Source organism: Girardinichthys multiradiatus, chromosome 14 (genome assembly GCF_021462225.1).
Source record: "Girardinichthys multiradiatus isolate DD_20200921_A chromosome 14, DD_fGirMul_XY1, whole genome shotgun sequence".
Taxonomy (NCBI): Eukaryota; Metazoa; Chordata; class Actinopteri; order Cyprinodontiformes; family Goodeidae; genus Girardinichthys; species Girardinichthys multiradiatus.
This window is the reverse complement of record NC_061807.1, coordinates 14,804,281-15,081,440: the sequence shown is the minus strand read 5'-3', so window position 1 is coordinate 15,081,440 and position 277,160 is coordinate 14,804,281. Positions and strand designations below refer to the sequence as shown.

At 40.3% G+C, this 277,160-nt stretch overlaps 7 protein-coding genes and 1 long non-coding RNA gene across 33 annotated transcripts in view; 4 read left to right on the top strand and 4 right to left on the bottom strand.

Annotated features, from left to right (window-relative positions):
- dysf (dysferlin, limb girdle muscular dystrophy 2B (autosomal recessive)) overlaps positions 1 to 36,953 on the bottom strand; it is a 117,340-nt gene extending 80,387 nt beyond the window's left edge. For 13 of the 14 annotated variants that reach the window (XM_047386048.1, XM_047386050.1, XM_047386056.1 and 10 more), the window contains exons 1-16: positions 36,637 to 36,950; positions 10,449 to 10,504; positions 10,056 to 10,147; positions 9,144 to 9,249; positions 8,266 to 8,389; positions 7,889 to 8,145; positions 4,084 to 4,212; positions 3,936 to 3,998; positions 3,721 to 3,771; positions 3,577 to 3,607; positions 3,368 to 3,483; positions 2,069 to 2,195; positions 1,886 to 1,989; positions 1,698 to 1,766; positions 1,567 to 1,610; positions 1,003 to 1,085 (exon numbers count right to left, since the gene is read on the bottom strand). In XM_047386048.1, the coding sequence (XP_047242004.1) occupies positions 1,003 to 1,085; positions 1,567 to 1,610; positions 1,698 to 1,766; positions 1,886 to 1,989; positions 2,069 to 2,195; positions 3,368 to 3,483; positions 3,577 to 3,607; positions 3,721 to 3,771; positions 3,936 to 3,998; positions 4,084 to 4,212; positions 7,889 to 8,145; positions 8,266 to 8,389; positions 9,144 to 9,249; positions 10,056 to 10,147; positions 10,449 to 10,504; positions 36,637 to 36,724 (1,540 nt within the window). In that variant the 5' untranslated portion in view covers positions 36,725 to 36,950. Of the gene's footprint in view, positions 1 to 1,002; positions 1,086 to 1,566; positions 1,611 to 1,697; positions 1,767 to 1,885; positions 1,990 to 2,068; positions 2,196 to 3,367; positions 3,484 to 3,576; positions 3,608 to 3,720; positions 3,772 to 3,935; positions 3,999 to 4,083; positions 4,213 to 7,888; positions 8,146 to 8,265; positions 8,390 to 9,143; positions 9,250 to 10,055; positions 10,148 to 10,448; positions 10,505 to 36,636 lie in introns of all 14 variants that reach the window. The other variant, XR_007041440.1, reaches the window with a different exon arrangement.
- On the top strand, positions 35,348 to 36,016 carry LOC124880735. The gene is made up of 2 exons (XR_007041441.1): positions 35,348 to 35,869; positions 35,949 to 36,016. It is a non-coding gene; the product is annotated as an uncharacterized LOC124880735 (long non-coding RNA).
- Positions 36,954 to 39,169: 2,216 nt separating the features above from the next.
- Positions 39,170 to 50,912, top strand: LOC124880838 (zinc finger protein 638-like). 6 transcript variants are annotated; one of them, XM_047386209.1, is made up of 11 exons: positions 39,170 to 39,272; positions 42,669 to 43,947; positions 44,065 to 44,228; positions 45,746 to 45,807; positions 45,993 to 46,031; positions 46,156 to 47,506; positions 48,110 to 48,171; positions 49,692 to 49,730; positions 49,832 to 50,104; positions 50,287 to 50,512; positions 50,664 to 50,912. In XM_047386209.1, exons 2-11 carry the CDS (start codon positions 42,813 to 42,815, stop codon positions 50,688 to 50,690), a joined length of 3,378 nt encoding a protein of 1,125 aa, XP_047242165.1. In that variant the 5' UTR covers positions 39,170 to 39,272; positions 42,669 to 42,812; the 3' UTR covers positions 50,691 to 50,912. The 6 variants fall into 6 exon arrangements, with proteins under 6 accessions (XP_047242165.1, XP_047242163.1, XP_047242159.1 ...); XM_047386207.1 differs by having other exon boundaries at positions 42,669 to 44,228; positions 46,186 to 47,506; XM_047386203.1 differs by having other exon boundaries at positions 42,669 to 44,228.
- A 5,066-nt stretch (positions 50,913 to 55,978) lies between these two features.
- LOC124881129 lies at positions 55,979 to 77,797 on the top strand. 4 transcript variants are annotated; one of them, XM_047386643.1, is made up of 32 exons: positions 55,985 to 57,645; positions 58,146 to 58,207; positions 60,243 to 60,281; positions 60,376 to 60,738; positions 60,852 to 61,126; positions 61,317 to 61,489; positions 62,604 to 62,662; positions 62,875 to 62,966; positions 64,745 to 64,876; positions 64,948 to 65,033; positions 66,578 to 66,712; positions 66,832 to 66,957; positions 67,439 to 67,477; positions 67,650 to 67,775; positions 68,359 to 68,485; positions 69,783 to 69,953; positions 70,041 to 70,075; positions 71,017 to 71,181; positions 71,574 to 71,708; positions 72,557 to 72,595; positions 72,676 to 72,816; positions 73,246 to 73,331; positions 73,420 to 73,443; positions 73,775 to 74,618; positions 74,723 to 74,804; positions 75,360 to 75,476; positions 75,559 to 75,816; positions 76,182 to 76,289; positions 76,372 to 76,527; positions 77,009 to 77,122; positions 77,204 to 77,325; positions 77,426 to 77,797. In XM_047386643.1, exons 1-32 carry the CDS (start codon positions 56,470 to 56,472, stop codon positions 77,492 to 77,494), a joined length of 5,676 nt encoding a protein of 1,891 aa, XP_047242599.1. In that variant the 5' UTR covers positions 55,985 to 56,469; the 3' UTR covers positions 77,495 to 77,797. The 4 variants fall into 4 exon arrangements, with proteins under 4 accessions (XP_047242601.1, XP_047242599.1, XP_047242598.1 ...); XM_047386642.1 differs by having other exon boundaries at positions 77,006 to 77,122; XM_047386644.1 differs by having other exon boundaries at positions 55,986 to 57,645; positions 64,948 to 64,985; positions 77,006 to 77,122.
- A 3,965-nt stretch (positions 77,798 to 81,762) lies between these two features.
- Positions 81,763 to 114,456, top strand: LOC124880448 (zinc finger protein 638-like). Of its 2 annotated transcripts, XM_047385549.1 has the most exons (35): positions 81,763 to 81,779; positions 84,899 to 84,977; positions 85,299 to 87,668; positions 88,455 to 88,516; positions 89,898 to 89,933; positions 90,036 to 90,269; positions 90,436 to 90,623; positions 91,283 to 91,416; positions 91,799 to 91,930; positions 93,273 to 93,368; positions 93,531 to 93,592; positions 93,770 to 94,191; positions 95,327 to 95,518; positions 95,603 to 95,643; positions 95,734 to 95,877; positions 96,055 to 96,180; positions 96,730 to 96,768; positions 98,484 to 98,606; positions 98,680 to 98,803; positions 100,114 to 100,215; positions 100,299 to 100,333; positions 101,497 to 101,661; positions 102,835 to 102,969; positions 103,276 to 103,314; positions 103,395 to 103,535; positions 103,942 to 104,030; positions 104,124 to 104,147; positions 106,186 to 106,292; positions 106,367 to 108,255; positions 108,334 to 108,442; positions 110,031 to 110,144; positions 110,216 to 110,485; positions 112,618 to 112,731; positions 113,935 to 114,056; positions 114,134 to 114,456. In XM_047385549.1, the coding sequence occupies exons 3-35, from the start codon at positions 85,659 to 85,661 to the stop codon at positions 114,197 to 114,199; spliced, it is 7,686 nt and encodes a 2,561-aa protein (XP_047241505.1). In that variant the 5' UTR covers positions 81,763 to 81,779; positions 84,899 to 84,977; positions 85,299 to 85,658; the 3' UTR covers positions 114,200 to 114,456. The 2 variants fall into 2 exon arrangements, with proteins under 2 accessions (XP_047241505.1, XP_047241506.1); XM_047385550.1 differs by lacking the exon at positions 81,763 to 81,779 and having other exon boundaries at positions 84,881 to 84,977; positions 93,773 to 94,191.
- A 1,156-nt stretch (positions 114,457 to 115,612) lies between these two features.
- Positions 115,613 to 138,584, bottom strand: LOC124880122. Of its 2 annotated transcripts, none has more exons than XM_047385053.1 (33): positions 138,466 to 138,584; positions 134,851 to 135,569; positions 134,572 to 134,757; positions 133,055 to 133,116; positions 132,769 to 132,807; positions 132,404 to 132,646; positions 132,031 to 132,257; positions 131,642 to 131,853; positions 131,377 to 131,511; positions 130,454 to 130,552; positions 130,331 to 130,374; positions 128,452 to 129,434; positions 127,584 to 127,703; positions 127,479 to 127,513; positions 126,985 to 127,137; positions 124,698 to 124,826; positions 124,371 to 124,409; positions 124,039 to 124,164; positions 123,839 to 123,965; positions 122,926 to 123,084; positions 122,814 to 122,848; positions 122,480 to 122,644; positions 122,259 to 122,393; positions 121,394 to 121,432; positions 121,185 to 121,325; positions 119,969 to 120,054; positions 119,855 to 119,878; positions 117,835 to 119,275; positions 117,712 to 117,760; positions 116,643 to 116,759; positions 116,452 to 116,573; positions 116,290 to 116,378; positions 115,613 to 116,177 (listed from the first exon to the last, which is right to left on the bottom strand). In XM_047385053.1, the coding sequence occupies exons 2-32, from the start codon at positions 135,529 to 135,531 to the stop codon at positions 116,322 to 116,324; spliced, it is 6,210 nt and encodes a 2,069-aa protein (XP_047241009.1). In that variant the 5' UTR covers positions 135,532 to 135,569; positions 138,466 to 138,584; the 3' UTR covers positions 115,613 to 116,177; positions 116,290 to 116,321. The 2 variants fall into 2 exon arrangements, with proteins under 2 accessions (XP_047241009.1, XP_047241010.1); XM_047385054.1 differs by having other exon boundaries at positions 134,572 to 134,727.
- A 376-nt stretch (positions 138,585 to 138,960) lies between these two features.
- LOC124880459 lies at positions 138,961 to 208,841 on the bottom strand. Of its 3 annotated transcripts, none has more exons than XM_047385579.1 (65): positions 208,764 to 208,841; positions 198,563 to 200,531; positions 192,656 to 192,717; positions 190,717 to 190,755; positions 189,965 to 190,621; positions 189,186 to 189,781; positions 187,664 to 187,917; positions 186,143 to 186,292; positions 185,001 to 185,099; positions 184,843 to 184,904; positions 183,262 to 184,400; positions 182,929 to 183,156; positions 182,813 to 182,847; positions 182,478 to 182,630; positions 181,193 to 181,321; positions 180,660 to 180,698; positions 179,823 to 179,942; positions 179,620 to 179,746; positions 179,038 to 179,208; positions 178,927 to 178,961; positions 178,335 to 178,499; positions 174,645 to 174,779; positions 174,395 to 174,433; positions 174,172 to 174,312; positions 172,845 to 172,933; positions 167,979 to 168,002; positions 166,925 to 167,652; positions 165,832 to 165,987; positions 165,710 to 165,744; positions 164,219 to 164,371; positions 163,996 to 164,124; positions 162,874 to 162,912; positions 161,277 to 161,402; positions 161,053 to 161,179; positions 160,495 to 160,665; positions 160,376 to 160,410; positions 160,000 to 160,164; positions 159,774 to 159,908; positions 158,442 to 158,480; positions 158,225 to 158,365; positions 158,006 to 158,085; positions 157,876 to 157,899; positions 156,953 to 157,734; positions 155,386 to 155,541; positions 155,276 to 155,307; positions 154,178 to 154,327; positions 153,932 to 154,054; positions 153,774 to 153,812; positions 152,339 to 152,461; positions 152,136 to 152,262; positions 150,896 to 151,066; positions 149,978 to 150,012; positions 149,619 to 149,774; positions 149,370 to 149,504; positions 148,896 to 148,934; positions 148,670 to 148,810; positions 147,697 to 147,785; positions 147,577 to 147,600; positions 146,034 to 146,487; positions 145,662 to 145,727; positions 141,651 to 143,013; positions 141,474 to 141,563; positions 140,182 to 140,283; positions 139,637 to 139,758; positions 138,961 to 139,552 (listed from the first exon to the last, which is right to left on the bottom strand). In XM_047385579.1, the coding sequence occupies exons 2-65, from the start codon at positions 200,246 to 200,248 to the stop codon at positions 139,490 to 139,492; spliced, it is 13,239 nt and encodes a 4,412-aa protein (XP_047241535.1). In that variant the 5' UTR covers positions 200,249 to 200,531; positions 208,764 to 208,841; the 3' UTR covers positions 138,961 to 139,489. The 3 variants fall into 3 exon arrangements, with proteins under 3 accessions (XP_047241535.1, XP_047241537.1, XP_047241536.1); XM_047385581.1 differs by having other exon boundaries at positions 189,977 to 190,621; XM_047385580.1 differs by lacking the exon at positions 208,764 to 208,841 and having other exon boundaries at positions 198,563 to 200,579.
- Positions 208,842 to 212,171: 3,330 nt separating this feature from the next.
- Positions 212,172 to 272,490, bottom strand: LOC124880732. The gene is made up of 61 exons (XM_047386047.1): positions 270,398 to 272,490; positions 269,940 to 270,001; positions 268,000 to 268,038; positions 266,088 to 267,877; positions 265,733 to 265,971; positions 264,026 to 264,087; positions 261,119 to 262,836; positions 259,879 to 260,055; positions 259,761 to 259,795; positions 257,838 to 257,990; positions 256,317 to 256,445; positions 256,093 to 256,131; positions 254,847 to 254,972; positions 254,640 to 254,766; positions 251,442 to 251,612; positions 251,317 to 251,351; positions 250,970 to 251,134; positions 249,388 to 249,522; positions 249,208 to 249,246; positions 248,982 to 249,122; positions 248,487 to 248,572; positions 247,116 to 247,139; positions 246,670 to 246,986; positions 244,035 to 244,199; positions 243,916 to 243,950; positions 242,885 to 243,037; positions 242,665 to 242,790; positions 240,313 to 240,351; positions 240,026 to 240,151; positions 239,822 to 239,948; positions 238,822 to 238,992; positions 238,706 to 238,740; positions 238,445 to 238,609; positions 238,220 to 238,354; positions 237,545 to 237,583; positions 237,322 to 237,462; positions 237,109 to 237,182; positions 236,980 to 237,003; positions 236,209 to 236,705; positions 235,911 to 236,096; positions 235,788 to 235,822; positions 234,169 to 234,318; positions 233,959 to 234,087; positions 233,742 to 233,780; positions 233,427 to 233,561; positions 233,220 to 233,346; positions 231,302 to 231,487; positions 229,897 to 229,931; positions 229,557 to 229,718; positions 229,324 to 229,458; positions 227,473 to 227,511; positions 227,244 to 227,384; positions 223,707 to 223,780; positions 223,578 to 223,601; positions 223,147 to 223,447; positions 221,122 to 222,640; positions 220,971 to 221,033; positions 214,769 to 215,713; positions 214,635 to 214,694; positions 213,537 to 213,645; positions 212,172 to 212,633 (listed from the first exon to the last, which is right to left on the bottom strand). The coding sequence occupies exons 1-61, from the start codon at positions 272,267 to 272,269 to the stop codon at positions 212,600 to 212,602; spliced, it is 14,361 nt and encodes a 4,786-aa protein (XP_047242003.1). The 5' UTR covers positions 272,270 to 272,490; the 3' UTR covers positions 212,172 to 212,599.
- Between the last annotated feature and the right edge of the window lie 4,670 nt (positions 272,491 to 277,160).

Genomic DNA, 277,160 nt, shown 5'->3' with positions numbered 1-277,160 from the left:
AGAGCAAAGACTATAATAGGATAACATTGTCTTGTAATGAGGACAAAACAGCTTAAAAACAAACAATAATGTTGAGCACTAGTTAGTCTGGAAAATGTTCAGTTCTTTTTTTGTCTCAGGTATTCCATTTACATAGCTAGCATAAAATAGTCAGGTGGTTCCTCATAGGATTAGGTGTAGACACATTATTTCCCAGATAGTCAAACCTAAAACCATATTAATTACTGAATGAAAGTTATAAAATAATCTATAACAAACTGCGTCAAGTTAACAAGTTGCCCGTTTGCTCTCAGAACGATGCTAGCCATCACTGGCTGCTAAACCTGGTTCATCTAAACATTAACAGCTGAGATGTATGCTAGTCTTACACTGGACATCAACAGTTTTTTTATATCCTTGCCCTTATTTGGCCCCACAATTATATCATAAATTGTACTTTTTTAGTCCAAATATTTAGTAAACAATTAGCCTAAAGCCTAGAAGTTGAAAGTCAGGCCTTTTTAGCTGTTTAATCAGCCACAGTCACCTTTGAGCCACATTTAGATATCAACAGACGTGTTAGCATCTTTTCACCTTTCAATTTCAAACCACATTGTCGCTTTTTTTAGAAAGCAGGTAATGCCATTATTAATGTTTTTTCAACAGATTTTTGCTTAGAGGAGTAGTTTATACGGTTGCACCCAAAACTTTCCTTCAGATAAGGAGGAGAAAAAACATTCGATTGAGTTAAGCTTGTGTAATAATTAACAGAAGGTCACCAGTTAATTTGTAAGCTTTATTTGTGTGTCTATACTGTATTTTTGACAAAGAGCAGCATGTGCAGCAGGTCAGGTCGTTCTGTTTATGGTTTAGTAGTTTCAAATTAAAAGACACTTTGTTGGATTACATGTCACAGTCCAGGTTGTACATAAACACTGGTGTTGTCAAGTGCAGTCAAGGTTAGGCTTGTGAGTTCCAGTCCAGTTTAGACTAACTTTAGACTACTTTAGACAAGCGGCTTACCATTGATCTCTCCCCCAGGGGCTGAGATCTTAGACATACAGAGGTGGGTGGTGCCGATAACGTCATTATGACTAGCCCTGTCCCTGAAATGAGAAAGAAGAAGAACCCAGAGCTGTTAAACATCCTTTTAAAGCCAAATCTACCACTGTGTGATCTTGGAAACTAAAAGTTTGTGTTAGGTGAACTCCCCAGCCTAGTGGGTCAAAAACCAAGAATCAAAAACTTGTAAATCCCCATCATATGCAGCAGACTTTATCTAGATGGCATTAAAGTGGTACGAAGTATTTTGTCATAGTACAAAAAGTATATTTGCTACCAATTACCATGTCAAAGAGAAATTGCTAAAAAAAACAACTTAATTTATTAAATTACAACTCTTGACCTTATTTTCTTCTTATGAAGTCTTTTTAAAACAGAAAAACATCCATGAAAATGATGAAGGTTTCCTCAATAACAAGGTTTGTTTGATAAAGGTGGGACACAACGTTTTGGCAAAGTGACCACACGGAAATCCTGAAACTGGCAATATTTGGTCAAATAATGTGTGAATAATGTGTGGATTACCAGTCTACGATTCGGATCCTCATCTTCTCACACATGGAGGGAAACTGTGAAAGAAACAGAAACATAAACCCTGTATAAAAATTGTTCTGTGCTCAACCGCTTTTTGGTATAATAGTCTTTGTGTGTCTTACTCTAACAGGCATTGCCAAGTTTTGGTTCCACTGAGGATTGGCGTTTTTCTCCAGGATCTTGGTGCAGACCTGAAAGGTAAAGACAATGCTCTCTGGATTCTAGATGGTTTGTTTTCATTAGTGCACTGAGCATGCTCTGGAATAATGAAAGGTTTCGATAAATTATGGTGATAGAAAAGAAAAGTCACCGTCTTTCCAGCAAAGTGGATCTCCACCATTGGATCCACTAAGTTCTTTCTGTTGGAATCAAACCCGAGAATATGCCTCATCCCATCCATGAAGGCATCGTCCACTAGGCAAACATGTTAGAACTTCCTCAATTTAAGTTTTTAAGAAGATGAAAACAGCACAGAAACTGTATGGAGACTCACTTTGTGGCAAATCTTCAGCTCTGAAAATCCTCAGCATGAAGATGGCTCCTCTCAGAGAGAGGCCCGCTGGTCTCAGCAGGTTTCCTTCTATGTCCTCTTTTTCCTCAACACACTCCCGTTTATCAGCCTGGAAACATACGAGGTCAACACAACAGCATTTAGACAAATGAAGTCAAATTCAAGTCAACTACAGCAGGGGTGCAGCTAGATGGAATATATTTATACAGTTACGTTAATACCTGCTCTCATGCAAGTGAGCAATAAGAGAAAAGTCAGTGTTCAGTTTGGGACAGTGATCAGCAACCTTTATCATAAAAAGAGCCATTTTGCCTTCACTCCTATTAAATAAAATGTATCTACAGCACCAAAACCTACAGTACAGACCAAACGTTTGGACACACCTCATTCAAAGAGTTTTCTTTATTTTCATGACTATGAATATTGTAGCTTCACACTGAAGGCATCAAAACTATGAATTAACACTGAATTATATACTGAACAAAAAAGTGTGAAACAACTGAAAATATGTCTTATATTCTAGGTTCTTCAAAGTAGCCACCTTTTGCTTTGATTACTTCTCTGAACACTGTTGGCATTCTGTTGATGAGCTTCAAGAGGTAGTCACCTGAAATGGTGAATCCAGGCCTCCATTGGTTAATAAATTTGATTTCCATTGATGATTTTTGTGATTTTGTTCTCAGCACATTCAACTTTGTACAGAAGTATTCAATGAGAATAGTTCATTCTTTAAGATCTAGGATGTGTTACTTGAGTGTTCCCTTTATTTTTTTGAGCAGTGTATAAATGCCTAATATGTAGAGTCACATTTTGACTTTTATTTTTAGGTTTTACTACCAGGAAAAATCATGAAGACTTCACAACGAGAGAATGAAGGCATTTTCTAAAATATAACATTCCATGTTTACTAGCCATGCACCAATTTGAAAATTTGGGCCGATATCAATATCTGATATTATTATTGCTGTTATGGTGGATACCCGATATTGACTGATATTATATTCCCTGCCCTTTTTACACCTTGAAAAAACGACCACACAGCTAACATAGCTTCTGTCTTCTTATTTTTGAAAACATATTAAAGTTTGTGTTAGCATAGCAGAAGCTGCGTTTAGAGACCATTAATCTCTTGGAAAGGTGAAAGGAGTCTAATAAAAGACAGCAAGAGAGTTGCCAACATTTTGTCTTTTGGGATTTAACACCCTGCAGAGAAAAATGTATGTGAAATGTTTTTTTGCGAATCTCCAGCAATGCCCCTGCCACCGCTCTCATCAGTCTCACCGGTGGTTCATCTCCAGCTGCCAGAACAAACACGCTGACCTTCAGGTAACCTCTGACCCCGGCAGAGAGGTCGTCGGGGTCACACAGCAGCAGCCATTTCCTCAAGAAGCAGTGTCCTGAAGGGTAGGGACAAGCCTGTGAGTTATAGCTGCACAATTACCCATCAATAAGAAAATGAAGACCATAAAGCCTATTAAAAACATACTTACTGTGCTCATTGTACACAGTGCCGACATCCAACTGTGGAAAATACCAATAGATTTAAGGTTTAAATACGTATTGCATTTTTTTCTATTGAAGAACTAGAAGTAAAAACTTTACTGACAATTAAAGGTCCGAGGTGAACATTTTACCTTGAATTCACCAATTACAGCATCAGTTCTTAGTGAGCGAGAGTCACACACCTGTGGAGGGAAATATCTGACCAAATTCAGCTTTTTTTTTTTGTCCACAGTAACAAAAAACCGCAGTATGTATGGAATAAAATGAATGATGATACTCTGATTCTCAACATATTTGCTTCCAAACATGATCCTGAATGCTTCCAAAAACCAAAATCCACACTTACAGTGATAAAGATGGGTTCGTCAAACAGGTCTGAGGGCGTCTCATAAAAGTTTAGGAAGAATGTCTGCAGATGGAAATTGACATATATTTGAGTTTAACAGGATAAATGATGCCAGAACAGAAAGATCCTGGCAGAAACAGGTGTATACCTCATCAAAGACCGGTTTGTTGCCCTTTCTGATGCGGGTCCTCTTGGACTGTCCGGCTACAGCTACCTTCACAACAGGTTTGATGTTGACTCCTGGTAACTGTCGAGCTTCAATGACCCGCACACGAACCTGAGCAGAAAGGGTTTGTTGGGTGAGATTTAGCAACAAAGACTTCTTTATAACACTGGTTATATATGAACTTGAAGGCTTCTGTAAGTAAAGTACTTAAAGTTGGTCTTTACAAAGTGCTTCTTGTAAAATATGAAAATATTTTAATATGACTTTAGAACATGTAACTCTGATACTGGACTATCTCGGTGCTGCATTTGATACAGTCGATCACAGGATTCTCCTACAAAAGGAGGGTACAGGATGGTTTGCATCATATTTGTCTCACAAACCGCAGCTTGTTTGTATTAAAGATAAATGTTCGTCATGCACTGGAGTTACTTATGGAGTACCACAGGGTTTAGAGCTCAGGCCGAATATTTTATAAAAAGAATCGGCCTGGTAATTATTATCAGAAGCATGGGATACATTTCAGTTCGCATGCTGACGATACTCAGCTAAATTTATCCATAAATCCTAATAAATCCAATACTTTAGATAGACTACAGACATGTCTTAAAGACCCACAGACCATGGATGGCAATAACTTGGCTTCCAGTAATAATGTAAAGGACAATTTTAATAATATTTCTGTGATATTCTTCTTTCATCTTCACAATATTGCTTAAGATGGTAATTTAATTAATTTAAAACTCATCCATGCATTTGAGGCTGTACTACTTAGTTCTTTACTATCAGGAAGCCCCAAAAGCGTATGTAAAAAGTGCCTTGAGATGACATTTGTAATGAATTGGCACTAAATAAATAAATTTAACTCAATTTAATTCAGTTTAACTCAATTCAGTTCTCCACAATGGCACAAACCTGTTTTGCTAGATGTTTTCTGTACAAAGAAATATTTTAAAACTTGTTATAAATTTCATAAAATCTATGTTTACAAATATATTATGTAATGTTAATGTTAATATTAATGTTGGGGGCCATATTCACATCACATGAAGTCTACCACTTATAATTTATCATTTTAGACAATATACACACGCGGGTAAAATTGTTGGTACCCCTCGGTTAATGAAAGAAAAACCCACAATGGTCACAGAAATAACTTGAATCTGACAAAGGTGATAATGAAAAAAAAATCTATGAAAATGAACAAATGAAAGTCAAGACATTGCTTTTCAAACAGGTGTCAACAGAATTATTTAAAAAAAATAAACTCATGAAACAGGCCCGGTACCCCTGAAACTAATGTGACTAAAGAGACATGTTAAATCAATGTGTGTCCATTAATTAGCATCACAGGTGTTTTTATAATCAGTCAGTAGGGCTATATATAGGGCTACAGGTAGTTACTGTGCTGTTTGGTGACATGGTGTGTACCACACTCAACATGGACCAGAGGAAGAGAAGGAAAGAGTTGTCTCAGGAGACAAGAAAGAAAATTATAGACAAGCATGTTAAAGGTTATAAGACCATCTCCAAGCAGCTTCATGTTCCTGTGACTACAGTTGCACATATTATTCAGAAATTTAAGATCCATGGGACTGTAGCCAACCTCCCTGGACGTGGCCGCAGGAGGAAAATTTATGACAAAACAAAGAGACGGATAATACGAACGATAACAAAAGAGCCCAGAAAAACTTTTAAAGAGGTTAAAGTTGAACTTGAAGCTCAAGGAACATCAGTGTCAGATCGCACCATCTGACGTTGTTTGAGGCAAAGTGGACTTAATGGGAGACGACCAAGGAGACCATTGTTGAAAACAAATCATAAAAAAGCCAGACTGGAATTCGCCAAACTACATGTTGACAAGCCACAAAGCTTCTGGGAGAATGTCCTATGGACAGATGAGACCAAAATTGAACTTTTTGGCACATCAGCTCTATGTTCGCAGACAGAAAGATGAAGAACACTGTCCCTACTGTGAAACATGGAGGAGGCTCTGTTATGTTCTGGGGCTGCTTTGCGGCATCTGGCACAGGGTGTCTTGAATCTGTGCAGGTATAATGAAATCTCAAGACTATCAAGGGATTCTAGAGAGAAATGTGCTGCCCAGTGTCAGAAAGATGGTCTCAGTCGCAGGTCATGGGTCTTGCAACAGAATAATGACCCAAAACAAACAGCTAAAAACACCCAAGAATGGCTAAGAGGAAAACATTGAACTATTCTGAAGTGGCCTTCTATGAGCCCTGATCTAAATCCTATTGAGCATCTTTGGAAGGAACTGAAACATGCCGTCTGGAAAAGGCTTCATTCAAACCTGAGACAACTGGAGCAGTTTGCTCATGAGGAGTGGGCCAGAATACCTGCTGAGAGGGGCAGAAGTCTCATTGACCGTTATAGGAATCGTTTGATTGCAGTGATTGCCTCAAAAGGTTGCGCAACAAAATATTAAGTTAAGGGGACCATCATTTTGGTCCAGGCCTGTTTCATGAGTTTATTTTTTTAAATAATTCTGTTGAAGCCTGTTTGAAAAGCAATGTCTGACTTTCAGTTGTTCATTTTCATAGAATTTTTCTTCATTATTACCTTTGTCAGATTCAAGTTATTTCTGTGACCATTGTGGATTTTTCTTTCATTAACCGAGGAGTACCAACAATTTTGTCCACGTGTGTAAATAAGCAACATAAAACTGTGCCATTTCAGTGTTTAGAATATTCATTGCATTATTACTGTATTGTTAAAACAGTGGATGTGCAGTTTTACATTTGACGTTCCTTGTGGTAAATGTTATTTGTTTCATTTAAAGTGTCCTACCCCCCCTTATTTTAGCCCCTGGTAAAAATGTGTAAATAAACTTTGAAAATGTATTCCTCATTTACTGTTTCTTTCTGTCCTACTGTCAGAAAAGTAAACAAGTAGAGTTTGGTTAACTCTACTGGGGCTTTAAATGCAACTGTGTGCTTTGGTCTGATGACACTAAGATTAAGCTGTTCAACAATAAACCCTGCAGTTTGGTCTGGCATGAATCAATAGATGAATAAGTGGAAAGGTGAGCTGTTCCTCAAGAATGGTGGGTGATCTGTGATGCTATGGGCCTGTTACAGATCCTGGAACCATTTTAGTCTTTGAAATACAAGGACATTTAAACAACAATCTGGTGGAATATGCTGGTAAACTGAACATGAATCCTAAGTGGATTTTTCAGCATAATAATGATTTAAAACAAATGGCCAAATCAACACAGTAATGGTTTAGCCTCCTAAAAGGACCATCTTAGTCCCCAGAACTAATTCTTATAGAAAACCTGTAGGGTGAGCTGAAGAGAAGAGAGTATAAGAGAGGACCCAGGACTCTGGATAGTCTAGAGAGATTGTGAAAAGAGGAATGGACAAACATCAATTTCTCTGTATGCTCCAGCCTTGCTAAAGAAGATTAAATGCTCTTATTATATTTCTTGATGTCTTTTTTCACCTTTGAACACATTTACTTAAATCGAAGGTTTAGTTTATCTTTTAAGTAGCTTTTTTCTGATAATCTGTATAGTCAGTTTTAACAGGACTTATTCACCTGACCTTGAAATATAAACTAGTATTACCAAGAAGCTCTGCAGTCATCTTTCAATGCAATGCATTTAACTTTGGTGTCACCAATAAATGACTTTACCCTGGAAAGCAATTGTCACTTTTTAATAAAATTGTTACAATATATGATGTCAGCATTGATTATTTTTTAAGGTTATTTTTTATTCTTGTTTGAATCCTTTACAGTGAAAGCAGATAAAAATACCCCAAACCTGTATGTCCTGAGGTTTGTTGGGCAGCTGTTTGGGCTGACTGCTGGATCCTCTCCTCCTCTTCCTCAGCCCTCCATGAGTATTGTAGGCTGGTGGGGAGCGCTTGGGTGTGTGGGCGGTGGGAGACTCCTGGCCAGGAGGCCCCTGGGGACCGACAATCACCATGGAGCGACTGTCGTCAATTCCCGGTTCCTCTGCAGGCTCTACCATGATCATACTCTCTGTGTCCTCCTCACCCAGAGTATCCAGAGAAATCACTGGTGAAGGCAGAAGTTGCAAGATGGAAAACACGGAGCCAAGTTTTGCTGTCATCTGGACATGGTTTTAAAAAAAAGCTCTGTACAATTATTGATTAACTTGTACACAGATCATATTACTTGTAACTGTGTCCATCTCTATATTGGGGTTGCTGTGAGGAAGGGACTCCGGCTGCTGGGGAGGATGGAAAATTGGAGCCGATCCTGGAGGAGGGATGTAGGAGACCTGCAGGGTCAGCGTGGCCTGGTGGAGGCAAAGCATTCAATGGCTTGATACAGACTGTGAAATCACCATTACTAGAGTTGTGAGCCATTACAGTAATGACAAAATAAGGACCCGCTTCATACACTCCAGCTGTGATGATACAAACCTGGGTAATAGCTAAATTACATCTTTTTATTCAGTGAATAAATACAATGCATATTGCATACAGTAGACTCATGACTAAATGTCACTTTAATAAATATTATTTCATGTTACGTTAGTGGAATTTAGCTTAGTTTAACTTAGTAAACTGAACTTGCTGACAGTTGCCTAGTTTACATTGAACTTGGCTTGGCCAAATATAGCATAGTTACTTTTTCTTAACAGAGTTTATACTGAAGAGTAGCTGTCTTGCAATCTGAAAGTTGTAAGTTTGATTCCAGCTTCCTCCTGTCACATGTTGATGTGTCCTTGGGCAACCCATTTGACATCATGATGAGTGGTTGGAATGACTGGAAAGACGCTATTTACATTCAGTCCATTCACCATTGATACTCTGATGTAAGAAAACTAAACATATGGCTGATGTTTGCCTGGGTTTCTGATATACCTGTGAAACGTACAAAACTACAGACTTGAACTTAGAAACAACCAAAAGAGAAGTGTTAACATGCAATGATTTCTTTGTTTGTTTTTAGTCCCAGACATGGAGTTCAGAAGGATTTATAGTTTCTCGTGTACTTATCGGACAGTGATATCAACATTTTGAAGTTGCATGGTTTAATGAGCTCACCCCTGTGTTGTTTCTCTTTGTGTCCAGCAGGGAGACGGTGAAGGTGGCTGCAAAGTTGGGAGAGTTGAGGACGTCTCTGAGACCCAGCCGACACTCACCCAGAAACCTGATCAGACCAGTGAAGACATACATGGACCTTTCTTGAGGATAATGGGAGGCAGAGCTTTTAGTTATCAGCCTCCTCTCTTGTAGAACCAACTCTGTGTTTTTATCCATAAAGCACACAGCCTGGCGAGGCTAGAGTCAAAAGTGTCCTTTATGATAAAGATTATTTTTAGGGCTTAAAGAAGCCATGACATAAGGCATGCTGTTATAAGTCTAGACTGCTGGATAAATGGAGCACCTCTTCATCACTCTTTCCTCTATTTGCTTCTTGTCCTCTCAGGCCCCAGCTGGTTGATGATAGGTTCTGCTGGAAGTTTCATTCTGTTAAAACAGAGTTGTTCCTCTCTACTGTCACCTTGTACTTGTTTAAGATGGGAAATTGCAATGAGGTTTTTAATTTGATGCAGTCTTCTAGACTTTCTCCCCAATTGGCATTTTATGTTTTTTGAATCTCATTTGGGTAAGTGTGGATTTGAAAAATCGACTTTAAAACAAATTAAATTGGACTCCTGATAATTGGACTGAATGTGGATATGGTGATAGTGACTGAAATTGAATAGATTAGATGTGATTTGAAGTGGACCTGTTTGTTTTCATGTAATGTCAAATCTCCAGAGGTGTGATTCAGTTCATATTATTTTTATTTTATAAAAGACATAAATATAAATAATTTAGGGTAATACTTTTCTACCAGCTTGCTGACAAATTGCACCACTGTATTAATGTAACCGCTTTGACTACATACTGCCAATGCAAAAATATTAAACCTATGTAAAAGCAAACTATAAAACATTTGCCTGTTTATACCTGTTTCTTCCCATTTTCTCATGGTCTTTGACCACACAGTGAATCTCTGCTCCAGAGTCCAGAGGAATCCCCTTCAGATCCCATTCAAATCCCTACCAGAGAGAGAGAACATGGTCAGAAAACACTAAACAGTATGAAAATGTTATATCTGCATGATGAAATAAAAGTGTAGAAACTGAAAATAAAATAACCAAGTTATTGTTCCCTTTGAACATCACATTGATCTTGTTAAAATTAATATAAATCGCATCCAAAGCAAACCAATTTAATTATGTTATATGTTTAAAAAAAACTACCTATTTAGATCCCGGGACAACAAATCTTGCATGAATAAAAGTAATTTGATTTTATTTAATATGTCATCAAGTTTTGTCTTTTTAAAATTGGGTTCACCTCATTCCAGACCGGGTTGGGGTTGTTTTTTATAACCTTGGTCTTCTTCTTTAACCCTGAAGCAGAAAGAAAAATATTAGATAAGTGACCTACTGTAAAACAAACAGATCATAACTGCTGTGTTTTATTTGTCATTTCAAAACATGATTTTCTTGCAGCTGAAGAATATACTATATCCATTTGCAAAATGCTACACTGTTCAACAGCCATCCAGTGATTGTCAATACTCGTTTGTCAATGCAGGGTCACACATGGGAGACGGTGAATACATCTAGCAGTCAGCCTGGGATTTGAATCCAGAACCTTCCTGCTGCGAGGCAAGAGTGCTACCAACTGTGCTACCAATAGTGCCACTGTGCAGCCCAGGTTCAACATTAACTGTTCTTTTTTTATTACGTTGGTGGAAGGCTTAAAGGATTTTCCTGGGTTTCATGTCCACTTATGCACAGAACTTCGCTGTCACATATTTCAGTTTGCAGTCTGCAGGGTTTTACTGGGTACTTTCTACATCCGGGACCTCAACTGATGTGGGCTATAAACATATCTGAATCATTGTGATATTCTGCAAAAACACACAGACAAATCACAAGAAAAACAGAATAGTTGCTATCATCCAGATTTACCAAGATGGCGCTGACGATGGCAGCCTCTGAGCTTCGCTCTCTCTTTCTTTGTGTATTTTGTGTGTTTTTATGTTTTTTGAGCCACAGTACTGTGGTCTCGGGCCACAATTCTGTGGTCTCATTCAGCAGAGAGGAACTTCTCAACATTAGAGAGTCCTCTCTTGGGATTTTTTCACCATCATTCACCGATCCGAGCTTCACTGAGCTCCGGGCGAGCGGAGCCGCGGCACTCTATGGGATACTGCACCAAAAACGTCGGAGGGGAAAGCGTGCTGGCGCGCTGGTAAAGCTCCGCCAAAGAGGACTTTGCACACCACTGCCTTCAATCCATCTGGCAAATGTCCGCTCTGTAAGTAACAAGATGGACGAGCTGCTTCTTCTCACCTATAAAAACACGGACCTCCGCAGATCAGCAGTTCTCTGCTTTACCGAGACATGGCTGAGTGAAAGCATCCCGGACCGCGCACTGCTGATGCCAGGCTTCCAGCTGTTCAGAGAGGATCGTAGCATGGAGCTATTGGGAAAGAGGCGAGGAGGCGGAATCTGCTTTTATATAAATGAAGGTTGGTGCAGAGACATAAAAGTGCTGGGGAAAATACGTAGTCCTGATCTGGAGTCATTTTCCATAAACTGTAAACCGTTCCCTTTCAGTCGATTCACTCAGTACAACACATGAGTATGAGATATCACGCTCTGCAAGTCCTGGCTGAAGCCACCTCTAATCACGCCTCCTAGGCAAATGATGTGATGACGACAGGTGACAGGCCCCGCCTGCACTATATACCTGTCCGTCATCGTCGTCATTACTCGGTTCTTATGCTCTTCACCTCGCTAAGAACACCTCTTTGAATCAGGCTAGCTAGCTGCTGCTGGTTAGCTCTGTGCCTCTTTCGAAAGGCTACTTGGAACTAGTTCAACTGCTTTTGTTGGAGTTAGTCACTGCTGCCTGCTGGTAAGCGTGTCTGCCCGCGAAGCACTAATTTCAAGCAATTCGGTCTGGCTTTTGTGGTTCGGGATGAGCACATAGCTAACACAAGCAAAGCAGAAGTCTTCTATTTGTCCCTGTCCTCAGGGGTGCGGCTTCTCGCTTCATGAGAAGGACCAGCATGAGGTTTGTCCTGTTTGACTCGGGATCGTTCACACTCACAGAGCATTGGCGGAGCCCGAAGCATGTGCGTTCTGTCGCCAGCTTCGTCGCTCGACCCTGGAGAAGCGGGTTAAATTCCTCGAGAAGGTGCTGGGAGAGGCTGCTGTCTCACGGCAAGACCCACTGCTCTCCGAGGCGGGAAACCCAGTTCCGTCCGATTCTGACGAGGACGGCTTTTCGGTCAAAGTCCCCACTTCCAGCTGGGCAGACCATATGGAGTATGTTGATGGGTTAGCCAATTATGGAGGTCTCAGCTTCAGCTAGAACCCCTTCAGGGAGAGGAAGATGTACTAGACATCAGTTTGGATGTTCATGGTCTGTCTGATGATGAGGATGAGTCTCTGCCGAGTCAGGCTGCTACTGCTGCGCCAGCAGACCCGGGCGACATGTCTTCTTTCTCTCTTTGCCGCCGTGCAGCTGATACCCTGGACGTGGAATGGCCATCCCCACCTCCTGCGGAGAAGCCATCGCAATTCGCCGGGTTTTATCTCCCCTCGGTTCCCAGACTTTGTCTCTGAGTTGACGTCTTCATGGAACAAACCACTGTACACCTGCGTCACGGTGCCGGGTTATGGACAGTATCTGGGACCGGAAGGCGCCGAAAAAGCTGGACTGGTGAATATTCTGCCTATGGAACCGTCTTTGGCAGCATATCTGGCCCCGTCACAAAATCATGGTGTGGGTGATCCAATATCGCTTCCGTCTAAGCACTGTAGGTTCTCCACTGCTCAATTGGAGAAAATCTACAGGGCGCAAGCGACCACTGCTTGTGCCCTGAGCTCCATTACGATGCTGCAAACATACCAAGCTATGCGCTTGGCGGAGCTTGGAGCCACAACACCGCCGGAGAGCCCTTTGATGCCGCTCTTGAATGAGGTGAGAATCACTGCTGACTACATCCTCCGTGTATCCCGCTGTGCAGCTCTGTCACTGGGCAGAGGGATGGCATCAACGGTGGTTGCACAACGGCACCTGTGGCTGACGCTCTCTGACATCCCGGATAGAGATAGAGCCGTCTACCTGGATGAACCGGTGGTAGCCGACGGGCTGTTTGGGCAATCTCTCGACGCCATACAGGCGTAATTCGAGCTGAGGAAAAAGCAGACCGAAGCACTGCGCAGTATCATCCCCAGGCGAGATGTTAGACCCAAACCCAGCTCGGGCACCCGCAAACCAATACCGCCACCCCCACCGAAGAGGATGACGCGGCCCGTGAGCTTGAGCACCTCAGACGGCACAGCCACAGAACCACGACCAAGCTCCCCGAAGGACGGCCTGGAACAGGGGTCCTCCTCCGGGGCTCCAGAGGGACTCGACATCCCAGAAGAAGAAGACACAGTCCTCCTAGCTGTGGAACTCGAGAATCAGGAGTTTCAGGAGCAGGGAGACATGTTTGCCAGTTCTCGGCGGGTGCCGTCCAAAAGAGGTTTTGCTGGTGTTGTTCGGGATCCCAGTCCCAAGAGGCGCTGCGTTTCCCCAACACAGTATCCCAAGCACAATTTCTCCACAAATGTATTTACACTAAAAGCCCCCAGTTTAGGTGTGTTGAATGTGTTTCTGAGCACTACAGTTGTTCCAAATGTTTGTATGTATGCTCCAAACGTTTCAATAAAGACAGCTTTTTCTATGGAAAAAAGTCAGAATTAAATGGCTGCAGGCGACAGCCAAATGAGGCTGCACCTCTCGCACGTCGGGAGAGGGCAGCACCGTTCCACCAACAGTGCTGCAGGCCAGTCGCCTGGTTGCACATCTCCATATGTGGCGTGCATGCGCACTCCAACCTTGGGTGGAGAGGACCGTTGCTATGGGTTACCGTTTACAGTTTTGCCGGAGACCACCCCGCTTTGTTGGTGTTGTAAACACGGCGGTAATGGCCCAAGCAGCAGAGGTTCTGAGAGAGGAGATAAATACACTGTTGGCAAAAGGAGCTATTCGTGCAGTTCCTGAGTCGGACATGAACAGAGCTTGGTACAGCCATTATTTTGTTGTTCTGATAAAAGGGGGCGGGCTTCAACCAATCCTGGACTTGAGAGTTCTGAACAAATACCTCCAAACATACTAGTTCAAAATGTTAACACTCAAGCAGCTTCTGAGTGCTATCAGCCTGGGCGATTGGTTCGCCACGATCAACCTGACAGACGCTTACTTTCACATAGCGATACACCCGGACCACAGACAGTTTCTGAGATTCGCCTTCGAGGGCAAGGCTTACGAGTACCTCATACTGCCTTTCAGTCTGTCTCTAGTACCTCCACCTTTACAAAATGTATAGAGGCAGCACTAGCACCTCTCAGAGAAACAGGCGTCCGCATTTTTACTTATCTGGACGACTGGGCTTTAATAGCCAGTTCCAGAGAGCAGGCGACAATGTCTAGGGTTCTGTCACACATTCAGGCCCTAGGATTTTTGGTAAACTCTCAGAAAAGCCAGCTGATCCCAAGTCAGCAATTTTCATTTCTCAGTCTGGAAATATCCTCCCTTATAAGCAGGGCACGTCTTTCCGACCACAGAGTGGCCGTGTTTCACCGCTGCCTCGCTCAGTTTCAGTTGGGACACAAACTACGGTTCCAGACCACCTTACAACTGATGGGTATGATGGCATCTATGATTGCAGTAGTACCACTTGGTCTACTGAAGATGCACCCGTTCCAGCGGTGGACCCGCTCTCACCGGTTGTGTGCATGGCGTCACCGCAGCAGAAACCTAACAATAACCACTGCCTGCATGTCGGCTCTCAGCCCTTGGCGGGAACCAGGACTGTTGTGCTGAGGTTTGCCAATAGGGAGAGTAACCTTTCGCAAGGTGGTATCCACGGATGCCTCCCTGAGAGGGTGGTGGGCTTTGTGCGATGGCACAGCGGTGAGGGGGGTTTGGACACCAGTACAATCCAAACTCCACATAAACTACCTAGAGATCTTAGCGGTTCTGCTGGCTCTGCCAGGTTCTGTTAAACCAACATGTTCTGGTCAGGACAGACAACACCACTGTGATTTCATACATAAACAGACAGGGGGGACACGTTCACTTCCTCTCCTGAAGCTATCACACACCCTCCTGCAGTGGTGCAGCATACACTATCTGTCTATCAGAGCTACTCATGTCCCGGGACGACTGAATCTGGGTGCAGATTTGCTCTCCAGAGGCGGACCTCGGGTGAGAGAGTGGAGGTTTCACCCCTCCGTGGTGGCACAGATATGGTGTCTGTTTGGGACAGCAGCAGTAGATCTTTTTGCCACCAGAGCCAACACCCACTGTCCTCTGTTCTTTTCCATAACAGATCAGGATGCTCCACTGGGAGTGGTTGCTCTGGCCTATCCATGGCCCAATGTACTCCTGTATGCATTGCCCCCAGTGGAAATGATACTACCTATACTAGAGAGGGTGAGCAAACAGGGTCTGTCCCTAATTTTGGTAGCACCCCATTGGCCTGCAAAGTCATGTTATTCCGAGATAATCAGCCTGCTGGCAGCAGAGCCGTGGCAACTCCCCGTTTGCCGGGATCTCCTCACTCAGGCAGGGGGGGAGATATTTCATCCTCACCCAGAGCTGTGGAAGCTGCATGCTTACCTACTGAGAGGTCCAGCTTATTAGCCAAATGCCTCCCCCCTGATGTGGTGACAATCCAGAATGCAAGAGCATCCTCCACTAGAGGCTTATATGCTTATAAATGGCGGGCTTTTGAGCAGTGGTGTGAGGACAAGCACATTGTTCCATTTCAGTGCTCAATGGTGGAAGTTTTAACATTTTTGCAGGATGTGCTGCTGGACAATTAAGGTCTACTTGGCAGCCATTTCTGCCTGCCATATTGGTTTTAATGGAGTAACACCAAGTGCTCATCGTCTGGCTGTACGCTTCTTAAATGGGGTTCGTAGACTCAGACCTGTGATTAAACCCAGTTTTCCTTCCTGGGATCTCACATTGGTACTAGAAGCTCTTTGTGACCCTCCATTTGAACCTTTGGAGTCAGTAGATGTGAAGTTCCTTTCATATAAGCTTGCTCTGCTTCTTGCTCTGACAACTGCAAAGCGGGTTGGAGACCTCCATGCTTTGTCTGTAAATCCTACCTGCATACACTTTTCACTTGATGGTTCCAAGGTCACCTTGCGACCTAATGCAGCTTATCTTCCTAAGGTTATAACTTCGGACTACAGCTCCATCACTATGGAGCTTTCTAGTTTTTGTCCACCTCTTTTTGATTGTTCTGAGGAACAAAGGAGGTTACACTTCCTGTGCCCTTTACATGCACTGTGTGTATTGCTAACCCAAAAAGGGGAAAAGCTCAGTCCAGACAAAGGCTCTCCCACTGGATTGTGGAGGCCATTTCTCTAGCTTACAGCAACAGGGGTCACCCAATGCCATGTGGTGTGAGGGCTCACTCCACCAGGGGCATAGCGACCTCCTGGGCCCTATTTAGAGGGGTGCCCATGAGTGACATTTGTGCTGCAGCCAGCTGGTCTTCGCCGTACACATTTGTAAGGTTTTATCGTTTGGATGTGACAACCCCTTCTGTGGCTCACTCTGTTCTTTCTGCTGGGTCTGAAGTGCTGCACTAGTATGCAGTGCATGATTCAGGTTTGATGGCTGTTCTGCGGGGCGTTTATATATGTCCCATACTCATGTGTTGTACTGAGTGAATCGACTGAAAGGGAACGTAAAGTTATGCATATAACTACTGTTCCCTGAAGGAGAGTAACAAAATACAACACATTGCTGCCCCGCTGCTCAACTGGGCTCGGTGAATAGCGGCTATCGAACTGAGTAATGACGACAATGACGGACAGGTATATAGTGCAGGTGGGGCCTGTCACCTGTCGTCATCACATCATTTGTCTAGGAGGCGTGATTAGAGGTGGCTTCAGCCAGGACAGGCAGAGCGTGATATGCCATACTCATGTGTTGTACTTCGTTACTCTCCTTCAGGGAACAGTAGTTATATACATAACTTTACCTTTTATTCACCGAGAGAGTTTTCCTCTTTTATAATAATTGGCTCATATATTCCACCGAATGGCTGCACTTTTGCCGCTGAAAACCATCTCGCTGAGCTGATTATAGAGGTGGAGAAAAAATACACGAACTCTTTCATCATAATACTGGGAGATTCTAACAGCGCAAACCTCTCAAATGAACTCCCCAAATACAGACAGCATATTAAGTGTCCCACCTGAGACAAAAACACACTGGACCATTGTTACACAGCTTTAAAGGACTCATATCACGCTGTTACCAGGGCTGCTCTGGGTTTTTCAGATCATTCTCTTATCCACCTCATCCCAACCTACAGACAGAAACTAAGAGCTTCCAAACCCAAGGTTCACACTGTTAAGAAGTGGACTGAGGAATCAAAGCAGATGCTACAGGCCTGCTTTGAATGCACAGACTGGACTGTTTTTGAAACTTCAGCCACTGACCTAAACCAACTAACTGATGTGGTGACATCATACATCAGTTTCTGTGAGGGCATGTGTGTGCAGACCAAGACCTTCTGCACCTTTGGGAACAATAAGACATGGTTTACTCCACACCTCAGGAATCTGCACAGGGAAAAGGAAGAAGCTCACAGCAGTGGAGATTGGGCGCGGTACAAGCAGGCCAGGAACAGACTAACAAAAGAGATCAAAGCAGCCAAGAGAAGCTACAGTGAGAAGCTGAAGAACAGCCTTTCTACTGGTGATACTTCGGCTGTATGGACCAGTCTGGGAAACCTGACAGCCTATAGGAGCCCCCCCACCCTTCCTGAACAGAATCCTTGCCTGGCGAACCGTCTGAATGGCTTCTACTGCAGACATGACAGGAAGGGCTGATCTTCCCTCCATCCAGGACTTATACAGGTCTAGGGTCAGGAAAAGAGCTGCTAAAATCTCTGCAGACCCCACACACCCTGCACATAAACTATTTAGAGCTTTACCTTCAGGCCGTCGCTACAGAGCGCTGTTTACTAAAACCAGCCGACACAGAGACAGTTTTTTCCCCCAGGCTGTTTCTCTGATGAACATTTAATAGAGTACCAAACAACAGCGTACAGATGTTGCAAATGCACCTTTGTATATATGTATATTTAAGGACATAAAGAAATATGTATAAATATATCTTATAACACATTAAAACAAAAAACCAAAGAGCAAAGTGTACCAGAGTCAAATTCCTTGTTTGTGTGTACGAACTTGGCAATAAAGCTGATTCTGATTCTGATTTGCTGGACTTGAATAAATTAAAATTTGTGGAAACCACTATATGTATTTAGTCAATGGAATATCAGATTGTATTAATTATTTTGCATGAGGTTGTTTTTAATCAAGCAGAGCAAGAAACTAATCCAAAGTAGAAATTTTGAAAGGTTCCAGTGAAGCTTCTGTCGGGAAATTCAATGTACAAATGTTCTTCTATTAGGCAAATGAATGATATTGAATAATTTAACCTGCAAAATATCTGAACTCTTATTTTGAAGAATTCTTCTGCTGTTTTGAAAATACAAACCTTTGCAGAACCTCTCACTCTGTTATCACTTTATAAGTTCCAGTCAAAGATAGCACAACTGGTTTTATAAATTATACATGGTTTGGGGAGAGGCAATGATGGAGTGATGTAGGCGGATATTTAAAGAAATCCTGTCGCTGGTTGCTATGGTGATTCCTGCCTGCTTTGCAGAGCAGAAGGAGCCCACAGCATCACTCTCCCCTCATGAAGAAACTTAGAAAGATTCAGATCTAAAAAACACTGGCGTTGTCGGAAAACCCTTGGACAAATTTAAAAAACTGGCAGAAATGCCTGAGGGGCACACAAAGTATTTCATGTGTCTACAGTGTTTTATATTGGAGGTCTGACAGGTTAAAAACACCCTTCGCTTGTAGTTTTGAGAAGAAATTTCAGACAAGAAGTAACGCACTTGGAGCTCTCAGGGAATTAAACAGAAAACTGTGTGTTTTATAGAAGTCTGAGACACACTTGGTGAAAGTAGTTGAAAATGTCTACAATTTGATGTTTGATTGTTGATGTATGTTATACTTAATCTCAGAGCTAACCTGAACTTATTTTTCTTTGTCTCCTGGGGACTGGTGACCCCAAGGAAGAAGGTGACCATACTAGGAAAGGTCCAAGTGAGGAGACCAGTACAAACCTAGTCCTGTTCTGTTCTCAAATAACAACCACTAACAAACAATGTCCCTATGTGTATGTTATCTATCTGTCACTTCCTGTAACATGAAGTCCTGAGCTCTGATTTCCTGCTCGTCAGACATGAAGTGGGGTGGAGGAGGGGGTTGGATGGGACAATGAACAGCCAGAATACGATATCAACCACAGAGAAGCTCTAAACACGTATTTATACAGAGATCATCTCAGGACACAGAGACAAGCTATAAACACACACATGGGAACGTGAATTATCACTGGTGGCTGACAAGGACCCTTATCATTATTTAAAGAGGAACGAATCCAGACACAAAGGTAGATATATCGCGGCAGAAGGAAATAAAAACAATGCTCATTGTCTGGTTCATGATGCAGCCGGACACAACCAAGAAACTGTCCCAGAGTACAAGAACTAAACTATTCATCTATCATCCACTGACTTCCGCTTACGAAGGCTCAAGTGATGGAGGTTACCAGTTCAAAAGGAGAAACAGATGTCCCAGTCCCAGTCTGTCTATTTCTCACTCCATCCTACAATCACTTGTGAACAACACACCAAGATATCTGAACTCATCTGCTTGAGGCAGAGACTGACCCCTGACCTAGGAAGTCATCCCTGCAGAAGTCCAACCTGCACTGGGAACAACTTTGACTTTGTGCCAACGATGTACTTGCCTGCCTTAACAGAGGCCAGATAGCTCAACAACGCAAACCCAACCCCCTTTACTCCCTGTCACCAGGTCCACAAAACCCATCTGGACTGTTGAAACCAAAAGTTTACATGCACTGTATAAAAAGACACAAACATTTCTCCCTGTCTGACTTCCCTGTCTGAAATCAGACTCTAAGACAATCCTGCTTTAGGTCAGTTAGATTTAACAAAATTATTTCTTATTATTTTTGCTAAATGTCAAAATACTGAGTGAGAGAATTTTTAAGAAACACTAAGATTACTAAGCCTTTAAATAGTTTGGCAAAGTCGAGATGATGTCATGACTTTGTAAGCTTCTGAAAATTTGAGTTAAATGGGAGCCGACCTCTGGATGTATTTTAAGGCAACACCTCAAACTCACTGCTTTCTTATGCGACATCATGTTTAAAGATAAGAAATAGCTGTGTACCTCCACAGGTCTGGTTCATTCTTTGGTATAGCTTCCACATGCCTGAAGGTGACATCTTCTTCTGCTCAAGTAATTATATGCAAGTCTAAACAGCATTTCTCATGCCTTTGTTTTTGTTTGCTTTTGGCAGTAAAATTTAAATGTCCCCCATCTCAGACCAAAACATAAACATCAAAATAAAGCGAACACCCTCCTGCATCTGCATGAAATGGTTTGTTCTTGCCGTAGCGCATTTGAAGGTGACGGTGTTTAGTAGCAGGTCATTAGATGCGCCTGGGGTTAAGAAAGACCATGCTGCCTAGAAAAATAATTAAATCAGGTTTTCAAAAAAGGAAAGAGGAAAAGAAAGAGAAAGTTAGAGAAAGCTAGACTTCTAGGACTTGATCGATGAATCTGCAAGCAAGAAGGCTCAGCGCTGCTCCTGGTGAGTCAGGCTGAGCAAGGGCAGTGATAGCTGTCAGATGGAATATTTAAAAGTTTGGCTTTGCAGGTGTTTTTTGTTCTTAACTTGTTTTCACTGTTTTGAGGTGATGATGTCAATATATGTACATTTTTCTTGATTGAAAGGTTATACAAAGTTTTGCTTTGAATTTTGCATAAATTTCTGAATTGCATACTGTATGCAGACTGTTAAATGTACAATTCACCAGCAGTAAGTATTGTTTTTGTACTGGTATTGAACTACAGGAAGTGTAGGGGCGTTCCAATTAGATATTTTGTCATGGGGCCCAAAATTCCTGGCTGCGCCCCTGAGTCCTCTACCAACCTGACCCGAAAGGCCACTCAGAGAAGAGGAGCCATTGCTCCAAATGTTGTAAGAATTAAATATGTGCATAAGAGTTTAAACCTGGGCAAAAGGAAATGCATAAAACACAATAAGATCAAATCAAGAATTTGTTCCATACGGTAGTCCTTCTACTGACCAACAATCAAAGGAATTCTGATCAATCTCTAAGTGTTTTTCATTGTTTTTCTACATGTGTTCTTTCAAGCAAAAACAAAAACATGCTATCCTCCACGCCTTGTGATGCACACCCTTAAAATCTTGTTTGCTTTCCTGTTTTTCCCACTTCCATCATCCACTTTCAGGACACCAACACACAACCCTTGTTAGACCCACACATGACCAAGAAAGTGCACACACACACTCAGAGGCACCTACAAATGTGGACCTCTGTTCTAAGAGGATATCTTAAAAAACATCTCCACCCTTCCACAAACAGGTCGATAGGTTGCATTACTTTTCGTGTGTGTTTGTGTGTGTGAAGCCGAAAATGTCCCTCGGGTTGGTATCTGAGAGGAAGTAACGCAGCATTAACTTCCTGGCTGGTTCAGCTTGGCACATTTTCTGTCAGGATCTGAGAATAGAACAAGGCGCTGAGTGAACTCCGTATGGCAAACCTAAATTTAGATCTACATGTGTTTGTCTGTTAGTGTGAATTACTGCATGTGTTATTTTAAGAGCAGAAGCCGGTGAGCAGCTTGTTCTGTTCTTATAACACCATTGTGCACTAACAACAATATTGTTTTAGTAAGGAAATGAGATTCCTTACAAGTGTCACACTGATACAAGAATTTTCCAGATTATAATCTGCACAGGGTAGGGATTAAGTAGCAGGGTTTAAAGTTTTTATTCCTGGTTTGGATGGAGGAAAAAAACTTATTGTTACTGCTGTCAAACTCAATCGCTTTTGCACCTGCAGACATATATGCACACAAGGATCCACACAATATCATCAAAATGGTACTCAGCTGCAGCAGCAGTGGTCAGAATGATCTACTACCTTATAAATAGTAGGTGGGATAATTGTTTTTATGAGCTAAAACCTTCTCCACCTGTAAACAAAGTAATCTTCAACTGGTAGAAAAATCTTTCAGAGTCCAGTACTGACAGCAGCTCTCTTATCTGTTCCTTCCTACGTTTATATTCCAACTGGGATTTATTACCACCCTACGACAGCAATGTCTGCTTTTCCTCCCACTGTTTCCTTGCTGCTCTATTATAACGTCTATAAATGGACATGGTATCTGTTTTCCAGAGTGAAGGAAATGGTCACTGCAGTCCCTGAATGGTTGAAAAGCTACAAACTGCTCAGTGAAAAATTTTGTCACGTTACCACCACATATTTCAAAGTGTTTTAGTGTGACAGAACAACACAAAGTGATGCATAACTGTGAAGTGGAAGAAAAATTACAAATGTTTTTCAGAATTTTCTACTAACAAGAATCAGAAAGTGTGGCATGCATCTGTTTTTTGCCCCATTTAGCTGAATCCAGTGCAACAAACTGCCTCCAGAAGTCACTTTATTGTTAAACAGAGTCCCCGTTGTGAAACAAAATGTAAGTATAAATGCAGCTGTTCTGTGATGCTCTCAGAGGGTAATTAGAGGACATTAGTGAACAAACAGCATCATGAAGAACAAGGAACACAGCAGACAGGTCAGACAGAAAGTTGTTTATGTTTAAAGAAGGTTTTAAAACAATATCAGAAACTTTAAACATCCCACAGAGCTCTGTTCAGTTCATTATCCAAAAACACTAAGAGGATGGTACAACCAAAAACCCAACAAGACATGGTTGTCCACTTTAAACTGGACCAGGAGAACATAATTCAGAGAAGCAGCAAAGGGGTTCATGGTAACTCTGGAGGAGCTGCAGAGATCCACAGCTCAAGTAGGAGAATCAGTTAACACGACAGCTATTAGTTGTCCACAAATCTGTCCTCTGTGAGCAAGTGGAAAGAAGAAAGTTATTGTAAAGAGAAAGCTATAAGAAGTTCATTTGCAGTTTGCCACAAACCATTTAGCAGATTCTTTTTCTTTTTTGTCTTATATTTTTATTGAATTTGTCTCTTTAACACAAACCGCTTAACATTGCAAATAAACATCTAAACCTCCTCAAACCTGCATGGATCATGATCAAGAGCAGAAATACACAAAACTCAAAGCGGAGGATCTATGAAAACAATAGAGACAATAAGCCCTGCTTCCAGCCCCTGTGATATAACTCATATATGGCCTCCAGAGATGCACAGTCCTGCTGTTTGCCCTTAGTATGTTAGTCTTTCCTGGCCTTGAGAATCTGCAATTTCCTTCTTCCAGAGTCCCAGGGAGTGGGCATCCATGTTCCTCCAACATATTGCAACAGCTCTCCTAGCCTGAAGTAGTCCATAGTCTAGTAATTTACTCTGCTTCTCCGATTGTTGAAATTCCAAGTACAGAGTTTAACCTTTAGAGGGATTTTTACATAAACAGTTTAGACAAACACTTGATAACTTGATCTATCCATAATTCCTGAATTTTAGGACATTCCCACAGACAATGTTATAAATGTATTTTTAAAAAAAGGTTATTTGTGTTCTTTTTTAGTGTTTTAATATCTGAGTAATATAGGAAAGTTTTTAAGGGGGAATCTGGAACAGATTGTTGCTCTATGTGTACCCAGGCAGGGGGTGTCCTCGGGCAAAAATAAACTGGGCATCCACGTAATAGCATCTGAGATAGGTAGTGTGAAGTCAACCTCTTTCATAGGGCAAGGTACAGTAATTTAGGCGGAGTGTTCCTGTCCTATTGCACCAAATAAATTAGTTAAAATAGTTTTTTTTCCAGTTGTCATGGAATGAAACTGACAGTGGCAGTGGAAGTGTTTGGAAATGATACAGAAATTTTGGCAAGATTGTCATATTTAGGATATTTATATGGCTTATAATGGATATAGGCAGATAAGACTAGGGGTGTCCTGTATGTCTTAGATGTTTCCCTGCTTTAACACACCTGATTCAGGTGATTGCAGTTCAGCAAAAACCTCTTAATCAGCAACCTATGGAAATCAGGTGTGATGAAGCAGGGAAACATCTACAACATGCAGGACACCTACCCTCCAGAACCGACTTTGGACACCCCTGGATTAGACCATGGATTTAGCACTTCTGTGACCTCTTCCACAAGTGGGTCATAATTTGCTGCCCTCATTTCATTGAGGTTAGGGTAATCTTGATCTCTGCTGATAGATCTTGTGCCAACATGATTTTGGCCCAGTCAAACATAATGTCTTGTTTCATTGCTTCCTGAAATACAAATTTTTTCTCTAGGAATTTCAACAAGTGAAGCAGCACCACTCTGCTTTGTTTTGGTGTCCTGGAAGCTAGCGTGTGATTCACTCGCTCCAGTGTGAAGGACTTGTTGAATGCTAGCTCCAGCCACTTCAGTAGCATGTGGTTAATAAAGCCGAAGAGTTGTTTCCCCTCTGCTCTCTCTTGTATGCAAAAAACGACTAAGTTCTTTCGTATTCCCCAGTTTTCCAAGTCATGTGTCTAAGCTTCAAGAAGCAGGATTTATTTAATAGCTGAGTTCAGCCGTGTTGTTTCTTCAAGTGTGCCCTCTACCTCGGCGATGCGGGCCTCCGCGTCCTCAAAATGGGTCGCCTGGTTCAATATGTCTCACTTTACCTCCAACCCTCCAGTGCAGTCATGGCGTTTGCCAAGCCTTACATCGATGCTGTCCAAAATCTGACTGCAGCGATTTGAGCTTCTAAAATACTTTGGCTATGCTAGTCACATTAGCATCCATGCTGCACGTTGGGCTCGGTGACGCTGTTTTAGTGCCTGTCTTGCATCTTCAGGAAAAGATTTCACGCTGTTTCACAGATGAAGCTTTTGACATATCAATGCTGTATTTTCTGTATCATATTAACAGCCTATGCAAAGGTTTTTTTTTATAGTTTGAACACTGTCATGAGCTATCCCACTATGCTGCCATATTGAAACCTGGTTACTTGACACAGTTAACATACGGAAGCAGGTGCTTTGGTCAGAAGAGAGAAGAGTTTAACTTTTTTCCCCAACATAAAAAGGCTATGTGTATCAGAAAGCCAACACTTCACATTCTACTGAACACACCATGCCTACTGTGAAATATAGTAATGGCAGCATCATGGTTCTACAAAGTATTGACTCAGCTGGGGGTTGAATACTAATGCACGCCACATTTTCTGAGTTGCATTGTTAAAACAACGTATCCTCTTCCTTCCTAGTTTTCGGTCTATTACATATATCCTCATAAAATAAAAAAGCATTGATATTTATAGCTGTAATGTGACAGGGGTGTGAATACTTTTACAAGTAACTTTAGCTTTTTGTTCAAAAGGTTCGAAGGGAATCACGCCGCATTAATATTGTTAAATAGAGTTTTAGATCTACAGAAGTAATCGCTGAAGTAAAAATGAATTTTTTTGACTAAAGCTACAGATATTAAAGTGTTCCTTGTTGTTGTCAATGCCATGTTCATTTTTCAGTGCTTGAGTTGCACTGGTCTGGATTTATTTAGACTTTATTTTAGCAGTCAGATTAGGTATAAGTTCAGGCTGCAGTAGGAAAGTTAAATGTCCGATGGCACCAGGAAATTGTCGTAGGACAAAGGCAGGATGTTAAGAGCAGAGTTCACCTCATTAAGGAGGCAAACACCGACTTATGGAAACTACAAAAAATGTTGAACAAACAAGATGATGGAGGACAGGTAGTATGGTTGCTATAACATTGCTATCATTTCAGCCATATATTATGCCTACCATGGATGTAAATTGGAGGCTCAATCAAGCCAGAACATTTTGTTCTTATATCCAAAATTAGATTTTTGACTTGCATAGCTTGGTATGCTTTCTGTTTTAACAGTGCTTGCAATCACTAGTTTATTGTTGCATTGTGGGGTTGCATGAGGTCAGCCTGTGTAGTTGCCTGACATGTAGAGCATACAAATGTCACAGTACTCTATGTCTGGAACTAATGAATGCACAAGGAACAACGAAACTCATTGCTTCATCCCATACCGTGCTGTAGAAATGTTTTGTTTTGTTACTTTCACCGATGCTTTTCTAAAGGCTTTCACCATGACTTTAGATTGACCTCAAATAATTTTTTTAATTGATGAGATTGTCAGAATATGCCTTGTTCTAACCCTACCATGTGAGGATTAAAAACTGTTTTTTTGACGGTCAATACATGTCAAATAGTTTCTTTAAAAGGAGCAACCGTATACGACTAGTTTAGGAGTCAGGACAGTTTTTGAAATAATTCACTACTCATATCTTTGAATAGAGATTGATGTGTTTTTTTATTTTTAAAGGGATTGCTGTGTGAAACTTTAACAGAAAAAATTTGGCTTCCATCCAAAAATATTTGTTTTATATTAACTTTCTCTCTGGAGTTTAAACCAGGGTGTGGATAAATAAAAGCTCACATCTCTTATTGGCTGTGTTAGGCAATGTTGCGTCCGCCTTCTCAAAGTCTTCTTCTGATTGGGTGATCTGTGCCTGACTCTTTCAAAGAAGTAAGTTCTGTCCGACCGAACCAGGATAGCTTCATCACCCATTAAAATTTGGTTTAAAAATTGTTTTGCTTGCACCAAACGTTTTGCTACATTCAACTAATTCTGTGTATAGATTTTTTTCCTCCCATTCAACTGAGTTAGATAAGCTCCAAGACTCAGTTCAGTTCTGAGGTTTAATTAACATCAAGGTTTGGCACAAGTTCTTGTGCCAAACCTTTATGTTCACATTAATATAAACTCTTTCCTTACCAAAAATAAATGCTATAGCAACCTAAACCTAACCAAGTTTAAACGAACTAGTTAATTGAATTATGTATTTTGTTTAAAAGACAAGTAGAGTTTAAATGTGTCAGGCCCACATTCTAATATAGAGCATCACTAGTACATGAGCAGCAATGTTTGAGTCTCAGTCTGACTACTGAGAGTCAAGTCAAATTTATTTATAAAGCCCATTTCATATGACACTCAATGGGCTAAAAACAGACAAATACGCATAATAAAACAATGATAAAACAATGAAAAACCAATAAAAATAAAAAACAGCACAAGTACCATAAAATCAAGAATAATATAAAAGTAATAAAAACAGAATAGATAAGGATTTCCAAAGCTAGAAACATAAGTCTAACAAAAGGCTTGATAAAATAAATATGTTTTAAGTTTGGTTTTAAAGCTAGATAATATTGAAACTGGTCTGAGATGAGTTCCAGAGAACTGGACCATAATGACTAATGGTGCTTGTCTAGAATTAATTCTATGTATGACCAGAAGATGCTTACTAGAAGAGCTTAATGGCCTGTCTGGGATATAATCAGTAAGCATCTCAGAAATATAAGGAGGTTTTGGGGTCTGGGAGTATCTGTTTGTTTTCTGTTTCTTGCCTGTTATTTACTCTGCTCTGTCCAGAGGGGGCGTGGGAGCTCATGGGTGCACAGGTGACAGGTGTGGCTCATCTTGATGATGGCTGCTGGGAGCATTTAAGCAGGAGGCTGCTAGCACTCTGATGCCTGAGCGTTAGCCAACAGTGGAAACAGACTCTCACCAGACTCTAGCGTTGTGCTTAAGCTTTCATGTCAAGCCCTGGCTCAGTTTCCAGTTCGTTTCCTGACTTCTGGATCAAAGATTCAAGCCTCCAGTTTCCTTCTCTAGACAACCTCCAGGCTGGCAGCTTCCTGGCTCTGCGATCAGCCGGCCACAATCAATACCGAACCTTGTTCACCCTCCAACGAGCTCCCGTGCAAGCCCCACCACCCATCGCACCACGCCACCTTCGTCACACCACGACTTAACTGGACATCCTGGAAACAACCTTCAAGCATCCACAGACTAACGTAGCTTGGATATTACTCTCCTCAGTCTCCTCTGGTCTCGTGCTGCCAGACTCCACATCTCTTTCCCCCTGGCAGTTCAATCATCTCCTCCAGTAAGTGTTTGATATTACTCTTACTGTAATAATCAACCCATTACTCAGTACTTACCTGTTCTCCCCTTCTCTGTGCAGTTGGTGATCTACCGGTCCTGGTTCTCGCCACTACTCATTCCTCTAAAAATAAATCTCTTAAAAATCTATAAAACTCTCCTGAGTGTATTTCTGCATGTGGGTCAGATCCTTTTCTAAAATCAAGATAAGAGGGGCCAGACTGTTTAAAGATTTGAAGACAGTTGTTAGTATTTTAAAATCAACTCTGTTTAACTGGTAGCCAGTGAAGAGATTTCAAAACAGGAGTACTATGCTTGACCCTTTTGTTTCGTTAGAAGACTAGCTGCTACGTTTTGGATCAATTGAAGTTTGTTGAGGTACTGTTTTGATACTCCAGCAAGAAGCGCATTACAGTAGTCCAATCTACTAGTGATAAAGGCATGGATCGTTTTTTCTAAGTCGGATTGTGACAAGAAAGATCTAATTTGAGAGATTATCCTGAGGTGGTAAAAAGCGGTCTGTGACATGTTATGAGTGTTTTTGAAAGTTGAGGTTACAATCTTAAGTCACAGCTAGGCTCTTAACTTGTTCATGTGGTTTAGCTGACAAAACGTTTAAAAGGGGATAAATGAGGTGTTTTAGACTGTCAAGACCTAAAAACAGTATCTCAATTTTATCCTTATTAAGCTTTAGAAAATTGTTGGACAACCAGTTTTTAACATCAGAAAGGCGTTCAAGAGTCTTAACAGGGCTCATGTTATCAGCTGAGATAGATGTGTATAGCTGTGTATCATCAGCATATGAATGGTAAGAGATATCATCTAATTATTGAACCAAGGGGAAGCATATATAAACTGAACAGGAGAGGACCTAGAATGGATCCTTAAGGAACACCATAATCAGTGTTAACCCTGTCTGATTCAATGTTATTAATGGCAAAAGAAAATGTTCTACCTGAAAGATGCGAAGACGACCAATTAAAAACAGGACCATTTCGACTTGTTCAAGATGCTAAAGAATAGTGTGGTCAACTGTGTCAACGGCTGCACTAAGTTGAAGAAAAATCAGGACAGTGATTTTGTTGGTCACTACACATTTTCAGATAGTTATCTATCAACTAACCAATGCTGTTTCTGTGCTATGATTGGTTCTCAGAACAGACTGGAAAGTATCAAATAAACTGTTTTGGATTAAATGCATATGAAGTTGACGATACACTACTTTTTCCAGTAGTTTCCCTAGAAATGGGTCTGTAATTATCTAAGGACAGTGGGTCCAATGTACAATTTTTTTAGCAATGGTACAAGAGCATGTTTAGGAGCGTGGGGAATTCTGGAGGTTAAGGAGGCATTAACAATGTCTGTCACGTCATCCACCAAACAACCAAGGATGTTTTTAAAGAACTTGGTGGGAGTGGTGTCTAAGGCACTGGTTGCAGAGCTTAATTGGTGTATGATTTCTTCCAGCTCATGTCTATTTACTGGAAGAAAATTGGAGAAAGTTATATTGGTTTGCAAAATTTGCATGAGGGTAGAGGTGTACAGGTCAGAGATGGTATTAGCAAAACCATTTCTAATTTTGCCAATCTTTGATGCAAAATGCAAAGCAAAATCATTGCATTTATCAACAGAAATAAACTCTGGAGTAGAATTCACAGGATTAATAAGACTGTCTTAGGTATTAAACAAAACATTGCTATTTTCAGCATTAACAGAGATTATTTGAGAGAAAAAATCTTCTGTATTACTATGAAAACAATCTGTATATCAAAGCCAAGCTGAAGCTGCAAGTCCGAGTTTATTTGAAGAGCTTGAAAAATTGATGGAGGTTTTACATGTTCACCAGGTGAAACCTGATAAATGTAGTTTGTTTCAGCAGATACAGTTGCTAGAAGTTCAGCAACAATTTAAATGTGCTTTACGTTAAAATCCCTGTTTGCCTAAAGGATGTGACAATTATGTAAAACAAAACCAGGCAACTGGTGGATTCGTAAAGAAATCTTTGAAGTCTTAATGCTACGACTGAAACCTGGGATTTACTTGTCTGTGTTTATTTTGTTTTTATATTCCGTTTGATTTGACACATCCTTCACCAGTATGCCCAAACTGTTCCCTTACCTCTAAACGTGACACTGGCCAAAGGGTCTGATCTTCTCAAGTTGTTAGCCCGCTGGAGGACGCAGCGTAACATGGCTAAAGTTGATTCCAACAGGGCTCTGAAGACTGCGGGGCTGAAGGAAATCCCTCAGAAATGATTGTTTTAAAGCTGAATGAATGAGAAGTGACTGAGTTCAGAAGATGGTAAGGATCCAGTGTGGAAGAAGATATGGCTTACATAACCAAAAAATGAGCTATGTAATGATAAGGAGGCATCCACAGTAATTAACCTTGGATCAGTAGGTAGAATAGAGATCTTCTTCCAAAAAGATCTCCACTAAATGAAGTTCTTTGATGCCAAAAACGGAGGCTGATTATCCACAGATTGTTCTCCCGCTTTGTCTCTGTCTGGATCAGAATCTACAGAATAAAAGCTCTTTTTCTCAAGCAATCTTTCTGGTTTTTTTCGTGTTCTGTCTTTGGATCTCCTGTGGGGGAAAAGTGGACTGAGCAAGCCTGTCAGGAACCCACACCTCACATCCAAAGGAAATCTCAACATTTCCTGTGCTCTTTTCCTCTCTTATCTCCTGATTGTTTCCTTCTCAACCAAATACTGGCCAGAATATCTGTTTCTACCCACTGTGCCCTTTTCTCTCTGTTAATCCATTTTATTTAACTTTTATTTAAGAATCACTTATTTTAGGCTCATATTGTGGTAAATACCAGCACACAGTAAAATAGCGCCACCTACTGGTGACAAACTGTGTCCACTGATTTGAAGAGAAGGAAAACTAAACTTTACAACAAAGCATAATTAAATGTTTACTCAAACTTAATCGTTTAGTCTGACAAACTCTGATGTCCTGTAGTATAGTTATATTTTTACCTCAAAACCAAGTTGTCATAATTATTATTTTATAAATTAGCTGACTTATAAAATGAAATCTGGGCTGCATGGTGGCGCAGTTGGTAGCACTGTTGCCTTGCAGCAAGAAGGTCCTGGGTTCAATTCCTGACCAGGGGTCTTTCTGCATGGAGTTTGCATGTTCTCCCCATGCATGCATAGGTTCTCACCAGGTACTCTGGCTTCCTCCAACAGTCCAAAGACATGCCTATTAGGTTAATTGGTCACTCTAAATTGCCCTTAGGTGTATGAATGAGTGTGTGCATGGTTGTTTGTGTGTTGCCCTGCGATGGACTGGCAACCTGTCCAGGGTGTACCCTGCCTCTCGCCCATAGACTGCTGGAGATAGGCACCAGCTCCCCTGTGACCCACTATGGAATAAGTGGTAGAAAATGACTGACTGAAAAAAATAAAATGAAATCCTTGTTTCAGCATTCAGAAACACATGTCACATTCAGGCTTGCCAAGTATTTACATCTTCCTCTGCACACAGTCACTGAGGGCCTTCGGTGCTGTATTTGGAAGAATGTTTAAACGTGTAATTTTTAAATTGCAATGTCGACGTTTGAAAAATCTATTCATTATTTTGTGAGCAATAAGAAGGTGTTTTTCTTGGCTGACAGGGTTAGTATTTTGAGACAAATGTGAAAATAAAGAGTAGAATAACAGCGTTAGCGTTTATTACGATAGCTGAGCAGTAAAACTCAACAAGCATTCACGATGGCTTTTATTCAGGTCTTGACTTGGCCTGGATAGTCACAAGTTGGTCTGTGTGTGTCTGATAACCTGCTGCAGGCTCTGGCCTAAATTGCACAGGGAACCTTTGTGCTCACAGACCCTGTTAAGTCAGATAACTCAGTAAAGGCTAAATGTTGACTTAAACTGGCCTAAACAAACTCTGTAGATAAAACAGTGTTTTTAACCCCCTTGAAATGCTGATGGATCAGATTATGGTAATCTGTAATGTGGTCATTTGTTAGATTTAATTATGTGTTAGTGACTGTGTATGTAAATCAGTATAATTAAACTGTGTATGTTATTCATATAAGTCAGGGTAGAAGAAAGTACACCCTCTGTCAGTTCTACGATTTTAACATTTAACATTTTTTAAAGCCTTTTCTGCGTCAGATTGTCAGACACTGCTGCAATAAAACATTTATTTAAAGGCTGTTTAGACATCTTAATCGGGGTGTCAATAAATGTGGAATATGGTGTGTACACTTGTCAAAGATACCAGAAAGCATCCATATTTTTTTTGCATTAACAAACAAAACGAAGGGACAGAGTAAAGTGGCAGTGTTGGAGAGCGATAGGGTACAAGAGTTTACCAGCACATACTAGCATGGCAAGGATTTTATATGTCAACTACAACTCCAATCAGACTAAAGCCTCTTTACAACTTAAAAACATTCAAAAGAAATCCTGAGAAGATAAAAATTAGATTAGTTTATGTATGCAGAGTATCTAACCAAGGCAAGTACAAAAGGGAGCAGCCATGGCTCAGGGCCCTCTCCACTCACCTGATCAAATTACAGGCATCTGAGAGAGGGAAAACATCAGCAATCTAATAATAGTAATGGAAGACTGAGTTAAGTTACAGGTCCGTCTCAAAAAATGTGTGTATTTTTTATTTTAGCAATAGATTAATTACACACAGAGTGAGATTTTTTTAAGTGTCTGCCTCTGGTAATTTTGCAGATAATGACTTAAAACTAATCAACTCCCCAACTTCAGTTTCTCTGGATTTTTTTTAAATTACATGTATTTTGAGAGCAGAAACGCTGCTGAAAAGTGCATCTATGTGCTGTACAGTGTAAAGCACTCGGTAACTGGACTGGGCTCATGTCATGGAGGCAATCAGGCTGTGGCACTGATGAAGTGTTAAAGAAGCCCAGGTTGCTGCGTTTGCATCGTAGGGTCTGGTGTCTCTCATCTTCCTCTTGACAATACCCTATAGATTATCTACAGGGTTGAGGTCAGGCCAGTTTGCTGGCCAATAACCACAGTCATAGCATGGTGATTAAGGCCAGTATTGGTAGTTTTGCCAGTGTGGGTAGGACCAAGTCTTGTTGTCATAGGAAATTAGCATCTCCATAAAGCTTGTCGGCAGAAGGAAGCATCAAGAGCTCTAAAACGATCTGGCGCAAATGAGCTGATAAAACACAGTGGAGCAGCACCAGCAGATGACACTTCTACCCAAATCATCTCTGACTGTAGGAACGTCACACAGGACCTTAAGCATTTCTTTGCCTCTCCACTTTTCCTCCAGACTCTTGAAAATTGATTTGCAAATGAAATGCAAAAATTACTTTGACAAGAAAACGTTGGATCCCTGAGTGAAAGTCTGGTCCTTTTTCTCCTTAGCCCATTTAAGACAGTTGTAACATTGGTTCGGGAGTGGCATAACACCCGAATCCTTGAATGGGCTTTGCTTCACAATCCAAAACCACCCTGCTAAAATACATTTTCTTTCCACTCAACTTTCTACTAAGCCATCTTTAAGCAATGACTTTTTGTGGTTTTTCCCTCTCTCTGGAGGTAGTCAGAGACAGTGTGCTGGACATCTGTAAATGTCAGGATCTGAGGGTTGTGTGCAGGACCAAAATGCAGAAAGGACCGTGGAGCAGCAGCTATACTTCAAGCTCCCCTGCATGAAGCAGCACCACACCCAGCAACCTACAGAGGAAACCAATTTCAGCTAATTGAATGTAGGATGGGCTGCACGGTGATGCAGTTGGTAGCACTGTTGCCTGGCAGCAAGAAGGTCCTGGGATTGACTCCTGGCTGGGGGTCTTTATGCTTGGAGTTTGCATGTTCTCCCTATGCATGCATGGGTTTTCTTCAAGTACTCCAGTTTCCTCCAAAAACATGACTGTTTAATTGGTCTCTCTAAATTGCCCTGAGGTATGGGTATAAGCATTGTTGTTTGTCCTGTATGTTTCTGTATTGCCCTGCGATGGACTGACAGCCTGTCCAGGGTGTACCCTGCCTCCCGCCCATAGACCACTGGATATAAGCACCAGCTACCCCATGACCCTCCCCCAAGAAGTGGGTATAGAAAATGGATGGATGGATGCAGGATCTTGTTCTTTCTGGCATGATGCATATTTCATGACCATAGGTGAGAGTCAGAACCATCAATTCACCAGGCCCCTGTGGACCAAAAAATAAAGACCTTTGCTTGTTGGGTTTTTTCCTTACCACAACAGATTAGAGCGTTGCCTACATTTCTGCAGATGATGCCCTGATCAGTCCATCCACCTTTTGGCCCATCCCACCATCATTGTGCAGAAGTCACCAAGCTTGTGAACTCCTCAACCTGAGGCTGAGACTGAGCCTAGAGATGAACAATCCTGACTCTCATCCCTGATGCTTTACACTTGGCTGTTAGTCGTTCCAGTGCACTCTGAAGGTCATGGCTGGAAGATGCCAAAATAACCAAATCATCTGCAAAAAACAAGGATGAGACTCTGAGGTTGCTAAACCAAGCACCCTCCACCCAATGGCAACATCTTGACATCTAGTTGATGAAAGCCTACCTGCAACAGGAGTCCTACCTGCAATGGGAACGAGCTCCACTTTATGCAAAGAATGTGGACACAGTTCTTCCTTTGGTAATGCAAGGAGCTGATAGCCTTACAACTCCCACAAAATACCTTGAGTGTCAGGGTCATAGGCTTTCTCCCGATCCATGAAACACACGTGAACCTGACAACCAAACTTTCATGACCCCATAAGCTGTTTCATTTGGGTTAAAGATCTCGTGCATTGCTCCAAAGCCAGGATGAAAGTCACACTGCCCTTCCATGACTCCAAGGTTTGATTTGACAATTTATTGGAGACACATTCGTCAGGCTTCTTTATTAAAAACTGGGACTGCCATCCGGGTCTGCCACTCCACTGTCCATCTGACATCGAAGAGGCATGTAAACCATAACAACCCAACAATGTCCAGAGCTTTCAGCATTTTGTGGCAAATCTCATCCACCACTGATTCCCCTCCGCTGGGAGCTCTTAAACTGCCTCATAGACCTCTGCCATTGTTGGGGTCTGGGAGATCCTGTCTTCTGTTTTTTGCCTGCTTTTAACTGTGCTTCACCACTGGAGGCCGCTTGAGCTCCTGGGATGAGAGGTTGGCAGGTGTAGCTCATTGCCATCATCAGGAAGTGTATATGAGAAGCAGGTTGCCAGAATTTCAGCGCCTGAGTGTTTGCTTATTGTGGTAACTCAACCGGCCAGAGCTTTTGATATCTTCCTTAAGAGATCATTGTTTGTTACCTCGTTGTCTTTGCTCCTTCCCAGGTAAACTTCCTAGTCCTGGTTCCTGTTCCAGTCACTCTGTTAAGAAAAAATTCAAGATCTCCAAGAATCCCCTCACGGATCAAGCTCCAGCTGGCAGCCGCTAAGCTCCTCGTTCTCCCTGGCCTCAGGCATAAGCGAACCCTGCTCACCCTTCAACGTGTTTCACCACCAAACTGCAAGCACAGGTATCTAGAGCTCACCATTTGCTCTTTGGAAATAGCCATGGACCAAACCTCCACCTGTGCGTATTTCACCTACCTTGGATGTAGGAAAAGATCGCCATCAGACAAACTGTCTACCAAACTCCCAGGCTCCGCTTCACTCCCTCCCTGGCGGATCCTCCTCTTCAACCCTGTAAGCAAACCCGCTCTTCTATATTACTATCATCACCCAGATCAATGCCATACTTACCTGATCTTCCTTCTCTGTGCAGCAGTATATCTCAGTCCTGGGCCTCACACCATAACACATTCCTGTGAAAAAATAAACTTGTTAAACTTTCTTTGCCTCTTGAGTGATTTGGGTCAAGTCCGTCAACAAAACGGTGACAGCCATGATATTACAACAGGTAAAATATTTCAAATGTTCAAAACATTGGATAAAAAATTTCTTTAAAGTTAACTGGATGTTAAATATAAAACCTGTGGTCAGTCAAAGAAACTTTTGGACTTGTGGACCAGCTGACCTAATGACGCCGCATATCAGAACCATACTGTCCATGGTTGCATGACTGCCAGAGGGAGGAATGTCAGGGTTCCCAAAGGATGAGCTCTGCTGAAAGAGTGGTGGTGTCTATAAACACAGCCAGCCTTTACAGGAAACACTGGTATTCTTCTTCCCTTTCTGTGACTGCATCCTTAATTTAGCCTCTCACTCTTTCCCATCATCCTAACATCTATTTCTTTCTGTCCACCTCTCTTTCTATCTGCCCCACCCTATGAAACACTAATATCAGAGGGGTTCATTTAATAACCTTGCAGATGTTTTAGAGTTTGATGACAACTTTAACAGTAAAAGCTCCAGTTCCATGCAAGAAAAGATATTTTGCTTTTTGTTCCATGATCTTTCTTTACTTTCACTCTTTTGTGTAACTCGGACAAACACATGCACACCTTCCATACCTTCATAGGTGACGCTGCAGTAGGCATCACTGATGTCCTCGTCCGGCGTTTGTAGACGCTCCGCACACAGAATAAAAACACGCAACATTGCTCAAACACACACAAGCACAGATCTTTCAGATTCCATCAACACAAACGCACACGCTGTAGTCCATACAAAGGCAACATATATTCCAAAGACGTATCTAGGAAATCAGGGAAGACCCCGGTAGAGATAAAGAAGGAAATGGGAAGAAGAGGGAGAGAGATTGAATAAGGACTTGAAGAGCGGCTGGTGGAGCTGCGGCGGTCAGCTGCCTCAGCCCCCCAACCTCTAGCACTTGCATAGCTGAGCCATAGTGCAGAAGCTGACTCATGCATGCATACACTCTGTCCCCTCAATCACAGCTGGCTTAAAGGGCCACAGACACTCCCAATGGTCTTTATTTTCCAGTCAAAAATGCCCCGAATGACATGCAGTCATTTATCTACTGACTTCTCTGCCAGCCCAACTCAAAACAGAGTTAATATAAATAAACAACATGATACAGTAATTCAATCGGAGGCTCAATTTGGACCTAATTTGGTAGACATGCACAGTACCTATGACCATATAAATAATTTAATACACACTGGGCTAATTGTATGAGAAGTGGCATCAAGAGGTGAGTGACGTGTAATCAGACAGTTCCCAAAACACATGACAGTCCAAAAAGTGACTGAAGGTTTCCATGCAGATGATGTCTTTACTAGCACTTGACAGGGTTGATATTGGGGGCTTTGCATGAGGCCAGGGACTCAAAGAGTCAGGCCTTGTGTTTGATTCTATGTATTTAAAAATCTGTAAGACTGCTCAAATATCCCTTATTATTAAATTAATACACAAACTGTGTTTTATTTTCTGAAGGTTGAAAGTTACATCCTAGGAAAAGAACAGGCCAACTTGCAGGCAAGGAGTAAACAGCCAAAATGGTAAGAAATAGAAGTAATGGAACTTGGCAGACAGTAAAACAGGTGGATTTAGCAAAGAGTTGACTAAACTGAGAGGTAAGCTAGGACAGTCTTTACTCAACAAGAAGCAAGTTACAGGGTGTAGCTGACAAGGAAAGCTGGGGAATTACACTAAAGGAATACACAATGAACTACTTCTAAACTAAGCAGTTGAGGAAAAAATACAAACTCCAGGAACTGTGAGTACTTATATCGAAAGACCAAAATAACAATCATTAATATAGTCGTTGAAAAGAAATCTAACGTTACAGTCTAGAAGTCATTGTGCAACTATGTGAATGTTAATTCTACCTAGGGTTAAAGCCCAACATTTTGTGCCACATGACTGAGATAAGCCTAATCTCATGCTTTGGATCCATAATCATTAGAAAAATACAGTTAGGTAATTTCACAGACTGAACTTTTGACCTTACAAGTTGTAAAACCTCTCACGGTGATGTTACACTGCATGTTTTGACAACTAACAAAGAACATTATAGAAAAACAAATTATGCAGACAAATGTTGCCGTTTGTGAGTCGGTGCAGCTGGAAATAGGGCAGGAGGGGATTTCTGTTACCCTTCTATTTATATTCCGACCCAGTTGGCTGCAGGCATTTAGACAGTGTGTGTGCCCTTGAGGTAAGCTTGCTAACATTAGAGTGGTAGATAAAGATCAGGATGGTGACCCCACCTCTTACCACATTTGTGTTGCAGCTCCATAATGCCACTGCTTCAAGGGTAGAATCACACTTTGAGAACTAAGGGGTCATATTTTCATTAGTTTGATGCATGTATATATCAATCTCAAGTATGTGACACAAGTGTAACTCCTTTACATGGTCAAAATTAATTAATCAAAATATATCAAAATGAATATGTTTTCTAACTCCACCTAACAGCCAGCAAACCTCTGAATAATGTTTAAGAAAGTTGGATTAATGAGATATGTAGCCTATTGTTAGTTTGCAGAGCTCTACATAAAACTGCAGCAACTATTCCTCTTAACTGATGACGTCTGCATATTTATCTTGTTGATATTAATTACAATGATGAGGTAGTTCAAACCAGATCCATTCAGATACTTACATCTATTTTTGTTTGTATGATGAATGACAAAAACAACAAGTCAATAACAAAACAAACATGCTTCTGTTCAACATTGAATTTGTTTGTCCTGTGAAATAAAGACGTTGAAGTTGGCCTCCCCACTTTCTTCAAACTGAACAAAAATTGTGTTAAACATTTGTGCTACATTAGTGCTGGTTTTGGCTGCAAAAATATTTGCTTGTGCAGCTGTCCTTTTAAAAAGTACCTGTTTAAAAAAGGTCATCAAAGGTCAGCCAGCATGCCCCCACCCATCAAAACACACACATTATCTATTGATAAATCAAAGAAAATTGAGAGCTAATCAGTTGTTACATTGTTATGACATAAGAATAGTAAGAAGAAAATTAAAGTTATTTTTCTAAAAGAGGACGAGAATAATATTGAAAGCTAAGAACATGTTTATCAACTCTGCTCTCAGCAGCTGCAGCTGTCCTCCTCGTCACCAGGTGGCGGTAGTTTGAAATGGGCAGAGCGGACTTCCAGATGAGAAGAAGAAGAACCGCTGCCAGGCCTCAGCCATGCAGGGAAACAACGCAGAGGGGCAGAGCCTGCGAAAAGGTAACATGGACGATAAAATAACGTTTATTTTGCAAATATTTTCTGCTAATGTATATACATTTTACCGATACGCGATGAACGGCTAAACCACCGAAGACCAGCGGTAGCTTGTTAGCTGACATCAGTGGAGGTAGCTACACTGAAAATAAAACTTATTAGTAAATAATTTTGAAGTATGTGTTTGTTTATTTCGAAAACCGTGCTTTTGATGTACGAAACCTTGCATTTTTTCACAAAACCTAAATACGAGAGAATGTGATAATCAATACCCGAAGCGGGTATAAATTGAGCAGACTATTTAATAGCATTGTTGTGGTATAAAGTAACACATCTAGTTTATTATGAACAGTAAATTGGTTTTGTTGCAAACAGAAAAGAGGCCGATTCACTGTTATCTTCACATGAGCTGTACTTTATTGGCTAAGCTGGTAGTTCGTTTTCATGCGTTAATTTGTGTGTTTCATAAAAATAAAAAAAATAATATAGTGAACCAGCTGTATCGCAATAAATTGCTAAATTAAATTTATTTTAGTAATTTAAAAAAGTGAAACTCATTAATGACACAATCAGCGCTATATTTCCTATGTTTATTTCTGCTAATTTAATTTTTTAGCTTACAGCAAATACAAATTCTTAATTCAATTTTACAGAAAATCTGAATATAACTTAAAACTAATAAAAGGGGATTTTTAAAATACAGAAATGTTAGGGTACATCTATGTTATGGCTTACACATTCATTGCCACTAGAGGCCATTGCTAGTGAAGCTGTCTTTTCGCAGAGTGTTGTATCCAAGTATATTAATGGAAAGTTGAGTGGAAGGAAAAAGTGTGGCAGAAAAATATGTACCAGCGAAGTCCATGCATGAGTTTGTCAGATTCACCAGGCATGGGGAGCAGCTGGAGTCAGTGTTTCAAGAACAGCCTTTCTACTGGTGATGCTTCAGCTGTATGGACCGGTCTGAGAAACCTGACTGCCTATAGGAGCCCCCCCCTCCCATCCTGAACAGAGTCGTCTCCTGGCCAACCGTCTGAATGGCTTCTACTGCAGACATGACAAGAAGCCATTCACACCTCAAATCATCTCCTCCACATCCCATTCAGGAACAAATTTGACCCGTAAAACAACCAACCCCCTACCTTCAGATCCTCTGCCTGCACTAAAGATCTCTGAGGAAGATGTAAACAGGCTCTTTCAGCGCATGAAAACAAAGAAAGCTGGAGGACCTGATAATGTCTCCCCATCATGCCTGAAAGCCTATGCAAATCAACTCGCTCCGATCTTCACAAGGATCTTCAACAAGTCATTGGAGAAATGTGAGGTCCCCTCCTGCCTCAAACAATCCACCATCATCCCGGTTCCCAAGAAACCCACCATCCTAGGATTAAATGACTACAGGCCTGTAGCCCTGACGTCTGTGGTCATGAAATCCTTTGAGTGGCTGGTGTTGAAGCACCTGAAAGACATCACAGGCCCCCTGCTGGACCCCCTGCAATTTGCTTACTGAGCAAACAGGTCAGCAGATGATGCTGTTAACTTAGGTCTACACTTCATCCTGCAACACCTCGACCACCCAGGGACGTACGCCAGGATCCTGTTTGTAGACTTCAGCTCGGCCTTCAACACCATCATACCAGACATCCTCCACCAGAAGCTCACACAGCTCAAGACTGTGGAAATGGTGGTGGACCTTCGGAGAACACCACCCCCATACACCCCCCTCATCATCTTCAACAACACTGTATCAGCCGTGGACCATTTCAGGTTCTTAGGAACCACCATCTCTGAGGACCTGAGATGGTCTTCACACATAGACACTGTTCAAAAGAAGGCCCAGCAGAGACTGTACTTCCTGAGGCCACTCAAGAAGTTCAACCTTCCACAGGAGCTGCTGGTCATCTTCTACACTGCCATCATTCAGTCTGTCCTGTCTTCATCCATCTCAGTGTGGTTTGGTTCATCCACCAAACAGGACAGGTCCAGACTGCAACGAATAATCAGGACTGCAGAGAGAATAATCAGGGCTGACCTTCCCTCCATCCAGGACTTATACAGGTCTAGGGTCAGGAAAAGAGCTGCTAAAATATCTGCAGACCCCACACACCCTGCACATAAACTGTTTAGAGCTTTACCTTCAGGCCGCCGCTACAGAGCACTGTTCACTAAAACCAGCCGACACAGAGACAGTTTCTTCCCCCAGGCTGTTTCTCTGTTGAACATTTAATAGAGTACAAAACAACAGCATACAGATGTTGAAAATGCACCTTTTCTATTAGATATGTGTACATTATAAATTGTAAATATGTATATTCTGTAATGCAAAAACAGAACAAAAGAGCAAAGTGTACCGGAGTCAAATTCCTTGTTTGTATGCATGAACTTGGCAATAAAGCTGATTCTGATTCTGAAATAGATACATCCAGGACATGGGCTACAACTCTCACTTTCCTTGTGTTAGGTCCTGAACAAGAGACAAAGTCAGAAGTTTCTTACCTGAGCTAAGAAGGAAAAGGACTGACTGGTTACTTGTGGTCCAAAGTTGCCTTTTCAGAAGAAAGTTAATTTTGAATTTCATTTGGAAATCGAGGTTTCAGAGTATGAGGGAAGGGTTGGTCCACTGTGTTTTATAAAATCCACAGTGAGTGCAACCGTCTACCAGGACCTTTTTAGAGCACTTCATGCTTCCCTCTGTTGACAAGCTTTGTAGAGATGCTGAGTTCAGTTTGCAGCAGAACGTGCACCTCCCCTCAAGGCCAAAATATTTGTTTGTTTTTATAAATGCTGAGAAGTCTATGCTCAAGTCAGTATCTACAGAAGTCCACAAGGAGCACCAGGTTGTCTTCTCTGCACCAGTGTACCAGTTTCTTTGATTCATCATTCCCATTAGAAAGCTGCACAATATATTACATTTCAGGTGTCCTACAATACCAATATTTGGAATATCACAATCACAAAGCCTGCAAAGACTTTATTTCAACTGCCATACATATAAATTATGTGTGCCATTAATTTAGTTGTCCTGTTGACTTTCACTGCCCTCGATGTTCACACTTGATATTTATTTAAGAGACGTTAAAGCTCATGAAGACTGAAAAAGACATAGTGATTAAGCAATTGTTGTCTTTTATAACAAAATTGAACTCAGATTTAAATAAACTTTTGTTTTGAGGTGGTCTAAAATCACCCTGAATGTCTTTCACAACCTGCTTTTACTATTCTTACTGTAGTTGATTTTTGAAAGTACGGTTTTCATGTGTTTTAAGTCCAATCGCCTCAGCTTTTTTCATGAAATGAAAGAAATCAGTCAGTTTCCTCTCAGATTTTTCCCTGTCACTAGATCAGACTGCGTTTGTCTCTCATTTTAATGCTTGTGCATTTTTTGTTCTCTATTTTTAGTGTAAAACCACACATGTTGTTGACCGGCTGAATGTGTTGCCGTCCAGACTGATCTGATTGGACACGGAGACCTGCCAGATAATCACTTACATTTTCCACGAGATCCGTTGGTACCACGGGGAACCTCAGGAGTGTGCTTGCACCATGTCTCATCCCCTGTTTAACCCTGGCCCTTCAGGAAATCAACAATCCACCCAGATCCATAATGGACCACCGGCGACATACCTTCCCAAGGGATTTTCTAATCTTGGACCTGTATCTTCTGGATCTTCATCTGCAGCTCTTGCCAACTACATGCCAGGTCAAAACAAAGTCAAATCAGATAATAATACAGTGGACTCAGTTGCTTGGACTGTGAAAAGTGTGCATGAACCTATGGTCCAGATGGCTAATTTTAGCATCGGTCAAAGAAGTGAATTTCCTTCCTCCTCTTCCATGTTGGCAACATCTCAAAGACACACACACAGTGCTGGAATCGACCCTACCTCCTTAGACTGGTTGGCCATGTACAAACAAGCTACAAAGAATGATGCATCAGAATTTTCTTCTTTATTTTCTCCATCTGGTTTTAATGTTGGTCAGAGAGTTTTGTCGGGTGAACAGGTAGAGAATTCAGAGTCCATTCTGGGATTAGGTGATAATGAAAATCCTGTTTCTAACAGATCGGTTTTTTCGACTGAGTCTAATCAACTGCAACACCCTACAGAAACAGCAGCTGAGATCCTTCAGAGGTTTGGCCTTGATGAAGGCGACTTGAAGAAACTTGACTCTTACTCTTTGAATCGGATCACTCCTGGAAATCTCTCTCGCATCTTGCAGCACATTTATATTCAGAAGGAGCAAAGAGCTGCAGCTGCAGGAAAGTCTTCTAAACCCCATTCTCAACCACGGAGTATTCTGAAGCCAAGTAAAGTTATTGACTTTGGACATTCTGAAGTTGTAAAGACCAGTAGTGATGACAGTAATCAGATGGTAGATAGGTCACCACTGAATAAGGAAAGCACAAGTGCTTTGGACTCGAAGAGGACATCTGTAATTAAACCTGATAGTGACCCATCTGAACGACTGCAGGTAAAGCCCAGAGAGGAGGACACAAAACTTCTCAGACCTAAAGTCTCCAAATCCTGTCCTTTGAAAGAACCAGAGTCAGGTCACCTGCTGATGTCAGAAACCCAACCATCCTGCTCCCGGGTCTCTGGTGTTCTTTACAGTTGTTCATATCTTAAAAGTTCAAACAGTGAATCTGGTAAAACTCAAAGAAAACGGACTGTAGTTGATAAGCAGAGGTCAAAGCAGCAGATTAAGCAGAATTATGTTAGACAGAAAACTCAAGTGAAGCTTCGCAAGCATCGACAGAATAAGCCAGTGACGAAGACTCGGGAAGCTTTGAAACTTCAAAGTTCTTCTGCTAAAGCATCGTCCAGCAAACCGCCTGAGGTCCTGACGTCGGTTCCCAAACGTCTGCCAACGCTGGCCATGATTGAAGACTTCGAAGGAGCCACACCGAGAACATTTCCCCATATGTGTTCTCTCTGTGACCAGATATTTTCCTGCATTGATGTAAGCTAATAGTATTTTGGACTTTTATTTACTTATTTTATTTTTAACAGGTCAAATTTACCACAACAAATGGTCATTAGAAATATTTGATTATTGTGAAAAGTTAAATAAGCCGATTATATGTAAAAGTTAGTGTCTCCTAGTTAAAAGTAACTGTGACACCCGTGTACTTTGGCCTGATTAAGCCTTAACAGAAAAAGACAACATTTGTAATACTGATTATCAGAAGCTTGTTGACTTCTATAACTTGAATTTTGAGGCCGTTTGTTTTTTTATTGATCTTGATCACTTTTTTTTTACCAGCTTTTGGTATCATTTAAATGTCCTGTTCTAAAATTGTTGCATTTGACAGTTAAATGGGTCAAATGCAGAGTCTACTGTTTGCTTTTATTTATTATTTTATTTAAAAAAATGGTTGAATCCCAGATATAATTTACTTTTGGAAAGTTTACTTTGGCCGTGCATTTCATACCAACATGTTTCCAGTTAATTTTTTTCTACTTACTAGAAACTCTAGTATATTGAACATGCAAGTTCTATTTATGTGATTGTTAAATAGTAAAATGTTTAGGCTTGAGCACAAACGGGGATGAACTAGACCTGTTGAAGCTGTAATGTTTCTAATTTCTCTTTTTGGTGTCTTTAACATAGTAAAAAGATTCTGCAGGAAGATTAGGTGGAGGGAAAAATTCCCAACGCTTCTCGTTTCGGTTTTAAATCGTTTTCTGTAAGAGAGAACAAAACTAAGTAAAATAATCAAAATCTTAAAATCGTCTATTTTGGGTTGTAGTTCCCTGCAGTCCTTTATGAACAGGAAGTGGGTTTAACTCCCAGAAGCAACTTCCAATATCATCCAAATTTATTATTTTTGACCCAAACTGACTGTGACTGTGATTTTCTAGAATCCCAAACGTTGCCTCCTAGTGGCTACATGCAGGTATTGCGAGCAGTGAACACAGGTGTTCCTCACAACCTGCGCCTCATCGGCCGAAGCAGGGCCAATGAGTGTGGGCTTGCAGCTTTAATGTTTATTTTTTCATTTTAACCTAATTAATCATTACAATTAATTGGTGTGATTACTAATAAGAGAATTCAGTTCTGTTTATGTCTAGCTCAAAGGTCATAAAATTTTACTGGATGTGTCATTACTGTGACTTATGATGAATACATGTTTTACAAATATATAAACCCTTGGGTCTTTAGATGTTGCGATAAGACAGTTCTCTAGATAAGCTGAATTTATTCTTCAGATGTCATTTTGACAAATTATTTTTTTATGTTACCTCTATCATTCACTACTAGGTGCTTAAATTCCTCGGTTGTCAAAGCAGGTAAAACTTTCCTGAGGGGCGTACGAATTAATACAAAACCTCCATTAGGAGATGGCTCCTTCTCGTATCTGATAGAATCTGGTCCAAAAGAAGTACAAACTGGCGAAGTGGGGAAATGACCTGAACTAGTTGTCTTTCTGTAGGAAGAAAATCATTTGAAATGTTTTGTTGTTTTCTCTCTACAAGGATTGGCTCTACCACCAGAGTACCAGGAACCACTGTGAGAACTCCAGACTTCTTCAGAGAAAGTTGGTCTTCTTTTAGAGATTTGTTTCTGAATTCCTCATATTTTATGGGTTTCCTTATAGGTAGCCCACTCCTAGTTAGAAATTACTGGACAAAAGGTTTCACAATCCTTCCTCCTTCGTTCTTATTGCATAATATATAATCAATACAGTTTTTATGGTGTTAATAAATATTTTTGGTCCCACAGGTATCCTAAGTGGATTCGGGAAGTAAAACCGTTCCCCGGGTAAAATTCTGCAAGACAAAAGCAAACAGCAGCAGATGAAAGTTATTACTGATCTGATCTCTGAATGTTTTTTCAAATTCTGTTACTTTTCTTGTTCCTTATTTGTTTTCATTGCTGAAAGAAGAAAAGAAAAAACATTGTTTGCAACTTCTAGGAGTTCGCTGCATCGTCTGCGAAGCAGTAAGCCTGAAAGCTGGTCCCGCTCAAACGGTGCCAGTCGCTGCCAGGGCTTGGAGGGTCAAAGTGATGAGTCCGGCAACAGTTCTCGCTCCAGCTACCTGTGGCGTCACCATAGTCGGAGATCACGTTCCCCCTCACACATCCCAGGGTCTAGTAGAGGGTTGAAGAAAAAAACGCTCAGCTCTGGAAGCAGGTCCTGTTCCAGCTCCCGACCCGACTGTGTCTCTAAGGATGAAGGAGAAAAACGATCCAATTCTCCTCACAGCTTTAGACAAACTGACCCGTCTGTTTGTCCTCTGGAGTCCAATCATGGCAAATATACTCCAGAATCAGCTGCTGAGATCCTAAAGATGTTTGGACTTGACAAAGAGGACATAAAAGAACTTGACTCTTATCCTGAGGATCAGATCACTCCTGAAAATCTACATCTGGTTTTGCGTCAGATTTTCCTTCAGAAGAAGAAAAGAGCCACAGCTGCAGAAAACCTCATTGAACCCCAACCCAACCCAAGCATGACCTTTAGTCCTGATGGTACAGAGATGAGTTTTGATAAAATGTCCCAAAGTCTTCTGAAACCAGTTAAGGTGGTTGATTATGGACATTGTGCAAAGTATACTATTGTTGGTGATGAGATAAAGAAGACCAGTACAGATAGCAGTGAGCCATGTGGAGATACATTACCGCTGGATAATTCAAACCCCAGTGGTTGCAAAAAGGCACCGCTGCAAAAATGTAAGAAACACGTCAGAACCTTTGGTTTGGACTCAAAGAATCGCCCCAGTATTAAACTAGGTAGTGGCCCTAATAAAAGACCGCAGGACAAACCAAAATGGAAAGTCACAAAACCTCTCAAGTCTCCAGGATCCAAAAATTTTCCTTTGAAACAATCTCAGTCTGGTCAGATGTCAAAACCAAAAATTAGAAAATCCAGCGCCCACCTCACGGGGGGTTGTCCAAGTGGTCCAAACCTGAACAGTACAAAGCATAAATGTCTAGGAAAAAGAGCAGCAGCTGCTGTGAAAACGTCAAAGCTGCAGATGGACCAAAAACCCAAGAGACAAAGGTTGAAGCAGAGGACTCTGAAGCATGAGACTAAAGTAGAATCCAAGACTGGGAAAGCTCCACCATGTGACATTTCTTCTGGCAAACTAACTCCAACCAAACCACCCGCTGTCAAGGGCTCAGTTTCCAATCATCTGCCAACACTGGAAATGATTAAAGACTATGCAGCAGCCACACCGAGAACCTTTCCACACACCTGCTCCATCTGTAACAAGGAATGTTCTCACATGCAGGTGAGTGAACTGTTTGCTTCATCTTATCTTACACAAGCCTTAAAGTTAAATTTCTTCCAATTTCTCAACAGTTGCCTTTAATTTATCCCACTATTACTATGTAATTCATACCAGCTGAATTTTGAGTGATAGACCAAGTCCAAGTAGAAGATGTGAAGAAAATGCTGCATATTTTTTGGGTATTTTTTACAAAAACAAAATCTGAAAAGTGTGGAGTACGTATTAATTCAGTCTGCATGAGTCAGTACTTCCAGAACCACCCTTTGCTCCAGTACCAATGCGAGTCTTTGCTTCTCTGCCAGTCAAAGTAAAAGGGGTTAAATGCAACATTGTTTCAGTTTTTGATTAGCAAAAAATAAATAAAAAACATTTAAAATGCACAATGTTTCTTCTAATTTAATATCTTGCTTCCCTTTGTGTTTGTCAGTCAATTAAAATCCCATTAAACTTCATAAAAGTTTGTGGCTGGAATGGAATGTAAATGGGTGGGAATACTTTTGCAAGGCACCAGATCTAAAGCATTAAAACGTCAGGTACCTGAATTTGATTGAAAATGATGAAATGTATGAAAACGCTAAATCTGCAGTTATTTTTGGCTCCCAGGATTGGCTGTCTCACCAGAACACCAGCTTTCACCTTGAGAGCTGCAGAATCCTCCGGACACAGTAAGTCTTCTCCTGAACTCTACCTTTTGAATATCTGTGATTTTAGTGGCCTTTTTGTTTCACTGTTTAATATTAAATCAAACAAAAATAAGCTGCTTTGGTCATTTAAGATTACAAGAATTGTTTATATTTGCTAAATACTGAAATGATGAAAGATTCTTCTTTTACTTTATGTAATTCAGAAGTATACCTTCAGATTACTATGCCTTCAAACGATTTGGGAATGATGCTTCTGATGGGTTCATTCACATCTTTTTTTTTTTTTTGATTAAAGATCTGCAATTAAGCATTTATGGCAAAAACTGTAAAAAAAAAAAAAAACACTGCTAGTCTGAACCAACAAGCCCACATACACAGCAATAGAAAGGCACAAAGAAAAGAAAACCAGCAATGATACAAAAAAGCAAGTAATGTCACAAAAAGAGAAGTTTATGTAACAATAACCAAACATGAACAACAAAAGAGAATGAACTGCAAGGAGGATGCTACTCATGTTATGTTAAAGTTATTTTTGAGTTATTGTAAAAGTGTCATAAAGGATAATCATAGTTTATTTAATTTGTACTCCCTAATTCTCCAAATTTGAGCTAAACAAAAACACACATCAAACACACTGCTGCCTTGTGTGACGTCATGGAAAAATCACCAGAAACCAGCCTCGGCCTCAGGAAGAGAGCTGTGGATGTAAACTAGTATTGGTGTGAAGCGTTTAAGTCAAAGGTGGAATAGAACAGAACAGAATAGAAAATTTTGTCCCAGATGGTGACAGAGACATTTCTTTGTCTGGGCTCCAACAGCAGCATTCTTGAACTTAACATGGAATAAACACTTCAAAATTAACCCAAAACACATTAAAACGCACTGATATAAGCAATAGAGGGTCCTTATGCACAATGACACAATTGTGCACAGAGTTGGGCTGAAAGGTCCATCAGCAAGGAAGAAGCCATAACTCTAAAAGCAATGATTGTAGATTTTTAGGGGAACAGAAATAGGTCAAATACGATTTCCATCATGGGAGAAGAGGTGGAGGTGGTGGAGGAGTATAAATACCTCGGTGTTCACCTGGACAACAGACTGGAGTGGAGATGCAACTGTGAAGTTGTCTACAAGAAGGGACAGAGCAGACTGTACTTCTTGAGGAAGCTTAGGTCCTTTGGTGTTTGCAGCAAGATGCTGCATATCTTCTATAAGTCTGTTGTGGAGAGTGTGAGCATCATGTTGTGTGACTGTCACAATCTCGCTCTCCATCTCTTTTTCTGTATCTCTGTCATTTACCAAATATGCAAAGAGAAAATGATAATTTATTTCTTCCATTGTCAGAAAGTAAGAAATAAATGGTTGTCTTTTTTCTACTGTGCGTGTGTCAACTTCTGGTTACATGTTTTTATACTAAGCTCAAGCAGTTTAACTGTCTGAAGTGAGTCGTGGGTTAAACCTACATTATTAGGAGTGAAGATGAATTTCTGTTTCAGTTTGGGATCTACATAATAATGTTTTTTTTTTTCCTTGTTGCACAGATATCCAAAGTGGGATGGGGATGTTCTACCATTACTTAGGTAAGAGTCCCCTACTTAACACAAAAAGTGAAGAATTGTCCTCTTATGCCTTGAAATTCTTTAGATATCTGGTTCTGGTTTTCTTTTGATTCTTATTTTAGTGCTGAGATTAAAACCCCGTCGACATCACCGTTCCACTGGCCATCACACAGCCCCCACCGCTATTATGGCTCAGAGGGTCGAAGGAGCAGATCCAGGACCAGGTCCCACTCTCGATCTCGTTCATACAGCCCGGCCTCGCATTGTTGTCCAAATGGCCAGTGGTCCAGAAGCAGATCACGTTCCAACTCCCACTACCACAGTGGCTCCAAGGACAGAAGAGAGAGAAGCACCAGCCGGTCCAGATCACCTTTCGACTGTAGACGCACTCAGAGGTTTGTAATCAGAAAGAAATTATTGGGATTCCATCAAAGTGCAGATTTTAATGTCTAAGAAGGGGTTAGTGTTAGTGATCAACGTATCACCATATCTTTTAAATAACTGCTGTGAAATATTTATTTTTCTTCTTTTGTAACCACAAATAAATCCACATAGTCATATTTTGTTTCTCTGTTAGGTCTCGATCTGGGTCTCCACAGTACGACAAGCCGTCCTCCACTCTCTGTTGCTCACATTCAAGGAGCCATGAGAGACAGTCCTCCTCCAGGAGGAGAGATGAGAAATGGTTCTCACCGAGGAGGAGCTGTGAAAGAAAGACGTCGCCAAGACCTAAACAAGAGAGGCGATTGTCCACAGAGAGTTCAGTTCCTCGAAGTGAAAAAATAAGCAGCGCAGAGAGACTGGTGAAAAATCTATTATAAACATCAGGTGTGATAAACAGATATTAGCAAAAGCCAAGCAATTAAAATATATTGTTTTTCTCACAGTTGCCTTAACTTCAGTGGACTTTGTGAAGACAAAAATTGTGACTTGCTGTTTCTTTGTTTTTCTCAGTCTTTCCAAACGTTTTTAAAACCCTGACTGCTGCTTTAAAAGCTGAACCTGACAGGATGAACTCAACATCCTCTTTACCAACCTCCAGCGTGACCAAACTGGAGCATGCAAAGGCGCTGGAAACGAAGCCCACTCTTTAGTGGAGGAAGAACAGTGCTGCCAGATCTATGGTTGGTGTTGAGGGAAAATATACAGTTGTTTTTGAGTGTTTCATAACAAAGGGTTGATTAAACTATATTTGTGAAACGATTTTGGCTTTGCCTTGTTATTCACTAAAACTTTCACGAGGAGCTCTGCACAGGGTGGTATAGGCCTCCACCTTGATTCAATCCTGATAAGCTTCTAGGTCCAACAGAAACAATGGAACAGTACCGACCCATGCCTCCTCCGGTGTTTTGTGATACTGAGAGAATAACTGTCAGACAGCTCGGCAAAGCTCATATGCATCCTGTAAGTACGGGTGTGTGCTAGAAAATGTTTGCTCACTTGAGTCTACTTACTATTTGGGCGTAACCGACTGCTAGATGTTGGCAATGTGCTTACAATACAATTCTTTATGTGTTAAATATGCATCAGAAGGCTTTGGTGGAAACGAGACATTTTCTAAAATCTTATGGAAAACCTGTAGTGAATTTCACATAAGCAGTTGATTCGTTGGATGAAATTTTGTTACCGAAATCTATTGCTATTTGTAAATGTAAGGCTCAGACCCTGTTTCTGCAGGAAACGCTAGAGCAGATGCAGCTGCTAAGTCTGCATTCCCGGTGTTGCTAACACTAAGGTGAAAATCACTGAACATGCAAACTGGATGTACTCCTGCCTCTTTACAATGGTTACTTAGCCGGTAAACAACTTCCCTCCACAAGTTGGTCAACATTCCTCAGATCCAGGACAACTAAAGAAGACTCATTTAAGAACTTTTGCCTCTCCACTGGTGAGTGGTTGAAGCAGAGGGAGGTTTTTGGCCAACATTCTTCTTACAGGGGTGTGATAATCCCCTGGGCAGTGATTGACTGTAACCAGTATTCCTGTTTTCCAAAACACACTTTTCCCTTATATAAGTGTGCACCAAATAAACATCACGGCCTTCGTAAGTTTTCTAGCTGACAAAATTCCAGGTTTTGTTGTTACAGCGATCATTATATGATGTATTACTGTGTTTACTCAGAGCCTCTGAGCCAGGCAACAATGCATATCACACCACATACACAGCTAGCAAAAAGATGGATCTTTTTGTTGGATTTCCTTGGAAACCATGGTGGTAGGAAACTGATGACAAAATTCCCGAAAACCCTCTGTCAAATAGCTGGTGGACATTTCTTCACCGATCTGTTCATCAGGCATGTTTATTTAATAATTTTTGCCACCACAGCTAAAGCATAAGTGCAGCAACTTTATTTTTTAGCAGCTACTTGTCAATACATGCAGCCATTTTGTTATGACACATGATCAGATCAACATTTGTCGGTGTCTTACCTTGTGTTTGGTTACATTTAATCCTTTACTATTATTTCTTTACAATCTTATATAAAAATACGTTATTTGGGTTTTTGCTGTCAAGCAGGTTCCTTCAATTGTAAAGCACACAAGGGAATATAAATGTAGGTATTTTGTATGGAAATAAGCTCAATTTGGCATAACTGGGCAACACTCTGGATGATAGAGTTCAGCAAAGCACTTACAATCAATCCTCAGTGTATGTGTTAAATATGCATCAACAGGCATTAGTTGTACACATATGCCATCTGGGCTATGAGGTGGTTTGAGGCACATTTGTGACAATTGTCTAAAGGTAGTAACACTATAAAGTATTTTTCTAAAGGCCTGTTTCTGTCCTTCCAGAAATTCACCTTGATGGCTTTTAGAGTCCTTGAGATGATTAACACCCTTTGAATTGTTAATCAAAAGCTAAGGCTTCACTTCTGAATCATCCTAGACCAGGTGCTTGCAACCTCAGTCAAGCTAAATAAAACTTGTTTAGAGCCGCTGTTTCATGACCTTGTCAAAAAAGATAACTTACATTTTTTGATAAATATCTGCTATTGGAAATTTGTAATTTTTAAAGAATCACTATTTTATTTCTATTTTTAGATTTTAAAATAAAGAAAAACATAACACTTTTGTAATGTGGATGGAAACGTTCTCCTCTGGGATGTCGATATTTGTGGAAAATTATGTAAAAAGCACATAGCTTCCAACCCAATAATAGGAAAATACATCTAAAAATACATTACTGGTACTTTTAGTCTCATTCTGTTGTGGAAAGTTATTGCAATTATTACATGAAAAACTTAAAACCTGCATTTATTGTATTTACATATATTTGAAAACATTAGTTGGTTCTTTATCATTTTTAACCAAAGTTATTGAGAGCCACTGTGGAAGGTCCAAAGGGCCACTTGCGGCTCCATATCCACAGGATGCAGACCCCTGTCTAAAAAGATTTAGTGTAAGCAAACCGGGGTTTTTGTTGAAAAGAAACTGTTAAAAAGATATTAGGGTCCAAACCAAAATATGAGAACGCAACAGTGCTTGATTAAAAGAGTATGATAACAATTGTTTTCATAATTTGTCTTAGTGTTTAGGTTATGTTGTGATTTGTATGATTCCAGCAGCTACAGGCATTATTTATTGAAATGTTTTTGAATTTGCAAAAATTATCTTTACCATCTGTATCTTGTCTGTATTTAGATGTAGCACTTTTTAAGGTGTAAAAAGGTTTTTTTCTAGTTTAATTCGAGGTATTTATTTATCTGGACATAATAAAAAGCAGTTGTTTTAAAGCAAAAACTCTGGCCTGATGCAGATTGGTAAAACATGTTATGGAAAATGATGATTTAAATTTGCACTGGATCCATAAGAAGGACAACTTAAGAAATAATGTAAGGAATTATTCAAGTGTATAACTCTAACGCTGCTCATAATCTATTATTATCTATTATTACCAGTTGTACCAAATATAATTAGTTAGGAGTCTTTTACAGGGAGTAAAGTAGTATGGCCATCTGCTAGACTGAAGGTGTTTTGCAGTTTTCTTTACTGGTTTCTTCAGTGGTCCGTGGCCTTCCTGAGCAATGGAAAGAGAAGGCACCCAAATGCCCAGGTAAAACAAATCCTGGGGCTATGGTCTGTCTCCATCAGTTTGTGAAATTATTCCACTCTAACCTCAAGTTACGAACACACACAAACGAGGTGCTGTAACAAGCTCCAGATTTTATATTGGTGGTCACACTGATGTGACCACCAATATAAAATCTGGAGCTTGATGGTCCAGAGCACACAAGGGTTTAGTTACACAGTCCCTTAAAGGAAAGACATCAGGAAGGAAATTAGCTAATCTTGACAAGAATTTATAAGCAAAAATCTTCACTGCAAGATTAGACATTATAGGCCTCACTTAGCATGTTAAATATTTAAGTTCATGACTGGAAAATCAGAAAAAACTGAATAAGTATCAGGTTTGCAAAGTTTCATCTGAATGAACTTTAAGATTTGGAAAATAGTTTGTCAGGTGCTTTTCTTCCTAGCTCCCTGCTTTCTTTCATTCTTTTACTCGTAATTTTTTATCTCTTAGCCAAAATTACAGAAGAGTTGGACTAAAACTACTTCATACCAGTGACTCTGAAGGTTTATTATTATTTTTATTTTTTCTAAAGGATTTCAAATCGAACCCAAAAGAAGGACAAGTGGACGCCAGCTAATCAGCACAAAATGCCTCCCTTCACCACAGAAGACTTTGACAAACGTTTACAGAAATTGGCTGTTTTGGAGATGAAAATCCACCAACTAGAAGTGAATGTGGAGGTGAATATGGGGTACAGCGATAATTCAGTTCTGCTTGTGATCCCAAACAGTGACAGTCAGCCCAACGACTCAGCCACGAGGCCTAAAAATCAAGCAGGACGACTCACTAGAAGATCTCTGCAATTAAATAAATCAGAATGGCCAGATTTACAGAGAAATGAACCCGCTTCCCCTGAAAAAAGGAGACTTCAACAGCGGGCTGTTGTCACAACAGCTGATAGGAGTGAGACACCTGGAAATAATGGAATTCCCCTCCAAAACAGATTTGCTCCACTACTGAATGAAAACCAGGAAAATTATCCATCTTGTAAGAACAATAAAAGATATGATGGCAGCCTTATCATTGATTGTATCATTGATAAGATGTGAAACCTCTGGTTCCCAGCTTGTTCAAGCAGAAACCATCTTGCTTGAAAAGTTGTCTTTTTTTGTTGATGTAGTAGCACAGGCTTTTTTCAACCATTTAGTTATCATCAGAAGTCTTGTAAAAATTTCATCTCCACAGAAAATCGGCGCAAAGGGTCCGCAGAGAAACACCTTGCTATTGAGACCTCCAACTTCATTCAGCAAATGAATAAAGTTGGAGGTCGTATTCAAGGAGGATTTCATTCGTCTGCTGAGGGGTAATGATTTCGGGTTCTTTTATACTGAGTCAGCCATGATTTCTTTTATTAACCAAAGTATTCTAGTGCCAATTTTGAGACCAACTGCTGAAGCTCTGACCCAAATAATATTTTGTTTAATTTAATAATTTAATACATTATTGTACAGCACTTTCAATGAAATGTCTTTACAGACAGAATAAAAACATTGGCAGGAGTACACACAATTAAAATAATAATTAAAAAAAAAACATTGAAAAGATATCTGGAGGTAGCTTTTTCCACTGTTGTGGTCCCCGATAGGAAAAAACTATCTGAAGGCCTTGCAGACTCTCCTTCATTGGTAAACCTGATAAAGGGACATTACAATAATCTAATCTTGAAGAGATAAAAGCATGAATAAGGATCTCAGCATCCTTAAGTGAGACGATTAATCACATGTGTGTCATATTCTTTAGATAGAAATAGCTGATCTAGTGACCCTTATGTGCAGATCAAGATATCTGACACTATTACTGCAGTGAATCACACAATCATCTAGAGAGAGGCTCCCATTCAGTTGTCCTCCTTCATCCCCGAATCAATGCCCCAGCTCTACCTGAAAGCTGCTCGACTGTTCTGCATGTTTGGTAGGACTTGTGCGAGGAAGTAAGACGGGACATAGAACCAAGGTATTCCACAGCTCAGTACCTAACATCAAACATGATGAATTTGATGCCAAACATCCTCATCAGACAAAATGGCAATCTGCTTTTAGCTGAATCTATTTTATAGGAAAAACATTTTTTTCTTACTTCTTAAAAAATACATTGTTCCAGCTGTTTAAAATCTGATTTCTGTTTAAAACACTGATTTTTTTATGTTTATGCATAAACAAGATTGTTTGTTATATGACTTCATACCAGCAGGTGGCAGTATCTGTTTAGAGCGAGTCAAGGAAGTAGACGAAGAAGGAACCACAGAGATTTCTGCTGTTTGTGGTAAAGAAATAAAAACGTATTTCTGCGCGAGCTTTTCTCACTTAACGCACATTGTTTGACGCGTTACGTCATGACGTATCTCCTGGGACCAGCGGTCACGCTTGTTAGCAAGAACCTGCTAACCTAAAGGAAGCAGAAACCGGAAAACAACTTGTTGGTCATTCTTAAAGTTGTTGTTAAAGTGGCTTTGAATGACACCAGCGACCCGATCCGACTGGTTTTTGGTTGTATAAAGTAGGTGAAATGTTCTGTTTTGGTTCAAGAACTAAACGCGATTTAACTTTTATTCGATCCAAACAGACATCAACACAGGTTGGAGGAGCTTGGAAGAGCTTCATCTCCAATGCTAAATATGTTCTACATCCGCTTGTAGACCAGGAAACCATCTTCACCTCAAGCAGAGGTGGGACTTCTTAAACAATGTCATCAGCTCCACAGAAACACCACCACCATGATGCGGATGGTGACAATACCTCCGTGGCCTGGCTGTCAGTAAGCAAAGAACCCAAAATAAATGACAACAACTCATCGTCTGCTGCATCTGGCGTTGTTGACAGCAGGAGGACTATATCTAGTGAAGACCTAGACGACATGGAGCTTGTTCCAGGTTCAGGCTTTGTTGGAAATCCATCACCAGACAGATCTGATCAACCCAAGTATTCTGCAGAATTAGCAGCTGAGATCTTTCGGCGGTTTGGACTTGAGATGGAGGACTTGGAAGAACTCAACGCCTACCCCGAGGATCAGATCACCCCTGAACATCTGAGTCACATCCTGATGCAGATTTCCCTTCAGAGGAAGAAAAGAGCCTCAGAAAACACCTCTGAATCCCATCCCAACATGGCTGTCAATGTGAACGACAGTTTAAAGACCGAATGGTCAGTAATAAGCCAGGACAACATGCAGAGAGGTCCTCTAGAACCAAATAAAGTGGTTGACTATGGTTGTTTTGGCTGGAGCATTGTTAAGGAGGAGACAGGAAAAAACTGCACTGATAACAGTGGAGGTATGTCGCCGCTGGAAAGTCAAAACTCCATCGGATGCAGTGAGGAACTGCTGCAAAAATGTGAGAAAGAGGCAAAAAACAGACAGTGGGAAGCAAGCCTCGGCTCAAAGATCAGTGACCAAAAGAAAACACCTTTGGCCAAACAAAAAGACACAAAACCTTGCGAGCTAAAATTTTCCAAATCTCTTCCCTCAAAGGAACCAGAGTCAGGTCATCCGTCTACATCCAAATCCCCCGAGCCCAGCCCTCAGCGCTCTGGAGTTCATCCCAGCCATCCTGAACGGTACAGTTCAAACATTGAGGAAAGTCGAACTCAAATAGAAGAAAAAACTGTTGCTGGGCAGAGTAATAAAAAGCATCCCATGAAGCAGAACCCTGTGGACCGGACTGAGCTGGAACAACAGAATAAACCGGTGTCAAAGGGCGAGAAAGGTTTGAAGAGGCCAGCTTCCAGCAAACCGTCTGAGTTTAAGGAGTCAGTTTCGAAAAATCTGCCTACAGTGGCTATGATTATGGACTATGAAGGAGTCAGACCGAGAGTGTTTCCACATACCTGTTCACTCTGTAACGCGGAGTGTTTTCACACTATGGTGAGTGCTCTGAAAGGAAATTATTAGTTTTACCTCATTTTGTTTTGTGCTTTTCTTTTTTTTTTGAATGTAAAATGTTTCCATTGCTTTCTGTAGGTTTCCACACAGCGAATCATCTGTCTCTGGCTCACCCCTATGTCTAGCATCTTCATCTGTCACGTCTTCCTCTGTTTCTCCTTCCTGGCGGCTGCATATTCAGCATCCTGAGTCCAGTTTATCCACGATCCCTCCTGATTATTATCTCAGCTTTATCTCTCTAACTTTGTTTCCAAGCCACTTATTTCTTATTCTTTGTATTTTGGGTACCTTTACATTTTCTTTACACGTCCACCTTCTGTTTCTAAAAGGAAAACCTGGTGAAGATCTTGTTTAACTGTATTTAAGGGCTTCACACTGTTCAAATGTCTCACGGAGCTAAATGTAGCAGCACATTCAGTTGTACTTAAATGGCATCGTCTTTAACTTTATGAATAAATGTTTACGTATTGTTCTGATTAAAGGTTTGGCTTTCCCACCAGAAGACCGACTCTCATCGTGAGAATTGCAAACGCCTCCAAAAAGAGTCAGTCTTTTTTTTCATTTTTATTTATAGAAAATTCATTCTTCTAGTAATAATTAGCTCATCTTGAGGAATACTATGCGATTCTGTTTCATGGTATCTACATAATAAACTAAAATAAAATGCATATTATGATCTAATTGCTTTTATATAAACTAGAAAAGTATCAACTGTCTCTTCTGCTGCTAAAGTATTATACCAAGCTGATTATAACAGTTTTAGTAATGTTATCTATAACATGTATCTATTTATTTCAGCATATCACGCTAGTTCTTAAGTCACTGCCCTGGCTCTCTGTTTGACTTAAATATTCTACTATTGGTCCATAAAGCAGGAAATAGTCATTACAGAGTTTCTTGTCATACAGGAACCATCTACAGGGGTTGGACAATGAAACTGAAACACCTGTCATTTTATTCTGAGAGGTTTCATGGCTAAATTGGACCAGCCTGGTAGCCAGTCTTCATTGATTGCACATTGCACCAGTAAGAGCAGAGTGTGAAGGTTCAATTAGCAGGGTAAGAGCACAGTTTTGCTCAAAATATTGAAATGCACACAACATTATGGGTGACATACCAGAGTTCAAAAGAGGACATATTGTTGGTGTACGTCTTGCTGGCGCATCTGTGACCAAGACAGCAAGTCTTTGTGATGTATCAAGAGCCACGGTATCCAGGGTAATGTCAGCATACCACCAAGAAGGACGAACCACATCCAACAGGATTAACTGTGGACGCAAGAGGAAGCTGTCTGAAAGAGATGTTCAGGTGCTAACCTGGATTGTATCCAAAAAACATAAAACCACGGCTGCCCAAATCATGACAGAATTAAATGTGCACCTCAACTCTCCTGTTTCCACCAGAACTGTCCGTCTGGAGCTCCATAGGGTCAATATACACGGCCGGGCTGCTATAGTCAAACCTTTGGTCACTACCGAACCATTCTTGAGGACCATGTGCATCCAATGGTCCAAACATTGTATCCTGAAGGCGGTGCCGTGTATCAGGATGATAATGCACCAATACACACAGCAAGACTGGTGAAAGATTGGTTTAATGAACATGAAAGTGAAGTTGAACATCTCCCATGGCCTGCACAGTCACCAGATCTAAATATTATTGAGCCACTTTGGGGTGTTTTGGAGGAGCGAGTCAGGAAACGTTTTCCTCCATCAGTATCACGTAGTGACCTGGACACTATCCTGCAAGAAGAATGGTTTAAAATCCCTCTGACCACTGTGCAGGACTTGTATATGTCATTCCCAAGATGAATTGATGCTGTATTGGCCGCAAAAGGAGGCCCTACACCACACTAATAAATTATTGTGGTCTAAAACCAGGTGTTTCAGTTTCATTGTCCAACCCTTGTAGATCCCTCGGGTCTCCAGAGACCTGCTCACTCAGTGTTCCCAGCCGTTGACCATTTGAAAGACACATTTTTTACCGGAGTTTTAACTTCAAGATGTTTCCTCAATATTTTCACGTGTTGTTCTGTCTTTGTGAAGTGGACCAGTCCCTCCTCCAGTTAAACACCCACATTGCAACTTTACAGTGGGAATGTGGAGCACTTTACTTTTACTTGCATCAGACTGCAGGAAATGTCTTCATAGAGTTAACCTCTCTGTTCCTGAGTGGTCTTTAGCTTTTTTTTCTGGAGATTATATTACCGTCATAGCAACAAAACAGTCTCATCACTCAGACATGTGGCTCCGTCTTGAACATTATGATGGCTTGGTGTTACTTGCAGTTGTCTGAAACTTTGAATGCGTCACCTTCAGGCACCTAGAAATGGGACCAGACTTGTGGGTTTCCACGGTTCTCTTCCTGACATCTGTTGTCAATTCTTCAGATTTTTCCATGATGTCACACAAGGAAGAAAAGTGGTTGAGGTGTTGCCTTAAAAATACATCCACAGGTGTTCTTCCATTTAGCTCAATTCATGTTCTGGGCTTTCCCAAAGTGTTTGAAGTTATCTTACCTAGACATTAAAAGGAAAAATGTAAATATCTGGTTTGAACTGGTTGTTTTTTCTTTCACAGATATCCAGACTGGTATTGTAAACGCAAACCATTCCCTAGGTAAAAGTCTATCTTCAAATGTTACCCTCTTCTTCAATAGCTTGCTGTTATCTAGCTCTGTTTGGCTTTGCTTTATCTTTATGTGTTAAAATAGAAAAGCTGAGAACTCAGCCTGGACCCCTCACAGTTCTCAGGATCGTCAGCAGAAAAGCAGATATGACTGTGGTTCTGGGACACGCAGCCGTCACCGCTTCCACAGGTCAAAGGGTCAAAGGGACGAGTACAGAAGCAGTTCCCGTTCTCGCTCCAGAAGCCCTGGGAACCATCATGGTGAAACCTCCTGCTCTCGCTCATACAGCCCAGTGTCGTATCGTAGGTTAAAGGGTGAGTGGGTTAAATCCAGGAGTAGATCACCTTCCACCTCAGACAGCTCCTGCCGCCGTCATGGCTCTGAGGACAGAAGAGACGGACGCAGGAGCCGATCCAGATCTCCTTACAGCTACAGATATGCTCATAGGTCTGTTAGAGGGGAAACCAATGGAGATTGCATTCATTGTCTGTTTTTTGTGAGATAATGTTTGAGTTTTTACCTCCAGAAAAAAGGATCTGACCCACTTGTTTCTCTGTCAGATCTTGTTCCCGGTCTTGGTCTCCACAGTATGAAAAGCCCAGCTGCTCTCACTATCGCTCTAGAAGCCCTGGGGGATATTATTCAGCCAGCAGGAGGGAAGAGGAGCCGTACTTTCAAAAGAGGCCTTACCAGAGACACTTTTCGCCGAAAAGGAGCAACGAGAAATGGACGGCACCAAGAAGAAGCCGCCAGAGACAAATGTCCTCAGAGAGATCTGTCCCTCAGGATGAGGACAGTGCAGAGAGACTGGCGAAAAAACTGCTTGAATCATCAGGTTGGACACAAAATAAGAATTGGATTATCTTTAATTAGGCTTACTGAAGATTAAATGGCGTCAATCCTGCATCATCATTTACATGTTTATGAGGCAGAGGAACACAGACTAAAAGAAGGCAACTTTTCGGCCAGTCTTTCTGAATAAACATATATTTTTTCTTTTGCATTGAATTTTTTCATAATTCTAGCTGTCCAGGCTCTGTCGAACCAGATTGACGTAGAGAGCGTTGTTAAAACTCTGGCTCCGGTCTTCCTGGCCGAGCTCGACAAGATGAAGTCATCACCCGGGTCATCATCGCCCTACAATGCTGGAGAGGAACTTAATACAAAACGCACAACTGGTTCCTCTGCAAAGCTCAAGGTTTGATTACTTAACATTAAGTTTATGCTTTATTTCTTTTCAAAATAACTTTGATTGTTATACACTGAAACACTATTGGGACCCATTCTGGTCCCCAGCAGTTAACATAATGCAGTCATAGGAGCCATCAATAATTTATACCTAACCTAACGTGGAAGGAAAATGATACATAGTATTCAATGTGAAAAGTGTGCTGTGCATTTGTTTTCAAGGCCCTGAGTTCACACATTATAGAAGCAGAGGCGTATGTGTGCACATGAATCTGCTTTGATCTCAACCACTGGCTGAATGTTTAGGGTTGTGAACATCTGCCCTGGTTTCCAGGTTTTTTTGCATTCACCAACAGGATTTCTGTCAGGATTACGCTGTATTTAGCTCCATCCACCTTCCCATCAGCCTTGACTTACTTTCTGGTCAATGCAGACGAACAACATTCCCACAGCTTAATGCCGCCGCCACCGTGTTTCACTGAGGGGATGGTGTGTTGAGGGTTATCTGCAGTGTTAGTTTTTCATCCACACATACTATTTTAGATCTTGTTCATTTTAGTTCTCGTCTGACCAGCGCAGCTTCTATATCTTCGCTAAGTCCCGCTGCTTGGCTTGTGGCTAACATCTGCTGGCTTTCTTCCAGCTGTGGCTGTCACTCTTCCTTTAGTGGCAACACATGTAACAAGGACAGGAGACCGTAAACACACAGGGACCAGAACCCTAAGAACAGGACACAACTCATCATGAGAAAGGCACAAAACAACAAAAATAAGTGTGAAAGAATAGAGGAAGTAAGGATAACGCGGAACAGAAAGGCCCAGATGTACCACAACACAGCAGGAAACTACAAATCAGAAACTCAGACTGTATGAAACTAAACAAAATAACAGAATAAACACAACATCCAACATATTGACAGCATCCTTTTTTTCCATTTGTTGGTCAAAGGTTGTGATTACTGGATTTAACAATATAAGAAACATATTTCCTGTATTAGAGATTCAAACGGTGTCTAATGGTTTAAATGATTCCTGCCACTGTTGTTCGACAAAAAGCGATTTATTGTTTTCTGATCAATTTGCTTGTTATCTATACAGTTACATTTGAATGCTTTTCATTTACAGTTTTCTGTTCCCATGAAGCCTCATTTGACTTCAAATGAGCTAAAACAAGCTGCTAAAATGTAAGTTATGCTTCATAACACTGATATATACTTTATGTTTTGGCATTACATTGCTGAGAGTATTTAGTTTAATCTTTATGCTCTCCATGTACTATTTATGATCGTTCCCTCCTTTAATGCTACTTGTAACGAAGCCTGTTTGAGTAACAGCTTCCGCTCCTGCCGTAAATGTTTCTGTCTGACTTGACCACAGTTCACTTTGTTCCTCACAGCAAATCTGGGCCGTTGAACAAGATCGTTGGCAGAAAAAAGACAGAAGCCTTGAAAGTAAAGCACAAACCGAAGGATAAAGCTGAGCTAAAATGTAAGTGGGAGACTCTTCAGTGGGTAGAAACGAAGGAATGATATTTTCTGGTTTTCCTCTCTTATTTATCTGTCCAGAAAGAGCGTTTAGAACCAAATCCTACAGCTCTTTAATCTGTGTGGTTCCAGCGCTACATTCAATGATCTGCATAAAGTAAATAACTTCACAGTACAGTCCAGAGCAAACAAACCAAATCATTTCTAGTCCGTAGCCCTACCATGATCCCATCATGGTAGGGCTGCAATCAAGGATTATTTTTCGAATTAATAATTGGATAGCACAAGGAACTTAATAGAAGATTTTCTACTGAATTTGAACCAGATGAATGTAAAGCTTTACCACTTGAGGAGTTCTGGATAGAGCAGATTATCTTAAATGCAAAATGTAGATATTTTATGTACAGTTTTAGCCTAATTACTGCTCTGAGTGGGTTGTTCCTTCAGCAAATGGCATGTTTTAGAGTCTGTATACTCCAGTTAACCATTATTCGATTACTGAATGAGTTTATGATTATTGTTTCGGCTCTATATCATGGACTTTGGTTTGGGTTCTAGCTATCACTGCCCAGACTGGTTAAAGTTTGTGACCACATCAGGCAGTGCAAGTAAATGAAAGTTTTCACCTCTGATTATGATCCAAAACGTGCATTTTACAGAGTAAACATGACAAATATTGTCCTTCATTATGAAGCTGCTGATGCTTATAGAATCTCTACAAATGGAGGTCCGAAAAACAAATCCACTTTGCATTTCGTCATATCACTGTTTCTGAACTTATGTTGCATCTGCATGGCGGGATATTGAGTTTGGGTGCAATGGGAGCAGAGTTACATGCATATCTGGGGCCTGAGCGTGTTTATAACGAGAATAACAAACTAGCTTTTGGGATGTGGTCAGGTGAAGGAAGCCAGAGCTGGTGTTTGAGGTCAAGATCTTGGTTGACACACCTCTTCAATGTGGGATGGGGAACCTTTATTATACCTGTAGAGTCCAAAGGTTCATTTCCTAAAACAAGGAACCTGAACGTGTTTCCAACTTTTAGAGGTTTGCTTAAAGGTGTTGAAGAGGAGATTCTGACCTGTGGAGTCACTGTGGGGGTCTTGGCAGTGGATCTGGATAAGTCTTACTAAATGATGGGTTGTTGTGGAGTATCTGAATCTTCTTTTAGAAAAGTGAGTTTGTTTTAGTCTATTTTGGACTCTGCCGGGGCTCTTTGTGTCCTTCTTCAAGCAAAGTCATTAAGTGTAGGGTGAGTGGTGTGGAAACCTCTGGGTTGCACCCTTGCTTTTAGGAGATAGTGTGGTTCTTATAGTTTCTTAGTAACGTGGTCTTCAGGAGCCGGTGGTCCACCAGATCTGAAGCAACAGTTCTTGACCTTAAAAAGATGGAATGCCGTCTTAGGATTGGCCAGAAGTGATGCGGATGCTGCACTGTTTGTTCCCTGGTAGGACTGGTTGTAGACTCCCACCAATGTTCCTACCCTCTCCTGTGGTTCTGTCATTTGGATAGTGACAAAAAGAACAATATCCTTGCTACATCCAGCTGAAATTAGATTCCTTACAAGAGTACATGTGCCTTTTAAAGGGGCCAGTTAGAGCAAAAGAAGGCTAAATACCGACTGATCACACCAAAGTTTCTTTTAAACCGCATAAAGGTCAAATTCCAGATGTTTGTGTCAAAATTTGGGGGTTTTTCTCTGGTTCATTTTATTTTATTTTTTCAGGTTTAATATAAACCAGGAGGAAATTTGATAATATTTGTTTGTACCTCTAATTAAAGGTCCTGTGATCACATCTGGCAAAAGTAAACCAACAGCTGCAGCGCCCAACAGAAAGCTGTCTTCAGTGTTTTCTTCAGAGGATCTGACTGCAGGGGAGCAGATAGAGAAATACCTCGATCCCAAATGCCTCCGTATGTAAACAGTTCTTCAAATCATTCTGTTTTTTTGGTCTTTAAGTTATTTTTTTTACTCTGCTTTGCAGGGCCTGTTGAACTGGAAGATTTCCTGTCACTACCAGATGTAAGATTTTACCTGTTTTTAGGACATCAATATTCCCACGAATCAAAGGTGGAGTTTATTAATATGCATTGTTGCTGCTTTCATTTAATGTGAAGTACTGCTGGAAAATAACTAAGTGCAGATTTTTTTCCCTCTTTAACCCATTTTAATGGGGTCGTAACATTAGCAGCACCAGAATCTGTGTGCTATTGCAGTATTAGCAAGGCTCCAATCATCTGTACAGTGCCATTAAGAAGCATCTGGCCCCTTAAGCTGAATAGGTTATAGTAAAGGCGCAAATTAAGTGTGATTAACCAGATTTTTGGGAAAGATTAATTCATTTTCACTAGTCACACCCAGACCTGAGTACTGCCTGACCCGTAGAATCAAGAAATCGCACAAATATACCCTGTCTGACAAAATGAAGCAGGCTAGATAACAAAAGGCAACGCATTGAGCAACAAATCCATGAACAGATGAGTCTGAAAAAAGTCACAAAGCCAAATTAAGGGTTTGGGACTCCAGTGAACCACAGTGGGAACCATTATCCACAAATGGAGAAAACATGGAACAGTAGAGAGCCTTCCTAGGAGTGGCTGACCGAACAAACTTGCTCCAAGAGCAAACTGACGACCCATCTAGGTTTTCACAAAGAACCCAGAGCAACATCTAAAGCATTGCAGACTTTACTCATCTAAGATAGGTTCAGTGTTCATGATTCAATAATAAGAATTAAAATGGGCTGAACTGCATACAAGGGAGAATTTCAGTTCAAAAACTTTGAAAATCATCTCAAAACAACACAAAGGCCCACGTCACATTGCCCACAAAACATCCCGTGAAACTGAGACTATTTAAAGAACATTTTGTGGATTGACAAAATGTTACATCTGTATAAAACTAACACAGGAAAAGAGAAGCTGATGCGTCATTTACCTCTCCTACCCCAGGTAATATGCCCAACCTTGGAAAAGCACGTATAGCATCAGCCACAGAGAATGAGACAACTGTGCACTTAAAAGGATGTGGTTCATGACAAAGACACCTAATGTGATGCACTGTATTAAGTCCAAAGAACATGGCTTCCAAATGTTGCACACAGGCTTTACCGTTTCAGCACAACCTAGTATAAATGGAAACTTCAGCCAATGGCTGCTTTTTATCACCAAAAAGCTTAAAGAGACCAGAACTGTGCCGTGGGAAGAAAATGATCGAGACCTAAGCCAGTAACAGGTGAAGATAGTCACCTTCCTCACTTTTTTATTGCCTTTTACCGTAAACAATCATTAAATCGTGTTTGTGTGTAATGGTTGGAGAGAGCAATTAAAACTGAAGTGACCTATGGATGTCAGCGATTGTTTGCGCTAAAGGTGGAACCCTAGCCAAAATTAGGGTAAAACAACACATTTCCTAACCTGAGAAACTTTATGCTCACAAACAACCCCCATGGCTTCCTCTGTGGTCTGACTGCTGAATCTAAATACATGAGCCATCTGCCATTGCTGTTTCATGAACTGTGTCCTGATCAACATAATGTTGCACAACATTAAACCCTCATGTACTCATTTCTATTCACTAACAAAACTGCTGTTTTAATCTGTCATATTTTAAAGACGAAGAAGCTGTTGATAACCAACCTTCCTAAGTATTTTGACGGCTGTTACACAGAGGACAATATAGTTGATCTCCTCCGACCTTTTGGATTTGAAAACAACAATGACATTTATGTGATTCCTCAGAAACAAATGGTAAGCATCTGCTAGCAAATCAGCATTTTATCTGTTACGTTTCTCTTTTACTAATTGAGCACATCTGATCGATGTGCATGTTACCCAAGATCTGATACGTTTTCCTGTTTTTCCCGTAGGCTGTTGCTTTCATTCCACGTACGAAAGGGCTGAAGGCAGCTCTCAGAACATCTTGTAACGGCATCTTTTTCAAAGGATCTAAACTATGTTTTCAGGCTTGCAGATTAACCATGGGCCTTTCAGCGGTAAGCACATGCATTTAGGCTGTTTCTTTCTATCCAGGTTTCAGAAGGTTGGAAGATGCCATCAGTGTGGCATTAGTATCTAAACTCGCACCATTTGAACCCTTTGACCTAGCATTTTCCATTAAAGAAGATATATATTTGCTTTTGAAAGTTTCATCTGAAAACAATTAAATAAATTGTCCATCTGCATCAGCTCAGTCTGCTGGAGGTCCAAATTTGTGCCATTATTGAACTGCGGCTGAGGGCCACACATAATCATTCCAAGGGCCGCAAATGGCTCCCAGGCCACAGCTTGGACACCCTTGGTGTAAAGACATGTTTGCGTCAGTAATGTGCATTTAAAATGACTTATCAGTTTTAAAAACCAATGAAAAATATATTGCGAACACTATTATTTATCCATCTTTCATACCTTTAACATTTTTAGAGTTTCTGACTGTAGATTCTGATATTTACTTTGGACATTCTGGTTCTGTTTCAGCTTGGCTTTTACAAAACTCTGATGCACTGCATGGATTTTGTGAGTAATACTCAAACACGTTCTCATTAAAGCTTAATAAATGTATTTATACTTTGTTTTAAACTGCTGAGTTCTTAGCATAGGTTGTCCTCTGATGATGAATTCAGAACCATCAGCGGTGAGAGGGTCCAGGACTGTTGGTTTGCTATTAGTCTGAACGTTCTCGTTTTAGGACGTGACTGATTGTGGAGGAAATATAATCTCCATTCACCGCATCTCACCAAGTGAGGCCCTTGACCTCAGGAAGGCTCTGAGAAATATCGGTTATGTAAGGAACTACCTGGCTCTACTCAACAAGGTACAAACACAAGGTCAATGGGAGGCTTCTCCAAGTCCAGACCTGAAACTCCATTGTCCTGAAGCTTTTAGATTCAGCCCTTCCTACCAGGCCTTTGCCAAATGTGATGGCACAGGATGAATCTAAAAGTTGCCAAACACTAGCTCTTGAGGACTGGACTTGGAGGCTGATGCACTGAGGCCTGTAGGGACTAGGGCTGCACAATATATTGCCAATTTATCATCACGATGTCAGTGTGTGGAATGTTAATGCCATGAGGGACTGGTTGGAGTGCAGTAATGCTTGGCTAATTAATTTCAAGTGTTATGAACTTGCATTATTCATGCTATTTTAGGATATAGCCAGTTGGACAGAGTCTCGGGGCAGCAGATGCTCACACCAGACACTGACATCGCCTCAAATGTTAAAGGTCACAGAGAGATGGAAGCATAGATGAGAAAGAGAGCGGAAAGATATTGTAATGTTTACCAATATTATAGCCATAGCAAGACCTTCTAGTATCATGGAGCCCTAGTAGGGACATGTCTTCAAATAAACTATAAATAGATCTATTTATACCCTGTGACCTCTGTGTTTGTTCTAGGTTTATGTTGAGTTTGAGTCGGCTCGAGATGCGGATCGGCTCGGAGTTTGGTACAGCTTCCTGAAACGAGGCCGTCAGCACAGAGTGAAAAGGTTAAAAATCCCTGGGGGCCCCATCACAGCACTCTGTGAGTTTATCTTTAAAACAAATTGAAGTTGCACAGCAAATAATAAAAACAGCAAATGTAAAAAAGATCATTAAATAAGATCAAATACATCCATTAACTTTTTCAGCGGTCTCCTTTCCTTCTTCCCACCAGCTCCATATCCATCCTGCTTTGTTCCGTATACCCTCCATATTTCTTCTCCGCAGCCTAGACCCTCCAACTTTGTCTTCAAGCCTCCCAACCTGAGGCGTCTCTAAATCTGTGTTCATTTCAAATTTAATCTGGTTTGTAAAACCAGGAGGGCGTAGAAGGAAGACAGAGCTTATACTCGTGTTATTTTTAAGCAAAGTAGGTCACATTTGTATTTCATTAGTGCTCCACAGTTTAACACCTGTGAAATACTCTTAGCCTTGGGTTTAGTGAAAACATGATTACCTCTAAATTCATTTTTATTTTTTTAAACAGCTTCTGGATAGCAGGCAGTAATTGATTGTTCAGGATTTAAATTGAATTATATTCTAAGTCTTGACATTTGCCTGTGTATGTTTTGGTTAAATTGTGGATTTGTTGGTTGTAACGTGTAGCTTTCTGTAGTGAGACTGAGTTTGTTTTTGTTTTTAAATGATCTCCTGGATCTCCACACAGTTTATCATATATGGGACTAGCAATAAGTTGTATGAAACATGAAATTACTTTCACCTTGTTGTGTTTGGGGGTTTGGTCGCCTTCAAAGAGCCCATATGAGAATGCTCCAGGGACATGGACTTAGTTGAAGAATGGAGGATTTTATTTGGACCTGGCCCATGTCAGAAATTACACATCTGTGCACAGATCTGGAGGAATCTGAAACCGAACGATGAATGCAGCTCCTTCTTATCAGCATCCAGACACCGCTATTTGAGTTCGTTACGTCTTAGCATTCAGCTCCAACCTGATTCCTTAAGCTCTCATGTGTTATCAGACACTACAGCCTCATACGATATTACAATAGATTTACATATTAAGTCTCCTTAAAACATTTCCTGAATCTCAGTTTCAACATTAATTGGAAAATCTGAAGCCCATCTGCTTCACCTTTTGTCCGCATGTTGTAAACCTTCTCGTTCACACCTGGAGCTCTTTTTCTGCCGTTTCTTCTTCTGCTGTTGCTTAGATGGGTGACCTAAAGCACCTTAATTCCTCCACCTTTACTGTTCCCCCTGGCTCCCTCTCATTCTTCCTTGTTCCTCTAAACTCCTGGTTAAATACAATAAAATCGTGGTAAAAGTATAACCATTTTCTACGTAAGTGTGCTTGTAAAGAACCCTTGTTTGTGCAGCACCTAGACTTCCTGGACGGGCTCTGCCTGACAGCAGTGATGCCGCCGCTGATGCGAGGATCCCAACGGCCAGCTGTGGCATTCCACCTGGTTCCATTCCACCATTTTGGGTCACAATGTCGACTGAGCCGTACATTTTTCCAACAGTGTCTCCGTGGTTCAACATCCCCAGTAACAAAAACTACTTTCTACAAAAACACCTTTAGAACCAGTTCTAGTTGGGCTGACCAAATGATTGTGCTTGTTTTTGACTCCTAGATTTCCTGACAGTGAAGGAAATAGACGACATAGAGGTGATTGCATTTTTTTTATTTTATGTTTTTTTTATTTCAATCTGTCCCTTTTAATGGGCAGTTTTTTCATAATTTTAAGTCTTTCTCATATTAAGCAATAATTTACAGCCTTCTTATCCGTTTCAAAAGGTTTCCTCAGTACTACGTGTGATGTCAGACATTTTAGAGGTTATTTCTTTTTATTTAATTAAATTTTTTTCGCTGCACTAGTGGCTTATATTTTTCGTTTTTTTTTCTGAAAGTCGGCAGACAGGGAATGGGGTGGAGTGAGGGGAAAGACTCGTACTCGTACGGTCTGCTGCTGCGCCGAGCTCTCTTTCTTTTAGCCACCACACACAGTGAGCACAATGCTAAGGAATATAAAAGATCTCCAATGATCACTATTAGAGAATGGCATCTTGGGGTCACCAGATCTCCATACCAACTGTTAGACACCATCTACATGTCAGTCAGCTGTTTGGGTGCAATGTCAGGAAATGATGTGGTAAACTAACTCATCCCCACTTTTAAGTACGGTGGAGGAAGTATGATGCTGTTGGACCTTTCCCAAAGCTGCTGGGGACCCTTGTTGGAGTGTATGACATCATGACATAATCAGCATTTGAAATAAAATCTAGCTGGAGAGAAGAAAGCAAAGGACTCAGGATGATCTAGAGAGATTAAAAGTGAACAGTAAAAGATCCTCCAACCACATGTTAGAGGAGAAGACTAAGTGCTGCCCTGTTGTCAGAATGGGGAATGTCCAAAGTATTAGCAGCCGGTGTGCCAATAAAAATAAACTATTTAAATAAATGTGCTCAAGTTAAAGATTTGATTTTCAGCAAAAATGTAATTTATTTGAAGGGTTTTCACTCAGTGGGTGGCAGAGTATGACCCACAGTATGTAAAGAGGGATGTTTGCTCTTCAATACTTTCTGTCAACATATTCTCTTCTTCTGCAGAAAGCTCACCCTCAGGCCTCCAGGTTCTCCACCATCATGCTGACTGGTTTCTGTGGATCACTGTGGAAACACAATCAAGTCGCTAAGATGGTATCACGTTATTTCTCCAGAACGGACCCCAAGTCTTTGGTTTTCGACACGATCTTCCTGCCGCTGCAGAGGAGGGTGAGGAGCCCCCAGACAAACACTGTTGAGCCATCTAGCTCAGTCTTTACATCCAGCTTTATTTATGACTTGTTTGTTGTTTTCTTGTAGTTAAAAAAGGGAACGTGGAACATCAAACTGTAAATAAATAAAAAAAAAAGGTCCTAAATGGCCTAAAAGCTCTTAGGGAATCAAAAAGTGCAAATATATAGTTTTTAATCTTCAAAGATTAAATTAAAAAGGGAACACAGTCTTTTCCTATAAGATATTTTCTCATTTAATTTAAAAGCTAATCAAAACTGTAACGTTACTGTATTTTGTTTATGCACTGGAGACATATATACTTTGTACATTTATTAATAGCCCTACTCTGAGTGAAATAACGCTCTCCTCTGTTTTCCCATGTCCTCCAGGCCTTTGTGTATTTCCACAGCTGGGATTCCTGCTGCAGCTTTGTCCGGGATCACCTCAGAAATCCCTTTTCGGTGGAGGGCTCCACTCTCAGCGTCCACTTTGTGTTGGAGGACGTCTATCCAGGAGCCTCTGAGGTACTGGGAGCCTCCGAAGCCTCAAAGCTGCTTAGACTGAAGACCCCTGTAATGATTAAGATGAGCAAAATGTATGTTTTCCACAAAGAAACGGTGACGACAGGCCAAAGGGAGTGGTAGCTCCTTAAAAGAAGAGGCATTGGTTAGGTTTAACACATTTATCATGGCTGTATGACCTGGGATCAAAACCATCATCATTTCTCTCATTTAAACTCTTTTATTTACCCAGGGATGGGTTAACAACACAGTCTACTCCCCATGATATCAGAGATTAGGAAGAAATCATAGCTCACAGTACTATTTAGAGACAAGCAAACAATCAAATATAACCAATTATGTTCAATAAATACTGACTCATTTGGAAAAATGTTGACTGAATAGATCAATTATCATTAATCGTAGTTGAAGGTAAGTGGTAATGAGAAGATAATTATACAAGAAAAAGCAGAAACAATGAGTAAAACATCATAACTCACCATATAAATCAGGGAATCTGGATTAAATTAGGCAAATGTGAACAGAAAAACCTAAAATAAATACTTTGATAAAAAGAGAAAAACTGCAGTAAATAAAATCTTAATTATTCAGTTTTTTCCTGTGGATTAGCAGTCTTCCCTGCTGTAGTGTTTGGTCTACTGAACTTCAGTAGATGTTGCCCAGAAGACTGGATTAAATGAAGCCGTATCCTCTCAACGTCTCTTCCGACAGAGGCTGCGTTTAGCTTTAGAGCTGAAAAGAACAGCAACATTTCAAAGATTTTACCGGGATCTGTTCAAATGTTTCTACTTTCTCTGGAAGTAAATGTTCTTCTGAAATAACCCCATCCTCCTATTCTCCTGTTTTTACAGGAGAGGATGTACAAGAATCTGATGAGATGGACCAACGCTGTGAGTTATTGGTGATTTATTCCACTCTTCCTTCAACATTTGCTTTTGTTTTAATTATTAACTATTCTGTTTTTTTCCAGCATGTTTCAGAACCCGAGTCCCTCAGTCAGCGACTTATTTGTTTGAAGCTCTTCAAAGCCAACGTGGGCCTCATCATAAGCGTCCTGAAAGCGGTTGCCTCCATCGCTCCTTTTGTCAACTTCCTGGTCCTCGCTGAACGAGTACGTCAGCCCAAACATCCTGCAGCTCTTCTGTCGGTTGGACACTGTTGTCAGACATTCAGGAGATGCTTTTGACCCTGCTGCAGATGTTTAGGGGAGGCTACACTCCACCTTCGGTCGTAGAAAGATGAAACTTGCTTTAACACTTCGTCATCTCTGCATATGGTTTCACTGTCAGCGACAACTTAAACATGGCGATACAGCTCTGTTTTTTAACTTTTAATTTAGTACAATATTCAACAAACAAACAAGCAAATCTACAGACGAACCCAGGACGGCCGCTTCGAGGACTGTAGCCTCCGTATATGGTCGTGCGCTTAACCCCTACACCATCAGCACCGTGCCCAAAATCTACAGACTTTAATGAAATGATCAAAATAAAGAAAAATACACTCATCCTCACTTTTTGACCTTGTCTTTCTACCCCAGATCTACATAGAAATGTGTGAATCCAGCAGTGTAGCTCAGGTGTTGGACTGTCAGTCGGTGAGCAGTCTGTCTGAGAGCAACGTTTGGTATGTTTGTCTCGACATTAGTGACAAGACCTCAGACTCAGTGTTTACTGCTTGAACCTGAAGAACTGTCTGTATTTCTGCTCCACAGTGGGAGGGTTCAAACCGTCTGCCTGTGAGTCTGAAATTATTGTCTGTTCATCTTTCCTTCCTTCCTTCCTTCCTTCCTTCCTTCCGTCCGTCCATCCTTTTAAAGTTTGACCACTGTTGGAATATCTTGGTAATATTTTGTATTTATAATTTTCTTACAGTTAGATGGATTGACAATAAGAATTATCACTTGAATATTTAAAGGATGTCAAAAAAAAGATCTGAAATTTTGACAAACTACATTAGCTTGGATGCTAAATGTAAATTTGCTAAAATTTTATTTTGAAAATAATATGGAAACATTGCAGGACTCTGTTTTGTAGCTGCCTTTAAAATATTTTCTTGTTTAATTTCAGTTTGAGGAGCCTTCAGGAGAGTTCAGAAGACTCGCATGTCGCCTCGTCAGGCTGTGCACTGAATGCAGCAGCAGGGGGCGCTATTGCAGCAAGAGTTGAAGCTTCAGCTAATGATCGACCTCCAGATGGAATCCAACCTGGTAGCTATGAAACCTCCTGGCTTGGACCTGATAGTCTGGAGTTTAAAGATGAAGCTTGTGAAGAGCAGCAGAGCGAACCAGGCGCTTCTGTCATTGAGCGAGATGACTTTAAGAGAACCGATTCAGTTGATGATCAGACTGAAAGCAAAAGTTATCCTCAGCACCCTGAAATTCCTTGGGACAAGTTATCTAAAGCTGGTAGTGGACTCATACAGGAAGGGGTAACGGAAAATGAGCTGATTGATTCTGTAAAAGATGAGCCAGACTTGGAGGGTAACGACAAGCAAGACAGAATGAAAGAAGAAGAAGTGACGACGCAAAGAGATTACGGATTGACCAGGAGGAGCAGCACCAGAATCAGGAGGTCTGAAAGCAAAGAAGAGGAGAAATCACCAAAGAAACAGGAAACTAGTGGTAAAAAATATGCAACACGAGGACGAGGCGGCTCTGCTGGAAGAGGGGATAAGATGATGAAGGGCAAAGATGTTGGAGATAAAGATGATGCTCCAGCTGAGAAGGACGTCACAGCAACATGTGACTCTGCAGCAGAGGAAGCGCTTAAACAGGAGCAGGGGGCTGAGATATTTGGTCCAGTAAAGAAAGAAAGAAGGTCCAAAATAAATTCAACCAAAGAAAACAAACCAGCTGTAAACTCAACAGGTGATACTGGAGAAGAAGAAGAAGAGGGCTCCACAAAGTCTGAGGTGAGGAGAATATTCATGTATGTGTGTGATTTTCTTCTCCAGTGGGACATTTCTGAGTTTTCTGTGAAGCTTTGCTGCTTTACATCCTGTTGTTTTTTTTTTAGGTTACACTGGTTCTGAACCAGGACCAGGAAGGCAGAGCAGATTCCTTGAGATCTGCTGACAGCACAGATAAAAACAGCCCAGGTTTGTTGTGTTTCTACCTGCAGACCAGAGTTAGGGGCATTTTTGAGGTAAATCAGGACATTTCTGTCTGGGATTTACAGTGATGTAAAGCTGGCTATGTCACCATGGTAACTGCTACACTTAACATACTCCAGAGCAGGATAGGTTATCTGGATCTGAGCCCAATCTAAAGGTTTGTTCCTGTCAAATGTCAAAGATTAGAAAGGCAGCTAAACATATACATTTAATTATTGTTAGATTAATCATGTTTTCTACCAAATTCAGCAAATTTTTTGTAAATCATAAAATGTAACAAGCAGTCCAACCCAGTCCTTTGACTTTAGATCTGTCCCCATGCAGCCCAATAGAGTCCATCCACCTTAGATATAATGAAACTAGCCACATGTAGTCTAGTATAATATAATTTGTTTTATCTGAAAAGTCAATTTCAGTGCAGTTTATTTTTATTTAATAGAGTCCAGTTTAGTCTAATGATCTTTGATTACAACTGATTCATCGGTCAATGATCTGCATCAGATCTGTTTTCACTGAGGTTTTTAATATCCTGCCTTTCAGATCAGAGACTGAACGCTGAAGCAGCAGGTGAGATGGAGAAGATGGAGGAGCAGGAGAACAAAGTGATGCCGACCAGAAAAAGAGGCCGACCCAGAAAGAATACCAGAAGGACTCCAGGTAGCAGACATCACATTCTGCTCCACAGTGATGTCGGAGTGCTGAAAAATATTGATTTGTAAATGTTTTATCTTGTTTGCAGTAAGAAAATCTGCTGGAGAAAAAACTGAGAGGACTGGAGATAACAGAGTAGAAGAAGAAAAATCATTGCTAGATTCGTCTTCAGCTCTGGACAAACCCACGTCTGCTTTGTCGAGTGACGTCCAGTCGAAGATCCAGAGGGAGGAGAAGGAAATGGACGCTGTTACTGAACAGCAGCGGCAGCTTGAAGGTCCTGACCGACAGAACCTGGACGGATTCTTGGAAGAGGATGAAGGATGCTGCAGGGCCGACATAAAAGGTTTGGAAGAGAACACAGTTACACTAAGTTGTTTTTAAATCACTAAAATACATCTTGATACAAAGAAATTCTCCAAATTTGGTAAAACTGTTGCAGCAGATCTCTACACAAAACTCCACATGTTACAGCAACAAACATCAATGTATTTTATTGAGGTTTTATGTGATAAACCAACAAAAAGCAGCGCAGAGTTTTAATCTAGGTTTAAAGCTATACCTTATAATTTATTTTACCATGAAAAATCAGAAAAGTCTAAACATCGTAGAACGACGTTTTGCTGCAATTCAAGTCCCTACTATGTGGGGATTTGTCTGCAGCGACTTTGGACATTTAGAGATGGAGATTTTTTATATCTTGCCTTTCAGATCAGACTCTAAACAGCGAAGCAGCGGGTGAGATGGAGAAGAAGGAAAATGAAGCAACACCGGCCAGAAAAAGAGGCCGACCCAGAAAGAAAACCAGAAGGACTCCAGGTAGCAGACATCACATTCTGCTCCACAGTGATGTCGGAGCGCTGAAAAATATTGATTTGTAAATGTTTTATCTTGTTTGCAGTGAGAAAATCTGCTGGAGAAAAAACTGAGAGCACTGGAGATAACAGAGTAGAAGAAGAAAAATCACTGCTTTCTGAGTCGCTGGATTCCTCCTCAGCTCTGGACAAACCCACGTCTGCTCTGTGTGGCGACCTTCAGTCGGAGATCCAATTATTAGGCAAGTTGTATTTTTGAGGGTTAATTTCATTATTGATCAACTACAGAGCTCTCGGTCGATCCAAAGTGTTAATCAGATGGTTGATTCTGCTGTTCCTGCTGAAGAAAAGCATCCCCACAGCATGATGCTGCCACCACCATGTTCGCTGTTTGTGTGATGCTTAGGCTGATGTGCAGACTTAGTCAACCAAAGTGATTTGCATGAATACAAAACCCCAATAAAATGCATGTGTTTCATAAACATTCATAAATAATGTCTTTAATAAGGTAGTGATTAATGCAAATAAACTTCGTTTATTTAGAAATAAAGCTTCATTGGCTGCTAAAAGGTGTAAACATTTATCTGAGCTTTAGGGCGAAAGAAGGAGCATAAAGAAACATTTAACAATTTTTAACGGATTACCTTTTTAAATTTTTATTTGGGAGAAGCTAATCTTCTTGCTCGCATCAGTTTTTCTTTTTTTTTTTTTTCCTTTTAGCAGTTGGTGAAAAACAAAGAAAAAAGCTTGCCGGATCTGAGGGAAAGCAAACTGGTGAGTCTCCTTGTGCCGCTGATGATTTCAACCTGCCTCCATTCAACCCGGACATCTCCATTGGTGAGAGATAAACACACATCCGCCTGTGTGGTTGAAATGTTTTGCTTCTTTTTCATGTTTTTTGCTTCTTCTCCTCTACAGGTGAGGAGTTTACAGTCCGTAAACTGGGATATTTCTGTTCGCTCTGCTCGGTTTTCTACTTGCTTGAGAACACCGATGAGGAGGAGCACTGCTGCAGTAAAACACATTACGAGAACCTGCTGGTAAACCCAAATACAAGCCTCGATGCACCAAAAACACACACACACACACACACACATGCACAGCGTGGTCTCTAAGTGCTCTCGGTCCTTTGATTTTCAGGAACATTACCAGATGAAAGCTGAAGAACCTTCACCACCTTTAAGAAGGAAGACCAGAAGCTCTCGATGATCTTCTTTTTTTTATTTCTCTCTTTCAAATGTGTTGAAACTGTTTGTTTAGACAGACTAACGTTTGTCCTTAAAACTCCAATGAGGAAGCGGCTGCAGATCCCAGTCTCATTTCAGCCCTCTGAAACTAAACTTTGAACTTTTTAACACGCTGAATTCAGAAACGATGCATAGTAGATTTTAAAGATTTTTAATCAGTTCATAAACACAAAGATTCGAAATATGATCCATGCCAACTAACGACTAATCCTGTAAAGATGGAATCATCATCTATATATTTTAAACAGTTATGGTCAGAAGTTTAGATGGACTCATAATGGGCATGAATGATTTATTCTGATTTCAGCTATTCTTTTTGCAGAAGGTAGTTATTATACTCCCACTAATATCAGGTTACATGTGTCTTAACTTGTCAGGGTTCCGATGCAGTCTGAAAAAGTAAGAAGTTTGTTTTTAACACTTTGCAGCCCTAGATTACAGTGAAGGTTGTTTCTGAGAAGAAAAAGTCTCCATGGAGAAGTGCTCCAGCGGTCAGAAGTGAAAAAAGGGATTGTCGAAAAGCTGGACTCAGGTTCATTATGACTGAAAATATAAGAGAATCTTTCTTTTCTGAGATCATCAGCAAAAACATTAACAATGCTCGTGCATTATTTGCCACGGTCGACAGGTTAACAAACCCTCCTGTAATTGTAGCATCTGAACTCCAATCTACCAGGGCCTGCAATGAATTTGCTAAATTCTTTACTGAAAAAACCCAAAAGATCAGAGAGGCAGTCAGCACATCCACATCAACTCCAGTACCAATGTTGTCTCCAACTAGAACTGATTTTGACAAAATTTCCCAATTTCACCAAATAAACTTCAAAATCTAAAAAGAAATCTTACAGCAACTAAGCTCTTCTTCCTGCCGTCTCGATCTTTTACCCACAGCTTTCCTTAAGAAAGCTTTGCCTGTAGTAACATCTGATTTAACACAAATAATAAACACGTCCCTTTTGTCAGGTGTTTTCCCCCAGGCCCTAAAAACAGCAATTATCAAACCTCTATTGAGAAAGAGCAACTTGGGCAAGCTGCTACTACAGAACTATAGGCCTATATCAAACCTCCCCTTCATCAGTAAGATTATTGAAAAAGCCGAGTTTCAACAGTTAAACAACTTCCTAACAACAACCAACCGCTTCGATGTCTTCCAGTCAGGCTTCCTGCTCACCACAGTGCAGAGACCGCTCTTGTCAAGGTGTTCAATGACATCCGTATAAATGCAGACTGTGGAAGAACCACAGTGCTGGTATTATTGGACCTTAGTGCAGCATTCGACACTGTTGATGACTCCATTTTATTAGAGCACCTGGAAAACTGGGTCGGCCTTTCTGGTACAGCACTCAACTGGTTTAAATCCTACTTGAAGGACAGGGACTTTTTTGTGTCAGTAGGTAACTTTACATCAGAGCACAAAAATCACATGTGGCGTTCCCCAAGGGTCCATCTTAGGGCCCCTCCTATTCAGTATCTACATACTCCCCCTAACTCAGATTTTAATAAACAACAACGTAAGTTATCATAACTATGCAGACGACACACAGCTATACATTACGATGTCACCAGTTAACCATGAACCCATTCAAGCGCTGGGTAAATGCTTAGAAGAAATCAATGCATGGATGGGCCTAAATTTTCTTCAGTTGAATCAAAACAAAACTGAAGTAATAATCTTTGGACCAAAGGAAGAGCATTTAAAAGTTAGCACACAGCTTCAGTTAATACAGCTAGAAACCACCAGTCAGGTTTGAAACCTGGGTGTAGGGATGGACTCAGACCTGAACCTTCAGAGGCACATAAAGGTAGTAACTAGGTCGGCCTTCTATCACCTAAAGGACATCTCCAGGATTAAAGGACTAATGTCTCAGCAGGACCTTGAAAAACTAATTCATGCGTTCATCTTTAGTAGAATTGATTACTGCAACGGTGTTTTCACAGGTCTGCCTAAAAAGTCGATCAGACAGCTGCAGTTGATCCAGAATGCTGCTGCCCGCGTCCTCACTAGAACTAAGAAAGTGGAGCACATCAGCCTGGTTCTAAAGTCCCTACACTGGCTCCCTGTAGCTCAGAGAATAGACTTTAAAATACTTCTGTTAGTCTATAAATCACTGAATGGCTTAGCACCAAAATACATTACAGACTTGTTGTCAGTGTATCAACCAGCCAGACCTCTCAGGTCTTCTGGGTCAGATCTACTCTGCAGAACCAGAACCAGAACTAAACATGGAGAAGCAGCTTTTAGTTCTTATGCTCCACTAATCTAGAATAAACTCCCAGAAAACTGTAAAAGTACCGAAACCCTAAGTTGCTTTAAATCAAGATTAAAAACGTATTTGTTTAAATTGGCCTTTGACTGGGCCATCTAAACATTGTTAGTGAAGTTTTCAGTCCAATTTTCCTTTCATTTTCTTATCAAACATTTTATCATTATTTCATGTTTTAATTATCTTCTCATTATCATTTTTATTCTCTTTAATTATTTGTGTTAATTATTTAATTACCTTTATGCCACTGTAATGTAATTTTCCTACAGTGGCGATTGCTCTAAGACTGCAAGGGAAGCTCAGCTTCCCCTAAAATGTCAAAAAATAAGTGATCAAATATATACTGTTGTGTGTACATGTCATTGACTAAATATGCGCTACAACGCGCTCAACTTTTGTTCAGAATCAGCTTCTTATCGCTGGTAACGACGCAGCTTTCCTCTCACTCATTCCCGCAGCCTCACAGTGCTTTAAACAGGGAGTTCAATAGCGAAGTAAAAATGCTGGGCTTTGTCCCGCCCATCGGACGCTCAGCTTCTGCATGATGATTGGATGATCTGTCTGAGGCTGAATCCCTTCTTGATTGACAGCGAAATGAGCGAATCAGCGATCTTGAAATTGAGCTTCCCCTCCTTGAAAGACCAGCATCCACCACTGTTCTCCTCTTATGTCTCTTTTTCTTTTTTTCATGTACAGCACTTTGAATTGTTTTGCTACTGAAATGTGCTATAAAAATAAACCTGCCTTGCCTAGATACATTTGCATAAAAAAAACAAGTACGGAAAAAAGGAGGATGACATCATTCCGTTTACCATCGTCTAGTGTCCTTAGCCCCTTTTCCACTAAAAGCCCAGGGATTTAAATCCCCAGGATTTGTTTTTCCTGATCAAACCTGGAGATTTGGGTGCTTTGTATTGTTCAGAAAGTCCACGGACCATTTATTTAAATCAGCTTAATGACGTATGTGGAAGTTGTGAAGAAAACTGCAATATATCTTCAGTTCAGCAGATGGGATTATTCCTTTATTCCCTTTAAAGGACTTTTAGCTAATAATTTTTTTTTAACTGCTAAATATTAGGTGATGAGCAGCTTTAGGGTTATACAGTTGATTAATTCCTTCCTTTATTCCTTAAGCAGGAAAACTAAATCATTATTTTGCGTTTCATTTTTTACGACCTGCATTAAGCCAGAGTTGGTTTTTTACAACTGAAAGATTCATTTACAATAACTACTAAACACTGATTAACAAAAAAAGGTTTTTAGTGGAAATTGTATTTATACATACGCAGTCCAGAAGTACAGGGATTTTTTTTTTTTTTTTTTACCTTGACTGTCTAATAATAAGCAAATATTTATATAAAGTAGATGTGTAAACAGTGGAGTGCAGGATGGCAGGACACAAAGGTTAGGGAGATCTCTGGGAGCTTTTGTAAAATTATGTTGCAGCTCCTAAACTGTGTTGCTATTTCTGCTTATTTATGATGGTTTTGACTGCGGCTTTTTGTATTATTTCTTAACCATGCGGAATAAAGGCCCCGAAAGCAGCTTGTATGTCTCTTGTTGCTCTGTATTTAACAAAGACAAAACGTGATAAAGGTTCTTTAAACAATGTGTACAAACTGAGGATGGAAATAAAGAGTTTTTAAGTGTGTAATTAAGACCAAATCAACGAAGAGTATCAAGTCTTTTTTTGGAGAGATTTTTAAATGAGTAGAAATCGAAAGTTTACAAAAGGCAGACTGAACTGACGACATTTTTACAAATGCTTAAAACAATATTAATTCGAACGAACACATAATCGTATCAAAAGAAACGAAAGAGCTTAATTTTGTTCTGGATTTTTTGAATGAACGTCAACAGTGGTTTCTGGTTCAGACTCCGCACCAGGAGGTGGCGGTAAAGACATTCTTCTTGTCTTAGTAACTCCCAATTGTTTGAAGAAGAGCTTCGATCAACGCTTGGAGATAAAGTGAAATACGAACGGTATGTAGATATAAAAGCGATTTAAATACGTGAACGACGCTCTGGCATTTAACTGTAGCTTCTGGTCCATTTCCCTCAACTTGTTGGTTCCGGTTTCTACCGTTCAGTTTCATGCTAGCAGAAGGCTAACGTTAGCCCCTGCTAGCATGAAACTGAAAACAGCTGCTGTTAACGAACCACCGCTTGCTGTTTAGACATATAACATGTTTTACGGTCGTATCCTGTTGGTAACCCGGGTTTATCCGTCCGTGGTCCTTTCATCACCGAGTCCAATCATGAGTTGCATGTTTCCTGATATGCAAACCCTTTAACAGCAACCGAACGTGGTTGTAAATACAGTTCAATCGATTCGGTTCTTGTGCGTTTTAGGTAAAATGCTGGTTGATCAACCCCTCAGTGCTACATTCGTCTCCCCAGGCAGTTTTGCTCTTTTATAATTTATAAACCTGCTACATCCAACCCATGTTTAGGACTCGAGATGCTTTTGGATGAGAGGTCAAACTATTCAAGGAATAAGAGGAGTTCTGTTGACCTGCTGTGTTCCAGGTGACTGTGGACAAGCTGTTTATATGCAGTGCCTTATTATATTTATTATTTATAGCCCTTGAAAATGTCCACATTTGATTATCTTACTCGTGTGCTTTAGTGGAGTTTTATGTATTAGGTATGTATGAAAAAGCACAGCAAGATTGTAAAGTGGAAGAAAAAGGAGGCATATTAAAATATATATATATATATTCAAACCGAAACACAGACTTTTGATCAAGCGTCATTTACTGCTAAATAAAATCCAGTGCATCATGTGCTTTGAGAACTTGTCAGATTTGTAAGTAGAGTCCATCTATACAGCTGTTCTCTGTCGGCCTCAGAAAACAATATTATTGAACAAATGGGATCATGAAGACCAAGGTTGACGCGTCATGGAGCACTGTTCAGTCATCAACCCATAATGAAAGGAGTATTTCACGACTGCAAATCTAACTTTATGTAAGACTTGTGAAGAAGAATAGCATAAGATGTCTTGTTTTCATTTTATTGAACTTATTCGGACTCCTCATCAACCCTGAGAACTCCATCCTCATGGTTAAATGTGATGGTAGCAGCCTCATGGAGATAAACTTCTCCACCAGGTACATGGAGGTTGGTTCCTACTGAGAACATGTGGAGCTGAATGCAGAGGTTTACTTTCCGGTAGCACAAGAATCCCTGAACAAACAAATGGTTTAGATTAAAGCAAAGTCAATACCCTGGCCTAAATATAATGAGGAATCTGTGACTAGGTTTGAAAATTGATGCTTTCCATTCAGTCAATGCTGTTGCCATTTGGCAAAAAAGAATGAGCAACAATTTTACTCTCCAGCTATGCTAAACCGGTACAGACCCCTAATGACCTGCAGCCATAGCTAAGCAAACTGTGTTTTTACAAAACATACAATGGGAATATAAATGCACACCACAATGTTTTAAATGTTTTTGGTAAAACATTTGAAAACCTTGTATCGGTTTCCGTCCGCTTAACAATTGCGCACCACTTTATATTTATCTATTACCTAAAATCCAAACACAATACATTGAGGTTTGTAGTTGCAATGGGACACGTGGTGAAGAAAGTCAGGAGGTATGCATGCATTTGCAGTGTTTTTAAATAATGAGGGCTCAGATTATTTCTACTCACAAAACAAAAACAATGTTTTTTTTGTCAATTTGAGGCCTTTTTTAAAGCTATATCTACATGAAGGAGCTCAGATACACCAGAATATTAAGACAGTTGGACTTCAGCGCCTTCATAAACAGTTTTCTTGAGTTTCAGCAGTGGTACAAGTTGAATTAAGTCTATTCAGACATCGATGAAGTGGCGTCTTCTGATGGTTGTAACGGCAACTTGGAGCAGGCGATTTGATCAGATGTGGACAGTTAGCAGTCAAATGCTTTATTGCTTTGCGCTGCTTTCCAGTTTTCAGAGCTTGGTCAGTGGTGGCACTGATGTAATTCTGTTCTTTTTTCCAGTAAGTTCTGACAAAACGAAACATTGTTTAAGCCTCTTCATTGCCTAATTCCCGTACTTACTTAGTGGTTCATGGTTTCAGATGATCTCCCTCATTTCTGATTTGTAGAGATTTTACTTGATTAATAGTCTATAAACTCTAGATGTCAACATCAGACTAAGTTAAATATATGCAGATCTATTCTTCTGATATACATCCCATCTTTGTAACAAACCTAACTGTGTCTTCACACTTCTGTGATTAAGGATGTGTGCTTGAAATAACGCATGCACGTCATTGTGGTTCTTTCTCAGGTACAGTTTTACAGACTTGTCTCTATCAAGGGGTTTATGAAGGCTAGCTGCGGAGAATTGTGTTCTTGTTTATTAAATTCTTTCTTGGGGACCTGTTCTGTAGTTGTTTCTAAAATATTCACGCTGTCTTTTAAGCTGCCAAGACACATGGATGCCTCAGAGTTGCTAAGAGAATTGTCTGATGTTTTCTTGAAGCACAATTTCTGTACTGGGATCAATGGATCTCTGTCCCATTTATTCAATATTAGTTTCCTTTTTTATATAAAAACACTGAAATTGGATTTTACCATCTGTGACCTGAGGTGTATTACTTTAGCATCAGTGTTTTTGTAATAAAATAAAAGCAGTTTGATTGTGTTTTCATCTTTTTCCATTTTTGTTGTATAAACCAAGGTGTTACAGCAGGAAGTATATAATTCCCGCCTGGGGCTGGTGTCTGTGGAGTTTGCATATTTTTTACAGCTTCCTCCCACAGTACAACAAGTTGCTGTTAGGTGTGAGTACGACTGTATCGACGGTTCTCCTGTGTCCTGACGTCCTGGCATGTGGGCACCCCGCCTCTTATCCATTGACCACTAAAGTTAGGCGCCACCACACTACAACTCTTCTACGGATTAGGTCGTGAACTATTCCACATTTGACATCGCTTGAATTGTTTGCTGCTGTTGTCTCAACGGTGGGGATTTTCTGTCCTTGCAGATCCGGTTCCTCACTGCCAAGCATCGATGACCCCTTTTAAAAATGCATGTCCTAAATGTGTACGGTACTAGTAATGATCTCAAATGTTTCTTGAAGCAGATTGTCCGTCACCTTTTCCCAGACTCAAGTTGAACGTCGTCCGGTGAAGCGCAGGGGTCTGAAATCTTCTGCATCCCTGTTTCATCACAGAAAGACCTGAAGTGAGTTTAAAGAGGATGTGAATCCATGCTGGCTCACTCTTTATCTATTCACTGATTCCTGTTCTCACTTTGCAAAATGGCTTTTTTGTCTTGTTTGCTCAATACACTTTGGTTTAGAGTTGGTTTGAAACTATTCCTTGTCTTCCTATATCAACAACATATATTATTAGGGTTATCAAGTAATTTTGTTCAAGAAAGAAAAGATAGAAGAAAAGAAAAATTTCTCTGTTCTGAACATTTACATCTTTAACTCCTGTGACCTTGGTTTCTCTTCTTTTATAAACCCTGTGATGTTTCATCCTTTCTGTTCTCTCTCGCCAGTAAGGACCTGAACGTCTTACTGCTGGGAAGAACGTGAAGCTGCTGAGAGACCTTAGGACTGTCCGGGTGATGCCGTCTGTGGAAGACCCTGCTCTACTCCTTAACCTGCTTTGTGTTCAGCTTTTTCATAGCGTTTGCTTTTGGACTGTTGTCTGCCCTTCCGCAGAAGTATGGCTACCCTGAGAGTGATCATTTCATTCTAGATGTGGTTAAAACTGAAGCACTGACACAGATTACCAATGCACTGTTGGTGTCACGGTCACAACCTCTACACCAATTGTTAAGAAGCTGAGGTACGCACCATCTATCCCTGTTGTAGGGGGTGTTAATCTCCTTCAATCTCAGAGGACTGTTAAAACCATGTCATATCCACCGTATAATCCATATTCTTCAAGGAATCAAAATCCCACTCAAGGTCAGTCCAATAGAGATTGGACGGACCGTCCAGTCTCTAGTGAACGGCCAGAAATGGACCACAGGAGGGCACGTCACCATATTGAACCCGGTTCCAACTTTAGCTCTTCTCCATCATCTTCTGGAACTTGTAAAATTTCAGGAAGAGCAATCCCTCAAATGCCAGATCTGCCAATGACTTACAGGCTGGAACAGAGAATGGTCGAGTCAGAAAGGGACCTTGAAAGATCAATGGAGTTCTTTGTGGACCGAACCAGAGAGGAAGTGGTACCTCCGTCTTTGAGCCGTGGTCCTAGCTTTCTCAGCAGTGAAAGAGATGAGTTTCCTTCCACCAGTAGAAGTGTAGCTTCCTGTCGCGATATAGACGGAGATAGGGAGCCTGATGATGAAAGTGACAGCAGCTCCTTGAGCTGGTTGCAGATCTGTAAAAAGCCCACAGAGGATAATTCTGTGATATGTAATCTGCCGGGTTCTTCCGACTATCCCAGCAGCAGCGATGGTAGGTTTTTTGCACCCAGCGAGAGACAACACAATAGGCAGTCTGTGTCTGGTTCAAGAAGTTGTGACGAACCATCTCCAGGCAAACCAATGCATCGTGATGACCCTTCTCAACCCCAGTATACTCCAGAGCTTGCTGCTGTCCTCCTACAGGGCTTTGGACTTGAAAAAGAGGATTTGGAATATCTCCTTACGTTCCCTGAAGATCAGATAAACTCTGAAAATCTAGCTCTGATCTTGAAGCAGATTCGCCTCATGAAGGAGAAGAGAACCTCAACGCAGTCCTATTCAGACCCCCAACCCTCCACGAGCTTTCGTGGACCGAACACACCCAGCAGTTCTAGAGGGCCAGAGATGGACCAGGACGATATCGCAACAAGGATTTTGAAACCTGCCAAAGTGATTGACTATGGGCATAGTGGGAGCTACACTGTAGTTGGAAGGGAAATGAGAAACTCCAGTAAAATCACCAATGATTGCACTGGAAGTATGCGTGGTACCTATAGCAGCAGCTGTTACAAAGAATCATTGAAACCAAGTACATTAGGGGTAAAGATCAGTTCAGCGGTTCCTTTATATGGCGTGACAATTTCTCCTACCAACTTCACCTCAATGAGGACCTCCGTGACTCCTCAAAGCAGCGATCAACCTAAATTGCCACCGACTCAGCCAGTTCAGGCTTCTCAAGAAATCGACATCCCTTTCATTTCTCCAATGAAAGACATTGATCCATCGAATGAGCCAGTGAGCCACCAAACCCAGGCTCCCGAGAAAACCATTCCCACCTTTGTTCCTCCAAAGACTCAAGCAGATCCACCCAAACATCTGCAGAGCCGACCAATCCAGGCGCCTGTCTTCACAAACTTCGTTCTTTCAAATACAGTAACAAGGAAAAGACCAAAGTTTTCTACCATGAACCTTCTAAAAGACCCTAATCAACCAGGGGAATCGCAAGATACAAAGATATCTAAACCATCTAGTGCTCCTTTAGGTGAAGGTGGCAAAGTTGGTTGTAAGCAAGGTAGTTTTACTGATTATCCAAGTAGAACTCAAAAACAACACCCAGAGGCTGATAAAGAGCAGGAAAAAGGGAAGCTGGCGAAAGAACAGAAGCCAATGTCTCAACAAAGCAAAGCAGCAACGGCACCAATGAAACAACAACCGAAGGAACAAACTAAATTGCCAGAGGAGGCGCGACAGCATTTTCCTTCTTCTGCACAGCAGACGGCTTCACGTTCTTTTGTTCCCAGATCTCTCGCTGCTCCTCCAGTTCAGACAAACACCGAAGCAAAGAAGCACCAGAGTTCAGTAAAATCAGTTTCCAGCAGCTCTGCTTCAAAGATGAAGGTCTTCAAGGGGCATCCATTGCGGTCCATGATCAACGACTATAAAGCTGCCGAACCACCAGCCTTTCCTCATAGATGCACTCTGTGTGACAAAAAGTGTACAACCATGAAGGTAAGTGGAGTAGGCTGTTCATTTCTGTTTAGATTTATAGATTTGTTTTCTTTTTATTGAGTATTAGATTTCTCTTTATTGGGAAGCACAAAAAATGTTTTAGGATTGTTTTTTAAGGATGCTGTTATCAAAAAGAAATAAATTAGCTGGTGTCCAGTCAGGGACTTGATGTTAGATAAAAATAACGAGAATCCAATTTTGAATCAGGAAGTTTTAGGATTTCTAAAAGCAGTTCAGATATAACCGGCATTTCTGAGGCTTCCTTATTTCATTGTTTTTTTACTCATGAAGTGGACTTTGGTTGATTTTCCTCCAATTTCTACAGTACACCAGCGTCCTGTTCTCCTTTTCTTCTTCTTCCTGCCTTTGACTCACATTGTAGTTGTCTCAGGTTCTGTGTTTTGTGTCCTGATCCAAACCTGGCTGGAATACCATTTCCAAACACTGGGATGACAAAGAATCGAGGACGACATCAGACCCAACCAGAGCACAACCTGATTGTTTTTATCTACTTGTGTGACTTCTGTGTTTGTTGGTTTTAATTTTAAAGATTTCTTAATAATTAAACCAAACTGCTGGGTGTACTTTTTTTTTGCACAATACCTGTTAGTTCTTAACAATGGGAAACACCGGTTATATTGTTGGGATTCAAATTCTTCTTCAGAGTTCAGTATAATGTCTGTTCGATCCAAAGGTAAAAAAAAAAAGACATTTAAGTAATTTTTGAAGCTGGTGACTGTGGTGAAACACCTCCCTAACTTTTTTGTTTCTTCTTCTGACAACCAGGATTGGATTTACCACTACAATACCTCCTTGCACCTTCAGAACTGCAAGCTCCTTCAGAAACAGTTAGTGTTTTTCTCTCAATAAACATTTATTTTTGTCATAACTGATATTGAGTGATGGGGGGTCTTGGTAACCAGCCTCTCTAAAGAAGACGATCTTGGTAAATGTGCTGTTAGACCTCTGATTTACTGGCTTTAATGTTGCATTTGTACCACAGATTTATGGCCAGCTGTTTGAGAAACTAATTTGTTTCCTAATCAGGACGTTCATCAAACTGTTGGTATGTACTGTACTACATTTCAGACTGCAGCCTGCAGTACATGTAGTGGTGTTCAGATAATCAACAGCAGTTTGTATACTTGTGTTGCTACGTTTTTGAGTTCCTAGTTGTTGTCTGGCGTCCTTCACTCTTTACACTGATTCTGCAGTGAGGTGCGACATATGCATTCATTTCTTATTTTTGAACTTGCTGACCAGAACATTTACACACCAACCAACACTTCCAAGCAAATGTTTTTGAATTTAAACTCTCTACTGATGTGTTCTCACGTTGGTAAGAGCTTCCACTAAATAGTGTTGCCGTTAGTGCACGCTGTTAGCCCTTAAGTATTGTGCACTCAGTGATTGGAAAAGGGTAGGTTTTTTTCAGGTTCCAACATGTGGATTATTTGTGAGTCAAGCTGATAATGTGGCTATTTGATTTCTGTGTATAGAAAGATGTGTTGTTTCCTCAACCTGTGCTTCTGAGAGTCTTTCACTAAGTAGGTTTTTATCTTTTTGACTTAGTAAAACTCTAGTTCTAAGTTAATGGGGATGTTGCATTTAAACTACATGATGAACTTACTCTTGAACTAAATGCCCAGTAGGCTATGACATATTGGTATGTAGGCTATGGTATGTATGTCCAGTAGACTTGAACCTTGGTCTTTTGTGTAATACTTGTTTGTATTCTCTGTGCAAGTTGGTAATGATGTAACATTGTGTTGTTTTAAAGAGGGAAAGATTGATCATGAGCTGCTGCTTTTTAATGTTTCTAGAAGTCTGTTGCCTTTCAGCTGTGAGGCACAGACAACCCAGGGGTTTTTGTGTTGGTGGTTTGTATCAACCCACGCTTTTACTTTCAAGCACGATATACTGTTAAATGTTTTCCCCAGGAACCATCTTTCCAGTATAAAAATGTATTTATTTGAATCTTTGATACTTTTTATTGATATTTTAACTTTCATTGAGATGCATCTCTATAGAAGAAGTATAGCAAGGTTACTGTGAATCTCCTTAAAGGAGGTTTTATTGTAGCTGTTATTGCAAAGGTTGGCTTAGTTTCTTAATTAGAGCAAGCCACCAATAAGCTGTGCACGTTGTTTCTGTTCAAGTTCTATGGACACTATTGTCAAAGTGTGACCTGTTTCCTCTTAGGTTATGATTTTAATTTCTATGTTACAGATATCCAGACTGGGAAGGTGAGGTACAAGACTGGAGGTAATTGTCCTTTTTCCCAAATGAAACCAAACCTATTTAAACTTGGAACAAGTAATGTTTATGAGTTATTTTTTTCTTTCTCTTGTGTTTTTGCCTTTGTAGAGTTTCAGATAAACAATCTGTAAGCCAGCAAAGGAGCCGTTCTCGTTCGCACAGCTCCCACCACCGCCAAAGAGATAGGTCCAGTAGCAGCTCCCGTTCTCGTTCCCGTTCTCGCAGCTCACAACGTAATCGCAGAAAAGGAAGATACTCCAACAGCAGCTCCCGTTCCCTCTCCCGCAGCCCTCATCGTCACCATGACTGCAAGAGGAAGAAGGAGAAACACAGTAGTCACAGGTATGTGAGGACAGAAAAAAACAGAATCCAGTTACTAATAAACTTGAGACTTAAGTTAGAAAGTTAGAAAAACCGCTGCATGTTTATGGAAACATTCTAAAGGGTCTCAGTGAAATATTGCTTTTAAAAAAAATGTTTTTAATAATTTAATACAAACTTTCCTTAGGTCCAGGTCTCGTTCCTCCTCTCCACGGCACAAGTGCCGTTCATCCCACTATTACCATTCACGTTCAAGGAGCCGCGAAAGAGAATCGAGAAAGAAACGAGAGAGACAATCGTCGTCGGAAAGATCACCTAAACGAAGGAGGTCGACCAGTGCAGAGAGACTGGCAAAGAGACTGCTGGAAGCATCAGGTCTGACAAAATATTTTACAGTGGTAACTTTCCACAACGTGAAACAGAAAAACCCCAAAACAGACTCACTGAATTTTCTAAGTGAAAATAACCCTAAATATATATTGCATCATCTCCCTTCCCGTCAGTTTGGATTCAGTTTCCTAGACATCACTGAACCATGATGCTGCCTCCACTAGACCTCACTGTGTGTGGCATTTTGAGACAAATATTTCCATAATGTTTTTAGAAGTTTATTACAGCCTAGAAATGTAGGGCCGATATATGGAGTTGTAGTGGAGCAAGCACCTCGTGGGAACTCACAGAACTCCCTTTTGTGTTAAAAACGGACTTACATCATCAGCATAAAGGGTTATCTTGTATTCAGGTTGACCCGGGTGTATTCATGAAATGTCTGTGTTTTTTTTTTGTGCCCCATGGTCATGTTTTTAGTTTTAGATCATTTCACTACGTGTTCTAGACCTCATAAAGAATTGTTTTCAAAGATCATAAATTAGTTTGTGAAGAAATCAGTGAGAGTCACAGAGAATCAGAGAGCACTTGACATCTTATGTTGAAAATGACACGGTTGCCTTTATTCAGTGGTCACCATGTTACATGTGATTGTATTGAACGAAAAGAACCAACCAAACAAGTGATTCAGTTCTATCCTTCTCTAGGTGTCCAGTCTCTGTCAACACAGTCGGACTTGGAGGCTGTGGTCAAATCTATGACCCCGGCCTTATTGGCTGAGCTAACTAAGGTGAAGACCGCATCCTCACAGTCGTCAAGGCCTGTTCTTCACGACACCAAGGCAAGTTATTCTCCAAACTAACAAAAGTAATTGTCTCCATTAAGGCAATCTGGAGAAAAATGCACATAAAGCGGCTAAACCTTCGATTGCTGAATTTACACTGATTTTCAAAATCATTTGGTACTGGTCACATGATCATATTTTGGCGATTATTATATATCATGAGAAGAATATCATTTATGAGTTTATGGCTTCTTTTAAATGTCCTCTTACTCATTCATTAACTTCCTGTCTTTTACATGTAAAACAATGTTTGTCAAACGTTTAAACGTCTAAAAGAATATTTATGATGTATGTTTTATACAAGCACTGACAATTAAATATCTCCCTTAAGATCCTGTAAGTATTTACTGTGTTTTATGTTTTTCTGTCTGCTCTCTAGGATGAGCCATTGTCTCCAAACTTGGTGAAGCTCAGAGGGATTTATAGCATTATCTCGTACACTGATTTGTGGAATACCCTGGAGTCGTTTGGGAAAATCGAGTCTCTTGTCCTGTATAGATCCAGGCAAGAGGTATGTTTAATTAACGCATGAACAGGATGTGCTTGGGTATTCTGTGTGCACGTGTTAAAATGTCCATTTTGCATCCTATTTTTCAGTTTAAAAATCTTGTATAGAGAAGTTTATTTAAGTTATCTTTGGTACGACCCACCCATTTTCATGGCTGAGTCAGTCTTAAAAAAATGGTTCCTATGCATTATTTGTTTTCAGTGATTTCCAACTTCAGATAAGCATTAAAAAAAGTAAGAATATAGAAAATTATTTCCAGACTTTTGTTTCCCAATACCATTGTCTCTCTTCTTTGTTTACTGAATGGTTGGATATTTGATGGGTGTTTGGTTGTTGGTTAAATGCTTGGTGGCTGGGTGGATGACTAGTTGGTTGGATGGATGGATGGATGGATGGATGGATGGATGGATGGGGTGAGGTCTGATGGATAGATTGATGGAGGTTGGATGCTTAGATGGTTGGTTTGCTGGATGAATATTTGTTTGCTGGGATGGATATGGGTTAACTGGTTGCTTTCAGGACAGAATTATTGACATCAAGCGTTTGACTTTGCTTAAGAAAAAGATTCTTGAACTTGAACTGGAGAAAGTAAATAGTTGTTTAAGGGAATTGCTGTTGTATATATTTAAAAAACAAAAACAATAAAAATATTTTTGGCGTAATAATTTTTCAAACCATCTGACATATGCCCCATGACATGTGATGAGCTGGTTTAGGATGTTATTAAATACTGCGCCTCCTACCTGGTTTAATTCAGAAAGCTGTTCGTGTCCTTTTTCTTTTCTTTCAGCCTTCAGACACGGTTTATGATTTGTTAATAGTAAAACCATATTTTGGTATGATCCGCTCTGGCCATTGTGATTCTTAATATTATTGTAGTCCCTCATTAGTTTTATTAACTTTTTTCTGCACTACCTCACTTCTCCTGGTCCCACGGCCAATCAGTGAACAGCAGTCTGGTCACGTCGCACGTCGTCCCAACTCAGCCCCGGTCGGACCTGCTCAGGAGCAGGGACCAAAAAACTAGGTACTGGTACGGAAAAAAACTGTAATGGAAAATGCTCGCAAAGCGGAACCGGGCTGAATCAAGCCAGTGGAAAAGCGGCAAAAGAGCACTATGACTCCCAAATAGCTTCGGTTTTCAGTTGTTTAAGTTTTGTTTTACTTTAAAAGAAAACGATGATGCAGAAATGCTTTTTGAAGAATCAGAGATGCCTTGCTTGAGGTGCTTCAGATTTAACTTTTCTTGCTTACATACTAAACAACCAAAGAGAAAAACATACTGAACTCTGTATTATATTTTAAAAAAAAGGTTTCCATACTTGTCTTTCTTGTGCACATATAGGCAAACATCCTTTTCCAGAAAGTGGAAGGTGCCGAGAAACTTCGGAGCACGAAGAGCTTCCAGGTTAAAGGACACACCATCTCCGTTATCTCCGAGGTGTGTCCCAAGTTCATGTGTTTTTATTTTTTCTTGACGAAATATGGAATAAATGGAACCGATACCTGCTTACAAGTGGAGAACAACTGCATTTCGCTCTGAGAATACATCAAATTTTGAGGTTAAATATAAAATGTTCCATTGAAAGTTATTTATTTACAGAGCTGTGTTTTCATACTGCCTGGTTCCACTTCTACGAAAGAGCAGAAAAAGCCTCCTCAGTCGTAAGTGTTGTTGCACACAAACGTATTCTTATGACGTCGTCCATAACTTGTTTTTGACTGTTAATCATCCCACGTTCTCTGTTAAATGTGTTTTCTGTTGTTAACGTTACACCTTTACCCCTTTTCTCTTGTACAAAGAGAATATGCTAACTCAGATGTCTTCATGCTCCAAACCAGCAGATCCATCCAACCAGCAGATTCATCATCTTCACCTGGAGACAAAGCAACCACAACTGGCACTAGTGGAAGGACAAAGATCTCCAGTCTTAAAGCGGAGACGTCTTCAGCTGCAGAGAAACCTGGAGCTAAGGTGGACGGTTCAGGAATTAAAAGAAAAAAAGCAGCAGCTACAAAAGATTCAGAAAATGAGCCCAATGCTGCCAAAACCGCAAAACTGCAGGAATCTGTTGCTGCTGAAGAGGAAGCGCTAGAGCCTGAAGAAAAAACAGAGGGTGAGAACATGGAAACGCAAAGTTCTGCTGAAGGAAAAGCCGGGAAGCCAGCAGAACCCGGTGAGAGTCCACCTTCCAGTACAGCTGAGACCCCAGCAGAAAAACATTCATCTCAGCTCCAGTCGGATCTGGAGCAGGAGGCAGAGGGTAAATATTTTACTTCCTATACTGATATATTTCATTTAAATATGTGTTTTTTATTTGAAGCAGACTACATTTTATTAGTGGAATGTGTTGCTCCTGTGTCAGCGGGGAGGTCTGGAAATCCTGGTGGGTGGAACACCAATTATTTGTGGCGAAAGTGTTGGAAAAGACTGAATTTAAGTAAATTAACACGGTCTTGTAAGGTTAGACCATAACTAAGCATTTCATGGCCTAACCTTGGTGTTCATTTGCTGGCATGTTCCCTTTTGGGATGAGCGGTGCGTAGAATTTGTTACAATTTAAGAAATACTGAAATCTGGGTCAGGGTTAGGCTATATAACTGAATGAAAAATGAATGGAAGTCAATTAAAGTCCCCACAAGGAAAACCAAAGTGTATTGGGATCCAGTGACGGCGGAGGTTTGCTGTCTTTGTCTTGTTTCAGATTATCTTGGTCTGATATTTGCTACACCTCAACGGTTTTTGTTCCAGTTTCATTGATTGTTTTGTTTATGACAGAAGCCAAAGATAAATGTACGCAATTTTTGGCCTTTAGACCCTCTGCAGCAGTTTTAGGTATATATAGCTATAAAGAATCTGCGTTTGGTGTTTGATACTCCAGTTTAGATCGGACACATAGATTTGAAATACATCGATGTGAGTTCGTCCATATGCCAGAAAGACGATACAATAATCTGCTGAAGTGAAATCCAGCTTCGGCTTTGTGGAAATGTAGGTCATATTTTTTACTCTGATGTCTACTGTTCTGTAAAAACTGTCAGAAAAAGGTGGAAATCTGAGCCTGGAAAAAAATGAAACTTTGAAATGTAAAATCCCAACGTTTGTCCAGCCAGGTCACAGGATGTCTTTATGTTCTGCAAGCCGTTTTAGTTCGACCACCTGGGACTGGTGGAAACACAGTAAACCAAAATTCAGTTATTTTGCTGTTATGACTGCTGGAGAAGGGCAGCAGCCCCCCCCGCGACCCCCCAAGGATAAGCTGGTATAGAAGATAGATGGACGGATTTTCTTTTATTCAGTAAATTCTCTAAAATGTTTTAAATTTCAGCTTTATAAGACTGCAACACTTCCCACATCTATTCCTAAGCAGTAGTCATCTTAAACATCCTCCCTTTCAGACTCTTGGAGTGATGACGAGTCTGACGAGAAGACGGGATCAGAACCCGTTTCACCTGGATCCACCCCGTCTGGCAACGTTACTCCCACAGCGGACAGAAAGACGCCCCTGATGGATGATTATCACCTGAACCCTGAAACCTCCCTGACCGTTGGAGATCAGTTAAAGTCGCTGCTGTTTAAAGAATGTTTCAGTAAGAAACCTAAACTCCGTGTTTTCTTTTATTTTTCTATCAGTATCTTCAGCTTTTACTCAAAATGTTCTTTCTTTATCTTAGGGTGTTACACAAATAAGAAGAAAAAGTGCTTTAAAGGAAGGGTAAGTTGCCTCAGACTTGAGGGTTTTCAGTCAGTTTTATGGTTTTTGTCGTGTTTGTCACTTTTCCTGAACTGGTTACTTTCTCTCCAGCTTCCTGTGAAGTTGTTTTTGATCAGCGATCTTCCAGACTATGAAGTCTGCAGCTACACTGAGGAGGAACTGGCCGACCTGCTGGTACCTTTTGGGTTCAAACATGAAGTCGACACCATCTATTGTATTCCTCAAACTGGCCTGGTGAGCTCCAGCTTTTAAACCAACTTTCTTTTTTTTTTTATGTCTGCCCCCCTTTGCACATTTCTAATATTTTTGCTTTGTTGCAAACTTTTGTTCCAGTATTTTTACACCAAAGATCTTCAGATTTGTAAATTAGTTGGATCAATGATCAATATTGACGTTTAACTTTTCCTTCAGGCTTTGGCCGTCATGCCGAGACGTAAAGATCTACAAAACCTTTTAAGACAGATGTGGGACGGAGTTGCCTTTAAGGGGCAGGAGCTCTGCATAAGACCCGTCTCCAACATCATTCCAATGACTCCTGTAAGCATTATATCACCCTGATATATTTATTCTGTTTATAGACATTAATAGGCTAGCGTGGTACCTTCATGTATTACTTGTGGCCAAAGGTTTGGGCATTGACAGAAATGTTGTTTCTAGTTATAATAAGGAATAATTACATTGTTTCAAAGACTTATGCATAAAACAACATGAAATTGAAGTCAACATTTACTGATGCTGAGCGGTTTTTTGCCTTCCTGGTTCTTGGAGTTAATCAGTCTGACCTCTACCGTAGCAGCCCCAGTAGTTTATGCGAAAGCTGAAGCTGAAAAAGTTGAAGCAAAACACGTTTCTGTTAATGTCAAAACGGTTGGTAATCTATGAAAGTGAGAATAGGACAAGTTAACTTAACTGTAGGGTATTTTGAGCTACTTCTTCTCATTTGAGTCTATAGTGTTGTTTATTGTGTTTTTATGTTCAGTTGCTATGAAACTGTATACCTGTATCTACAGGTTGATGCTTTATTGTCTGCACTGATGTGTGTGAAGTCAGCTGGGTATAGTGGCTCACATCTAGTTTCTGTTTTAGTTTCAGTTTTATACCGCCCTGATGAAACTGATTCACTATGTAAGTAACAAGCACACACAGCCACACACTCTGCTTTAAACTGAGGACGAATTATTGTCTGTTCTGTTCTTAACCTGCTGCAGAACAGTGTGGAAAAAAAGGCTCTCAACAAATGGGTCACAGGTGAAATACACATGACCACCACCTTTAAATGCTTAGTTATAGTCACGCTTCAGATTGTAATGTAGTAAAAAAGAGAAGAAACGGTTAATGTCACACGACTGCGTGCCGTGCAGCACTGAAGACATACCTGAGGAAAACCTGTTGTGTTTATGGCTGTTAAGGAGTCCTTCTCTTATCTTTGTTCCCTCACAGAGGGATCTGCTACAGGTGAATCTGCTCTGTGAGAGCACCTTCACATTTGTCCACTGAATGGAGCGCTGTCCATGCCAACTTACAAGGATTGGTGCCGCTTGCCAGCGCGCCGCGGCAGGGATGGCGCGGTCGCTTCACTGTTGGCGAGAACGCCCTCGTTTAATGCGTCGAGTATAAAGTTAGCTTCGGTCACTCAAATGAAAGGATGAGTTCTTATTGACTCCGATACTTCAAGGCCGATACATCCTCCACAAGAACTGAGAAAAGAGTTGCAAGAATAAAACATGATTCTGTTCCTACTGCCCTGGTTGGGGAGTATCTTGATGCATATTTCTAGACTGAAGGTTTTTGTTGTGTCTGATTAAGTGAAGTGGGTTTGCTGCAGTGGGAGAGACTGGCAGACAGAACCGATTTCTTTAATCCTGCCTATCAGTCCATTACAGTGTGAGGTTAAATTGGTCATTCTGTAAATTTAAACATCTGTTTCTTTTGTTATTCTTTGACTTTCTACAACTGGTGCCTTCCTTCATTTATAAAATTCAGTAACCCGTTAATTATCTGGAGCCCACTGGCTTCTGTCCTCAAGGGTTCTTCTCTAGAACATGCAGGTTAGCTCCCTGGAAGCTACAGGCAACTTTCTCAGAACCTGGACCAGTGATCTTCAACAGCAGACCTTGAGACCTACTGTCCTTCAACCTTTAGATGCTTCCCTTCTCCAACACACCTGAATCTAATGGTTGAACCTCTTCAGCGCGCCATGAAGTTTGGTAAAGGCCTGGTCATGAACGATTCATTTGCCTCAGCAGTTGGAAACCATATGATTTACACTCTAAAAACATACAGGTTAATTTATGTGACCTACATGTCGCAGCTCTGTAACTCATTATTTTTGTTTAATTTAAAGGTCAGTTTCCCCAAATCTGGAGTTGACTGTCCCACAACCTAAGGGTCTCTCTTTGGAACGTACAGGTTAGCTTTAGGGGCCGGACAAATTGCTTTTCCAGAACTTAGAGGTTACTTTCCTTATATACAGATTATTTTCTAGTTTACACTTTGACTTTTCAGAATTTGCAGGTAACTTTCCTGAAATACTGACACTGGAGTTCACAGGTTACTGTGTGTTACTATACCGCAACTTATAAGTTCCTTCTTGAAACACTTACAAGTCACTCTCCCGGATTGTTTCGTGGGATTTTAATCGTAATATTTTTCAGGGTCTCTGATCCTGAAATGAAATCTTAAAAAGAAATCTCTTTCGGTAAAACTGTATCCTGCACCTGTAAAGTTCAACGCTGAATTAATTTAACATTTCTATTCATGTGACCAAATAATGCAACATCTAATGATAAACACAAGGTGTCCTGTTAAATTTCTGTCTTTATTTGGTTTGGTCCAACCAGGAGGTCACTGATGATGGTACCAGAACGGTCTTCTTTCAGGACATTTCACCGAGTGAAATCCAGGAGCTCAGGGAAGTTCTCATAAAAAGCTCGGTAAAAAACTTCCTGCCGATGCTCAACAAGGTAATAAAACAGTCACACGAGACTTCCCAGCAGCCATCTGTCTGACTCATCAGAGCCTCGTTTGTGTCTCCAGGTGTTCGTAGAATTTGAGTCGAATCACGACGCCGACGTGTTCGGACTCTCACAAAGCAGCCTCAAAGGTCACACTTACAAACTGCACAGAATGAGGGCACCCGTTACCCCCAGTAAATCACACGGTACGCTTTCCTTTCGTTTCATTAAAAAGAACATAGGAAGCTTTACAGTCCAGGAAAAAGGCAGGTCGATGAGCGAAAGGTTTTATGTTGTTTTTACAGAGAAAAAAGCATTTATTTATTTTATAGAGGCAGCAAAAAGTCTCAATTTAAATAAGGGTGAAAATAAAACATAAATGAGGAAATGCTTCCAATGCAAGTGACATTTATTAGATTATTACCCATATTTGTAAATGAATAAAAAGTTCAGTGAACATCTTAATGTATGTTTTATTTGTGAAAGGTGTCATATAAACAGAATTTACTAAAAGCCCAGACAGGTTTATTTGAAGTACTGGTTGTTTTTTTTACAAAAGAAACATTTTTGTTTTTTCTCAAACTAAAATGAATGAACTTCTAATTAAAAGGTTGTTTAGTTAAAATAATAACTGAGCAATAATTAAATTACAGAATTGCACGAAAACCCTTTTTTTTTCAGTAAAGTATAAATTTCAGCTCATAGTCTTCCCATCATGTCACGTCTATATTTTTTATTCTTTATTATTTTCAGCATTTTTAATTCAAATAGACCCTGACTGACAAACACAGCAAAGCAGCGAGGAGAATGATCCTGTTTGGACAGAATTTGTTACCAGTGGTGGTTTTCAGTGTGGTGGGAGACACTGGGGGTGTTTGGACCATAACCAACAAGCCATGAAGGCGTCAGAATGAAGCGATGTGTTGCAGTCAGAAGTAAAGGTCAGAGGAGGCCTCATAGATGCATTAAACAGTATTACCAGCATTGTTGTAGTTCATTAGGGTGTGTAGAGTATGTAGGGTTTACAGATGGCCTGATGCCGGAGTAACTTTAGCGCACGCATTCATGTTGTCATCCAGCACAACCACGGAGGCTCTACTAATCCTGTGACCGTCTGTCGCAGTCTGACTGTCAGATGCTCAGGGAACAGACTGAGAACAGCGTTGCTGTACTCATGGTGCCAATACTTACAGCCTTTAGATGCAGCTTGCAGCTCAGATCATGAACTCCTCGTCTAGGCTGCATGTGGACCAAATGATGTCAAGATCAGTGGATTTCCTCTGAGCGCTTAACCTGACGAATCAGCTGTTTCTGTCAGTGAGAGTACCTTTGATCTTCAGTTTACTTACCTAGATCTTATTTGTGACCCTTGACAACCTCTTTAGAGATTTCTTCTATCCACTGAACTCTACCCACACATTTTCCTTGCATATCGAGTAGAAAACCTGCTGCGTCCATCTTATTGTGCTGTTGTTAAACAGATCTTCTGAATAATGTTCTCCTCTCCAACAAACAGTGAGAGACAACCTCCCACCAAACACTGAGCGGCCATTTTGGATCACTATGAAAACCGACCCGTACATATTCCCAACAGTCACTCCGTGGTTCAAAATCCCAAGTAAGAGACACATGGAAACTGATAACTCACAAAATAACTCATGAAAGGATCTAAATGTATTGTTTTTCTCTATTTCCTCTCAGATTATATCAAAATTAATAAAGTCCTGGAGTTTACGGTAAGCCTTGTTGTTTTCTTTACCGCTGGTAGTCGAGTTCAGACGTTTACATACACAAACTGACCTAAATGTCATGTTTATTTTGAGCTGTTGAGTTAAATCGCTCTTTTCCTGGAGTGAAGTTGATAAATTAGAAATAATCTACACTAAAAAGAACTTAAATTTATTAAAATAGCTGTTGCGTATGTTGAAGCATTTTGGCTAAAGCTATTAAAACCTTTACACGTTTTAAACAGTTTGGCCAAGAAGAATTAATATGTATTAAATTAGTTGGAATCAGAATGTTTTGCCTATTTTTAAAAAAAAAAAGCAAATATAACCAGTCAAAATAATTTCCTGCAGCATAAAACGTAGGTTATGGTTATAAAGCTGAAGGAAAAGTAGAAGAATGTGCTTTAAAGACAAACTGTGTTTCTGCAGATCTTGTAGCCATCCAGGCTGGTTGGTTGCCCAACTTGAATCATTTTTAAACCAGTATTTGGGTCTTCAGGTTGGAAATTATTGTGAATTTTTCCTAATCAGCTGAAAAAACTCTTATTTGAGAACAGATAAAACTGGTCCTCTCTGTTGAAGATGTAAATTCACTGAACACACCAAGGCAAACACGATGTCCCACAGAGAGAGCGACAATCATTCACAGCACATAATTATTTTTGGATGACATTATAATGATTGGTTGGAAAAAAGAAAACAGTAACACATTATACATGCAGTTTCAGATAAATACATCTATCCAAGTCTTAGATATGAGCTGCTGAAGACTCATGTCAGACATGAAAACTCTGGTCATGCTTGGTGATCATGATTACTTTCCCCTTATTGTCATGAAAATAATTTGACTAAAAGTAATGAGACATGAGGAAGTTTAAGGAACCTAAAGAAACCTATGAAGACTTTTAGATTTGCATGTTTGAAACGTCTTTCAGAGACATTTTTAAACAACGGTGGAATCATCAGTTCAAATAGTTGTATCCAGATTACCCATTGAGCTAAGCACCACCCCCTTCCCAGAATAAGCAGCTAGAAATGAAAATCTACTATAAATACAGACTTGTGCACCAGACATTATTTTACTTCTAATTTCTCCTTTTATAGAGTAGTTGTGAGATATATGTTTTCCAACATTATGTTTCAGTCTTCCTTTAAACTGTGTTGTGATGCAGCAAGCTGACTGTCAAGGCTCCAAGTTCTTCACTATCATGCTGACAAACCTACCTAAAGACAACTACACAAACGAGGACGTCGCCAGCTTGGTGTGGCCGTATTTCCCAGCGAAGACTCTCACAGCGCTCTTCTCCAACGTGCTCGTCCTGCCACTGCAGAGGAGGGTAAGGAGTCGACGCCGCAGGCGGTCCAGGACAGCCCTGTCGGTTTACTCACCTGAAAACAACGTCAAGCTAAATATAAACATCTCTGGCACTGGAGAAAAAAAAATCAGCTGATGGTCCACATCAACCCAAACGTCTCACATTTTATAAATGCAGGTTAATGAAGGGAGATTTTCCCAAGAGCTGCTCATGCTGCATTCAGGTACAGCTGGGACACTAGGCCATCTAATCATTAACATTTCTCCAAAGTGATTTAAACATGTTTTAGTCTCAAATATGGGCATAGTCTAATGTAAATACATCTCAGTATTAATGACCATTTTCAGGTGGTTCTATTGTTGTATAATCTATCCAGGTACTGGCTCTGCCTGCTTTTACTACCGTCTTTTATGTCAAAGAATTCCAGCTTTTTTTAAGTTTGAGAACATGGTAAAATCAGATCAATTTCAGAAAATATAAAGAAATCATGCATTTCGTTTTTTTCTTGATTGAAGCGAACCAAAAATGTACCACACTGCAACTTTAAAACCTGAAAATGTACCAAAGCATGGTTTTTGTGCACCGTTACACTCCCAGCAGATGGATACCAGCACGATGTGGAGAACTTCAGTCCAGGGTTCCTTCTCAGTCTAGGAAAATGTATTTCTATTTTACCCTCGTGTCCTTCCATCTTTCCTTTTCCCTCTGTCCATTCTGTTTCCCCTTCCTATCTTATTCCCTCCTATTCTTTCTTGTCTTTCCTTTTCCTGTATTTTACATTAGTTTCTTTTTTATGTCCTTCCTTCTTTGTGCGTTTCCTTCAGTTGGCTTCCTTTCTTTATTGCCTTTATTGTTCCATCCATCCATCCCTCCCCTCTCATCCCTCTCTTCTCAGCTTCCATATTTAAAGCCTGTCTTATGTATAAATATCACCCATAAATTCATGCTTTAGTATTTCATATTTTAAAACAAACAAAGGTCGACTCTGCAGTAATCTGGACTTTTTACATGAATAAATTGTAGGAAAGCTGTCGGTGATTCTGCAGTCTTGGCCGACATCTTGAATGTGCATCATGGTTCTGTGTCCATACTGGTCTTCTTTAAAGCCTTAAAGGAAATCATAAATGGGTTTTGTTTTTGTAAATAAATGCATTTAGTTATGGGACTAATGTTAACCTCTCTCTTTCCTTCCAGGCCTTTGTTTATTTCAGCCACTGGCTTTCATTCATCAGTTTTGTCAAAGATCTTCCTTATAAAGAATTAATCATCAATTGTTGCCAACTCAAGGCCTCCCTCGTCTTACACATGGAGAACCACGGACTTAGTCAGGTATGGAAACTCAGACCTGGAACGATATAAACTGGACCAACATCTGACTGGTCAGCTGATCTGGTTTTTAATCACCAGTCCTTTTCTGCTTTAATGACAGATTTGACCTGTTTTGGTTGCTAAACTTTCAACCTTTTGTATCAATAACAGAAGGTTATATATGAGATGAATTTTTGCATTGTTTTTAAATAAAAGATTTCTATCAGTTTGATGTAAATTTGATTTTAAATAATTTGTTTTACAAAAATGAAAGAAATCCCAGTATTTATCTGAATGATTTGATCTCAGTTTTGTCATCTTTTGCAGGAGAAACTGTACAAAAATCTGCTGAAATTGAGTAACTATGTAAGTTATGATTTGTTTAAATTCTGCACGCAGAAAAAAATCTTTGGATTCTTTGGTAGCTGGTTATTTTTATTTTCCAGCCTGTTCCTGACTCTGATTCTCTGGTGGAACGGCTCCTGTCTGTTGAGATCTTTGATGCCTCTCCACATATCGTCACTTTGGTCATGAAGGTGGTGGCGTCCATCGCTTCCTTCGCCAACTTCGTACCTCTCGGCAACAGGGTATGATGATATTAACTTTATGGAGGACTGAAGCTGCCAAAATAAATGCAAAATTTTATAGTAATCAAATATTAAAATAATTTTAAACATTAATTTAGACTATTTTATTTTCTGAGCTTCTTATTTTATTAATAAGAATCTACTTAATACCTAAGAAACACATTTTAGGAATCAATGGGGATAAAATAGTATAGAAATAAATACTGAAAAAACTAAGCAGATTAAGAAGATGAATTGCTATAAATTATTTGTATGGGGGTGATTTTGGGGGTATGATGGATGAATGGATGGTTGGATGAATGGATGGATGAATGAATGAATGGATGGATGAATGGATGGATGGATGGTTGGATGAATGAATGGATGGATGGATGGATGCTACCTTCCATCTGTTTCTCTGCCTCAGGTCTATATTGAGATGGCTGATTCCCAGGCTGTGGCTCAGGTGATGGAGAAAGTTTTCTTTCTGGACGACTTAACTGAAGATAAAAACTGGTGTGTTTCTATGCAAATCATGGAGATAAAATAAACATGTCTGCTGCTGGTTTTGTTTTATTTCACAAACATTTGTCATCCTGTCGTTTACAGGACTAAAGTTGGACGCATCGAGCCGTAAGTGCCCCATTTCAGGTGGTTTCTGGTCAACTTAAGAGTTAAAGAATGTGATAAAAATGACCCAAACATAAATCAATGTGATGATGGCTAAATCTCTACAAGCACAGTGTTTCCATCAGACCAGTTAGTTAATCTTTTTGAGTAAAGCGAGGATACTACACTGCTCAAACAAATAAGGGGAACACTAAAACAACACAATATAACTCCAAGTAAATCAAACTTCTGTGAAATCAAACTGTCCACTTAGGAAGCAACACTGATTAACAATCAATTTCACATGTTGTTGTGCAAATGGAAAAGACAACAGGGGGAAATCTTTGGCGATTAGCAAGACACTCAATAAAGGAGTGGTTCTGCAGGTGGGGACCACAGACCACTTCTCAGTACCTATGCTTTCTGGCTGATGTTTTGGTCACTTTTGAATGTTGGTGGTGCTTTCACACTCGTGGTAGCATGAGACGGACTCTACAACCCACACAAGTGGCTCAGGTAGTGCAGCTCATCCAGGATGGCACATCAATGTCCTGCAAAATGACCTCCAGCAGGCCACAAATGTGCATGTGTCTGCACAAACGGTTAGAAACCGACTTCATGAGGATGGTATGAGGTCCCAACGTCCACAAATGGGGGTTGTGCTCACAGCCCAACACCGTGCAGGATGCTTGGCATTTGCCAGAGAACACTAGGATTGGTAAATTCACCACTGGTGCCCTGTGGTCTTCACAGATGAAAGCAGGTTCACACTGAGCACATGCGACAGACGTGACAGAGTCTGGAGACACCATGGAGAGCGATCTGCTGCCTGCAACATCCTTCAGCATGACTGGTTTGGCAGTGGGTCAGTAAAGGTGTGGGGTGTCATTTCTTTGGAGGGCAGCATGACCCTCTATGTGCTCACCAGAGGTAGTCTGACTGCCATTAGGTACCGAGATGAGATCCTCAGACCCCTTGTGAGACCATATGCTGGTGCGGTTGGCCCTGGGTTCCTCCTAATGCAGGACAATGCTAGACCTCATGTGGCTGGAGTGTGTCAGCAGTTCCTGCAAGATGAAGACATTGAAGCTATGGACTGGCCCGCCCGTTCCCCAGACCTGAATCTGATTGACCACATCTGGAACATCATGTCTCGCTCCATCCACCAACGTCACGTTGCACCACAGACTGTCCAGGAGTTGGTGGATGCTTTAGTCCAGGTCTGGAAGGAGATCCGTCAGGAGACCATCCACCGTCTCATCAGGAGCATGTCCAGGTGTTGTAGGGAGGTCATACAGACACATGGAGGCCACACACAATACTGAGACTCATTTTGACTTGTTTTAAGGACATTACATCAAAGTTGGATCAGCTTGTAGTGTGTTTTTCCACTTTAATTTTGTGTGTGACTCCAAATCCAGGCCTCCATTGGTTAATAAATTTGATTTCCATTGATGATTTTTGTGTGATTTTGTTGTCAGCACATTCAACTTTGTACAGAACAAAGTATTTAATGAGAATATTTCATTCATTCATATCTAGGATGTATTATTTGAGTGTTCCCTTTATTTGTTTTGAGCAGTGTATATCTGTAAAGGACATTTCAGTATCGAGATTCAACAACAGAACATGAGGAAAAATGCAGTGGCATAATAAAGGCAGGTGAAGAAAAGTTAGACTACAGACTGAAATTAATTATGTTTCAGTTAATAGAACAGGCAAAAGTCATTATTTTCTGTTTTGCGTTTGACTAAACCTCCAGACTTGGACTTTTGTTTCAAGCGAAGTTGTTTGAGTTACTCTGGAAATTGTTGCTGTCCAGCTTAACTTGCAGCTCTTTTCCTCAGTTACATCTGTGAGTTTTTAACTTTAACACACAAAGTTTGAAACTTCAGGATTTAAAAAAAGATTTCAGCCAAACTGTACAAACTATACCAATGGCTGTAAGAGAGAAGCTACCTCCAACTAGACATGACTTTCCTTCACGTTCTCCATTCATTCATAGTTTAATGAAGGGAAAACGCATCAGTGTTAAGGATCCATGTTTCTTCCTTCATTTCAGGGTGATGACACTACAACAGCGACTGCAGCTAACTGGTCACTTTACGATTGACCTTAAGAAACTCCCAAAATTTGGACAAGTGAAACCAAAACCCAAATCTGAAAAAGGTAAATGCAAAAAAAGCAATGTGTAATAAAAGTTTTTGTTTCTGTAAAAGTTTAATATCTTCCCTCTACAACAGGATCCTCAGAAGGACCCACTCTTTCCACATTCAACAAGACGGTACCAAGCAGTGCAGCTCCACAAACTGGGATCCTGCCTCCTGTGACCCGTTCTGAAGCTGCTGCTCAAAAGTCAGCAGAGACTCAAGAGGGAGATAAACCCACAGAGCCGGCAGTGGCACAGGCAGACCAACAGGTGTCAGCAGAGAGCAGTAATGCTGCAGAAACCGCTGAGACAAAGATGGTAACCTCAGAGGTGGAGCCATCTGCAGAGGAACTGTCAGGAGACGTATCTAATGATGATCAAGCTTCAACTAGAAATCAACATGAAAGTTTAGAAGGAACCGGCAAAGCCCCAGAGGATTTTGGCCCAGTTGAAGATCAACGAGACTCTTCAAAAGATTTTAGTGAAGTAAATTTAATTGATCATCAAACCATAACAGAATCTGAAGGTCCAAAACAAGACACCCCCGGTGAGCTGGTCTCTAAAGCAGACGATGAACCAACAGTGGAAGAGGAAGAAGTTGTCAGTCAAGAGATTGATTCTATGGAGGATCAGCCATCAACAACAGAAGCAAAGTTAGAGGCTGAAAAAGTTGAAGAAAAGTTGGACGATACAGACAAAAGGCCCAGAAGGAGCACGAGGAGCAAAACATCTCCCACTGAGGAGAAGGAAAAGACTCCAAAGCAACCGGAGAAGACAGTTAGGAAATATATGACGCGAGCAAAGAACAGCAAGGCCCAACAAGAGGCAAAGACTGAAGATGCAGAAGAAACAAAGAAAGCTACTAATGTGATATTAGACGCTGTTGAAGAAGAGGTGACTGAGGAAGATCAACCGCCGATACAGCAGAAACCAAAGAGAGGAAGGCCGAAGAAAAACACTAGAAAAGCTAAAAAACTAACGGCAGCTTTGAAGTGTCCCTCCAGTCCAGCAGCTGTTGAAGAAGCAGATTTGCAGGTTCTTGAGTCAGTGGAGGAAGAGACGGTTAACGAAGTTCCAGCAGAAGAGCCTAACGACACGACAAGCTCAGCAGCTTCTAAAGAAGATGGAGGGAAAACAGTGGAGAAAGAAGATTCAACCAGAAACGAGGAAGAGGGGGATCATCCTCAGCTTCACGTTTCCGCTTCCCTGGATGATCGAGTTCAGGAGGTGATGATGATCGAAGAACCTTCCAGCCTGGAGAAACAAAACAGAAGTGAAGCAAGAGATGAAACCAGTAAAATGGATGAAGCTCAAGCGGAAGGAGGCGACTCAGTTGGAGAGCTGATGGTCTCAGAGGAGCAGAGTCTGACTCAGTTAGCTGGTGGTGGAAAAGATGCTGAGGAACCTTTTTCTGGTGCAGAAGGGTCCAAACGGGACGTCTTAGAGGAGCCGTATGTGACTCCGTTAACTAATGATGTAAAGGATGTTGGTGCAGATTTATCTGCTGTAGAACAGTCTGAACAGAAGATCTCAAAGGCAGAAAGTCTGACTCAGGTCACTGAAGATGTAAACAATGTTGAAGAAGTTGTATCTGATGAAGAAAGCTCCAAAATAAAACTTGTAGAGGAGTTTTTGTCGCAATTTGCTGCTGAGGATGTGAAAGACGTTACCGAGGATTTACCTGAAGGGACGAAACAGGAAGGCTCAGAGGAGCAGAGCCTGGATCAGTTAGCTGGTGATGTGAAAGAGGTTGGTGGAGATGGATCTGCTGTAGAAGAATCCAAACAAGATGCCTTGGAGGAACAGAGTCTTCCTCATTTGATCCATCATTTAGAGAAGACCTCTTCTCCAGAAGAATCTATTACAGGACCAAAAGAAGCGACACCAACAGAGATCGAGTGTGAAAAACCTGACGCTGAGACTAACACTGCTTCTGATCCACATGAGAAGAAAGAAGACAAATGTGACTCTTTCACGTCTGAGGTGAATATTTAATCTGTGGGAATAAATCTGTGCATTTATGAAGGATGTGGCTGAATCACCTCTTTGTTGTTTCTTTAGAACATGCTGGATGTAAATGAAGCAGGTGGACCTGAGGAGAACAAACCAGACGACCAAGAAGCAGAAAAAAGCCCAAAATCTGCTAAATGCAAACATGATGACAGCACAGGTCTGAATGTTTCCAGGTTTATTTTCACCAACTGAGCTTTTTTTTTTTAACACTTCCAAAGTTATTTATTCAAATCAAACTTTGTTTTCACTGCACATCTACAGGGTTTGGACAATGAAACTAAAACACCTGTCATTTTAGTGTGGGAGGTTTCATGGCTAAATTGGACCAGCCTGGTAGCCAGTCTTCATTGATTGTACATTGCACCAGTAAGAGCAGAGTGTGAAGGTTCAATTAGCAGGGTAAGAGCACAGTTTTGCTCAAAATATTGAAATGCACACAACATTATGGGTGACATACCAGAGTTCAAAAGAGGACAAATTGTTGGTGCACGTCTTGCTGGCGCATCTGTGACCAAGACAGCAAGTCTTTGTGATGTATCAAGAGCCACGGTATCCAGGGTAATGTCAGCATACCACCAAGAAGGACGAACCACATCCAACAGGATTAACTGTGGACGCAAGAGGAAGCTGTCTGAAAGGGATGTTCGGGTGCTAACCCGGATTGTATCCAAAAAACATAAAACCACGGCTGCCCAAATCACGGCAGAATTAAATGTGCACCTCAACTCTCCTGTTTCCACCAGAACTGTCCGTCGGGAGCTCCACAGGGTCAATATACACGGCCGGGCTGCTATAGTCAAACCTTTGGTCACACATGCCAATGCCAAACGTCGGTTTCAATGGTGCAAGGAGCGCAAATCTTGGGCTGTGGACAATGTGAAACATGTATTGTTCTCTGATGAGTCCACCTTTACTGTTTTCCCCACATCCGGGAGAGTTACGGTGTGGAGAAGCCCCAAAGAAGCGTACCACCCAGACTGTTGCATGCCCAGAGTGAAGCATGGGGGTGGATCAGTGATGGTTTGGGCTGCCATATCATGGCATTCCCTTGGCCCAATACTTGTGCTAGATGGGCGTGTCACTGCCAAGGACTACCGAACCATTCTTGAGGACCACGTGCATCCAATGGTTCAAACATTGTATCCTGAAGGCGGTGCCGTGTATCAGGATGACAATGCACCAATACACACAGCAAGACTGGTGAAAGATTGGTTTGATGAACATGAAAGTGAAGTTGAACATCTCCCATGGCCTGCACAGTCACCAGATCTAAATATTATTGAGCCACTTTGGGGTGTTTTGGAGGAGCGAGTCAGGAAACGTTTTCCTTCACCAGTATCACGTAGTGACCTGGCCACTATCCTGCAAGAAGAATGGCTTAAAATCGCCTCTGACCACTGTGCAGGACTTATATATGTCATTCCCAAGACGAATTGATGCTGTATTGGCCGCAAAAGGAGGCCCTACACCATACTAATAAATTATTGTGGTCTAAAACCAGGTGTTTCAGTTTCATTGTCCAAACCCTGTACATGCAAACAATTCGACAGCCCAACACTCAGCTGTTCATAATGTCAAGTGGAGGGAAAAGGATGCGTCTGTATTCAGAGCCCTTGATAAAACAACCTTCCACAGCGGCCGCTGCTGCAGGTCGTTTTGGGGTATTTCTCCACCTGCGTTGCACATCTAGAGTGGAGGGGCTGGTTTTAATGTTGCTGTGAGTTTAAACTGATTTACTGTTTCAGATGAGAATATTCTAATGGCGGAGGAGGTGGGAAAGGCAGAAGAAGAAGAGAAAAAGGAAGTAAAAGCTCCCAGACCCAGAGGCCGAGCCAGGAAGAAAGCTAGGAAGACTCCTGGTAACACAGACATTCAAACAGAAATTGAGCCAAAACTCCAGGAAGCTCACTGATGTTTTCTTCTTTGACAGTGAGAAAATCTACCAGAGGTCAAACAGTTTGTCCTGAACCAGAGAGAGAAGAAGAAAAGGAGTCGCTTTCTGCTTCACTTGATTCCTCCTCCATCTTGGACAAAGACACGTCCGCTTCTTCAGGTGACGTCCAGCCAGAGATCCAAAAAAAGGAAACGGACAGAGCTTCTGCTTGTGCTGAACAGCAGCCGCAGTGTGGAGGTCCTGATGAACAGAAACAGAAAGCATGTTTGAAGGAGAAGGAAGAAAACCGTAGGGTGGAAATTAAAGGTAAAAGGTGCTGCTTGAGAATACAGTTCAGAACCAGATTTCATATTCCCGTTCAGACCTGAGACTAAAATTTGTTCTGCGTAAACTAATCACGTCTGTACAGCGCTACATTCAGCATGAACACAGACCGAGGGGCCTCCAGCCACCTTCAGCAGTAACACAAAAATGCAACTTGGCTGAATTTGAATCAGATTATTGTCTCAGTGGACTGAAAATACAAATGATGCAGGTTGTGGATTTGCACATAAAGTGGGTAACGTAGACCAGATCACTCAGGTCGGATCTTAACGCCAGGCGTCCACAATCATCCCCAACCCTGGTCCTCAGGGGCCCAATGTCCTGTATGACAGATGTTTCCCTGCTGCCAAACATCAGGGCCCGTATTCATACAGATTCTCAGAGTCTCTCAGAGAGCGCCATCGACAGAACTTCCTACATTAGTGAGGATGGTGTGGTGGACCTGTTGCTAGGTCAGGTGGACCTGTTGCTAGGTGCCGCGCTGTCTTCTAAGAGCTGTGATTGGTTGTTGCAGAAAACCAAAAAAAAAAAAAAAAAATGTGCTCCTAGTAATCAATGGGATGAAATTTAGACTGGATTCAGAAATGTTTAAATCATGATGAAACTTAGCTAAAATAAATAAAATTGCCACACAGGATCAAAATGTTTGAACAAAGCTTACTTGCTCATCATTATTTTAATTTACTTATGTTTACTTCCCATGCTGGTCGTTCTCATACTGCATCTATTTCATATTAATATTAAAATTCAGCATTTTACTGTGATCTACTTATATTATGAGGTCTAGTTTGGTAAAATAAAACAGAGAAAGAAAGGTGGAGAAAACCGAACTGAACAAAGGTGAAGAGCCTATGGTGGAGGAGGAGAGGAGTGTAGAAAGGTAGATTTGTTCCTGGGATCATGTTGCAAACAAACAATTATTCCCAGCAGTGCATCGTTCTCTCTGCTTTCAGCACCAGCCTGGAACGTGAGTGGCTCTGGTACCTGTTGGTACCGGCTGCATTTAGAAGATAGAGAGGAGATAGCAGCACACCAGAGAACTTCTCCAGACTCTGTCACGTCTGTCACATGTGCTCAGTGTGAACCTGCTTTCATCTGTGAAGACCACAGGGCACCAGTGGTGAATTTGCCAATCCTGGTGTTCTCTGGCAAATGCCAAGCGTCCTGCACGGTGTTGGGCTGTGAGCACAACCCCCATTTGTGGACGTCGGGCCCTCATACCATCCTCATGGAGTTGGTTTCTAACCGTTTGTGCAGACACATGCACATTTGTGGCCTGCTGGAGGTCATTTTGCAGGGCTCTCGCAGTGCTCCTCCTCTTCCTCCTTGCACAAAGGCGGAGGTAGCGGTCCTGCTGCTGGGTTGTTGACCTCCTACGGCCTCCTCCACGTCTCCTGGTAGCGCCTCTAGGCTCTGGACGCTACGCTGACAGACACAGCAAACCTTCTTGCCACAGCTCGCATTGATGTGCCATCCTGGATGAGCTGCACTACCTGAGCCACTTGTGTGGGTTGTAGAGTCCGTCTCATGCTACCACGAGTGTGAAAGCACCACCAACATTTAAAAGTGACCAAAACATCAGCCAGAAAGCATAGGTACTGAGAAGTGGTCTGTGGTCCCCACCTGCAGAACTTCTCCTTTATTGAGTGTTTCTTGCTAATCGCCAAATATTTCCCCCTGTTGTCTTTTTCATTTGAACAACATGTGAAACTGTTAATCAGTGCTGCTTCCTTCCAGTTTGATTTCACAGAAGTTTGATTTACTGGGAGTTATATTGTGTTGTTTAAGTGTTCCCTTTATTTTTTTATATATTATATATATAATGGGTTGTTTGTCTGAAGGGGTAAATGTGCTGATAAAATGCACATCTGCTAACATTTTATTAACTTTTATTTTTTTTAAAGCATTCTCTAAAAATGCTACAAAATGAATTAATTTTCAAACCAACACATTTTTCCTTAAATATTCCAGTTTGATAAATACAGACTCTCAGAAAAGCGTAGGTCTTTATTTTAAATATTTAGCTTAAAGAAAGCTGCAAATTGTGACGTTAGAAATCAGAGAATAAGTGACTAAGAGGATCTGAATTGAAAGATTTATTTGTTGTTCTGCAGCCATCAGCAAACAGAGGAAGCTGGTTGAACCTGAAGCAAAAAGATCTCGATCTCAGTCTCCAAGTGTTGTTGCCAACTTCAGTCTGCCTCCATTTGACCCTGAACGCCCTCTTGGTGAGAAACAGTTTCACACTTTATTGTATTTTTTATTCTGTTCAGTTTAGATCCTTTTCATAAACTAGAATAGGGGTGATTGTTTACTCTATTTACCAGTTTTAATATTAAAATTCAGCATTTTACTGTGATCTACTTATATTATGAGGTCTAGTTTGGTTAAATAAAACAGAGAAAGAAAGGTGGAGAAAACCGAACTGAACAAAGGTGAAGAGCCTATGGTGGAGGAGGAGAGGAGTGTAGAAAGGTAGATTTGTTCCTGGGATCTATTTACCAGTTTTTGTTAATATTCTGATTTATTTGAAACCATCTGGTGGACAGAGCTCAGAAATCATATGAACGCTGTAGGCTCTTTAACGACGACTGGGGCTGGATTCAGTTCTGAGTGTTCTGGTTCTGCCAACGTTGTTCATATTTCTGGTGTTGTATCTGGTTACAGGGCCTCTGTGTCTTTGCTATTTACTCCTCTGTGTTTAACGTGGTGAGGAAGCAAATTGAAGTTTTTCTGCCAAGACCTCGAAACCAGAAGGTTATTTGTATTTCCTATCCCATCGTCTAAAAGTCATCATCCCGTTTCTGGTGTTCACAGCTTCCGTTTTTAAAGACTACCCACTTTACCAAAAATCTACAACTAATTCATAGTGAACTTTACAGTTTTATATTTAAGACTCTGGAAAAGTCTGAAATGTGTAGGAACCCTGAGAAAAGCATCGCAACAGTTTAAAGATGCTCTGTGAACATAACTCTGTGTTTTCGCATTCTGTTGAAAATAAAGGCAACCGACTCACAACTCGTGGGTTTTTATTTTTGTAAGACGGAGCAAACTTTTAAGCATCCAAAAAGGTTACAGGAGAGCTGAATGGAGCAGAGATCTGCAAGGCACGCTCTAGAGAAGTCGTATATTCTTAGTTGATTGAACAAGTCATGGAGGATCAGCTTAATGGTACCAAGCTGAGGTCAGTGGTTGGAGGAAGCAGAATCTCCCCATTAACAACGTTACTATTAGTGGATCAGTCTTCTCTCTACAGCTGGCCTGGCAGGTAATAACTGTACTCTGTTCAGTTAAAAATCCACCAAGCTGAACGTTTTTAATAGAGTAGTCTTTATTGTCATTGTACTCGGGGGTACAATGACACTGAGTATAAGTACAGTTCAGTGGGCTTACTACATAGTTTATACATTTTAGTTTATTCTTCTCTTCAGGTCAGGAGTTCACGGTCCAAAAGTTGGCATATTTCTGTAATCTCTGCTCGGTTTTCTACCTCAATGACAACTCCGATAAAGACCTGCACTGCTGCAGTGAAGCCCACTACAACAACCTGCAGGTAAACACAAACACACGTACATCATGTGACACATCAGAGCGCGGGGTGTCCCTCATTTTGTTCTCCTCTGTCTTCAGAAACATTACCAGGAGCTCCAGCAGAAACCTCCAGCAGAAACCTCCCAGGGTTGGGTTTCTGAGTGATCGGCTGTCAACTACCGATGAGATAAAAATGATTAAGCTTGATTTGAACCTCTGTTAGACAAAATGTGTCTGTTTTATTGAGTCAGTGATGAAGGGAACAAATCTGCTTGATTTTAGATTTTCTTGTTAGATTCTGTGTTTCGTTAAAATAATTAAGAAATAAATTAAAAATGCTCAGAGGCTGAAGAGTTTTTAACTGTAAATGTTTCTTTTTTTTGTAGCTCTGCAGAGCTTCTCCATAAACAGACTACAACGTTGATGCGTCTAGATCTTCTGTCTTAAACCTGCTGAAACAGACAAAACTCACTGGCTAGTTTATCAGGAACACCTGTTCCATTTCCTTTTAAATCAGCCAATCGCAGGCCAGTAACTTAATACATTCAGGCATCTAGACATCCTGACGCTCACAGTAGTTCAACCCGAGCATCAGATTAGAATAGTCTTTTAAAAAGCTGTTTGTTTTTACTGTAAAATGATCCTTTATTTGTCCCTCAGTAGTAAAACTGACTTGTATCAAGAAACTAAAAGGCACATGGAAGTGCTGACTAAAGATAAACCATTATATAATAATGGTTTAAAGTTTTAAACATAAAATAATTACACAGCTCCATGAAGGATATTAACACTGATCTAGTGCGGTGGTTTTCAAGCCTGCATGTTTTAGGTGTTTCCCTACAGTCTCATACCAGACTTAAATTGTCACCCTGTGGCTTAAATAAATTTCACAGCATCAAAAATGGTATTGAGTTTTTTTCTTATTGGTATCCAGTTTAAAACCTACAATCTGCACCAGCATACCATGTCGGTTCTGGATAAACTGGTTACAAGTCGTCTCAGTGCAGCCCGCTAACTGAGAAAAAGCAACGAGTTGCTACCAGAGGATTTCACAGCAGTAAAACAGCAAGTCATCATTTCTGGTGATTCATCCGTTGTTGTTTTCATGTTTATCCTTTTTGTTTTATTTTCGGCTGTAATTTGACTGAGCTGTGATGCACTGGAAACTCAGATTCTAAAAATGTTTATATGAGGACCGAGGCTGAAAACCTGCGAGGAGTACATTTATTTTTTGGACAAAATAAGGTCTTCAGGTCCAGATCAGACTGATCTAAACTCATGAAACCAGACAGTAAAGGTCCAGTTGGCTGATCTATACAGTTCATCTGGCAGGTTTCTGGCTCCAGACAAAAGCTTTTAAAACTACTCCTGTAGAGATGTTTGAGTTTAGCTTCGATTGCTCAGGTTTTATTCATGCTATTCTGTTCTAACTAGTGGGAGTGCTCAGACTTTTCAAACTAATCCTGTTTTTCTTTAGCCGAGTGCTCCTTCCACTCCCCAGGTTATGCCACCCTGGGCAGTGAGCCATCTTACTAGATGATTTCCAGGAGGTTAAAGGTTCAGAAGAGATAAACATAGTTTTCTAACAGTTCTTAGTTTTATTGATCTTATATGACAAAATGATTTGCATTATTCGTTTATCATGAAGCAGCCAATGTTTACAGTCATAAATCAACATTTTGAAGTAAATGTTCAAATCTAGAACAACTTAAATATATCTAATAATTATGTAAGTTTCCCAAAGGCTGAAAAACAAATAATATATCTTGGTGACAAATAATCAACCATCTTGTGTTCAATGAGTTCAATCGGAGCTTATGAACACAAAAACCTTTAGTCTTTACTCTGGTTGCCATCTTTGTAACATCCAACTATTAACAAAAAAGCAAAATGAATATATGAACTTCTCACCTCATCCTGCTCAGAGGACATTTTATAAACACAAACTAAAGACTGGAAAATGAACCAAGACCAGAGAGAAAACCACCAACCAACCAAATCCCATCAGCCTGAACAGCATCGATTCTTTAACACGATCTGAACTGGACAGTCCTCCCAGTTCGGCAGGAGATGAAGAGCTTCAACTGGTAGGGTCGTCTTACATCCAGCAGATGGAGGACAGCTCCGTTAAACCACAACAGCTCTAGTGGCACAAAACAAAGTATGCATTCATGTTGAGGTGATAAAATTCATGACAGTGAGAGCAGATGGCACACGAAGTACAACGCTGGGGTTAAACGGTAGTTCAGATTTACCTCCAGAGCTTCGTTCCTCAGAAGTAGATCAGTCAGACCCGTGTTGGAGAAGTCAGAGCTGATGTTCCTGAGAGTTTCTGGTAATAATTCTGAGAAACAGAGGATGTGAAGCTGAGGTCCAGCGTCTCCTCAGCATTAAATCCTCTGCGTGTTTGAGCGTACCTTCAGGTTGTCGTAGTGAGCGCGGCCGCAGCAGTGCGAGTCCTCAGCTGTGGCCTCGTTCAGGAAGAAAACAGAACAAACGGAACAGAAAAGGCCCAATCTAGGCTCCACAAACTCCTCACCTGAAGAGCAGAAACAAGGATGACTTAAAAACAACAACTGGTGGACTGACTCCAGTTGACGTGGCTCACCGAGGGGGGGTCTGCAGCTGAGCGGGAACGGCTTCAAGTCAACAGAGGCCAAAGAAGAATGGAAGCGAAATCTCTTCGCTGTGGGTCCAACTAGTCTTCTGCTTCGTTTACTGATGACTGAGGAAGAAGAGTTTCATTAGTTTGATCCATTTATCAGAGTGAACCTCTTACATTTAGTGAGGTTTTAAGTGATGAACACAGTAGCCTAATGCTAAACGGCTCCATCTCATCCAGATTGAATAGAGACCATCTGAACATCAGGTTCTAAACCACTGATGTTCTGCTGGTGGACCTCAGGCTTTTCCAGCATTCAGGATCGTCATTTCTTTAGCATCAGCCTTCACCTCATCTTTGACCAGCTTCCCTTGTCCCTGCTGAAGAAACGCATCCCCATAACATAACCCTGCCACTACCGTGTGTCAACATGGGGTATGGAGTAAGCAGTGTTCATTTTCCTCTCAAGGTTTTTACTTCTAGGAGACAGTTAGATGTGAGGCTAATCTAACCAGAGGAGCCTCTCCCACATTTTGCTGTCTCCAACATGTCTTGTGGAAACATTTTAACTGGTTTTCTTCTTGCTACTCTTCCTCAAAGACCCATCTGACCGTTGTCTTGTCAACAGATTATTTTCACTTCCAAATTATGGATTCAACGGCTCTGCAAGGTGTTCAACAATAAGTGGTTTAAACTTCTCCACATCCTGACCCGTCTGCTGTGTTCCTTGGCCTTCAGGATGCTGGTTGTTCTCTAATGTTCTCCAACAAACCGGAGGCCTTCACAGAACAGCTGCATTTATACTGAGATTAAATTTGGACTTGAACTAATCCAGTGACTTGTGGGGATAACTGGTTGAGCTGGATCGTCTTTACGGCAATCAAATGCGCGCCACACGTTTCAGATTTCTGTGTGTGGGACATGTTCAACCATTTATCGTTGTCTTCAGATAAATTACACTGATGTTTCGGTGGTTTAATGTGACAAAATGTAAACGTTTATTAATGAGTTTGCATTAATTAAACAATGAATGAATGAATTAAGGCACTGAATATTAAATGGTAGAAATACAGACCTGAGTTGTGTTCTGAGCTCGTCTTACTTCCCTCTGCAGATCCTGAAGTCTAACAGAAGAATCAGGTGATCAGAACCAAAGCTCCGTCTGTGAAGCTGTATGATGTTTAGATCTCAACCACACCTCTGGATTTGTGGAGTCAACTGGTGGGCTTTCCTGGCTGAGGTAGCAGACTTCATGTCCATTCTCCTCTTCTTCAGTCTCATCCAACGCAAGAAGCTCCTGCAGACGTCCCTCTGTGACCTCCCACCCGTCCCACCTTGGACCTTCTATCAGCTGTTCCTCCTCTGTCTCATCTTCTCCCACCTCACAGAGATTCACATCTATCTTTTCATTTTCATTCCAGGTGTTTTCTAGTTTGCAGCTGCTGTCTTCCTCCACTTCAGCAGCAGGCTCTTCTTCCTCCGATGCATCATTAAGATCATCTTCCTCCTCCTCTTTCACTCCATCCAGCCTCCTAAGAACATTTTGAGAAGACATTGATGACTTCCTGGTGCAGTTGTTGCTGGTTGGAGATGGTCTTTCATCTTTACTTGTTGCAACGTCTTCATCAATATTTTTCCTTCCTGGTCTGGATTCTTCTTCTGTGACATGTTGACCACCTTTAGTCATCTCTGTGTGCTCCTCAGCTTTTCTATAAGAAGTCTTTATTTTAACATCTATGACATGGTCGACTTTCCTTTCTTTTAAAGGGGTCTTCTCCCCCCTCTGGTCTCTCCCAGACGAGCTCTTGAATGTGAGCATCTCTGGTTTTCTTGCTTCCTTGGTTCCTCTTCCTCCTGTAGATCTTGCGTTGGTGTTGCTGAGAGCTTCTTGTCTCATACTACAATGCTGAAGGACTCCTGTGAGATTTAATCTTCTTCTGGCACTCTTCGGTCCACTTGAACTTGGTATCTCTGTGGCTTCTTCATGACCTTCAGGGTGATGCTCAACCACCATTTCTTCTGTTGCCTCCATCTTTGGGATCCTGGTGGGTTCATCACCTTTTAAGGTTGTTGAGATGCTTTTATTTGTCCGGTTTTCCTCGTTAGTTTCCAATTCTCGCTCAGTTGGTGGTTGATCTTCTACTGAATCCATCACTTGGTAAACATCTCCTGTGGGTTTAATGTCTGCTTCAGACACCAGGTTAGTGGGAGTTGCCTGATGTAAGATCTGGTCCTTCTCAGCTGGAGGTGTTTGGCTTTTTTCATCTTCATGCATTCGTTCATGGAGAGCATTAGGAATTTCTTCTTCTGAAGAAGGACTTCTTTCATCCCCTGTATGTTCTTCCACATCTCTTAATGTTGCATCCTTTAAATCAGTCTCCAGACTCTGGGCTTGGTTGCTCAACTCCAGCTTCCTTCTCTTTGGAGATGGTTCCTTCTCTGATAATTTTTCTGTCTTTCGTTGCGACTCCAAGCTGCTTGCAGCGACGCTCTCTGTGGGTCGACCACCTTCTCTGTCCAACTGAAGTGTCTCCATGGAGGCCCCGGCTGAGGATGTAGCGTCGACATCCATCTCGTCCACTTCAAGGTTTATTAGAGTCTCGCTGGAGTTTCGCAGACGCTCATTTAAACTCTTCAGACTTAAATTAGGAGCAGAAACATGTTTAATGCATTTGTTTTACACAAGTTGTTCAATACTAGAAAGTTTTGTTGGTAAGAAAATAAAAGCATACCAGAACGGTACTACAGGGGCTCATGGAGGTAGATCCACCCCCACAATTACAATATATTATGAAGGTAAGTCATTAAAATCCTCAAATCTCACTCCAGATTTTATATTAAACACCCCACTTCCAACGACTATGTCCTTAATCCAGTATGGACTGGTTAGCTCTTATAACTAAAACCAGTCTGACCCTGAAGGACTTCCTGTTGGTATTACCTGGAGTCAATCACATCTACTTACTGTGGACTATAAGCAGATTGTAGGAAATGGCTTTAAAATGATTGGTTGTCATAGAAGGTATGAAAGGTCCTATGAACTGATGTGCGTTCGAAACCAAATGGCTCGGGATCGGTGGCTCTTTTTGTCCAAGAAAAAGTTCCGCGTAAAACAAAACTAAACAGCTTCTTCTGCAGTAAAGCTGGCCAGAAGTATGAGGGTTATGGTTTTAATGGTTTTAAACGACCACAGCAGCAAATAAACACCAGATACTCACGACTCAATACGTTTAACTTTCCTCCTGTTTGGGAGGGAAAACAGAAGAGGATCAGGACCAAGAACCTCGACATCCATCTGCTTCATACCAAGTTCTTCTGAAATACACACATACCAAATCTGATGCACTGATGAAGAGTCCAGTGAGATCTTCTGAACAGCTTCTGTCACGCCTTGTGGTTCAGCCATCTCAATCACAATCTGACGGTCAGAGGGTAACACACACACATGCGTGTTTTACTATCTTTATGAGGACTTTTCGGTCACTTCCATTGACTTCCATTCATTTTCCTTGATTTTTATTGCCTATCCCTGACCCTAACCAGTTAATACCTAACCCTAACTCTAACAATAACTCAATTCATAGTCCTAAACCTAACCCCTGTCCCAAGAACGGAATTTGAAAAAGGGAGGACCAGGAAAATGTCCTCACTTTGTCAAAATGTCCTCACTTTGTCAAAATGTCCTCACTTTGTCAAAATGTCCTCACTTTGACAAAATGTCCTCACTTTGTCAAAATGTCCTCACTTTGACAAAATGTCCTCACTTTGACAAAATGTCCTCACTTTGTCAAAATGTCCTCACTTTGACAAAATGTCCTCACTTTGTCAAAATGTCCTCACTTTGTCAAAATGTCCTCACTTTGTCAAAATGTCCTCACTTTGTCAAAATGTCCTCACTTTGTCAAAATGTCCTCACTTTGACAAAATGTCCTCACTTTGTCAAAATGTCCTCACTTTGTCAAAATATCCTCACTTTGTCAAAATGTCCTCACTTTGTCAAAATGTCCTCACTTTGACAAAATGTCCTCACTTTGTCAAAATGTCCTCACTTTGACAAAATGTCCTCACTTTGACAAAATGTCCTCACTTTGACAAAATGCCCTCACTTTGACAAAATGTCCTCACTTTGACAAAATGTCCTCACTTTGACAAAATGTCCTCACTTTGACAACATGTCCTCACTTTGTCAACATGTCCTCACTTTGACAAAATGTCCTCACTTTGACAAAATGTCCTCACTTTGACAAAATGTCCTCACTTTGTCAAAATGTCCTCACTTCGCGATAAAAATACAAAAAATGGTTCTCACTCAGCAACAAGTACAAGAACACACACACACACAGAAAACACATTAAATCAAATCTGTTCATGCTGTCAAGATTAAAATCTAGATTTAAAAGAAATCATCTATTCTGGAGTTCTGTCGTTGCAAACAAATCAAACGTTGTCGGCACTATTTAAGGATTTATATTCTTTATCAAACCCAGAAGTGGTACCAGGAGTGAGGCGGGTCAGAGATGGGAGTCATGCAGGTGTTTGCGCAGTTACCCTGTTAGCGAGCGGCAGGAAGTCTACGAAAGCGGCAACAGACGCTACTTCTTTCATGACCATCATGACGAGGTGCACGGTTGGCTCAGAGATCTCCACACACAGCAGCCGCTCCTCCAGAGACTCCAGCTCTGAAACACGCTGAAGAAACAAAAATCTGAAGGCAACGTTCAGGAGCAGCTGCCCCCAGTCAGAGATGAACGACTTACAGCGTTGCTCCATTTCATCATAGTTCTGTACATCGGCTCCTGCAAACGAAGCATGAACAGAACCAAATGTCATTGATCTCCGTTATGATCCATGGAAAGTCATCGGGGCTGCAGAACCCTCGGAGTCCGATTACCAAACAGATTTTGGTAGATCCTAAGTTCTGCACATTTTATATTTTTGATGTTTTCATTTAAAGTGTCGACACTCTAATATTTTCAGGGTTACCACTTAATTACCCCAGCTCTGCTCTTCAGTCGTATGATAAATGTCCAGAATGTTAAATTACATCAATTATGCTTTAAGAGATGCCCTCATATGCTGCAAAGTAGATGCTTTAGGCCAAACCCTCCCGGACCTCTGCCTTCATGGTTTTTTCCTGCAGCTCGAAGTAAAAACAGGATATTAAAGAGTTTAATATTTATTTTAATATATATTTCAGTGTTAGTGCTTGGTTTGGTATCTGACCCAGATCCAGTTTAAGAGCCCTCAGGACCAGTTAAAATCAACAACAAAGAAAACAGGATCTAAGAGTCTAGAGACCAAACCAGCTGTGAAATCGTTCTTTTCTGATTTCTAATGATTGTGAATTAAAGGCTCTTATCTCAATAGAAATATCAGAAACTCATATCTGTCTTGCATGTATTGGAAAAGGAAACAAAATCTGAAAATAAACACTTATTCTCTCCAAGTTTAAACTGATTTTTATATTTCCATTACTGCTGAGGGAGCCTGCAGCAGATGACACTGAGGCTACATATTGCAGCAAACTTGTGGAGGTCATCAAGCCTAAATGGTATTTAGTGTTTTTGATAATCATTCCCATCGTTTCCCTCAGTTTACCGAGTCTATATTCATGGTTCACACCTCACTGAATCCAGGCTGCATGTCCTCTACGACGAAGTGAACGCTGAGCCGGCAGCCGTTCACAGAAACTGGATTTCTGATGTGATTTAGGACAAAATCACAGCAGGCGTCCCAGTTGCTGAAAAACACAAAGGCCTGGAGCAGAGAGAGCGAGAGAGATAAAAAGCTGCGACAGAAGGGAACTTCATGTCTGACTAACAACCATAATATGGTCGCCTTACCCTCCTCTGCAGCGGTAAGACCGTCACATTGTAGAACAGAGTCTGCAGGTTCTGTTTGGGGAAATAACGCCAAACCAGCTTAGCGACATCCTCGTGGGTGTAGTTCCTCTCAGGTAAACCTGTCAGCATGATGGTGCAGAACTCGGAGGCCGGGCACTCCGTTTTCTACACGACACAAAGGTACAAAATAAGAAACAAACACCTAAAATATTTCTCTATAATCACAGATACCAGTCTACAAACACTAAAATCTTCCACACAAGAATTATTTTGCTTCTTTACTTTCAAAAGTACAATTACATTCTTAATAAGGTGGGCAAAAACAAGACGTTACCTCTATAACCTTTACTGTATCGACGGTCAGATAATCTAGGAGGCAGAAATTGATCGCAGTTACTTCATTTGATTGACACCGAGTCTCCAGAAAGTTTGCGGTTTTTTTGTACCTGGAATATTGAACCAGGGAGAGAAGGTGGGAAACACGGATGGGTTTGCGGTCATTGTGATCCAGAATGGAGGGGTGCTTCCCTGTGGAACGCCACACTTTGCAGTTGGGACGACGGCTCCATCAACAGCTTCACTGCTGTCTGGCAGGGCTCTCAGTGCTGGACAAATATAAATGAAACAGGCAAGAGGTTTGATTGTGTTCATGTAGATTCTCAATTCTCTCCCAGATATGGTGACCTTCTACATAAAAAATAAATAAAACCAGAAAGATCAAGTACAACAGCACCAAGTTGGTCTTATTTTCATATGTGGAAGATGAAATGGTCATTAACAGACGCTGAGAAAGTAAGAACAGCATGATGGAAAATTTAAGCAGTTTAAAAATGTAACACCTTTGTAACCTCTATACTGAACACCGGCCCATGTCGGACTGGACTCCAGGTATGCAGCGACCTTAACCTCTGATGAGGTCAGGCTGTGCTGTGTGTCTTTCCAGAATGAAGCCATGGATGGATCATTGCTGCAATTAACTGTGTGTTTGCCTTTTAATGCCCATAAAACACATTCTCCTGGTCTCCTTTGTAAATGAACTGAATCTACATAGAACTTTTCTATTCATACCGACCACTTAAAGTGCTTTACCCTAGAATCATATTCATCCAGGAGTACCCACCAGTCACTGGTACCTTTAGACCAGTGGTGTTCAGAGTGGGTCCTCCGAGGCCGCTGTCCTGCATGTTTTAGATGTGTCCTTCCTCCAACACAGCTGATTGAAACCTTCTGATAATAACCCACTCATTTAATTCAGCCTAGTTGAGCAAGAGAAACCTCTAAAACACGCAGGACAAGGACCTTTGAGAACCGGATCACGCAGACGTAAACATGCCTTTATGTCCTAAAACAGAGACTCACGTGGGGAAACCCTGCTGCTTTGAGGTATTTTCATCCTAAAGACGTTGTGAGCTGGAGAGCGCTTCAGGAGGCTGTACCAAACTCCCAACAGATCAGCCTCACGCCTGGATTTGAACTCAACAAACACCTGAAACACACAGGAACAGTTCAAGGAAACCTCTCTACACTGAAACGTGTGAATGACTGCTGCAGTTTAACACCTTGTTGAGAAGAGGCAGGTATCGTCTCACAGAGCCGACTGCGTTCAGAGCTTCCCTCAGAGCTCTGGCCTCGCTCGGGGAAACGTTGTGGATGAAGACTGAGCTTTCTCCATCATCCTTCAGTTTCTGTCCATGTAAACAACCGAGGAAATCACACAACCACGTCATTTCAGCGGGTTTCCTTCCACATGATGATTTATTTTACCAAAATGTAGAAAAGATGTAAAGACATCTCAGCTCTGCACTCATTTCTTTCTAATCACAGTATTCTGAAATAAAAAGCTGCATTATAAGTTAGAAACATTGTGAAGATGTAACAATGTGATACTTACCGAGCGGATCCTTTTGATCAGGAATGAATAAAACCCAAACTGAAATAAACCAAAATAGATTTGCACTGACATATTAAGAGAAAAATGTAGATTTTTATAAAGTTTATGAAAGTAATCTTAGTAAATACTGAAATAATTCATTTGCGTCTAACAAAAAAAAAGTTAAACGAACATTTTTTAGTATCATAAACAACCCTTTATGGTCATTTATTCATCAGATTCTCCAGACAAAATGAAATATTCTCTATACTTTTATGCTGGATAAGTTTCTGTGTGAATTCCCATATTTTGTTTTGCAGTAATGATAAATTATGTAAATATTCTTACTGGTGTCACTGAAACCATGTTGTGCACAACTCTGACTGATAGTTCAGATCCTTTGAAAACGATGCGGTTCTGGTCAGAATAAGCGATGATGCTTCTTACAGCCTTCACGTGTGGCATCAGGGCAAACGCCTAAAACAACAAAACCATGTTTAGGAGCCACTTATGTAGGAACCGAACCAACATGACAGAAGTTGGTGCATAATTCATTTTCCAATCTTATTTTTACTCCTGATGAAAGTGCTGCTGGCTGTTTGTCATTAATATGGAAACATTATAAAAATCCCCTTTCTGCACTTCTTAAATCAGTAGAAGCTCCTTGTTTTATAGAATTATTTTGTAATAATCGTTCGTTCGTTCGTCGTCTTCCGCTTATCCAGGACCGGGTCGCGGGGGCAGCAGACTCAGCAGAGACGCCCAGACGTCCCTCTCTCCAGACACCTCCTCCAGCTCCTCCAGGGGGAGCCCAAGGCGTTCCCAGGCCAGCCGAGAGACATAGTCCCTCCAGCGTGTCCTGGGCCGTCCCCTGGGCCTCCTCCCGGTGGGACGTGCCTGGAACACCTCCCGAGGAAGGCATCCAGGAGGCATCCGGTATAGATGCCCGAGCCACCTCAACTGGCTCCTCTCGATGTGGAGGAGCAGCGGCTCTACTCCGAGCCCCTCCCAGATGGCCGAGCTCCTCACCCTATCTCTAAGGGAGTGCCCGGCCACCCTACGGAGGAAGCTCATTTCAGCCGCTTGTACCCGTGATCTCGTTCTTTCGGTCATGACCCAAAGTTCATGGCCATAGGTGAGGGTAGGAACGTAGACCGACCAGTAAATTGAGAGCTTTGCTTTTCGGCTCAGCTCTCTCTTCACCACAACAGACCGGCACAGCGCCCCCATTACTGTGGCAGCTGCACCGATCCGTCTGTCGATCTCCCGCTCCATTCTTCCCTCACTCGTGAACAAGACCCCGAGATACTTAAACTCCTCCACTTGAGGCAGGAACTCCCCTCCAACCTGAAGAGGACAAGCCACCCTATTTTGTAATAATAATATATATAATAATAATGTAATGAATTGTTGACGTGTTCAGTTTTGAGAGCTTCTATACATTTATTTCACTTTCTGCCTTGTTTTGTTAAGAACGCTGGTTTCTATAAAGGTCTATACATACATTTTAGTTAAAAGGGCAAATATATTTTTAGAAAATTTATCATCGTTCATTTTCTGTTCCTCAATAAAAGGTTGTAATTATTTTATGACCGGCACGAATTCAAAATAAAAAGCAAATCAGAACTGGTCCTTCCATCATTCTTTTCTTGACATAAAACCCTTTCATTTATTAACAGGAAGTGAGAAGCTTATTAGACGACATGATCTCTGGATCTGCAGTGTCTGATGTACTGAAGTCATGCAGAGAACATCGATTGTTCTCTTGATTAAACAAAAAAAAAAAAAAAAAAAAAAAACAGAAAAATCTTTTTAATGGGGAACATGTTGACTGGATTAGGGACACAGAAGGATATAACGAGCACAAGACTTTGAAACTTGAATCTGAGGTAAGAATGACGATGAAGAAGAATTAGGACACAACCAATTACTGCATGACTTGATAATATAATACAGACTTCTAGTGACGTTGTAACTCAGAATAACAATGCTGATCAGAACTGGAGCACGGGTTACATCCACCTGTATCATACCAGTACAGGGAATCACAGGCAGACTGGGCTCCCCACAGAGAGCTTTTAAATCCCCCTTTAGAGTGTTGGTTGGTTAGGTCTCCAAGAACCAGCTCTCAGACCACATATTTCCCGACTTCCTGGACCTCAATGGATAAATCACCTTCCAGATCTTCACTTAAATGAGCTCACCTTCAAGCTGGAGACTTTGCTGTTGCTACGTTTGTTTTGGATCCTGATTTTGTTCATATCTCAATTTTCAAGTTGCGAATTTACAGAGACCTCCCCCCCCTTTGCTGATGCGCAGACATGCATCAGCAAGTTACAATGCGTGAAACTATTGAAAACTACATTCCTGAACACAAATGAAAGCTTAAAATGATGATACCTGCCCGTCAGGTTGAATTCAAACGTCTCAACTCTCAGAGACAGTTTCTCAGGTTTGACTGGGAGGGATTTTAGCTAATTGTCTTCAGTGATGTTAGTTCTGTCAAACATGTTCAAGAAACTGTCATACAGCTTTTTTTTTTTTTTTTAGAGGTCCTAATGGTCTGTAAATTTCATAAGGAGCACCTGAAGAGGCTTTTCAGATGAAACCTACATGGAAATTATCTGGTACCCACCATGCATTTTTGAGGAATAACATAGATGTTGTTGCCCTTATAGATGAACCCAAACGGGAGGAGCAGATCAGCAACTTCATCCTCTCTGTAGCAGCCATCAAAATACTTAGGCAGGTTTGTTATTAACAGCACCTTCGCATTGAGTGAAAACAGCTGAAAAACAGATTAGGAGAGACAATCACATAAATCTAAACTTTCCTTCGAACAAATGTACAAGCAACCGTAGAAGATGCTTTATGTGTGGCCAACAGGTCGGTAGATTCATTAGAGTTAAGGTTACATTTACATTACTGATCCTACGACAAATTAAATGCTGCACTGACTGAACTATAAAAGGCCACTTCATCCACTTTCTGTTCTGGTTTGGGTCAGTTTGAGTTCAAGAAGCCCGTGAAAACTGTTCTCTTTGTTTGCAGCAGACCTTCAGTTTCCGACTATGAAAAGGAAAGATGTGTTTTTACAGCAGCGGTTCAGACATGTTAAAGAAAACTCACCTTTGAGGACATGACGGTTTTCTTGCTTAAACAACCTGGAGAAAAGAGTCAAAACCAAAAGGTCAATAAAATAAAATTATCTGCAGATGTTTCCTGGTTTCTTACCAATTCGGTCTTCACACAGAAATTTCTCCAACATCTCTTCGATGGTCAGGGTGGAGGCAGCAGCTGAAGCCTTGGTTTTGGTAGCTGGAGCTGTCCGAGATCGATTCTTTTTAGTTCCCACTGCAGACAACAGGACATTTTCTTTTACATATCTATAACTTGTCACCCATCACAGGAAAATATTATTTTATAACCAACAAACCAAAGTCCAAGCTTTATTTCAAGAGAGGAACAGGTAAGCCCAAAATTATTCATACCCCAGGCAGATTTAGATTTCATAAAGTCTTCGTTGAACCAAAACGTTTGTTTCTGATAGGAAATGAGATGCCGCTCTCAAAAGATAAATAAATGTGAAAGGAATATCCATTTAGAAAAATTAACTATTCGGCTTCACATTCTATTAAAATTATTAGTCCTTATAACTGCTGAACAGGTATTTAACCCATTTATCTTTGAGGTTAGAAGGCATCTTTACCATCACCCTAATCTTTAGCCTTCTCCATTAGATTCGTCTCATGACTGACTGGGCCACTCAAAAACAATCATATTTCTCCAGGTCTGAAAAAAACATGTTGGTAAAACTAAAAGGCCACTTTAAAGTCCAGATGATGGCGTATGAATATGAATCAAAAACCTAAATGTTACTTTATAAACTTGGCAGATCAACCATGAGGCTTCTTTATTTATTGGTGGACCCCATGTTGAACCCTGAACCAAAGGATTCACTGTCCAACAGTGTATTTAAAGAGGTTCATATCTATGTTGACAGGAAAACACCATGACACCCATGTTCTACCTACCTGCATGGAAAGAGTAAAAACTGGAGAAAATCAGGTATTATTCGTTCACTGCATGCTGTTAAATGTACCTTTTTTCTTTGTTTTTGTCTTCACACGTCCCAATGAACGTGGCATCTTTAAAGCAGGTGAACGTCCTGCTTTCTGCGGTCCCAAAGCATCGGTCTCAGTCCTAACGGTGGACGTCGGACCTTTTTCCTGGCCCAGTGATGAAGATCCAGTTGAGGGTGTTGGAGTCTTAAGGAGATTCAGTTGTGTCTGAGATGGATAAGCGGGTTTGGATGTAAAAATTATACTGTTTGATGCGTAACTCTTTACTGGTTTAGTCCTCTGGAGTTTGACTTCAGTTATAGTTTTAACCTTCACATCATCTGCTGCTCTTGTTTCCAGATATTTCAGAGATTCATATTCTTTGGTCTGATGGTTCACTTCATTAAGTCCAGCTTGTTGCTTTGTTTCGGCAGTTGTTTCAAAAGAATCAGCTGCGACATCATCAGCCACCAGTACAGATTCTTGAAGCTGCATGTCCAATTTTTCTGTCATGGCAGCATCCTGATTATATTCTGAAACTGCATGCAGTGATTTCATGGCATCTTCTATATTTTCTACCATTTCTTCTTTGTTCACATCCCCATCTTCCTGTAGATGAGCTTTAAGTTTCTGTCTAGTTTCTTCCATGGTCGCCTCTTTGAGTGCCTTTGGAGATTCTTTAGTCTCTATTTGGGTTGTTTCAGGCTGTGTTTTTTGTTCAGAATCACCAGCATCTGCCGTCTTTGTTGCAAACGTAAACTTTGTAGATCCTGGAAGCTTTGAAGCTCGTTTTTTCACCTTAACGAATTTACCAGCTCCTGTTTTTAAAGGTCTGACAACCTGCTGGTTTAGTACATTTTTTGCTTTGGAAAGCAAAACTCTTGTTTTTGAGACGAGTTTCCTTGTTGCCATCCTTTTCACTCTCAGTGAAGATGCGTGCTTTCTAGTTGGAGGTAGAACCATCTTTGCCCTGGATGAGGGTTCGGTGGGTTGTCGTTTAAAGACACTGGGTTCCACAGATATTCTGAGAAGGCAAAAAACAAATGAGGCGATGGTAGGGAACACACACAGAGCCTGAAGGTCCTAGCTTTAATATCTTAATGTGTTCTTCTTTTTAAATAAATGTAGGAGCAACTTTTTTTATTCATTAGATGAATGCCTGCAAAGCCTATATATAAATATAGATTTTTTATGAGAATTTGGTTTTCTTAAACTCAAACATTAGATATATATTCAGATAAACAGGAAGTAAAGAAGAGTTACACTGAAGGCCAGCTCTGTCCTAGGATGTCCCCCTGGATCAAGTGCAGGTGATGGGAATTTAATAACATCACTGTTGGACAATGTCTCCCACCCCATGCATGAAGCTGCTGCAGAGCCAGACAGCTCCTAGTGACAGACTGCTACATCATAGGTGCACAGAGGAGCTTTATCACAGGTCCTTCCTCCCAGCAGACTTTAGAACCATCTCTGCTCCTAACCAAACTCAATAAGCTGTTTATGTCCCTGCTGTTCTTCGCACATCTTTTCCAAACTCTTATTGTATTTGTTGTTTATTTCTTGCAGAAATAATACATCACATTTTGTACATTTTTTTTTTTTATTATCTAGAATTGAAACCTAGAAAACTCTTCCACTACTGTTGCATATTTCTTTGTATCTGTGTCTGCTATTTCTAATAACTGTACAGTATTTTTCCTTTTTTCTTATGTTGTAAATTTGCCTTTACTGTAGAGTTTCTCTGTTATATTTTACCTTGTGTAAAAATGCGTTCTTTTTGCTTTTACCTTTGCTGCTGGTACACCTACATTTCTCCACTGAGGGACAATAAGAGATTTTTCTATTGTATTTTAATGAAAAACAACCTTTTCTTCTGAAATAATATGCACTGCAGAAAATGACAGACAACATAAAACTTACGGTCGTGGAGCCATTTTCTGCTTCCGTTTCATAAGAAGCATATTCTATAAAAACAAACATTTAGTTTTAACATGCTGACGTAAAGATGTTGGCATAAATGTTGTCAAATACAAACTGCTTTACTTTTCCTTTAACAACAGTGACTGATGTTCCTTGAATATCGAGGATCTTCATCCTTTTTACTTTCTCTGCATCTTTCTTGTTTTCAAAACATACAATCGCCTTCGAGAAAACAAAACCAACAAGTTAGAGACATGTCAAGAGTAAAAACAGTACAACTATTGATCTACAGCTTAAACATCGTTGATCCGGTTATAAAAACACGTCTGTTTCAAATACACCAGATTAAAAACCAGAATTACAGTTATCAGAGTCCACATTATAATCCCAAGTATTTGACATAATCTGGAGATACTGCATTTATAGCACAGATTACACCTGCAAAGCAGAATGTTACTATTAAGTTTTGATAATAATCCTCCTTTGACAATTACATGTTTTCTGTGATCATTTAGAACAAAAACAACCTAGAGAACAAAATTAAATAAACTGCACGGGCCTTTTTTAAAATTACTCCTGCCTAGCAGCTGTGGCGCTTCGGCACCAGTCATTTTGAGCAGAACGGACCTTTTGTGAAACCCGTGAAAAATAAAAATGTTTCACCTCATGTGACAAATGTGCAAAGATTTAGTCTCTAGTAAATACATTTTTAAAATCAACAACTGAAGGGAGAATGTCTTCCCACTTGGTTCTTTGGGTGTCAACAGTATTGTAGAATCAGAGTCATCTTTAATTAAATTGTCATCCAATCAGTGCATTAAAAAAGCAAAAGTAAAAAAAGCAGATAATAAATAACATAAGCATACATACGAGCATTTTTTAACCGGTTTTAAAATGTCGTGTACTGCCCGCTTTAAGTGTAGCGAATGCAGTAGGATAAAAACTCATCTTTGGTCGATTTATCTTTGTTTTTATAATTCTGCCCCAACGGAAGCTGTTTAAAGGATGCAGTCATAGTAGGTTTCATTCAGCAGAACCAAAGATACCTTTCGTTTGGACTTCAGCAGCAGAACTGATTTGATGTTTCCAAAAATCTCCACAGCAGCAAGAACGTCACTGTCAGACAGAGAGTCAAAGGTCCCTCTGAGCTTCACCGTGGTTACAGGAGAGGATTTACCAGCCTGATAAAAACATTAAATTCATTTGTGCATAATTTTCATTTCACTGACAAACTTTAGAAAACCCGAGTTAAGACTGTAAGGAAGAAACCATTTATTAAATAAACTGTTAAATAAGCAGCTAAATACCAACCTGAGGCTTTCTACAAGAACCTGATTCATTGACCTGAAGGTCAGGCTTCACTTTGGATAACTTTGCATCTAAGCTCCGCTTTGCTGCATGAGAGGAGGATGATGAAGAGGCAGCAGAAGATGATTTCAGGTTCCTGAGTTCAGCCAAGATGACTGGAACCAGAGTTTCAATCACAGCTTTGAGTTTTGGTTTCGTCACAAGTGACTGGACTGCTGCAGGACAGAAAACGTTTGTTTCAGACGCTCAGTATTGTGATTGATCTGTATTGTATCGCAAGTATCCAATAACGACGAGCAAATCCACATATGGACCGAACTGCAACAGTTTCTGGCAATAGGTTTCCTGAGTTCGACCGATGGGTGTAAAAAAAACCAAAAAGCTATTCCAACCTGATGTTTTCAGCAGCCTTTCAGTCAGCTTTTCCACTTTGCTTGACCTCAGTCGTTGATCGGAGGACCTGGTCGTCGTGGACGAACGCCTCTTGTGGCTCCTGTGTGATGAGGACCTTTTCTTCTTACTCCTCCTGGAGGACTGCCTCTTGTGGCTCCTTAAACGCAAATGTTGACGTGCCGTCGAAGGGGAGTCATACCATGGTGAGAGAGAACGACGCTGAGACCTGCAGGAAACCAAAACCAGTTTTTAAAAACTGAACATTTTCAGCAGTTTATCTGAAATTCAGGAAGGTTTAAATTTAGTTTTGGGTTCTGCTTAAAGATTTACCGATGAGTTTTTATTTTACAGTATTTCTCTTATCTTACCAACCTATAAGTGTTTGAATTCTCCGACTCTCCAGACTTGCTTCTGCGCTTCCGAGCCTCGTAAGAACACGGACTTGGAGAACGGGAACTGCTCCTGGATCTCTCCCATCTAGCCTCCAGTCTGCTGCAACTGTATGGGCTGTTGGACCTGGACCTGGACCGGCTCTCAGGCCTGATTCCGTGATCATAATGCTGGAATGTCTGAGCAGAGGATGAGGCAGACTGCCAGGCATCTTTATCAGGAAAACTACAAAGAGCAGAAAAAAAATTTAAACGTTACTCAAATGGCAGAAAAAGGCTTCAAAACAAATCTATCTTTTAAATTAAGAGGGGGCGAGTTTAAGAGTTTAACCTTTTTATTGGGCTCACCTTTCAAACAGTGGTACTGTACAATCCCAGTTTGGATATCTGTAGAAAGACACAACAATTAAAAGGGGTCCTAGTTTAAAAAACAAGCTCTTGTCAATAAAATATCAGTCATTATTTGCTGTTGATAGACTAAATTTACAAACAAGCATCCTGAACGGGAAACAAGGATCTTAAACTAATCTGGATGTTCTTACTGTAGCATCAAGCAAACAAGTTATTCCTGCGTCAAGAACAAAGTGTTGATGATGCTACACAAACATTTATAGATCGTTGAGAAAAGACTGACTGTTTGCGGAGGAGTTTGCAGTTCTCAAGATGAAAGCTGGTATTCTGGTGGAAGATCCAGTCCTGGCAAGAAGAGCAACAAACATCACTGAAAACTGAATAAAACATTTTTTTTTTGTGAGCACAACCATCATTACATAAACAGCATCTTTTTGTTACTTTCCAATATGATTCTAATAATCTTTACCAAACAGACATTTTGGTATTTGCAGAGTCAAACGTTCTGTTGAGCTTTGCTTGGAGAGAACCAACATAAACCTTCAGTTGCGTTTATAATCTGTGTTTTAAGAGTATGGCAACGTGACAGTATTAGATTGTGATGGGTCAGAACGTGGTAAAGATCTGCTGAAGCAGAGAGATTTTATCTAGATGCACATTCAGTCAGCTGCTGTTCTATGTTTCACCCAACCAATGACACCTTTTCCTTTAGCTTCATAAACTAGTTTTAAATGCATCTAGAGGGCACTTATACACAATTGTTGTTACCTTTCGATAAAAATACAGGTTTTATGTTGGCTGAACCATCTAAGACCGACAGAACTTCATGTCTAAAGTATTATATGTTAATCACAGTAAGTAGAAAAACTCAGCAAATGCATTAAAAATCTGTTCGTAAATGGATTTCGTGGCCCTAATTTTTTTTCTTATAACATTGTGATTTTAATATTATACTCTGGTTATAACTCATAATGTCATTTCTGTTTATTTTACACCATCAAAGAAAGACTATTGCTTATAAACATCACAGATTTCTTTTGTTTTTGCTTATTTTCCCCAAATTTATGTTTTAGGTCAACAAACAACAAATAGAAGGTAGTTCAAAGAGCCGTGTTCAAATGGGTCAAGGTCAGGGCTACTTGAACCTACAATTTTATCACAATATTTAGTGGTAAAATAGTATTTAAAGATTCTTCCGATCCTTTTTTTTTTTTTAGGTAACTGTATAGCTGGTACTGCAGGTTGCTGCTGTCAAAGCCCCACAAACACAAATGCTGCTCTTCAAAAGCACACCCAATTTTAATTAGGATTCTTCAGGACTCCAAAGAAAAAGTGTGATCCTTATCAATAAACTGCACAGTAACTGTTTCTAATCATATTTACTGATATATGTTGATGTTCTCATGAAACCAACAGTGCAGAAAATAGTGGAAATAGCAGTTTGGAGGGGTTTTAGACATCATTAATTGGAATTTCTATTTTTCATGAGAAACAATACTTTAAATGCACATCCCTAGGTAAGCTTTCCTTTAAAATGTGAAAAAACACACTTTTCTATTTCTTTCTTTTTGTAAAATTATTTTATCACAACTTCCTACAATTTTACATAGCAAGCACAAAGAGATGCGAAACTGTTTTTAATTAACTCTATTCTATTTCTCCACCTCAGTTTCTAGTCCAAAACTGCAAGTTTCCCAAGAGCGAAGGTTTTTACAGATCTTTAAATATTTCTACATACGTGACATTTATCTGGTAACAGAGCTTACATGCAGAGTGATCAGAAGGAAGTCCCTAACTTACCTTGATACTGGCACATTGGTTGCTACAGAGAGAACAAGTATGTGGGAACGCTGTCGGTGTGGCTGCAGCATAATCTTCCATCTTGGCTTGTGGAGGAAGACCGTAAAAAGCAGACATCTCTGGTAACAACTGTCTGCCTGAAGGTGGTTGCAACCACTGGGTGGAGATTGCCGGGTTAGATACGGCCTGAGGCAGACAATGAGAAACAGAAACCACTCTGGGCCTTATGGACCTAGGAGGAACTCGGTTTAAAGCAGAATAAACTTGTGTTTTCATTACCTCTGGTACCGCCTGCTTCCACATCTGGTACTGCTCCCTCTGGGTCTGCTGCTTCCAGTTTTGCTTCGTATACTTGTGATTTTTCTTTGTCTCAGGACCTGTTAACTCTTGTCCATGAGTTTTACTCTCATTATTGCACATGTTGCCATTAATAACCATCAGGTCAGCTTGGCCAGGATTACTATCTCCAGGTAATAAAGCAGATGACTGGATTTCAGGTTTTGAATTCCAGTTTGATTTTGATTCTTTCAGAGGAAGAGATTCCGATACTTTAGACTTTGCAGAACGTCTTTCTGTGTCTTGCTTTAGCAGAGGCAACAAGGAGAGAAGGGTTTGTAAACCCTGGCTTGGTGAGGTCTGCAGTTTATTTGAATCACTATGTGGAGGGTCCAAAGATGCCCTGCTTGAGCTAAAACTAGCAGAAGAGCTCTTTTGGTCATCTGACAATACTGAACCACAGTTTTTCACTGGTGGTGTACTCTTCCACAGCAGCTCTTTGCAGTGGTTGTAGGATAAATCTTCTCTCCCAACACTCTGCTCTTTAATTTCCACCTTTCTACTGGTTTCTTCTAAAAGCCCTGGAGATAATTTCCCTTCAAGTTTAGAATTCCCATCTTCCTTAGGTTCAACGTTTGATGAAGCTTTGACTCGGTTAATCCGTGGACCCTCTGAACAACTCATACCATCAGATCACGTTGTGCTTGTAATGGTTGGAAAGTCTGAAATATCAAATGTTTTCTTAAAAGATTCAGTGTACTAGTAGCAAAGTGATACAAACAAAAAACCATCAATTATACAGTTGTACATTCAAAATATTACCAAAAAATACAAAACTGAAATAAATTATAACCATTTAACTTTGATTTTTTTTTATCTTTCTGCAAATATACAAAGATGTGTTGCTTATTAAGACAACAGGAACTCAAACTATACCGCAAAAATGTAAAGGTCCAGTAAATGTGCAGATAAATATTACACAAAAATAGAATATACAAGTCCTTCTCAAAATATTAGCATATTGTGATAAAGTTCATTATTTTCCATAATGTCATGATGAAAATTTAACATTCATATATTTTAGATTCATTGCACACTAACTGAAATATTTCAGGTCTTTTATTGTCTTAATACGGATGATTTTGACATACAGCTCATGAAAACCCAAAATTCCTATCTCACAAAATTAGCATATTTCATCCGACCAATAAAAGAAAAGTGTTTTTAATACAAAAAACGTCAACCTTCAAATAATCATGTACAGTTATGCACTCAATACTTGGTCGGGAATCCTTTTGCAGAAATGACTGCTTCAATGCGGCGTGGCATGGAGGCAATCAACCTGTGGCACTGCTGAGGTCTTATGGAGGCCCAGGATGCTTCGATAGCGGCCTTTAGCTCATCCAGAGTGTTGGGTCTTGAGTCTCTCAACGTTCTCTTCACAATATCCCACAGATTCTCTATGGGGTTCAGGTCAGGAGAGTTGGCAGGCCAATTGAGCACAGTGATACCATGGTCAGTAAACCATTTACCAGTGGTTTTGGCACTGTGAGCAGGTGCCAGGTCGTGCTGAAAAATGAAATCTTCATCTCCATAAAGCTTTTCAGCAGATGGAAGCATGAAGTGCTCCAAAATCTCCTGATAGCTAGCTGCATTGACCCTGCCCTTGATAAAACACAGTGGACCAACACCAGCAGCTGACACGGCACCCCAGACCATCACTGACTGTGGGTACTTGACACTGGACTTCTGGCATTTTGGCATTTCCTTCTCCCCAGTCTTCCTCCAGACTCTGGCACCTTGATTTCCGAATGACATGCAGAATTTGCTTTCATCTGAAAAAAGTACTTTGGACCACTGAGCAACAGTCCAGTGCTGCTTCTCTGTAGCCCAGGTCAGGCGCTTCTGCTGCTGTTTCTGGTTCAAAAGTGGCTTGACCTGGGGAATGCGGCACCTGTAGCCCATTTCCTGCACACACCTGTGCACGGTGGCTCTGGATGTTTCTACTCCAGACTCAGTCCACTGCTTCCGCAGGTCCCCCAAGGTCTGGAATCGGCCCTTCTCCACAATCTTCCTCAGGGTCCGGTCACCTCTTCTCGTTGTGCAGCGTTTTCTGCCACACTTTTTCCTTCCCACAGACTTCCCACTGAGGTGCCTTGATACAGCACTCTGGGAACAGCCTATTCGTTCAGAAATGTCTTTCTGTGTCTTACCCTCTTGCTTGAGGGTGTCAATAGTGGCCTTCTGGACAGCAGTCAGGTCGGCAGTCTTACCCATGATTGGGGTTTTGAGTGATGAACCAGGCTGGGAGTTTTAAAGGCCTCAGGAATCTTTTGCAGGTGTTTAGAGTTAACTCGTTGATTCAGATGATTAGGTTCATAGCTCGTTTAGAGACCCTTTTAATGATATGCTAATTTTGTGAGATAGGGATTTTGGGTTTTCATGAGCTGTATGCCAAAATCATCCGTATTAAGACAATAAAAGACCTGAAATATTTCAGTTAGTGTGCAATGAATCTAAAATATATGAATGTTAAATTTTCATCATTACATTATGGAAAATAATGAACTTTATCACAATATGCTAATATTTTGAGAAGGACCTGTATTACTAGCATGGAGCACTTGACTGTTTGTTTTTGATGTACAATATATCACTATCACAATATCACTGTACACAATATGTATATCACAAGGAAGTGCCTGGACTGATACGTGTTAGCTGATTATTTAAACACCAAACAGTCAAATGCTCCATGCTAGTAATATATTTGGTAACATTTCTTAAATGTAGCATAAAGCTTGTGAAGATAAAAAAAAAAAAAAGGTGGTCAAGTCATTAAGAAACTACATCTGTTTAATTGCCAAACAGCAGCTGCTGGCCAGAACCAACTTTTTTAGTAAAATCTTGAAATCTAAATTTTGATCTATTTATTTATTTAAAGTAGGTGGATAGCTTACTCATCGTCTAAGGTCTTTGTTTGCCATTAACACAAAGCAGAAATATAAGCATTTTTTCACCATTTGTTTAAATAAATAAATGGTTTGAATAATCTGTAAGCCATTTTAGCTAAATGGAGAAATAAGTTTGTAACATCACTGTGTATAACTAAAATATATAAAATACAAAGACCTTTTCGATTATAAATCTAATTAAGAGATGCACCTGTATGTGAGAAACGTAAAAATATATTTAAAAACAAAAGGTTTATAAGTCAGCATTAATTGAAGAAACTTAACTCTTCCTTTTTACAACTGCAGACGTTTTCAATGTCACAACCACAGTGTTAATTGAATTACGTTAGTGGGATTACTGTCCAAGTTCCGCTGTAAAATCAATGTTGGTGAAAATGATTTGAAGCTAAAACTAAATGTTTAATTTAGGAGGTGAAATAATGGTAAAATTAAATATCAGCGAACATACTGGCACAAAATATTTTAAAAAAGCATTTAAAATCTAATCTTGACCGAGTTTCAAAGTCAAGCGCGGGTATTAGTAGTTTGTTAGCCATTAAGCTAACGCGGAATGTTAGCTAAAAAGCCGACAAACGTTGGCAACAATTTTAATCTAAACTGTCTTGGTACAAAGTTTTTCATCCCATAGTGAGCTGGTACATACCTTAGTTTTTCTTTTAGTTTACTTATACAAAATTTGCCGACCGTTCACCCGTTTAATTAACGGTCAACAGGTGCGCGAAAAAAACAAAAATGGCGACATAAATTGGGCACGTCCGGTTCAGGTGCTAAATTTCAAAATAAAAGCACTAAAACCTTTTTACAATTTAGATGGGCAAGCGCGTTTACCTGATAAGCAAGAAAGCTGATCAAATAAGATTTATTGGATTTATAGTCGACGCAGATTAAACTTCCACAGTGAAGGTTTTTTGGGTACAAAATATAAGATACATGAATATATTAAGAAAGTATGTATCTATCTATTCAAGAAATTGATATTTTAAATACGCCAGAAGACAAAAGGGTGTCAATTTACTTTTTAGGACAAAGTCTAATACATAGATCACATGTAACATTCTCCCTTATTATCAAGGTATATCAAATTGAAAATAGGTAAGGTAACATATGTAATAGTAAAGTAGGCTTTGCACACATCAACTTTTACAGTAAAATTATATTTTATTTTTCCTTAAGGAACATCTTCAGGACATAAACCTGACAATTTTCAACATGACAAAAAAAGGAAAGAAACAGTGTTTCATCTATTTGGTCCTCCACCAGAGTCACTTTAGTATTTTTTATTTACAAAACAATGGTAATACTATCAGGAACATTATGATTTTACCTCAAAATAATAATTACATTATCTACAGCAAAAGTCTTAAATATGTACTGCTATGCCGGAAAAGTATTGCAAGATGTGCTTTGATAATAAAAGTTATCATACAAAACATTCTTCTGTTAGCTACAGCAAGCTGATTTTAAGTACATTTTCATAGAAAAAAAAACAAACATTTAGATCAACTGTCTGACAATTAAAAAACAAAAAAAATTATTTCCCAGTAGAAAGAAGAAAATATTTAAGAACATAAAGGTTATGTTCTAGAACTGCTGTTCAAATTATAATTTCAACACTCACAACAGCTTTACATTCTTCACCAAAAACAAGTTGATCAAACAGAAAGAGTTCATGCCGAGTTTGGTTTCAATATTCTTGAAGGTCTCAGATTCAGTCGCTTCCGGTAATATTTCTGAGGATTGAAAGAAACAAAAATAAACGAGCCGCAGCCACAAAGATGCAGTGGTGGATTAACTTTTGCTGTGTTTGTGTGAACCTTCAGGTTGTCGTAGTGTGTTTGGGTTCTGCAATGCTGGTCCTCCTTGGTGTTGTCATTCAGATAGGAAACGGAGCACAGGTTACAGAAATACCCCCACTTACGGCTAACAAACTCCTTCCCTGAAGAGGAGAATGAACAGGAAAAATGTCTGAATTATAAGTGACTAACTGAACACCACAGTGTTGGGCAGGGGGGCCAGAGCAGGCCTGACTACCTCCAAGCTTTCTCTGATCGGCTCTACCTGGTCGAAACCAGGAACACAAACCTCCAACAGGGCCCTTTATTAGCCCGGTAACTCCAGCTACAATTGGACGAGCTTCCATTGACTTTTTACAGAACCATGTTTAACATGAAACTGACACATCCAGACCGATAAACACTTGATTCTAATAAGTGATCAACTATCTACTGGTCTCTAGTTCTTGCGACTTCAACGTAACATTTCCTTGATAAAATCTTCCTTTAAAAGACAAAAATATTCCTTAATCATTATAAGAGCCTCTGTTTAGCCCAACCTGACTTATACATTGTGTGTGTCTCACCCAGGGGTGTTTTAGGGTTGAATGGAGGCAGATTGAAGTTGGCGGCGACTCGAGATCTTTTTAATTCAGGACCGGAACTTTCCATCTTCCGTTTACTAGGTACTGAAAATAAGAGATTGATTAATGTAATAATAAAAACATGCAGCAATGTGTTATTTCTTTAATGCATAATTTATGATTTACATCAGAACCACATAAAAGTTTATCCAATGATAGAAACTTTGTCTTTGCTAGTTGACTTATGAAAACCTTTTACTGAGAGACAAAAGTTGTATTATTTTTTCTAAATTTGCATTAAATTATCTTTATAACAGATGTTTATCCATCCAGTCATAGAAACGTAACTTCCCTCACATCAACTTAAAAATAATGTATTTTAGTTTACTAAACATGAACTGAACACATTCACTGTCAGGAACTTTATGATTATTCCTCAAATAAAAATTCTGATTCTCTTAAGCAAAAATCTTTATGGAATTTACAGAATCTTTAAACATAACTCCAATGTTTAGATTTAAAGTCAAGCAACATATTTCGTTTTTGTATAGCAGAAATTACACTTTCACAGAGCGAAAACACCAACTTAAATTTAGGCATCATTATTATTTTTTATTATAGAACAATGTGGCCAATTTTCTGCAACACAACAGCTGAAGTGTAATCCAACTCAAAGATTTACCTTTAAGAAGGATTACGGCTGCTACTTTTCTCACTTCGTATTTCAGGTAGCTGTGCTGCAGTGCCAACACTAGCTTGCATGTAAACAGGAAGTGAAGCTTTAGTTTAAGCTTCATTCATTTAATTTCTTCCGTCCTCTGTAACAAGGATGGGGCAACTGGCATTTTTTTGCTTGGCTTCTGCACTTTTAAGAAACTGATGTCCAGCTCTTCTACTCCTACTTGTTGAACATTTCTTCCTGTACTAGTGCATTTTGGGGGTTTTAAATATTTAATAAATATATACATTTATCAGTGTTAGAAAAAGTTAATTTCCACAGCATAGCTGCTAGCTTTTATGAAAACAAGAAGTGAAGATTTAGTTCCAGGTGTGTCAATTTAATTTCTGTCCTCTATGAAACTGTTGCAGTAAATGACCTCTTTGATGTTCAGCTCTTTCACTTGTGGAAAGCCTCTTCCAACATTTCCTTACATTTATGAACACTAGAAGGATGATTGTCAACAGCCCAGCAGCTAAAGCACAAACCAACTCAGAAACCCCTCTCTTCACAGGTAATATAGTCTTACATTCATTGAAACTTCAGCTACATGTTTCCTCAAAACAGCGTTTTCTACCTTTAATTTCTTCTTTTCTTGTCTCCTCACTTTCTTTCGGTGTCTGTCCATTAGGACATTCCAACTTCATCCCTCTGGTTGATTTCCTGACTGTAACAGAGGACAAATTGACCGGGTTACCTCATGTTTTACTGTTCTGATGTTAGAGAATAACAGAGGGAGTTCTGTCTGTCTCACCCGGAGCCAGTTCGACCGTCTTCTTGGCTTGACCTCTTGTCCTGGTTGTTGTAGCTTCTTGTTCCTCCTCTTCAGTCTCTCTGAAGCTGACGCCCACCGAGATCTCTTGTGATGATTTCTGCTCACAGGTTATTGGTGGGAAGTCTTTAGGAGATGCTGCTTTTTCTGTTTTCTGAGAATCTTTGGCAGGAGTGTTCCTCCTCCTTGTTGGAGTATAGTCTTCTTGTCTTTCATCTGAAGTAATTTTCCCTCCTCCTCTAGTAGATCTTGTGGTGATGGTTGGTACATTGATGGCTGCTTTGTTTTCAGTTTTTTTATCTAGTTTTGATCCTTTGGTAGATCTTCTAACTGACCTTTCAGTGATAGATTTATTCTGAACAGTGTCCCTGCAGACCTTCTTCTCTGTCCCGCCATCAGTCTCCGTCTCTGTTCTGCTGTCCTTTGTTTGAGTCTCAGACTGTTTATCTGAACGTTCCTGTTTTACATGTGAGTTCTCTTTCTCTTCAGAAACAGATGTACTGGTTCTCTTGTCGGGTTCTTCTGTCAAACCATCTTGAACCTGATGTTTTTCCTCTTTCACAGAAGCTTCATGGTTATCAGTGACTCTCTCCTCTTCTTGAACAACAGCATTTGTCTCCGTTTCACTGCAAGTGTTGGCCCCAAGGTCTCCCTGATCTAGATCATGGATCATCTCAGGTCCAGGTATGCGAGTTTCAAATGCAATGTCCTGTTTCTGATCTTTCTCTGTTTTTTCAACAGTTTCCTCATTGAGAGAATTAAGGAGCAGATCTTTTTCCTCAGTGCTTTGGCCATCTTGATCTTTTTGCCTCTCCTCTTCTTTGCTCTTGGCCACCTCTCTGAGTGTTTTTTCTGTAAATTCTGTCTCTGAACTCTGGTGTTGGTCAGTTAACTCTAACTTCTGTCCATGTGCTGGTGGATCCATTTCTGACGAGGTTCCTGATCTGAACTCAGCAGTTTGTGCAGCTTTTCTCTTTGCAGAGACTTTATAGTCAGAGTTACCCGATGCACCCTCTCTGGGACTTGCTATGTTTTTCTGAGACTGACAGATTTCCAACGACATCCTGGCACCTTCTGAAGATAAAACGGTTTGTTGACCTGTAGATGAAGAATGAGCTAACTGAGTCGTAACAGAATCAGAAGAGGAGGAAAAGATCCTATTGCCTCTGGCAGGAGGAGAGGGTTTGGATGAACACGTATTATGAGGGGAAAATCCCATATTTTGTGAATTGGATGGGGGTGATGAAGAGGGTGAGCTGTTTTCAGAGGAACATGTTGAGGTCCTTTTGGCTGCAGGTAACACTTCTGATGTTGAGCTCTGCCTCTCGCTTCTCTTTCTGGGGCTCTGTTTAGATGAAGATACGTTATGGTTAACAGCAACAGTGAGCAACTAAAAACATCTTTTATGTCATCCATGGGCCATGAGTTTGAACCCAGGTCAAGGCATATTATAACCCTGTTATTACCCGTTCCCTCTGCACCAACACAATTGGGGATTTATCTTGTGTTTTGCTTTCAAACTGTTTTCCTTTGCAGTCAAAACTGCACAGTAATCCTGAACAACTACCCAACACTGGAGGATAATGCCGTCTGCAGAAAGTCGAAAGAAAAGCCAACCATTGCGCTCATTGAAATTTTACAGCCCGAAAAAGCTAAATAATTGCCTGTATTCTGGTCTTAATGATCAGTCCCCTGACTAAACTCAACATCTGGTCTCTCTTATTATTGCACAGTCTTTAAGAATTTAGTTTTAAGATAAAATATTAAGACGAGCCATGTCTTTTTTAGCAAACTTGATCCAACAAATCTGGATCTTCCCAGACAATTTGTTTTGTACTCTTTACAGCAACATTCATGGTGAAAGAGACTGTATTGGCTGCGGCAGATCTCTGTTCGTCTGTGCAATGGTACCGGTTCTGCAAGCAATGCTCACACAACTGTGTGGAGGGAACGTTACTGAAATACTAGACCTCAACTATTATGTTCAAAGCAAAGTGCCAAGTTTAGGAAGGAGGAGAACATAAATTGTCTGCAAAGGATAAACTGGAATCGATATAAGAGCCGAATCATCAAGTCGTATCAAAACAGTAAACATGCTAACATTAGCCTAGACTAGGTGCATGAAAATATTAACAGCAGGACCAAGACAAGACTAACTCTACAGGTCCTTCTCAAAATATTAGCATATTGTGATAAAGTTCATTATTTTCCATAATGTCATGATGAAAATTTAACATTCATATATTTTAGATTTATTGCACACTAACTGAAATATTTCAGGTCTTTTATTGTCTTAATACGGATGATTTTGGCATACAGCTCATGAAAACCCAAAATTCCTATCTCACAAAATTAGCATATCATTAAAAGGGTCTCTAAACGAGCTATGAACCTAATCATCTGAATCAACGAGTTAACTCTAAACACCTGCAAAAGATTCCTGAGGCCTTTAAAACTCCCAGCCTGGTTCATCACTCAAAACCCCAATCATGGGTAAGACTGCCGACCTGACTGCTGTCCAGAAGGCCACTATTGACACCCTCAAGCAAGAGGGTAAGACACAGAAAGAAATTTCTGAACGAATAGGCTGTTCCCAGAGTGCTGTATCAAGGCACCTCAGTGGGAAGTCTGTGGGAAGGAAAAAGTGTGGCAGAAAACGCTGCACAACAAGAAGAGGTGACCGGACCCTGAGGAAGATTGTGGAGAAGGGCCGATTCCAGACCTTGGGGGACCTGCGGAAGCAGTGGACTGAGTCTGGAGTAGAAACATCCAGAGCCACCGTGCACAGGCGTGTGCAGGAAATGGCCTACAGGTGCCGCATTCCCCAGGTCAAGCCACTTTTGAACCAGAAACAGCAGCAGAAGCGCCTGACCTGGGCTACAGAGAAGCAGCACTGGACTGTTGCTCAGTGGTCCAAAGTACTTTTTTCGGATGAAAGCAAATTCTGCATGTCATTCAGAAATCAAGGTGCCAGAGTCTGGAGGAAGACTGGGGAGAAGGAAATGCCAAAATGCCAGAAGTCCAGTGTCAAGTACCCACAGTCAGTGATGGTCTGGGGTGTCGTGTCAGCTGCTGGTGTTGGTCCACTGTGTTTTATCAAGGGCAGGGTCAATGCAGCTAGCTATCAGGAGATTTTGGAGCACTTCATGCTTCCATCTGCTGAAAAGCTTTATGGAGATGAAGATTTCATTTTTCAGCACGACCTGGCACCTGCTCACAGTGCCAAAACCACTGGTAAATGGTTTACTGACCATGGTATCACTGTGCTCAATTGACCTGCCAACTCTCCTGACCTGAACCCCATAGAGAATCTGTGGGATATTGTGAAGAGAACGTTGAGAGACTCAAGACCCAACACTCTGGATGAGCTAAAGGCCGCTATCGAAGCATCCTGGGCCTCCATAAGACCTCAGCAGTGCCACAGGCTGATTGCCTCCATGCCACGCCGCATTGAAGCAGTCATTTCTGCAAAAGGATTCCCGACCAAGTATTGAGTGCATAACTGTACATGATTATTTGAAGGTTGACGTTTTTTGTATTAAAAACACTTTTCTTTTATTGGTCGGATGAAATATGCTAATTTTGTGAGATAGGAATTTTGGGTTTTCATGAGCTGTATGCCAAAATCATCCGTATTAAGACAATAAAAGACCTGAAATATTTCAGTTAGTGTGCAATGAATCTAAAATATATGAATGTTAAATTTTCATCATTACATTATGGAAAATAATTAACTTTATCATAATATGCTAATATTTTGAGAAGGACCTGTATATGCCAAGTTAGATATATCTTTAGCTTGTGAACTAAATTAACTGTGCTGGAGCAGCACCTAGAGTCCTATTAAACCTCAGGTTGAGACAAAATACAAGCGTAGACATTTAAGATTAAGCATTTGATTTTATGAACTTCAGAGAAGTTCATAAAATCAAATGCCTAATCTTAAATAACTCAGATTAGTATCAGTGACTTTGCTACATCGCTAACATTCACCTCTCTTTCTGGTGTTTGTTCATCCTTTGGTCCTCCAGACCTGCTGCTGCTGGATTTACTGGAGATCTGGAAAGCAAATTTAAAAAGAAAATACAGAATTCCATAAATAGTAGCCATAAATCGACAGATATAATGACAATATGTCAAAATCATTTAATTAGGTTATGAATTACTTTTTTATATAAATAACAGTTTCAATTCGTTACAAAATACTCTTTCAAAAAAAAAATTGTCTTGTGTTTTAACAATATTTTAAAAAAATAATTTGTTTTCTTGTGTAATTTTTGTTTTCTGTTTGAAAGAGTTTATGTATGAAACTAAAACTGTCATATATATATTTATATATATATATATTTTTTTATTTTAAATCACCTCTTGGCTTTGTGTGGAGCTTTCTTGTTTGAGTTTGAATTGACAAACTAGAGCTTTAAGTACATTAAAACTGTCCATATCCATTTTAGGAACCTCTACGTTTTCTTCCTCAGACTGAACCAGACTTCCAGTTTGCAGAGCAGAGCAGGTTGTTGAGTCGTCTTCTGTATCTGCCGTTTCCATAACAGAATCTGGGGAGTTAGTCGTTTTCTCGGCTTCACATTTCTCCTGCATCGCTGCATCACTTGATCCTGCTGCAGACATGGATGCTGCGGGCTCAGCAGAAGAAACAGGCTTAGCAGAATCAGGGGTTCTGGTTTCTGTTGCCTTATCATCAAGGGGCTGTTCTGCACTTTTTACTTCAGTGGGGTTGGTGTAGTTATCCGCTGTGCCCAGTTCAACTTTTACTGGGACGTTTTTACAGTCCTGCAGGCGCTGTTTTCTGCTCTTGACACTGAAAGGTAAATCAGAAAAGACGTCAGGAAAATCCGGCTTATTGACAATAAGATGATTTAAAAACAACATAAAGTGGACTTCAAAAGTGAACATTTCCCTGGCATATTGTCCATGTTTATTATGTAAAACAATTAAGACAATAAAGAATCTTTTGTCAGAATTTCATTAATCAATCGGAGAAGAATTATATCAAACAATCTGCCTGCATAGGTTTGTACACTCATACAAATACTTCTATGCAGCTGTTGATCCAGTTTTACCATTTAGTCTTTTTTAGCATCACCTATGCAGTGCCTGATAAACTTTAAATAAAGTTATGTTTTCCTTGTGGGCTTTTTTCCACAGTTTGATGAGATGTTACAAATGATCAAACAATCTCATTGTGCAAAGGTATCAGTCAGTCAGGTGTAAGACGCTACCGTGGCAGAGTTAAAACATCAGTAATTTAGGGAAATTAAATTGTATTTCAGAATTTTATTTTTCAGTATCACTGGGAGTCCAAGCATACATCCAAATAAACAAAATATAATTACTTCATGTGAGAAAAAATTACGTTTTGGGACAACAAGCCAAAGCCCAGAGCTAAATCTGACAGACAATCTGCAGGGGTCACCTTAAGAGGGCTTAACGGGTTTGGAGAGATGGGACAACTATCATAAAGCCAAGGAAGGGGATGCTAATAGACTTCTACCAAAGAAGAATGAATGTTGATTTCAAATCAAAGTATTAGTTTAAAAGGTCTGCACACTTATGCAACCAGATTGCAGCTTTGGTAATTTTATACCTGCATTGTACAGGGTATATCTCACAGCAAGAATGGAAAAAAGTTTAAAATGTTTCATCGCATCGTTTTATTTTGCATCACAAACACCTGCCTTTTTAGCTTAGGGGTGCAAACGTTTGAGAACCACTACAGCAAAACTAAAAAGACCATTAAACATCAACCGAGACTGCAGAGGGAATTTTAAATATGCTCAGGGTCTGGTGACATTATGAGGAGCTATAAGCTGTTAAACACACGGATTAAACCTACAAAACATCCAATCAAGAACCTCGACTTTTAAATCACAGCATATCAAATACGTACAGCTCGATGCGTCCAACTTGCTTCCTGCATAATGACAAAGAAAGGTTCACTTTCAGAAAGATGCTCTTACAGAACTTGTATTTAGTTACTGACTGATATGATTCAAACTCCCAAACTTACCAATCTTCACACTTTTCACATAATTCTGATAGCAGCATGTTCTCTACCACCTTTGTTACTGCGCTGGATGTGGTCATCTCAATATAAATCTGTAAAAAGACAATTGTGTAAAGAGAAAATTAACAATGCGAAAAGAAAGCAATTAAAATGGTGCTGGTGCCCTTTTGGTTCAATTTATGTTTTTGGTATAAAAAACAATTTATCAAAACACGCTTTTCAAGAAAAAAAACATTTAACTATACATGTTATTTGAATTTTCCTTTATTATTTTTGATCATAACAATTATTTATTTCTATTAATGTCCTTCTAGGGATGCTGTATTCATTAGGAAACCCCAATAATGCTAATATTATAAAGCTAACTGGACTTATGAGAGGAACATTTGAAGTGCTATTTTTTTGTCTGAAAAATTAAAACAGACTGAAACCTGTAAAATCTGTGATTTCTTAGGTACAACTACAAATATCTATCCATCCATTCATCGTCCATACCCGCCTGTCCTTGCAGGGTGGGCACCAGGGGGCTAGTCTCACGCATCAGAGGACACTGAGCAAGAGATGCGGTGGTACATCCTGGAGGACAGGTCACCAGTCCATCACAACGACAAATTATAACTAAATATATTACCCATTGATTTATTTCAATTATTTCTGCAGCGTCTGAGCTTTAAAAACTGGGGGATGTAAAACCAGGCAGACAGATGGATGAAAGGATGCACCTTTTAGACAAAGCAATACGCAACAGTCAGGAAATGTAAAAATATATATATATATATTCTCCAGTTTAATTTAAGTCCAACACTAATTCTGCACATGGTTACATTTATCAGTAGGTTTGTAATAGACCAGCTAGGAAAAAATAAGTTCTGGTTCAGACGGAACAAAGACGTGAATGAGGTCGGGATGAGCCATAATACAAAAATGCAATCATCCATACGGCCCCGAGTAAAACGCTGCACAGGTAGAGTCGTACCCTGTTGGCGAGTGGCAGGAAGTTGGTAAAAGTAGCGATGTTCGCCACCTCATTCATGACCATCATGACGATATCCTTATCCGTGGCTAAAACCTCGACGCAGAGCAGCCGGTCCTCCAAACCCACTGGATCTGGAACATGCTGAAAAACATCTTGGTTTTAATTCAACACGAGGTCCACAAGCAGCTGATCTGGAACCATAAACTGAAGAACATAATTCACTTACAGCATTGCTCCATTTCATCAGAGTTTTGTACAAGGACTCCTGTAAAAACAGAACAAATAATCCGAAACATTCATGAAGAACTTAGAGTGAACATCAAAAAGGACAAATACAGGTAATGACTTAAAAGTGGGATTACAACATAATAGTGTTTTTAAAAAAGCGACAAAGAGGATGGCAGAAATGAGCTCATTGTTCTTACTGAAGTAAAAATCACCTTTTCCTCTTGTTCTGCTTTAAACCGAGAAGATTAGCTATAGTAAAGACTTGGAACATGGGATCTAAAACTAGTTTATTTAGATGAGGGATTGTAAAAATTAAAGACAATCTGAGTCAGTGAAAAAAGACAGTATCTGTCCCTTTCTGAGAGTGAATAACATGGATGCACAAACTCTGGGTTGCTCCAGTTTTACAAATGCAAGGCCCACTCAGCCTTTTAGTTAAACAAATGATCTGTGAGGCCTCCAGTCATCATACCTCATCATCTGCAAGGGGGATATTCTCCCACACTAAAAAGGCATAGGTAGTGGAGCCTTTGAAAACAATTGGCCTCGTCACGTGAGCTTGAAAAAACCTGGAGCAAGCGTCCTTGCTGCTGAAACGCACAAAGGCCTAGAGTTGAAAAGATGAGAAGAGAGTCATTTCATCCTGGAGCGACAATTAATCATCAAACCATTTCTCATGAGTAAAAGATTTTACAGACAACAGAAGTCGGTAAGTTTTTACCCTCTTCTGCAACGGTAAAACCATCACGTTGTAGTAGAGTGTGTGAAAATCCTGCACAGGGAAATATTCCCACACCAGCGCTGCCACGTTCTCGTGTGTGTAGGTTTCATTTGACAAACCCGTCAGCATGACTGTAGGACCCTCAGACTTGCATTTCTACAGGAATCAAAGTTAAAACGTCAAACAATTATGCAGAAAAACAAATAATTCAAAAACAGAACCTGCTGCAGATTTAACTTCAGAATTTTTAAATGTTGTTTATAATCAATAAAATCAAATAAAGCAAAATAACTGAAAATTTTTTTATGATGAGTGCTATCATACAATAAAAGAAAATGTTGTGAACGAAAAACCCTTACCCTTATCTTTTCCATTGAGATGTGCTGGAAATAACCTGGGAATAAAAAATAAAACTAAAACCTTTTACTCCTGATATCAACACATTTTTAGAGAATTCGTATTAATTGGAATTGCACCAGTTTAAACGTAGTGATTACTCTGTGAAACACATTTTCTCGCATTGAATGCAAACTAATCTAAAAGCTACATCAACGAGCTGTGAAGGGAAATAAAAAAGGTTAAATTTTAGGTGTATTTTGAAAAAGAGGAACAATCAAAACATTTTTTTTATAAATGTAAAGAAATTTCCTTCAGAGCTTGGGATCAGTAAACAACAGACACACAAACTAAACCTTTAACCTTTGCTTTTTAACGATGTCATTTTTCATTGTTCAACACAAATTTGAGAAGCATGTACAGCTCAGTTTTAAACTTTCAGGCTGAAGATCTATAGAGTTTGTTTCTTCAGTCAGTAAAACGATGAAGCAACAAAGCTGTTCTTAAAACGTCTTGTTTCAGGACTAAGAATCTCCGTTCACAGGGAAGGAGCTGGAGCTGAAGCTGAAGCGTGTCGTGTTTTAAATAACTTCCATCCCCGTCACAGAGAGTGACCAAACAAAGCAACAACAGAAGAATGTATAAGGGGGGCAAATACTTTCTTCACAGCAATGTAGGTGGATGGTAGTAAACTACGTTATGATAAGTAGCAATAAGAACCTGATAATTGATCTTTTTGTTGAGATTACCGAGTTTCTCTAATAGGGACCGACAATGTGTTATAAAAGTTCGAAACTGCTTCACATCTTTCCCTGAAAAACTGTTGATTAGTGATCCGGTCAGTCAAGATGCACAACAGTACCAGGTGTAAAAGGTCTCCCAGTCACTTTGAGTCAACACGTTATAAAAGATAAATTCAATTTCTTCTGAAATTCCTTTACCTGGGATGTTGAACCAAGGAGATGCAGTGGGGAACAAAAAGGGTCTAGTTGTCATAGTAACCCAAAATGGTGCTGTGCAGCCAAATGGAACGACCACTTTTTTCTTTTGCATGCCTGCCCCGGCCACGATAGCCGACCTGTCTGGGAAGCCCCGTGCTGGCAATCTCAGAGCTGATGGAAAAAAAAAGAAGCAAAACACCGTATCTGAAGCTTCTCTGCTTTTAATTTGAATAATGATTTTTGTTTTTGTTTTTTTTTCCAGGATGAACCTTGTTTTGCTAGAGTTGATCATCTTAGTATTGACACTAAGCATTACTGGAGCTGTTAAATGTTTTGAGATTGTTATTTTAATTGATCAATCAGCCAATTGTACGCTAAATCCATGAATCCGTTCATAGGTTGCACATAGGTTCTCCCCTGCAGCTTTTATGCCATAACATCACAACGCCGCCTCCAGAGTTATCATGACTGAACAAGGACGTTTTCTTGGAATCCACAATTTCACTATAAATATTGGTTTCTAACCCTTCGTCCTTATCCTCCTGCCACCTGACTGCTAAGTACTTTGGCAAGTGTCCTCTTTTACAGGGTGACAACTGCATTAGTTTAATGTTTAGAGCTGCAGGAAGGTGAGATCAAAATGTTTTTAAGCTCAAATTTATTCATACCATTGGCAGATTTCAACTTGAAATTATTTCATTCAACCACAAAGTTTGTTTCTGATAGAAAAATAAGACAGGCTTCTTTCAAAAGATGATAAAACTATGTGCAAGGAGCACCTGTGCTTATTCAGAATTTCTGCTTTTATTTTCATCTTAATGTGGAAAATGATTTATGCTCTTTAAATTATAACATATTTTAATGTTTGTTTTGTTATTGTCGCCTATTTGTCTTCTTCACTAATGTGTGGTGCGGCCTTTCGAAAGAGGTCTTGATTTAATTGGGTCTGTTATCTGCTATGATGGTATGACAGAAGAAGTATACCTAATAAAGTGGCCAGTGCATTTTTGTGTTTAACAGCCTCTCCTCTTACTTGGAGCTTGATAAATAATAAACAAAAGCTTTGGAAATAATGTGCCCTGATCATTTTTAAGCTACTTTTGCAGCAGTCATTCAGGAGATGGTCTAATTTGTAGCCAGGAGAACTATTTCTCCAGTTTCTATAACCTTTGGGCAATAAGCACATTGGTTGATAACTTATTTTGTCTCAAGGAGGCTTCTTCAGAGTGTTAGGACTCACGTTTTGATCTTGAATAGGTTACAGGCACACCCAACCTGTAAATGATGTGGGAGCGCGAATGCTTCAGGAAGCTGTGCCAAACTCCGAGCCGATCAGAATCATACGAAGATTTAAATTCAACAAAAACCTGTAACATCCAGTAAAGAAAGTCACATTTTCAGCTGAATGTCTGTAATCGTGAGTGTGTTTGTGTGTGTTTTTACCTTGTTGAGCAGCGGCAGGTAATTTACCATTTTTCCAATCCTTCTCAAATCTTCTCTGAGATCTCTGGCTTCATTTACTGAGATGTTTTGGATGTACACTACTTTTGTTGGATCATAGGTTTTCTGTAGATGCAGTAAGAGAAGATCAAAATATGGTACTGTTTTATATCCATAAATGTTTGTATTTGAAGAGCAAATCATGAAATAAGATGCCTGAAACAGTGTAATGGCGTACATATATTAGCCTCTTCTATAAGAGAGTGTCAAAGCTCTTTTAGTTGCTTCGAGCCATTCAATAATCAATGCACCTGACCATATATATCCAGCCCACCTGCGAGTTATCAAAACTCAAGAGTCATTGTTGAAACAAACCATGTGTGGATTGGAAATGAGCAGGGTCGAAATAGAGCGCTACACAAAGTTTGTTTCAAACATCTTTTTCTCTGTAAGAGTTAAAACACATCAGTGGAATGTGATGCCTTAACTACCGCTGAAGTTCAGAGATCTGTACAGTCACGGTGCACTTCAGGGCATCCTGTCCAATTTGTGTTAGTCACGACTGCACCGCAGTGGTCTTAGCAGAAGTGGGGACGAGACATTGTTTTGCAAGTTACAAGTAAGTCAAGTTTTTCCACTAAATTTTGCAGATGGATGGATGGACAAAACTTTGAGACAAAGTAGGTAAAAGAAGTCTGGAAATACAAACACTGTTACAAGCCCTTTTTAAATCAAACTTATCCATACCTTGAAAATACTGAAATAAAACTTAAAATGTTTCCAGCCAATCCAAGAACTTTACAAAGAAATCTTGGAAGACCATTCCTTGCATAATTCTGAAGTCCAACAAACAGCTACATTCAACACATTGCTTTATTTTCACTCCCTTCTGATTGCGTCTGTAGCAACGTGTCTGAGACATGCATTTGATAAACGATCATAAAAAAAGAAAATGCTTTTTCAATGGTAATACGAAATATCTGAAATTTTATTGTGGTAACTGTGGAGATTATTTCCCTGGAAAGTTGTGAAGAAGCTTAAATTTACTACATGAGATCTGTGTGCATGTGTTTTAATCTATTACTATGGCAATAAGGTCTTTGCTTATTCGGTGAAGTCATCTAAATGCTGGGTGCTCTGAAAGGGACCCAGGAAAGTTAGCGGCTGGAAGTTCCACTAATAAAGTATAGAGAGGTCCCCCTGCCGTCTCTAGAAAACGTTTAACTCTCTATTTTTTCTCAAGTTGACATAATACAGTATTTTTAAGTACTTTTGTGAGCCAGACGTAACACTTGCATATCAAATAAGTTGATGCGGCCACAAGATTAGTTACTCTCAGCTTAACCATAAAAACTGTTTCATCCCTAAAGGGTGCGTGGGAAGACTCTTGAAAAATAGAAAGAAAGAAATGAAAGAAGTGAAAGAATCAGATACTTACGAATTTTTTGAAACTCATCAAGAATTTATAAACCCCAAACTGAAAAAAAGACCACATAAAGTCAGAATCTCATCTGCAAACATTTGTTCACATCAATAGAACACAAAAATATTAGAAACATACCACTAATGTGAAATCTGTATTTCAGACAAACTTACTAAATTTGATGGTTTATGGCTTTGTATGACACCGAAGTGGAGCTTGGACCCTTTGAAGATGACGGTCCTCTTGTCTAACATCAGTTTTTGCACCTCCTTCATATTTGGCAAAACAACAAAAGCCTGAAAAGAAAAACAAAACAAAACAATATTTGTACCTTAATATGTCAAAGTGACGCACAGAAAAAAAATATATATATAATAATAAATCGGATTGTGAGGAAGAAAAGTAAGCATGGCACCTACTATTCGAGACTGAGGAACGATAAAGATTCTGTCATCTTTGCACTGAATCCCAGACCTTTGGAGCAGACTGATGACGTCAGCTTCTGTGTAGCAGCCGTCACAAAACTCTGGTAGGTTGGATATAACCAGAGTCGCAACAAGTGACAGAAACTGGAGACAAACAATACATTTAGAACTACATTAAATTATATTTTGGGAGAATTACGCAAGTCTTCTTCATCACATAGCAGGTTAATTAAAAATGCAACAGCTGTAACTGTGGCTCACTGCGTTCACAATGTTTAAAATGCAAATATTATCACAGCAATTTGAAACAAAATATAAATTAAGTCAATGGTTGACATGTGATTGTAGCCATGAATTACTTGCAGCAGCAACTTTCTTGGTGTCTGAGCCAAATGAATGACAGACTGTATAGCAGGATTTTGACTTCCCTTTCAATCTCCACATGTGAAATATTATTTTGAGCAGAATTTTTAGGGCCTAACAGCATTTTGAGAAAAGTAATGTTTGCTAATTGACTTTAATGGTGTGAAAGACATTGTTCTCAAAATAATCTTTTTTAGCAGCTACTGTAGAACAGTAAAACACGCATAAAACAATGTGATTGTTTTTAGTTTTTTTAAAGTGAGCAATTTAGCTGCTATGTTTTACACAGTCCATCTGAATTGGTTGCATTGTTTATAGGCAACATTTCTCCAGACTTCCTTAACCTCACTGGACAAATCCCCACATCAATCTTCTTAGTGTGAAGACTTTGCTGTCCCTACTTTGGTTGGGGTAGTCGTTCTGTTGCATGTTTGAAGTTCTTTACATTATTTCATCACTTTAACTTACTTTTGTGCTTAGTTTCATTCTTTAATGCTATTTTCTAACGTATGTCTTGGAGACAATGAAATCATGGAGGTGGTTATAACTACTGTTAGCAATGAACCCAAACAACTAAATCAGTGTAAACTGAAAGAAAAAACAGCTTTGACTAAATGTGTGACCATAACATATAATTTAAATTTTTTTCATATAAAAACCTAACATACCGTTAAAAATCAATCTTAAAAAGGAATGTAGAAGGAAACAAGCCTGTCAAAATATACTTACCTTTGATGAAGAGGCACACACAGAGACCCATTCTGTGAACAAGAGTCACAGATTAATAAAGAAGTATAAAAAAAACAGGTAAAGTTCATCAGATATTGCTGGATTCTTACTGAAGTTTGTTGGTTTTTTTAAAGAATTTCCTATCTTTTCTCCAGGAGTTAAACGGGAATCACCAGGTGAACCTGTGGCTGCACCTTTGTGAGATGCAGGAACTTCAGTTGTCACAGATGAAACTTTGTCCTCGTTAGATGCTGATTTTGTTGTTACTTAAAAAAAAAAAGAGACAAGTTAATGGTATATGGATAAAAAAAAGCCAGTCAGAACCTGTGTTACAATAACTACTTAATTTGTCAGTTTATTAACTTAATAATATCTGAGAGAAAACCACAAGGGCAGAAATAAATGCAACTAAACACGACGCTGATGCCGCAAAGGAACCAGGAGCAACTGTTCCACACCTAAATGCTGTCTCTGAAGCACAGGACTTCTGTCAGAGCAAATACTCCGTTTTAAGATCAGGTTCTTTATTAAATACTGACCTTTTCTTCACCACGGGACATATGTTCATCTTTGGGAGTTTTACTACTTTCACTACAATTTCAAATAAGCAAACACTCCAGCACATTGGACTGGTAGGCAACAAACTGTTATAGCTATTGAATTAAATTTCTGAGTGATCAATAGATGAATTATTTAGTTATACTGATCTGTTGTTGGTCTGAAACAGCTTAGTTGATACAACCAACAAAGATTTCATTCTGTAGCCCTGAAACTCATAACGTGAAATCCAGCACGTTTGGCACCAACAGAAAAAGACACCGAAAAAAAAAAACGTTAAATGCAGCCATAAATTCATATTGTGTAAGTGTTAATATATAGATGGATCATAATAAATTACATTATTAACAAGTTTAAATTTTAGTAATTCAACCTAAAAAGTCATTGTATTATATTAATTCAGCAAAGTAATCAGATATCAAGCACTAATTTCTGAATTACAGCGAATCAAAACACAAAATTCAGTTTGTCAGAAAATCTGAACAATGCAAAAAACCAATAAAGCTGCATTGACGGTTTTCAACTTGACTGTCATTGACACCCTCCACGAAGATGTTAAGCTGCAAAACGTCATAAAGCTAGCTGTTCAGAAAGTGTTGTATCTAAACATTAACTAAGCATTAATGGAAGGTTTAGTGGAAGGAAAAGGTCTGGCAGAAAACCATGAACAAAACAAGGATAACAGTAGCTTCAGAGGGTAGTGCAGCAAAGCTTCCAAGTAGAGATGCTGACGTATCCCAGACTTGGGCTACAGCTGTTGACTTTTTACTAAATGAACAAAATGCTTCTTTATTTATATGTTTTCAAGGAGTCAATTCATGAAACTTTACTACTCCTAATGTTTCTTTTTTCTAATTTAGTTTTTGATTATCTTATTACTGAAGGGGCCTGGTTTCTGGGGTGGTTAGGGCTGGGTTTTGTTATTGTGGTAAGTTTTTAAAAATGTACTGAGATACTCAAATAAACAAAAAAACAACTCTGAATTTATTGCACTTCCTGTTTTCTAAATAATAATTTTTTACAACTCTTAAAGAAAAAGATACATGAAGTATTAAAATACATCAAATTCAAACAAACTGTAGTTTGATTGAATCTAATAAACAGAACAGCCAAAACTACCTGAGGTTCCTGCAGTCTGCTGCTGTTTTTCTGAAGCGTTTGTTCTGGTCTTCTGTTCTGCTACAGAATGGTCTGGATCTGGATTCCTGCTTTGATGGACTTCTGATGGGGCTTTCACTGTAGTTTCCTGGGTTTTTAATGTGATCTGTGGTTCCTGAGCTGCATCAGTCAAAGGTTCATGTGGCGCAGGCAACGCTGTTTTGGTTAGTGGCTGATTGTTGCTGGGTTTAACTTCCTCTTTGGCTTCAGCAGAACCTCTAACCTCAATTTGATCTGTTTTTTCTGTTTCCTTCGGCTCTGATCGTTTGGCATCTTTGCCAACCTGTGGCTGAATATTATCTTTAATTGTTTCTGCCTCTTCCTTTTTTTCAGGTACTGCTTTGCTTCCCGTCTCTGTAGTCTTCTCTGCAGATTCATGAACCTTTCCAGAGACAACAACTTGGTTTTCTGAAACGGTTGATTCGGACAGCACATTTTTGTTCTCTGCTTCAGTTTTTTCTGTCCTTTCTACAATCTTAAGTTCTGTTTCAGTCACATTGTCCTTAGTGGTCGGAATGGCTTTTGTTGCCGAAGCTACATCTTCTTTGTCTGCCAACACGATGTTGGACATTTCTGCAGATTCTTGGACACCAGGTTGTGTATTTTTATCAGAAACATCAGCAGGAGGAAGCTGTGGTTCACTCTCTACAGCCGGAGTGTTAGTCCAGATATCACTGTTGTCCAGTTCAAGGTTTATTGCGATCTCTGTGCAGTCAATGAGGCGCAGTTTCAGGCTCTTCACACTGAAATTAAACAAGGATATTTTGAAAACTGGCTGATTCTTAGATAAAAATGTTGGGATAAAAGTGTGTTTTTCTTCTAAAATTTCAATAGTTTTAACAGTTAAGTCACTGCCAACATGGTTAAAGATGAGAAAAACTCACGATTCAACGCATTGAACATGATTCCTGTGAAGGGGAAAATAAAAACCATGGGTTAAGACTAGAAGTGATGCATGAAACTGGTAAAAACACCAAAGTTAAAATAACTTTTTTTTTTTCCTACAATACATACCACTCTTCTGGGTTGGACACAAGTGAAATATTCTCCACCACTCGTGCTACGCTGCTCGAATCTTCCATCTCAATGCATAGCTGATACACAAACACATTCATTTACATGAAAACAGGAAACAAGTTTCATTTATAAAAAAAAAAAACCAAAAAAACAAACAGTCTGAACGCAACAAATTATCAAAGTGAAGTTTGGAAGCGTCAGCAGGTGTTTTGATACCCTGTTGGCGAGCGGCAAAAAGCTGACAAGCGGAGCGATGGACGTCACCGTCTTCAAGACACTAATGATGAGGTACACAGAAACCTCAGAAAGCACCACGAGCAGCAGTCGCTCCTCCAGAGACTCGAGCTCCGGAACGCGCTGGAAAACAATGGACAGCGTTGATTAAAAACAGGATCAGAAGCAAGAAAATGCTGGTGAATGAGGAGCGACTTACAGTGTTGCTCCATTTCATCATATTTCTGTACAGAATCTCCTGCAAAAAAACAAACAATAAAACACTGTAAAAGTTTATAATAAATATTCATTGTTTTATTTTCATATGTTGACAGTTTGCAAATCTGACAAGATTCAGATGCTTCAATGAGTTAGAATAAATCTTTATTCATTTAGTAAATTGGTTCAAAAGGGTTATAAAATATTCAATCTCTTCAAGAGTTTGAATTTCTGTTCATTTAGATTATTATGGCTTACACCAGGTGAAAACACAAACGTAGGTTTTTCAGCAAAATGTTCAGTTCCCAATGCAGATCCGAGTCAATTAAGACTAGGTATCTGCCAATAGAGTCTAAGTCCGATACTTTAAAATCTTGAACTGCTTGAAAACGCAGCAGCTGCAAAGTACAGTACAATGACTCCGTTTCATCACTTTTACATGTTTACTGTGATTACGTCACACTTAAATCACTCACTGATGTTCCAGATGCTGCAATAACCTTTTAGTTGCCGATTCTTTCATCCCGACGGGAGTTTCAGGTTCTGTTTCTAAACGTCGGACTCAGCACATACAGCGTTAGTCGTGAATTAATTCACGTCTATTTTCTGCTGATGAGGTTTTCATGTGGCTCTGAAGTGCTAGGCTAATGATAGCGTGTTTCCTCTCTGTTTTGATTTGACTGATTAGTTATTCGGGTCGTAACATTTTTTCCAGAGGTTCTAGTTAATCGTGTGCAGACAAAACTTACAGAACAAGTTGTACTACTGCTCCATTAACTTAGCACTTTGCTTTGAACATCATAAAATTTAGGGACTAGTGTTTCAGCTGCTCTCTACGCACTTCATGCAGAGCTGGTCACTGTAATTCAGTTTCATGACAATGTTGGTAAATCAAGATGTTTAATTATCCAAAGATCATCTGTTAGTACCTGCTTGACTAGCAGCTACAATTTGTAATTGGAAAGTTTTTCTTTCAGTTTCTTTACATGTTGATTAGTCATAAAATACTTTAAATAAAAAAGAAATCTAAGAAAAATTAAACAACCAATGACAACTCACTTGGCAGACTGGTTTTTGCTCAAATAGGTGCAACAAAAGGCTGTTATGTGTCTCTTATTGTTTGTGTTGAAATTAACTCTTGGTGAGGCTTACGGGGGAAGTGCGTAATATGATCACAGACAGCAGACCAACAACAGGTATGCAGAGTTTCATCAGATTCCCAACACCAAATGAAAAACATCTTGATCCGACAGCCGTAAAACATAATACTTACATGGGGATGATACCTGTGCACAACATTTTGCATTCATTTTAATTTGGAGGGGCAGCATACCTCGCTGAATCCAGAAGGCATATCCTGTAAGACCTGGTGGATGTACAGGATGTAGCCTTTGATGGACGCCGGACATTTGAGGAAATCTTCAACAAAACTGCAGCACGACTGCCAGTCGTTGAAATGCACAAAAGCCTAAAACCGAGTAAAAACAAAGTGAGAACAGATTTATAATAACACAGAGGAATACCAGAGCTGGCATCTGTCTGCAGCATCAGCTCCTCACCCTCCGCTGCAGTGGTAGGACCACAATGTTGTAGAGAAGAGTCTGAAGGTTCTGTTTGGGGAAGTATTTCCACACAAGCTTTGCGATGTCTTCGTGTTTGTAGTTTCCTTCAGGTAAACGTGTCAACATGATGGTGGAGGACTTGGGGCCTATAGAGGCAGGTGTCTGCAGGATGCAGTGGCCAAAAATACAAGTTTATTTCAGCCGAACACGACAGGAACCATTACACAGTTAGCTTTTTATTTCTGTTAGAAACTGAAATTTGTTTCCTTAACATAGCTAAGTGAGGAATAAATAAAAAATATATATACAGATTTCTGGGGGTTTAAAATATAAATTAAAGAGCAAAATAAAAAGTGTAAAAAGTAACCCTTACCCACAAGTCCTTCTTAGTCTTGATTGTACTAAATTCTAAAAAAAAAAAAAAAAAAATAAGTAACGTGTTGTCTTTAATCATCTCTGAAGAAGTGATTTTTATCTTTCGATTCCTCTTACTTGGAATGATGAACCAGGGAGACACGGTTGGGAAGACAAAAGGAGCTGTTGTCAAGGTGACAGAAAACGGTGCCGTGCTGCCCAGTGGAACGCCAAAGTTTGTTGTGGGGACGACTGGTCCGGTGACGATATCTTTGGCGTCTGGCATAGCCTTCGGTGCTAGCCGTGGTGCTGCATGAAGAAAAACAAGCCAAGGCAACAATGTTGTTTAAATCTATCTGAAAATATACAGATAACAGCTGGTTTTAATATTCGGGTCCGGAAAAAAATGCGAGTCTGAACACAGTCAATATTAAAAATGTCCTCAGGACTAAATCTCTCCCGCTCCACTTTCATTATCTTCTGAACACCTTACACCTCCTCATTCAGCCTTCGAACTATTTAGGCTGAAGGAATCTAAGATGTTTGGACTGTTCTACATCTTGATTCTAATTTTTTTTATTTTAGGACATTAAATAGTACTTGCAGTATACTTCAATTTATAGAAATACAAATATTACATTAATAAATACTGTCTTGTGAAACATAAACTATGAATTCCTGAAATTTCAGCCTCACACAGAGATGTGCTGCTGTTTCGGGGCAGTTTCATCCTGTAGACGTTATGTGCAGGGTAGCGTTTCAGGAGGCTGTACCAAACTCCGATCCGATCAGCATCGCGGACGGACTCGAACTCCACAAACACCTGAACAAGAACAAAACAAACAAAAAAGCACACAGCAGAGTCAGACTGGAGGCATATTACTATGACATTAACAGTAAGAGTGTGTGTTTGTTTCCACCTTGTTAAGCAGAGGAAGGTAGTTTTTAACACAGTCGATTTTTCTCAGAGTTTCCCTGAGATCTCTGGCTTCGCTCGGTGAGATGTTCTGGATGTAGATGGTACTGGTTCCGTCATCACTAACTGGCTGCTCGAGGGCAAAAAAAAAAAAACAGACTTCAGATTTTGTGAAGCAGTTCAAGTTTAGGAGAATATCTTCAGTGGATATAAAAAGTAAATCTACAGACCAGTTAAAATGCCAGGTTGTTGAATGGGACCAAGATAAATCAATTTCAAACATTTATAACCTTTAATGTGATATTTATGTTTTACAACTCAACTAATCTCAAATCTAAAAACATAAAAACAGCTGAAACTACCTGGCTGCATAACTCTGATACCGTCTGATTCATATTGATTTAATCCCAGCCTCCGTTTTCCTGGATGTACGCCAGCCATCAGCTAAAGCAAATCTGATTAAACAAAAACTTAATCTATCCCAGAAGGATTTTATTTACATGTCTTTATTTGCACCCTTTAACTAAAGCCAGTTTGCAGAGAGGTTATGAAGGACCAAAATTATCAGTGTGCAAAGGTATCAGTGAGGAGGCAAACACCACATGCCCAGTGAAACATGGAGGTGGCAGCATCATGCTCTGGGGTTATATTTCAAAAAAATGGAATTAGACAGTGGATTTAACAATGAACAGGTCTAAACACCGGTCAGTTTTGACCCACTACCTCCATGTTTTCTGCAAGAAAGATGAAGAGGGACACAGTGAGTCCAAGCATACATGAAAATCTACAAGGAAATAAACTTGATGTAAAACGGATTAGTTATAGCAGTTTGTGTTTTTACAGTGCTATATTTGCATCAAATTGTTTGGAAAATGGTTTTATAACCTTTCCCAGATCGATGCGGCGGTTGTTTCTCATCAAAAGAATGGTACTAATAAAACAAGGAATTTTAGCTCTTTAATTTAACTATAAACATAATTTATACATTAAGTGTTCATAAAACTTGATAAGCTGCTTCTTTCAAAGGGTCGTGTAGGTTTCAGAGCTCTAGAAAAGTTTTATTCATTAAGAATTAGGTCAAAAATGGCTCTTTGGGTTCTAGGTGTTGCATACCCCTGGCCTGGCAAACGTCTAGGACTCAGTCTGACGGGGAATATTCAGGTCAGCTCCAGAGGGGCTGTGGACAAAAAATATTCCTGCAACCTGATAGATTCGGGGAACTTCTGTAAAGCATGAATCACCATTTTGACAAGTCAAAATGATGGTTAACAAACCATTAATTTAAGATAGAGGATACTAGTGTAATGTCAGGCTATTTTATTGTACATTTCCTCTAACAGATTTGTTTGTTTTTCAGATGAATTGTACACCATTTGTATCACATTTCAGGCAGAACAAGTTATGGAAGGATTTATCATGGTCTCAGTTTTAACAGGGGTGTATAAACTCGCCCAGCCTAAAGACAGCTTCTTTTAATGGTAACCAATAATAACTACATCCTCAGCATGAGCTCAAGACCTTTACACAGTGCTGTAGTTTAAGCAATCCATCAGGATGTAACATGAAAGCACAGGATGATAAAGAAAGTTGAAGTTACTTACAAAACCGACCAGTTCCATCAGAGACTTATAAAATTCAAACTGAAACAAGAACAGAATCAAGTCACAATGATTACTGGAAATCAGTGTTTGCTGGGTTCACAATGCTTAGAATCAAAAAATGTTGATTATTTTCAATTTCTGCTTTGTTTAAGTAGCATTTATGAATAAAATCTAAAGCCAAAGAAAGGACAAGCTGGGATTTCAAAAACGATCATGTGTGGAACATATTTCACTTTGTGTCCGAGATCAGCGGCAGCTGTGAAAACCGTAACTCAGCGGTGGCTAAACGTTTTCACAGGGGCCAAACCCGCCAAGTCAAAAGTACTCACGGGTCAAAAAATCAATAAATAAAACAAAATCCCCCAAAAAATACCTGCTCAGCAATCAACTAAGCATGCAATATTTGACTTTAAAGTAGACGAACGTATTTGTAGCAAAGGGATGTGTAAGTCATTGTAGATCCAAAACTTTGGGTTCTGCATGTTTGCCCTTTTAAAAATAAAAGCATTCACTCTGCAAATTCTTTTGGGCTCCATTAAAACAATAGAAAAACGTAGACTTCTCTCAGCAATAAGAACAGGATTTGGATTGAAAAGGCTGGCTGTACTTATCCAAGTTTAATAGATTGAATAAAAGCAGATTTGAGTGCATCAAATTCTGCTTTTATAGTAAAGTCACTGGATAGATGTGGTTACTATGAAATTAAAGAAAATGCAAAACGTTTGTGCTGTACCTAACATTTTCTTAAGATTTAATTTTGCCCTAATTACAAATAAAATGTCTATATCTGCATCAACCACCTGTGCTGGTGGGCCGAACATGTACCACTCTGAGTTGCAATCGAGGGCCACACAGAATCAGTCCAGGCGCCGCACATTAGAAACGCCTGCTCTGATTGGTTAACAGAGGACCAAACTGCTGACCAGAATCAAGCTACAATCCTTTGTTTGGGTTCTGGTCCTGGAGACCTGTGCTCCATGTCTTCCCCCTCTCTACACCCCACTTCCTGTATGTCTGCTTAAAAAAAATAACAAAACTAAAGGCCACTAGTGCTGCAATATAGCACAGAAATTAAAGCAACTTTAGACAATAATTTAGGTTAAATACATTAAACCTACTTACTGGTGCCATAAAAATCTTGCTGCTGACAATCTGGGCACTGAGCTTAGATCCATTTAGAATCAGGGATTCATTCTGGGAAGCTACGAAAGCCCGCCGTGCACATTGAAAATGGTCCATGAGGACGAAAGCCTGAAAAAAAAAAAAAAACCCCCAGAAAATAATTTATTAAGACTAGAAATCAGCATAAAGATCACCCTGTAGCGACGTAAAAACCTTGGCCCACCATGCATGCCTGAGGAATCACATAGATGTTTCTTCCTTTGTGCTGAAATCCAAACTCACGAAGCAGATTGGCAATGTCGCTCACAGCGTAGCAGCCATCGTGATACTCTGGCAGGTTGCTTATTAATAACAACCTTGTGTAGAGTGAAAAGGGCTGAAATAAAAGGGAGAAATAAAGTTAAAAAAAAAAGCAGCTAAATGTACAGAAAAAACAATGTTTAAGTGTCTAGACGAACTCCCTCCATGTCTGCTTTATTAGCAGATATCTGCTCAGTAAATCTCTTAAGAGCACTAATATGATCTGTTGACAGTCTACAGATAACCAGATTTACAACTAAGGAGTAAAAAACAGATTTTAAGAATTTCTAAGCAATTTAGAAATACAGGTAAAAAGACGTTTGTTAAACCTGTGGTAAAGATGTGTAAAAAACCTTGGAATAAATGTATCTTTCATCGGAGTTGTAGGATTTTTCACACTGGAAAATGTATAAAAATCTGACTTTAAATCCAGTACATTTGTTTAGTGGAAGAAAAAAACATCCCATGTTCATAAGTAATTGTTATAAACAAAATAACATGTGTTGCTACGTTTAGCAAACCCTTTAAAGTAGATATGACTGAAGCAGTTTTTATATAGTATTAATTTTTTATTTCATCAGAGTTTCTATGAACTTTATGACTTTCTATAAACTCAATATGACACAGAGGTCCATTTGTTTCAGTCACTACGCTGGATGAGGACCCAGATCTATATTTCAACCACACATATTAAGCAGATAGGTAAAAATGAAACCCTCAAAGCACTCCCGTTAGGAAACCTCAGCAAGGACGCACATTTTAAGTTCACCAAATCTCCATCGCAGGCATTAGATGACAACTGCTTGGGAGTGAAACAAATAAACTTTTCTGCGCAATAATAATAAACATGCTGAGTTTAGAACTTTAAATAGAAAGATCGAGCTTTTCAGCTACAAACACTCTAGGTGAGTTTGACATTACAGAACAGCACCAAAAGGCCACTATATGTATGGTGGTGGATCTATGATGCTGCGGGGATATTTCTCTTCTGAAGGCCCTAGAATCCTTATAGGTGTGGCATCAGGACCTCTTTGAAAGACCAGGAAAATTTTAAATACAACTCAGCTAATTAAAACGGATCATTATTGGGTGTTTTAGCAGCATACTGACTTAAAACATAGAACCAAATCAACCCAGATACGGTTCAACAGACACCTAGACATCCTCCTTCCCTGACCATCTCAGTCCCTTACAGAAACCCAGTGGATTGAGTTGAAGATATGAGCGAATAAGAGGGGGCCTGGGTCAAGAGAAGCTGTTGATACAACTTCACATTCACACGGTGCCAACACCTTATTTGAGCTGTGTGTAAAATTATAAATTCTCTTCATTTTAATGATGCATATCAGAGGAAAAGTGTTGGGACAGATACAGTCTTTTTAATTAAACAGTTTTCAGCTGGAAAAAACCTTACTTTAGTTGACACAATGATGTGTTCACTGAGACAACCTGTAACGCAAAGACAAAGTTAATAAAAACAGAATCCGTGTGAAAAAGAAAGAAGTGTAAAGATTTTATTCCAAACAGATTTCCTACGGATTTTCTCTGGATGCAGCAGCCTTCCCAGCTTCTCTCCGACAGTCAGGGAGGGATCCGCAGCTGCTGAAGAAGAAGCAGAAGCAGCTGCCCGCTGCGCTGAAACGCTGCTGGCAGCTACTGGAGGTGGATCTGTTTGGGTCTTCTCCACAGGATCTTAAAGAGAAACAAGAAGATAATTGAGAAGATCCAAACAGAAAGTGAGTAAGTGAGTAAAACTTTTAAAATTGTTTTGGTTTTATTACGCGTCAGCTGCAACATAACAGAAAAACAAACTAGAAAAAAAACAACTATGAAACTTGGGGAAAAAATAAAATAAGTAGAATGCCGAGAGATGATAATGAATTTACAGTCAACAGTAGAATATTTATCTTTTATGAAACAACAGAGAAAATACCAGTCTAGTAGGAGAGCATCAGTACAGTTTACTTGGACATATTCATGACCTTCTGTCAGTTCCAACATTGTTTCTTGTAATACTACTACTAATGCACAGGGACTGATCTTAATCAATGCAAAATGTCTGCATACTTTTAAAAACATGCAAGTTTCAGACTGATTATTGACATCCTACAATACCTAGATAAAGTGAAATCTCCCCTATATCATCATGCTCTAGGGATGTTTTTATTCAACGGGTACAGGAAACTGGTCTGAGTCGACTGGAGAATGGATGGAGCTAATTACAGTGTTAGAAACTCCAAGAGACTTGAGACAGGTGTGGAAGTTCAGGACGAACCCGAACAAACAGCCAGAGCTACAACAGGTTTAGATTAAAGCATATTCATGTGTTAGAATGGCCTAGTCAAAGTCCTGACCTAGATCCAATAGAGAATCGGTTTTTGAAATGTATGCTCACGGACTCTCTCCATCCAACCTAATTGACTCTCAGGTATTTTGCAAAGATTATGCCTGAAAATATTTTTTTGATGTGCAAAGCTGGGAGGGAGCCAAAGGATTTGCAACTGTAATTGATACAAAAAGGTGATTATTTGACATAATACCTGATAGGGATGTGACAAAATCTAAAAATGTGTTCATGAGCAATTTTGAATTTTTGTAAAGCCACAAATTCCCTTGCTGACAAACATACCTGCTGCAGCGGAGTTATTCTTGCAGGTCTCATGAGTTTGGGTTGCTAAACGTGTTTCTGCGCTGGAAGCCGGAGAAAGGTTAGAAGGGTCTGGCGCTGTTTTCTCAGAAACTGCTGCTGTGTTAGGAAGACCTTCAGGAGCAGTTGCTTCTTCTGGACACTTGACCTCCGACTTAGAAACTTTGGGAGATTCAGCAGTTTGTTCCTCAGGTGCAGCTTTCTTTTGAGGAAAGCTAGGAGGATGTACGGCTTTTTCCACAAACTTCTCCTTAGATTTAGAAGCACTGGGAGGTTCAGCAGAGAAGCTGTGGTCTAGTCTCATCTCAGATGGCTCTTCAGTTCTTATCTCATGTTTAGAAGCTTTAGGAGGGTCAGCGAGACTTTCTGCAGGTTTTGATCGCCATTTAGAAGCGATGGGAGCTTTGTCAGACACTCTGGTGCCTTGTCTCTTCTCTAAAAGGTCTGTAGTTCTTCCGTCAGGTTTACAAACTTCAGCTGGTTCGAGTTTGGAAACACTGGGAGCCTCAGCACCTCTTTCTTCAGGTTTAGAAGCTGTGGACTCAGTTGATAAAGCTGCTTTAGCAGATTCTGACTGAGCAACAATACGAGAAGTCTCAGAGGGAGGAAGCGGTGTTGCTGGAGGTTTAGTTCCACCTCCTGTACTGCTTGCTTCAAGATTTAAAGTGATCTTCTCAGAGTCTTCCAGACGCTTTTTGAGGTCCTTCAAACTGGAATAAAAAAAGGATAAAATATTTTGTTATTTAAAAAGTAAAACCTACTTTTCACATAGAAGGCAAAAGAAAATTGTACAGCTGTAAGTAAAAGTTATACAATGCAAATAATGATCAGCCTTCCAGATTAATTTAAGCTTTTGACACATGCTGATTAAATCATATTGATCCCCTGAACCTAATTCTGGGTGTTAAACAAAGTCAAATATACATTTTTGAATGGTTCATCTGAACAAACCGTTTAAAAGGTCAACACATTTCCTACTGCCATTAATATGCTTGAATGTAAAAGAACTGAGAAAACAGAAAAAGAAAATACTCACGACTCAACGTGTCCAACTTTGCTCCTGTTGAGCAAAAAAAAAAAAAAAAAAAAAAAAGAGTCAGATAAACAATAAATAATAGAGAAGAGTTGGTGCCTTTTAATACATTTACACTCGGCTGTGAGCAAGAAGCAGACATACTGCCGTGCTGCGTTAAGTTCCTGGTAGGGTAAGTGCAAGGATGAAGTCAAATCTAGGAGGAAAAACACACTGGTCCCATTCAATGGGTCCCTGGAACAAGACATTTCTCTGTTTAAGATGTTTCTTAAATTATTCTTGGTCAGCTGTCGACTAAATGATAAACCCTGACCTGCTACCGTAAGCCAATGAGAAAAATCCAACATCCAACCTTTTTAATAAGAAGTGAACGCACCACGTCTAAACACCAACAGGTCGAGACTTCAAGTGTGAACATTGTAACTAATGAAAGAAGCTACATATTTACAACATCAGTAAGATTCTTTAAAATAAAAAATAAAAACTATTTTGTCTCAACATGTCTGCAGCCAATGAAGGCTGCGAGACAGTGAGAGAGAGCAAACGGGTTAGCAGACAGCAGGAAGGCTGAACGTTTTACATCTAGCTTTCACTGTTTTAACCTTCTGAGCTTCTTGTCCATCATTGGACATGCTGGATTTGGGAATGTTTGGCAGCCTTTTGGAAATCTCAGTTTAAGGACCAGCTTTCACAGGGGAATACATACAGGGACTAATCGTTAAGATAGGATGCTATAGCCAGTTTCAAATGTTAACTCCACAAATTATTTTGCCTTTGTTTTGTTAGGAATAACCTTTATTAATATGACTGTTTTTCCCATTTATACCATAGTGATATAAAGTATAAGTTCTAATGTTTCCCTTTTGTTACAATAGGATAAGAAGCTCATAAACACACATTACAAGGATAAATGGCCCAAGAATTGTCATAAATGACCTGAGGCTGGGGCACTGGGGTAGATAGTGGAGCAGCTGTTGTAACTGGTTTGATTAGAAAGCTACAGCACACTTAGATTAAGTATGGACACCCGCTACTACACAACCTAACAGATAGACACCACAATGGTGACACATAGTCTATTGATAATCACTGAGGGAGAGAACATCCATTGCATTGGAGAACCAGATATAAAACTATGGGACCTTCTATCGAGGCTCTTCATCATCCTCTAACAGACGGCGACGGTCCGAGACGGGAGCCTCATTGCTGATCTCTGTAATCATTCCTCTGCCTTAATTTAGATTAAAGGAGCTGAAAGTTAGAAACGGGTTGAGATTCGTTCCTTTAAGAGTCTTTAGATAGAGTGTGTGATTGTTTCATGGGGACCAAGTACCAGAGGAGCTCCGAGGCGTCTGACCGCCAGCAGGTTGCGGTAGCTCGGACAATTTTAAAGCTGTTCTGTTTTATAGCAATGGCTGTCTCACACAATGAGACACAGCTCCAGCTCTTAACATAAATAAATAAATCGGTGCTTTTGCCATCCTTATATCTTCCTTTCCTCTGGTTCATAAACAGAAATCGATTGGTAACACACCATAACATTCTGATTGATGCCTCTGTACCTAAAATGTTCAACAGTTTTGATTATCTCCTGAGAGCTTAAGTCTGTCTGGGAAAGTAATTCATCTAAAGAGGACAATGATAATATTTATATCTAAAACAAATAGAGGGTTTGAGTTTAATCTGTTCTCTGCTGCTCAGTGAAGGTCATGTCAAGCAAACATAACAATTAATATTTAATCCTCCTGTCAGATAAAAGCTAATCTTTGTGCTCTCACAGAAATGAAAGGGAGAGCTTTGTTTTATTACGAGAAGCATGAGCTCGCACCGAAAGTATCTGCAGTGAATATTTTCCGTCAATCGTTCCTACGGGAACTGCCTTTCTAAGCAGAAGTCCAGAAACATTGGATCATATTGACAGCACTTTAAAACGTGTTTGCTTGAGCTGGCGAAACTAACAACAGGGCAGCAAGAGGCCTCAAATAAACGATTTTAAAATAAAGTTTTCCCAACCTTTGAACTTTTTCACATTTAGTTATTTTAACCACAAACTTCAATGTATTTACAGGTCCTTCTCAAAATATTAGCATATTGTGATAAAGTTCATTATTTTCCATAATGTAATGATGAAAATTTAACATTCATATATTTTAGATTCATTGCACACTAACTGAAATATTTCAGGTCTTTTATTGTCTTAATACGGATGATTTTGGCATACAGCTCATGAAAACCCAAAATTCCTATCTCACAAAATTAGCATATTTCATCCAACCAATAAAAGAAAAGTGATTTTAATACAAGAAACATCAACCTTCAAATAATCATGTACAGTTATGCACTCAATACTTGGTCGGGAATCCTTTGGCAGAAATGACTGCTTCAATGCGGCGTGGCATGGAGGCAATCAGCCTGTGGCACTGCTGAGGTCTTATGGAGGCCCAGGATGCTTCGATAGCGGCCTTTAGCTCATCCAGAGTGTTGGGTCTTGAGTCTCTCAACATTCTCTTCACAATATCCCACAGATTCTCTATGGGGTTCAGGTCAGGAGAGTTGGCAGGCCAATTGAGCACAGTGATACCATGGTCAGTAAACCATTTACCAGTGGTTTTGGCACTGTGAGCAGGTGCCAGGTGGTGCTGAAAAATGAAATCTTCATCTCCATAAAGCTTTTCAGCAGATGGAAGCATGAAGTGCTCCAAAATCTCCTGATAGCTAGCTGCATTGACCCTGCCCTTGATAAAACACAGTGGACCAACACCAGCAGCTGACACGGCACCCCAGACCATCACTGACTGTGGGTACTTGACACCAGACTTCTGGCATTTTGGCATTTCCTTCTCCCCAGTCTTCCTCCAGACTCTGGCACCTTGATTTCCGAATGACATGCAGAATTTGCTTTCATCCGAAAAAAGTACTTTGGACCACTGAGCAACAGTCCAGTGCTGCTTCTCTGTAGCCCAGGTCTGGGGAATGCAGCACCTGTAGCCCATTTCCTGCACACGCCTGTGCACGGTGGCTCTGGATGTTTCTACTCCAGACTCAGTCCACTGCTTCCGCAGGTCCCCCAAGGTCTGGAATCGGCCCTTCTCCACAATCTTCCTCAGGGTCCGGTCACCTCTTCTCATTGTGCAGTGTTTTCTGCCACACTTTTTCCTTCCCACAGAGTTCCCACTGAGGTGCCTTGATACAGCACTCTGGGAACAGCCTATTTGTTCAGAAATGTCTTTCTGTGTCTTACCCTCTTGCTTGAGGGTGTCCATAGTGGCCTTCTGGACAGCAGTCAGGTCGGCAGTCTTACCCATGATTGGGGTTTTGAGTGATGAACCAGGCTGGGAGTTTTAAAGGCCTCAGGAATCTTTTGCAGGTGTTTAGAGTTAACTCGTTGATTCAGATGATTAGGTTCATAGCTCGTTTAGAGACCCTTTTAATGATATGCTAATTTTGTGAGATAGGAATTTTGGGTTTTCATGAGCTGTATGCCAAAATCATCCGTATTAAGACAATAAAAGACCTGAAATATTTCAGTTAGTGTGCAATGAATCTAAAATATATGAATGTTAAATTTTCATCATGACATTATGGAAAATAATGAACTTTATCACAATATGCTAATATTTTGAGAAGGACCTGTATATGCAATTTTATGTGATAGACCAACACAAAGTACTGCAAAATTAAGAACTGGAAAGAAGAATATGCATGGTCGTCATATTTTCTTTCGTTTACAAACACCTCTTGTATTCAGCCTCCTTTACTCTGATACTGCTAAAGATGATCCAGTTGTTCTTTGGAGGCATCATACATTTGTCAGAGAATATTAGTGAAAAATGAGTGTCATGGAGGCCTGGGATCTCAGCAAGGGTTGGGGGCTGTAGAGATCCACAGCTCAGCTGGGAGAATCTGACAACTATTAGTTGTTAGAAAGGCAAGAAGCTGGGTTTCTTTGCAGTTTGCCACAAGCCATGTAAGACATGTGGAACAAGGTGCTCTGGTAAGATCTGGTAACATGCAAAAGGGTTATGTTTAGCGAAACACAGAACTGCACATTACCCTCAACACACTAGCCCCCCTGCGAAGCCTGATGGGTGCATCATCATGCTGTCGAGATGTTTCTCTTCAGGAAGTACAGGAAGCTAGTCTGGATTGACAGGAGGATGGATGGAGCTAAAATCATGGCAATCCAGAATAAAAATACTTTAGACTGCAGTGGAGGCTCACATTCCAGCAGCACAGCGACCGGCTGGTAGAGACACACTCCAAAAGACTTGCAGCTCAATGCAGCAAAAAGTGGTTCTGCTAAGCGTCGACTCAGGGGTGACCAGTACAAACGCACGCTACACTTTCAGATTTGTAGGAAAATAAAAGTTCATCTTTTTTCCTGCCATTTTGCACAAATTTCTGTTGTTCTATCATGTAAAATCCCAATAAAATACATTGAAGTGACAAAACGTTCAAGAGATAAGAACATTTCTGCAAGACGTGCAAGAAGAGGTCGACATGTAGAAATGTTACACCTCACGAAAATGTGTTTTAAAAACATTAGCTCTGATCTTTCATTTTATTCATTTCATTTTAAAGGAGGAAAGAGAAAAAGGAGACAATGTTCCCCTTTTGGAAAGAGAGGAAATGCTTAGAAAAATAAATAGTAGTTTGATTTGTTTTGCCAAATGATTAGTAAAACTCACAGCTTTGGTCTCCCTATGCAATGCAGTTTTGTCACCACTTGTTTTACCAATAATAAAAACGGATGGATTTTAGGTCTTGTGAATTCTCATTTAGCTAAAATCCCACTACTCCACCTCAGATAGTTGTGTTAAGTGTTTCCATTTTCTTCACCGATTTATTTTCAGTGGACTCAGAACATACCAGGTTCTGCGTGTTGACAAATCCCCCATTGAGGCAATTTCCTCCAGCACCTTCTTCACACCGCTGGAGGCGAGCATCTCGATGCAAATCTGAGGCAAACGGAGAAAATAATGTTTTATCAAACATCTAAAAAGGGACTTTATACAGCACATTATTCAAAACAATATTGTTTAAGTACAAATTACTTAGATGAAGAAAAAATGCTTTTAAAATAGTCTGCAGATTTAAAACAAACTAAAGTGAACAATTCAAGAAAAAAGGGGTATAAAACATTTGTTGCTAATTCTTGTCACTAACATTTATAAAACCTATGGGTCTTTCAGCAAAACGTTTTGTAAAGTATTTCATCAATTTGTTTGACTTGGACTCCGAGTTATTACATCAAATGGATTAAAAAACTACCGTACCCCACAGCAATAGACATCTTTATTACTAAAAGGCTCACAGAAGCTGCCAAATGTAACAACCATGTAAAGAAATGGCAACAAATTTAAACCAAGTCAGTGGTTTTCGTGCATTTTAGAACATCCCGAGGTCAGCGTGGTTATATATAGAAAGCCTGATGTCAAGAGTGTTGTACAAGAGTTGTTACAGAAAAAGGAAAAATAAAATTCTCAACCATTTTCTCTAATTTCATCTACAAATTTCCACGCTGCAGTTAGCAAAAATAAAAAAGAAGGCCTTCAGATTCTTGAACTCCAAGACGTTAAGATGGAGGTTTCTCACCAAACCAGGCCTTAAAATCCAATATGGCTGTGTGACTGAAATAGATCAATTGCTGCGTTGATAAATGAACTCTTTCCCACATAAATACACGTGTAACTAATTATCATGACCATGTTTTTTAGTGTTTGTATTAATACCACCCAGAAACACAAATTAGCTTATATTGCTAACAATGTTAGCCTGGTCATAGGGTAGCAGAAACGGTAAACTCAGCAGTTTTTCAGACTTGCAACTAGAATATGGTTAAGTTAGTTTTGATGTTACTCTCAGCTCTGATGTAATGCAGCATAATTTCCACCTGCATTTGTTTTCCACTCACTTTCTGGAGGGTTCCCAAAATCTTCCCCTCCGAGTATCTGCTAGTCAGCATTTTAGTTCTTTGGGCTTTTCTTGCTCTAAATCATGCCTGATTTGCTTCATATTTACCCTGTAAATGGCTGATTTCCATAATGGCTAATAAGTGCCACAAAACACAGCCCATGTACCACCAGTGGCAACTGCACCACAGCTTGAGAATCATGGATGTAAGAAATACATTTAGGATGTACAGATGGAGCTGAGAAACCAGAATGTGACTGGTGCAGGTGTTGGACTCACTCACCCTGTTAGCAAGTGGCAGGAAGTTGACAAAGCTAGCGATGGAAGCCACCTCCTTCATTACGTTCTTGATGAGGTCCACATTTACCTCAGAGATCTCCACACACAGCAGTCGCTGCTTTAGGAAATCAAGCTCTGGGACATGCTGAAAAACAACCAGGAGTTTGTTAGACTAACCCACATTATTTAATGGACTGCGGATTTAACAAAAAGACCAAATTACTTACAGCATTGCTCCACTTCATCATAGCTCTGTACATGATTTCCTATGAAAACACAATGACAGAGAAATAATCCAACCAAAACTAAATTTATCCAAAAATGCCTGGAATCTTTAGTCCAGCATCGATTCCAAATCAGACAATCGAATTTCACCGTCCAGAATAAACAAAAAATATGTTCAGTTTTTTAATGTAAATAGAATAATGATTAAAGCATACACAGTACTCTCAGATATTTTCCTCCCAGTTTCCATACCTCGCTGGGTCCAGGACGAATGTCCTGTAAGATGAAGTGGACGGTAAGAGTGCAGCTGCTGATGGACACTGGTTTTTTGACATGATCCAGGACAAAAGTGCAGCATGCCTCCCGGTCACAGAAAAACACAAAGGCCTAACGGTGAGGAGAGCAAAGGGAAAACATCAGATGAAGAGGACTTGGACATCACACTTAGTATTCTGTGTGGTTATCTCCAGTGTTCTAGTTGTGTTGTTCAAAGCCAAACGTCAGAGTTTCTCTTTTATGTGCACAGACTGTGTTTTTGTTTTCTAATTTAATTAATTATAATGATCCGAGTCAAATTCAGATGAACGTGGCATTTATTGATTTAATACTTTTCCATAAGTGATTTCTAAACCTTTTGCTCGACTATTATTCTAGTGATAGTTTGCATGTTTGAATTATTTTTAAAGCGCTAGTTTTGTGGTTTAGCGACCTTAAAGGATTTTCTGGGGCGTCGTGTGAAAAATGTTTCCTTGTTAAGTTTTGTCGAGGACCGTCTCTCGAGGGTTGTTGTGAGGAAGCTTCACGTCATTTTCAGGATTAGGTCCTCGGCTGATTGGTTTGACATCTCTGACTTGGCTGGAAATTCATGAATGAAGAGAAATATTTCTGTTTGAACTATTATACATCCAGTTATTATTCCAGATATTTACCTGCTTATAATAATTAAAAGATGTAAACATTTGGAAAAAGTTATGTACATGAACACACATACATTAACACAAGCAGTCCTATGCAATAAATTAAAATGTGTTCTGATGAGGCTTGTTTGTCAGAGAAAAGCCTGGGTCAACGCCCTCCTGTAAAACAGTCCGACTGGTATCTCATAGTGATAAAAACCACTAAAACCACCAAGAAATCCTCACATTACTGGCTTCACACGAACAGGCTGAGATTACCCAGACTTTGACTATCACACTAAAAGTATGTGTTTGGAGCGGTCCTGTTCTGATCCCGACTCACTTAGTAAACAACTAGGGTCATTAACTGAAAACCACATGTTCCTCTGACAGAGCAATTATTTTATGGCATCAATACAACGATCCCTTTTATGCAGTGTTATTAAGAGTGATTCATCATTAGAAATGAACAACGGTGTCTTAATGTCAACGCTTACTACAGGAATGATTTTAGCAGGAGAAAATGTCAAGGTAATCTAATCAGTTTATTATGATAGCAGGATTTAACTCAGCATTCACTTTTTTTTTAAGGCTTTTTAAAACTGATTAGCATTGGGAACTCTAAACATGTAACTTAGTTATTCTTATGTGTAACATTAATTTCACAAATTATTATTGCTAGATTAAAAACGATCCTGCATCTAAAGTACTGTGCTTGAAACTCTGCAGGGTTTTGTATGCATGAATGATTTCAGTCATAAAACCATTTCATGTCGGATAAGATTTTTGCTTTTATCAGTGATGCACCTTCCAGCTGTTGTAGAACAATTCGCATCCAGAGACTGAATCAGCTTTATTATAATCTTGCAAGAGAGAAGGATTTTAAAGCATTGGAGATGTGCTCAGTAGTGCTGCCAAATCATTCTGATCAGACAAAGTAAAAGTTATCCTATAAGCTACAACAGTTTTCAAGGTGACTCTCATGAGACCTGTTGTCCTAGACATAATCTTAACAGTGTGGCGTACATATTATCTCACACAGGTGCAAGCAGAAGGCTGAGAAACCATTACTTTAAGACTAAATAAGAGAAGAATGGAACAACCCTGAGGTGCAAATCAAGCGGGGCACTAAAAATTTATATAACAGCCTTCAGTTGCTTCTTAGCATGCATCATCTACTCTCCTCTCATCGTTATATTTGTCCTAACTGGATAGGTCTGAAAGGTGGGTAACTGGGGTACATGAGTGCAGGTGTTCGGACCACAGCCATGGATACAACATGAAAGATGCGGTATAAACTTTTCTGGAACTTTCAAAATAGATTGCATTTAACCTACTTCCAACATTTGGAAAAGGGGGGGCAGCAGCAGACTTCCCATGATGCCACTGGCTCTGTAAAAGCACCCCCTTTCCAATGGTCCTTTCTCTACCACCTGGACTCTGTGAGAGGCTGGCCGGGGAGACAGCGGTGCTTATGTCTCTTTGCTGGCAAACAAACAAACTTTTCAACTGGATCTGAGTGTCATAAGATCACGCGATCATATACACAAGTACGAATGAATCACAGTTTGTGTACCCGGTATTCATTCATAAAAAGGGGAAATTAAGGTATTAGTGTTTTTCCTTGACTTTCTCTCCGAGTCCTGCAGAAGCAAACTGTGTTCCAGAGAATTCCCTGTAGAGACGAGCCGAAGCCGAGTGGAGCGGTTTTCCCAGTCTGAGAGAAAGACAACAGGAGCCGCATCACCGTGGTAACGAGCAGTTTGGTCAGCCGACAGAGCGGCCCTCCAGTCACTGCTCCGGAGGTTAGCTGAAGCTAACCCTTTGTTCACAGAGCTTTCTTCAAACGTCGTCGTTGCCCGGACAACTCCTCCTAAACACGTTTCAAACGAGGTTAGGGTTTGGGCAGCGAGGGTTAGGGTGAAATGATCTGAACGTTTCATTTTCTTAACTGTGGTTTTGTTTGTGAAACTCGGCTATCTTAGTGCTAGCAGGCTATCTGCAGCACACATGCTCAGTTTTGTGTTCTTTGTGTGTTTTTAAAGTTAAGATAAACTTTATTGAAAGGGTGATTTTAAACAGAAGATTGATCATAACGCGCCGTCCGCGCTTATGCATTTTAACCCTTTTATTGATGGTATTTTTAAAGGTGTGTGTTTGATTCTGGTGCTAAAGAATATTTACCCAGAAAAGTTGTTAGCTTTCAATCTAGTAAATAATATTTCCCTAAAAATTATTTAACTAAACTTGATGACTAAGTAAACACCATTAAGCCCCATTTCTCCAGAAAGATTTGGTTCTTTTCCAAAATATTTCCTTAAATGTTTTACCATTTCCTAAATAATATTTCTTTGAATATTATTTCAATAAATAAAGGCAGCCAATTAGACCCCGTTGAGAATTAGTCATCCAGAAGGTTGGTTTTATTCAGCAGATCATTATTTAAAACATTTTATTAAATAATATTTTATCTGATCTTGCATTGTGAAGGGTTGTCTAAATGTTTGCTGATTATTTCCTAAGTTGGTTCCAAGACTAACTTAACTTCATTTCCAGATTCTTCAAGATAATCCTTGGTTCTCAAACATAAACATTGCATGGTAATGTTGCATCACTCTTTTGGTCATGATTTTCAATCATCTTTAATCAACTTGTTTATATTGTACATAGCCCATTAGTCTTCATTATTCTTTAATTCTGCTAGGTAGTTTAGTTGGATTGTTTTAGCATAGTAAAGAGTTTGTTGATTGAAATATGTTTGACTTTGAGTTGACTTATTTTTGTTAATAAATTCTTGTATTTTAAGAAATTGTGTGAATTCATTCCATATATGTGCAGAGTTTATGCTGTTCAATAATGCCAGAGCTCTCGTCTCACACCTTTCTATTTTGTCCTGATACCATCGCCTTAATGGGGCTGGTATTCACAGGACAACCCTTAACAGACCGAAATATTATTTGATCAAATATTAAGATATTAATATTAAATAATATTCTCAGATTCATAATCACAACACAGGAATCAATCTTCACCATCAGTTCCTTACCCTCCTCTGCAGTGGTAGGACCAATATGTTGTAGTAGAGAGTGTGAAGGTTCTGTTTGGGAAAATAACGCCACACCAACTTGGCGATGTCTTTGTGCTTGTAGTTTCCTTCTGGTAAACCCGTCAACATTACGGTACAGTACGCAGAGCCTGGATGGGGAGTTGTCTATTGGGGGGGCAAAGTTAATAAGTAAAATACCATTTAAATGAGGATGTAGAAGGCTCTCCAAAAAAAAAAAACTACATTTCAAAGACAGATGTGTAGTAGCCATCTTCTATCTAAAGCACTCCACACCAAATTAATGCACTAATAGCTGCTAATGCGGACACAAAGAAGGTTAAAGAAACACCAGCTCGTCATTGTATGGCAGCAGGTTAAACTCATATGTGATTATTGGGTTTGTCAAATATTCTCGGTTTCAAGATGTTTTTGTGCTGTACCATAAACATACCTGTGAGTAAAAGAAAACTACACGTCCAAAGAGAATAAATCTTTCGAGCTTCCTGTCATTTGTTCACTTATTTTTCTGTTTTAGATGAATACTTTCCAAATAGCAATCTAAAAAACAAAAATGAGGCTATGGACCGCTCACCGAAAGGTCCTTCTTCCCACGGATTGTCAGAAAATCTAGGAGCAACAAAATGAAAAGAATCAACTGAAGAAAATTATATAGACCCTAGAATGACAATTGTGTTTCTCTTACCTGGGATGTTAAACCAAGGAGAGGCAGTTGAGAAAACGTATGGAATTGTTGTCATGGTCACCCACAATGGCGCATTGGTGCCTTGGGGGATGCCATATTTTGCATTTGGTATTTCTGCCCCAGCAATGATCTCGTCACGGTCCGGCAGAGCGTTCAGTGGCAGTTGTGGAGCTACACAATCAAAAACAAGGTTTGACTATACCCGAAGAGAAAGTTTAAACAAACATTCCCATAGTGCATTATTCCTGAGCTAAAACACTTTGATTAAGATGTAGTCTGTGCGTAAGAGGAATACCACAAGGTTTACTACACAGAACTTTCTTTCTTTTCCAGTTAGTCAAAATGGTTGGGAAAAGGCCTGTCTCTCTGAGGAAAATGCAAGAATTTTTTTTGAACATCAATCTGATGACTCGGATGGAGAAAATGTAATGCCATTTGTTTCAGGATTTCACTACTGGCTGCAACATTCAATTAATCCCTTTCACTAATACTGATTCAGTTTTACCCTATAGAAAGCCATTAAAGCTTTTAAAGGTGCAATTCAAGGTTCCAAACTTCTTTCATAAATCAGTATTTCCTTACGCTGTGATTTCTTGTTGCTTCTCGGAAGTCTCAGCCTTTTAACCGTGTGAGTAAAGCCCACCTTCATGAGGCTGTACCAAATTCCGAGGCGATCAGCATCATAAGGAGAGCTGAATTCAATGAAAACCTAAAAGCACAAGGAAATGTAAACACACAAGAAATCTTCTGAGCGTTGATCAGAAACATGAACTGTTAGTTTAAACCTTGTTGAGCAGAGGCAGGAAGTTTCTGACAGATCCAATTTTCCTCAAAGCCTCTCTGACATCGATGGTGTCGCTTGGGGAGATGTTCTGGATGTAGATCAAATTTGTCGCCTCAACTTTCTGCTTGAACAACAGACGATAAAAAAAACACCAGTTCATCTTTTACATCTTATTTTAGCTGCATTTTCCTAATATTTGTCCCATCAAACTGAGAAATTAAAATGTTTGAGTTTTAGGGTATTTACAGTTGGACGCAGAATACCCTCCTTTTCTCTGATCTGACATTCAACTCAGATACTAGTAGTAGATATACTTTAGTAGATCAGAGTTGACTAAATAACAGAAAGGTATATGAGTCATGTCACTGCAAAAGAAGCCCAGATAATCAGCCCTCCACCACGCTGCTTGACAGCATGAGATAACTGTTGATAACTGTGCTTCTAGGGTTTTTCTCTAACCATGATGCCAGGCATTATAACCTCTCTACTTTGGAGTTATAAATACAAAACACATGTTTTATTTAGTGCAGAACAGGTTTTCCCTTGGCAACCCTTTCCTGCTTGTTTGGTTTTTAGTCAAAATGTATCTTTCTATATGTTAACATGCTGCATGGAGCTATGAGTTTTTTTTAAACACAGGAGAAGATTGGCATCCTTAAATATTTGCCTTTTTTACGGTTTTCAAAAACATGTAAAAGAAAAATAGCTGAATATTCCTTTTTCAGCTGGAGAACACCGTGGGGACTACCTCATTTACAGATCTGTATTCCAGCAACTGTCATTTATCTAAAGACCAAAGCAAAAAAGGACAGAAAGATCCAATTCTTATTTTACTTACAAAGGATGTTAGCTCCATGATCGATTTATAAAAGCCAAGCTGAAAGGAAAACAACAGGGTGAGCAGAACTAAAGTCAAAACACACAAAGAGTTTTCAAATAATAAAGAACATATTTGATCAATATAGTTAAAATGTTTTTTTTTTAAAATGGATTATTGCTTTGAAATAAAAAGGAAATGGCACAGTACTAAATATATAAGTTTATCCATTTCAGTTTACATTTTATTAACTAGTGGCAAAATGAAAATTGTTTATACACTTCTTGATAATCCACCAAACAATATTTGTTGTGAAAACAGCCATAAAACTATTTACTTCTGCAAGTTTCCACTGGTTTTTTTTAAGATTTATCTTTAGTGGTGAGTCTTTCACGTCATAAGGCCTCCTTGCCATCACCCTAATCTTGAGCTCCCTCCACAGATTCTCTATCTGGCAGATTCTGACTAAGCCACTATGAAAGATTGCTTAGGATCAGAAGAAATTGTGATTATAAAACTGAAAACTAACTTTAAAATAACCCACAAATACTTACTGGTGTCATTAAAAAGTCTTTTTTCACTATGTGCAATCCAAGTTTATGTTGTTTGAGGAAGAGGTGGTTGTGTACCGACGCAATAATAAGGTCCATCACTGACCGCTCATTGGGCAGAAGTACAAAAGCCTAAAAGGAGAAAAGTCAGAAAGCACACATTTAGTCTCATTTTGACTAACAAAACATTTGGCGGGTATTTCTATAAATAATTGCACCAATAATTGCCAGAGCCAGGTTGGTGATTGGCTGGTTAAATACTAGAAAAAAATGTTTTTTTTTTCCCTGTTTATTAAAAGCTTAAAAACTAAATACATATAGAACCATCCACAAACCATGTGTTCTTAGACATTTGTTTAGAGTTTATTAAAAATCAGTAAACATAAAAAAGAAACATTCTGTGATGCTTATAAACAAGGTTAAACTTTATTTTTGGTTGGATCTCTTAAATAAAATTTAACCAAAAATAAAGGATATTTCATTCTATCAAGAAGCCTGCAGAATACCTTTTCTTTTATGATCGAAGTTTGTTACATTTAATTGTTTAATGAAAGCAAAGTTTAAACAATTAGGTTGGTGTGTGGATGGACAAAAGGCCAGGAGGGTTGGATGGATAGATGCATATTAAATAAACGGTAAAACAGGCTTTCTCAGGTCCTGCATGTGTTCAGTGTTTCCCTTCTGTCTCGCATCTGCCTTAAATACATGAGAAATTTACAGGCATCTGCAGTACTTAAAAGGCATGATGTGCAGGTAAAGCAATCATATGAATCATGTCTCCTGGTGCAGAGACGCATCTAAAACATGTAGGACTAGGAGCCATGAGGACCATGGATAAGAAATACTGAGATGAATAAATGTAAATTGTCATTAAGCATCTAGAAAAGACCATACCATTAGGCCTTAAAATTCACACAGCATATTGCTAAAAAAAAAGCAAGTATATAAACCCAAAAACAGTCATTCATGTACCAAAAAATCATGTCAAAAAGGCAGCAAAGTGGTGTGGTCAACGTGTTTGACAAAATGAAACATTACTGCAGTAGATGGATAAATAACAAACATTTTAAGGCTAAACTAGGTAAAGGATGAGGATGAGGTTGGATGGACGCAGGGTTAGATGGACAGATTGACTGCAGGATGCATACTTATCCAGATCTAAAAAATACCTAAAAATGTTTTCAGACTTTTCCAGACCGTGTAGAAACCTTGGATTCAATAATAAGAAAAGACACTCCAACTGTTTCTGAGAAACCAGCCCAATACATAAATACAGCCAGGAGCTTACCATGCATCCCTGAGGAATGATGTAGATGTTGTCATGCGCATATTGAAACCCATATGTACAAAGCAGATTGGCAACTTCCTCCTCAGTGTAGCTGCAGCTGTTATACACCGGCAGGTTAGTTATTAACAGCAGCGTTGAGTCAACTGTAAAAGGCTGAGAGGAAATAAAAGAAACAGGAACTTATTAACAGCATTTGTTACCACCTTAGAAATAAGACAAATGATTAATATCTAAGAGGTAGGAGTTATGATAAAAACTGAATTATTATTTTAAATATGTGACTCGATTAAAAAAAATAAATAAAAAAATGGAGAAGATAGAAGAATAAAACTCACCCCGGTCCTCAGGACACTTTCTGCCACAACATATTCTGTGCAGGGAGTCAAGAGTAAGGAGAGAAAAGTGAAAACCAGTCCCAGTAATTACAACAAAAAATATGTCTGGCAATCACCTTTGCTGTTCAAGTTTAGTTGACTCAGGTATTCAGGCACAATCTTCTCCCCAACAGTCAGGGAGGTATCAAAAGCCAGACATGTGGGAACAGCTGGCTGCTTTTTAATCTGTGCTGCGCTGGTTTTAATGGTCGGACTGGTTTTAGCTGCTGTTGGAGAGACAGCTGGAACACTTGTCAGAGGCTTTAAAACCGGACCCATCTGAGTCTTTGAAGTGATGACAGGATCTTCACGGGTCGAAAAATATCAAACAAAAATGTCAAACTTTAGATAATGAATTTGTTGGGAAAAGGCAAAAAGAGATTATTTTTGTCCAAATGTCTTTACTACACCTTTTAGATTTGTTTCCATCTCCTCTCTGACAGTTGGCGCCGTCTCAATGGGTGCTCCAGCAGTCACTGGGTTTGTCTGGAAAGGCTTCACGTTGGCCTTCGGATTCTGATAAGTGGAGTCTGGATTTGACACAGTTTTCATTTGGACCTGCGTCACAGCTTTGACGGAGGTCTTTGGACATTCGGTGGGGATCTGTTGCTTCGGAGGAGGATCGGTTGAAGGTTTACCGGCTGCGGTCGCAGCTGTACTGACTGGCGGTTGAGCATCTTCAAATTTGAGTGGTGAAAACTTTTCGGCAACTTGTTTTTGCTCTTTTTTCACAAAAGAATCTCGTTTTGTTGGCTCCGCCGCTCCAGTTTTTCCCAGCGCCAATAATTCAGCATTGGTCACATCTTTCATCTCATTGCTAGCTTTGTTAACATGGGTCTGCTCGGCTATTTTAGTTGCTGTTTCGCTTATTGTCTCAAGGACTTGAACAGGGTTTTCAGCTGCTACTACAAATTCTCGAACGCTTGTTTTCAAAATTTCAGCCTTGAGAGTTTGTGTGCCTGATGCTGCAGAGTCAGATGAAGTATTTAAAGGCTTTGCTGCAACTTCTTCCATTTTCTTGCTGCTGGGTGGAAGATTTTCACTTGACTCGACTAGCAGAACCTTTTGTTCTGATAGTTTTATCACTTTACCCACAGAGGTTTCAACATTTCCTTTCAGGATGGGGGTTGTTGCAGTTCCTACCTTTGGAATGTCTTCCTTGCCTTGATTTTTTTCCGCAACGGTTACATTTGATACTTTTTCACTCTTGGCTGTTTTTTTCAGTACATTCCCAGAATCTTCAGCAGCCACTTGAGACTTTTTATTTGATTTTTGTCCAGGGTTACCAGGAGTAATTGTCTTTTCTGGCTTTAGAGCTTCTATACTCTCTGATTTTTCAGGCTGCTTTGCAACCAAATTGTCTGCTTTTACAGTTAGAAATGCCTGCTTCTTGGAGACGTTCATTCCTTTGGAAACCAAGACTTTTGCTTTTTTCACAAGTTTGACTACTGTGTTCTTTTTGGATTTTTTTTGTAAAGACAAAAGCGTTTTCATAGGCAGGAGAACCATGTTTCTACCAGAAACAGACTGGCGGGAAACAGCAGGCTTTCTGTAAAAGAAAAGAGAAAGACAAATGGTCACCATCTCTTATCTATCCCTTAGGATTGCAGCTTTAGGGTTAAAGTTCACTGTAGGTCATCTAGTTTTAAAACCCCGTCACCAGAGACAGTCTATACAGAATTAGAAGGAACCAAAGTTGACGTTTAATATAAAAGTTAAGAAGATTAATTAAACAAGTTAACCACAAGCTAAAATATCGCAACGTTCTTCGCAGTACTAAAAATACTTGTTTGTTTTTACTACTCCGGATGTAAAATCATGACTCGTTTGTGTCCAACTAAAAACCTGTTTAGTTCCAAGTTGAAATCTTCAGAACATTTTACAGGATTTCAATTACTACACCCCAGCTGAAGTAAAAAAGGGTGGTAAATTATTTGAACTGCTGTATCGCTGTGAGTGTGGAAGTGGAGTCTGTGTGAATCAGGACTTACTCTGGAGGAGGCTGTTTCTGATCCTCTGCAGACGCAGAATGAGGTGCCTCAGAAACACTGTCCTATAAATTGATTCATTGTGAGTTGATCAGATTACTGATGACATGAGCTAAAAAATAGCAAATTGATATTTCTGAGAAACAACTGGAGAAACATACCTGTTTAGCTACAAAGGTGAGGGGTACTCCTTTTATTTCTAGGTTTTGTATGCTCTTAAGTTTGGCGGCATCTTCCTTGTTTTCAAAACACACGGTCGCCTACATGTATGAAAACAATCCACATTAAGGACTGATTTACCAACATTTACGCAGGCAGCAGCATCGCAGACACAATTTTGCTTTCCCCATTTTCCCCAATGTTTAATTTCTTTAGCATGTTTTCTTTGTTTCAGCGCTGAATGGCAGTTTCTCTTATTCTGTAATGCAACTTGTTTCTGTTCTGATCCAGAGCAAAAAGCACAAACCGAAATTTGTATATGACAGACTGAACTGAAGGCCTGCTGGCCAGATTTAACCCCTGCTACATATTTATATGGCCTGCTGGTTTACATTTACATGAATCCTAGCTGGTCTGTGTTCACCAAGGTTTAACAAGGTACTGGCAACTTCTTTTAGCTGACAGTGATCAAGTGGCTTTAACTTGAAGCAAGTTTGGACCTAATATATTTGAGTTTGAAAGCCCTGATACAAGATATTTTAACAAGAAAAAGTATTAAGAAAAAACAATATGAAAAAATTTAAAAGAAACAACAGCTGTTGGCTATTTACCGCTATTTAAGACCTTTGCAGTTGTGGTTGTTTTCGTGCATTAAATTAAGTCATTTTTTACAGGACGTGCCGGAATAACCTAGCGACAATTCGTAACTGCCTTAGAAATGTTTCATACTTGCTTTTACAAGTGACTAAACAATCATTTAAAGTAATTTTCTATCTTCTACTCAGTCTATTGTGATTATATCTCTTCAGTGAAACAGATCCACAAGCTAGAGGTCACTCAGACTTATTCTGATTTTAATCAAGGGTCACAGTGTCTCATATTTTATAGTCAATGGGTTTAAATTGGGATAAGAAACAATATTTTGCAGTTTGGAATAACTAAACATATGAATAAAACTGTTTGAGTTTATGTTTTATCATTAATCAATTCTACCCTTCAGGTTTTGGTAGAAATGCCATTTATCTAATTCTCTTGTTGAAGCAAGGATACTATGGAAAGTTCAAACATTTGAACAAAGCATAGCAAAAAATATTCACATAGCATTAATAGACAGATTTAGGGTTTATTCTCTTTTTACACATACCTCTTGTTTAGACTTAAACAGTAAGAGAGATTTGGTTTTTCCAAAGGACTCCATGGCTGCAATCACATCACCGTGAGAAAGAGTGTCAAAATTCCCCTTGATTCTTAACATGGTTGGAGGTGATGGTTTACTTAGATGAGCAAGCTGAGACTGGGGAGAAAGGTAAGAAATTAGAAAATGATGTAAATTTGGTTGGCTGTTAAAAACAAAAGAGCTGCAGCTGCTTCTATAAACAATGAGTGACAAAATATAGGAGATGGATCTTAATATTGTTCACAGCAGGTATTACAATCTGATATTTTTGGATTTTTTTCTCTCTCTCATGAGCAAAACATTTTGATTAGACATGCAATAAAAAGCTGATTGTTGACTACAATAAAATCATTTTTGTCTGGATTGGCAGTGACACCAGACTGGCAGGTCTGAAAAAAAAAAAAAAAAAAATCCATATGGTGATACATATGCTCTTCCAGATCATGTCAACAACATTCTTCACAGTGGTTACTGAGCGAAGAAGACTTAAAATTTGCTATTTTGAGTCTAATAAAAGGTGTTTATAATTAAGCAAGAGAAAGAACAGAGGAGAAAGAAGCCATCTAAAAAGGAAAGTATTATTTCTACTATAAATTGAGACATGTCTGCAGTTCATTAAGGCAGTGAGATAGCGACAGTGTAAGACTTAAAGCATGTCACAGGCAGGGTGAACAAAGTCCATCCTTTTGAGCTTACGTCTATCTGGATGGAACATTCTGGGTTCGAAAACATTGTCAGTCTTTTGGAATTCCCAGAAGTAAAGTAAGAGTCTACATTCCCCAATGACTACATGTTAAAAATCAATGACCACTTACACCAGTAAGACTAGAAAAAATGAAGCGACGAGCCCAAAGGCCCAGCATCAGCCGTCTACGCTGGAACAGTTCAGCTATGGACCCCGAGACCCTGGGGCACATCACCCCCAAGCAGAGGCCCGACAGAGCCTGGGGGCCACAGACCCCGGCAAGCAGCCACCAGGAATGAGCCGGCACACACCAAAGCACCCAGTGCCGGTCACCGAAAACCACCAATACACCAACGGGCTGAGACACCAGCAGGGAGGAAATAGGCCCCACATTTGATGGGGGCCTAAGCTAATCCAGGAGAGGGAACAGCCCAAAACCCAACCTGACACAAAAACACATAAAAACACTCACACACCAATGTAAAGACACGCAACAATGGACATAATACACTCAATCACTCTCCCCATACATACACTATATTCCCAGGTACACACTCAACCCCTCCTCAACCCCACATGCTGCAACTCCTCCACGCCACCCTCCAGACTGCGCCCCCCCAACACGACAGCCAGGGGGAGCAGCACAACATTTCGTATACCTTTTAAAACAGAAATCAGAATTGGCTAGAATCTTCATCAGTGGATCAAAGCTTAGTTTGATGCAAAACTCTGATTGAATAATCTGAAATTATGATGCTGCGTTTGACCAACAAGTATGGATGATATGAAACTCAAACACCAACCTTGGGTATAGTTGTAGAACTTGCCTCACTCGTTGGAAGGTCCAACTTCAATGTTGCTGGTTTGGAGGAAGAGGACAAGGAACCAGAGGATGGGCTATTGCCCCCTGAAGATGTGGAAGGCTTCATCTTGGCCAGTGAGGTAAATGATGATTGTAGCGATGAAGATGTCTGCCTTTTGGCTTGTTCAGCCAGTACAGCATTTACTAAAGGCTCAAACACATTATAGGTGTTTGGCTGCTCTGGCACATAAAAAGCTTGAATAATGAAGACCAAAAACAAGGTATAAGTTTTGACAAATCTTAAAAGATTTTTCTGAGTGATCACTTAAAATATTTTCTAAGCTGGGTGTTCTTTAAGCACCATTTTACACAAAAAAAACTTTTGTTTTTGTAAATACTTCAAATTTTAAGGTTATTGAGAATATTCCTGTTAGGGTTAATTAATGATTATATATGTTTTAACTTTAATAGAAGTGAAGCTTGCTGTTCAGAGTGATTATATCTTATATGTACAAGAGCTGCAAGATAGAGACAGGATGTTCTAGAACATTCTGTCGGTGCAGCTGTTTCTAATCTTATGAGTGTGCATCCCTCCCTTTAGTGGTTGGAACATTTTGTAACCAGGGCGTTTTCTCTTATCAATAAAATGCAGAGAGAGCAGGGGCTGTCTTCAGAGTGTGGTTTGGAGGATTGTAACTGAGCAGCCTCTGAGACACTCTCACCTGCAGGTTAAAATGAACTAACTTCTCTGTGTCTTTCTTTGTGCAGAATTGTGAAAGTGTTTGGTATTTAAACCTAACAATTCCTTAATTATAAATGAATGCATGCCTGAGGTAATTAAAATGAAACCTTTTCAGTCCAAACACAGAATTAAAAAATAATGGAAACTAACCATTCAAGTGTCACTGAAGAACATCACTAAAGTTTTTCAAAATAAAAGGTATAAAACACAATTAAAAAGGTAACTCAATTACCTTACAGCCAACTGCATGTACAATACCCATTTCCTACCATAATGACTAATACAAAACACTTGACAGTGATAACCAAGGAGACTGAGGCCTAGCCCACACAAAGACAAAAATGGTATAGTTTTAAAAAACGATTTTCCTAAACAGAACACCAGGTTTACATAAGATATTGGCTTCTTAAGGTTGTGTCACATTTGTGGAGTAAAACATTTGTATCACTTCTTCTTAATGACAACAAATTAAGTTCTAAAGAGTATTGGTGTATTAAAACTTTAGTATTGAAATAAAGTTTTTAATACACTCTTGAAAGAATAAGAGATATCAGTAGCATATTGCCACTTGACGTCGGTATAAACCACAGTGACTAGGTCTTGCAATCACAAAATCTGCCTTTTTGAAGAAAAAGGAAAAAGGTTTCTTGGATCCTACTTTTCTTTAGACCAGAGACTAGTCTACTGTATTTGAGTCTGACTAAAGAGGACATGCCTTCCTGGGTCACGGACTTAAAATCAGTCTGATGGATGAGAGTTATTAAATATTTTAAAAACAAACCTGAATTCAGAAGTTGCTCTTTTAGCATTTGTTCACTGCGTGATATCTTTTGTTGAGAAGATGATTCTTCTAGGGACAGCTGTCGTTTACGGCTTCCACTTATTGAAGACACCTCCTCACACTTCTTTAATATGGATTGCTTCCCATCATTTCTTCTTGGTGGCGACTGCATCTCATTATTCCTCGGTGGTGAAAGTCGTTTGTCATCAAATATTGGGGATGACTGTTGCTCACCAGTCCTCACTGGTCCCTGTCGTTGGTTACCAGCTCTTCTTGGTGGGAACTGTCGCTCACTGCTCTTTCTTGGCAAGCATCGTCGCTCACAGCTCCGTCCTCGTGAACTTTGTCTCTCTTCACTTCTTGGAGACAACTTTTGATTGGGGCTCCTTCTTGAGCGCTGTTTTTCATCACTCCTCTGTAACACTTGTTTTCTGCTCGTACTTGGGGGTGGTCTTTGCTCACAGCCCTTCCTTGGTGACCACGATTTCGGAAACCTTCCTTTTCGTAGAAACGGTCTCTCACAAGGACTCGAACTTCTCTGATAATGGGAGAAAATATGGCGGTTGTACCGTGGAGAGAAAGATCTAGACCGAGACCTGATGAAAACATAAAGCGTTAATTATTTATTGAATAATTAAAAAATAATTATGGCAGGTTTTCATGATCTTTAAGTCTTGCAAAGACACTCCTGAAACTTAAGACTTAAGATGCAAATTAACATAAAAGTCTTTTTTTTGATGACTTTGTATCTTCGGTCTTAATTATTAATTCACACAAACCTGCGACTGTACCTGGGGCTGTGCAGTGACCGTGTCCTCTTGCTCCGTTTTCCCCTTTGACTTTCAGAGCTGCGGCAGTGGCGAGGGCTATAAGAGCGATTACAACTCCTGGAATTGCCCCTTCTATGCCTAGAACTGGGGCGTTGGTGAGGGCTTCCAGAGCTAGAACCACTGCTGGAATTGCCCCTTCTATGCCTAGAACTGGGGCGTTGGTGAGGGCTTCCAGAGCTAGAACCACTGCTGGAATTGCCCCTTCTATGCCTAGAACTGGGGCGTTGGTGAGGGCTTCCAGAGCTAGAACCACTGCTGGAATTGCCCCTTCTATGCCTAGAACTGGGGCGTCGGTGAGGGCTTCCAGAGCTAGAACCACTGCTGGAATTGCTCCGTCTATGCCTAGAACTTCGGCGTCGGCGAGGGCTTCTAGAGCGAGAACTACTACTACCAGAAGTGGCCTTTCTATGCCTAGATCTGCGCTGTCGGCGCAGGCTTCGAGAGCAAGAACTACTGCTGGAAGCGCCCTTTCTATTTCCAGAGGTGTGATGTTGGCTAGGGCTGTGAGACTGAGAACGGGAAAGACTCCCATCACTGCTTTTTTGATGATCCTGGAAAGTCTGGTCAGAAGTCAAGGGTGGAATCTTCAAGCCTTTAATGGCATCACTATTAAGAAAAAGAGTAGAAAAAGCTGCCATAAGTTAGAAGTGGACTCTGATGGATTATCAGTTAATGTCGTTTCTTAAAATACAAAATTATACCTTTGCAGTGGTGTTACTTTGCCATCCCACTCTGGGTATCTGTGAAAAATTTGAGAACACTATTAAACAAAAGACAAAAACAAAAAAAAGCCATTATGCTACAACAACATTGAGATTTCCCAATAAAGAGGGAAGAAGCACAGTACATTCAACCACTTTATTATTAGGTAGCAGTTCAATTGCTTCATAAAACAAAAAGTAAATCAGCTGATCACAGGGCAGCAACCTAATCTAATTAAGCATCCAGATGGGTGAAGGCAAAATTGCTTAAGCAAACCAAGAACCGGAATTGGGAGAAAAGGAGATTTAAACTAGTTTGAATGTGACATAGTTGTTGGTGCCAGACAGTCTGAGTATTTCAGAAACTGCTGACCTACTAGGTTTTTTATGCAGCATCAACTCTCTGGTTTAAAAGGAATGGCTAGAAAACGAGAAAATGTCAAGTGAGTGCCAGTTGCGTGGAAAAAATGTCTTGTTGATATGCGAGGGAAATGGGTGGAATGGTTTGAGATTATTCAAATCCAACAGTTCTCAAATAACCACTTATGACCTAAGTATACAGAAAAGAAAGGATTTAAATACAGTGAACCCCACCCGCATGTAAGAAAGCTTATGTGTCCTTTGTGTAATGGAAACGCATGCAAGTGGAGTGGAGCTGTGCCAAGTAGAGCCAGCGGAAAAGGGACATCACACAAAACGTTGAAGCAGATGGGATAATGCTGCAATAGACCACACCTGGTTCTACTCCTGTCAGCCAACAACAAGAAAACTGAGGCAGTTCACATAGTTTCACCAAAATTGGACAATACAGATTAGAGAAAAAAAACAACATTGCTTTGCGTAAATACGTCCGCATATCTTAGTATTGTTGCCGACCATGTCCAAGATATTGTATATCTTTAGAGGAAGTGGAGGCAATAATGCTGAGAAAGTCATACAATATACCAAGCATGAGTCGTTAGTTTTCCAGCAATCAGACGGCCTGTGCACATGCAAACTGCAATTTAATTTTCATGTATTCCTTCATACTTAATTGTAGGGAAATTGAGTATCTTTGGCTGCATGGTCTTGATTTTGTCCAAACATTTTTCTGAATGCATCTGTCTTTTTTAGCACAGTGACATAGTCATTAGTCAGGCCTTGTTAGTTTTGTAAATAGTTTCTCTGTTTTTACTTTAACTTCCAATGTCACAGTTTAAGTACAAAAAGTCATTGGAAGATATCTCAGTAAGCTTTTCTGTCCTCAAGATAAGTTGAAAAATGCAGTTAAATGATTTTTCACTTTCTAAAAACCATTTGTTCTCCGTTTATGATCACACTGTACCCATCTTGGCTAATGGCTAATTCCCACAGGATAATGCACCACGTCACAAAGGTCAAATAGTTTCCATGAAGATGACCATGACTTCACTGTGATCCAGTGGTCTCCACAGTCACCAGATCTTAATCCAATAGGGCACCTTTGAAATATGGTGGAGTGAAATATCCATTCTGGATGTGCAGCTAAGATCTGGACTGAGTGTGATGCTGTCTTGTCAATATGGATAAAATGCTGAGGAATGTTTAAAACTTTGTTAAATCTATGCCACTATTTTAAGAGCAAAAGGCTGTCAAACCTGGCATTATGAGGTGTACCTAATAAAGTAGTCGGTGGGTAGGTGGGGCAACATAAAACAGCATTCTTAGATTTTAATAATGGAAATGTTTCATTGGTTTCCCAACATGGTGGTTGAAGTAACATGGCTTAGAATGCACAATAAAGTGGTTAATTTTCATATTAGGACCAAACAACTAATCGGTAAAAGTTACCTAGCATTATATTACCCTTTTCTTTCTAAGACTTTCCTCGCATTTCGTTTAATATAACTGTACCTTTTACAAAGATCATCTAAAACATTCATCCTCAACCTTAAAATAAACCAAAATAAATTAGACTGACTGTTCTCGAAGAAGTTTGCAGCTCCCAAGGTGCAGGCTGGTTTTCTGGTGGTCAATCCAATCCTAACGGTCACAATAACAAAGAAACATGTAAAACAGTCTCATTATTATCACAACTGTTTTAAGTTAACATTGTCATTTATTAGAGTTGACTGATAGCAAGAGACTTGGATGTTTAGATGTTCTGTGATATTTGGTACTGTGTTTATTGGAGCCGACAGGCTGAATAAAACAGTAAAGCTTATTAAGAAATGCAGCAAATTCAGGATTCACAACAAGAGAAGCAAACAGCAGAGATAAAATATCTCCCTGAGCTCTTGAGTTTGACACCTAGATTGTCCATCTTGAATGGCCCCAAAACTTGAAATTCAGGTTTGGTGAGGACAAAAGATCATTCCAGACCATAAATACACAGACAAAAAGAGTTTGACACGATTACAAAAAAAAACAACAAAAAAAAGCACATGAAAGTGCAATAAAATAACAAGCGACTGGGAAATTCCAGCAGTTTTTATTCTGAGTTGTAATTATTATTACTACATACAGGAGTGACCCACATGGAGCGAGACCATGGAGTGAGCATCAAGGTTTGGCCTAGAGACCCCCCAATCTTGCCAGGAAGCTACTAAACTAATCAAAAAATGTCTTGCAAGTCTACAAAATTAGAGCACTTGAGTGCAATCCAATAATTTATACAAGAGAGTAATTACTTTGTTAATAACTGGCTTGCTTCTCTTATGTCTAAACTATTTCTGCTTTGGACTACTACCATTTAAATTTAAAATCCATATTTGTTAGCTTAAACTCTGCCTTGTTTTTCCTAACTAAACCTAGATAAGTTCTGCCGATGAGCTAAGCTAAATTCTGATCCTCTCTTCCAAATTAACTCACAAGAGGCTCCGGGTACTTTGTTACGAGTATTGATGTTACATTTGGACATATTAAAATTATTATTATGCTAATAAGGAAGATCTTTATGGTATGATATACTTCAACTGCTATTCTCTTCCTAAAGGGAAATCTAATATCTAGGTCCATACAGTGCCTTGAAAACATACAAGTCCTTCTCAAAAAATTAGCATATTGTGATAAAGTTCATTATTTTCCATAATGTCATGATGAAAATTTAACATTCATATATTTTAGATTCATTGCACACTAACTGAAATATTTCAGGTCTTTTATTGTCTTAATACGGATGATTTTGGCATACAGCTCATGAAAACCCAAAATTCCTATCTCACAAAATTAGCATATTTCATCCGACCAATAAAAGAAAAGTGTTTTTAATACAAAAAACGTGAACCTTCAAATAATCATGTACAGTTATGCACTCAATACTTGGTCGGGAATCCTTTTGCAGAAATGACTGCTTCAATGCGGCGTGGCATGGAGGCAATCAGCCTGTGGCACTGCTGAGGTCTTATGGAGGCCCAGGATGCTTCGATAGCGGCCTTTAGCTCATCCAGAGTGTTGGGTCTTGAGTCTCTCAATGTTCTCTTCACAATATCCCACAGATTCTCTATGGGGTTCAGGTCAGGAGAGTTGGCAGGCCAATTGAGCACAGTGATACCATGGTCAGTAAACTATTTACCAGTGGTTTTGGCACTGTGAGCAGGTGCCAGGTCGTGCTGAAAAATGAAATCTTCATCTCCATAAAGCTTTTCAGCAGATGGAAGCATGAAGTGCTCCAAAATCTCCTGATAGCTAGCTGCATTGACCCTCCCCTTGATAAAACACAGTGGACCAACACCAGCAGCTGACACGGCACCCCAGACCATCACTGACTGTGGGTACTTGACACTGGACTTCTGGCATTTCCTTCTCCCCAGTCTTCCTCCAGACTCTGGCACCTTGATTTCTGAATGACATGCAGAATTTGCTTTCATCCGAAAAAAGTACTTTGGACCACTGAGCAACAGTCCAGTGCTGCTTCTCTGTAGCCCAGGTCTGTGGAATGCGGCACCTGTAGCCCATTTCCTGCACACGCCTGTGCACGGTGGCTCTGGATGTTTCTACTCCAGACTCAGTCCACTGCTTCCGCAGGTCCCCCAAGGTCTGGAATCGGCCCTTCTCCACAATCTTCCTCAGGGTCCGGTCACCTCTTCTCGTTGTGCAGCGTTTTCTGCCACACTTTTTCCTTCCCACAGACTTCCCACTGAGGTGCCTTGATACAGCACTCTGGGAACAGCATATTCGTTCAGAAATGTCTTTCTGTGTCTTACCCTCTTGCTTGAGGGTGTCAATAGTGGCCTTCTGGACAGCAGTCAGGTCAGCAGTCTTACCCATGATTGGGGTTTTGAGTGATGAACCAGGCTGGGAGTTTTAAAGGCCTCAGGAATCTTTTGCAGGTGTTTAGAGTTAACTCGTTGATTCAGATGATTAGGTTCATAGCTCGTTTAGAGACCCTTTTAATGATATGCTAATTTTGTGAGATAGGAATTTTGGGTTTTCATGAGCTGTATGCCACAATCATCCGTATTAAGACAATAAAAGACCTGAAATATTTCAGTTAGTGTGCAATGAATCTAAAATATATGAATGTTAAATTTTCATCATGACATTATGGAAAATAATGAACTTTATCACAATATGCTAATATTTTGAGAAGGACCTGTATTAACACCCAAAAAAAAAACCTTAAACATTGTCATGTTAATGCCATCTATTTAATTGTAGTAATTGCTCTTAGTCAATACTAATATAATTATGCTTTGCTCTGAACCATAACATTGTAGCTCTGGCTGTATGAGGCTTATCTTGCTGAAAGATGATCCCTTTCTTCAGGCTCAAATCTTTTACAATCTCTAACAAGTTATCTGGATTTCTCTGGAGATATCTTTGAACACCCCCCATTAACTCTGATTAGCTTCCCTATGCTTGTTGGAAACAAAAAGCATGATACTGTTGCCACCATGTTTCATGGTCAGGATGGTGTGTTCTGGGTGCTGTGCAGTGCCTTGAAGCCTTAATAGGTGACATTTTGATGTCACGTGACCACAGCACCCATTCCCCACATAATAGTTGTGTCCTATGCATGGCATGGAGCAACTTTGTGTAGTGCACATCCAAAGGCTGTCATGTCAAAAATATTTTCACACATGAATCTAAGCAGCTGCTCCAGTTACCATAGGCCACTTAGCTGCTCCTCTGATTAATGCTCTTCTTGCCTGTCAGTTTAGATTAGATAAATTTCAGATGATACACTGAATAGTGCTTGGTGACATGTTTGAAGGTTGGGATAATGTCCCATAACCTGACTCTGCTTTAAACGTCTCCACAGGCCTGACCTCCTGACCTCTGGTGTGTTTCCTTGTCTTTCCACATCCCACTTGTGTCTAAATTCTTATTCTACAGTAGAATTCCTTGCTTGCAAGTCCATAAGAGAAGCTAAATAGGTAAAGAGAAGGTCCCCTAAAGGCGTGCCTTTGATGATGGCATCAGTCACAAGCCTGCTGACTGCCAATCGTAAAATTTATGAGTTTTCTTTGTTTTAGTAACCCACTGCTTTTCAGGTATTACTGAAAATTATGTTCTCCTTCAATATGGGTCCATTAACAAATAGTTGCATGATTTTTAAAAAAATGTTTAGGAAACATTACAGTAAATGCACATTTTTACATAGATAAACTTCTATATAAGATATGTATACAACATAGAAAGAGTAACAAAATTGGAACATCCACTTCCATCTTCTTTAGTTTGTAAAGTTCTGTCCTTTGTTTTATTGGTTCCATTTTCAACATTTCTTGCAATAATAACTTGTAAGATCATTTAACCAACTGGTCTGGGTCACAGGGATTAAAACCATCACCTTATTCTTTTTCATTAGATCCAATCATGTGCCTCATATCTTTATATTTGAGAAAAGGTTCCAGATTAGACTTTAGGGACTGATCAGTCAGTGGTCATTTCATGAAAATGCAATGATTTACTCAGAAAGGTTCAGTCACATTGATGAGGACTTAATTGTGATATGCAAATTCTGCCTCAAAACAAACCACTAACGCTGCAGAATAATGTATTTTACCTACTGCTATGCTACATTACACTTCTCATCTCTTAACTTACAGACACTGCCGTACCAAGTCCTGAGGTCAGAGCTTCTCTGAGAGGGTGGGTACTAATGTGTAAAGAGCTTAAACATCTTCTGGAATAAGCAGCTCTGTCAAAATCATCCCTTTCATGATAAATTGACTCATTTACCTCATAACCGAGATCCAAAGTGTGATTTTATCTTATTGTTTTCTACTGAGGGAGTAGTTCTGTTTTCATTGCTAAATCCTTGACTCGCACAGAAAAGCATTTAGCACCTAGACCAAGCAGGGCTAGAGGAAAGGAACCCATTTTTGTTGTGTGGTGCTCAAGCTGGTATACAGATTGACATAACAGGTTAACCATCTTGTTTCCACTGTTTTAACGGAGACATAATATAAAGCTGTTCCCAACTGCCAGCGAAATCGAACAGCCATTTCTAACTCAATTTATCGCTGGTGGTGGTTATAAATAACATTTGAAACAAAGCGACTTCTGATTGCGGTGTTGCTGGCAAAACACCCATCAAAGATCAGACCCAGCTCAGGACCTCAAAGATTGTTCATATTAGAATTATCTAAACTCTCTCTAGATTTTTGAATGAGATGGAACAGTTTTTGTGTTTCTACAAATAAAAACTATCAAAATTATTGTCTAAAGCCGTTTTCAAACATCGGTAGGGCATTCTTTCCCCTGACTAGGATAGTTGTAAGTCATGGTTACGACTTCATGAGAAGCTCTCATTCTGGCCTCAGTGTTGAGACGCAATGCTAATAAATGTTGGAATAATTGTACATAGATTTATCTTACATTTTCTCTTTATTACCTTTGCTATTTGACCTTTATAACCTTTCATGCTGTAAGCAAACATGTGATGAGTTGTTTTGCAGGCAAGGAGGAAAGGTGGAATCGAGATGATGCAGTCACAGTTGGGGACTCCTCACAAGGATAACAGCTAATCGTGCTGAGCAAGGGTCGCACATATCTTAAGATTATGGAGACAATGCAAGTGTGTTTGTACAAGATAATGGTGTGCATGACCTATATCACGTTGCTGCTGTTTGTTTTTCCCCCACCCTTTAGAGCAGCAACGTTCATGTAACCTGGGACCACCCTAAAGATAATAAAAGAGGATTTGGCGAGATGTGTTTCAGAGCGGTAGATTTGTAACTGAAGCACATCTCTGTCCGTTCTCCTCGCAGCGAGTAAGAAACTAATTCTCTTGTTTTTTTCTTCTTTTTGTGATGTTATAGGTATTTTAGGTTGTTTGAACCTGACAACAATACAGGTGCATCAGGTCAGATTCAGGATATGATATGTGAAAAGGTTTTGACAGACATTGCTGTTGAATGTTATTTATCGGTAAGAAGTCGTCTGCCCCTTTGGCCTACACAAACACTTTCCTCACGAATCACCGTTTCATTTGATTTTGGTTAAAGATACTTCTCTTGCACGGGCAAGCCCTCTAAGGCCAAGGTAGCCATTGTACCATAGCCAAGTACCTTTTTCCCAGAGGAACATCTTGATACATTGGACATAGTAGATCTGTCCTACTAAGAGTCTAGACCTACCTTTTTAAATTACATCTCCTATATTGGTGAAAGTATTCACACCTGATAACATGTGTCTCTCTTGGGGCTGTTTCTGAGTACTCAACGTACATTTGCAGCCTATCCCCATGTTGATCTCAGATTTGGCCCAAATTGAATTTTAGAAAGTGAAAATCAGACTGTAAACTTTTAAACCCTGTGACCAAAACACAGTCTTCCATTTAAACAGGAAAATAAAAAGAATCAACCACTGATAAATACCCCCCCAAAAATTAATTTCTTATATTCACCTTAGAGAGAGAACAGTGCAATTGTTGACTCACCTTCATTTGAGAACATTTTGTCTTACATAAAGAACAGGTATATGAAAACCTTCTTGGTTTGGTCGCAGCATAATCATGCATCTTGGCTAGTGATGGCAGACCCCTTAAGGTTGCAGGTTTTACTGGAGACTGTTGTTTAAATCCTTGCACCTCAGTGGTCTTGACTAGATCCAAGCTTGGGACAGATGGAGAAACGACAATGATGGCAGAATGTGGAATGGGATGTGAAACATCTGTGACAGTAGGGCTGAAAGAGGGAGGAGGAACTGGTTTCAAAGCAGTGGGCTGTGCAGGTTGCACAGCTTGTGTAATCTGCAATAGTGGCTGCTTCTGGACCAGTTTCTGTGGTGGCATCAATGAGATTTTTGGATCTAGATTTTGAGTTTTAGCTTGAGCTTTTGCACAACTCGCATCAGTACTTTCTGTGTGCACAAGGACAGGTCTGTCCAAATTTACACCCTTGCTTAGATCATTTGGTGACTGTGTTTTTGATGTAAAGTGGGAAACCGTTGCTTTTGCAGGGGCAAATCCAAAAAGGCCAAACTTTGGTGTAATATCCAGGTTTTTATTTTGAGAGAAAGCAGGGGTGATTGATGGAAAAGTCTGGTTTGATTGAGTCTGCACCTGTTGGGCTAGAGCTGCAGCATTCCTTGCCGAGCTCAAGCTGGTATCAGACTTCACCTGGTCATCTGAAGAAAACACATCACATGTTTTTAATCCTAAATGTTGTTCAGATGCTTCTTTAGTCATCAGCAAAGTGTTTCTACTAGTCTGAGCTTTACTGAGAATGTTCTCAAAAGTATTATCCACAACTATTGGAGTACATATTCCAGGATGTCCATATTGAGCCATTCCAACTGGGTGACAACTGGTTGATGGCATTTCATCGTGGAATAGTCTTGGCAGTCCAAAACTAACCACTCTGTCCTTTCCACTTGCAGTTGGTTGAGATGTAGAGTCTGACGCAGCTGCAGCTAAAGCTCTGTCGGCATTCTTCTTTCGAATCTTTTGTAAAGTGTAGGGTAGCTTCTCAGCTGTAGTTTCTTCATCGGGGTAATTTATGAGTTCATACAAGTCCTCTTTTTGAAGTCCATAATTCAATAAAATCTTTTCAGCCAGTTGTGGTGTGAACACAGGATTATAGGGTAGAGGTTGGCCTGTCGGTTGAGCTGTGTAATCACAGGGATTTAAACAAGATTTGGAGGAATGATCTTCATTATAACTTCTGTAATCTGGGAGCCAGTTAAAAGAAGTACTCCCAACATCAGCACTGGATTGTTGATGACCTTGGGATGTTGATGACACAAAGTAGCTTGACTCTGCTGTAGTTGAGACCGCCAAAATGTCTCTTTGCGTGCTGGTAAACAGAGCACCTTGGCCGTTAGGTTGGTACCTTATTTGTTCTCTGGCACAAATGTTGTAGGTACTCTGCAAGTTAATGTCTGAAGTAGTTTGACTTGGTTTAGGCCTGTTGCTCACTAGCAAACTAGATCCACCAGATAACTGTCCCATGACTCTACTCTCAAGTCTGGCAGGATGTGCAGAAGAACCCCCAAGAAAGCTTTGGTTGGATGTAAGTACAGGATTGGGCATTGTCCTCCACATATTCCCCTCGGTTTGTCCAGTAGTGCATCCATATTGCCCCTGGGAGCTACTTTGATTCCCAGGGGCATGGGGATTATACATGGGATAAGATATGGGGGTCAGCAGCTCTAAGAGCGTTAGATAGATCTATAGTCAAAGCAGTTTGTGATGATGGTATTGTGGTTAAGTACTGCAAAGTTCATAGTCCAACCAACAACAGCATCAACCTTGTTCAAAGTCAATGTAAACTGGGCTTTCAGATTAGCCAGCTACAATGAAACAGCCTTCTTGATGGTCAGTGAAGAACACCTTGAAATCCTTCCATCAGCTTGTTCAGGGCCCTGGGGCTGCACAGGATGCAAAACAGTCTGTAAGGAAAGAACAGCTGGAGGGAAGAGAGAGCATTAATAGCCATAGTTATTAAACAGGACTGTTTTATATACACCAATGGGGGAAATTAATCACCTGGGGCCTCATGTACACAAGTGAGCAGCGGTCATACTAAACGTTTGCGGTAAGGAGAAATTCAAAAATTAGAGGCGTACAAACAAAACTTCAGATGTACGAAACTATGCATAGACATGTCACTACACACGTAGCTTTCATACATCCCAATTTGTGGTGCATTTGGCGCAGCTGCATGTGACACTTAGACCACCCGGTCTACGCCTCTAAATGCATCTGCAAAGTAGTATAAATAGCCAGATGTCACCCATAACGTGTCCAAATAACCATGGCAACGGTTCTGTGAGAGGCAAAGAACCGGTTCCTGTCGACAGACGAACGCTAAGAAAGACTGTGTCTACACACCATGAGGGATGTTTGTTGTAAATTACAGCAAACCAACAACTTCTTGAATGAAAACAGAGACTCAAACCTGACTGGAAATAAAAGGACTGTCGGCTTGAACCCGTTTAGTTCTACAATGTCTGCATTAAATCCACACAGCACTCTAGCTGATTAACTGATATTATTATAATAAAGTGAATATTCCTCCCATATTTCTATTAGAATGACCGTCACCACACACACTGTGAAGTATTTTCACATTTCAAAACCAATCAGGATGCCACACAAAAAATAAAATAAAATAAAAAATAGAAAATCACCTAGAAGCCAGCCATCACACAGTCTGCTTGAAGTTTATTCCCAACATTTATCATTATTATAGTATTAAGGACTCATGAGCTGAGGATCCAAATGAGCCATTGAATTAGTTTGACACATTGGTGCGTCATTAATAGGTTGCACATGTATTGAATAAAAATGCTTTCTATTCATAAATTCATATTCACTACAGATGGGGCCCTTATAGCAATATGAGTGCAGTCCGTAGCTCTGATTACATTCAGAAATCGGCTCCACGTTGCAAATGAGAGGCACAGTTTGGGGGAACGTTATATATCAGGGCAACATACGGATGAGGCCGACCCATATATAGCTGGCCTGGCATGGCACGGCATGGCTCAGGGATGATTGTTAAAAACCCAACCTGTTAGTCAGCTCCCTCTGAAAAGCTCTGGTAAAGGAGTGCAGCGTAGTGAGATCTTGAACTGGCACCGGAGACGCACAGTTCCTCCTGGTTTCCCTCTGTAACACCAAGGCAACTCAATGCAGAACTCCAAAATAATTGCCCCTAAGCTTGGCCATTCCGGGACTTTTAAACATTTTGGAAAGAAGCCAACCGCTAAAAAAAAAAAAAAAATCTAGTCATGGTTTTGAAAAATTTAAATTACCCCCACCCTTTTTTTTATTCTAGAGTTTATGCATTTTTCAATAAATTGTGTATTTGGGTGCACAAAGTTACATCATTTAACTGTATGAAAAAGTTACATGTATACCATAACTGTAAACAAGACTCAGTCCTGAAGTGTGAAGCACAGATCTAATAACGTCTTATAAAATGTCTAACTACAAACAAAGTTGTTGTCAACAGAAAAGAACAAACATTAAAAATAAAACAGGACACTGATAGCTGACTTCATGTTATGTAACCAAAACACTCAGTTCTGGTAACATTTTTGTTGGAATGATTACACAACATGAATTTTTAAAACAAAAATTAAGAGCACAAATTCAATACATGCAGCTGCCCTAATACGTACTTAAATGTCCCTTAGCTAGTTGTACATTGACCCACACACTTTTTGTAGCCTCTCTTCTCGGCAGCATTCATTTAAACTGGTTTGAAACGGGCCCAGTTTTTTAAAATTAGTCCACAAGTTTTACGCACAACTGATATTGGAGACCCATTCCAGAAATTTAAAGATAGCCTGCCTAGACATACTGACTTGTGTCCACGGTTTAACCATCTAGCCATGGATGTGAGGTGAAACAGAAGTATTTGGAGGTCGCCTTCCTTTTTTCACCCCTTTCCATCCGCTTTGTGCAATGAACTGGCTCCACTCTCAGTGAAACATCCCTACACCATGATGGTACCATCACCACTCTTGATAGTCGGTAGAGTGTTCTTAGGTCTGAAAGCCTCATCATGTACTTCATGTCATTGTGGTCAGTACTGGTCTCTTTGGACCATATGACTTTTCTCCAGAAGGCATTTGACTTGCTGCTGTGGGAAGATGCAAATCTCAGTCCTGCTTTGAGATGTTCATTTTGGTCTAGTCTTCTTTCTTGCTCTGCACCGTCCAATTTCTCTTAGACCATGGTGATGTAAAACTGTCTTCACTGGGGACAGTGACACTGGCATTATAGCAGATAACAGTTCATGGCAAGATTGAGTCTTGGAGGTTCAGTGGTTGTTCATGAAAGTCGTAATCCATTTAGTTTCTTCTGAAGATGCTACTTTGGCTCCGATGATTGAAACGTAAACAGTCATTCAAAAGGACAATGATACCAAAAAGAAACATTAAAACTGGCTCAGAAATGGCCAAAATTAAGCCTCTAACCAACTGTAAAATTTAAACCAGTTAAACTGCCAATTCTGCCAAGAAGATATTAAACAGTTGATGACAAAAACCGTGTGGTTGTAGTGCAACTTGCTAAGAGATATATAACCAAATACTAGACGATATTTTAGTATATTTTCAAAATCTGTGGATTTAAGAATAAACAACAAATTGCAACTTGTGCAACTGGTTGTTTTTGTAAAACAACAGTACAGGTAACATGAAGTTACCTGATGTGTAACAAAACAGAAAAAAATGGCAACCGCTGGTTTCATGCACATTAGGAGTACCATGTCAACTTCTTAAAGCGTTTGCTTCATAATTGCATAATATAACTGCAAGACGGGCTACACAGTAGCGCAGTTGGTAGCACTGTTGCCTTGCAGCCAGAAGGTCCTGGGTTCCACAGGGTCTTTCTGCATGGAGTTTACATGTTCTCCCCATGCATGCATGGGTTCTCACCGGGTACTCCGGCTTCCTCCCACAGTCCAAAGACATGCCTGTTAGGTTAATTGGTCACTCTAAATTGCACTTAGGTGTGTGAATGAGTGTGTGCATGGTTGTTTGTGTGTTGCCCTGCAATGTACTGGTGACCTGTCCAGGGTGTACCCCGCCTCTCACCCACAGACTGCTGGAGATAGGCACCAGCTTCCTTGCGACCCACTATGGAAGAAGCAATATAGAAGACGACTGACTGACAACTGCAAGACTTTAATTAAAAGCATAACCAGGCTGATATGAGCAAAAACCTAATTAGCTGAGTGACATACAGAGGTTGGACAATGAAACTGAAACAACTGTCATTTTAGTGTGGGAGGTTTCATGGCTAAATTGGACCAGCCTGGTAGCCAGTCTTTATTGATTGCACATTGCACCAGTAAGGGGGCTGCACGGTGGCGCAGTTGGTAGCACTGTTGCCTTGCAGCAAGAAGGTCCTGGGTTCGATTCCCGACCGGGGGTCTTTCTGCATGGAGTTTGCATGTTCTCCCCGTGCATGCGTGAGTTCTCACTGGGTACTCCGGCTTCCTCCCACAGTCCAAAGACATGCCTGTTAGGTTAATTGGTCACTCTAAATTGTCCTTAGGTGTATGAATGAGTGTGTGCGTGGTTGTTTGTGTGTTGCCCTGCGATGGACTGGCGACCTGTCCTGGGTGTACCCCGCCTCTCGCCCATAGACTGCTGGAGATAGGCACCAGCTACCCCGTGACCCACTATGGAATAAGCGGTAGAAAATGACTGACTGACTGCACCAGTAAGAGCAGAGTGTGAAGGTTCAATTAGCAGGGTAAGAGCACAGTTTTGCTCAAAATATTGAAATGCTCACAACATTATGGGAGACATACCAGAGTTCAAAACAGGACAAGACAGCAAGTCTTTGTGATGTATCAAGAGCCACGGTATCCAGGGTAATGTCAGCATACCACCAAGAAGGACGAACCACATCCAACAGGATTAACTGTGGACGCAAGAGGAAGCTTTCTGAAAGGGATGTTCGGGTGCTAACCCGGATTGTATCCAAAAAACATAAAACCACGGCTGCCCAAATCACGGCAGAATTAAATGTGCACCTCAACTCTCCTGTTTCCACCAGAACTGTCCGTCGGGAGCTCCACAGGGTCAATATACACGGCCGGGCTGCTGTAGCCAAACCTTTGGTCACTCATACCAATGCCAAACGTCGGTTTCAATGGTGCAAGGAGCGCAAATCTTGGGCTGTGGACAATGTGAAACATATATTGTTCTCTGATGAGTCCACCTTTACTGTTTTCCCCACATCCGGGAGAGCTACGGTGTGGAGAAGACCCAAAGAAGCGTACCACCCAGACTGTTGCATGCCCAGAGTGAAGCATGGGGATGGATCAGTGATGGTTTGGGCTGCCATATCATGGCATTCCCTTGGCCCAGTACTTGTGCTAGATGGACGCATCACTGCCAAGGACTACCAAACCATTCTTGAGGACCATGTGCATTCAATGGTTCAAACATTGTATCCTGAAGGTGGTGCCGTGTATCAGGATGACAATGCACCAATACACACAGCAAGACTGGTGAAAGATTGGTTTGATGAACATGAAAGTGAAGTTGAACATCTCCCATGGCCTGCACAGTCACCAGATCTAAATATTATTGAGCCACTTTGGGGTGTTTTGGAGGAGCGAGTCAGGAAACGTTTTCCTCCACCAGTATTACGTAGTGACCTGGCCACTATCCTGCAAGAAGAATGGTTTAAAATCCCTCTGACCACTGTGCAGGACTTGTATATGTCATTCCCAAGACGAATTGATGCTGTATTGGCCACAAAAGGAGGCCCTACACCATACTAATAAATTATTGTGGTCTAAAACCAGGTGTTTCAGTTTCATTGTCCAACCCCTGTAGATCTATCAAGACCAATTACATTCATTTTAAATGACTAAAATCCTATATAGATAAGTAAAGCTGCCTTGCATAGCATCAAAACGTTTTGCTCCAGTTAAGCGAATTTTGGATTGTTTAGAGTATTTTCATAACTCACTTCCATCAGGAGATGCTGTGAATATTGAGGGCAGTTTAAAAACAAATTTCCCTGAGATGTTTAACCAAAAATGATTTTGAACGCCATGAGAAAATCTTCTGCTTGTGCTCCTAGAGCAGTGGTTCCCAACACTGCTCCTCAAGGCCCCCTGTCCTGCATGTTTTAGGTGTCTCCTTGCTGCTACACACCTGACTTAGATACCTGGGTAACCAGGCTGCAGCAGCACTTGATGCCAATCAAAGAAGGTTATGGAATCATCTGATTCATTCTGATTAAATCAGAGTTGGGCAACTCCAGTCCTTCAAGTCCAGTGTCCTGCAATCTGTAGATGTGTCCTTGGTCCATCACACCTGAGGAAAACTGCTGAATTACCTCCTCTGTATGCAGTCAAGTTCTGCACAGGTCTGGTAATGAGCCATGGATTTTATTTGGGCGTATTAAAGCAGAGACATCAAAAACTTGCAGGACACCAACTATTATAGGACTGAAGTTGCTGCTTCAACACACCTGAATCAAATGCATGGCTATTAACAGGCCTGTGCAGAACTTGACTGCGTACCCTTGAGGTATTTATGCCATTTTATTCAGGTGTGTTGGACTAATGACATTTAACAGTTATAGAACACCAGCCTGAGATGTTCGTTTGTAAACTTCAGATGTTGCAATTTGTAGAGGTTTTCTGACTGTCCACGTCTTCAAGCATCACTACACAGCATAGTATACAGGCTGTAAAAAGGGGCTTGAATCTATAAGCAGTTCTCCAATTTCTTTTTGACCTATTCAGTCTTCTTATTAATAATCTGAACTGAAACAATCTGTGTAGTTATGCTGCTATAGGCTTAGGCTGCTGGAGGACATAACGACCACTTTGACCCTCTTCGCTACATTCTCACACTACTCTCCAATTTTGCATTATTTGCTGTTATTTCAGCTTTTAACTTTGTTCTCTTTCTTTTCTCTTCCTAGAAGCTACACCTGGCCTGACTCTGTGTCAACCTGTGACACCTTTCTGGAGAGGGGAATCGTCGGAGCTTCTGCTGGCAACAACTTAAGGCTCACCCGCTACCGATGATCCACATGGCCCTGTCTTTTAGTGTTTTACCCTTTCTCTCTCCTAGACATGGCGATTGACTGAGCTTTTACTGTAACTAATTATATGTGCTCTCTTTCAGACTCTAACTTTGAAAACTGGCTCAGAGTTTATCTGTTCTTTCTTTCTAGGTGAAATGACAAAAGGAGCTACATCCATCAACATTTACTTTTCTTTCCCATAGAAAGTACTCCTGGATCAGTGCTTCTGTGTTCTTTGTGTGTCTCTGCTCTGTTCTCTCAAACCCCCAGTCGGTCGTGGCAGATGGCCGCTCACACTGAGCCTGGTTCTGCTGGAGGTTTCTTCCTGTTAAAAGGGAGTTTTTCCTCTCCACTGTTGCTACATGCATGCTCAGTATGAGGGATTGCTGCAAAGTCAACGCCAGTGACTGTCCACTGTCTCTACATGCTCATCCGGGAGGAGTGAATGCTGCAAGCCTCTGACTGGATGCAATCTGCTGGGTTTCCTTAGATAGAAAAACTTTTTATCCAATTTGAGTAAATAACTAACTAACTGCACTGTTTAATGGTTAGGATTAATAGGAATGTATGAACCTGACTGTTGTGAAGTGCCTTGAGACGTGTTGTGAATTGGTGCTATATAAATAAAACTGAATTGAATTGAATTCTTATAGCATCCTGTTTGATAGACAAACTGAATTTTATCTGAATCCCCCCTTTCACTATGAAAGAGCTTCCAGGTAGGAACAAGAGGTGTAATACTGGGCTATTATTTGACAGGTTGTGTTTTCTAACGGGAACAAAGCAGCGAATGAAAGAGTGCAATGACACTGAATTGTAGTCAGTACGGGCTCTGCAGGTTGCCGTTTCTCAATCCAAAGCTGTTCAGACTTCAAACTGGTTTCAGCTTCAGATTCTCACCACCCACCGAACCACGTTCACAGTTAAACATCCCCTAGGTTCCATTGGAAAGAGAGAGTATAACGAACCAAGCTGCTTCCAGCCACCTGACCAATATTCTGCTGTAAAAATCTGTTTCTAGACCCTAACTAACCACTTCTTTAAGCTTCATCTTCTGCTTCCAGGAAAGTAGTCTTGATTTTTACTGTACATTTGATTTCCATGGGCAGTCATTTGTATCATCAGCTGTTCTCTAAGACCCAACGAGGCAGCTGCTGCTTCTAATTATTACCATTATTGGCACGTTCGGGTTTTTCTGAAACTTCCTACAGAAAATAGATGGACAAACAAAATTGAGTAAAGGTTTAAGTATAAAACACAAATGTTTAAATCAAGTAACATTTTGGTAAATGAAATGGATGCCGTTATGAACGAGGTGAATGTTACTCCTTGCACATCAAAACCTACCAACGTTTCACAGTGTTTGTTATATTTATCAGCATTTAAAGCTAATGATCATTTAAAATTCAATTTTTAACATTTGAAGCATCTTTTGATCCCTTTTTAAATGCTTAGAAATACGCATCTATTTTTAAGGTTAATAAAAGAGCTGCAAGGGAAGAGTTTCTCCTTTCAAGGCTTTCATCTAATACAGTGATTTCAAATTAATTCTTCACATTCTTTGGGGAGATTTTATCATGTTTTAAATGGCTGGAAGGGTCATAAATGAACTGCATATTCTATAAAAACCCAGATATGTCAGAATCTTTATGAGATTTATTAACTCTTTTGTCTAAAACACATTTATAAAAGCTTTTTATCGTTAAATAGTTATGTCCAACTGTGAACCGTTTAGGTAAAGTAGTTTTTCTGCACCCGATAGGGAGAAGCGTTAAACTAACTGTGTTGTCTGGAGTTTTAAACCTGCAGGCTGCGTGTCTCTCATCGCGAGTTCAACCCGGAGGAGGAGCGACGAGTGTTTGTCAAATGCCCGACTGAGACTTCGCTTCGACGAAGCGCCAAACACAAACCGAACAGCACATTCAAAGGGAAACCTGTTTCTAGTGCTTAACAGAGAAACATAGTTACGTTTATTAGCTCTAAACTTGATGACCGTCGACTGTGTTTGGACCGTTGAAGCTGAACATTCGCGAAAGTTAAGCAGCTTCTTTTTTTGTAAACCTTTTTTTGGATGGGTGGAGACACAAAGGACGGAGAGTTGAAAAATAATTCTTCGGCGCCTTACCTTCGGTTCTGTGCGTGGTTCCGAGCTCTTACTGAACTTCTGCCTGAACCGTTCTTCCCTTTTTTAACTCGCTGCTCACTTCCCACTTCACTTAACAGGCAGCTTGAGAACCTGAGATATATACTGCCACCTACTGGGCGGCGATGTGAACTGCTAGGGTTAGGGTTTCCGGAACACTGGTTGAAATATTTACCTTAGTTATATTCAATAAATTATGTTCCAATGACGATTGTTTGTCAAATTAAGAGTATTTTTTTTAAAATAAAATTTTTTAGGCAGGTTTAAAACATACTTTTCAAAAAGCCCACACTGTATTAAAAAAATTTATAAGTAGCATTTTAATCTAAAATGTCATGTTTCCATTACTTGTAAGCAGAAAATCCCAATAATTACAGAAAGGCTTGAAAATATCAGTTAGTGCGCAGTTAATCTACATAACGTGTTTCACCTAATGAGCTAAGTTACTGAAATAACCTTTTTAACAATATTCTAATTTACCGAATGGAAGTTATGAACGGATTTGGATGACATTTTCAGACAAGGTGCGTATTAGAACAAGGTACAGATGATAAGATTTTGGTGGCGATGAGGAGTGCCATCTGGATCTTTTTTTTTTGAAGGATTCTTCATCATTGCCAGACCATGGTTCCTCACCCCGTCAGCAGCTGACATGCAGTGGCCAGAAGTCCTCCAGAGTATAGCATATTAGTATGAGGGGGGAAGCTGACATGTGTCATTGCCCCATTGGCTTTGCGGAGGTCTGTGTTCTGAGTGCTGATGTAAATCTTCCAGCTATAGGCTCATCGAATCCTCCCAAACAACCTGTTCACATATACAGTAGATGACATCTAATATTTGCTATGGCGACTTGTCCCTAAGATGCCTCTCTTCTCTGCAGGTCTAAACTTTGCAGATTAGTTTTTTTTCTACCTCCATCACCATTCTCATTGAGCCTATTAGGCAGTGGGTAAAATAAATTGGCCACTGTGTTGAGTCCTGCTTATAACCGGAGAAACAAAGTCAGAGAAGCAACACAACAACACAAAGCAATTCTATCTAAGAGTTGCTCGAAGAGTAAGCTGGTTTTCAAACACATCTTCTATATCTTAACTAACTTCCGGATCCTTAACTAAATGTTAGGCTGCCATGAGAGCAGGTCACTGGACAAGTCTTCCATCTGAACATATATATGCATGTATAAATGTGTATAGTCAAAATAAGGTGAGATCTTTCCATGTAATCCATGCAACATTCATTAACTGCTCACAGTTAAATCCATAAAAATTACAATAAATATCCTTTTGTGTGATCCATGCAATAATTATTAAAATACACAGTTGAGGCAGTAGAGAGTAAAACAAGCATATTCAAATATTCTGGGACTGAGAGACTGGAGAGGCCTGTGTGGAGTCACATATTAACTGTTGGAATAACTGTATATAGATTCATCTTACATTTCCTCTTCTATTACCTTTACTATTTGACCTTTATAACCTTTCATGCTGTACGCAAACATGTGATGAGTTGTTTTGCAGGCAAGGAGGAAAGGTGGAATCGAGATGATGCAGTCACAGTTGGGGACTCCTCACAAAGATAACAGTCAATTGTGCTGAGGAAGGGTCGCACATATCTTAAGATTACGGAGACAATGCAAGCGTGTTTGTACAAGATAATGGTGTGCATGACCTATATCACGTTGGTGCTGTTTGTTTCCCCCACCCTTTAGAGCAGCAACGTTCATGTAACCTGGGACCACCCTAAGGATAATAAAAAGAGGTTTGGGCGGGATGAGTTTTAGAGCGGTAGGAGATTTGTAACTGAAGCACGTCTCTGTCCGTTCTCCTCGCAGCGAGTAAGAAACTAATTCTCGTCTTTCTCTTCGTGTGATGTTATAGGTATTTTAGGTTGTTTGAACCTGACATTAACTGTCTTATCTTTTGTACAAATATAAACAAGTAGTGTAACCAAGAAAATGATGTATAATGATTTTCCATTTTCTACAAATATTTCAATGAAATGAGTAAATCTTTGATTATCAAGTTAAAAGACGTATGATTGAGAACTGATAATTAAAATAAAAAACATTAAGGTTTAAAATTCTCAATCAGCTATATATGAAAGAGATATGTTGATCATTTGTGATGTATGAATAAAAAGAATAACGTGATGGTTTTAAAACTGTGTTTTAAAGTAAATGCAGAAAACAGAGTGGAATGTGTAATACTGTGTAAAGTTTAAAACTGAGCAGATTAGAGAGAAAACTGTATGAGGACAAGGAGTGACGAGAGCCAGCTGCATGCTGACAGCGAATCCTTTGAAGGCCAACGCAAGGAAGGGAGGATGCGTGGCTATTACTGGAATCTCCAAGGCCGAAAAACAGCACCAGAAAGTCACGATGACCATGACTAAGTATTGAGCAATAACGTACTGGGCAAAAACATGCTGCGCAATAACTGAGAAGCCTAACAAAGGGCTGATCAGTGAGAGCATCTGCACTATAAAAGCATTGCCAAAAAAGGGAACTGCGGTTGATTATTGAAATTATTTTTTGTTGCTGAATTTAAGCTGTTACTAACCCCTGCAAAAGTGTTACTAATTAAAGAAAGCATATAAAATTCTAGTTAAATCGTGGACATTCAATTATTTGAGTCACCGTATTGTTGGTTTTTCATTGGTGGTAAAAAGTCTTGTTGCCTGGTTCCAAGATATTTTAGGAGGTTTTTATAGGTTGTCTTAGCCAAGTTTGTTAAAACAGCGCCCTTGGGGCTCGTGCCGAGCCACTAAAATTAACCTAGCCCATATACCAAGAGCCAGTTGTAAAATTAGGGAATGAGCAGCTGTGAACAAAAGTGACTGTTGAAAGTGTGGATGACTGTGATAGGCTACTCAGTCGTCCAGACCACCAGTTGAAGAAGGGGGAGACTTTTGTATGAAGGCTGTCAGAGGCTAGGCGAGTCATTTCCCAGCTTAAAAAGAACTTTCAGTAAGCCTGCTTTGTAAGATCTTTCAGGTTTAGGGAAGTCCGGACCCGTTGGATGTAGAGCTGGATTGAGCAAACCCTTTAGACATGGGGAAGTAGGAGGGAGGGGTTAGCTCATCGGACAACGAAAGGATGTAAATGTTGCTAGTCTCATGTGTGGGAAGTCATGAAAACAACACCAAGGTTTCACATCAGTGATGGATAAGATAAATTAAAAACTAATCAAGCTACAGATTTCATGCTACTTTGTTGGACTGCATTTCCAAGATACAGTGACATCAGCTGACAGCTTAAAAACTGTACCTGATGTGAAATATACTCACTAAATTACATACATTCAAAACAATGAGCCTAAAAGATAAAATGCTACTTACAGTATATCGTTTATTAGTCAACATTTAGAGGGTAGGCCACAAAAGACACCATGGTATTTTAATCCAATTTAACAGCAACCAGTTTATTGTACAAGTTAATTTACATGTAGTAAAGCATATTTAAGTATTTTGGAAACAAAAGATGTTTCCTAGTGTATTCCTGTGAGAACAATAATCCATTTTATGTTCATGTATCATCTGGCTACATGCAAATAAAAAAGTAAAAAAAAAATAATAAAAGAGTAGGCAACATCAACATTTCTTCTAGCAAGTATCTTTAAATCGAAAGAAATTAACAACATGCTGTGCAATGCTTTAAAAAACAGATATCCAGCCTTAAACATGAAAAACAGACCAAACCAGTCAGAAAACAAAAAGCTTCATCTGCAACTGCTGCCCTTCGTTATCTCCTAAAACTTAGAGCAGATTAACTTTTGTCATGGAGGAAAAAATAAAAGGTAATCAATCAGAACGAGGTCCCTTCAGAGTTTCATGTGGGAGCGTCCTGAAGTTTTTCTGAAAGGTAGCAGAAAAGAAAACAAATGAGCAGACATGTGATAAACCACCTTCAGGTCGACGGCTTCATAAATCAGGAAAATAAAAATAATCTGGTTCTAAAACTGTTTAAAAACTAGCCTCAACTGTAGAAAGCCACCTCGGTCGTCAGACACTGTCAATACATAAAACAACATGGGAAGCACTGATTCAAGATTTTGGACAGGCATCCATATCCGATATTAATATTGCCGTTACTGCCAGTAAACAATATTTATGGATATCATAAACATTTCCCTACCCTTTCAACACCGTGAAAAAACAACCACACTGCTGACATTGCTTCTCTGCTTCAGTTAAACACCCACAATCCTGCGCTGCATCACTTGTCACATGACCAAACCCCACATGGTCAACCCCTTCCCCTCCAGAAACACTAATGGCAACAACATAGAAATAAACATCGGCTGTTAACACCGGTTCAGTTTTACACCTTTAACAGCAGTGACCATCGCTCTATCGGAACCCTGTGGAGCAATTTTGGCCCACTCTTCTTTAAAACAACTTCATTGTGTTGAAGATGATCCCATAAACGGTGGAGATCATGTAGTAATGGCATCTGTTTGTGGTTTGAGACCAGCAGTGAGACCAGTCCTAGAGATGGTGGCTGAATATTGGCAGCTTTTCTAAGGGGCATGATGTGAACTTTATTATAGTATAATATCCCAATATAGTAACATACTGTCCTGCTAACATGGCCTTGGATAATGGAGCTATATGGGTGTAAACTGGATGAACTCCCTAAATCCTGTTTGTTGAGGTAAAACAAAAAACAAAAATAGTAAAGACCAGATAAGTTTTAAATCCCTCTGACACATCAAACCCCATCCCCATTATTGTAGATGGAAGTTTTTGTTTCCTCACCGATGGGGTTTATAGAAAGGATGTCTGACAACAGCGGCAACACGAGCGAACCAAGAGCGACATCTCTTTGGCTCGGGTCCAGAAAACTCCATCTTACGTTTATAACGTACTGAAAGAAAACAGTGTAAAATAAGAAAATACAACAGAACTGGTAACAATTTAACAGCTTTTAATGGGAGTTTTCACATATATTTACAGCTCTTTTCTGAATGAAGGTTCTTAGTCTCTTGTCTTTTTCGAGTTAGATTTATGTTAACGAAAATTATTTAAATATTTTGTAAATTTGTTAATTTTCAGCATCAATGCAAAGAAAACTACGTCCCAGTTCTCCAGCTCAAACTGAACCAGTTACCTTTAACGCCCTTCCAGCTGATTTCTTCCCTGGAAGTTCCCTGTAAACCCGCTTATGTGACTAATTTGTATGTGTGGCCCAGTGCTGCAGTGTGAAGATGGCCTGAAAGTAACAATCTGTGCAACATTTAAAGTGACCACTATGTAATATGCAGATGTGTGGTCTAAGAAAATGAAGTGGCGCATGATGTTTGCTCTCTGAGAACCTGAGAAGGGGAACCCAGGACGGGTCTACGGATCATTAAGATGGGGGAAAAAAGGTCCAGAGGGGGTTAGAAAGCAACGTATCCAAACAAGGACATTAACAAGGGGTGACCCCAAGCATACAACCAATAACATCTCTCGAGAGATTAGAAAATGGCTGTACACCGACGTTTTCAATCTAACCTGATGGAGCTTAACAGGTTCTGCAAAGAAGACTGGTCCAAACTACATAAAGAAAGGTGTGCCAAGCGTGTGGCATCATATCATCCACCAAGTATTGCGCAAAGGGTGGGAATACTTATGTACATGAGATTTTTTTTTGGTTACATTTTCTTTCATATATTTACAAAAAATAAAACAATTTTCCACTTTACTAGTTGTTGTGTGAAGAATTTTGAGGGAAAAAATAATTTCATCAGTTTTGGAAAAAGGACGTAATATAACTAAATGTGTGAAAAGTGAAGGGCTGTGAATACTTTCAGGAAATCTTGCATATGAGATGATCTAAGGTGGCTCAGAAAATGTATTTTCTTCAACACTCACATCTTCTCAGAGTCTGTCCATCAGGATATTCTGCCTTCACCCCTCTGGCTGATTTCCTCACTGTGACAGAAGACAATAAATTAATCAGGTTTCGTGTTTTAGAGTTTTTGGCCGATGGAGCTCTGTTTACTCACCAGGAGATGGTCCGGCCGTCTTCTTGGGTCGACCCCTCTTCCTTTTTGTTGCAGCTTCTTTTTCCTCCTCTCCATTCTTTCTGAAGTTCACGTCTTCCGAGATCTCTTGTGGTGGTTTCTGCTCACAGGTCCCTGGTGTGTCGTCTTTAGGAAGCATTTCTTGTTCTGTTTTCTGAGTTTTCTCTTTGCTTTGGTGTTGAGAATCTCCAGGATTAGTTTTCCTCCTCCTTGTAAGGGTCTTGTCTTTTTTGCTTTCAAATGCAGAGTCTTTCTCAGTTATTTTTCTCCTTCGGGAGGTGGACCTTGTGGTAACAACTGGTGCATTAGTGGCTGCTTTGTCTTCATTGGTCTTATTTTGTTTGGCTAATCTAGCAGTGTGACTAAAAGATCTTTCTTTGCCAGATTTATTTTTAACAGACTCCTTACAGACCATCTCCACTGGCCCGTTATCAGTCTCTGTCTCTGCACTGCTGTCCTTTGTTTGTGTCTCAGGCTGTTTATCTGGACTCTGTTTTTTTGGTGAATTTTCTCCATCCTCGGACTTAGAGAATCTAGTCTCCTGGCTTGGTTTTACTGCTAAACCTTCATCTTTGACCAAATGTTTTTTCTCTTGTAAAGAATCTTCATGGTCATCTGTAGCGATCTCTTTTTCTTTAGCATCTTTCGCTGATTGACTGCAAATTTGAACCTCATTATTAATACTGTGTGACACCTGAAGGCTTTTCTTCAGCCTAGATTTAGGGGTTTCAGCTTTGTGGACTTCGGACTCCTGTCCCCGTACAGGTGGATCCAGGACTGGCACTGTTTTTGCACTTTTCCTCTCTGTAGTTACTTTGCGCCCCGACTTTACCTCTGCACGCTCTGCAGGTTTTGGTTCATTTTCCTGCGACTGATGAGTTTCTACAGACCTCTTGACAGCAGCCGAAGATGAACGGGTACGTCGACCTGAGGATGACGAGTAAGCTGTTCGTTACATAAGAAAAACTTGAAAGAATATGAAAGCACCAACGTGGATAAATTTATTCTAAAAGCTGCTTATACAAAAGCTTTCCGCACCACATGTGCGTGCATTATCTGTTAATAATATCGTTTAAAATATCTGCCATGTACAGATTTATTCATTCACTGACTGGCAACCTATGGTTCATGGTGAATAAAACCTCTATTTTGAACAGAACAGCTTTCTTGGCCAACTTAGTGCACAAAATTAAATTTGACTTCAGTTTCGTTTTGTTCTAAATGTTCAGATATTTGAAATATAAATGGTGCTGTCCTTTCTTTTCACCCTTTACACCACAGACTTCACCTACAAGGTCATCTCCAGACGTTCTCTGGCGACTCAGCCATTGTGGGCTGTGTAGCTGAGGGGAACTAGCTGGAGTACCGGTCGGTCATCATTGCCTTTGTGGACTGGTGTGAGTGAAACCACCTTTGCTTGAATACCAGTAAGACGAAAGAGATGGTGATCGATCAGAAGGACACCACCTCACTCACCAGTGAACATCCAGGGGGAGGACACTGAGTCAGTGGACAGTTTTAAGTATCTAGGTGTTCACCTCAACAATAACCTGGATTGGTTCCATAACACCAACGCCTTGTAAAAGAAAGGCCAGAGTCGCCTCCATCGCTTGAGGAGACCGAGGTCCTTTGGAGTGTGCAAGTTTTTTCTCAGGACTTTTTTTAATGGTAGCTGTCGACTGCTGGGCCCCAGGCAGCACAGAAAGAGACTGAACGCTCTGGTTAGGAGGTCCAGCTCTGTCCTAGGCTGCCCACTTCACTCTGTGAAGGTGGAAGGAGGATTTTAGCCAAGCTCATGTCCATCACAGACCTAACCTCTCACCCACTGCACCGGACTGTAGAGGAGCTGAGCAGCTCCTTCAGTGGCCGACTGAGACACCCTCAGTGCAGAAAGGAGCGCTACTGCCACTCCTTCATCCCCACCACTGTCGGCCTGTTCAATTCTACAGTGTAATAACTCGTGTAATAACCTCTGTATTTGTAAATACCTGCAATCATTGTCACTTTAGCACAATCACCTCAGCTATTTAATGCACATTAGTTATTTAATTTTATCCTATTTTGTTTTATTATTATTATTACTTGATTGTTGCACATCTACCTTGTTCTTGTTTGATTGCATTTTTTCATCACTATCTGCACCCTACTTGTTATAGCTGTTGGAATAATTGAATATAGATTTATCTTATATTTTCTCCTATTCTTCAACTTGACTATTTGATCTAATAACCTTTCATGATGTTTGTGTGAGTAAAGGATGTGTGAGTTTGTCTGCAGGCAAAGATCATAAATAGGAGCTGAACTAGCAGAGAAGGAAGCAGTCCAGTTGAGGAGGTCATAAAGATGAAGGCTGATTACGCTCAACAAAAGGCACAACTGACCCTACAAGTTGGAGGAGACTGTGGGAAATGTGTTGTTAAAAGATAAAGCTGTTTATGACCTGTTTACAATGCAGTTGTTGTTTTCCCCCATCCTTTAGAGAACAATGTTTTTGTAAACTAGGGACCCCCGAAAGACAATAAAAAGAGGAAGCGGTCGGATAGGCTTCAGAGCGGTGCGAGATCTGTAACTGGGCATATCTTGACCGTTTCTCCTCGCAAAGCGAGTAAAAGAAACAAATACTTTGTCTCTCTTTTCTTTTTGTGTTGTTATAAGTATTGTTAGGTTGGTTAAACCTGACAATAGCAGCACTTAGTAACACACAAGTTAATTTCTCCATTGTGAGATCAATAAAGTCTATCTTATCTTATGAATGTTCCCACCACTCTTTGTGAGTTTTAGCATCCCTACAACTAAAAATATAAATGAGTAGTGGATCGAGAGCAGGGGAAGTCTTACCAACAGGCCACAGATGTTCTGGACCTGCAGAATTTGCATGAATGGCACTTGAAATACAATGCAATTAAATGTGGTATCCAAGCAGTCCTTTGCAATTGGGACATAACACACCCTGATGTTGAGATGCTTGTGATTCAGACAACAGGATGTGCAGCTGTAATTTTGCCAACACATACATTAAGACACTTGGAAAAGACAGTCGCCTTGTAGGAGAGAAAAATGTTCTTGGCTTAAGAAAAGAGTAATTGCTTTGTCATTTCCGAACCGCATGCAATTCTCTCCAAAGAACAGTTTAGTTAAGGAAATGTTCTTGGCATGAGGAAATATTAATTGCTTTGTTATTCCAAACGAACATGCAAGCTTTTCCAAGAAACAGTCCAGCTATGGGGATATTAGTATAAAATTGTTTTTGGTTAATAGGATATCTTGTTGTTCAGGTCAAGCTGACCCAGTGTACGTGACTTCCGGTAATTTACATAAAAGACCCAACGAATGTGTAGTGACTAGTGCCAGAAGATTTACTTAAGTCACAAGATGAGCGTGGATTGGTTGAATTTCTCTCACACACACACCAATGATATGACTTTCAATGAATACAGCTTGTATGCATCAGAATGTGGGGGTTGTTGATGATGTGTTCAGAATTATGCTCTGGACTGGCTGGAAGAGAAGAGTCAGTGTCTACATTATTATTTTTTTAAAACCATTTGCTGCAATTTCCTATACCTGCAGTACGGCAGCAAAAATATTATCCAACTCGAACATATTTTACAGACTTGTGTTGAAACCTGAGTTTACTACCAGAGTGTTGTGCTAATGATGTAAATCTTCTACTATGGTAATAACATCTGTGTCCACTTTGTGAAGTCAAACAAGTACTAGGTGCCCCTGAAAGAGGCCTGGGAAGGTAGGCACCCAGCTGTGGCCTAAAGGAGTGGGGCAAACAAACAAAATCTTTATAAACAAAAAAAGAAAGAAAAAGGAAAAGGGGCAATAGCCGATTTAGTTTTTCTCTTGATTATTATTGTTGTATAACCGAGAAGGGAAAGGGCGTGTAAAAGGAGGTGCTCAATGAAGGTATACAGGTCCTTCTCAAAATATTAGCATATTGTGATAAAGTTCATTATTTTCCATAATGTCATGATGAAAATTTAACATTCATATATTTTAGATTCATTGCACACTAACTGAAATATTTCAGGTCTTTTATTGTCTTAATACGGATGATTTTGGCATACAGCTCATGAAAACCCAAAATTCCTATCTCACAAAATTAGCATATTTCATCCGACCAATAAAAGAAAAGTGTTTTTAATACAAAAAACATCAACTTTCAAATAATAATGTACAGTTATGCACTCAATACTTGGTCGGGAATCCTTTTGCAGAAATGACAGCTTCAATGCGGCGTGGCATGGAGGCAATCAGCCTGTGGCACTGCTGAGGTCTTATGGAGGCCCAGGATGCTTCGATAGCGGCCTTTAGCTCATCCAGAGTGTTGGGTCTTGAGTCTCTCAACGTTCTCTTCACAATATCCCACAGATTCTCTATGGGGTTCAGGTCAGGAGAGTTGGCAGGCCAATTGAGCTCAGTGATACCATGGTCAGTAAACCATTTACCAGTGGTTTTGGCACTGTGAGCAGGTGCCAGGTCGTGCTGAAAAATGAAATCTTCATCTCCATAAAGCTTTTCAGCAGATGGAAGCATGAAGTGCTCCAACATCTCCTTATAGCTAGCTGCATTGACCCTGCCCTTGATAAAACACAGTGGACCAACACCAGCAGCTGACACGGCACCCCAGACCATCACTGACTGTGGGTACTTGACACTGGACTTCTGGCATTTTGGCATTTCCTTCTCCCCAGTCTTCCTCCAGACTCTGGCACCTTGATTTCCGAATGACATGCAGAATTTGCTTTCATCCGAAAAAAGTACTTTGGACCACTGAGCAACAGTCCAGTGCTGCTTTTCTATAGCCCAGGTCTGGGGAATGCGGCACCTGTAGCCCATTTCCTGCACACGCCTGTGCACGGTGGCTCTGGATGTTTCTACTCCAGACTCAGTCCACTGCTTCCGCAGGTCCCCCAAGGTCTGGAATCGGCCCTTCTCCACAATCTTCCTCAGGGTCCGGTCACCTCTTCTCGTTGTGCAGCGTTTTCTGCCACACTTTTTCCTTCCCACAGACTTCCCACTGAGGTGTCTTGATACAGCACTCTGGGAACAGACTATTCGTTCAGAAATTTCTTTCTGTGTCTTACCCTCTTGCTTGAGGGTGTCAATAGTGGCCTTCTGGACAGCAGTCAGGTCGGCAGTCTTACCCATGATTGGGGTTTTGAGTGATGAACCAGGCTGGGAGTTTTAAAGGCCTCAGGAATCTTTTGCAGGTGTTTAGAGTTAACTCGTTGATTCAGATGATTAGGTTCATAGCTCATTTAGAGACCCTTTTAATGATATGCTAATTTTGTGAGAAAGGAATTTTGGGTTTTCATGAGCTGTATGCCAAAATCATCCGTATTAAGACAATAAAAGACCTGAAATATTTCAGTTAGTGTGCAATGAATCTAAAATATATGAATGTTACATTTTCATCATGACATTATGGAAAATAATGAACTTTATCACAATATGCTAATATTTTGAGAAGGACCTGTACAAAGGAAAGCCTCCTGAGACAGTTGGTCAATCCTGGGGTCGTCTCATTGCTTTGTTTTGCATGTCACTTTGTTGTTGGCTAAATTTAATCTCCTGCTTTGCATTTTGTTGTTGTCTATGGTAAAAAAGTGGAGATTGTAGTCAACAAAATCGTCTGGAGACAGCAGACTATTATTCAGGTTCCCTTTTGAGCCGGATACAACACCTGCATTTGATATAACTTGAGGAAGTCTAGAAGATTAGTTCCCTTCAACACTTTTATGACAAAGAAAATCTGTTAGACTATTTCCATTAGCTTTCAGTTTATAACAAAATAAGATGCTTTGCTCCAACTTCTGCTCCCACTTGTCAACAGTTCATCATACTGATAATTTCTTTTATTTTTATATTTAGCATCTCCACATCTGCCAGTAAAAGAAAATAGGTTTTTTTTTACAGTTGAGTACCAAAAATATATTTAAAGTCATGAAGGATTTTCATGACCAAAAAAAAATGGATATTGTTGCAGCTTTTCTAGCTTGCTGTAAGAATTATCTACACTCCAGAGCTAGAGTTAGCTTGTAAGTACACAGGAAGCCAAGATTTGGTTGCAGTTGTGTTTGTTTAACATCGTCCACTTCTATGACACTGATATGGCAGCAAACCTGTCTGTTAGTCTCTCAGTTTAGGAGAAAATCATTCTTTCATTCCTCACCAAATCTTTCAAGCATCTGTTCAGGAGTATTTTCTGCCATTATCTTTCTGGTAGATGTCATCACTGCAACAGAAGACGATAAATTAACAGGGTTTCATATTTTAGTGATTCTGAAGCCAGCATCTAAAAGATGGAGCTTTGTTTGTCTCACCAGGAGGCAGTCCGGCCGTCTTCTTGGGCCGACCTCTCTTCCTTCTTGTTACAGCTTCTTTATCTTCCTCTTTAGTCTCTCTGAAGTCATCTGAGATGTCTTGTGTTGGTTTCTGCTCGCAGGTTGTTGGTGTGACGTCAATGGCAGGCATTTCTTCTTCTCCTTTCGGACTTCTGTCTTTATTTTGTTCTTGTGAATCTCTGGTAGGAGTGTGTCTCCTCTGTCTTGGAGTGTTGTCCTTTCTTCCATCTGAAGAGTCTTTCTCAGTGTTTTCCATTCTTTCCCTGGTAGATCTTGTGGTGATGGTTTGTTCATCAGTGGCTACTATGTCTTGATTTGGTTCATCTTGTTTGACTCCTCCTTTGGATCTTCCAAAAGACCTTTGTGTGGGAGAGACAGAGTCCTTATAGACCACCTCCTCTGTCCTCTCACCAGTCCCCGTTTCTGCACTACTGTCCGTTGATTGTATCTGCGAGAGTTTATCTGAACTCTCCTGTTTTATTGGTAAAGTCTCTCGCTCTTCACCTGTAGAAGCTTTTATTTTCTGGTCTGGTTTTACTGTTGAACCCTCATTTTTGGCCAGACGATTTTCGTCCTTAACTGCAACATACTCCTTTTCAGTTGCATTATTTTTTGCATCAAGAAACGTTTCCATCTCTAGTTTATTGAGTGCCTTCTTACTGTCCTCTACGTTTTTTGAAACCTGAAGGCCTTCCTGACATAAAATCTTGCTTTTCTCAGTTCCAGGAGTTTCCGTGTCAGAGTTTTGTTTATCTTTCTGTCCAGTGACTGAATCAGTGATTTGGTAACTTTCATGGTCAGGACCCTCCTTCACGGGACTCTTCACATCAACATTACTTTCCCTCTCGATTTCTTTGCCTTCGGTTGCCTCTTTGAGTGTTTTATCTTTAAAACACTCTTGATTCTGGATTTCGTAGGTAAACTCCGAATTTTGTCCCTGAGCAGCTGGACTGGCCTCTGATGATTTTACCAGTTTTGAGTCTGACTGAGTTTTTGCAGTGCAGCTCTTTGCTGACAACTCGTGGTCACCGTTTGCTATTGCACCCCCAGTAAGTTTATTTTTTTCTGACTGACTAGTTTCTGCAGATGTTGAGGATGAACAAGTATTTCTACCGGTGGATGTGGATGGTTGTGGTGATGCTCTAAGAGAAGTCTCTGTCTTGCTTGACAGATCTTTCTCACCAGAGGATACCAAAGATTTACCAGACTTTGAAGAAGACAATGAGGGAACTGTTTCACTGCCATCCGCGAAAGAGGACGGATTAGTTTGAGATTTCGTGGACTCAAGTGTGTGTTTTTTTGTTTTTACTGACAAAGACAAGGAGCTGGATGACAAACTGCATTTTGTGGACCCAGAAGATGAGGCATAGCTCTTGCACTCTTTAGCAGACTCTGAGATATCTTCAGTTGCAGACGACAAACATGAGCTCTGCATTTCTTTGGTGGTCTGCTTGGAGGAAGAGGAGCTCTCAGATTTGCTGCCACTTTCATTGGAGATCTAGAGGAATAAATATTAAAGATTAGTTATTTTATATTTAACTGAGTCAATCAAGAAAGTGTTTTGTTTTCTTGTAATGTTACACTGGGTTTGTGGTATTGCTATCTAGGGGTGAGGAGTTGATTATGCCTTCTTGCCCCATTTTTTAACCAACCCTTACAGATAAATATTTAGTATTTAAGTCAAGATTTTACTTTGTTTCAATCTTTAGTTTTATATTTAAAAAAAATCTAACTTATCCAAAAAACAAAGACTGAATCCATTTTATTTACTTAATTTCCAAGGAAAATTAAACAGAAAAATTGTGAATTAAATAATTTCTTAACCAATACATTTTGTAAAATATTTTGCATGTATAACATTAAACACAGAAAAACTTCATATTTAAAACATTAAATATAAATTAATATGAGGCCTAATTATAGGCTCTACTCTGAGGCACCAGTTGCTGATCCCAGGGCTAATCTGATGTTTTTAGACTAATTTAGTAAGAAATAAATAGTCACCTCTCTCATCAGAGTGGATCTCCTTCGTTCATGTTTGTGCTGAAGAATAACTTCTTTCAGTGTTTTTAAAATGCCTAAGTCAATCTGAGGATGTTCTGTGCCTTTATCAGATGGGAGCAGACTTCCATCTGGCAGAGCACTGCAGGTTGCAGACTCCTCATCCATCCTTCTGCACAGCAGCTGAGGCGACTTTGTTGGACTTTTCAGTGGTGTGCCCTCTGTATAGACAGTCATGGTGCCCTGCTCAAGTTTCACTGCAATCTTTCGACAGTCCTTCAGTCGCTTTTTTCGGCATGTTAAACTACAACAAAAGCAAACAAAAACAGGTCTTCACTCCAGAAAAGAATTGAGCATTTTTAGATATGCAGAACATTAAATCAGAAACACAGAGGCTGACGGGTGGCATGTTTGTACTCGAAGGAAATGCTCACCGTTCAACACGTCCAACCTGCTTCCTAAAAAAAAACGGGGGGGGGGGGGGGGGGGGGCTTCTTAGGAAAATTACATTCATTTATTTTCGTTTAATGATTGACTGTTGCCATTTAAGTTTCCACACTTACCAAGCTTTATGCTGCTCAGACAAGTTCTGCACCACCTTTGATGCACCCGTGGACTCAGCCATCTCGATGTAAATCTGTTGTGGATCAACAGTTGTGGGTGCAGCAAAAAAAATGCATGGGAGAAGAAGGGAATTATAATAGCGATACAATTATGTGTCCATGACCAAAAACTTAACTTTTTTATGAACCTCATATAGAATTCAGTTACATATTGAAAGAGTGGTGATTTAAAATTGAATGGATGAGAATAATTAGTTGGAAAACAATTTAAAGCTGATCAGTAGCTAAGTACATAAATTATCAATTGTTTTTCTCATACTCATTGTCTTCCGCTTATCCGGAACCGGGTCACGGGGGCAGCAGACTCAGCAGAGACGCCCAGACATCCCTCTCCCCAGACATCTCTTCCAGCTCCTCCGGGGGAACCCCAAGGCGTTCCCAGGCCAGCAGAGAGACATAGTCCCTCCAGCGTGTCCTGGGCCGTCCCTTGGGCCTCCTCCCAGTGGGACGTGCCTGGAACACCTCCCGAGGAAGGCGTCCAGGAGGCATCCGGTATAGATGCCCGAGCCACCTCAACTGGCTCCTCTCAATGTGGAGGAGCAGTGGCTCTACTCCGAGCTCCTCCCGGATGGCCGAGCTCCTCACCCTATCTCTAAGGGAGTGCCCAGCCACCCTATGGAGGAAGCTCATTTCAGCCGCTTGTATCCGGGATCTCGTTCTTTCGGTCATGACCAAAAGTTCATGGCCATAGGTGAGGGTAGGAACGTAGACCGTCCGGTAAATTGAGAGCTTCGCTTTTCGGCTCAGCTCTCTCTTCACCACAACGGACCATCACAGTGCCCCCATTACTGTGGCAGCTGCACCGATCCGTCTGTCGATCTCCCGCTCCATTTTTCCCTCACTTGTGAACAAGATCCCGAGATATTTAAACTCCTCCACTTGAGGCAGGAACTCCCCTCCAACCTGAAGAGGACAGGCCACCCTTTTCCGGTCGAGAACCATGGCCTCGGACTTGGAGGAGCTGATCCTCATCCCAGCCGCTTCACACTCGGCTGCGAACCGCCACAGCGCATGCTGTAGGTCTTGGCTAGAGGGGGCCAGCAGGACCAGGTCATCTGCAAAAAGTAGAGACGAAATCCACTGGTCCCCAAACCAGACCCCCTCCGGCCCTTGGATGCGTCTAGAAATCCTGTTCATAACTTTTATGGACAGGACCGATGACAAAGGGCAGCCCTGCCGGAGTCCAACATGCACCAGGAACAGGTCCGACTTAGTGCCGACAATGCGGACCAAACTCCTGCTCCGCTCGTACAGGGACCGGATGGCCCCTAGTAAAGGACCCCCGATTCCATACTCCTGGAGCACCACCCACAGGGCATCACGAGGGACACAGTCGAATGCCTTCTCCAGGTCCACAAAACACATGTGAACCAGTTGGGCCTCGAGCACCCTGTAGAGGGTATAGAGCTGGTCCAGTGTTCCACGGCCGGGACGAAAACCACACTGCTCCTCCTGAAGCCGAGGTTCGACTATCGGTCGGACTCTCCTCTCCAATACCCTGGCGTAGGTCTTACCAGGGAGGCTGAGGAGTGTGATCCCCCTGTAGTTGGAACACACCCTCCGGTCCCCCCGGAGTCCAGAGGCACTGTCCCCGACCACCACGCAATGTTGAAGAGGCGTGTCAACCATGACAGCCCAACAACATCCAGAGATTTGAGGTACTCAGGGCGGATCTCATCCACCCCCGAAGCCTTGCCATTGCGGAGCTTTTTTAACCACCTTGGTGACTTCAGCCTGGGTGATGAAAGAGTCCAACCCCGAGTCCCCAGCCTCTATTTCCACCACAGAATGCGTGATGGCAGGATTGAGGAGATCCTCGAAGTACTCCTTCCACCGCCTGATATTGTCCTCAGTCGAGGTCAGCAGCCTCCTACCCCCACTATAAACAGTGTTGGCAAAGCACTGCTTCCCCCTCCTGAGGCGCCAGACGGTTTGCCAGAATCGCTTCGAGGCCAACCGGTAGTCCTTCTCCATGGCCTCACCAAACTCCCCTGAGGCCCGAGTTTTTGCCGGGCAGCAGCATCGACAAAAGATGCGGAGAACATGGTCCATTCGGACTCTGTGTCTCCAACATCCCCTGGGATCTGGTCAAAGCTCTCCCGGAGGTGGGAGTTGAATACATCCCTGGCCGAGGGCTCCGCCAGACGTTCCCAGCAGACCCTCACTATGCGCTTGGGCCTGCCAAGTCTGTCTGGCTTTCTCCTCTTCCAGCAGATCCAACTCACCACCAGGTTGTGATCAGTGGACAGCTCAGCCCCTCTCTTCACCCGAGTGTCCATAACATGCGGCCGAAGGTCTGATGATACGACAACAAAGTCAATCATCGACCTCCTGCCTAGGGTGTCCTGGTGCCAAGTGCACTGATGGACACCCTTATGTTTGAACATGTTGTTCATTATGGACAATCCGTGACTAGCACAGAAGTCCAATAACAAAACACCACTCGGATTCAGATCAGGGAGGCCATTCTTCCCGATCACGCCTCTCCAGGTGTCACTGTCGTTTCCCACGTGGGCGTTGAAGTCCCCCAGCAGAATAATGGAGTCCCCGGGAGGGGCACTATCCAGCACCCCTGACAGGGACACCTAGAAGGCCGGGTACTCCGCACTACCGCTCAGACCATAGGCCGAGACGACAGTCAGAGACCTATCCCCAACCCGAAGGCGCAGGGATACGACCCTCTCATCCACTGGGGTAAACCCCAACACGAGACGGCTGAGCTGGGGGGCAACAAGCAAACCCACACCAGCCCGCCGCCTCTCCCCGTGGGCCACTCCAGAGTAGAAGAGAGTCCAACCCCTCTCAAGGAGATGGGTTCCAGAGCCCACGCTATTTCTAGTCGATATCTCTCGACCTCCCGCACAAGCTCAGGCTCCTTCCCCCCCAGTGAGGTGACATTCCACGTCCCTAGAGCCAGCCTAAGCATCCGGGGATCGGGCCGTTGAGGTCTCCACCTTCGTCCGCCACCCAATCCTCTCAATTGTTTTTTTATTTCCTAAACAATGAGATTGATCTTAGATTTATCTAAGTCTTTCTAGATTTCTTTTTTCCTAAATAGGTTCCAGCAAATTTGAACCAGTAGTTACAGTTAGATTAGGGCCTGATGTTTTCTCCATTAGTGGCCAAAAATAAATGTTTAACGTCTGTTGCAAAAAATAAGATATCCCAAAGTTTTATTTAGGTTTGCTGAGGGTCTATTGAAAACCAGGGTATGAAAATTTAACTCCAGTTGACTCAATATATGGGTCAAAAGATAATGATGTTTCATTTTCTCATAAGCACCTTTTCAAAAATGTTTACAAGCAAACTGGACTTACAAGAGGGGAAAATAAAGGAAACACTGGAAACTGCCACTTTGTACAACATTTGGAGAAAAGATCCTGATAAGATCCTGACTGTTAAGACCATAATACAAAAAGTGACATTATATTGATCTGCAGATTGGCAGAAGGCTTTACAACCATTTTTTATTCATACCCTGTTGGCAAGGGGCAGGAAGTTGACGAAAGTAGCGAAGCTCGCCACCTCTTTCATAACCATCATTACAATCTGCTCGTTCACCCCTGAAACCTCCACACAAATCAGCCGTTCCTCCAAAGACCTTAGGTCTGGAACATACTGGAAAACAACCAAGGTTTTGGTTTAGAGAAAAGGTAGCAGATTTCATATAACCAAAATTTTACAAAGAAAAAAATAATTCACTTACAATATTGCTCCATTTCATCAGAGTTCTGAACATGGATTCCTGCAACAGAAAATAAATGTGAAATATAGATAAAAATAAATAAAAATAAGGTTTAATTTTCAAGATGTACAATATGCTTGTATATTTATAAATAAAATAAATATTTTGCTTAAGGGGGTTTAGTGGAGCACTTATGCACTTTCAGTATTTTACCTACAGTATTCAGCAGTGAAGTGATTTTAGTTTGGACAACCAGAATTAAGCTCAACGGTACTCAGTCAAGTTAACTATTAAAACAGATTAAAGCTAATTTCCAATAGAGTTAGAAACACAGTTAAAACAAGTTCATCTTATAAAGTCAATCTAAAAACCAATTAGAGCTAAGCTAGCAGTTTGGCATCCCGCTAACGCGTAACTAGAAAGAAGCTAAAAGTTGCACATGAGTCAAGCTAGAAGTCAACTACAGGCAGTGAACTGCACAAGCAAATGGCTAACGGCAGGCTAATTACAAACTAGATACAAGCTAATAGCTACTCAGACAGAAACGGTTACCTAGTTATCAAGCAGAAAGCTAATACATACTAATAATAGACTTGCTAACAGTAAAATAAGTACATAAAACGGCTAGTAAGAGTCAAGCTAAAAGACAGTCAAAGTACATCTAACAAATACTCCGAACTGTGCGAACAGCCAACTAGAGGCCAGCTAACAGCTACTCCTAATTATGCTAACAGCTAACTAGAGACCAGCTAACAACTACTGAGAGTAAAGAGTACAGCTAACTTGAGAAAAGCCAAAAATAATAAGTGAAGCTAATCAGAAACAACCCCAACTGCTACTAGTTGACAGCCACTAAGTTGAACTCAAAAGAAAATGGCTAACTAACCAAAGAAAGCATAAAAGCTACAAGAGTCAATCTTAAACTATTATAAGAATTCAAAATCAAAACCTTTATATCGGTTCAGGGAAACGCGTTGAGATAATGTCCTGCATTGCATAAATTTTACAAAAGATTATTTACACTTAATACGGAGCATCCTAGAATCTGTTACATTTTCACTCATCGCCATCCCAGACAAATTCATAAACTATATCACATCTTCTCCAAAAAATGCAAGGAAAAGGAAATGCTCTTATGATGCAAGTACAACATACATTTTGCCATTAAAAGCAAGCATACAAGGCAAAAACTATTAGGGTTAGAATAACAAGTACCCTTGTTTTCAAACGGAGAATCTGTGTTATTCACAAATTTGCAATAAAACCCATGCTGGTTTGGCAAACATACTTATGTGTACCAACACCTAATCATTTAGGACAAAAGAGGAAATTGGATACAACTTTGATTCAAATACATAAGCCTCATTTCCACTAGTACCTACTTGGCTCGACCGTTTTTAGGGTTATCCATCGGGTACTGGTACTTGGTACCAGCTCTTTTTTTAGTATCCACTCAGTCAATCTTCCATGCGACCCAAATCAAGCTGAAAATTCACCATCAAAAGACTGCTGGTCACTTACTGGCTAGTGTGGGATCACTGGTTAAGTCTTGGGACTGTTACAGGAATCAAACCAGCCATTTCTTTTAAAAAACTCACAACAGCGACTGAGCATATTCAGTGCTTTAAGGAAAATGGCAATGCTGTGACACCGTGGGCTAACAAAGAGGTGCAGACATTTTTGGGCCTGGTGGTTTGTCGCATACAAAATACATCACGTTACTGTTCGGGCTTTGCCATGACGACCCCACCCACATCGAGGTATTACCCCATTGGAAATGATGTGAACCATGCAGAGTTGAGCAGAGCCGAAATGAGTTGAGCCAGGCTGTTACTAATGGAAAAGAGCTGAATGTGCACTGCAATCCCATACCTCACTGGAACCAAGGTCGATATCCTCCAAAACTAAATGGATCTTGGCAATGAAGCCTTTTAAGTAAACTGGATTCATGTTTCGATTTTGAAGAAATCTTAAGCAAGCATCAATGCTGCTGAAAAACACAAACGCCTGCAAATGAAGGAGATATAAAGAATCATGGCATACTGTAACCTAAAAGCATTTTTAATCAAGAGAAAATGGGGAAATGTTGCTGCAGCGGGCCTTACCCTCCTCTGTAGTGGTAAAACCACAATGTTGTTGTACAGAGTGTGAAGATTCTGTTCAGGAAAATAGTTCCACACCAGCTCGGCCACATCCTCTTGTGTGAAGGTTTTATTTGATAAACTCGTCAACATGATCGTGGGGAACTTTAAATGTTGCTGAGAAATCTAAAGGAATGAAAGTTAAAACAAACTTTAATTTCCTGCCAATTTGAACAGGCTTGAAGACTTAAAATAACACAGAAAGCACTGAAATACCTTTTAATTGAAAACGTTCTATGACCTTTTTGCTGTCCTATTTAAAATAGGATAGCAACATTTAAAGTAGTAAAGGAATAAAACATACCTCCACATAGGTCTTCTTATTGACAGTCTCATGAGCTAGGAGTGACAAACAAAGGCAGTTTACACTAGATATCCACACAATTCATAAGTAATATGACCAAAAATAAGCAATGGTTAGTGTGTTGGTGGGATGTAGAAAAATATGAGAGACAGAGCTGTTCTCAAATCCATTTGGCAGCTAATCTATGACTCTGGAACAGTCTCCCTCGGTCTGAGGTGTGCCAGAACGTGTAACAAATGTAAATCCCTTTTAAACACAAATCTTTTTACATTGGATTTTAACTCCACAGAGCATGATCAGCAGGCCGCTTTCTTTTAACTTGTTTTGTTATTCCTTACTGCTTATTTTGTTATTCAACTGTGCAGCACTTTGGTTGCCTTATGGTATATTAAAGCGCTTTATAAATAACAATTATCTTATTTTACTATTATCTGCTGGCTCAGAACGTTTTGCCTTTGGGCCTTCAGTATTAAGTGTGTAGACTGTTTCATGTTCAGAATCTGTCACCTCTGCCTGGTCCGACCCAATGTTTTTATCAGCATGTGTGAAAGCCATGTAGAAGCAGTAGTTACACCTTTTATAAGATAGACTTTATAAGCTGTATTTGCAGCGGAAATGTGAATTTCAGACCTGCTGCAACACAAAGACATCTACATGTGTATAAAATGAAAGCTCTAGTGCCCCTGCTCCACTGGCTCTATTAAGGCACCACAGTTCCACTCCACTCGGTCTCTCTCTACTCGGCAAGGAACCTGTTGTATTTCCATGGACTCGTGGAGCGTTCCATTTGTACTCGGAAGTCCGAATTTCTAACCTCTGAGTAGAAAATTTAAAGTTGGGGTTTGCCGAGCCACATACAAGCAGTCTGATGATGGGCAACTGCTCTCTGCCTGCTTCCTCCTCCTGCAAATCGTGGTTTACTTATGGATTGTCAATATATTTCCGAACCAAACACACCCTTTCATGGTGGTATTGCTTTGTGTGTTTTGAGGGAAATGTTTGTGCGTCTGAACAGCTAATTTATTTGTGATCAGCTGATTTAGGGTGTCATTGCTCCACCTGCGTGTAATTCAGAAAGCTGATGTGTCTTTTCTTTCAGCCTTCAGGCATAGTTTGATTTGTAAATAGTAGAATTAGATTTAGAATTGACCCACTCCAGCCATTGCGATCTTTATTATTGTAGTTACTCCTGAGTTTTGACTGTTAAACAGATTAAAGCTAATCTGTTCCACTTTCCCTGCACTACCTCCTCATAAACCTTCTCATTTCTCCTCATCCCATGGCCAGTGTAGTCCCATGACAACACATGTAGTCCCTACTCAGCCCTGGGTTGGTCTAGACACCTCACTTACATCACGAACGTTGTGTTTTACAGTTACATTTAGTTTCCCTGTGCTCATCTTACCTGGGATGTTGAAACAAGGAGATGCAGTATGAAATATGTAAGGACTTGTTGCCATGGTACTCCAAAAAGTTCCCCCGCTGAACTCCGGAGTGGGCAGCGGGGCACCCTCGTGCCCTGTCCTCGGTCCACTGGCTCCAACTGACACGTCCTCCTTAAGTGGCAACGCAGGCGTTGCCAGACTGGGTGCTGCGCAAGAAAATACATTTTGTTTAGTTTTCAAGTTGTTTGCTTGAGCCAAATCTAATTTCCTGGAGTTAAACATATACCTATGCCTAAACCTACTGCTGTAAAACGGTGATGCCTTGTACAAAAACAGTTAGGTAAGGTAAGTTTATTTATATAGCGCTTTTCAGTAACGAGACACTCAGCGCTGTACATACAATTACAATACAATCACAAAGAAAATAAACACAGATACAGACACAGAAAAACAAATCAAATGATACTACAATACTTCTAAGAAATCTAAAAATCTATGAATCCTTCTGAGAAATCTAAAAATCTCTGGTCAACATTACAATGATACAGATAACATTAATAATCCTTTGGGTTTTACTGGTAAGAGCTGGTTCTAAACCAATCTTTCTAAAGAGGTAATTATATCATTAAATCGTCTATGTAGGGGAAAGCATCTTATGCTAAGAGAGAAAGATCCTTGGGTTCGCTGGTATAATGCAGTCGTAGTCCCATAATAACAGTCATTTGCATCCATTGAAATCTAACTAAGCAATCACTGAGTTCTAACTAAGGAAGTTGAGTCACTGGTGTAAAAACAGCTTTTGTTCAAATCTTTTAAGAAACTACTATTATTTTCCTTTCACTGGTAAATCAAAAAATCTATGAAAACGAGAAGAAATGAAATCCACATTTAGGTAAAAAATAAGGAGCATGGGAAAGCAACACACATAAGCAAAGATTTTGCAGGGGCATGGTGGACTCGCGAGGGTGCCAATATTTAAGTATGATCATGTGTGCAAAGAATTAGACTGTCAACACTGACGAAGGGGCCATTGTCCTTGAAAAAGAGATGGAAGTTTTATCAAACGGCCATACAGTTGCTGGGGTAGAGCATTGTATTTACAGAACATCCAGGAGAAATGTTTTGATAAGAAGCCTGTGAAGGACATATCGGGGCTCCCGAATAAGCCAAACAATAAATGTTTTGGTTCAGGCCGGCTGTGATTTTCCACCTGCCTTCAAAGTCTTACTGGCATTCTCAATTTCAAATCCAAATAGCCAAATTTCTGGTACTTTCAGTAGATCCTCAGCAAACAACTTTCTCCAAGATGAAATCATATCACTTTTGAGTCTGGGAAAAGCAGCCAGCCTGCGATTCTGTTCAAGGATCGCGTCCAGCTTGCGATTCTGCTCTCTTAACATATCAATCTGAGTGCTAAGAGCTCTAAAGATTCCTTCAAACATCCCAGGCAACTTTGCAGTGCTTTGAACAGCTGCCGATGTTTTACAAATCTTTCGATAAGCCAGGTAACCGCCAACTCCAAAAAGCAGAAATCCTGTTATCAGAAATCCAATTAAGTACAAATCTTCCACGTCCTCGACTGACATTGTTGTCAGGCACACAATCTTCCACTGCTGCCAGGAATCCATTGCGTATCTGAAGAAGAACGTCCCCTCTGGACAAGAGGGTTCCCCTTTACCCTGTCTTCCCGTCGAGAAAATTTGATCGATTACATTGAGAGACCAGCTGACCAAATCCATAATGAACAAATTAGGAGGATATGTGAACAGAGGCTCTAAGAAAAACCGACAAAAAGCTGAAGCAGGGCAAAAAAAAGTCTTGTGATGTTATTATCGTTTAAATAACCACAGAGCCCCTAAGGTGGGCTTACAACATTTTAAATGCTTTCAGTCAGTTTGTCTTGTGCATCCTGACCTCTAACAGATAAACTTTACTCACATGTTGAAGAATTTAGTATTTCTGGCAAAGTCTTCTGTTCAACATAGTTGAAATGGCGCCATTTCCAGGAACAGTACCAAATCTGGAGTCGATCGGCATCCAGAGGGTTTTCACAATGAACAAAAACCTGAGACATGACAAATGGTTATAAAAAAAAAATCATTTCAACACCTGTGTTTCTGTGTATGTTAGTGTGTGTGATTTTACCTTGTTAAGCAGAGGTAAGTAGTTTCTAACACTGCCAATTTTTCTCAAAGCTTCCCTCAGATCTCCGGCTTCACTCCCCGAAAGGTTGCGGAAGTAAACTATGCTTCTTGTGTCACAGTTCTTCTGTTTTACAGGCTGGTGAGCATTAGAAGAGGTCTAATTATTTTACTGAAATTATGCATTTTATGAGCATAGAATTTGTTGCATGCTGTTTCCTTGGATTGTTTGTGTGCAATGCTAACTTAATGTGATGAGCATGGATCTTAAGAAAAAAAAAAGCAAGGGAATAAGTCAGTAAATAAGTAAAATACTTACAAATGTGGTAAAGGACATCAAAAATGTATAAAACCCAAACTGGAAAAAGAAAACATCCTTGAATTAAAATGCTGCCATTTGCAAACACAATAAAGGTTATTTTTAATGATTGTTTGATGGCACGGCTGCTCCTCTCTGTCTTGAAACACGTTAATCTCCTGTATAAATTATTTGTAAAGGAATGCCGATGTGAAATCAGAGCTTAAGGACAACTCACCAAAGTCATTGGTTTACAGGTATTGATAACATGGAATGAAAGTTTCGACTCTTTGAAGATGATGTTCCTCCATGATAACACTTTGAAGAAATTTTGCACCACTGTCACATTTGGCAGGATGAAAAAAGCCTGAAAACAGAACAAAAAGACAAATTTTCTCAATAATCTAGATAAAATGTATTCAAACTCAAGAGCGAGTTTGCTACTAACCATTTGGGACTGAGGAATGACAAACAGTTTATCGTTTTCACACGGAACTCCATATGTCTGAAGCAGATTGACGATGTCGGCTTCTGTGTAGCACCCGTCGTAGAACTGAGGCAGGTCAGTGATGACCAGGGTAATGTTGAGCGAAAGAATCTGCAGACAAGACGAATTATGTAAGTTCAGAACAAAATGACAACAATAATTGTTACGTAGAGGTTGGTGCATGATGGAAAAACCCCACAAAAAACTTAAAATATAGGCCAACCAGCTAATACCTGCAGGGAAGAAGAGCTGAAAGCTAAACCTGAGCAGAAAGTGCAGGATAATGGTGTCAGGCTTCTCAACATTTGAAAACCATTAGAAAAAAAAAAAAAAAGAAATATTGATAACCAATAAAACAGCTCACAGCCAGAGGAAGCGCTGAAGAAAACAAAGAATAAAACAAAACCAAACAAAAAAACCAGAAGGAAGACAGAAATAAAATAGAAAACAATAATGTGAGAAAGAAAAATCTCAACTATTGGTTCCTGGAACTGTTTTATGTGCCTGGGCCTGAAACGGGGAAGCGAGATCCCATCGAGAAGAGCTTTTATTTTTAACACTAAAACTATTGGTGAGCACAGCGACCTCCCTTTATAACTGTTGCAAACACTCCAAAGCCCATGTAAAAAAATAACTGTAACAAACTTCAAATCAATTTTGCACTGCTTCACGTTGCGCTTCAGCAAGTCTGCTTTTTTCAAACTGCGTCCAGCAGAGGGGTGTACTGCAAGTAAGTCATCAATGTATTGAAAAGGTAACAGTGTAAAACACTCAATATAGGTGGCTGGAGTTGAACTTTGTACTTTAAGCATGAGAAACATTTACTGCCTTCCATGTTTTAGATGTTTTTCTACTTCAACACACCTGCTTTCAATTAATGGCTGATTAACAGGCCTTTGCTGAAGTGCAATCATTTAAATCAGGTGCGTTAAAGCGGGGAAACATCTAAAAACATGCAGGGCAGGGTTAGAAAACACTGCTTTAGAGGAACTTAAACTGGATCAAGACTGAAAGAGGGAATACTGGGTCTTTGGTTGGGGGTATAATCAGAAAGTACCACATTCTAATCAGGTTCGCTTTACCGGGTAGGTTTTACCTGCTTTTTCTAATTTGGACCCGGATTCTGCACGGGAAAGGTACCTTTATCCGCCTGGTCCTGGACATTATTAACCTGATGTCGAGTTTCTTTTTGCAAGTTGTTAATTTCTTGTTTGTCTTAAAAACTTTGATTTACAATTGACAATAAAAGCCTGCCTTATGGGAAGTATTATTAGTTTACAGATTACAAATCGAGACAACACACTTTATTTAAAGGAAATGATGGTACCGAATGTTGACAGGGTTCTCGCAATGTTTTTTAATTAAAAACAGAATATGAATGTATAGAACAATGAAATCCATGAGAAGCTGGACAAAACATTTCAGTGTAAGCAGACGACCTCCTGAACTAAACCGAAACATTATAAAATCAAGATCTGGTTTTCTAACTTAAAACCTACAATCTAGTTTAAAAACGAGCTTCCAGCAGAGACATGGAGTTTATATATCTTCAGTGACAGAGTTCAGAAAAGAAAACTTACACGTGGTGACAAGATGGTCTTCAAACTAAGAGGATCTGAGAAAAAGAACCAGAGATAAGAAGTCAAAGAGAACCAGCACCTAATAAGGATAATTCTGATCTTTATTTGCAGTTCATTTCTTACAGAGCTTGGATGGTGTCAGAAAATCTTGCATCTTCTCTCCGGGAGTCAAAGAAGATGCTTCAGTTGAAGATGCAGCTGCACCCGTCTGTTGATCAGTTCCTGTTGCTGAAGATTCCTTGTTTGGCTCAATTTGTGCAGAAGCTGCTGAAACATTTGATGCTGGACTCTCGTTAGTCTTCACATGACCTAAATAGAAAATAACATTTAATTAATGATTAGGAGCATTGTTCATAAAGCTCTTCCGAATGAAATAGAAAATTATTTAGGGAATAAAACATTATCCTGCAACCTTAACTACCTGAGATTCCTGAAACATTTGTTTTGGTCTTCAGGTTTGGATTTGGCTTCATGCATTTCTGGACCTGTGATGGATATTTCCCATCGGTCTGCTGGGTTTTTGGGTTGGTCTGTGGGCTCTGATGTGGATTAGTTGAAGGTTTAGATGGCTGAGTCTTAACTGTAGTGGTTGGTGTCAGACTCTCAGTAGGTTTTACATCTGCAGTCTCTCCTACTTTGGATTCAACACAGCTTTCAGCCTTGACCTCCTTAACTTCAACATTACAAGGTCCTGCCTGTTGCTTCTTTTCAGGAGCTGTTTTACTTCCAGTCTCAGTCTCATCTCTTGGCACCATGGTGCCAAGAGATGAGACTAATGAATTAACAGGAACAGGAGGAGGAGGCGACTCTGGTCCAGTTTTTGAAGCTGTAGTCTTGGCATTGATGTCTGCGGTGTCAAGTTCAAGATGTATTTTGATCTCGCTGGAGTCTTCAATACGCTGTTTCAGACTCTTCACACTAAAATTAAAAGAAGAAACTAGATCACACCTTTAAAAACCTTAGAATAAAACACTTATTGTTTAGGCGAATAAGTAAAAACGCACTGAATCAAGAAGTAGGACTGTTTCTTATATTTTTAGTTGGCAGTGGAAGGAGTAGTGTATTAGTACTTTCTGTATCAATAAAGTAAGACTCCAAAACCACGCAATCACTATACTTTTGTCAAAGTGGTAAATTCTATGGATGTCACAACAGCTGTCATTTTTCAAGCTATCTTGTATAAAATACTCACGATTCAACACTTCGAACTTTATTCCTGTAACAGGGGAAAAGATCAGATTAGTCGGTAAGTTTATGAATGCTGAAAACTAATTTCTTTCAGGAATTTAGCCTCGCTGTCATGTAACATGGAAGTACATACCAGTCTACTGGCATATTTGCACAACTCGCCACCACCTGGTTTACTCCTCTGGATTCAGCCATCTCAATGCATAACTAAACAAATTAAGTTAAAAAAGTTTGACTCATTCTTTTAATGCTGAAAATAAATCTAAACTCTTCAGACGTTTTAAACTGAATGCTCCAAAGTGAAAACTTAAAACCAAGGAACCATTGCGTGTTTTTACTGTCCTACCCTGTTGGCTAGAGGCAGGAAGCCGACAATTGAAGAGCAGTTTGTGACAAATCCTAAGATGGTCATGAGGAGGTTTACAGATACATCAGAGAGCTCCAGACACACCAGCCGCTCCTGCAACGACTCGAGCTCCGGAATGCGCTGGAAAGCATTTAATCAAGAATTTAATTTGAAAAACTAGGGCATTCCAACATGATATATGAACAAGGGAACCATAACTTACAGCATTGCTCCATTTCATTAGAGTTTGGTACATCATCTCCTGCAAAAACGACACCCCAGAAAATGGTTACAGTCATCATATAATACATGACCCTGCTTGCTGCTCCAAATCATTAGCGGAGACTTATCTGACGTAAGGTAAGCTCATGCATCGACAATGGGATAATGATCTAGAAGGAAATTAAATGCTTTTGTTTGTTCCAAACAAGTTTCTACAGAACTAATTAAGAACTTTAAACGATTAGGGCAGAGGAGAGGTGAATTCCTCCTGAGGGATCAAAGGTCATGGACATTCAGCGCTGGTTTTCGGTCTTGCTACTTACAAGCTGAGATTTCTCCAGATTCTCTGAATGTTTTGATATTATGGACTGTAGCTAATGAAATTCCTAAATTCCTTGCAATTCTATAATGAGAAACATTTTTCTTAAACCGTTTAACTATTTGATCACGCAGTTGTTCACAAAGTGGCGAACTCCACCCCATCCTTGCTTGTGAATGACTGAGCCTTTCCTATATACCCAATCATGACACTCACCTGTTTCCAATTAACCTGTTCACCTGAGGAATGTAAGAACCTGGTGTTTTCTGAGCATCCCTCAACTTTCCCAGTCTTTTGTGTTCTTGTCACGCTGTAACCCCAATATAACCAAATCTCCCACCTCTCAGACCACCATACCTCACTGGATCCAAGATGCATTTCCTCCAAGACCAGGTGGATGTGTAGCACTCGTCCTTTAAGGGAAACTTGCTTTTTGAGGAAATCCTTGACAAAATTGTGGCACGACTGCCAGTCATTGAAAAACACAAAAGCCTTGAATTGAAAAGAAAACGTAAACAGTCACAACACAGTAAATGAGGAATATTTGAACACATCTTAGTCTATGCACCATCAGCTATTTACCCTTCTTTGCAGTGGCAGAACCACAATGTTGTACAACAGAGTCTGAAGATTCTGCTCGGGGAAATAGTTCCACACCAGCCTGGCGACATCTTCGTGTTTGTAGGTTCCAAGCGGTAAACCCGTCACCATAATAGTAGAGAACTTGGAGGCCACAGAGATGGACGCCTAGGTGACGGAACGGTAAAACAAGGTTTTGTTTAGGAAAATTCGCAACCTAAACCCTTTCAAAAAAAAAAAAAATAAACAAGTAACTGCTCTCACCAACAAGTCCTCCTCCTTATTGATAGTCCTAAAGTCTAGGAGATAAGCATACAAGGTCACATGAAGTTCCCTGCTCCATTTAGAATATAGTTTGACTTCCTAATTTTTCCTCTTACTTGGAATGATGAACCAAGGAGACACTGTTGGAAAGACAAAGGGAGCAGTTGTCATGGTGACTGAAAATGGAGCTGTGCTGCCATCTGGAACGCCAATATTTGTCGTTGGGACGACCGGCCCGACGACGATGTCTTTGCTGTCTGGCATAGCCTTAGCTGCCAGCCGTGGTGCTGTATGTAGAAAGACAAGCTGAAGCAACAACCTTCAAATATGACGAAACATATGAAGAAAACGGCAACTCAAAGCAGCTTAAAATTTAAGGGATGTCTCCATTACTTCATTATTAGTTTGTTGAGAATTTTGCCTGAATAACCAGGGTTTTTGTTGAAAATGATTTTCCTTGACTTTTAACACACTCCACAGGCTTTATTAATATAGTTTAACACACTTTGAAAGAGGAGTTTTTATGGATGCTACAAGAGAGGCAAACAAGCCGGTTTTTAGCCGTTAATGCGGTTAGGGCTTTTTACACGGAGCCAACGCGGGTTCGCTTCAAACGTTTTCAAATTTAGTCAATTTCTCCCCTGCTTTGTGAGGACTGGACCCTCTATCAGACCAAGAACCTTTGTGGATTCTCTCAAACTGGGCTTCGTGTCAACGGGACCTTAAGCTCTGTTGTTTGAAATACTGCTGAAAGATAATTATGTGTCTTAACTAGTTAAACCACCCATCTCAGGGAGACCCAGCTTCACCCACGGTTGGAAATGTTCAAAATTCAAACTCTCTTATGGCCGATCTTCACACAATGAATTAAAACTTGCTATTCCATTCAGACACTTATTCTGATCAACTTCCATTAAATAAACTGCAGGAAAAAATATTGTAAAAGCACTGATTTTCTGAACTGAGTCCTAAGAACCAGTTAAATTAATATAGTTTTAAGATTCTAAACAGATTAATAACTAATTAAGACAATTTTTTAAATTCTGCATCTTATGAGAATTATTACAGTATTGTATAAACAAAAACTTCTTGAACTTTTGGAAACATTAGCCGTACGCAGTGATTTGATGTTGGTCGTTGGAAGTTTTATCCTGAAGATGTTATGTGCGAAGCGGCCTTTCAGGAGGCTGTACCAAACCCCGATCCGATCAGCATCAGCAGCAGACTCAAACTCGATGAACACCTGAAACAGAACATGCCAGAGTCAGAAGGGAGGTGTTTTAAACTCTCGTCAACAAGTACAGGAGTGTATGTTTCCACCTTGTTGAGCAGAGGAAGGTAGTTTTTAACAGAGTCGATTTTTCTCAGAGTTTCCCTGAGATCTCTGGCTTCGCTCGGTGAGATGTTCTGGATGTAGATGGTACTGGTTCCGTCATCAGTGACTGGCTGCTCAAGGACAAAACAAAACACCCGTATGTGCTTGAGTCGATTATTTAAACCCTCATTTAACGGCATGAATGATTTAAGAAACCAAGTTATGATGTAAATACATTCATACAAGAAGAATAAACTGGATTATTTTTGGGGGGAAATGTGTGGTTACTTACAATGTTGATCGTTTCCATTAGAGATTTATAAAATCCAAACTGAAACAAGAACAAAATAAAATTACCAAACAGAAGGAGCTCAGTGTCTAGTGTTTCTGACGTTTGATATTTGAAAAACACTTAAATATAGAAAACAGAACTCAATAACATTATTCTTTACTTGCTCCTCACTTGGGAAATTGTGTCCAGCAGCAGCAAAACGACAGGCAAACAAAACACACCAAAATAAATTATATGACTTAATAAATAGTAGTAGAAATCATTACTGAACATGAATGAAGCTGTAGCTTCATACTTTCTTTAACATAGAAAGTACTCCTGCTTCAGTTTGTCTGTGTTTTTAGTGTCTGCTCTGTGGGTTGCTTTCACTGAACCAGGTTCTGCTGGAGGTTTTGATTCAGCGCAGTACGATCGATTCCAACATTTTAATTTACTATATATTACTATGTATTTAATTGAATATTTAATTGAATATTTAATTGAATTGCATTCAAGCCTTTCTAGTTACAGCCACCATGATACCAGGGGATATTTTACATACTTCAGCACTGTTGTTTATACTTTAAGACCTGCTACATAAATGACTGATTTCTAGAAATTCAGAAGAATGGAACTAAAATTCAATTCAATTCAAAGATACTTTATTGATCCCCGAGGGGAAATTAGAATTCCAGTACAACCCATCCAAACATACATCATGACACAAGACAATGGGGGGACGGGTCACCGAGGCTTTGCTGCCCACTCACAGGCGCTGCCCTTGCTAGATGAGAAAAGAGGCCACATTAGGTAAGTAGAGGGAAAAAATCATATTTCACACTTTATCCTTAGCAGGATACAGTTTGAGATTGCAAAAAACCTCAGCACAAAGAAGCAACAAGTTGACAAAACAACATCATGCCGGGAACGGTGAAGGTGGTGTGAGGGGGTGCAAATGTTTATCTTGAGCATGTGTGTGTGTGCAAGTGAGTGTGTGCAAGTAAGTCCATGAAGCACTGTCACAGAGGCCATTGTCCTTGATGGTTCGTTGGAAGGTTCATCAACCGGCCACAAAGTTCTGAGCAGGTCCACAGATGTCCTCAGGGAAGGGAGGGGGCAGAGGGAGCAGAGCGTCATGTTTACATAACTTCCAGGAGAAGTTGAAGATAGCCAGCCATCAAGGCCGCGCAGGGGAGCCAGATTCAGAAAAACAATAATTATTTGGGTTAGGCTGACTCTTAATTTTCCGTCGGCCTTGAGAGTCTCGCTGGTGCTTCTCAAAGGCGAATCCAAACAGCCAAATTCCTGGTCTTTCTGCCAGATCCGAGCGAACAACTTTCTCCAAGATTTATCCCATTTCACCCCTGAGTCCAGGAACCGCAACCTGCCTGCAATCCTGTGTAAGGATCACATCCAGTCTGTGATTCAGCTCACGTAACATCTCAGTCTGAGTGTTGATCGCTCTGAAGATCCCTTCATACATGCCAGGCAGCGTCACAATGGCCAGAACAGCTGCTGACATTCTCTGAATTTCTCGATATGCCAGGTAACCGCTGACTCCAAAAAGCAGAAATCCTGATATCAAACATCCAATTATATACACATCTTCCACATCCTCGACTGACATTATCGACAGACACACAATCCTCCACTTCTGCCAGGAGTCCATCGTGTATCCGGAGAAAAATGTCCCGTCCGGGCAAGTGGGCTCTCCCGACCCCTGTCTTCTCCTCCAGAAAATTTGATCAATTGCATTGAGAGACCAGCTGACCAAATCCATAACTAAGAATTTGGAAGATATGCAAGAAGAGGCTCCAAAGACAAGACACAGAGCTGAAGCAGGGCAGATATGGGAGGGGGTGGGAGACAGAGAAAAAGCGTCCACCTCCACCGAGAGCAGAAAGCAGAAAATACAGACTAGAGCTGTAAATAATATTTATTTTGCTAATCGATTATTCTGTCGACTATCTTTTTGATTAATCGATTAATGATCGGATAGCAAAACGTTCTGGATAGCCCATATTTACAGACAAAGGTTTTTCATCTTAAATGCAAAATGTATATATATTTTTTGTGTAATTTTGATCTAATTGCTGCTCTGAGCGGGTTGTTATTTCAGCTAACAGCATGTTTTAGAGTCCGTTTTACTCCAGTTAACGATTATTCGATTACTGAATTAGTTGACAATTATTTCAATAATTAATTAATCCGATTAATTGTTTCCACCATATACAAGGCATCCTTGAAATCTGTTATGGGGTTATTTAAACAGCAGGAATTATTGTTTTTTTTATCCAATTCTTATCTATTAGCTTGGTTTGGAGACATGAAATACATACTAAAAACAACTTGGTATATTTTCAGCCTACTTACTGGTGTCATTAGAATCCCACTGCTCACGATCTCCACACCGAGTTTAGATCCATTGAAAAGCAAGCACTGTTTCGCAGCTAGGAAAACATCCTTTGCATTCTCATAACTTGGCATAAGGGCAAAAGCCTGGAAGACACAAACAAACACACATTTAGACCCGCAATGATCAGTTTAATCAAATAAATGACTCATCCCTGTAAGGGTTATATGCCGAGCCTACCATGCATGCCTGAGGAATCACGTAGATATTTTTGTCCTTATACTGAAATCCAAATTTGTGAAGCAGATCGCTGAGGCCGCTCTCAGTGTAGCAGCCGTCCTCATACTGTGGCAGGTCGGTTATTAATAAAAGCCTGGACTGAAGTGAAAAGGGCTGGTAAAGAAAGAGGTGAGTTAAAATTAGCTCAGGTTGGAAAGGCAGGAGTACCCAACGAGGCAGCTGTATGCTGCAAAATGATCACCAATTAACACTCATCTACAGGAAACAGGAAGTAGAAAAACTGCTTTGAGTTTAGAGTAAGCACCACAAAGTCTGATCACTTTCCTCTGAATAGTTTGTTACAAGAGCGTTGCTCAAATTGTTTTATTTTTTAAACAGCTTATATTCTCATCTTTCTGCTGGATGGATTTGTATTTTTCTTGTTTTAGAAGTTTTGGGATGTTTCTGCAGATATGTTTGGTTGTGAATTTTGAAAAACTGAAGGTTTGTTTTGGAACTGAACTGGTCAATAAAAAGCTTCCTCGTACTGTTGGATTATGTAGATTAGTTCTGCAACATGTATTGATTTTGTCCTCCTGATAGAAGGATGGTTGGAGTCTGAGTCACTTGAATTAAAATGTTTTTTGTTACTGTTGGGCTTTATATCTCAGCCCTGTTAACTACTTTGAGTTTAACTCCCACACGCCTTCTCTGACTACCTAAGGCTCCAGATAAGTCTCCACATGTGGAAAAGAGTTTATTAGATCTTCCTCGGATTTCATTTTGAAACCTCACCGACACTGAAAATAGCTATATTTTAGTCTTCTTCACTCTGTAACGGCATGCTCACTGAAGAGAGTTGGTGCCACGCTGTGTCTTACTCATGGTGCATTCAAGGGTCTAAAAAGATTGGATTTTTTCATTTCCAACCTTTTAGTCTTGAGAAAGGGTCAAGCAAGCGGGAAACTGCGTGAGTCCAGCCACCTGCTCTTTGTATCCACACACAAAACATTAAGACTTCCTAAAAATACATAAGTGGTATGAGAACTTACTTTTGGGGACATGATGATATTATGGGCAAGACAACCTGTGAAGAACAGTAAAAAAGTTGAGCAGGAATTATACTAGTTTTTAAATGCCTGACTTTAAACAGATCCCAAAGACGTCTTACGGATGTTTTGTGGACGCAGCAGACTTCTGAGCCTCTCTCCAGCAGTAAGACAGGAATCTAAACCAGCTGGTGGCTCAAGTTTGACAGACAAAGACGCTTCAGTGGACATGTCTGAAACACTGCTTACAGCTGAAAGCGGGTCCGTTTGGGTCTTCTTGTCAGAATCTAAAAGAAAAGAAAGGAAAAGGAAAGTTATTATTGTTATTGACAACTGCAGAAAGACAATTGGATGATTATTTCTTTGTCTGATTGTTTTGTGTACAAATATTTTCTGGTTATCGTCTCTTAGGAAAGCAGTGTAAACAGACATTTTTAATGCTCTTCTGGTCCATTTGGAAACATCTACTTATTCATCCATTCAACAGGTTAGTCAAAGATCCCTCCCCAGCTACACTGAGGCAATCCCAAGCCATATCATTTCCTTGGCAACTCATATCTGCAACAAGGTTTCCTTCCAGCAGGACTTGTCTAAAAACATCTCCCAAGAAAGGTGTCTAGAGAGGCATCCTTATCACTGCCCAAAATATCTTAACTGACTTTTGTTGATGCCATTTGTTAGGTTAAGCATGTTCACAGTAGTTAGGTTCTTTACCCTATCCCCTTTTTTCGTACTCGTCGTCTTCTGCTTTATCCGGGACCGGGTTGCGGGGGCAGCAGACTCAGCAGAGACGCCCAGACGTCCCTCTCCCCAGACACCTCCTCCAGCTCCTACGGGGGAAGCCCAAGGCGTTCCCAGGCCAGCCGAGAGACATAGTCCCTCCAGCGTGTCCTGGGCTTCCTCCCGGTGGGACGTGCCTGGAACACCTCCCGAGGAAGGCGTCCAGGAGGCATCCAGTATAGATGCCCGGCCACCCTACGGAGGAAGCTCATTTCAGCCGCTTGTATCCGGGATCTCGTTCTTTCGGTCATGACCCAAAGTTCATGGCCATAGGTGAGGGTAGGAACGTAGACCGACCGGTAAATTGAGAGTTTTGCTTTTTGGCTCAGCTCTCTCTTCACCACAACGGACCGGCACAGCGCCCCCATTACTGCGACAGCCGCACCGATCTGTCTGTCAATCTCCCGAGATAAGACCCCGAGATACTTAAACTCCTCCACTTGAGGCAGGAACTCCCCTCCAACCTGAAGAGGTCAAGCCACCCTTTTCCGGTCGAGAACCATGGCCTTGGACTTGGAGGAGCTGATCTTCATCCCAGCCGCTTTACACTCGGCTGCGAACCACCCCAGCGCATGCTATAGGTCTTGGCTAGAGGAGTCCAGCAGGACCACGTCATCCGCAAAAAGAAGAGACGAAATCCACTGGTCCCCAAACCAGACCCCCTCCGGCTCTTGGCTGCACCTAGAAATCCTGTCCATAAAAGTTATGAACAGGACTGGTGACAAAGGGCAGCCCTGCCGGAGTCCAACATGCACCGGGAACAGGTCCGACTTAGTGCCGGCAATGCGGACCAAACTCCTGCTCCGCTTGTACAGGGACCGGATGGCCCCTAGTAAAGCGCCCCCGATTCCATACTCCTGGAGCACCCCCCACAGGGCATCACGAGGGACACAGTCCAATGCTTTCTCCAGGTCCACAAAACACATGTGAACCAGTTGGGCAAACTCCCATGAACCCTCGAGTACCCTGTAGAGGGTATAGAGCTGGTCCAGTGTTCCACGGCCGGGACGAAAACCACACTGTTCCTCCTGAAGCCGAGGTTCGACTATTGGCCGGACTCTCCTCTCCAATACCCTGGCGTAGGCCTTACCAGGGAGGCTGAGGAGTGTGATCCCCCTGTAGTTGGAACACACCCTCCGGTCACCCTTCTTATGAAGGGGGACCAACACCCCAATCTGCCAGTCCAGAGGCACTGTCCCCGACCGCCACGCAATGTTGAAGAGGCGTGTCAACCATGACAGCCTCACAACATCCAGAGACTTGAAGTACTCAGGGCGGATCTCATCCACCCCCGAAGCCTTGCCACCGCGGAGCTTTTTAACCACCTTGGTGACTTCAGCCTGGGTGATGAAAGAGTCCGACCCCGAGTCCCCAGCCTCTGTTTCCACCAGGTAATGCGTGATGGCAGGATTTATTACAGGTAAATCTTATTGAGACACAAGGTCTTCTTTGCAAGAGACACGTTTCGGTGAGCACTGCTCTCTTGGTGGCATATCCCTCCATTCATCCATCCATCCATCGTCTAAACCCGATTTTCTGTGCAGGGTCGACAGGAAGCTGGTTCTTATCTTTAGGTCATTGGGAGAGGGGTAGGGTGCACCCTGGACCGGTTGCCAGTGGAGTAGCATTTGATTTTTCCAGCTGCTTGTGCCTCCAATGTCACTGTCATAACTAAGGGTTGGAACATAGATCAACCGCTGAATGGAAAGATTTGCTTTCTGGATTAACTCTCCCTTTACTAAAGCAGACCAGTTTCATGTGTCAATACCTGAGGACGCTCTGCACCAATCATCTTATCGATCTCCATCTCCTTTTTGCCCGTCCACTCCTCTTGATTAAGGCACTAAAGTGCTTTCAATCTGAAGGTAAATCTATGCTCATGTAGCTAGGAGCTTAAACGACACGTCTTGGCATCTGATAGACACCTTTTGTCTTAAAACAACCTCTAGTTCTAAATCAGTTGTACAGTTGAGTTACCTGCTACAACTGAAATCTTCTCGCAAGGTTGACATTCTTGTGTTGTTGAGGCCGTTTCAGCTTTGGAATCCAGGACTACATCAGGAGGTTCAGCGGCTCTATCCTCCGGCTTTGATTCAGATGTACACATTGTGGATTTAATGAAGGCCGCTGGTACAGTAGAGGTAGCACGGGCGACATCGTTATGAGGCTCCGACAGGACAATATTTGCTCCTGTTTTCAAAGCAGGAGGCTCAGCGCTGACTTCTGGTGTCGCTGCTTCAAGGTTTATCTTGATCTCACTGGTCTCTTTTAGACGCCGATTTAGATCCTTCACACTAGAAATCAAAAAGGACATATCAAGTCAGTTGCTGCAAATAAATATTCACCTGGCCATTAGATGTAGCTCAGTGGCATCATTACAGGCTTCCTTTGCTTCACAGACATATTAAAAAGGTGATACTTACCACTCAATACGCCCAACCTTGCTCCTGTCAAGGGAAAAAAAAAAAACTTGATTATTTTAACCAAAAAGAAAAAGTGGTTGCTATACACATAATTCTTTTCCTCTCAAATACCATTATTCCTGCTCTTCCTTTTTGTGCATTAAAGCAAAAACACTGATCATTCATTAAATTACAATCAGCTACATAATATGCATTGTTCTCCTTTAGGCAACCAAAAGGGGCTTGGGCTGCCCTTGACCCCTGAAGGTGTCCTGTGGTATCTGGCGCAAGGACGTTACCAGAATATCCTGCAAGTCCTAGAAGACTCTAGGTGGAGATCAGGCTTGACTTGTTTTCTCTGCACATCCTAAAGAAACTCGATTGGAATGAGATCCAGGACATTTGAAGGGCAGGGTGAATTATCTACTAAAAGAGGCCACATCCATAAAGGAATATTGTTTCATGAAACGTTGTATATGGTACAAACCATTGCTTAAGTATGAGGTACTGTACATGTCAAAGTAAAACTCACATGGATGGCAAGATCCAAGATTGCCCACAGCACCACACAACCTCCTTCCCTCAGTACATCCTGGCGCCATGTGTTCCTTAGGTAGGCGACGCACAAGAACCCGGCCATCCATGTGATGTGAAAGAATAAGATCAAGCCAACTACTTCCATTACTCAATGGTCCAGTTCTGATGCTCATTGTTGGTTCTTTCTGCTGTGGACTTGGGGTGAGCATGGACACCACTAGGATAATAAAATGTATTTCACTCTGTATTTGACACCTTTCTACCAGAATCAGCATCAACTTCCTCAGCAATTTCAGCTACATCAACTTGTCTGTTGGATCGGACTACGCGGGTCATCCTTCGCATCCCACATGCATCAACAAGCCTCACCATCATTCCTGGCTGGAACCACTTCTGATGGCTGGAGACCAGGAACACCCCACAAGACCTGCTGGGATGATGTTCTGACCCAGTCCTCTGGCGTCACAATTTGGCCTTTGTCAAATCCTTTCGCTGCACAATTTTACAAATAGGTTCTTTGGGAGGAGCAAGCAGCACCCCGTGAGAGCTTAAGGTCAGCCCACTTAGCTTGACGCATCAAAGATCTTGCTTCAAAATTTCAGACACCCCCAATTCATTGGTATAGTCTGGGCAGCTCGTCATAAACCCGAGTCTCCATTCTGAATTGAAGTGATTAATAACACTTTGTGCTAAAAACCCTCGACACCTTGGCCAACATGTTTTCCTCAACACAAAAACCCTTTTATCTCTTGAAAATGCACTTTGTGAATTTCTCAGGCAGCCTCTCAGGACCTCAGTTAGTAATTATCTACTCATTAACTTTGATGTCAAACCCCCAAATTACTGACAACGTACCAAGCATATGTAGACAAATCGTTCCTCAAAGGCATCGCCTGCAGCACCTTTGCAACACCACTGGCTGAGGCCATCTCAATGCAAATCTGTGAGAAGAAATCATCAACGTGTAAAACATGGCATTACTTTAAGTGCAATCATAACAAGCTTAAATTGTTTTAAATTAATGAAGACATTCTCATTTATAAAACCTGGCTAACTGTATGTTTCTGTTTTGTTTTCATCACTACTATATACAGTTAACTAAACAGCAAGATTCAAAAAGAATAAACACAACATATTTTTACTCTAATTACTGTTAAATGTATTAGTATAGAGGATAAAACTGAACATCATCTTTAAATGTATTAAATGTGATCTCGACCCTGGCAGTGTCCAGCTGAATGAAGCGATTATTGTTCTTGAAAAACAATTAAAGATGGTTTTCTTTTGGCAAAATAATCTGAAAGCTGCTGCATTTTAATGTGACGTATGCAGGCGTTCGGGTTATTGTACCCGGTTGGTGAGTGGCAGGATGCTGACAAAACTGGCGATGATGGCCACTTCCTTCATGACAGTCTTAATGAGATCCACATTCGTTTCATAGGTCTCCACACTCAGCAGCCGCTTCTCCAGCAAGAAAAACTCTGGAACATACTGAAAATACAAAACCAGGAGATTATCAAAGCACACCGCTTTATTCAACCGACTGTGTATCAAAAAAATAATAATTATAACTTACGCCATTGCTCCATTTCATCAGATTTCTGTACATCCTTTCCTGTAAAGACAAAACCGCACAGATAGAGGGGAAAACTACAAGTTACCCAACAAGCTGAAAATTAAATAAAACAGAATGAATTTCCTGCCAAAGTTAAAGCCTAAAGAGCATCGCTCAGATAATTTTCCTTGGTATCCATACCTCACTGCATCCAGGATGCATGTCGTCAAACACGAAGTGGACGCTGAGAAGGCAGCCGCCAACAGAAATGGGATTTTTGACACAATCTGAGACAAAACTGCAGCACGCCTCCCAGTCACAGAAAAACACAAAGGCCTATTGGTAAAAGGCAGCAGAAGGAAAACCCAAAGGTTCGTTTAAAAAATACATTCCAGCTGATGTTTCCAAACTGTAACTTTAAGGAAAAAATATATTTCTATGTCTGCTGGATTCATTTTGTTGCAACTGACACTAGGGCATTATTTTCCATATCTACTGTGCTTTATTTGAGCATTCTGCTCAGCAGCATGGTTGGTCTTCATACCACAGGGACATGGAAACACGGTAACAATCCTTTCTGTGCATTCATCATAAACTCGTCTTCCTGTGCAACAACTAGTTTCCGAAACTCATCAGGGTTTTAATTGCAGCCAAAGAGGGTTTATAACATATACAAGTAATTTTAATGGACCATGTTTACTTCTGAAGAAGTAAACAACACAGTAAGAAGACCATCATGTTAGCTATTCGCTCTTTTTTTGCCGATATTTGAACACTCCATCCTCCTAAAACTTAAGTCTTTATGAAAACAGTTTTTTAATGTTAACAAAAAAAGTTTGTGTCTCCAGCTTCAACAAGTGATTTAATTTTCACATATGGGGCCCCTCAGGGCTCTGTTTTCGGACCACTTTATATCCTTTCCCTAGTTCATATTTATGGAATATTACATCTTTTACCAAACATATGCTGATGACACACATTTTATATTTCTACTGTCTCTTGCAGTTCCTGAGTCAGTGTGATCATAATTTCAGTGACTGAATAGGTTAGAATTGCCCTCAATTCAATGCAGACAAGACTGAAGTCATTGATTTCAGAAATTCAAGGTTAAAGATCAACACTCAGCTAGACTCAAGGCTAAATATCAAAGAGAACAAAATAAACTTAAGGACTTAGACCTACATTCAAAGTCCACATAATGACTATTGCGAAGTCAATCCATCTTAAAATCCTGATAACAATAAAGGGAATCCTGCTAAAACAAGTCAGAAAGCCAAGTGCATGCTTACATTTTCAAGAGGTTAGATTATACTGTTGTCTACTGGTGTTTGTAGGGAAAGAAAAATCAATCAGGCAGCTCATACAAAATGCTCCATGATTGATGCTATGCAAATAAACTCGCCTGGCCTTGAAATTGACATGATCAAAGCATCCCACCCGCGGGTAGAAAAACTGAATTACAACCGAGTCATTAATGCTGAGCCACTGACTGGCCAAGAATTAGCAATAGCAATGTTTACAGAGTCAGTTATTGAAGGTTTAATTGGTCATTAAACATTACAATAACCTGAGACCTCATGTAAATGAGCAAACAATTACTCCTCAGAAATAAGTTTGAGCCACAACTTGCGGCAGTTTCTTGAATTTCATCTCATCTTTTCACAAACAAGAAAACTAAATAAAGCAATATTAGTGCTATAAGACCACACCAACCATTAGGCTCTGACATTGGTGCATTAGGCAACATTAATGCATGAATCGGTGTGCAGAAACAGTTCCTTACCCTCCTCTGCAGTGGAAGGACCAAGATGTTGTAATAGAGAGTCTGAAGGTTCTGTTTGGGGAAATAGCGCCACACGAGCTTCGCGACATCCTCATGTTTGTAGTTTCCTTCTGGTAAACCAGTCAACATGATGGTGGAGAACTTGGAGGCTGAAGGAGGAGGCGTCTACGGGACGTAAAGTTCAGAGAAAATAAGAAAACCAAAAGAGAAGAAATGCTTCAACTGATTCATAAACACTGGAAGTTCAGTCAGTTCCGCTTTCACTCATATGCATAAGTTTCTCTTCTTTTTTGCAAAAAAAAACACATTAAGATTTTGATTTCTTATAAAGGAAAAAGAGGCCTCACCAAAACCTGTATTTCTCCTCTGACTGTCAGAAACTCTGAGAGAGAAAAATAAACAGCATCAGTCAAAGTTACCAACAGAAAGTCTGGCAGAGAGTCTGGTATGTCTGCATCTTGACTTCTCTTACTGGGGATGTTAAACCAAGGACACACAGTTGGGAAAACATAGGGTGCAGTTATCATGGTGACCCAAAAAGGCGGAGTGGTGCTCTGAGGAATGATGTACTTTCCTTTTGGTATTTGAGCCTCAGAGAGCCTCTCCTCACTTTCTGGCAGAGCTTTCAGTGGCTGTTTTGGTGCTGCAGAAACAAAAACAAACAGAGTGTTTGGTTACTTTTTATTAGGGAAGTGATAAAATATCAGAGCAAATAAGGTCTGTATGTTCCATTACAGGTTAAACATCGTTTTTTGTTTTTTAGATGAAAAACATTGTGTGAACCCCTTTAAACAGCCCCCCGATCACAAGAAACCTCTGGTATCCTAATTCCTGTAAACACGTTCTTTAAGAAAGTTCTTGCTGGTAAAACAGCAACAATCTGGTCATTTTAGAGTCTGCTTGGGGCACTTATTAAACAATAGCTTAAATGTACAAAAACAGGTCCTGGTTTGGGAAAACAGCTTTTCCCAAACTCTTCGGAATTTTGGCAAAGTGTCTTTGCTTTATACTCCCCTGTTTATATTACATTTGTGGGCAGATGTTTGACAATACAGGTCCTTCTCAAAATATTAGCATATTGTGATAAAATTCATTATTTTCCATAATGTCATGATGAAAATTTAACATTCATATATTTTAGATTCATTGCACACTAACTGAAATATTTCAGGTATTTTATTGTCTTAATACGGATGATTTTGGCATACAGCTCATGAAAACCCGAAATTCCTATCTCACAAAATTAGCATATTTCATCCGACCAATAAAAGAAAAGTGTTTTTAATACAAAAAACGTCAACCTTCAAATAATCATGTACAGTTATGCACTCAATACTTGGTCGGGAATCCTTTTGCAGAAATGACTGCTTCAATGCGGCGTGGCATGGAGGCAATCAGCCTGTGGCACTGCTGAGGTCTTATGGAGGCCCAGGATGCTTCGATAGCGGCCTTTAGCTCATCCAGAGTGTTGGGTCTTGAGTCTCTCAACGTTCTCTTCATAATATCCCACAGATTCTCTATGGGTTTCAGGTCAGGAGAGTTGGCAGGCCAATTGAGCACAGTGATACCAGGGTCAGTAAACCATTTACCAGTGGTTTTGGCACTGTGAGCAGGTGCCAGGTCGTGCTGAAAAATGAAATCTTCATCTCCATAAAGCTTTTCAGCAGATGGAAGCATGAAGTGCTCCAAAATCTCCTGATAGCTAGCTGCATTGACCCTGCCCTTGATAAAACACAGTGGACCAACACCAGCAGCTGACACGGCACCCCAGACCATCACTGACTGTGGGTACTTGACACTGGACTTCTGGCATTTTGGCATTTCCTTCTCCCCAGTCTTCCTCCAGACTCTGGCACCTTGATTTCCGAATGACATGCAGAATTTGCTTTCATCCGAAAAAAGTACTTTGGACCACTGAGCAACAGTCCAGTGCTGCTTCTCTGTAGCCCAGGTCTGGGGAATGCGGCACCTGTAGCCCATTTCCTGCACACGCCTGTGCACGGTGGTTCTGGATGTTTCTACTCCAGACTCAGTCCACTGCTTCCGCAGGTCCCCCAAGGTCTGGAATCGGCCCTTCTCCACAATCTTCCTCAGGGTCCGGTCACCTCTTCTCGTTGTGCAGCGTTTTCTGCCACACTTTTTCCTTCCCACAGACTTCCCACTGAGGTGCCTTGATACAGCACTCTGGGAACAGCCTATTCGTTCAGAAATGTCTTTCTGTGTCTTACCCTCTTGCTTGAGGGTGTCAATAGTGGCCTTCTGGACAGCAGTCAGGTCGGCAGTCTTACCCATGATTGGGGTTTTGAGTGATGAACCAGGCTGGGAGTTTTAAAGGCCTCAGGAATCTTTTGCAGGTGTTTAGAGTTAACTCGTTGATTCAGATGATTAGGTTCATAGCTCGTTTAGAGACCCTTTTAATGATATGCTAATTTTGTGAGATAGGAATTTTGGGTTTTCATGAGCTGTATGCCAAAATCATCCGTATTAAGACAATAAAAGACCTGAAATATTTCAGTTAGTGTGCCATGAATCTAAAATATATGAATGTTAAATTTTCATCATGACATTATGGAAAATAATGAACTTTATCACAATATGCTAATATTTTGAGAAGGACCTGTATACTAGCAAGCCAACATGTGCCTCTTTTCCAGTAATGGGTCCAGCTCCGAACACCTCCACTCCGCTCATCCCAACTCTACTCAGCACAGAACCTGATGTGTTTCCATGAACTCACTGAAAGCAGGAGTTATGAATTGAAGCCCCGCCTCCAGCCGCCGGCGTTGTGTCGCTATTAAACGTTACTGTCTAATCGTTCGATCTGAACCTACCAAACATGAAATAAGTTTCAAGTACAAACATACAAAGCAAAATAAACACTTACACGTCTTTTAGTTGTATGAAGGACCAATCCTTCATAACTATGGTCCTCAATAGTTTTGTAGTCGCTCGAGTTTGAATTTTCCCCGGTACTGTGGCGGTAAAATCCGTGACTTGACATTCTCTACGCTACCTCGGCCTCACCATATCTCGTCTCTCCTTCAAGCAGCCGCCAACATACCGCTGACCGCCCTGGCCAATCAGTGAACAGCAGTCTGTTCACGTCACATTTCGGTCCTGCTAAGCCCCAATGGGACCTGCTGCTGAGCAGGTACCCAGCTGGAAAACCCAGTAATGAAAATGCTTGCAAAATGGGCTGAGTGGAGCCGGCCAACGCACAGAAAAGAGGCATACGGTTTGGTGTCTTTACCAAGAGGAAATCGGATATTCTCCTCATCATTCATCCACTTATGTTTTACGTATTTTGATCCATTTGTTGATCACGTCAGAAGGAACGTTTAGATATTTGAATCTGTGTTTGTCTGTACAAACAGAAACGGCTATGTTCAAGGATGTATTCGTCTTTGGCATTGCACTATGATGCTGCTAAGCTTTTGACATTGCATTCCTTTTTTGCCATAAATATGCTTCTTCCTGTGTAGGTGCTAAATTAATGACTTTGATCAATTTTTATCTTGTATTCTCAGTTTATGGTGATATTTTCCTACTTTTTTCCAGTCATAGTTCTCTTTTTCTCCTATAGGTCTCCTTAAAAACATGTAGTAATAAAAAAATAAATACATTTCAGAAAATATTAATATTAAAGCAGCATAATTTAGTATTTCCTTACGTTGTGATTTATTTTTGCTTCGTGGTACTTTCAGCCTGTTGACTGTGTGGAGGAAGCCCACTCTCATGAGGCTGTACCAAACTCCGAGGCGATCTGCATCATAAACCGTCTCAAATTCAACAAAAACCTGAAAACACAGAAAGAAATACATTAGGCCTCCTTCTTTACATAAATATGAACATGGATGTGTAAATGTCGGTTTAATACCTTGTTAAGAAGTGGCAGGAAGTTTCTAACAGAACCGATGCTTCTCAAAGCTTCCCTGAGTTTAATGGTGTCGCTTGGTGAGATGTTCTGGATGTAGATTATACTCGTTCCATCATCTTTCATGTTCTGTCCCAGCGTCAGCATTGAAAACAACCAGAGATGCACATTATTTCTGCTTTTCCTCCATTTATTACCCCAGTTCCACAGTAATTTAACTAAATGTTGCTAACAAAACACAAAAATAAAACGTTTTGGTAAACAGGCAAAATTAAGGACGCCTTCAATCCCTTCTGTGACCTACAGTGTATAACTTTTGGTACAGAAAAGTTTAGGAGGTGTATCTTCAAAGCAAAGCGTCTTGTACGGGCTCTTCACTTTGAGCACACAAAGAGCAGCTTGGCATTAAAAGGTCACCAATATGTTTGACCTTTAAGTAGGCAGGCAGAGAGGTTTAATTCTAATACATGAGTAGCCTGTGCAGAGATGTTAAAAAGGCTTTACTGAAATATACATAGACCCATATCAAGCTCCTATCAATCTCTATTCCAAAGGAGTCCGTGTGAGTGCAAACGAAACGCAGCATGTTTAAAAGCAGCAGCATCAAAGCAGGAAAGTTTTCCAGAAAGTGGATGTGAGGTGGAGGTCAGGAGGTGGAGTCCAGTCCTGACTGAGTGTGAACCATAAAGTGATGTGGGGAAAAGGAAAAGGTCTGGCGTGTGGTCAGGTTACTTTAAATTAAAGAATAAACTGACTAGATGTTTCCACTGAATTCATTTGAATCCAGCGAAATGTCATTTTTATATCGAAGATTATTTATAAGCTCAAGAGATCTTAAAGCATTGTTAGTTCAAATGAAAGTTTGCTTATACCATGTCGTTCCTATAGAGAACAGGTTTCTCCTTGCAAGTCTAATCTTCATGCCATTAACATAACTGAGACCTGCAGAGTCCAAGATGGAGCACTTTAAGCTTTATGTAACTGTCCACAATTGAACCTTCTTACTATAACCTTCACACTAAACCTGCTGGGACATTTGCCAACTACCAGATCTTATCCACCTTCAATAAATTGTTCTCAACAGTTGGACACCTACTTGTTTGTTGAAAATAGTTGTAATGTTTTTGCAGCTGCCAAATTGAGGAAGGGTATCCTAACTTTTCAGGATCATACAATAAAAGGCACAACTAGACAGCGGAGTTAAATAAGGCTGTGACCAAACCATCCAGGAGTGTTTTGAGTTACTTACCAGAGGCGTTGCATCGATGAGAGATCTATAAAACCTGAGCTGAAACGCAAACATCGGGAGTGATCAGAGCTGAAATTAAAACTTTAGAATATCTTTTGGCGAACACAGACTTCAATACAGAGTTATTAATGTAAAGTGTGTGACTAGTCTGTGAGAATTATTATATATTTCATGGTTTATATGCATTTTAGCTGGAACCGGGGGAAGTATGTTTTCATGCTTACCGGTGTCATTACCAAGTCTTTTTTCACAATGTACAGGAAGAGTTTATGCTCTTTGAATGTGAGATGGCCATGCACCGACGCCCAGAGGAGGCCAGTTACGGACTGTTCATTTGGCATGAGCACAAATGCCTGAAAGGACAGAGTTAGAAAACATAACTGCAGAAAAACAAACATGTACACCTTACAGATTTTTTCTGGTTTTGCTTCATTTTTCACACATAAGCGTTTCAGATCAATCAAATTTGGATATAAGACGAAAATAATCTCAGTCAACACAAAATGCAATTTTAATGGATGATTTCATTTATTAAAGGGATAAAAAGCATCTGAAAAACTTTTTCCCTGTTAAATTATAAATGAACTGTGAATAATAATATGTTTGGGTTTAGTTTCGCTAACTACGCCCACCTTGGTTACAGCAAAACCCTTATAAGTATATTTTACATACTTAAATAGAACCTGTGTGACAACATGAAGTAGGCTAAAAGATTTTCAGAAGCAACACGGACATTGACATCTGTCAGTCTACAAACCACACTGAGGCATTATTCACAAATGGAGAAAACATGGAACAGTGGTGAACCTTCCCAGGAGCAGTTGGTTGGTTTAAATTAGCCAAATAACCCACGAACAACTCATCCAAAACATAGAACAACATGTAAAGCGCAGCAGACCTCACTTGTCTCAGTTAAGGACATAGTTTATGATTCAGCAATAAGACAGAGCCTCCATGAGAATGTTCCACTATGAGAACACAAAGGCCCGTGTTAAACACATTAATAATCTGGTAAAAAACATCCTGATTAAACTCAAAACCCTTAGAGAATTATTCTATGGACTAAGGAGGCAAAAATTGGAAGATCCTGTTAAATCTGGTGTAAAACTAACAGCATTTCAGAAAAAGAACACCATACTGCAAGTAAAGCATGGTGGTGGTATTGTGATGGTCTGGGGATGCTTTGCTGCTACAGGACCTGGAAGACTTGTGATGGAACCATGAATTCTACACTATAGAAAATCCTCAAGTAGCTCCGGCAATTGATTCGTGACCTTAAGCTCAAGCGCCCTTAGTTATCCAACAGAACAATGATCCAAAGAACACCTGCAAGTCCATCAACGGAATACATTTAGATTTTGATCTGACTTATTCAAAGTCTGGATTTAAATCTGTTTAAGATGCTATGGAATGACTGTTTCTAGGAAACCCCCCAATGTTGCCAGATTAAAACAATTTTGAAAAGAATGTGGCCTAAATGTTTCCACGGAGATGTAAAAAAGGTTAATTGCCAGTCTTTGCAAATGCCTGATTGCTGTTGTTGTGGCCAAGAGTGACACAACCAGCTGTTAACTTTAGGGTCTTTAGAATCTAACAAAACAACCAGTGACAACTACTGTCATACACAGAGATGTTTTATGGTCTGGTACCAAATTAGGACCAAGTCGATCCACTCCTCCTCGTTTTCTAGCTCAGCAAGTATATCAGCAACCCAACCCAATACAAAAATACAACCAGATGCTTACCATGCCTGTCTGAGGAATAATATAGATGAGGTTGTGTGCGTATTGAAATTCAAATCTACTGAGCAGATTTACAAGTTCCTCCTCCGTGTAGCAGCAGTCCTTATTCATTGGAAGGTTCCTTATTAACAGCAGCTTTGAGCCAAGAGAAAAAGGCTGAAAGAAAAAGAAAGCTATTAACCTGAGGGCAAGTGTGTGATGAAAAAGGTGCTTGTTATAAATTATAAGATGGAAAACCCTGAAGAAAAGGCTCAATGTGTTTTTATTTAAAGCATGATACACAGATATCCCCTGACTAATCAGCAGCTTTACGGCCATTTATTTAAAATGATTTTAAAAGATTTCATTCATTTGGTAATGAATTAAAAACTGAGAAACCACCGATTCTGACTCATCTTTATTAGAAGCTTTTATTGTAGTTGCAACTGTGGGATCACATGAAAAGCTCAATCACGAACTAATCTTTTTAAAATCACATTCAGTCCCCTGCCAGAAGATTTCCATATAAAACCGTAGTCTGATTTGAAAAAATGTAATGAAATTTAAATTGTTTCCAGAAGTGCTCAAAAAAACATGATGCTGATCTCTGTTGATTTAAAATGAAAACTGGACACAGTTGAAGAGATTATAAATTATAAAAGGTGATTCTCACTACATTTAAATATTAAAAAGGTATTTTTTAATTTCGGAATGCCTTTTAGCTATTGAATACCCAACCTTTATTTAGAATATTACATAACAGAAATAAAAAATGATTTTCAGTACATGCATGTATTGCTGTAAATACGTTAAGTCTACTGGACAGTTTTCCAGTAGACAGTCAAAAAGCAGGCTGTTCATAGAGTGCTGTATGCAAGCTTATTTAGGGACAGTTCGCTGGAAGGAAAAACTGTGATAGATCAAATGTGCACAGGCAAAACCGTGATGTCGCAGTCTTAAAACGAATGTGAAGTAATCAAGATTCTGGAGGATTGGGGGGGAGATTCAAAGGGCGTGGACTGCAGCTGGAGTCAGAGCTCCACACATGTCCAGGACATGGGCTTCAAGGGTCATATTCCTTTCACCACTCTCACTAGGGCTAAAGAGAAAAAAAAAAACTGGTCTGTTGCTTAGTGGTTCAAAGTCCTTTTTTCAGAGTAAAGAATAGTAAATTTTACATGTAGATTAGAAATCAAGGTCTCAGAGTGTGGATAAAGAGTGGAAAGGCACAGAATCCACAATGCTGGGGGTCATGTGTGATGTTTACACAGTCGGTTAAGATCTGGGCAGTCATGTCATCTGCTGGTGTTGGTCAACAGCAAGAGCAGCCGACTACCGGGAACTCTTTGTGTTTGCCTGTATTGACAAGCTTTATAGAGATGCTGACTTAATTTTCCTAGCAAGATTACCAAAGACTGGTTTAATAACTGTGGTGTCACTGTGCTGGGTCTTTGGAGTATTGCCAGGAAGATCAGACACCAACCCGGCCTTCCACAGGCATGGATGCAATAATTCCCGCATCCATGCCGTATGGATGCGGGAATTATTGCACTGAGTACATATACATACTTTTGAGCAATTTTTTTTTTTTTTTAATTAATCCTGCAATGTAATATTCAGATTTTCTGAAAAATCTAATTAAAAGGTTTTCTTTGGCTGTAAACCACAAAAATAGTAATAAAACCTTAAAATGTATCACTCTGTATGATAAATCTATGCACGTTTCACTGTATATTGCATTGCTCAAGTAAATTAACCCTTTTATAAGATTCTAAATTATGAACATGCAGCTGTATATCTGTTTATATTTTAAATGTTCAAGAGAACACATTTGGCTCATTATTGCAATTTATTTAGAGTCATGTATTGAATCCAATAGGTAGTTTTCCTCAACAAACCAAGATACATTGACAAGCCAAGCAAATTAAAGGAAAAATTAAATCTTACTTTAGATGACAGGACGCTTTCTGCAGAGACACAATCTATACAAGGGTCAAAGTAAAGACAAAAGGTTAAAATCAAAGAAACGTTCAGCATTTTGTGAAAGTAAGATGAAAATTCTTACTGAAATTCATTGGATTCAGGTAATACGCCACGCTCTCGCCAACGGTCAGAAAGTCTTTAACATCGTTTGGAGTAGCAGCTGTTTTAATGTCTAAACTCGTTATGGCAGCATCAGCTGCTGGACTGCAACCAACAGGCTGCTGTAGTTGGTTCTTCTGGGTCTCGGACAGTGCAGCATCTTCAGAGGAAAGATGGTGAACACAGAACAAGCAGTTTGCATCCATGCACTTTGCAGTTTTATTGTGCATTTTCATTTTGTGGAAAAAAAAAAGATACTTGTTCTTTTTGTTAAAAACTGCCAAAAAAAGAAAGGTGTCTAAACATATAGGATGAAAAACCTTTGTCTCTAAATAAGCTCTATCCAGAACTCCTCAAGTGGCATAGCTTTAGCTTCATCTGGTTCACATTCTGTAAAAATCTCCTATTAAGCGCCTTTCGCTATTCGATTATTAATCGTTTAAATCGAAAAACAGTCAATAAATTAATCAATTAGCCCATTGGATTAAAATAATCGCTAGTTGCAGCTCCACAGCAGACTGTGGTGCGTTCAAACATGTTTTTTAGATTTCTTAGAAGGATTGTATTAAACCTTTTCATACCAGTGAAAGCCAAACATTATTAGTATTTGAAAGTTTGGACTAAAACTGTTTTATACCAGTGTCCCAGCTTCTCTACTTGGACTTCAGTGAGTGCCCATGACTGTTATTATTTGAATGATGGGACTACAACTGCCTCATACCAGCAACCTCAAGGATTAATATTATAATTTTTCTTCTAGCACAGGATGAATTCCTGACCACAGAGGACATAATGAGCTAATTACCTCTATTAGAAAGATTGGATTAGAACCAGCTCTTACCAGTAATTCCCCAAGGATTATTAATGTCATTTGATTTGTTTTTCTGTGTTTGATTTTCTGTATCATTGTAATGTTTTTCCTCATGTACAACGCCTTGAGTTGTTGCGCTATATAAATAAACTTGACTTGACTATTTGTTTCTATATAACAATCTGATTTAAGTATCCGTTTTAGTCTCCTAATGTTTGATCTCTATTTGATTTTCAGGTTCCAAATCAGAACAAAATCAGTTTTTCACCATCCTTGACCTCAAAATCCAATATGGCTGCCATGCACATGAAATCAGTGAGACACTTAAAAATGCTCAGTTTAAAGAGGATACCATTCTGCTTTTAGTCCTAAACTGCTAGAAACAATAAAGTCCCTATCATCTCGAACATACCTTTTTGACAGATTTTTCCCTCCTCCTGTCCAGTGTTTTGCACTGCCCCCCAAAGTGCATCAGCAGAGCTTCCTGCAGACTGCGGTTGTACCTGCAGCTGTTTGTCGTTGGTCTTTGGGTTTAGTGCTGCCAAATCTGGGTGTAACACCATTTCTTGTTGGACCAAGGTTTCTGGGGTTTTCATCGTCGCCTGTTGAGTCTGAGTTGGATCAGCCAGTTTATCTGGAGTGATGGCAACGTTACTGACTGGTTGAGGATGCTCTGGTTTAGATAAGGAAGCAGTTGTAGTGGTCACTTCATCTGAAAAACCATGTTTTGCAGGCCAAAAACCATCTGGACTGTTTTCTATCACTGGCAATGTGGATGTTATAATTGAAAATCCAGGGGTGGTTTCTTTGCTCTTTGGTTGATGACTATTTTTGGTGTGGGTTGCAAAGGTATTTGTTTCTGTAAGTTTTTCCTCTGGAGAACATTTGGCAGCTTTATCCAGTTTTGTATCTGCAGATGCTTTTGAAGCATTGACCTTTACTTTTGTGACCATTTCCTTGCCTTTGTTTGATTCAGCAACAATCCTCTGTAACATTTTTCCAACCTTGGTGGTGTCTTTAGCTGCAACCTCAGAGTCTTTGTCTTTTCTCGAAGGGTTAGCTGCTAGTTTTCCTATAGTGCCACCAGAATCAGGATTCTTTCCGAGGCTTTTGGACTTCTTGGAATCTGCATTTGGGGCCATTCTTGGTTGGTCTTTGGGCAAAGCTTTGACTGAGGTCTCGTGAGTTTTGATGATCTCTTGAGGCTGAAGTGGATCTAATGTGGTCACTACTTTACTGAGCAGTGGCTTAGTCGGTTTCGGTTGACGTGGTGGAGCATTTGAAAATGGCAATTTATCTCCCACTGATTCTTTAACGTTCATTTGCTTAGCTACTCCAGAACATTTGGCAGTTTTATTCAGCTTTTTATCTGCAGATGTTTTTGAAGCACTGATCTTTACTTCTGTGATAATTTCCTTGCCTTTGTTTGCTTCAGCAACAGTCCTCGGTAACATTTTTCCAATCTTGGTGGTGTCTTTAACTGCAACCTCACAGTGTGCGTCTTTTTTGAAAGTGCTGGCTGCTGATTTCCTCATTTCGCCACCAGAATCAGGATTCTTTTCAATGCTTTTGGACTTCTTGAAATCTGGATTTGGAACCATTTTTGGCTGGACCTTTTGTGAAGGTTTGGACGATGGCCATTTATCTCCCAGGGATTTTTCAACTTTTATTTGCTTAGTTACTCCAGAGCATTTGGCTGTTTTATCCAGCGGTTTATCTGCAGATGTTCTTGAACAGTCAGCCTTCACGCCTGTGACAGTTTTCTTTTCTTTCTTTGATTCAGCAACAGTAATCTTCGTTACGCTTTTAACCCTGGTCTTCTCTTTAACTGCGGCTTTGAAATCTTGATCTTTTCCGGAAACTATAGATTTCCTTCTTTGGGTTGAGTGACTTGTTCCCAGATTTCTGAACTTGTTGAAACCTAATGCCTGTAAAGGTTTTTTATTCAATACAGCTGATTTCCAGGCCTGTGTTTTTAGAGTGTGGGATTTGGAGCTATAGATATGTTTTCCTTTGGAAGACAATTTTTTTGCTTTTCTCACAAGTTTTTGATGCAAAGATAAAAGAGTTTTAATCGGAAGAAGATCCAAGTTCTCACACGAACCCAATTCATTGCCATCTCTGGCTTTCCTGTTAAAGAGACAAATGAAGGGAAATTGTAGAAGAAATTGAAACAAAAAAAACATTTTCTTTCTTATTTGGATTTCTTTACCTGTCAACATAGAAAATATATTTTCCTGTTGTAACACAAGCCTTGCAGCTGCCAAATAGGCCCTAAACAAGTAGTTCATAACAAATAAAGAGTGAATGCATAGCATTCACAACTATGTGTAGAAGAGGTATATATCAAGCAAAATCTTTAGTCTGAATGACTGAGTTTTAACATGGGCAGTTTAAGACCAAAAACAACATGTGGCCATATGCCTTGTTCACAGGGCAGGACTTTTCAACCGATCTTCAATGTTTTTCGTGATGGTTCTTAAGACAATCTAATTAAATATTCCTGCCATCTTTGGTGTGTTAAGAATGATCCAGTCTGCTCAGAAGGACATCGGGACCGCTCTGACCTGAAATCGGGAATATTCAGCATATTCGATTGTCTTGGCCTGACATCCTACCGTGTGGGGTGTTCCCTGAGGACAAACGAGCACACAGCCTTTTGAATGTGGCATATAACCAAGCAGAAAGCCAGGTGACAGAAACACAGAAGGGAATTACTCTGAACTCACTTTTGATCTCGAGAGGGTATGTGAGATCTCCCATCTGAAATCTGAATGTTTCTGAGTGAAATCTCTTCGTTTGTGGTGTGTTGTGTTTGCTGTCTGGCTGGGCACCACACACTGTAGGACCAAACATGTTATATCTACTATTTATTATCGCCACATGTGGGGTCTTTCAGGTTTTGAAAATCAGCAGACAATTTTAAAATCTTGCCATGTGAACCAGGCATACGTTTGGCAGCACTTGTGATTTGCCAATCCAAAGAGCTCTGAACAATTTTTTGTCACCATCATAACACCAAGGACATTGTCACTTGTTTCAGTTCTAGATCTCCATTTTATAGAGCATCTGCCCAGAAGTGTTTTGATTCAAATGTATGGCAAGTCCAATATGAGGGAGAATTTTCTGAATTGGGGTTTTCAAACAGACATTAATGCAAGTGGTATCAAATACTTCAAAAGCAGGTGACATTTTATAATTTGAATAAAATCTATTATAGATGTTTTGTTTTGGTGACTTACTGTATGGTACCGAAAAAAGCAGGAAAAACATTGAACTGAAAGTGAAAAACAAATCAGCTGGGTCAATCACAACTTACACTCGATGACGTTTTCTCCAATCTTCTGTGATAATGGAGAGGGCCCTCTTTGAAGTATTGTCCTGTAAAAGTATTCATCGTACATGCATCAGATGAACAATAATGCAATCTACAGTTATAACCAGAAATTTTGGTAGTGACACAAATGTTCTTTTGAGGTTTTAACATGCAAACAAGAGAACATCCCAACTGGGTGCAGAAAGACGCTGCAATTCAAGCCTAGTACCTTCTTGCTGCAAGGCAACAGTGTTAACAACATCCCAACCATGAAGCCCCGTTTATCAACTTACTGAAAATCAGAATCTGACTAAATGACAGATTATTGTCTTTGTGCCAGGGGTTTATCATTGTTTGTTTTTGTTTAACCTCCTGCTTTTTTAGAAATGAGGACAGGTTTTTACCAGGGTTAAGATCTTTTCTGATGACAAGTCCAAACTTTCACTATTATGGCCTTTAAGCCGCTTTGCTAAAACTTTTACCTTGTGGTATTGTGCTCCATCATACTTTAAAATTTACAGATCAGCAATAAATTCTGCCTAAATTGTTGCTTTAGGAGGACGTTTTGATGCCACTCTTTATTCATGACTGTTTATGATCAGAATTGTAAGAACCACTCCTCTGCATAAGTACCAACCCCACACGTGGATTGTATTAGGATGATTCACTGTTGGCACTACATAGGACTCAACGCAGCTCTGAACCTTTTCCTGTTCACATAGATTACTTTCCAGAGATCCCAAATAATAAGCAAAACTCCTTAGAAAACATAACTGCACCAGTTTGAAGACAAGGAACTTGGAGGTGCGACTGGGTTATTTTGATGCTTTTGGGTGCATCTTGCTATAAGTAAAAATGTCCCAGTGGAAATATATGGCAAAACCAACCCAAAAAAGCCAATACTTTCTTTACACCGGGACCTTTTATTAAAAGCAAGAAGCTTCAGGTGTGAGAACTTTACACTTATCTTCTGCTGTCGATCATTTTATTTCTTTTTTATTTTATTTCAGTCTATCCTTGATGTTTTTCTTGGACCAAAGTAGCTTCTTAGCTGCTGACTTCATCACCAGCCCATTGTCGAGAAATGTCTGCCTCTTCTGTTACTCCCTACTGCTGCCAACGTTAAACAAGCTCTGGATTGGTGGCATTAATGTTCTAACCTGTACTTCCTGTAGTTTGCTGGACACACTTTATCGTCCTGAAGACTTCTGAACCTCTGATCTTCACTTCATGATCCAGAATCGGTTTTATCAGGTGGAATATTCTTGATTTCTAAAAATGCGTGGAGATTTTAGGCAAAGCAGTGATAGCTACTGGCCTTTCTTCAGAGAGAACCAGCCAAGCAGACAAAGACCTCACGCTCATCTGGCCCTCTTTTGTAATAAATTAAAATCATCAAGCCACCTTTTGGTTTTATGACTAGACTGAAATTAGGTTTGCTAATTTTATGCAAAGAGAAAAGTAGGTTTTAAGATAATGATTGATAAGATAATGATAAGAATGATTTCCTTTCAGAATGAATGAAGACAATATAAACCGTCAACCCCAAATTGAAAGCCCTTTAAGTATAAAACATCTGCTTCACAGCCTAAATTATAGCAATTATTTAGTGCAGGTTGCAGGATCATCAGCAAGGATGGCAACCAGCTGATAACCATGCTACCATGCATCAACACCTGTCCTTATACCAACTCAAAGATGCACACAAACCTTGAACTTTTTGGAAGATCTTGCCGGATTCCACTCGAGTTTGGGCAAATTGGACTGGGATGAAGAGCATGACTTGCTTCCTCTAGATGAAAGGTTTAAGACCTTTCGATTTTCGGCCTGTGAGGGTAATACTAATGATGTTGATGATTCCTGGGTCTTGGCTAGTTCAGACAGTAAAACAGGAACCACTAAATTTACCACATTTGCAATGTTGGACTGTCTTGATGTAGACTGGACAGCTGGAAGGAGACAAAATGGGGAATAAGTATTAGAATAATTGACAGACAGACCTTACTAACACATATTACATTTGAACTCATCTAAAGAGGACTTCAACAATGTTTCCAGATCAAACCTGATTTTTTCAGCAGCCGCTTTGTCAGCATCTGTATACTGCAGGACTTCTTTTTCTGAGAGGAAAGTTCTTCTAGGGATGTGTGTCTTTTACGTTTTCTCCTTAAAGAGGACATTTCCTCATCACTCTGCAGTGGCACAAAGTGTTCCTCATCTCTTCCAGGAAAAGATTGCTGTCTGTCACTCTTGTCTGGCAACCACGGTTTGTCACCAGGCCTTCTTCGGTATTCACTGCTTTGTGCAGGAGACCCTTGTTTGTCATTAGTTCTTCCTGGAGAAGATTGATGCTCATGGCTTCTCACTGGTGACCAAAGTTTTTCATCAGTCCTTCTTAGTAGGGACCATTGTTTGTCATCAGTATTTTTTGGGGATGACCGTTGCTCATAAGTTTTTGTTGGTGACCACTGCTTGAAATTAGCATCTTTTGGAGGCAACTGTTGTTCACATTTTGTAGTTGGTGACCATCCTTTATCACCATTCTTTCTTGGCGATGACTGTCGATGACGGCTCCTGGTTGGTGACCGTCGTCTCTCATCAGTCCTTCTAGGTAGTGACCACCATTTGTCATCAGTATTTTTTGGAGATGACTGTCGCACACGGACCCTCATCGGAGACCAACTTTTACCATCAGTGCCTCTTGAAGATGAATGTTGTTCATGGTTTCTCATCGGTGAATATCTTTTGTTGTGACTCCTAATTGGAGAGGACAGTCGCTCATGGCTCCTAGTTGGTGACCATCGTTTATCATCAGTTCTTCTCGGGGACGTCTGTTTCTTCCAGCCAGTCGTTGGTGACCATTGTTGATCGTCGATCATTCTCGAGGACAACTGACGAATATGGATTCTAATTGGTGACAATTGGTTGTCATCAGTTTTTCTTGGGGAAGACTCTCGCTCAAGACTCCTCTTCGGAGACCATTGTCTATCATGGGTTCTTCTCAGAGACATTTGTTTCTTCCAGCCACTCATCGATGAGCATCGTTTATCGTCGATCATTCTTGGGGACGACTGACAAATACGGATTCTAATCGGTGACAATTGTTTGTCATCAGTTTTTCTTGGGGAAGACTCTCGCTCAAGACTCCTCTTCGGAGACCATTGTTTTCCATCAGTTTTTCTTCGGGAAGACTCTCGCTCAAGACTCTTCTTTGGAGACCACGGTTTCCGATCACTTCTTGGTGCCAATCTTTGCTCAGGACTCCTTCCACGTGACAGCTGTTGTTCATGGTTCCTCGATTTCTTACACATTCTCTTTGGTGAAGATAGTTTCTCAGAGCTTCCTGATCGTGCTCGATAAAAGGAGAGAGCAGAGCGGTCATAATATGGGGAGCAAGAACGAGACCTAGACCTTGAGATACAGAGTTGCAGCCGGCGCTGGCAGGAACTACTGTTGGATCTGTTCCTTTTGTCTCTTGACCTGTGGTAGCTAGGGCTACCTGAATGGGCACTGGAGCTATTGCTGGATCTGTTTCTTTTATGTCTTGATCTGCTGCGGTGGGGGGTGTACAAATGGACATCACTGGGGGATTTGTGCTTTTCATCTCTTGAGCTGTGGTGCCAGCTGCGTGAACAACAACTACTGCTGGATCTTCTGCTTCCATCTCTTGAGCTTCTATGATGACGTGGACTGTACGAGCGCGAATGGGACCGACTGCTGGATTTGTCCCCTATATCTTCTGAGCTGGAACACCTGGGGCTGCTTGAGCAGGAATGGGAATGACTATCACACTTATTTTTTTGGTGACGATATAGGGAGGTCGGGGGCAAAGTCTTAGCACTTCTACTTGCATCCCTAACATAAGTAGTGAACAAGAAGAGCAAAATAAACAATTTAAAAAGGAAACTGGGCAACAATGAGATGATTATTTGCTTCTGCTTGTAGGTATTGTTGCTAGTTTCATGGTACAAATTTACCTTTGCGATGATGGAACCACCCCATTCCAGTGAGGGTATCTATGGAAAGATCAAGAACACATTTAAAAAGCCAAGGTCTCCTTATGTACCAAACCCTTTTCTTGAAATAACTTATTATCTCATATCCCCACCAGCATTGTGGGCTCAAGAAAAAAAGTTTATATTTCAAACTTATTGTTTATACTTTTTAGGTGTAAATCAAGAACAAGAAATGCTCCAGAAAAAAAACCCATTATGCTGCCGTTTCCTCATCAAAACTTTACAGTTGTTGGTTCAAGCCAACTACAGGTCCTTCTCAAAAAATTAGCATATTGTGATAAAGTTCATTATTTTCCATAATGTCATGATGAAAATTTAACATTCATATATTTTAGATTCATTGCACACTAACTGAAATATTTCAGGTCTTTTATTGTCTTAATACGGATGATTTTGGCATACAGCTCATGAAAACCCAAAATTCCTATCTCACAAAATTAGCATATTATTAAAAGGGTCTCTAAACGAGCTATGAACCTAATCATCTGAATCAACAAGTTAACTCTAAACACCTGCAAAAGATTCCTGAGGCCTTTAAAACTCCCAGCCTGGTTCATCACTCAAAACCCCAATCATGGGTAAGACTGCCGACCTGACTGCTGTCCAGAAGGCCACTATTGACACCCTCAAGCAAGAGGGTAAGACACAGAAATAAATTTCTGAACAAATAGGCTGTTCCCACAGTGCTGTATCAAGGCACCTCAGTGGGAAGTCTGTGGGAAGGAAAAAGTGTGGCAGAAAACGCTGCACAACGAGAAGAGGTGACCGGACCCTGAGGAAGATTGTGGAGAAGGGCCGATTTCAGACCTTGGGGGACCTGCAGAAGCAGTGGACTGAGTCTGGAGTAGAAACATCCAGAGCCACCGTGCACAGGCGTGTGCAGGAAATGGGCTACAGGTGCCGCATTCCCCAGACCTGGGCTACAGAGAAGCAGCAATGGACTGTTGCTCAGTGGTCCAAAGTACTTTTTTCGGATGAAAGCAAATTCTGCATGTCATTCGGAAATCAAGGTGCCAGAGTCTGGAGGAAGACTGGGGAGAAGGAAATACCAAAATGCCAGAAGTCCAATGTCAAGTACCCACAGTCAGTGATGGTCTGGGGTGTCGTGTCAGCTGCTGGTGTTGGTCCACTGTGTTTTATCAAGGGCAGGGTCAATGCAGCTAGCTATCAGGAGATTTTGGAGCACTTCATGCTTCCATCTGCTGAAAAGCTTTATGGAGATGAAGATTTCATTTTTCAGCACGACCTGGCACCTGCTCACAGTGCCAAAACCACTGGTAAATGGTTTACTGACCATGGTATCACTGTGCTCAATTGGCCTGCCAACTCTCCTGACCTGAACCCCATAGAGAATCTGTGGGATATTGTGAAGAGAACGTTGAGAGACTCAAGACCCAACACTCTGGATGAGCTAAAGGCCGCTATCGAACCATCCTGGGCCTCCATAAGACCTCAGCAGTGCCACAGGCTGATTGCCTCCATGCCACGCCGCATTGAAGCAGTCATTTCTGCAAAAGGATTCCCGACCAAGTATTGAGTGCATAACTGTACATGATTATTTGAAGGTTGACGTTTTTTGTATTAAAAACACTTTTCTTTTATTGGTCGGATGAAATATGCTAATTTTGTGAGATAGGAATTTTGGGTTTTCATGAGCTGTATGCCAAAATCATCCGTATTAAGACAATAAAAGACCTGAAATATTTCAGTTAGTGTGCAATAAATCTAAAATATGTGAATGTTAAATTTTCATCATGACATTATGGAAAATAATGAACTTTATCACAATATGCTAATTTTTTGAGAAGGACCTGTGTGCACACTTAAAACAATAACACTGTGAAATTATAATAACAGCTAAAATTTAAATATTTTGAAAAATATTTTAATAATGTACTAACCTGCTGCGAAGACGTTTGCAGTTCGCATGGTGTAGGGTGGTGTTCTGGTGGAAGACCCAATCCTAAAAATCACAGCATCAAAGAAAGGATCAGAACGGGCTCTTTGTAACACTAATTTTAACATTACATTAGCAAAACAAATGTTTAAATAATAATACTATAGTTGCAAAGATAGTTAAAATGCTGTTAATTTAATGGATGGCAATATTCACAGACTGAAATGGTGAATTGATTTTAAAATTCAGAAATATTAGCATTAGCGCAAACAGAAATGAATAAATCTCAATCCAAGCATTCAGTATTCTCTGTCAATGTCACGAAATATGACCCTTACAAATATTAATGAAACCTCTCAGTTCTTTAAGAATGTTTAATTATTTTTTAAAGAAAAGTTTCACCGGCAAAAATATAAAGAAGTTTTTCTAAACAGAAAAACAATGCTGCAATCGGCAACTCACCTTTAGTTGAGCACATTCTTTCTCACATAAAGAGCAGGTATGTGAAAATGTTCTTGGCATGACAGCAGCATAATCATGCATCATAGCCAGGGATGGCAGATCCTGAGAGGGCCCGGTCTCAGCTAGAGATTCAGGTTTAGAAGATGGCACATGAGCAGTGTTTTCTGTTTTTATGATTAGTGGAGACTGAGAAACACTGGAGACAGGATCACTAGAGGTAACTGCAGAAGGTAAAACAGCATATGAGACATCTGGCATTTTAGGAATCAAAGATGATGGAGAAACTGATTCTGCAGGAAAAGACACTGCAGGCTGCCAAGCTTGAAAAATTTGCAAGATTGAGTGAATATTGATTTTCTGTGGCTTTTGTTGATTCTTCATCGGGTCTGCAATATTTGATCCTTGCCCTTGAGCTTTACTTTCACCACTGGACGTAGCATCTCTGTTTTTATGTTGTAGAGGTAATGAAGAAACTGACTGCAGAGCCTGGTTTTGCTGGGTCTCCAGTTTGTCAGTTGGATTACTGCTTGGAGGAGGCAGAGCATTCCTCGGTGAGTTGAGACCCCCAAGAGATACAATTTGGTCTGAAGGCACTAAACTGGTGCTCTTTATCTCTACCAAACTTAGTTCTGATGCTTCTTTACTCTGGGTGCTGCTTTGAAAACCATCCATCAGTAAAGTCTGTCCACCCATCGTAACTGTGTTGCAAATGTTCTTGACAGACTCATCAACATCTGCAACACACTTTACAGTATGTGCATAGCCAATCATTTTAATTGGTTGAATAATAATTTTTGGCTTTTGATATCGGGGCATTTCTCTTTGTCCAAAACCAGTCGATCGGGTCATTCCACTTGTGTGTGTCTGGTTTGGCTGGGTCTGAAGCTGTCTAGCATAATCAAGTCTTGGAGGAGACTTGACTTTAAAGGATCCCATCTGGTCATCTGAAGAACCCAAACCACCACTTTTTATTTTAGAGAAACTTTCAAGCAATCCGTCTTTACTCTGGTTGCTACTCTGAAAACTAGCCGTCAGGAAATTGTTTCTACAAGACAATGCTGGACTCTGAATGTTCCTGCCAATCATAGGATCAGCCCCTGCACAACATGCTGCAGTGTGTTCAGATTTAGTCACTTTTATTAGCTCAAGAGTGGATGACATTTTATCCTGCAATACTCCTTCCTGTCCAAAACCAACCCCTGCGTCTATTCCACTTGCACTTGCAGTGGGTTGAGATGTGGAGCCGGAGTTGGACTGAAATGCAGATGCAGCTCTCATGGCCTTCTTCATGCGAATGTTTTGCAAGAGGTAGGGCAGTTTCTCAGCAGTAGTTTGTTCTTCAGGGTAACTTAGAAGTTCATCCATGTCTGCTCTCTCCAGTCCGTAATTTTTTAAGATGTTTTCAGCCAGCTGTGAATTGTATCTGAAGTAGTTGGGCTCAGAAGAAAGTCTTCGATCTACTACTGGAGTTCCACTGCCGAAAACATTTGATGTAGATTTCGAGAAATCTTCAGGAGTCCTTTTGTGGTCTGGCAACCACTTGAAGGAGCTACTGCCACTGATGGTGCTCGAGTGTTGATGTCCAATCTCCTCTCTGGGGGGAATGTTGAAGGTACTGTGCGATTTGCTGTCCAATGTTGTCACATGGTTTTCAGGCCTGTTGCTACCTGGCAAAGAATACTGTCCCACATCTCTTTCCTTAGATGTTTCATGAGCCCCAGGAGAAGTTTCAGGGAAGCTGAAGCTGGATTCATGTCCAAGATTTGGTGTTTTCCTCCAATGATTTCTCTCCATTTGCCCACTAAAGAGTCCATTTTCCCCCTGGGAGGCATTTTCTTTCCCAGGGGTAAATGAGTTGTACATAAAAGACATGAGGAGGCTGATGTTTGTGGAGATTTTTGACCAGAGCAGCTAGTGAGGTGGTTCTGCTGTCAATCACCAACAAAAACAACCATGTTCAACAGCCAGTGTAGGCTGTAGTTTCAGATGAGAAGGTTAAACGGTCGAGCCGGTCCTCGAAATCCCTGAAGGACCCTGTTCAGGCCATGGAGCACTCCTTCATCTTACCTTTAGTAGGTAAGACAGGAGGCACCACACTCAGCATAAAACAACTGCAGAAAAAGCTGCAAACAAGACAAACATAAAAACCAGGGTTACTGAATAATATTATTGATTAATGAAGTACCAGCACCACAAATATGTGAGATTAATCAGATTGAGAATCTCATATGGATTAGCAAACCTTTCTTGATCCTGATACGGACACATTCTGTAAACACACCTTTAACTTTCTTTAAGAAAGAAAAAAGTATTACCATCAAAGAAATTCCAAATATTATAACTAAAATCAATACCGACTTGTCCACTTCCAAGCTGATAAACATCAAATTGATACTTGGTTAAACAACTTTCCATGTACAGAGAACTCCACAATCATTAGAATAGCACCGTCTGAGAGACTAAAAATACAGTCACAGACAAATGCTTTAGCAGTGACCAGATGTGTTTATGCAAACACTTATTTACATTTATGACACTAAAACTTAAGTTCAAGAAGTTAGATAACAAAAAAAAATTTTTACTTCCATACTTTCCGCCTGGTACCAAAAATCAACCAACTGAATTTCAGCTCAGTAACATTCGAGGACAAATTACCATCAATCTAATGTCAGACCAACAAAAAAAAGGGGCACAAATGAAGACCCTGCTGAGCTTTGAACGCAGATAGGTGTGAGGGAATGCACTCGCACAAAGTCTCATCTTCCCCCGCCATTCTGGGTTTAAATCCAGCACAGCTAAGGTGGGGGTGGTTCCTGTTGTTGTGCAAGTTTGCATTCTTTTTTCAGGTGTTGCAACTTTACAATTGTGACTCGACAATTTGCAATGGGTGATGGTTTATGCTTCTTTTGAAGCCAAAAGAAGAATGTCTCCACAATCATGTAGACGAATATACAAATGGAAGACTGGGGCTATTTCAGGTTAATGCTGCTAAAAGAGGTTCTACAAACTGTGTCGTCAAGGGGTGAGCTTAAGTATTCAAACACAGCTTTCTATTCACAAAGCTGATATACAATCCCTTCTTAGAAAATGCACAGTAAAGGTTCTGAAAAGATATTTTGTGTACATGACCAATTTCCGAAGCCAAGAGTGGCCAAACCCTCTATTTTAACTTCAAATGAGAATATAGTGGGAAAAAATGTGCTGTAGAGTTTTTGATTGAGGTATTATTTCTTAATTCCACATCAAATGAATAAAGTACAAGATTATACCTATTTATGCATAAAAGCATATATCCCTAACCTTTATAGGACTATGCATCAAACCGCCAGATGTTTGTTGATGAATTTACAGCTTATAAACCGAGAGTTCTTAGTTTTTTATGCAGTATGCAAGTATTTAATACTTGATAATAAAGGTTTTACTAATTGTTAGTTTTGTATTTGTATTAGCTGTACTGAGAACTACTGGAGTTTAATATACCACAGCTACCAAACTTCCTGACTATAAGAAAATAAATACTAGGGAAAATGAGTCGGGTGGAAGGTAGAACAAAAAAACAAACATTGTGGAAATAAAGGGACCTTATCAAATATAAATCAAACAAATTTGTGTAAAACGTATTGAAAATAAAACAACCTGCCATATGTTATTACATTTTCAACTTTTTTTAAATTAAATTTATCTCCTCCCTATATTTTACAACATACATATGCTTTTTTGTGTGTCATTTTAGCCATTTCAGCTATATTCCACACAGGCCTTTAGCATTTTCAGAAAACAAAGGTGTAAATCAGACTCTTGTTAACAATGCAGAGGCAGGTTGTCAGATAAGAGTTATGCTCTGAAAGCATTGCACAACAATGGCTAAAGAGAGAGCCTCTGACTCTCAATGGGGGACTCATTAGCACTCCTGTGTGACTTTAGTAACATTTTCAAGTCAACTCTGGGATATTTTTTTTTAATGCCGGGATAAACCATTATTACAGCATATAATAAAAAAGAAAACAGGCAAAGATGTCAAGAATGGTATACAGGCATGTTCAAGGCATATGTCGGTTATCAGTATTAAAAGGTATTCTGTGGTATTGGAAAGTTACCACCTAAATTTTCCATCATATGTTTCTTAATGATAAGTTCTTTAAATAGAAATCCAGAGAAAGCACTGGTGAGATCAAAGTTTTCTCCTGTTGTCTGGAACTACGCTAACCCCTTCCTCACATTTTGCTGCACACGGCTGGTCAACTGGCACAGGATGTTACCCTTCTCTGTTACTGAAAACAAAGAAAAATGTCACTACCTGGAAATGTTTCCGATGTCAAAAACGAAATAAACTAAAGGAGCTCTGACTGGCTCTCTTATTAAGATAATGCTGTATATAAACTAAACTTAGCAAGCTTCAAGCCTAAGGTCTGTGCAGAAGAAAACTGCAGGCTAGCTACCTGAGCAGATAGCCTGACTAATTAACAGCTACTATCAACTTGTTAACTTGTGTTACTCTAAAAGACGAGAACAGCAAAAAGTGTATTATTCTGCACAACAAACAATATATCTTTTCTCTGCTTACATTAATAAAAACAGAAGTAAAGATGGATAGTTTAGCAGCAGTACAACGCCTATCAATTTCTGTTTTAAATCAAAGCAATTGAATCAGGTGAGTGCTTAACAAACTTGTCGAAATACAGTGATACATGGAAATTGTGGGTTTTTTTTTTTTTGCTTGAGTTTTATTCTGTTGGAATCTCATCCTTAAAGTGCACTCTCTAATTGCACAACTTTATTCTGAGCCTTTATTAAATTAATTTCCGGAAATTCTCAAATGCAATAAAAATAAGGCAAAACAAATCCTAAGTGCATTTAAATATATCAGATAGCGATCTTTTAATGCATTCACAGTGACAGTAAGTTTCCCTGTCTTGTGTTCGCTAGAGTTAGGGGAAAAAACACCTAAAGGGAAAAACAAACATGAAGCAAAAACATCGAACATTTCTATCGATTGTTGTTTGCAGCCATAGTGTTTGCACAAACTTGGAGGACTTTTTTGCAAGCAAAGTCAACCATTTGACGATAGAGTGCTTTAACAATATTCAATAGCGATGACACCTTGATACAGAAGTACGTGAGATTTTAAAAATTAAACTTCGTTGTTTATCATGAAGTTTTTGCAGTTTCTTACCTTGTTTTCAAAGTATGTGAGTCATGTGGAGAAGCATGGAGACGCTGCTTTCAGGAGGCGTGATTCTACTTCGAGCGCCGCGTCGCGCATTCTTCTTCTCCTCCTGGGGGTAAATGGTTACTTTACGCTACTGCCACCCCCTGGATGGAGGCTTGCATTGTTTTTTCGTAAATCGAAAAAGTTGTGTGACTAGAAGTTCCCCTCGAAGTCGGAAAAAAAATCGGTGGTTCGTGTTCTGCACCAAATATTACTTTCCAATATGGCTTGTATTGCGTTTTAAAGATAGTAAAGATGTTTTCTGTTTTCTTTATTCGGTTTTTCTGTGAAATCTGAGTTCACATGACGTCACATCCGAATAAAGGGCGCGGGAAAACCAGATGGCTGTTGTGCTTACGTGTCAGGGACTACAAAAGTTGTAAAAACGCATCTCTATTCCATGTATCCAAAAAGTAAAAGAACGTGTTTACAAATATAAGTTTGGCCAGAGATCTCTTACTGTCCCCGATCGGAAAATTTCGATTTTCTTGTACAAATAGAGCTGATCATGTTGGTAGAATAAGTCAGATATTCGGTTTTAGAATTAAAGCAAGAAAACCACCTCAGTTGAGAAGTCGGAAGCTCCTAGCAACAAAGTTCGTCGTCCAATATGGCCGCCACATGTGTAATGAAGGTCGCAGGTATAAGCATGTCGGAGCACTTCGTACAATTTTACAGTTTCTATTTCATTAATCTATGGACACACATAAAATTTCTATTTGCTGACATGCTCCTTTAAGGCGTGAAGACATAAGAGACATGGAGAAAAAACTTTGTTGTCAGTTGATGTCACTTATTCTAGTTAAAAACATTTTGTTATCTCCTAAGGGGTTCCCATAATCTCCAGCGAGAAATGAGGTACATCACAGGCCGAAACACGGGGAAAACGGCCAAGCAAACACGCTCATACCTAAGGGCAGTTCAGAGAGACCAAGTCATATTTCTTGTCTTTGGGAGGAAGATGGAGTACCTGGGAGACTCCCGTAGGCACAGGGAGAACATGCAAACCTCATGCAGAAAGACGCCACGAGGTGAGTCAAACCCAGGACCATTTTGCTGCAAAGCAACAGTGCTACCAACTACATCACAATGCAGCCCCAATCTTAATGTTAAATTAAGAAAATAAACATGGCCTTGTTACCAGTTTCAGGGTATACTAGAATTTTTATCTTTTAAAAACCATTGAAATCTTCCTCCTGTTGTTGCACGTTGCCAAGCAGCTGGCTGTAATATTGCTACTACACAATTTCAGTCGTACAAGTGACAAATTCTTCTGTTTATTTAAGTGAAAACTAGTTTTCTTACTAACATCAGCATGTTGACTCTAAGCAAGCCACCCAACAAAATATTCAATACCCCAGCTAAGCTTGTGATAATTGCATTACTCTATAAGGAGCACACCTTGAATATAGTATGAATGGAGCTATATACAGGTATTTTCAATAAATATGACCCGTTATATGCATTTTAATGAGGCTCGTTTGTCAGATTAAAAGTATTTTTTATTGAACTTGTGCAATATTCTAGTCTTAAACGTTGTGTTTTCATTAGCTA

Bases quoted from the DNA above. Each gene is read 5' to 3' on its own strand.
- LOC124880838 (XM_047386203.1), top strand. From the start codon at position 42,813: ATGTCTCATCCCCTGTTTAACCCTGGCCCTTCAGGAAATCAACAATCC. The intron at 44,229-45,745 runs GTAAGCTAATAG...TCTCTCTACAAG, and splicing joins AGATATTTTCCTGCATTGAT to GATTGGCTCTACCACCAGAG. The intron at 46,032-46,155 runs GTAAAATTCTGC...TGCTGAAAGAAG, and splicing joins GAAGTAAAACCGTTCCCCGG to AAAAGAAAAAACATTGTTTG.
- LOC124880732 (XM_047386047.1), bottom strand. From the start codon at position 272,269: ATGTCTTTTATGTACAACTCATTTACCCCTGGGAAAGAAAATGCCTCC. The intron at 259,796-259,878 runs GTAAGAATTTTC...ACCCTTGTATAG, and splicing joins CCTGAATCCAATGAATTTCA to ATTGTGTCTCTGCAGAAAGC. The intron at 243,038-243,915 runs GTAAGTTCTCAT...TTTCTTTACCAG, and splicing joins ATATCATCATGTCCCCAAAA to CCCTTTTCACTTCAGTCCAG.
- LOC124880459 (XM_047385579.1), bottom strand. From the start codon at position 200,248: ATGTATAATCCCCATGCCCCTGGGAATCAAAGTAGCTCCCAGGGGCAA. The intron at 167,653-167,978 runs GTGAGTATTTTC...TTTTTATTCCAG, and splicing joins AAAGTTGGACACGTTGAGTC to TTTGAAGGACCTCAAAAAGC. The intron at 152,263-152,338 runs GTAAAAACACAC...TGGATGTTACAG, and splicing joins ACCTGCCGCTGCTCAACAAG to GTTTTTGTTGAATTTAAATC.
- LOC124880448 (XM_047385549.1), top strand. From the start codon at position 85,659: ATGTCATATCCACCGTATAATCCATATTCTTCAAGGAATCAAAATCCC. The intron at 95,644-95,733 runs GTAAGTTGCCTC...CTTTCTCTCCAG, and splicing joins AAAAGTGCTTTAAAGGAAGG to CTTCCTGTGAAGTTGTTTTT. The intron at 100,334-101,496 runs GTAAGCCTTGTT...GTTGTGATGCAG, and splicing joins ATAAAGTCCTGGAGTTTACG to CAAGCTGACTGTCAAGGCTC.
- LOC124881129 (XM_047386642.1), top strand. From the start codon at position 56,470: ATGTCATCAGCTCCACAGAAACACCACCACCATGATGCGGATGGTGAC. The intron at 70,076-71,016 runs GTGATTGCATTT...CTTCTTCTGCAG, and splicing joins AGGAAATAGACGACATAGAG to AAAGCTCACCCTCAGGCCTC. The intron at 71,709-72,556 runs GTACTGGGAGCC...CTGTTTTTACAG, and splicing joins TCTATCCAGGAGCCTCTGAG to GAGAGGATGTACAAGAATCT.
- LOC124880122 (XM_047385053.1), bottom strand. From the start codon at position 135,531: ATGAGTTGTTCAGAGGGTCCACGGATTAACCGAGTCAAAGCTTCATCA. The intron at 130,375-130,453 runs GTAAAGCAGTTT...TTGTTTTTATAG, and splicing joins TCACTGTTGTTAAAGGAAAA to AATATGCTTCTTATGAAACG. The intron at 127,514-127,583 runs GTAAGAAACCAG...TCTTTTCTCCAG, and splicing joins TCTGTGTGAAGACCGAATTG to GTTGTTTAAGCAAGAAAACC.